Here is a 288,358-nt window from a genome sequence, read left to right on the forward strand (position 1 = left end):
GGAGACGCCGTTGCTCAGACTCTGTGGTGCGACAAATCAGCTCTTTCCGTAGAGTCTCGTAGGGCTGATCTGCGGGTGGAGAACGCAGAATGTCGCGAAACACGGATGCGGTTGACTGCGGGAGGGCCGGGACGACGTAGTCAAATTTGGTCAAAGATGAGGTTATCCTGCTCTTCCGGAGAATTGACTCCGCGGTCAGGAACCACAGCTCGGAATCGGACGACCAGAACTCTGGAAACTTGATGTTGAGAGTCGTCGCTGTGACGACTAAGGTGTGGTACAAATAAGTTTAATTAAGTAAAGGAACGGTTACATGGTTAAACAGGTTGAACGTGAAGCCTCCCGAACATCGGGCTGGCGCGTGAATCTTTGATGATGCATCTCGCGATGCGGATGCTCTCCTCACATCCCCCTTTTTCGTTACAAGTTCATTCGTACAACTGGCTTGACTGTACGACCTGATCTTGTGGTGGTATGCGCCGGTTGGTTCTGCTCTGGTAGAGTTGTTCCACTTGAGACCTTTGGGTATTGTGTTGGGCTCGAAACCCATGTTCGCGGAGTTGCCCATCTTGCTTGTGTTGGACGAATAAATGAAGTGTTGCGTCGGTATTGACCACTTCTCTTTCGAACCCAGTATGACCTAGGCGTGGATGCACTCTTTACGATAATTCCGGGAGTCCAGTGGCGATTGTCTTCCCACATCCGAACTTTGTCACCGGCTCTCATCCCAGGTGATCTTTTCGAATGCTGGTCAGCGTAATGCTTTTGTTTTTGGGCGGTCATTTTCTGTCGTACGTTCTCCACAATGTTGGTGAATAATAACGTCTCACCGAGTGGAATGGTAATTCTTGTACGCCGACTGAACAGTCGCTGTGTTGGCGATCCCAATTCTCCATCGCGTGGAACATTCCGTCAGTTTAGGAGAGCTAGTTGTACATCACTTCCGTCTTCTGTACACTTCTTCAGTATGTTCTTGACAACTTGCACGGCACGTTCAACCAAGCCGTTGGATTTGGGATACCTCGGGCTGGAGGTAACTTGGTCAAATCCCCACTTGCTCTTGAAATCTTGGAATTCGCGTGCAGCGAAGCATGCTCCGTTGTCAGATTCCAAAATTCTTGGGATGCCGTGAGTTGAAAACCATCGCTTGAGGGCTGTGATGACTTCACTTGATGAGGCATTTCGTAACTCACTGTAGTCAAGGAAGCCAGAGTAGCTGTCCACGATGGCTATGTTTGTCTTCCCATTGAAGTCAAGCAGGTCAATAGCAACCCTTTCCCATGGGAGCTTGGGCACTTCTTTCATCATCAGAGGTTCGCTTGGTGGTTTCTTCTGTTCAGACTCGCAGATGGGGCAGGAAAGCGCTAGGTGTTTGATGTCTTCCGACATGCCCGGCCAGTAGATGGATTCTCGTGCTCGTTTCAGACAGCTAGAAATTCCCAGGTGTCCGTCATGAACCCGTTCCAGGACTCTCTTGCGCCATGTCTTTGGAATGACGATTCTGTCACTTCGAAAGAGTAGTCCTTCGTACACAACGAGCTCATCCCGAATTGGCGAGAACAGCTTCATGGTCTCTGTCATCTCGCTGTCGATTGGCCATCCATTTATGGTAGCTTGCAGTACGTCTTGCAATGAGTCATCATCTTGTAGGGATTCTTTGAACTCTTCTAGTGTACTTTGCGACATCGGGACGATTGCTAAGACTTCCAATCTTGTGTGTAATCTTCGGCTGTCTCGGTTAGGCGACAATCTCGGCTAAGTAAATCTGCGATGACGAGGCCTTTGCCCTTCTTATAGCGGATTGACGGAGCGTAAGGTTGAATGTCGAAAAGTAGTCGCTGAAGTCGTGGAGGTGCCTGTCCTAGCAGCTTCTTGCTAATGGTTTCCAGGGGTCGATGATCTGTTTCAATCTCCAGTTGTCTTCCGTAGATATACTGGTGGAACTTCTTACATCTATATCTAATGACCAGTGCCTCTTTTTCGATTTGTGGATAGTTTTGCTGGGCGTTTGTTAGAGTGGAGGATGCGTAAGCCACTGGTTTTCCATTCTGCAGTAGAACTGCTCCTAGTGCCTTTGAACTGGCGTCGACAGAGAGCGTCATCTTGCCGTTTGTGTCGTAGTAGTCTAGTGTTGGCGCTTGCTTAAGGGCTTGCTTGATCTTTTCTAGAGCGATGCTCCACAACAAGGAACGGTTACATGGTTGAACAGGTTGAACGTGAAGCCTCCCGAACATCGGGCTGGCGCGTGAATCTTCAATGATGCATCTCGCGATGCGGATGCTCTCATCACAGTCGCCCCCAGTGTCGTCGGGGCTCCGGGAGAGGCGCCATCGTCTCCGAGGCTCATGACGGGGGCACAAAGCTGGACTCACCCAAAGAACCAGGGCTCAGGGCAGCGTAGCTGGACGTGGTCGGGGGTGGCTCGTTCCGAGGTCACCAGTATGTAGGAGTGGAGGCTCGGTAAAGCACACTCTACATATTTATTTGCAGTATTTTACACTGTCCTTTTCGACTAGCTCATCGAGGGGCCCTTCGCCGAATTCCAGATTCCGTGCAGCTCGTGGTTCAGGCACCTCGTGTCCTTAGCTCGTGCCTGTCCCGTGAGCTTGGAGCCGTTCAAGCGCTGGATCGCTGCCGGTAGCTGCCGGTACAGGTGTATTTTGGTTTAAGTCCGCTATCTGCACTGTGATGGCTGCTCTTCGTGAGCATCAAAATTAAAAACTATTCTTGTAATGTAGCGTTTTACACGGAAGTTGTTTGGTTGTTCATTCTAAAGCCGCCATGTACAGCTGAAATATTTTTGGTGTGTTTTCGCTGAACTGTTTCATTTCTTCTTTTCCTTTCCCCTTTCTTAAAAAAATACTAAAATGCTTCAGCGACTTTTTCGGCTAAGGTTTTTCACTGAAAAAAATCTGTGTCAATATGTGCTGGACTGCTTAATGCCATACATAGTCCTTGAACATGCACTAGCGCACCATGTCATGTCTCTAATTCACAGAAAAAGATAAATCCAATTTCGGTATCTACTGCTCACTAGTTTCTCTATTAACAATGATGTCATTGAGGTAGCGTTTCAGGATTCCCAGACGTGGTGTTGACTTCCCATGGTTCCTTAGAAAATAAAAAAACTCTGATGATATGCTCAGAGACCCAAACTAAATTAAAACGATTATTTGTGGGTATTCATAATTCAGGCACTTCTTTGTATCTTCTTTCAACTTCAACTCAAGAAATCATCGACAGAGTCACATTTTTTTTTTCGTTGTGGACCCAAAAACGTTTCTCGGTTCGTGGGCGTGAGTAGGATGCATCGTCTGACTGAGAAATGATAGTCACGCTGAAACCTCCGCGTACTCCCACGAATCTGCTGATCTTAAGACAACGACGATCGAAATGGTCCACTGCGCTCTTTCCACTTGAGTTTATACCCCTCTCGGAACTTGAACTTCAAGTCATATACCACAACGTTCGTTATAATGATATCAGTGATCATGGCTGCATGAAATTCAGAATAACGTTCTATCTGAATTTAACCTCAACCTTCGTCTATTTTGTCTGACCAAGGTGGTTAATAAAAAATACTGCGTACTCAATCAATCTCGTCTCGAGGCTTTCTTTTGTGTTCACGAGACGAATAAACATGTATTATATATAATAAAGTTTGTAGCTCTTATCAACATTCTCCCCAATGATTTTGCAAAGCTTGCACTAGTAAAATAGTTTATAAAATAATGTTTTCCTTGAAATTGACACCGAATTTGATCAACTTTATGGAGGCTTGGGAGAAGAGCGTGTTGGTTTAATCCATGGATAAAGTTTAAGTCATGGATGGACGCTTCGCTGAAACTTTCCAGCTTCTGGTTAGTTTTGTCCTGTTCTGTTTCCCTGACGTGATACCAAACATGAATGTCGATTACGGTAACTTGCGAGCCCGCGTTCATCTGGAGTTACACTTATGCATCTTGAGTTTAACACTCCAGAAACCTGTCATCTCGGTCGAAAGTGAACGGGGCCCTCGATATTACTTTAATGTTTCTTTCAATCTTGATTGGAAATTTGGAAGACTCGTTTATTTCCGCACATCTCGGCGATGACACATTTTGTTTCCCGGAATTATTCGTTCTTAAACTTAAAACATTATTTTAATTGGCGTGACTGGAAAAAATCGTCGCTTGCGGCAACGACTCAAATATGCCCCAGAGGAACCAACCAACACCAACGCTGTCCACTTTATGACGCCACCGCGTCTGCGTCTCTTGGTACGACAACGATTCGATGAAGAGGGACATCACTTAGTTTGATGGAGCGGAGATTAACCCCCGTCATCTTTGGAGAACAACATGACGGACTAGTACCCTGGTTGTCATTAAGAGCTATGCGAGACTGCTCCGAATTTTCTTACTTTCTTACATATTTACCTTGTGCCCGTTTTCGATCTTTGGGTAGTAAAGCGGGTTATAATTCGGATTACGCGCGTTATTCCCGTACTCAAATGGTTGGCCGGAACCCTGACTTTGGGCAAGCCTGCAAACATGCAGCGACCAAAAAGTTGCATGATTGAAAATAAATTATCAAACAAAATCTATAAACGTGAAGGGATAAAAAAAAAACAATTAACCGATCTCAACAATTTTTGGGGAAGCAAATTTTGGAAACGTAATTATGATATTTGTGTGCAATTGTCAAATTAACAATGGCAGGCATGCTAAATTTCAAAATGAAGAATCTATGAAGGCTTATATCGCTAAAGATATCCTGCAGTTCGAACAAAGAAATAACGTAGAGTCGAAGGAATTAAGAAACGTTTTATTAAACAAACATCCCCAGCATTCCGGGACGTGCTTCCCTTGCACCCTTTCTTGACTGTTCTCACCAAAACGCAATAAGATGTTCATTTCAACCAAACTACTGCAGAAATCCTTAAGTTTTATACACTCTTACGCTTGTACACTCTAATCTAGTTCCTATTTTAACTTCAGGATTGTATACTTTTTATTTCTGGGCTTGACATAAAATTTCTTTGCATATGGTCCTTGGGCCACTCTGACGCATTCTGGATTTCTTCCCACTGCTATAAAGAATCGTGATGTTCCCGAGGAATATAATAGCTGCCGACGCATCGCACATGCCGCAGTTAAAATGTCGGTATTTCAATTAATAATTGTTATTCCTCGAAACTTACCGTATTCGGCCTGCATTTTGCCCTGTAAAGTTAGCATTCCGGCGATCCCCAAAAAGCTTGCGGCTCAGCTAACTTTACATAGGCTAATCGGCAAAAACATTTTGTACGATGCATTTATGGCTGCATATAGACCTATTGCTAAATTACCCAAGCATCAAGGAGACTGCAGGGGATGGTGTTCCACGCGCCGCACGCGCACGCCTTCCCCGTATGAAAGATTCGAAGTAAATAACGAAAAAAAGCGTTGATGAACCAAAAAGCCATTTGTTTTATGCTTTCGTTTTAAAACAGTTACTACTGCAGACGCGAACACGTGCGGCTCGTGGCTCAAATCCCTACTTTTGGTGAAAATGCGGGCGATTGTCTCACAGGCGCCAGTTTGTCCGGCTCAATTTACTGCCTGCCGCTCAGTTCATGCCAAGCTATGTAGAGCGTGCTTCTCGGAATATTGGGCAAAGGTTCGGTAAAAACTAGGTTCCTCTGAGAATTACGATTACTACCGAATCAATCACTGCTACAGACCCCATTGATTAAGCTTCATCGCTTTTTTAATTAATTAGGTCCAAAAGTAGTTTCCCTGATTCACATTTTAACTAATAAATAGTAACGTGTCATTCTAACTAGACGCTTGCTGGATATTGCCGCGCGCGCAGCTGGCCAAGCAGGCAGCGCACGCGTGGCCTAACGGTTATCGCGCTTGCTTCCCACGATGAAAGCCAGGGTTCGATTCCTGGCCGCGGAGGCGCATTTTTGTTGACACTGTAATGTAAGGTTCTGGTGAATTCGAGAACCGTCTTGCTGATTCGAGGTTAGAATGTTCCACGCGCCGAACCTTCTACGCCGAACGATACAGAAACCCACGAGGGTACATAAGGGATTCCGCAAGGCGAGCAGAGTCAGTCTCGCCCCAGCGTTCGACTCTGCTGCCCCGCCGACTTTGACGCCCGCGACGCTCTATTATTATCTTTTCTACTCTTTTATTTTTGGCACAAGTTCGCCATATTAAACGTTTATTTATTCCTGTTTATTTCCTGTTTATTGGTCACCACCCGTGACACTTTGGTGGAGGTGCGGGGTACCCGCATGCCCGTGCAGCGCTCCCCTCCGAGTTCCCGCAGTGCAAGTCCGGACCCAGCCTCCCGAGGACCGAGTGAAGACCAGATCGAGACCCGATCCAGTCGCCGCACCCAAGGTCTACCCCCGGAACACGAACTTCTGCCACCTCGGACCAGGCAGCCAACGAGGCCGATGATGGACAACCACCCGTCGCAGAACCCGTCCGCCGCCGCCGTCGTATACCTTCCCGTCGCACCCCGGACTCCGACGCCATTCCACGGGGAGGTCCACGAGGACGTTGAAGATTGGCTGCAACATTAAGAACGAGTGGCCCGCCAAAACCAGTGGACACCAGAGCAGTGCCTTCAGAACGTCTACTTTGCTCTGGAAGGCACGGCGCGCACCTGGTTCGAGAACCACGAAGCGCCGATCTCGACGTGGGAAGAGTTCCAGGCCGAGCTGCGACGCACCTTTGCCAACCAGCAGCGACGACAGCGTGCCGAAGAACTCCTCCAAGCAAGACACCAAGGGGCAAACGAGGGCGTCACAAGCTTTGTCGAAGATGTTCTCCGCCTTATGAACCGCGCCGACCCAAACGAGCCCGAAGAGAAAACGTTGCGGGTCCTAATGCGCGGCGTCAAAGAAAACATCTTCGGGGGCCTCGTGCGGAGCCCGCCTACGACTGTCCAGGGTTTCAATACTGAGGCCACCAACATCGAACGTGCCCTTCACGCACGGGCCTCACACTACCAGAGACTTCCCGGCTTCGCTGCCCTCTCGCCGTCCAGCTGCAGCATCCCGGACATCCGCGACATCATCCGGGACGTCGTCCGGGAAGAACTCAGGAAGTTGCTGCCTGCTGCCAACCAGCCGGCTTCGCTGTCGATAGCCGAAGTGGTGCGCGAAGAAGTTCAGCGCGCAATTCAACCGGAGACTCCTGCCAGCGTGGCCCCAGCCGATGAGCCGATGCTGACCTACGCCGCAGTGGCCCGAGGACCGTCGCCAACTGCTCAACACTACCCGGTGGCGCCACGACGAGACCCATCAACGCAGGCGTACCCCCGACGCAACGACGAAGTACGTCAATACGACCGCCGAGAACAGCAGGCGCCAAGGAAAACCGACCTGTGGAGGACAGCGGATCGACGACCCATCTGCTATCACTGCGGGGAGGCCGACCATATCTACCGTCGTTGTCCCTACCGGCAAATGGGCCTGCGTGGGTTCAACCCGAACGACCCACGCCCGAGGTACGGCGAACGCCCTCGCTACATCGAGGAGTACCTCCGACGTTCGCCCTCCCCAGTGTCGTCTCTCCGCCGTGAAGCCCGCTCCCCATCGCCACGACGTTCAGCCTCCCCAGCGCCACGATCCCGCCGAGAGAGCCTGTCTCCCCTGCGTCGTCGGGAAAACTGAGTGCGGCAACGCCTGGAGGTGACGTTGCCGAAAACGACGGAAGCAAACAGCCTCCAAAAACGCCGGAGCGCTCCCACTCTCTCGACGCCCCGCATTGCATCGACGCGCCTGCAACGGTGTCCAACAACCTAAACGTTGTTATCGATGGCCAAAACGCATCGGCACTCGTTGACACCGGGGCAGACTACTCAGTATTGAGTGGGAGGCTCTCTCGCCACCTTCGAAAAGTCACGACGCCGTGGGATGGACCGCAGATACGAACCGCCGGAGGACACCTCATCACGCCTGTCGGAAGGTGCACCGCTCGCGTCGAAATTCACGGCGAGACGTGTCCTGTGAAATTCGTCATTCTACAAGACTGTTCCAGAGACGTCATTCTCGGCATGGACTTTTTTTGTGAATACGGCGCCGTCATCGACCTTGGAGAAAACAGATTGACGCTGCGAACAACTGTTCCGCCTTCAGAGAAACTCCAAACTGCGTCAGCCGCCGTCCGAGTCGCTGCCGACCACGTGAATCTGCCGCCGCGATCAAGTGTTGTCGTACCCGTCGTGACCGATGCAGCTACCCGTAGCGAAGTTCTTCTGTAAGGTAACCTCCAGTTGCTCCTGGGAAGAGGAATAGGCGTCGCACGAGGAGTAGCTGAACTTCAGGATGGCCGCACTGTGGTCCTCGTGACGAACTTCCGGAATGAAACGCAACACCTCACAAAAGGTGCAGCCGTTGGCCACGTCGAGGATCTCCGAAACTCCGCCGAAATCACCGCCATTACTGATGAATCCTCGCCACCTCAGCAAGACGGTACGTCGCCAGCGCAACTCGACATCGACCCTAAGCTTCCGGACCCGAAACGACGGCAGCTGATTAACCTCCTCGCCGAATACCGTGACTGCTTGGCGACGTCGTCGAAGGTACGCCAAACAGCCGTTGCGAAGCACCGCATCATTACCGAGGACGACGGGCGCCCTGTGCATCGATCACAGTGCAGAGTCTCCGTTAAAGAAAGGGAGGTGATCCAGGAGCAAGTTCAAGAGATGCTGAACGACGACATAATCCAGCCATCAAGCAGTCCGTGGGCCTCTCTAGTCGTACTGGTTAAGAAGAAGGACAGAACGCTTCGGTTCTGCGTGGACTACCGGCAGCTGAACGCGGTGACGAAGAAAGACGTCTACCCACTCCCCCGAGTCAACGACACGTTAGACCGGCTGCGCCACTCTCGATACTTCTCATCGATGGACCTGAAGAGCGGCTATTGGCAGATCGAAGTCGACGAACGGGACCGAGAGAAGACAGCTTTTGTCACGCCGGATGGGCTGTACGAGTTCAAGGTAATGCCCTTCGGACTACGTTCGGCGCCAGCAACTTTCCAGCGTGTTATGGACACCGTACTGGCAGGACTGAAGTGGCAGAGCTGTCTGGTCTACCTCGATGACGTCGTGGTGTTTTCCAGCGACTTCGACGAGCACTTGCGACGACTCCGAGCTGTTCTTCAAGCCATACGGACCGCTGGACTCACCCTCAAGCCGTCAAAGTTTCGGTTCGCCTATGACGAACTGAAGTTTCTAGGTCACGTGGTTAGCAACGAAGGCGTGCGCCCAGACCCTGAGAAGACTCGCGCCGTTGCGTCATTTCCAGTGCCGACAGACAAAAAGGCCGTGCGAAGATTCCTTGGACTTTGCGCCTACTATCGTCGCTTCGTTCGGGATTTCGCACGGATTTCCGCACCGCTCACAAACCTCACGAAGGACGCCGAGAGGTTCGAATGGGCCGAGGAATAGCAGCAGGCATTCGACGAGCTGAAGCGACGACTCCAGACGCCTCCGGTTCTTGGACATTTCGATCAGGATGCGGACACCAAGATTCACACTGACGCAATTAACGCAGGACTTGGCGCGGTACTAGTTCAAGTACAAGAAGGCACCGAACGAGTCATCGCCTACGCAAGTCGGACACTGTCCAAGGCAGAGAGAAATCACTCCACGACTGAGAAAGAATTAATGCCTTGCGGTCGTCTGGGCAATCACGAAGTTTCGTCCGTACTTGTACGGAAGCCCGTTCCGCGAAGTCACGGACCACCACTCGCTCTGCTGGCTTGCGAACCTCAAGGACCCGTCAGGACGCCTCGCTCGATGGAGCCTCCGGCTACAAGAGTTCAACATGACTGGTTTACAAGCCAGGACACAAGCACAGCGACGCTGACTGTCTGTCCAGGGCCCCTGTCGAAACACCTTCCGGCAGCAGCGACGACGATGATGACGAGTGGTTTCTAGGGTCAGTGAACACCGATGACATGGCACGACGTCAACGAGACGATCCGGAGCTGCGAGCCTTAATCGAGCACCTGGAAGGGCGCGGCGGTACCGTACCCCGTGTTTTCTCACGAGCCGTGCCGACCTTCGCCATTCGACATGGTGTACTCTACAAAGAGAACTTCGGGGACAACAACTCGCCGTGGCTGCTGGTAATCCCGACCGACCTTCGAGGGGAGATCTTTCAAGCATGTCACGACGACCCGACGTCCGGACACCTTGGATACAGCCGGACACTGGCCCGTATTCGTGAAAAGTATTACTGGCCCAAGCTCCCCAAGACCGTCCACCTGTACACACGATCATGCCACGAGTGCCAGCGACGCAAGAAACCTCCGACGAGGCCGGCCGGACTCCTGCAGCCTATTTCTCCTCCAACTGCACCCTTCCAGCAGATTGGAATGGATCTACTTGGTCCTTTTCCGCCTTCGACGTCGGGGAACCGCTGGATCATCGTCGCCACAGATTATCTCACGCGGTACGCCGAAACGAAAGCTCTTCCTTCGGGGACTGCTGTGGAAGTTGCCAAGTTTTTCATTGAGTCCATCGTCCTCCGGCACGGCGCTCCAGAAGTTCTGATTACGGATCGCGGATCATCGTTCATGGCACAACTGACCCAAAAAATCTTCCGACTCAGTCACACCAGCCATCGTCGTACAACTGCGTACCACCCGCAGACCAACGGGCTGACGGAGCGACTCAACAAGACAATCGCCGATATGATCTCTATGTACGTCGACGTAGAGCACAAGACGTGATACGAGGTGCTGCCCTACGTCACGTTCGCCTACAATACGGCCGTTCAAGAGACCACTGGATTCACCCCTTTCCAGCTGGTACATGGTCGGTAGGTAACGACCATGCTGGACGCCATGCTGCCCCATGAGCCATCTGACAACGAGAGCGACGACGCCCAGGCGGTTGCTCAACGCGCCGAAGAAGTTCGCCAGCTCGCCCGACTCCTGATTCAAGACCAGCAACGCGTCGACGCCGGCCGCTACAACCTTCGTCGCAGGGACGTCCACTTCCAGCCCGGAGATAGGGTGTGGGTATGGACGCCCATCCGTCGCCGCGGCCTCAGTGAGAAATTGCTGAAACGATACTTTGGACCCTACAAAGTGCTTCGTCGACTCGGGGATCTGAACTACGAAGTGATGCCCGACGGAACACGGACTTCGTCACGCCGCCCTCCACGTCTGGAAGTCGTCCACGTTGTGCGCCTGAAGCCGTACTACGCTCGATAGGACTGTGGACCTTATGTGTTCCAAATGACTCTTTAGTTTTCCGTTATTTTTATTTGTTTTGTTTTCGGATTGCATCGGGACGATGCACTTTTTAAAGGGGAGAGTAATGCCGCGCGCGCAGCTGGCCAAGCAGGCAGCGCGCGCGTGGCCTAACGGTTATCGCGCTTGCTTCCCACGATGAAAGCCAGGGTTCGATTCCTGGCCGCGGAGGCGCATTTTTGTTGACACTGTAATGTAAGGTTCTGGTGAATTCGAGAACCGTCTTGCTGATTCGAGGTTAGAATATTCCACGCGCCGAACCTTCTACGCCGAACGATCCAGAAACCCACGAGGGTACATAAGGGTTTCCGCAAGGCGTGCAGAGTCAGTCTCGCCCCAGCGTTCGACTCTGCTGCCACGCCGACTTCGACGCCCGCGACGCCCTATTATTATCTTTTGTACTCTTTTATTTTTGGCACAAGTTCGCCACATTAAACGTTTATTTATTCCTGTTTATTTCTTGTTTATTGGTCACCACCCGTGACAATATAATCGAACATTACTGAATAATTCGACGTAAGAGATATTTGAAGCAAGCGATTAATTTTACTCTGCCCCAAAAATGCATCTAGCTAGCTCCTCCGCTTTCGCGTTTCTTAGCATCCGCATTGTCTCCCCTCCAGCCTTCTGAATATTTCAGAAGCAGCCAATTTAGCGCATCATTACGCTACCCACGTGTCCCAAGGCTAAGTAAAATTTATCCATTTCGCTATTTCCAACCATGATCTTAAAATTCCTCAAAAAACCATATGCTTACCTTCATTATTCCAGAACTTTATTATTCAAGTCTAATTATTAACCAATTTGTTTTAGACATTGCATACCTCAATCAATATACCATTTGACAGCGATTGATGACGTAGCAATATTATTTACTTGCGATGACTCGTTTTTGCACGAAACCTTCGCCGGTGTTCGGCGAAACACTCTACATCGACCTTTCCGGCACATATCTCCCAGGCGGAAAATGTCGAGACACCGAGCTGGGAACGCAAGCACTGTTGGGCGATATCTCGCGCGTGTGTGTGTGTGGGGGGGGGGGGGGAGCTATTGCGCATGTTCAGATGTCTTACCGCAGCGCGGTAAGGAAAGATGGCATAGTATGTACAGACAGCTTTTATTGTCATTGCGAATATACCCCGTTCCGCGAAGGCAACAGACACCAGACAGGCTTTGAAATAGACCCCCTCAAGCCTAAAAGTCACGTTTCAAAAATAAGAGCGCAACATCGGGTCACGATACCTCGCTATCTCAAAGCTAAGTTATGATTAGAAATATACGCTCGGTATATATCGCCGGCTATTTCATTTTTGCCGCCACTTCCCTCTTCAACGGCTAACGATTGCTTAATGAACGCTGATATCGGTGGTGAGATTAAAGCACCCATGCGGTGTTCCACAAAAAAAAGTGATGAAGGATAGCGGCTATTACAATAGGGTGTACTACAGAATTTTAAACATTTGGGCATTCGGCGATAAGGTCGCGGCAAAAATTAAACAGGATCGGGCATTTGGGTCCGTTCTTAAGATACACGATTTTCGACATGGCATGCCCCCAAGAGTCAATTAGAAACAGATTCGATTCGCGGCCACAGAACGAAGAGCTCCACTGCTTGTATTGGTGTTTATGCCGACCATTAAGTTTTTTGCCCAACTAAAAGCAGGGACTCAAACCGAAAAAATATAACGTTTCGGCTACGGTTATGGTTACCGCTTCCTGTTGATATCGGTTTTGTTTCGCTTTTTTACGGTTTCAATTTTTACTGTTTCGGTTACCAGTTACACGTTCATAAAAAACTTTTTTTTTTCTGTTTCTCCAGTAATGTTTTATAAAAAAATGCTATATAGCCGTTTTATATTAAACGGTTAAGAGTAGTCCCAGATATCCAACAATTGGGGATGTACAATAAAAAGAACTAAAAAAATAGTCTTAGTAGCGTATTATCCGGGCTATAGTCCGCAGGGGTCACTTTAGGCCAAAAACAAACGTTTTTGCTTAGATAATCTGCACCTGGTGCATATTCCGCATGCTGTGCATAGTTCGCGCCTGGTGCTTAGTCGGCAGGAAAATATTCTCATACACGGCACACCTTGACAGATATCTACTTTATTAACTCACAAAGAAGCTTTTATTATACACAAATAATCATTAACATACTCTTTCATTCACAAATTCCGGCACGTCTTGTCACAATAAACGATCTTGAAAAACGAAATTTCTGTATAGTCCGCATGCGTTTAAACGTGCTTAGTCCGCGAACTATAGCCCGGAAAATACAGTACTTCTAATTGATCAAAAGTTGCACACGTTTCTAGCTCCAAAACGACTTGACTACATATATTTGCATTATATAGTTTGATACCCAAGCACACATGTTACCCCCCGCTTCCCGGGGATCTCTCCCCCCCCCCCCCCCCCCCCCCCCCATCTCGTTCTACATAGTAAAAATAAAAAAAAATAAACATTGCTACTTTGTACTTCTGCAGCGTTTGTAAACAACCCTAAGAAACATCCGCTGGGTGCTGGAAGAACCATTCACACCTTCACGTTGCTATAGTTTGTTGCAACCTAAGACATGCAGAAGAGGCTTAGCCCTTGCTGAAAGAAGGATCAGATATATGGCCCCCCTAGAAAAATTTTACTAAGCGGAACAAAGTAATAAAATTGTGAGCTGGGCTAGTTTGTGAAAGTCAGACATCATGCAAATGCAATAGCGGTAAACGAGGGAAGCTGAGGAGAGGAACGGACAACAGAGAAAGCTGTAAAAATATGTGCCGTGTTGTTCCTTCCTTTCCCTTGTTTCCGTTGTTGTGTGCTGTTACACCTACGTCATGTTTGCTATTTCCAAGCAAATGCACGTGGTTATAGAAGCGCACTTTCCTCACTTTGGTATTCTGTGACGCTAGAAAAAATGTGCATTTTTATAGTAGTGCCATTTGTGTTCGAGGTTCTTGAGGCGGAGCTTCTCCTACAGAAATGTTACAACATGGGATGTTCCGAACTTTCGATGAACCGGATGTTTTCGTCGAACATTAAAGGTTGACTGGTTCGATGAACCTTCGTCCTTCAAAACAAGTTCTACAAGGTTCAACTTTGTGGGCAGTGTACTTTGACTTTGATACAAGCATGAATAGGTTTAGAAAAAAATGTTTTTACGGAATTTGTTGTCTTATTTTATAAATAATTACAATCAACAAAACATATTTCTGATAACCGGGAAGTTAATAGAATAATTTAATGTTTTTATATTACCAAAACAATCAAACTCTTATGCCCTTTGACTTGACATTTGGTCATCACCATCCAATACAAAGTCAACTCAGCCGGCCCTGCGCGCATGCGAATAACAGTCGAACCCTAGTCGAACTTTCTCGAAATTTATAATAAAATTTCGATAAAGTGGAATCTGGTCGAACTCGAACTTCAACGGGTTCGTGACATCCCTAGATGCCCCGCCATATGGCATGAAATTGGAACTCTGCCAATTTTCTTTATAGTCATCGATTTAGCTGGAAATTGGCAGACCGCATCAGCCGGCCTCGAGGTTTACAGAAGGCGACTCTCTACTGGTAACAAGGAAAAATTGCTACTCTTCCCTACCCGCGTACGTCACCGGCGGGCAGGTGGACGAGCGACCAGCGCGGGCAGTCGCGGAGTACGTTCCCGGGCGCTAGCGATCGTCATTATTATTTCACAGCTTCAAGGGTGAAAGAATCTTTGAAATGGGTAGCAATCTGTTGCTTCGCGGTAAATTGTAGAAACAATGCCGGGAAATTTTTTTTACCCATGTTTTCGTGGGAGGAAAAGAAAGCTCATCCCTGTAGCAATGAAGGCAAGCCACGTCAAGGTGCTTTTGCGCCAGCTGTGTGCCGAGAGAAGTAGTGTCAAGCGAAACATTCTTAGTTGAGCTCGGAATACTTCCTAGCCACGTGCTGCGAGTTGAGTATCCTCCTGGAGCTGCAACCGCTTCAAGAGCGGCAAGCGCTGACTCAAACCGTCTGTGACCGCTACAAAATTCGCCCAAAAAGGAGCGCTAGTAACATCGAGAAAAATGGTGCACATTCTAGCAGTAAAATCGACAATTGGCGAAGTCACATTTGTCGGTCACGATTGCTTTAGTGTTCTTTTTTTTTTTATAATCATCACATCCGTTTTCGGCATCGAATCTAGCTCGGGCTACTCTCGGAGTTCCACTCACACGGCCGATCTATTGAAGACGAGAAGGGATATATCTAAACAAAGTTCTAGTATGAGTTTAGACATGACTTTCGACACATTGCTATTCATATCTGGTATTACAGGGATTAATAAAGCAGGTGTTGAGCTCCATTAATACTGGATAGTGTCGTTGCCTTGTTTCTCAAATCATTGGCGTGCAATATTCTCTCGGAGAAGAGGAGATGAAAAAGTCTTTATATTATTCTATTACAGAGAAATGTTATATGTGGATGTAAATATTTAGAACCATTAAAATATAAATGTCGTTTACGAGAGGCATGTAAATTAACAGCTGATAGAAACTGCGGAAAACCAAAACTTAATTAAAAAAGAGTCGCATATAGAATTAACTCCTTATGCGAACTCATGAATGAGTGCTTGAACTCGTTGCATTTTTTTCCCGACAGTAAAAAAAAGAAAAAAAGAGAAATATGGGTACACTTGTTTATAACGCAATTCAGTGCAAATATGTTTTTTTGTTCTTTTTTGAGCCTATTTTTTAACCTATTTTGAATTAAAATTTTTATGATCCATTTTTATACTTTCGCACTATTGTATCTTAAAGGAAATATTATTTATTTGAAGATAAATAGTGTATTTGTGTATTTTTACGCGATTCATTACAGCTTGAAGTTTTGCCTTGTGGTTTCGGAGTTTCCTTAGTTGTCATTTTAGCACAATCTTAATGAACAGTAACATGATGAACTGAAGGCCAGACGACAGTAACCTGTCATATGGCCCACACGAGTGCGGTTCATTTCATTGTATAGATTTAAACGTTTACGAGAATCACATTTCACATGTGCCAGGCCATAGCTCAGCACGCGCATATTCGCCGCTTCGGAAGACGAGCAAAGTACGCGCGACACTCGCGAACGCTGAAAATGGCACTGACCAGAAAAGCTTTTATTTGACCTATAAACCCTTTGCAGGAGCTGTGCATGGGCACCACCGTAACCGACCTTCAATTTTTTTTTATATCGTTCACTTACTTACTCAGAGGTCAAACTCTTACTGTAAAGTCTTTTTCTAAGGTCAAAAGTTGCGAAGTTGAGCGCACGCAGAGAGGTGGAGACTTTGAGGCGTTCTTTCGGTCACTCCCCCCGCTACGTCAGAAAGCAAACAATCTTCTGTTCCACAGGTTAAGCGACCTTGACCTCGTCCATTAGGACGGACTGAAAGTCGAACGGCAGTGGCTGCTAGCATCCGAGGGAAAGCGCCGAAAGTTGCAGTATACGAAAATGCTGAACAAAGTCGTCAGACAAACTCGCGTTGTAGAGCAGGGCGGGGCAGAGACTTTGCTCTTGCAAGACTACCTCGAAGTACTCTGCGCCAGTTACAGCGTTTGCTCCGGCTGAACTTGAGAACGTCCAATACACCGGTTTTGTGGAGTAAGCTTTTTTTGGACCACCCGGTGGTGAGGTCCCTCCACGGATCTGGAGTGAGAGGCAAAGTATCGACGGCGGATACCGGGCGTAACTTTACGGGACGGCCGGGAATCCTCTTGGGAAGAGGACATCGCGGCCATCTTCGAGGGGTACTTTTCTCGTATTTTTGAACTAGGTAGGGACGCGAGTGACCATTTCGCTGCCGTTCAGATGTTTTAAGGAAAACTTCCAAGCGCCCCTTATGAAACCTCAAACAATTCCTCCCATGACGAGATCTCCAGTGACCTGCTTGAAGGTCTCGGATGTGTTGAAGGCCATGAAGACCCACGGAAGTTACTAGGACTTTCTGTAACACACTCAAAGACGCCTTAGTAGATGTCAAATATATGTTTTCGAGTACTGGGCACGTTGCTGTAATATTTAAACTAGGAAAAACAATCTTGGTTCCCAAACATAAGAGTAATTTGCCAGAACCGCAAGTGTGGCGGCACATCAGATTGCTAAACGCGGATTTATAAAATATTTGCTTCGCTTTTAACCAAGCGGCTTCGAAATGTCTACACTCTGGATGTAAGTCCCTTGAGACATGCAGTGTTCCTGCACGCAGCATTTTTAGAGCCCAGCTCTGAGGCGCCCGTTCCCGGCTTGAGCGGCGTGGCCGTTGGCGTGGGCATCAGCTTTCCGCGTCGGCGTCGCCGCCGCCGCCACCGTCGCCGTCGCCTTCGGCGTAACCGCGCCGACGGCGACGCTAGATTTACCGGAGGAATTTTTCCGCTAGATTTAGCGGGGAAAATTTTCCACTCAATTTAGCGGGGAAAATTTTCTGCTAAATTTAGCGGGGAAATTTTCCCGCTAGTTCTAGCGGGAACATTTTTCCGCTATATTTAGCGGGAAAATTATTCCGCTCAATTTAGCAGGAAAATTTCCCCCTAAATCTAGGGGAAATATTTCCCCGCTAAATCTAGCGGAATTTTTTTTCTTGGGGGGTCACGTGACCAGGGGGGTCACGTAAACCCCCCAAGGACACGTGACCCTCAGTACCCTTCCCTCCTCCTCCTCAAGAGCAGCGCTCTAATTCGGTTTTACAGCGAGTTGTAAACGTCTTTCATTTTTTATTCTTTGTAGTTCACGCGCGATTTCCTCGCATACGCAGAATTCCGTGAGCCTAAAAGGAGCCTTTGTTTCCCTCAAAAAAGCGAAAACGTTTGATCAGGTTGAACACAAACATCTATATGGTGTTTTGACAGCTTTCGGTCTTTCTCAATTATTTATTCGACTTAAAAAAAAAAAAAAAAAACTTTTACAAAGAAATCTTCAGCGAGTTCATTGTTAATGTGCATCTGACGGCATGTCTTCAGTTACTAGAGGGGTATGACAGGGCTGCCCGCTGTCTCCCCTGCTTTGTCTTAACTGCCTGGATCCACTGTTACGAAGGATCCACAAAAAGCAGAATTGTTCGCGATTTCCGGCATCCTGGTCTGGGCACGATACCCGTATCCGCTTATGCAGAAGTCGTGTCCTTGTTTTTACGTCACCTTGACATTTTTTATTGGTTAAACGCATCTTTGCTGGCTCCGCAGCGCTTTCCGGAGTCCAACTAAACCAAGAGAAATTCCAGGTGCTTCAATTTGACAAATTCCCTGATACTTCTCTTGGCGTTATTCCCATTGTGCGAGTGTTGAGATTACTGCGTGTTCTCTTCCAAATATGGTGTAGCGCCTCGTACATGGGAGGAAGTGTATTAGCACGCAAAGAAACAAGTGTATCTAGCCCAAGAGTGTGATATTTGGTTTGGAGAAAGAGCGTTCTTAATCAAATTTATCATTAGTGCAAAACTGGTACGGGGCTAAAATGTCCCTTCCACAACAGGCAATGACACGTAGAATTACGTCCCTCATGTTATCGTTTCTTTGGGACCAGAAATCCGAACTTGTCACTAAGCGTGCTCTGCGCCTGCCCCGTGATAGTGGATGGCTTGAGTTTCCCAAGTTTTTTTTCTCGAAATGTGTGCTAAACCTCTTGGATGATGGTGGGTGTCCAGGTAACGCCCTAGCTTTGTACAGGTTGGGGCATTCACCCCGGGCCCTGGTTCCTCAGGGACTAGAAAATTTCGGTCCTGCGTCAGAGACGCACTTACCGTACTACGCCATGGTTGTCGTAATGCAACACCGGGAAGCGGAAGCGCTGACCGACATCAGTTCCCAAGAGGCCACAGCATCGCGTACGGGTTTCGCCCTTCGCGCGGCTGATCTGCCTCCCTGACACCAGGCTCAGAGTTCCCGGGTGTCCTGGGAGATTATGCTAACATGGAACGCACCATTGCAAGCGGCCGACATCGGCTGGAATAATGGGTGGAATGTTCTACCCATCAGAGACAAGTAATCAAGTTGGGAGTCACCGCGACTGACGGCAGACCTCAGTGTGCTTTCCCAGGGACAAATCAACATGTATTGTATACATGCGTAGTCGCGCGAACTTTTTGTGCACTGGTGTCACGGATGTTTGGCACACGCTTCAGCTCCCAAACGTGTGTGCGCAGTCGTTTCGCCAAGCTCGTAATAATACTAGCGCAGCACGTTCTGGACGGGAAAGTGGGGGGGGGGGGGGGGGGGGGGGGGGGGGGGAGGGGGGGGGAAGGGTGTATAGAACTAAAGCTGCTGCTCAACGCCAGAGTTTTGGGGCGATGTTTCCAATGTTGCGAACGTTTCAAGAAGAGATGGCCCTCCATCTGGAAAATCAAAGGTGGACCCTAGGAGAACCTTCAGGTTTTGGTAGCAATTAGGTCTGCATGCGCCACATAACTGTCTTTCGGTAAGTAAAATGTAAACTTAGTAAGTGCACTCTAGCACCACTGAACGTGTAAATATGTACATAAAATGTTCTTTATGAACCGGAAGTCTGCTTGGACGTCAAAGACTGAAACACTGCCTAGTGGTGTTGGCAAATAGAAGGGCCCACAGCACTCGTATGTGTGGATCTAAGAACAGTAGTGCCATAACCCCAATGCTAATCACGGGAGCCTTCCGTGAATTCGCCCTATATTGAGCTGAATTTTACTTTTCCTCCATCTGTTGCCCGAAATGTGGTCTACGCTGTTTTTTTACCTTATTTAAAAATCTGCTATTCTATTCAGAAACCGTACGTCTTGGTGCGGTCAATTGTAAAGGAAAAGTTGAGACTTCCTCGTGTCATTCACGACAGAATGGGCCCGGCGAGCCCGACAAAAGCATCTTTGCTACATTTTCGTTCTTTTACGCACAGGCCCTCCTGTTTCCATTTCTCGAACTGCCTGTCTGTTACGGCACGTGTGCTGCAAACAAGCAGATCGCCACGTACCTGCTTATCGACTAAGACGATCATGCACCCCACCGATCTCAACCGCGGAGGCGAAACTCCTTTCAATATACACCAACTCATGTTTACAAACAAACCAGAGCGCCCCTAGCGGACGCCACCGGCGCCGCGCATGCGCGGTGGACGGTGGGCAAGAACCTCGCCGTCGCCCATAAACAAACCATTGAATTGCGTTGTTGTCGGCGTCGGTGTGAGTCCCCGTGCACTTTTTCGCGTTGGAATTCTTGATTCTACATCCTCTTAACAATGTTTAACTACTTGAGCGGCTTCAGCGAAATTAACGAGGCTCGTTACACCGCGAAACTTTGCGTGAATAATGTGACGTGCGGCGATTCATTTCACGTGGACGCCGCAGAATGGGCGCTAAAGCCTGACTCCCACGATGAGATTTATCTCGCTTTTTTCAGTCGCGAAGTCGCTCGGGCTGCAAAAGCGTGGACCGTAGCTGAGATGGTGGACGTCGATACTGAAAACCGCAAGTAGAATCGGGTATTACAAGTCGGTGACGGCCACTGCCACTGGTAACAATGATCAACATCTTGTATGTACTGCTTACACTTAGCCTACTTACCCCAACCAACCTTCAAAAGTGTTTTGAGGCCTACACTAACTTCTTATCGCAATTACCGGGTCAACGTTTGGTTTAAAGGCCGCTGTTGTTTGAACGAGCTGACGACAAAAAGCAGACAAGTTTGAAAGAGCAGACGACAGTTCGAACAGATGCGCAATGGAGTGCGGGCAAGAAGCACCGCGTCCCGCGTCAACAAACCATTGGAATGTCACGCTGTCGGTGTCTGTGTGAGTCTGCATACTCTTTTTCGCGTTGGAATTGTCGATTTTGCGTCCTCATAGCAATGTCTTACCTCTTCAATCGCCTGAGCGAAATTATCAAGGTTCGTTACGCTGCTAAACATTGCGTAAATAATTTGACGTGCGGCGATTCATTCGCATGAACGTCGCAGAATGGACGCCAAAGCCACGATGAGATTCTTCTAGCTATTTTCGGTCACAACGTCGCTCGTGTTACAAAAGTGTTGTCGATTTTGCGTCCTCACAGCAATGTCTTACCTCTTCAATCGGCGATGATCGACGTCGGCGATGATCGACGTCGATAATGAAAATCGGAAACGGGAACAGAACAAGCCTAAGAAGTCGGTGATGGCCATTGGTACCTATGACCAATATCTTGTATCTACTGTTTACACCGAGCCAACTTAAGTCTTTTGAGGCCTGCGATTACAGCTTATTGCAATCACCGGGTCAAAGTTTGGTCTACGGGCCACTTTTGTTTGAACGAGCAGACGACAAAAAGCAGACAAGTTCGAAAGAGCAGACGATCAGGCGGCCGTGTGAATTTGAAGACGCACTGAACACAAGGGTGGTCCGGACAACTTGGCGGTTTTGTCTCGTTCATGTTGGAACAAAAAAAAAATAAATACATCTGGCGACCAGAAAGTGTTGCCCTCACAAGCAATCGTAGTTCGACAGCGTCTGGTTTGCCCTTGTCACGGCTACTATCCACGTTCTCGGACAAACGAAGGGGGCAGAAACACATGAAAACTGATCTTCTAATGATTTCTGAAGGTTTCCAGCTGAACGTAGAAGTAAAAAAATGAAAGCCGTTTACAAATCCCTGTAACGCCGAATTGGAGCGTAGCTCTTGAGGAGGAGTAGGGAAGGGTACTGAAGGGGGTCACGCCACCTGCGGGTAGTCACGTGACCTCGGGGGTCACGTGATCTCGGGGGAGGGGGGGTCACGTGACCTCGGGGGTCACGTGACCCCCCCCCCCCCCCGGTTACGCCGACGCCGACGGCGACGCCGCTCAGGCTGGAAACGGGCCCCTAAGAGCTGCGCTCTAAAACCAAGGAGTGGAGAAAAAGAGACACACACTGCTGGTGTATGTCTCTTTTTTGTGGTTGGTTGTTGAGGTGGAGTTTAGCTCTACAGCAATACAACTTTACAGTTGAATACAAAAAAGGTCGGGATAATACAAACGCGGATGCGTTGAGTCGTATGTAGACTAAAACGCTACCGCTTTCTATTTGCTAAATGCAAGTAACGACGTAAACTAATACGGAGCACCGACTACAAGGGAATTGTATAGGGATCAAACAAAATTTGTTTTATTTGGATCTGAACGCATACATCACAGCGACTGATTCCTCCCTGGGCTATGCAGATGACTAGAAAGAACAGAGCGCTACCCCAATACACTCTATTTTTGCTTTGTTTACATGAACGCCTTAGCATAGTCCCCATGCAATTTTGCGAAACAGAATAGAGAGACACACAAGGTGACCTTGAGCGTGCGGGGGTCTGTCTTCGCTCGCTCCGCTGTCTCTGTCTGTCTGTTGCGGCCTGCTGCGTCTCGGCGGCGTTCTGGAGGTCTCTCGACCGGCCAGTTGCAAGCTGGCACCGTCCGACAGACCACTTTGCCGGCGCGGAAGTTGTTAAGTAGTGGAACCACTGACCTGCACTGCAGACCACAGGACCCGGGCACTTACCATCCGCAAGCATGCCACGGCGCGAGACTACTTCTTCATCAACTACCATCAAAAGACTCGCGCCATCCTGAACAACTGGCTGCAGCCAAATTGCTGTCGCTACCACCTCCCGCTCTACCAATCAACCGGAGCGAAGGCGGCGCAAGCCGTGACGTACATCAACGGACCGCACATAAAAAGGGGAGCGCGGGACCAGGCGCGGCGCGCGACCAGAGGAACACTCGGTCTGGTTCAGCCGAGAGCTACCATTCATCTTCTCATCTTTTTAATTATATCATCTAAAACCCTACCCTGGCTTGATGTTACTGCGTTCTCGTAGCTCCCTCCAGAACAAGAGAGTCTGGTACAGCGATGGGGGCTGTACCAGACTCTCTTGGTACAGCCCCCATCGCAGCATTTCGACAAGAAGGCAGGTTTTTTGTCTGGTTTCTCCCTAAAGAACGCGGGAATGCATGCCTCGCACCGCGACTCCTGCCCACCACTCCAGACCGGAAGTGCGACCGACGCGCCACCACCGCGGCGCCACGTAGGAGAGTTGAGTTCGTGTATATAGCAGTGTTGCGGAATGGGCACCCCCATTCCATTCCCATTCCGGGGAATTAGAGTTTTCGATAATTCAATTTCTTTCAACTCCGAGGGATGGGGACACTGGGCCCATTACCCACTCCTGGAATGGGTGAATAGTTCGATTCCATTCCTCTAATTCCTAAACGTAAATATTGGCACTTGACAGCTGCATTGCGTTGCAGGGATGGGCCGAAATAGTCAAAAATGTATTTGAAAATAAAAGTACTGGGATAGATGAAAATAGTAGCTAAAATACTGATACACAAATATTTCTGTAAAAATGTATCGCGATACGTATCGGAACTAGACATTAAAAATAGTCAAAAAGCCTCTGAGGAATACGTTTTTGGGAGGGCAGAAATATAAATACTGATAATGCAATACATTTTTCAAATTTCTTATAGACGCCAACTGAGATGAGGCTTTAAGTTTGAAGTGAAAGTTTTTTGTTTTTTTTATCGCGAAATAACTTTCCCGCAGGCTTGGCGCTTTGCCTTAAAGGTAGTGGTTCCGGACGAATAGGAGTTTTCAATGGCTTCAAAAAACGTTCCACCAAGGATTGACCGCGGACCCTTCCCTGGCATCCTGTCTGTCTGACCAGTGGAGCAAAAAGACTTCAACCTCTAAATAAACATCATCAGAACATCATCCGTTCCCTGTCCAATAAGGGCGCCCCTGTCAACACTGATCACATGAGGTCACGACGGAATGAACTAGTATTCTTGTATCTGTAGGTGTTGCCTTGAATATGAAACTTTACCCACGCTGCGGTGTGAAAGGACAATACGTACCTTCGTTGTAGGTGACGTCATTGAAGACCATGCAGGCAGTTGCATTAGGAATTTTCGAGAATAGGGTGGACTACCTTAAGCATCCTGGAGCACATGTCTTATCTTCTATTACGGTTGAAAAATCGATACGCTGGCATCCCTGTTGTGACGGTCCTACCTGCCGACCTTCCGCCTCCAACGCATGAATGGCAGTCCTCAAGTTTCGGCTAGCATCATCCAAACAGAGACCTGTGCATTGCGACCTGAGCTGGCCGGCACAGGTGTGAGCTCTCCGAGAAACAGCGCGCTCGAGACGAGTCACAGGAGTACGAAGTCTGGGTCGGCACAGCGAGGCCACGTCTAGCCTTCTTCCTGGGTATCGGGTCATCAGAGCAGCGGGTCAGGCTCACGTCAACTGATGACGTACCCTTGAGCCGTGCAGCAGGCGCAGACGCATTCGGATTTGTGTTGAACTTCACTGGTGAAAGGCACCACCGCCGCTCCCCTTCCCTCCCCCCTTTGTTCTTTGCTTTTGACGCTTGTTTTTGTATTGCATTTTTTTTTGGATATAAGTCTGTTGGAGCTCCACGCAAGTTTGCAGTTTCCCGCTCATTTTATTTCTGAACAACTGACTCGCTGACTAACTCGGTATAGCCAAACGTAAAAAAGAAAAAGAAATGAATAAGAAAAAATATAAAGAACGGGGCCCATTTCATTCCCATTCCATTGCGGGCAAATGCATTTGATTCCGTTCCCAATCGATTCCCCTGAACGTGGCCGCCGTTGCATTCCCATTCCCGAAAATGTGGAATGATTCCGGATTTTTGAAAATGTGGAATGATTACGGATTCGCCAAAATGTGGAATGATTCCGGATTTATTTCAACTCCGGAGTGGCAACTCCGCAACACTGGTTCAAGTTTCCAGACAGCTATAAAGGCGGCACTTCACCAATTTGTCTTCAATGGCACGGCGAGACCGACAACGTTTGACAAATCTTCGTTCTTTTTCGTACAGGACGTCCCCATATAAATCAGCGCTCGTTCCCTAGGCGTACAAACATCTGTGCGGGGTCTAGTCGGTAGCGTCACGTGTCGTGCGACGTCACACGTGAACGTTATGTGTTGTTTGAAATACCCGCGCGAGGTTATGTAGCGTGACGTCACAAGAGTGACGTCAGGACCCTATCGACTTCCTTAACTTAACGGAAAATGTTCCCGCAAAGCTTAGCGGAAGATTTTCACGCCAAATTTAGCGAAAAATTTTCCCAGAAAATTAAGCGGGAAACTAAACTTTTGTGACGACACAAGTGCCGTTACGCGTAACGTCAGTAGGTGCATGCCGAAATTTTGTGATCGCACCAACTCCGACGACGGATTAAATTAGAGACGAGATTCTAAATTTCATCGCATTAACGAAAAAAAAAAAAAAACACGTGTCACAAATAAGTTTTAAAAAAGGCGACTGTTTTCACCGCAATTCACCTCTAAGTCACGTCGCGGGGGTGGCATTTTGTGCGCGCACTTTTGATCGGGAGAGTGGTAGTCAAATGCCTGGCGGATCAGGGATTCCTATGCGGTTCTGGAAGAAGCATGCAGAAGAGTGCTTTCTCGTCAAAATGCTGCTGAATTGTCATTGGCATCCCACAGCGCCAATATTGACGTCCCTGCAAGACAATAACGCCCATATAAATTGTCCGGTCAGTCAAAGGTTTCAGTGAACTTTGCACTGCTGATTGCGGGTTGGTACGTGCTTATTCAAGCTTCATGATTACGGTACGAGCTCCAGTTAGCAAAGCTATGTTCTAGGGTATGATCTACAAAACGTTTGCGATATCTAATGTTGCTGACGATGCTCTTATCATATGTTTTTTTTCTGTTCGTATGGTAATATTGCTGAAAAAACAGCACGAATTAACGAGTGAGTGTGTTTAGTAGATTTATTAATGGCAAAGGTCTATACTTGGAAAGAGTCTACGCCGTGACGAGTGCAACGGCAGTGCTGCGTGGCTTTCGATTGTAGTCGTAGTGCGTAAGGGACTGGTGGAACCAGTCCAAATCACTCGGGAGGTGATACCGCATCGTCGTGGTGATGAGCATCACCGGCCGAGCCCGCTCCAGTGGATTACCCTGCGTTAAAGCAGCACATCAGGCACCCTGCTTGAGTGGCGTATACAGGAACTCAGGTTTCGTCAAAGACAGCCATTTTGAGTGTTCACGTTGAGTGTTTATTCGCCGAACCTCGCTCTAGCATGCGATGAGACAACAATTAACAGAGCTGTTGAGGACATGAATAATTACTTATGAAAACTGGTTTGGGTAAATTCGTTTAACACACCTAAGATAAATTAAAATACTTTCTATAAAACACAGCAAAAATTGTTGATATTTAATTTTTTTTTAATTATTTTCATACAGTTGAGGTTTATCAAGAATACTATAACGGTTATAGCCGCTGTAAATATATATTTTTGCTTTTAAGATTCAGACACGTTTTAAAGTTGCACCGAGGTAGTTATATGTAGTAAGAAGCACGTTGCGACTATAACGCTTTCCTTAAATTTTGCTCCCAAAATACCATTTTAAAACCTCTGTTTATAGAAGACGTTTCTCAATCTTGAGATGGGTGAACACAGTCTTACGCTTCTACACAGATAGCAAATTGTAAAATGTTCACTGGCAAAAGGAAATCTCTATAAGTTTGGCGCGCTTTAACCCTAGCAGTTATTTGTAAGAAACACCGGGTTTTTTACGTCAGTCTATGGAACATAAAATATCAAAAGGCTTCGCCCTTAGATACAGAAAAAAAATGCATGCACTTGCGCTGGGCTTAAAAGTTTTGTTTCACATTCAGCTCGTATATAAAAATGATATGGTCAAGCGTTGCTAAACTTATATTCAAGGACAATTTTACGGGACAATTTCGCCGAACTATGCCACGCTCCACACACAATGTTAGTGCCGGTTTAACTCATTCCCGCGAACTCTCCACTTTTTAATTGCCAGAGCAAGTTTGTCGCGAGTGCGGCCTAACATAAGCACCCTAAATTAATCGTAGTATTTTGATGCACTGAGATCCTATACCCGCATATCAATTGAACATGTTTTGATATACACTCAAAAAAAAGCCTGTGCGTCTGCTTTCCCGCACAACACTAGGAGAGCCAATCACCGCAACGTATGGAAGCAGATCAGCGTATGACGATGCCGGAACTTATGTTTAGACCAAAAAACGCTGTCTGAGTTGTGACATTAAGCAATGCTAGCGGGACGTTTTGCATTGCTTAATGTCACAACTCAGATCGCGTTTTTTGGTCTAAACATATCTTTCGGCATTGTCATTCGCTGAGCTGCCTCCGCAAGTTGAAGTGCTTGACTCTCCGAGTGCTGTGCGGGAAAGCAGACGCACGGGTATTTTTTTAGAGTGTAGCCTCCTTTCTAACGGAAAATCCTGAACTTTCCGTCAACCCATCCTAGGCAACAAAGTACAAAGTCGTAGTGCTGAATTTTCGCCATCACCCGAAAAAGGCAAACCCATTGGACACGTTTGCCGTGTCAGTGGTCGTCTATCTCGTGTTCAATCTGTGAGAAGGCGAGTTCCAGATCAACGCCAAAGCAGCACCCGTACCAAAGCAGTGTCCCGCGTTGGCCTTTTCTATGTGACGTCGAAGTTCACCACTATATGGCTAGGGATGTTACGAACCGCCGAGGTTAGAAAATCTTTTGAGTATCGAATTCCAGGAGTTCGCAAATTGCGATTCTCGCTGTGGTATGATATCGAAAAGTTCATGGATGTCTAGGTTTCTGAAAGATCGTATTTGAGAATTTTGATTTTGATTCATTACATATCAAGTTTGAAAATGTGTCTCAGAATGTCTTCGAAAATCAAGTTTGAAAAATTTGAAGTTTTAATTTTGTTTAGACTAAAAACGTCAACAAATTTGAAGGTTACTAATTTAAGTGAGAAGTCTTCGCATCTCATCGATGGAGATCGAATTCGGCCATATGGAATACATTTTAAGCGATTAAATACAAAATATTACATCTGCGAAAAAGTTCTCTGGAAACGTGGCACATTTTGTATGTCGTCAAGGCTCTTCAATCTTGTGTTTTTCGTACCTAAAGTACGACAAATGCTACTCTTTATTTTTTTGTAACTAAGAAAATCAACATTGAACTGGGAAACGAGTTCATCAAAATGTTTTGAAGAGGCCCGCTGAACGTCTTTCCCACCTCTGTTAACTGACAGCAATCTAATCGAACACCACATAAGCGCGACGTTGGCCAAGAAGCGGCAAAATATTCAGAAACCAAGGCATCCGGCATGCTTTATTTGCTCTGGGTATTTATTTTCAGTCAAATATACCACTGGTTGAAGAAACACTATGGAATACGTAGGCATAACAACCTAGACAGTTAAACATTAACGGGCCTGCAACCAGTTTGGACTGTGGGGGACCCCCAGTTATTAGAAAATGCAGCTAATCAGACTAACTACGAAAGAACGTGCATCAGGCGTTTCACATTGACTGTTTCTCGGATTTCTATGAATGCATGATGTTAGCCAATCTTGATCAGAGCTTACCACTCAATGAATGCTTAAGAAATCAAACTGAAAAAAGAAAGCGCTGAAGCAATTTTTTCCGTCGTGCGTCGGCTTCGCTCTCTGTGCGCGCCATTTCCTCGTCGTTTGCATGAGCCAGCCTCTTAGACAAGCGAATTGGGGTCGTTACGTTCAGATACAACTAAGGCTATGCATGAGCGCCGCCCGAGAGAAACGCCGCGTTTAGGTTTAAAACCTACAGACTAGGGATCGTTGGCAAGTATGTTATCCCGAAGCAAACTATGGAATTTTAAACAAAGGAACCCCGGCGAGAGAAGCCGGAGATAAATATCCCAGGTATGGTACACGAGTCCGAGGCGCCGAGGCCATTCCAAAGAGGAGTCGTTCGTGGCACCGGCTAATATCGTCTAGTGAAGCTTTCAGTGAAATTTTCACACCTTTCCACAGTGTAAACCTTTCAGTGTAAAGTTAGTTCTATCTTTCAGGAACTTTTATTGTAAGTTAGAAGTAGTTCCAACTATAGAACATCGCATATTCGAAAGTGGTATAATATTCAAATTTCTTAGCGTGATAGGTTTGGAGGTTGGAAAAAATGCCGACTTCCGAATTGCGGCAAATTAAAAACGTTCGGGTGTAGTATAATGTTTCAGCTTGAAATAATAGAAAATTCAAATATTAAGATTTTTTTTTTGTAACAGGCTGAAAAGCTACAAACGCTTCCAACCTTTTGAACCAGTCGGTTTGAGCATCGAATTTGATGATCGCAAAAACGTTTCCCTGCATCTTTAACTACGGCTTTGTTATCTTGGAGGCATTGCTCCCGCGCCGCAGCTGACTTTCAAAACTGGGAGGGTAAGAAGGAGCGTGGATCGATTGGATAGGTGGCACTGGTAACGCCCACAACGTCTATAAGAAAGGTAGCGCCAACTTCTTCCTTCTCCACTGGTACGCGTATTTTAGAGCGCAGCTCTTAGGCGCCCGTTTCCGGGTTGAGCGGCGTCGCCGTAACCGCGTGACGTTGCACGTGGCGTCACGAGGGGGACGAGTGACGTCCCGAAGGTCACCAGTGACATCACACGTGAGGTCGCGAGTGACATCATGAGGACCACGAATGAAGTCACGAGGGCCACGAATGACGTGACAACGGTAACCAGTGACGTCACGAGTGTCACGAATAACGTCAAAAAGGTCGCCAGTGACGTCACGAGTCACGTCATGAGGGTCACGAAGGTCACCAGTGGTGTCACGAGTAACGTTAGGAGGGTCACGAGTGACGTTAGGAGGGTCACGAGTGACGTCACGAGAGTCAAGTGTGACGTCACGAGAATCACGAATGGAGTCACTCTTGTGAAATCCCACGGGCATACCCTCCCCTCCCCTCCTCCTCCTCAAGAGCTGCGCTGTAATTTGGCATTACAGAAAATTGTAAACGTCTTTCATTTTTGTTTACTGCGAAAGCGTTACCAGTCCTATAGAGCGAACCGATTTCATCAGCTTTGAAGCCCCGCCAAACGTTGGGCAAACGGCACCTAAAACCCCTTTTCCCAGGTGAGACCGATTTCTGATGGATTACGCTGCAACTGGCTGGCAGGCCTCATCAGAGAACGAGGCTCCCATTGGATCTCGTACGGCGCAATTAAAAAAAAAAAAAAGCCATCAGAGAAGCCTTTTCTATGGCGGGGCAGCGGACTCAGCGGCCCCGCCGCCGGTAAAAGGAGGGAGTGGTGGCGGGGCAGCCAGAGCCCGCCCGGGGCAGGCTCCAGAGAGGCCGCGAGTCCGTGCTCAGCTGCCGAAAGCGCGCGCTCGGCCGTCCGCCGGCGACACGTGGCCTACCACGCTACTACGCTGCATACGAACTAAGGGAGCTGAAGAACGACATTCGTGCTTTCGCATTCACAACTTATAAGAAGTGCTTAGGTGCATTTTATCTTTATACTTATTCGTTCAAACTCGCGCGTCAATCCAGGCCCGTCTGCTCCGAAAAACAGCAGGTGGCCCTCCCATGCGCCTTTCAAGTGCGCTCCTTTCGGTTCTCTGCGCAGGCACGTGGGCAAAAGCAAGGCCCCTCACCCCCCCCCCCCCTCCCCCGATATTTTTCATTTTGCTGGGGCCTCCTTTGCCCCCTCCCCCTCATACAGCATTTTGTCATGGGCAGGCAGCCCCCCCCCCCCCCCCTCCCCCGAATCAAAATCCTGGCTACGTACCTGCCTCTGCGCACGGGGAATTCAGATGGGAAGGTAGAAGGGGAGGTTATGACTAAGCTCCCCCTCTCGACAGATGTGTTGTAAAGGGGGCGGGGTCGCAAATGTAGCAAGATATTGTAGCAACAATGTAGCTAGAATACGACACGTCCAACCGCAGTGCTGAAGATGCCTTCAGCACTGTGATCGGGCGTGTCGTATGCGAGCAATCCTAATTTCTGCAAGCGTTCTAAATGTGTTTTTTTTTTTTTTAAACTCAATAGCTTGCCCACTATGGGCTCCGTACCATCGGACCGATGGCATACACTCTTACGCTGGCTTGTACTCGCAACGTTTTCATCATTGACCTCCATCACGTCGATCCACTGACTCTTTGTCCTCAACTTTTACAGCACGGAAACTAACCAATGGTGCAGGGATAAAAAGCTAGTGGAACTGAAACTTTGTTTTCTACTATCGCTCGTAAAAACAACCAGAATAACAAAAAGCATTTCTTAGGCACGGTTGTGGAGAGCACGAGGAGTGAAACACACGTGACTTCCGGCAAACCCACTTTTAGTGACGTAGGTCGATGCCTCCCTTCTGACCGCCCCGACAACTTGCGGTACATTGTTACGTCACAGGGCAATGGCGGCCACTTTGAATTTTTTCGGCGTGTCAGAGGCTATTTAAGGATCTGTGCTGAGCCTACCACCCGCACGCGCCTGTGGGAGTAGCCTGAACAGATTCGTAGTTCACGGCTCAAGTAATGTGCAGAATGCCAAACTGAAACTATTCACTTTTTCTATCTGTCTGCCATCAACCTTTACATAGGTGCACCAGTGGTTCACGAATGTGAGTTCCGCCACGCACAGGCTACGGCATGTGTAAGTTACACCGCTGCCGCCCTTGCTAGGTACTTAGGGCACTTCAGGTGGCAGCCATCAGCTATGCACCTTTATAATACATCCGTCGATGACCCCTGTTCCTATCCGGCGTTATCGAGTGGACCCTTTGGCCCAGGAGTCTGTGGTATGCAAACCACCCACACTTGCGAGTGGGAGTTGACTCTACTGTTTTGTTGTGGAGAGCACCGGTCATGTGCGGAATGCCAAGCTTCAGCTATTCACTTTTCTGATCAATTTGCCATGAAATTTTATCTAGGTGCACCAGCGACCCACAAATGTAAGATCGGTCACGCACAGGCAACCGCAAGTGGTCGTGACACCGCTACGGCCGTTGCTTTTTCGGGTATTTTAAGGCACGTAATGTTGCAGCCAACGACTATGCACCTTTATAACCTTTCCGTTGATGACGCACGTTATTTTTATTCACCTTTATCTAGACGAGCCTATGGTCCTAGTGTCCGTGTTGAGCTTACCACCCGTACTTGCCTTTGGGAGTAGCCTGTGCAGTTCTATAGTTAACAGCTCAGGTAATGTGCGGAATGTCATGCTGCAACTATACGATTTTCTTATCTGTTCGCCATCAACCTTTACCTAAGTGCACCGGTGGCACACGAATGTGAGCTCGATAATGCACAGGCAATGGCAAGTGGCAGTGCCAACGCTACGGCCGTTGCTTCTTGGGGTACCTTAGGGATCGTTAAGTTGTAGCCAAAGGCTGTGTACCTTCATAATTTATCCGTTGATGACCCTTGTTCTTCACATCCGCCTTTATTTAGACGGGCCAATGGCACTGGGGTACGTATTGAGCCTACCACCCGCACTTGCCAGGGTGTGTAGACTGTACAGTTTCGTAGTGCACAGCTAAGGTTATATGCGAAATGCCAAGCTGCAACTGTTCAGTTCATCTGTCTGCCATCAATCTTTACGTATGTTCACCAGTGGGCTCCGAATGTGAGCTCGTCCTCGCACCGGCTACTGGAAGTGGCAGCGATACCGCTAGAAATGTTGCTTCTTCGGTTACCGTAGGGCACGTCAAGTAGTAGCCAATGGCTATGCACCGTTATAATGTATTCGTTGAGGACCCTTGTTCTCATCCGCTTTTCTCTAGAGAAGCCTGTGGCCCAGGAGTCCGTTTTGAGCCCACCACACCCATGGGCCAGTGGGAGTAGCCTGTACGGTTTCGTAGTGGACAGCTCAAGCAATGTGTGGAATGACAAGCTGCACAACTAACGTTTCTTATCTGTGCTTCATCAAACGTTACCTAGGTACGACGGTCGCGCGCGGATGTGAGTCAACATGGCATACCATACTTGCTGACTATGAAGCACCGTATATCGCATTCTCTTGAGAGTTCAGATCAAACATGGTAGTAAAATACGTCTACACAGGACATAACCAAGGACCAAAGGGAGCATTCCTTCCTAGAAAAGACTCCAAGGACGCCATAAAGTGTGCAATGACCTAAGCTGACTTACTTCACAGTTTTCACATAATGGTCTGTTAGCCATGTTCGGGTCTGTTAGATGCCTCTGTATCGTCCTTGTGTATCTTCCGTCAAGTGCATCATGTTTAATGGTACTCTTGGTCGATTACTCCCACACTCGATCTGAGAATCATGTTCCAAGAAAATACTTGCCCGTCGTCTACCGAGTAAGCATCCGCCATAAGTCGAAAATTGCTGTTAAATAATATTTTCTTTCTACGTTCCACAGCGGAAAATCAGGAAGGGTGCATGGAAGAATGATATAGGGCGCCAGCGAAAGCCCAAATTTTTAAAAAAGCCGTTCTTGCGTCGAGCAACGGGTCTTCCATCAGGCTTAATCACTTTTAACCGACATACTTAGGGAAGCAATTGAGACGAGTGAGCACCTCGGTTAAATCGCTCGGCTTAGAGGTTTAGACACGGATGCTTAATATGCCCTTGTTATTTTTCAAGCATTTCATGTAGGGGGTAGGCACTTACTGCGACATGAGTGAATGGTCAGTATTTTACGTAAAGGGCATCCCAGGAAGCGAGAAAAATTAGTGCACATTGGAAACTAACTTTTCTGTTTACTTATTTTTTTTTATCAGGTATGTGTGCCATGCGGCATTGGTAGACAAATATTGAATTATTTTCCTACGCTGAGCATAGGGTTTCGTGCTTTCTTTTTTTGTTACTGTCAAGTTTCACTCATGGCGTCGGCCGCGTCTAGGCTTATAGGCTTAAAAAGGAAGGGGGGGGGCTGAATAGTTTCTTGAAATAAACGAGTTAGAGGAGAATTCTAGAGTATTTTTTATTCCGTGAATCTGAATACCACGTTCGTTTTCTGAGGAGATGTAATTAAACGCAAAAGATAACAAAATCCCTCTGAACAGTCGTTATGCTAAGCGTGTTTTACGTGCAGCGATTTTGGCCCTCGAGCGGCGCGATTTCTGCCGTCGCGGCGCTCGTGCCGCTCAACCGCTGGTGCTGGCCAGAGAGCCGCGACGGCAGAAATCGCGCCGCTCTAGGGCCAAAATCGCTGCATGTGAACCAGGCTTTAGACTCAGATCTCTCGGCCGCCAAGATCGTGTTGCTCGTGTGGGCAACAAGTGTAATCACAAGCGTGCATTGTCACAAGTTGCGACGTCTTTATTTGACCTTTTTTTTAATCGCAAGAGTGTGCGTGCATAGGTTTGATAGGTATCGAAGGTGCGTGAGAGCGGAAATTTCGATAGGTCTGGATACGACGCCACGCTCCGGGAAGGAGGGGCTCCAGCGGTAGTTTGAAAATTATTTCGCGCAGCTTCCGTGGACCAAATTAAAAAAAAATATATATATATATATATAATCTCGATATTCGTGGTCCAGGAGTCTAATTCAAGACTACTCTAGTGTCTTTTTTGCCCTAAAACCCAGAACCGTCTTAGTTTCCTTTTAGGAATAAACGAAGTTTACCACGTGGAAGTTCGTCTGCTTTTTGCGCACCTCGCGCGTTTGTTTACCCGCAGAATGCACCCACGTGCGCTCATTTCCCGCCGACCTCAACCGAAGATAGCGCGAGCTTCGCTGCATCATCAAGCGTTATCTAAACGTTCACTGTGCTGCCCTTTAATTGGCGTGCCCCTCTTCGCGTTTCTATGTGCCAAAGACGCATTTTAGTACTCTTGCTTGGCGTATAGATCGCTCCATATATCGCCTTCTGCGAGCTGCCATCTTTGGCTTCTGGGCTCAGGAACGATCTCTCAGCATGCGCGGTAGCCTTGTTGTGTGGTATATCAGACGCTGGGAATGAGTCCACAGCTCAGTGATTCAGCATATTTCGCCAGAGTGAAAAGCGCTGCAAGGTCTACGCGGAGTTCAAGTGCGCCTCCTTCTTGAACAGGGCTGCTGTAACGTCAAAACACCGAGATCTGATTGGCTCCGATTAAAAAGATAGTGGGTAGACCTCGAGGCATCCTGTGCAAATAGCAGACGACTTGCTCTTCTCATAGCTTATATTCGATCTGACAGCGCAGTCATTCCTCCTCCTTCCTCCTTCCCCGTGTCCACTCTTTCATCTTGGCTCTTTGGCACTCCCGCGACGATGGTAGCACCACATAAATCGTTTCAAAATAGCACTCTTCAACAGATGTCGTTACTTTCACGTAAAAAATACCTGCATCATAACGGCCTATTTTGAAACACTCCTTTCTTTTCTGTACCATCGCGAAAAATTGTTTCAGCCACAATACGCAAAATGAATAGAAGAGGTTGTTCAGCGAAGGGCCACCGGGCTATGTGATTGGTGGTGGCTTCAGAACTTGTTCGCCTGTACCTGCCGCTCCTCCATTATTTTTAACCGCAACTTGGCGGTGTTTTGTACTCTCGCAGAAACCGCAGGCGTACGCGACGTTCACCACCAAGGTCGTCACTGCGGTAGTCCTTCCACGATTGACCAATTACTCACAATGATAAATAGTTTCTTTATAAGTGTAAATTGAAGGAATTTGAGACTACAAACCAATACTTCGTTTCACTTTAGGTCTAGACGTAGCCGACGCTACGAGTTGATGGGACCAATCGGACGGCGTCAAACGCGAACCATCATGGTGTTCTTTATATTCCTGTGCGTGTTCTATCGTTGCTGAAACAATCGTAAATAAACAATAGGCCTAGTTACTTGCGCTTTCGACGCTGCTTGATTGACTCTGGCTGTGTTCCAAAATTTACTCGATCCGACTCCGGAGTAAAGGTTTCGTACCGTGGCGTTCCAAAACTTACTCGAGCTTACTCGATGACGTCAGGACTCGCGTTCCAGAAGCGGGTTGTTTACTCCGGAGTAATTACTCGCGGTACCCTCCTCGATCGGGGGGTAAAGTCGGATCAAAGCGAGTAAATACGTCACGTGATCTGTTCGTCGTCTGCTTTCTGCGCCGACAGCCGTCAAAGCTCGCTTGCTTCGTTGGTTTTGGTGGCGGACGTTCGAAATGACAAAGAATTAGGTGCAGCTTGTGTGGTTATTGCGATTTGCTGCTGTCAACGCAGGAATCGACTGCATTACATCCAGACCGTCCACCTTCCCCGGGAACGTGTACTTGTTATTATCTGAGTGCGAGCGTAAACAGGAGCTTCTCCGCATCCTCGTCCTCGGCGTTGGGGGATGCCGTAATCTCACGTTCAAGGCCGAAAATGTTTGAACTCGTTATATGATAATGTAATATTTTTGTTTCCTCCAGAGTGTGAGTAATGAGAGGATAACGTTTGTAAAGCAGTGAAGGCTTCGAAAATTTCACTGTAATCACATTCGCGTCAAAGCGAACGTGAGTTTCATATTCTGGAGAAAGCACCCTCGCGCTGGACCGCTACACCGTGTGGAATATATTTCTGCAAAACATAATCGGTGCAAATTACAATGCGTGGAATATATGCGTTTAGGGCACCGTGACTAGAATTGCAGCGATCGCGTTGATTAATAAAAATACATTTTTTTATGTCTAGCTGTAAGGAGTAAGTAATTTTGATTTCAATATACAGCTGAAGGTGAGTAAAAGGAGCTGGTAGATCCACCTCAAAAAACACCGCGTCGTCATTAATATTACCGTTCTTCGGGTGCTTTCTCCATGTTCAAAAGGATCGTCTGCTATTTTCTGCCATCGCTGCTGTGTTTTTGCCGTCGCCCAAGACGAAGCCATTCCGCGTAGTATCCAGGTGATTATCCTGGCCGTTCCAAACTCGAGTCGCGGATCGTTTACTCGCGATGTCACGTGGTATTACCCGCTGACGTAGGAGGCAGGTTACTCGGGTAAGATTTGGAACATAGCCTCTATCACCTCGTAGCTTTGGCTGCGCCTTGACACAAAACTGAAACCAAGTATAGGCGATGTTGTTTTAAGAATGCGATAACTTTAAGGTTAAACCGTGCCTTTCACGCACACAATAAAAATATTCCTGGCAATCGATAGAACTGCTCGTGACGTCGCAAAAAAGAGTCATAAAAGGGAGACCCCGAAACACCACGTCGCCAATAGAGGAGGCTATTGCACATGTCGGATGTACAGCACCAGTCATTCTATGAGTGAGGCTGCTCTCGCCAGCACCACTGACCGCACGTGCTAGCCGCATGCACTCACGGGCAGGAACATGTCCCGCACGGTGCTCGGGATGTAGGCGGGCCCGGTGAAAATCTCCTGAGTCTTCGCGCATTGCACGATGCCCTGGATGAGGATTACGTCGCGCACAGCGTCGTCCAGTGCAAAGTCGATGGCGTAGTACAGGTTGGGCATGATGCCGTTCTCCAGGAATCGCTTCAGCTTGTCATGTGTCCACTCCTGCAATGTCGAGCGCCGTTTGAAAATGCAAGTCAAATGCACCAAAGAAAGCTGCCTTTCTCTTTAGCACATACCAGGGGAGCTCTACATGCGTAGCATAGAGGGTTCATCTGTGATGTCATTGCGTCTCCTCACACAAGGCAGGGCAATATTGAGATTCGAATGTATCGCGATTGTATGCTAGAGATTCCTTTGGATATATTGGCGTCTATCAAGATACATCTAAAAATGCATTTAGATGGAATTTAGGATGTATCGCTCGTATCCCGATACTCTCCCAGGCTTAGGTATTTCCTTACATTTGTTACGGAATACTAACTGTCCTTTTTTTACGATAAATTTATAATCACGTTTTCGGTGGCAGACTTCTACAACTTTAAAGGTAGCAATTCGTAACCATGTCTTTCTTGGGAGAAAGGAGGTTGAAATTCTTGTTGCAGCTGGTATAGCGTAAAGAGTAGCCCAAAGCTGAGAAAAATTAAAAGCAAAGCACAAGACAACAAGTGACCGTGGTTAGGAGAGAGGTCTCTTGACAACCTTCTACCTCAAGGTCTTTTACTGTTTTTCCTTTGGCGGAGTGGACGTTGGAAAAGACGGGAGTATAGAGGATTTCATCAGTTTCGGATATTAACAACTTTGGGGAGGGTTTTTTTACTCCTATGTTGCAAAGGGTTCCATTCATGCTGACTAATGTGAGCGCAGATAGACCCGAGCCCGTTGTCAAATCTCGCCGCCCTGCACTCTAAGAAAAAAAAGAGGAGAAAGGTAGCGACAGCGACTGTTCCTCCTTGAAAAAACTGTGAGTGCGCAGGCGAGCTGGTGGATGTTGATCATAATGTAGAAAACCCGAGACTGCGGTAAAAACAAGAAAACGGAGTCGAAGGAGAAAGACAGGGGAAAAGACGTTCTTTTCCCCTGTCTTTCTCCTTCGACTCCGTTTCCTTGCTTTTACCACAGTATCGGGTTTTCTACATTACGTTCCTCCTTGTTGCGGACAAGTTGCCCAGAGAAGGGAGGAAAGGAAGTTCAGATGAAAGGTGAAGGTCGAGGTGCTCCTTGTTCAGTTGGCGCAGGGGTAAAACGTCGCGCTACTGACCAAGTGGTCAAAGGTTCAATCCCCAGAGGAGCGTTTTTTTTTTGTTTCTTTTTTCGTAATTTTTTCTTTTTTATTTACCAAAACACACGTAAACAAACCCAGACCGATGAAAGGAAAATTAAAATCCTTATTATTCACCGAGACGTTTTCCTCCTTCTCCAGGCAGACCGGAAAAAGCTTTCGCCCTCGCGACTCATCTTCTTTCGGTTTCGTTTTTTCGAGCACATCGCGCACGTTGTTTCATAAATTAATGTTGAGTTGATTGAGCTTCAGCGGCGGCAAAGGCCGCCTGCAATTTCGTCTTCTAGTCCAAACGTGCAGAACATTTCGGTTGCATTGACGTTTTTACCACTAATTTTATCAAACGAGTTAACGAAGCCGCTAGAAACAGCGAAGTTCCGGAGCAGTGCCAGCAGCGCTACATACACTGGGTAAGACGGCCGTCTCCGATTTGCGGGACACACGCGGAACTACAGCAGCGAAACCACGAGGAAGTGCGTCTTCGTTTTCGACGTTATGTAAATTGCGGGAACTGCGTCCAAGGTAGGCAGGTTTTCCTGCCGGCTGCCTGGGTGCCTTCCGTGCTGAGTTCGGTTCTGTTGTCCCGTGCCGAGTGCCAACCGGCGTTCAACGTGATTCTGTATTTCTGCGCGTCAGCAACATCGTCAACGTGGTTCAGTATTTCTGCGTGTTAGCGACATAATGATGGCAGTGTTGTGGGTTGTGAACAGAAGACTGGAATTATCGCCGATGTGACCGTGTGTTAGCGTATCAGTGGTGTAACAACAAGATGAGATGACGTAAACTGTCGGGCATTGATGCCGCTGATCGGGCCGTGATCGGAGGGGGCGGGGTGTCGCAGGATGACATTCCGCTTTACATTAAAGAGTTTAAAACCACTTGAGGGATTAGGTGCAGTCGATCGACGTGTGGATAGTCATGTTGGAACGCTGGTCTGAACAGCAAGCTCCTGTCGTACAGTGGCCAATGTGACTGTCGGTCCCCGAGAGCGATTGCGCTCTGGGGAAAAGACTGAACAGTACAAAATTATGACGGAGAGTACGTATATTTACAATGGAATTTTCGCATAAAAAAAAACAGGTAAAATCGAAAAAAACGCTATCCTTTATTTTTGCTGTTTAAATATATTACGGTTCCTGTAGAAACTGCCCTCCAAGTGGGCCGCTGGGATGAGCGCTAGAAATTTTCAAGGTCGCAACGGTGTAGCTCCGTACACTTAACATTTGCCACAAGTCGCGGCTTTGACTGCATTCAAGCTGATCGAAAAGCGATTTATCGGCCCATGAAGCATCACTTCCAGCTGAGTGAATATCCGCTCTACAAAGATTAATTCAAGACGGCAATTGCAGCCGTGCACGAACAGCACAAATAGAAAAACAAACACTACAATATAAGTACTGGCTACGAAGGGCCGTGCGGGAAAACAAACTCATGGCTTGGAACCACATTGGAGCGGCTCGATTTATTGGCTATCAAATAATTACGGCATGATGGAGCGTTTTCTTTTTAATAAGAGATTCATCCCTTGAGCCATTAAAAGTAGTCTCAGATGTATGAGATTGCTGGAAAAAAATGAACATGTTCGAAATACTTTTGATTGCTTAGGGAGTCACCGAAAAATTCCGTACGTTCAAAACGACCAGTATAAAAGACGGAAACGCAGGGCTCGGGAGTAGTGGTCGGGATAGTGTGCTGTTGTATTGACATTCCTGTTTCCGGCACTCGTCGAGTACGGACGCACGGATGGCTGGCTCCGCGGGAGCTGAGATAACGGCCTTATCGGGCCGCGGTTTCGAGACATCTGCTGTTCCTCAGGATTATCGGATTGTACTGCCGCCCCTGCCAACAGGTATCATCATGCACAACAGCATTTTTCTGCACTGCGATGTCTCGGGAAGGCCGTACAAGATTGGCGACTTCAAACCAGGGCTTCAGAGCGTCAGCGTCTTGCAAGACCTCAAGGCATTTGGTTCCTACCAGATGAACCATGTTTGGATTGCTACCTTCCGCTCACTGGCATGAAAGCAGAAGATCCAGGACGCAAAAAACCTGCTCGTCAAGGGAAAAAGGTGCCTCGTGCTGGACCCCAACAAGGCTGAGGTACGCTTAAAACTGCACTGGGTGCCGTGTGACGTCCCTGATGACGGAATCCGGAGGGCTCTTGAGCCTTACGGAACCGTTCAAGGTGTTGTTCGTGAAAGCTGGCATGAAGACGGCTTCCAAGGCGTGGAATCTACTACTAGAGTGGTGCGTCTGAAGCTCAAGGACAGCGTGACCTTAGAAAGGCTGCCGCACCAACTGCGCATGCCGCACGGCTCAGTTCTAGTCATCGCCCCGGGGCGCGCACCAATGTGCTTGCGTTGCCGAAGGACAGGACACGTTCGACGTGAGTGCAGAGTGCCCCGCTGCGAACTGTGTCGGCGCTTCGGGCACGAAAAGGACGACTGCGTCACGAGCTACGCTACAGTCACAGAAGGTGCGACCGGAAAGGATGAATTCGAAGACATTATGGATGAGGAAGAAGCTGAAGTCGCGGCAGGTGGCAGCTTGCCGGCCAGTAGCAACATGGACGTGCTGTGCTCCTTGGAAGCGGAAGCTGCAAAGGACAACACCCCCTCTCCGCCTGCCACTCCCTCGGCCTCTCCGGTGTCTACCGCTCCTGCGAAGGAAAACACCACGAACAGCAGTGCAGAAGTCAACGCATCTTCGAAGACTGCTTCAAACCGCCAGGAGGACCGCCCCACCGGCCAGGACCAGAGCACAGACGTCAAGCCGATGCAAGCTGCACCGACAGACACTGGCACGGCTGTTCCGAAGTTCAGGAGCTGTGAAGACTGGGCCAGCACGGATGAAGACGGACAAGCGCTACCGGACCAGCGCCTTAAATGGAAACCAGTCAGCCAGCGGAATTTTCGATACGACCCAATGACCCGGATCCCGACTGAAGCTCGTCGGCAAAAGGACTCTCAGTAGGTTCTTGCATGCACTGTGATGCTTTCTGGCGCATTTCTTCTTGTTTGATGCATAACCCCCTTGATATGAGTGTGGTGAGGAAAGTACTTGCATTAACTCGCAGTGTTCTATTTAAAAATAGTTACTTTCAATTGCGTTAGCTTAATTGCACGAAAGAGACAACAGTGGTTACTGAACACCCTCTTAGCAGAAAGAGTTCACGTCGCACTACTGCAAGAAACTAAATTAACCGCTCAGCATGCTAATCAGGCCGTCCAATTTTTCGAAAACCACTTTGAACTCCGGTATGTCAACGCCATTTCACATAGTGCGGGGACAGCCGTACTAATTAAAAAGAAAAGCGGCATTACAGTATTCCCTGAATGGGAGACGGACCGGAGTGGAAGAATTTGCGCTGTAGACGTGCTATACAATAATGAAGCTATTCGGATAGTCGCAGCGCATGCGCCAAACCAACCGACAGAAAGAAAAGGTTTTTTTAATCAGCTCCGACAGTATATCAGCACTCCGGCACACACACTACTGGGGGGTGATTTCAACTGCGTGACTCGGGCCAAAGATTCGTCGAAGGGACTTCGACAGGACTCCAGCATAGCAGAACTTAAGAAGCTACTTAGAGATTTTGATTTGCAAGACGTAACTGAATTTGTACAAGCACCATCTCCCGGATACACTCATTGGCAAGGGGAATGTCACTCGCGACTAGATCGCATATATGCTTCGAGTGGCTTGGCGGCCACCATACGATAGCCTATAACGTTATACCAGTAGCTTTTTCAGATCACGCTCTTGTTACGGCGCAGATAGGGAAGGAAAAGGAAAAGCAAAACTGCGATTCATCCTGGAAAACGTGGAAACTAAACGAAAGCGCGCTTGAGGAGGAGGAGCTTCAACAAGAGCTAAAAAGGCTTATCACAGAGAAAGCGAAAAGTCATGTAGTGAACGCTGAGCACTGGGAGCTGCTGAAAGAAGAAATAAAGATGAGCGCAACCGCCTTCTGCCAGAAAAAATCTATGGAAAGGAAATTCGCTAAAAGAAACCTGATGAAGACATTGCAAACTTTAACAAGAGAAGAGAATTTAACACCTGGCTTGTTTACGGCTGACATTCAAGAATGCAAGGCCCAACTGCTGGAACAACTAGAGGAAGAATATCGAGGGGCTATGGTGAGGTCAAGGTTACGCACGCTCGAACGGTCAGAAGACCCCACAAAGATATTTAAAACGCGCGAACGTGAGCGCGCGTGCCGCAACAACATCCATGAACCTCAGAGCGGAGAAAACATACTCTCGAAACCCGAAGAAATAGAATTAGAGTTAGTCGCCTTTTTTAGTAAAATGTTAGGTGAACAAAAATCTCCGAACAGACAAGCAATGAAGGAAGTGCTAGCAGTTATGCCCAAGGTACCGGAGAAACCGGCGGAGTGCCTTAACGGGCCCATCAGCGAGGCGGAGGTACAATGTGCAATTAAGGATCTGGCACCAAGGAAGTCACCCGGGGTTGATGGGCTCGGCGCAGCTTTCTACAAAATGTTTTCATCGGAACTAGTGCCAGTTTTGACGAAAGTGTATGCGGATATATATAATCGAAACCTCCTTCCAACTTCAATGCGACAGGCAACAACGGTACTAATTCCAAAGCGGAAAAGCGATGGGTCAATCAGAAGTAGCGAAGACTTTCGACCAATAAGCCTTCTGACAACGGATTATAAGATCCTAGCAAAAATCATATCAAAACGCCTCGAAGTTGCATTCCATACCATTGTTGGAAATCATCAAACGTATGGTTTCAAAAATAGATCGATATTTACTAATCTGCATACAATGAGGATTATAGCAGAAACGGCAGAAGCGATGGGACGTCCTACGGCTGTCCTACAAATAGATTTAAAAAAAGCGTTTGACAAAGTGTGTCACTCCTTCTTATTTTCATTATTAGATCACTGTGGAACCGGACAATTTCTGGTCAATTTCATCAAAATATGTTACAGGGACATAAGCACACGGATCCTTATCAATGGACGCAAGTCACGGTCCATTCCAGTGAAGTCGTCGGTACGCCAAGGATGCCCAATGTCGCCCATACTTTTTGCTATCTATCTAGAACCGATGTGTAAAGCAATCTTGAATGACCTCATCATAGAAGGCGCAAGCCTGGGTGCAACGTCAGCACGGTTGCTGGCTTACGCGGATGACGTCACCCTAATTGGTCAAAATCAGAAAGATATAGTGCGGGCCGTAGAACTTGTAAGGCAGTTTAGCGACGTTTCTGGAGCTGAAATTAACCCCCAAAAGTCTGTTGGAGCCTGGCTGGGGCCGTGGGCATCCAAGCCGAAACAATTCTTGGGCATCATGTGGTCCACATCCATTTCCAACTATCTTGGGGTTGGGCTGGGCACAGAGCAGCTAAGGACCGGACTGGATGGCATTCACCTGAGCACACTGAGGGCCAAACTTCCAGAATGGCAGGGCAGATACGTGCCGCTACTGAACAAAGCGGTTACTAGTAATACAGTATTTTTTTCCACTGTCTGGTATTCGGCGCAAGCTGTTCCATATAGGCAACTCGACGTGCAAAAAGTGCATCGGTTTTGTGCAACGTTTGTGTGGGGCTCTGGGTTTGAAAGAATGCACAGAAACAATCTCTTTATCAGCAAGCAGAAGGGAGGGCTGGGACTTGCAAACCTAGACATAAAATTGAAAGTGCAACGTTTCCTTGTCTTCCGAAACCGAGCAACCAGCCCGGTGTTGATGGCGGCGTTAAAGGAGCTCGGTGGACCATATCTGGCTCCATGGACTAAAGAGACCATTGGCACTCCAGAAAGGACCTCGATCCCACGATACTATAGAGAAATTAGAGATGCGATTCGTTTTTTTGAAGAACGTTTTTCGTGGGAATACCTAAACAGCGTCAAACGCAGACGTCTTTATTGGGACACTCAAGACCTGGTAATGCCGCCTCCAATGTATCGCCAAATGTTTCCTGGTTGCGAAAAGTCGGACGTGTTCAAGCGTCTGAGTCTATACCCAGTTCGGCCAGGGATAAAGGATTTGTTTGTGCGCTTTCATACCGAAGTTTTAGCGGTCAAGACCTGGGAGGAACAAAAAGGTTTTTTTCTGCCCTGGGGAGTCAATTGTGTCATTTGCCCTGTTCCCGAAACACTGCAACATACATTCATGTATTGTACTAATGCAGAACTATTTTGGGCTCAGCTCCGCGCGGAGCTTCGGATCGATCTATACCCAACCTGGTACAGCATGAAGTTTCTAGACACACCGGAAAAGCAACAAAGCAGATGTTACGAGCTCCTGACCCTGATCGGTTTGCATGCGATATGGAACTAGCGTACTGATCACACCTTGGTACGAGAACGAGGGAAGTGTGCGTGGCGCCACTTCTTAGAGGGATTTCACTACACGTCATCCATCATAAAAGAAACTTCGTTCAAGGAGACGGAACACTGGGAGAGGTTCAGGACCCTTTTAAAGCTATAAGGTCCCGAACGTATTGCACTCTTTGGAAAGGTGTGGCTACGCAGACCAACGCAACAAACAGCGTCACGCTGAAAATGTGCGCACAATTGTGAGAGGTGTGTCAGAAGTGCTGACCTTTTAGGTTGTGAATAGCAAAATGTTTTTAAACAAATAAAAGCCAAGCTGGCAAAAAAAGTGTGCTGTTGTATTGATGTTTGTATGTGCGATGCCTGTGTATGCGTTCAATATGTGTTGACCTGATGCTTGTAGTGTGCGCAACGTGTCTACATGTGTTAGAGATTCCCGAAAAAATGGAAACGCAATTGTGACGTAAGGAAATAAAAATATTTTTTTTGTAAAACATGAATTGGGCGGTACCTAGCGCCACCTAGCCTAGCTACTTGCGATTACTCTGCTTGACCCTGCCATCTGGTGGCAAACAATTTAACATCCTTTGTCGCTACGCGGCTACGCCATTATTTCGTGTTACCGTGCTGAGGTAAGCCAAAAGGTTGCTTCGGATTTGCTTTTTTCTTTTTTTTTTTTTGAGAGCGGCTTTTGGTTTTGCGGGCGAATGATTTTTACTCCTCCGTGATGTGCGGTTGACGCAACGGTTGACGAAGGAATTGTGGCTCGAGGAATAGCAGAGGTAAGACATAAAGTGCGCGAACTGGGTGCCGGTTGTCTCCGTTGAACGTCGCAGTGCTGACGATGAGAAGACTGAGTGACTGCATGCTTTCGAAACGTAAGTTTCCTGCAGGGGTAAAGAAACTTCGGAAATAAATACAGTTCGTGGAAAGCTCGTGTTACGTTTTTATTTGCTACTCCTCTCGCTTCGTACAATAGATTTAGTGTTCTCGTTAAGCCTTATCGAGCTCGATTTGCTCGATTCGTGGCCGCCGTAATGAGATGCAGTCGACGGAGGAACTTTTGCTTCCCTGCTTAAGGGACGAAAGTTTCTCCCTTTCTGAAGAAACATATGTGTCAAGAGCGTTCCTCCCTTTAGGGAGGACTATACTGACCCTTTTTTCTAAGAGTGTGGGCGACTCGGAGGCACTTCAGACGACAGTAAGAGATACAGCCTGCCGGCAAAACGCGGTTCATTTCCGTCACACTCATTCTGTCAAGCATGGCAAGCAGTCGTCTGCCTTCAGTACCTAGTATCTGGTTCACTGGCGGGGACAATGCTTTTTTCGACGTTTGGATGGTATGCGGATATATATACAAAGTAAGAGAGAGGCATGAATTGAGAAAAAAAGCACACACGCACTATCCATAGAAATAACGAAGGTGCAGGCTACTTGAACTACTTTCAACGTTTTGAACAGCCGAAACTGGGAACGAAAAGTGAAGAACGCACACATAGGTCTCACGGCCGCATTCTTCAACGCTACTTGAATTCGATATCACCTTCACTCAGTCGAGTGGGAAAGAAAAACACCCTCGGTCAACAGAAATATTGGTTCACGTACGCCCTTCAGTGATTCCTCCAATGAGCAATGAACCTTGCAAATCCGAAGCGATCTTAACTGCGTAGTGCCGTGCAAAGCATCTTGGGTACCCCTTGGCCAGAGTTTCGGTTTCAATTTTCTAAAATCAGTTGACCACATCACGTCACTACCAAATACAGTAAATTTATTTTAAAATATGTTATTTTAATTAGATATAAAATACTGGAAGTGTTGCCTACCAATTCAATTAAAATTCTGGGGCACGAGTTTTTGCTTTCTTGGGCTCCCGATGTGCCATAGTTCGTGCGCATGTAATGAAGATTACGATAGCATATGGAAGAGGAGGTATACTGGACTGGTCATCCTGTTCCATTGGTTCCTCAATTTTCTAGGGTCCTTAAATTTTCATGGGGCCAACAGGGTCATGCTGCGATTTGGAGTGGTTGCCAGGCCACCAGAATTGTATGTGACGCTGTCAGCCGTAGGGCTACTCCTTGTTAATCCTAGTCACGTCATTACGGCCTGCTGGAGATCCGTGTTTCAACAAAAACTCTGCATGGAAGCCATGCAAAAAACAATCATAGAAAGTGTTTTTTTTATGTGGCTAATGTCAGAATTTAGAGCGTCTGCATTCTATAACCACCGGTACTGCCACATTCACACAGAGTTTGCGCTTTCAAAGACGCGTAATTTTTATAGAGATTGAAGAACAAGGTTTCATTTGACTGATCAAACTCTGTAAAAAAGCAAGGTCTCACAATACGCACAAAACGAAGTACCCTGGCCCCGTCCTACCTCTAAGTTTCGGTGTCTATCTGCATCAATAATGATGTCACTATTCACCAAAAGCGAGAACACACACGAAAAAAACACACACAAAAAACAGGCGTGCTCTGAAACACAATATCGGAATAGAAGCATAATGGACCTTTTCCGAGAAGCGTTCTACGCATGCGCGAGCGCCCGATACCAAGCGGTGGAAGTAGGCACGAAAAATCGAGGAAATTCGTAATGAGGCTGTAGATCGACGAGTAGAGCACGCAATTGCAGCATAGATATAATTGTGTTACACAAAAAAAAAGAAAGTGGACGGAAAGAAAATCACGACGTTTGGGTGGACGCCACGGATTCCCCTCTTTAAAGTCGCGTTGGGCACGCGACGCAGCTCAGAGAGCGAAGAAACTGATAGCGTAGCTCCCACTATCGATTGGTAGTGCAGGTAGGTCACTTCCTCGATTTTTAGTTCGTGCAGTCACCGCCTGGTGCCGTCGATATTTGGAAAAGGTCCATTGGGCAAATTGGTTTGGATCGTCAATTATCTGTTAGTCAGATGCATCCTAGCTCGCCGCTTGCTTGCCTGGTATCGCTTCTGGTTGACGAGTACGGCGAGCCCGATGCGGATGGCCACGCTGAACCACATTCGGTACACAAGATTTGGGGGCTCCGGGTGCCGCTCCACCAGAGACGTCAGCTCGTCCATCGGGATGCTGCACATCTAGAGCAGGTTGTTGGCGCTTAGAAGAAGATTTAATAAGCGAAAACATTTTAAAATGCTTTAGATAGCCCGTGTGTGTCACCAGAAACAAAGTCCCCGATAATACAAAAAAAAATAGCGATATTTTTTTTTTTTTTAATTCGCGTGATTCATTTTGATTTAGCGTCCATTCCGAAACAGGCTTTTTTTTTTTTTAGAGGTCATGTTCGAACTACAAACATTTTCTGGAATTGTCCCTGAAGGGGTCGTAGAACAATATTAGATACTGTAAAACCCTTTATTTTCGCGGCCCCCATTTTTCGCGAATCGGTCACAGATGACATAATCGCGACCACTAAATTTCGCGAATTCCAGACGCCTGCTTTGAAAATCTTAAGGACCGAAATTTTCGCGCGCCCTTAAATTTCGCGAATTCTTCAATTCGTGAAATTTGCTTAAATTGAGGGCTCGCGAATATTAAGGGTTTTACAGTAATTACTTTTCACGCGTTGAACAAGCCTAGTGGCTCTGATACACTCACAGGCAACGTCACTGACCAAAAAACGCACTTATCACCGTGCAATCTCAAGGATAAAAGTGGTTCTTCGTTAGTCTTTCCATCGCAAAAGTTGATGACAACATTGTGGCGATCGCATTGTTGGCATAGTCAAAGTGCAATTCTCAGTGTTTCGATATCAAGCAATGTTATCTCTGCGGTGATAATATTTTAATGCGGCCCATACAGTAGGCACGAGTACAGCATGAACATTTGATTTGGGCTCGTGAGAATTGAAGTCACTATATCCTGGGAAAGTAGCGTCAAGCTCCCCGATTGGTTACCATCTTGGTTCATGGAATTAGCAGTTTCTCCTTGACCGAATAATACTTGGTCAGCCTATCCAAATTTCCAGGATAGGTTACTTTATGAAGACCTTTCTTGATTACCAGATTTCGTGATTCACACATCGGCAGAGAAAATTTACATCTTAGTACTTTCACCACATGTGGCGTCGGCGCTTGGTGCATTGAAAAGCAGTTTTTCTGTCCTGAAATATGCGAGAACAACACTAGCATTCTAAGGGATCTCTGTGGATAAGCATGGTTAATCAGTTTATTGCATGCGGAGTGCTGGAGAAGGTATTCATTGGATGCCATATTTGAAGGCGATGTTAAGAAGGCATGCTCAGAATAAGCTCATATTAATATACTGCAAAGACCTGCAATGTTGATGGTGAAAGTGCAAGTTGCAAAGGAAACGTCAAAGCCTGCCGTCAGAAAGCGCTCAGCAGTAGCGCACACAGCAGTAATCTCCAGCCAATACTGCCTACGCTGGAGAGGTATGCGTTTTAGTACAAACATCACGGTCGTTCCGATCGACCTAGCCCGTACGCCAAGCGCCGAGGGCCGGGAATCTTCCGTTCGAGCGGTCACACTCTGTACGAGAAAAACAGTTCGGGAAGAACATTCGTTTCTTGCATCACTTTGCATGATAATATTCGCAACATCACGCGTACCCTATTTTCAACCATGAACAGCTACTACAATTAACCCTTACGCTCTTACTAGAATTGTTTCTCGCTAGCACCGCTAGGGGACAGTTTTCGGCTGCTGGTTGGCCAAGAGATTATGCCAAGCCCTCTATCTGCATCTGGTGCACTGCCTGGCTCTGCCCCCGCTTTATATTGACCAACCTCTTTCTATAGACAACTCTGATCGGATCCTGGGAGAGTAGCGCCAAGCTCCCTGTATTGTCGCTAATTTGGTTCATGAAATTATCACTTTCTCCTTGACATCTCCACTCTTGGTGAGCCAATATATTCTTGAATATTGCGATTTTATTCTTCCACCGGCTAAACAAGACCGCGTCTGCGCACCGCCACAACATGCGGCGCAGTTGCTCGGTCGCATTCAAAAACAATTGTTCGTTCTTTAAACGACGCAGGAACAACAATCCCATTGTAAAACATCTGTGGATATCGGCAGGATTTACAAGTGCATTGCATGCACAGCGCCAAAGACGCTTTTATTGGCTGGGAGCTCTCAGTACGACGATTCTTCATAGTGACCTTGGTGTGACTGATTCAGGAAAAAACCCTCCCGTAGCTTTGAAGATTTGTATGCAGCGAAATGGCGATTGCCATGGCAAGTGATACCGATGAGCCAATCGCCATATGAGGTTTGGTCGTCTGTGTGTGAGTATTTGTCTGTGTCGGGAAAGCAGGCAGGGAAGACAATGGCGCTATTTTCCGAGGATCCAGTGTCTTTAGGCGCGACTGGTTCAGAACGAACCTTTTGAAGCTTCTTGAAGTTTAATGGACCTAAATGGCGATTACCATAGCAGCTAAAACCGATCAGCCAATAACCCTGCTTTGTTTGGTCGTCTGTAGGTTAGTATCGGCTTTTGTCTGGCTTGCAAAATTTCGCATTTTTTTTCTGGTTTCTTTTTCGACAATCAATGCCTGGACATGCTCGGATAGGGGCTCCTGTCCAATCGCTGCAGTGATAGGGATATCCAAAACTTAAAGTGGCGATAAACAGCTTTCGCCCTTTCAGTAAATATCGCTAACAATTAACTCTTGGCATTGACGACCAGTAAGCTACGCTTTTTTGTTTTTCATTTTTGCGCGCATTGGTGTTCACAGACAAAAATATCGAGAAAAACGAGCAGTGTTTACCATCTCGACTCGCAGCCAGACCACGTGATTCGGCAACAATTAAATGCCGCCGTAATTTAACGCAGCGAGGCGCTGTGGTTGGCAAAGGACAGGGCACACGCTGAGTTCCACGTATTGTTAGAAGGTTCGGCTATTCCCGACGTTGCAGCGATTTGGCACAAGCCTTTGCCCGAATGCTTTTCCAGGCGTTGTCACCGGTTTAAATCGAATCCAGCTCCACGCATCGTCTATTGCATCAGCCGCTTTGAAATACTTTTATAGCTTTGATCGCAAAGATTGATGGTGAAATCCCGGGGCTCGCATTATTGACGTTGTGCCCAAATTGGCAATCAAGCCTCTTTGAAGGAGAGACTGAAGAAAACGCACGTTTTTATCCATCGAATGCTACCGCGACAAAGGTGATTTTCGGTCAGTGGCCTTGTGTTCAGTATTCTTGGGTCTCACTAATGCCATTATGCTTGTGTAAAGTGAAAAAAAAAAAACTTTCCTAGCCAATGTCATTGCTCGGTCTCTTTAGCAATATGTGGAACGCAGCGTGTGCCTTTTTTTTTTTTGCCAACCCCGGCACGTGATTATAATAAAAAAAAGACGCGGCATATGATCGGCGTCAGATAATGTGGCATGTTGTTTTGGTTGAGATTTGAGCGAGTGAACCTGCTTGGTTGACTCGATTTGTTTCTATGTCTGCGATGCGGAGAGAAAAAAATAAATAAAACCAACGTATATTTTATAAGGGATGAATATCAACGGATTATTATAGGCAGTATTCACTCAAAGAACCCAATTGTTGCTCCGCCCTTTAAACTCAAAATAGGCCTTGTAACGTAATAGTGCGCAAAGCAAAACCATTTATTTTAGCAAGGCGCTCAAAAATATTTTATATTTCTGGTCAGTATTTTTTCAGGTTTTTATTATCTGCAGTTGGAAACTGAGCATTTTCCCATCCCATTCACCCTGAGATAATACATGTGCATTCTGAAACTGCCTGAGTATATTCTCTGTTTCACCGTTATAGTCTGACCGAGGCAAACAGCTAGTACAGATAGAAACACCGACGCAGACAGAAAGCGCAAGGTGGTGGCGCATGCGCTGTGCTTGGTTGGACTAGTCGATGATAGCACAAGTACAGAAATACAACCCTGTTTAATTCGCCACGTTGGCCTGTTGTATAGGCTGCGATAAGGTTTATATTAAACGAGGTGTGCACAGCGAGCAAGTGTTCTAGAATACATCTCTGGCGTATCGGAACTTTATCAGGGAAATTTCGACCAAAGGGCAACATGGAGAACGCGCTATCAGGTGGACACACCACGTGCACACAATTCTGCGAGTAAACAAATGCACGAGGTGCGCGAGGAGCGGACGAACCTGACGTCGCATAGAGTCGACGAGGCACTTCCACTATTAAACGTGAGTTTCGTTTTAATTCGCACAGGCAGTCAGAAGCAAGAAGAAAATAGCGTGTCCCATGATCGTGGAACCTCAGTGGCAAAATATGGCACCTTCGCTTTAACATTTCGGTGTTTACTATTAGACATCTTGGCAAAATACTATTCCTTCGTTTTAGCATTTAGGCAATCAATTCAGCGAACGACGACTGAACAACACATCGTTTTGTCAATGCTGTACTGTTTTATATACAAATCGGTTTATCAAAATGAGTTCACGTTTATTCCATTTACTTATCTTGCAATACTACGTCGAAAGCTGCGATTTTGCGACGTGTAAGCGGAAATGCAAGTCCGCTTTTTCCTTTTTGGTTACTTCCGATAACGATACGTAAATTAGGTTAGGTGCATAGGCAGCAAGGCTGAGGTAAGCCAAACTTTGCCGAAGCTTGGAAACTGAAGGGGCCGAACCTGGGACTAATAGGGTTTTTCTCCAACGCGCTGGTTAGGGCCGAGGTACCTTATTTTTAACCAACTATCCAAAGAAATGCAGAATTGTTTTTCTGCTTAAACGTACGAGTGTTAAAATGTTATACTTTAGTTAAAGGTGTCAGGTGCACCCAACAGTAAAACATACTTGTAGCGTTTGCTTGAGAATGAATGCCCGAACGGGTTAGGTAACAAATCAACCGGTCACTGGAGCCTACTATGCCACTTTTTTGGTTATTGAAAACCAATATATCCAGATTCCGGAAAATAATAGCACGTTGGGTTATGGGGAGTTTGCGACATATAAGGGGGTCGTACCGATACGCATTGGCAGCTTCCAGCATTGCCCTGTTTGTTTTCTCACGTGGCTTGCCACGCAGGACCGGGTCGATGCTCGAATTCAATCGTCTCCACTCAGTGAAAGCGGAAGCGACGTTAACGTTATATTTTTTTTTGTGTATCTGTGACTAGGCGAAGTGGTTCTCTGTTCAACAATGTTCCAGTAACGACCAGAAGAGGACATTCATTGTTGTAAATATTAAATTATATCTGAACATGGTCTTTTTTTGCTCGCGAAGTATTTTTCGATCTTCATTTTGTCAAATTACTCTTCTACCGCTAACGAATTGAGCAGGCCTAGTGAGAAGCATATAATCGAGGCTGCTTTTGCCAGCGCATGGAGGGGCTAGGTATTTCCAATTCCGGTTCCTGGTGTAAAATACGTTATCCCCTTTTGTGGGCCCCAATGTTTTGCTGAGCACGATACTCACGGAAGCTAGCATTATTTAGGAAATAATTACTGGCTCTATTTCTGCTCTCGTCGGCTTCTACACACGATGTGGACGCAAAAGGGTTCATCTAAAAGTCGCACCGCGGCGTGACAACTTGGTCGCAGGCTTTCCTTACCGTTCCTAGGGTCTTTCATAACTCCAACTTCCAAGCAAAGGATAAAGTGGCCCAAGAAGCTGTGCTACATGAGTTAGGTAGATCAAATAAACCTGAAGTTTTTTCAGGATATTCTGGCTCGTGCTCAACACAAAGAATCTCATAATGATTCGAAGAATTATTAAATGTTTTAAACACTTTAAACTTATGGGAGGGATAACTACCTAGCTACAATCATGAGGGCGAAGTATGATTGTAGACCAAAGAAGGCGGTGCTTTAAACACCCCTCTATATCCGTACGGCCCATATTGTCAATATCGCTCCAGTGTGAAGCAGAGCCATTGAAGCATCACCTGTGTTTCGTTTTCCGCTTACCTCGACGTCTGTTTCGCAGACACACTCGCACACTGACGGCTTGCCCGTAAGAAAACACAGAAGCCCGAGCGCCTCGGGAGCGACCAGAAAGTCCTGAAACGCCCCTTCCGTAAAGAAGTAATGCGTCGAGTCCGAATTGGCCAGGTGTCCCGTGTTGGTCCAGGGCTCATCGTTCACTCCGCTCACCTACAAGCGAGGCCAATTTGAGTCTTTGATGCTCTCGAGAGTCACACTTCATTTCGCTTTCCACATTTAACTTTCATTTCTTTCCAATTTGTTCAGCACACCGCCATTGTTTACGAGGAAAGTACTGTCATGGTCAAAGTAAATATTAATTATCCAATGCCGGTCCTCCTGCACTTCAATTACATTCAGTTGACACAGAAAAATTCTCATGAGTGCAAAACTTCATGACACACGTAAGTCCCCTTGAGCGCATAAATAAATGTGGCTATTTCCCCGTGGAAGCACCAGTGAAAAATGAATAAACGTTTCAAATTGCTTTTCCTATTTATATCACCTGACTGTGCTCTCCACGTATATGTTAAGCAAGGAACGCGGTACGTGAGTGGAGACACCTGATTTACTTATTCATTCATCCTAAAATTTCCGCCGCACTCTAGGGTTCGGTGGAAATAAAATATGCATTCACCGAGTCTGTAAAATGAAGATAGGCCATTATGTTGTCCATGAATCAAAGAAAAGCAGTAAATAAATTAAACAGATTTAAAGTAAACAAGTTATATCAACATAGTGCATATTCAATGCGAATTTATGAGGTTATTGCGTAACCAGTTATCTATTTTCTCAGTAATGCACATCGAAGTCTAGTCTTGCGGACCGATCCATTCATCAAGACCAGTTCTCAATAGACATATACTTTTCGACACACTTAAGCTAGAAGCAGATAACACAAAAAAAGTCGGGTGGTTTGTAACTGGTAGGAACAAAGCTAGGTAACCAATAAAATGAGCTGGTGAAAAAGAAAAAAAACACTTGAATATAATGATTTCTTCTTTTTTTTTTTTATGAAGACGCAACGCCAAAGGAAGACGTGTTAGTAGAGTCTAGGCGTATAACTCGAACTTTAGAAGGGTACAAAGACGAAAATTGAAATACAAAAAAATTTCGTTCTGAAATGAGTCAAGCATGACGGGTAATAACCGTAAATGATAATCGCACGTTTGTATTTTGAACGACTGGCTATATTTTGCGTTCCGAACGGTGCACTCGAGCAAGCGCTCGAAGAGAAGCGAACAGAGAGCGCGATATATCATAAAATACCCGACGCAAAAAAAAAAAAGAAAAATCGTTGAATTTGTGAGGTAGCAAGGCTGGCGTGGTTAAGAGTTTAGCCGTTGGTGGTGTTGTCAACGTTGTGATAGTGTCAACAGCGTCAACGCGTTACAACTGAGCCGTTCGAAGTACCCACGGGGTGACGAACGTTTCACATGTGAGATCACTGGTGTGCGTCGTGTTCGTGTGGCCCACTGCAATGGCGCTTAAGTACGATTTACTCGGGAACATAAACTTAAACGAGACAGGTGAGGATGAGGACTCCGACACCGCCCTCTCTGCATTTATTGCGGAAAGCGAGCAGCAGGCGTCGGAGCCCACGTCGGAAACGACGGACGTGCGAGCCGGTTCTACACGGCACGAAGTTTTTAGTTTTTTGGAAACTTGTTGATCGGGATATCGCTGTTCACCAAGTCTTTACCACAGTTCTCAGCAACTCAAAAGCGCGGCGGTATCTCGACGTTAAAAAGCGCAGAACGGCTTCAAACTGTACAGGAAAGTCACTGGAGTAACTCCGCGACATTCCATTACGAGTCCATCATGGCATCTCGTTGACTTCTGTTGCAAAGGAGCGAAGCGCACCGTCACCGTTTGCAAGGGCAAAGGCTTCGCGATCGCGTTCAGGCCGAGGTAACCTAAAACAGTTGAACGTACTTCCAAAGAGCGGCGCTGCTGAGATATTTAGTGCGGCAACGTATCGATTCCTGCTACGTCGTGAGTACGAAGCAAGATTCTTAACGTTGCTTGATTACCTTCTAACTAAGGTTCACAGGCATGCACAAGGTGCACATTGAAATATCTTTTAATTAGCTTTAAGTTTAGTTTTATAGCACCTTACAAACGAAAGACTGGTGTTTTTGAAGTTAGGGTGCAACATGCAACACATTTAAGCTAGAGAATGAGCGCTGGAGTTTCGTTTCCGTACCCTTTCAAGAAGAAAAGCGCATTTGAAAAAAACAAAAGTAAAAAAATAGCGGGTAACAATGCACCGCCGCACAACCAAAACGGTAAACGTTACGCACTGTTTTACCCAACATATTGATATTACTCTGCATTAAAAGTGCCACAAAAGCTCTTACCTTCACAATTCCAGAGCAGATGATGAACACGCAGTCGTGCATTCGATTTTCTTGGACAAGGCGCTCTTTCTCTTTAAGGTACTGGTAGAAGCACTGAAAAAAAATGTATATTAGAAAGTTTTTGCGAAGAATTTAGGTATCAAATATATTTTATGTCACTTTTAATTAAAGAGAATCTCGTTTTCCCGACGCACCTGATTTTTTTCATATGCTAAGGACAAGGTAGAAGCGTGGTGAGCTGGGCTAGTTGGTAAGCATTAAACAGTGATGTCTGGTTAATATGGACACCTCCGTTCCCATAAAAAAATCGTCCATAATGTGAGTTGTCCATAATAACGCTGTCGATGTAGCGGGGTATCAATATTGACGGGACATGAGTGTACATGGTTGAAGTCAGAGAGCAACGTAAGGAAAGAGTAGAAGAACACATAAGATAGAATAAACGCAGCGTCTATCCAGTTTCCTGTATTCTTCAAGTTTCCTCACTTGGCTCTCTTACTTTAACCATGTATAATACAAGGTAGATTTACATTGACGATTAAAAACAAAAATATATGATCAGGGATTGTGTTGGTACATATGAAAAATCGTCCGTCATTCAATGCCCACATGTATGTAGTCCCTTACTGTAACTAAATTCTTTGTAATAGGCTAATTTTGTCATTAATTTTGCAAGGGATTATTAAACAATAGAAAGTATTTTTAAAGTAATATGCTTTATTACTTAGGTGAGGTAATGATTGTAATCAGTTACGTTTTCGTTTTTATTTATGGACGAAAAAAGCGGGACTTCCGACAACAGACAAAAAAAAATTGTTTCAAGTTTTTTTTTTCTTTTTAACGTGAGTTTTATTGGTATTAGAATGGAAAGCTGGGCTAGTTGATATGAATTCATATTGAAAAACATCGCGAATAACACACGGACAAGGAGGAGAGAACACACAGTACGAGGGGCTGAAGAAAGAAGGTGAGGAGAACGTAGAATAGAGCCCTTTGTTGTAGAAATGAAGCTTACTAGAATGGAAAGTTGGGCTAGTTGGTATGAATCCATATTGAAAAACAAGCTGTTAGCTGCACTTAGAAAACCCAGGGCCTTCTAGTCTTCAGATGTTCAAAGCCTTTCTTTACGTCATCTCAGACCTCAATTATTATCTTTCTTTGTGGCTTCGTTGTTTGCAAACTGCAGCTCGCTCGCCCACAACAAAGTGGCAATAATACTGATATAAATAACTGAACTTTCCGTGCAAACATTATTGGGCAAACTCCCAAAATCGCAATGTTCACATGAACAAAAAAGAACTTCGTTGTGCACTCGAATTGTTAAGGGGACCCTGCCCGCCTGTTCTTTTTGTCTCTTCACTCTTTCTTTGCTTTCAAATACGCGGAGAGGAGGACGCCAAATAATTGCACGCCTTCCAGAAGCTATAGACAATTAACAATTTTCTCTTCGGTTCTAGTGACTACGACAGTTACGGTAAGATCACAATATGACCGGACGTCTTTTGCTGGAATAACGTTCAGCACGAAAATTAATTGTAAACAACGTGACATTAAATAGAACACTGCTAAAAAAATATCAACACTTTTTAGCATTTGGAAATACAAATTCTTACTGAATTTGATTGTGTGCTGATTTTTCCATATTCTACAAAAATATCCAGGTTTCCCATATCCTTGTAACCCTTTTCGTGTATCATCTTTTGTGACAAAGATAAAAATCGTATTTTTGTTGCGGTTTTTATAGAATAACATTACACGCCTTCGTTAGAATGCTTGTTTTGACGAGTAACGCAATACGTGGTTTTTTAGTCTTCTTAGAAAAAATAAAAGAAAACAAATGACGTAATCTTCTTTTTTTAGTTTTAATGTTAAACAGTAGATTCCCCGGCTTGACTGTCATTGCCTGCCGCAGTGGAGAGATACTGCACTGCCGCTGCCTCACCTGACATGAGCCGAAACAACAATGAGCTGCTACATGGCCCACCCGCGCTACATAAGTTTGGATTGTGTATAGACATTCTATTTCTTGTTTGCCTCAGGACGTAAAGAAACGTCGCGAAAGTAAGGTTATTTCTGGAATTAACCAAGAGTAATTATAACAGTAGCTAGTTACAGTTAAGCTTGTTTATTTCAAATGTAATTCCTCAAATTTTTAGTAACGTTTAAAAGTTTGTGTTAATGATGAGTAGGGTTTGATTCGCCTTTTATGTGGAATGTGTTTTTACGAATATGCTTAACACCTGTCGGGCTGGCAGGTTACAATCTTTGGAAACGAACTCTTTTAAAGAATCGGCAAATTAGTTCATGAGCTGCCGCCGGCGTACGCTGGTTCGCCATTCCTTTGCGTGAGTTTGTTCTTATGGCCTTTAACATGCCAGTCGACAGACCTATAAGTGACACTTCAACGTATATTTATTTTTGATATTGTGTACAAGTAATGATTATGTGCCTATGCAGTGTCGCCCGCGTGTGTCTCGTAAAAAAAGATCCTGCATGAAGCGAAGCGTTCTTCGAATCCCTCTTTCACATGGCGAAATCTTTCCTCGAAAGTAGGAGTCAAATCACCGAGAAACCTCGCTTTTATGAATCGCCTTGCAAAACGCTAATTTTGCCGATAACGCCTTGGAGGCATCACAAGTCTACTTGTCATATAAAATTACAGCACGCAAAGCTGCATTTTGTGAAAATAATTCACTCGGTCACAATAAGTGTTTAGACCAAAACGCTTTGCGTTGTTGCACGACAGTTGGTCTGCAAATCGACCTCCGAACTTTTCCATCTGCAGCACCTTCATCCTCATGTCGTAAGGTCACCCTGGATACCGGACATCGAACTATAAAGAGATTTGTCCAAATATTATGTTTTCGCAACAACCTCGGCGGTTTCAACGGAAAATGCCTTCCTATTTCGTCCCGTTTGAGATATCGTGATTCAGTGCTGCCTTTCAGGTGTGAGTCTGAGTTAAACATCTCTCACGTATGTCAGGTGCGTTTTACTTTGTAGAATTACAAAATAAAAACTCAAGTTTGAATCAATTTTAATTTAATAAGATTCACACGTCCTGCCTCGACTCACCCGAAGGAGTTTGGAGACGTCCTCGGAGGGTAGCCAGGGGACGCTGAGCATTGTGTAGAACGGGGCATTACCGACCACTATGTTGGTCGGCATACCGTCTGCCTTCTGAATCATCCAGGACAGGTTCTACAGAGAAAACTTATGATCGAAAACCTCTTTCGGCTGGTAGTAGCTACAGCCAACCCCGTATAGATGCAGGCAACCTTACCTCAAACAAAATGCCGTACTGCGTGTCATCGATGAGACCACCTTCGTGTAGCTCTCGTAAACCGTCCACTGCTTTGTTTAGTATCCTCCGTGCTGCCTGTCTTGTCTTCGTGGCGACCTCTATGTTCGGGTATCGCTGCTGTATGTCCACAACGTTTCTCAACGTCTATAGATTAATCGAAAGAATAAGACGTAAGCTTGGGGTATAAGACGTCAGCGGAACAAGTGGAATTCGCACGTTTTCATAAACATTAAAAATTGCATGCGCACTTTATCCACCGAATCCTTAGAGGCTCGGAATGTTAAATTTAGGGAGTGATTGCTTCAACTTGCTTACATGACTAACACGTAATAGAACAGTGCTTATTACTTTCCTTACTAAATTTAATGGAGAAATTGACATCACGTATAAAATAATAAGCGTGAGTCGAATCAAGAGAGGGAAAATAGTATATATATACGATATTTTCATTAGTTGGCATTCACTGTGGCAGGAGCCGCCATTCCTTCTCTCTCGTTCTCCTTTTTTCTCGACATCAGGAGACCTCACATGACGCAAGATTTCGCCACGAGGTTTAGTGAGAAAATGTGCACAAGACCTCACGTGAGGTGACATCATGCCACGTTATCTTAATTTTCCCTAAAAACGTAGCGTAAAAGAATGTTTAATGCCATCATGTAATGTAAATTTCCACGCTATATTTAGCGGGGAAATTTTGCTTCATGTCAGGTCCCACGGGCTGACATTATGGTGTCAAGTCGTAGTGTTCCGCGATTCCATGATGTCGCGTCATCTCACGTGACATAAATTTTTCCGCTACGTTTAGCGAGCAGATGCACAGGCGGACGGACAAATAAAATGCTGGGATGATTGAGTTTCATTATAAACGCATTCCACGCTTTAAAAAGGAGTGGTGAAACCCGCCATTTTGGAAATAACTCGCACCGCCTGATGGAAATCGGTTTTGAGAGTTCTAAGGATGAAGCCATGCGCGATTAGAAAGGAAAGGAAAGAAACGTCATGCAACTAACATGGTGACGAAAAAAATAGCCACAACAAGCAAAAAGAGGAGGGGGGAACCCAGTCTAAGTAAGCGCAGCTAAGTGCAGCGAAATACAGCCAGCAGGATCTAGCTGCATTGGTCGACGGAGGTGCCGGCGGTCCCTTCAGCACGTGCTGAGTGCTGACGTATATTCATACCAGAACCTCTTGCACATGCGACTTTCTAATATAGAACATAGAACCTAGAAGATTGCTTTATTGATAGAACAATCATTTTTCAAAACACAATAGCGAGCCAGAATAAGCCTCAAGGGCTTGTGTACCTGGCTCGGCAGGTGACGAAAACATATAGATTAGATAAAGAAGAATATTAATTGAAAAGCAATTTACAATCTATAGCACACTCGTTCTCTGAAACCTCAGTGCGCCTTAACACAAACCAAAAAAATACTCACACCAAACAAAAACCTTGGACACACTGCAACCGCAATGTTAAAAGAAAAAAAAAAGAACGACACCTAAAAACAATATAGTTCACTGATTAAAAGTGCCGAGATTTAGACTCGACTTGATCCTTACTTGTGTTTTTATCGCTTTTTGACTACGATGCTATACAGTTTCAAATAATGTCCGCCAAAAAAAGTGCTAATATTAGGTCAATTCACCTGGCCCGAACTAAATATTGTCACGAATGACAATTGATTGGGCAACAAATGACTGACGAAAGCGAAACGGTTGATGGGGCGAACTTGTGCACAAAATAAACTGGAAAAAAAAGGCTACCGTCGCAGGCATCGATTCTGGCTTAACAGCTGCCATCGCGCCACGCGTAGCAGCTGACTCTTGCTCGTCACGCTGAGCCCCTTATGTACAGGCGTGGGCCTCTGGAATAATCGGCGTAGAAGGATCGGTGCGTAGAAAAAGTTTCACCTCGAAAAGGCCAAATGCGTTCTAGAATTTACCAGAATGTGACATTTACAGAAATAAAAAAAAATTTGAGAAGACACTTAAGACTGCTTGCGTGTAAGAATGCAAAAGCAATCGTCACACACAGCGCATTCCTGCAAGCAGCGTCACGTCTTCCTTTGTCACACTGCACTCCGGCGGTGACATCACGGTCCCCACTGCGCAGGTGGAGCGCCCCCCTCTGCTTCACGGCTTTTGTGACAGTGCATCTGCATTGCTATGCTCTTCTTTGTTTTTGTATTCTTTCGAGTGGCGCGTCAGCATTGACCTTGAGGGGCCCCGGAGGCTTCAGTGACGAAGCATCGGATAGGACGCGTCGTAGCCAAGGGAAACGTATTCTTTGTTCTGCTGCTACAGGCTGCAGGCTACGCTCCACGGGACAGGGAAATTTAGGTGCCGTTTTCCGCGGCTTTAAAAGCTAATAACGCCGGTTTTCTCCATGGGACAGTTAATGCTGTCGCATTAAAAGGGGCGTTCGCTCACAGGAATTGAACCGCGGCCCTTTGCGTGAGAGCCAAGCACGATAACCATTCGGCCACGGACGCACTTGTTCGGAGACGCGCCGGGCATTACCTTCCACTTTCAAAAGAGCATAGTCCGGATGCAACGTGAAAGGAAACAAAACAGAGTAAAAGAAACTCAATATTTGGAGACTACAGAGCCTGGTAAAACACACTCCTACTAAGCGTCGTCCGAGATCACAGTTCACAGTCTTATCGCGCGCGATACGGCTTGAGGTGCACTTCTGGGGCGAATTGAGGTTTCGATGGACGGCATGGTGAGGTTATTGTTCTGTGGTGTACCACCTCGTACTTCAGATCTCCGAGTCGACGAAGTACTTTGTGAGGTACGAAATACCGGTTCAGGAGTTTCTCGCCGAGACCGTGACAGCGAGTCGCTATCCACACCCATATCCTGTCTCCGGGCTGGAAGTGTACGGCGCTGTGACGAAGGTTGTACCGGCGAGCGTAAACACGTTACTGGTCCTGAAGTCTAGGTCTGGCAAGCTGCCGAGCTTCCTCTGCTCGTTGGGTTATTAACTTGGCGTCGTCGGTTCAGTCGTGTGCTGGGTCGTGGGTAGCATTGCGTCGAGCATCAGTGTCTCCTTTCTGCTATGAACTAGCTGAAATAGTGGCATTCCGGAGGTCTCTTGAACTGCACTGTTGTAGTCAAATGCGACATACGGAAAAACTTCACTTTCCCTACTAAATTGAGCCTGTGTGCAACGATACATTCTACCGGATTCATAGACAATCACCACTGCGGTTTCTACATTTAAATTATGGTTATTATGGGCCATGTATTAATCGCATGTTAGATGGCAGTCGCACTGGAAGTCTACATTTTAATTATGGTTATTATAGGCCATGTTTTAATCTATGTTTGATGGCAGCCGCACTCGAAGGTTAGACCAACTTATTCAATTAAAAAAAAAATGCGACTGTTTCAGAAACATTCGTCAACAATTTCTACCCTTTCTATCTTCAAATTCCGAAACTAAGAGCTCAAATTTTGCCGGAAGCGGAGACCACGTGAGACCTTTAAAAGTGACGGTTTTGTGTCGTACAAATCGTCATGATCTCGTATCTGCACTCCGGCTGTCAGGGTGCGGCTCGCGGAATGTAAACTCGCTGCGACACTCTTCAGCGCCTACGCTAGCTGGCGAAGCGCTTGCCCAGCCGACAAGCAATAGCGAGTGAGGCTACGAGGGCAAAGACAAATAAAAAGCGAGTGTTAGGGACTGTCCCAGCGAGCTTATAAATAATTTTCACTCGATAATCCCGAGCTTCTCACCGCTCACCTGCAGTTTATTGTTCCCGCTGTTTGCCCGTATCATCAAGGCGAGGTGCGGCGTCTGCACGAAGCGGGACACCTTGACCATGGCTTCGTCCTCGGCGGTGATATACGCCCAGCTGAGGTCGTAGGCGTAGAATAGCTTGCGGTTGAGGATGCCATCCAGTAAATCCCAAATCCACACAAAGAGAACCTAAAGAAAAGAACATTAACATATCACACCATTATATAGGGTGACCCAAGTCACCGGGCTCGATCTAAAATGGACCGTAAAAATCGACGCCTGCACGTAGCGATCTAACATTTTTGTCAAAGGTGTATTTCGCAGGTCGGTTTTTTCTTGTAAAATTACAAAGCGTAGCTCTCTTTCTGATAGACGGACGAAAATAGACGGTAAGCTGGCTTCCTTTAATGGAGTATTCTTAGAAAGGCTAGGTGACTCAAGCTACATGTTCCTTTATGTCGAAGAATACGAATATCGAAGAAGAACATGTTTTTTTACAACAGCACATACCGATCTTTTTTGAAGCGTCTTGATGATCCTGCACGAAATGAGGGTTATGAAGCTAAACTGTAGGAACATGACGTAGAGTCGATTGGCGTTTGCCGACTGCACTGAAACCAGGCTTGTGAGTACAAACTCAGTGACGACCAGGAAATACATAATGATGTCCAGTTGCCGCCACACGTCGCGACTCATTTGGAACATGCCGACCGTGTAGACCTGTAAAGGGAAACAAGTGACCAATCATGTTGACTGACAATCAACCATTTTTCTTAATTGTCTATCCCCTTGTTCACATCCCATAAGGGACATTTTGTGTCATCGCACTGTGTAATACGTTCGTTGTGGGAAATGCCGTTCTAAACCAATTCACAGCTTTGAATTCCACCAGAACCTTCTGTTCACTGCGTCAATCAATCAAGCAATCAAGTAATTAATTACTCAGTCAATTTATTTTCGTCTGGGGGAAGGCATGAAAAATGCAGAATTTACCGGCTTGGCGATCGTCTGGCGTCTCCTTCACATTCGGAGAAGGGTACAACTTTGTTGCACATTTACGATGATATGCATACAGCAATACCGATGCCATTTAAACTAGAGGCGAAGTACAATGACTGTGCAAGAAGTTTTAACCCGAAAGAACGGGCATATTTACCTAAACTGTACTTAAACGGTTGACTAGTTAGCACGTAGGAAGACGAGGTACAATAAATTTGTAGCTCCATCATAACCCATGAGAAAAATACGAGCCAAGAGCAATCAAAGTATTACTCAAAAAAGTTACCAATGTCTTCTTTACTTGAATTTTGTACAGTAAGACCATTTGCCTCATTATCATTTAAAACTTGGAGCGAGCGTAAATGCCAGCTTCTGGTCACTGTAATAGACCGATCTCATTATCCAGTTTGACTACGCCACCGCTGCCGCAATGCATCGAGGGAGCTTTAGTCTTTCTGCGACAACCTCGCTGGAGCTCTACGCGTGTGGAGCATGATGCGGCACGAGCCGTCTCGTGCACTGCTGCCTGCCTCCTGCGAACTAACGTTATGGCGGCGTCACGCATGCGCCGAACCCTTACAAAAATGTGTGTTGACGTCCTATGTCCATTGTTTTGCCGTTCTATTTCCCCTTTGTACATCCTATGGATTCCTGTAGACAGTTCTTGGACTCTGTATGGATCGCTGGTTTGCCATAGAACGGCCTCAAAAACGCTACAGGGATCTCCGCGAAACAAAAAGTTTTCTTTTTCCTTTCTATTTCCATGCTATGGTCCTTGTGTGTCTGTGGACATCCTATTGCCTCTCTGTGGTGTGAGCTATAGATCGGTAGATTAATAGAGTGATGCCGGGTATTTTTGTTAGGCGTAGTGAGGTGCCTGAGTTAAAGAGTTGTTAATTAAGCGCACCGCATCAATATGTTACATTGATATCTAGAGACATGTCCAACTTCAGGGCTTAATCGAAGTACAGGTGAAAGCGTAAAATATGTACCGAAACAATTCTTACCATTTCTAGAATGTTGCCTTGGATAGTAAACAAAATTATTAATCGATGCAGAAGGCTTGTAATTTAAAACGAAATTATTCTCAGAGGAGCAGAACTTAATGAAAACAGTAGATAGAAGATATGAGTTACAACGAAAATTGGCATCACCAAGCAATTAAACAAAAAGAATCGGCGCAAACAATGATTCAGTATAGAAAATAGGAAAGAAAAAACGTAAAGCGAATAATATCCAGTTTAGAAAAAAAAGAAAGACATTTACAATCCTTTGTAACACCGAATTAGAGCACAGCTTTTGAGGAGGAGGAGGGAAAAGGACGGAGAGGAGGCTATGCCCCTCCTCCTCTCCTCTCATTTAGGGGAACTTTTTTTCCGCTAAATTTATCGGGGACTTTTCCCGTTAAATTTGGTGAGGAAATTTTTCCAAAACTTTAGCAGGGAAATTTCTCCCTTTAACGGGGAACTTTTTTTTCCACTAAATTAGGTGGGGAAGATGTTCTCGCCAAATTTAGCGGAAAAGTTTCCCCGCCAAATTTAGCAGGAAAATTTCTCCCATAAAATTTAGCGGGGAACTTTTTTCCGCTAAATTTTGCGGGAAAAATTTCCCCGCCAAATTTAGCGGAAAATTTTCCCTGCCATGTTTAGCGGGAAAGTTTTCCACTAAATTTGGGGGAAGTTATTCCGCTAAATTTAGCGGGGAAATATTTCCGCTAAATTTAGCAGGGAAATTTTTTCGCTGAATTTAACGGGGAAATTTTTCCGCTAAATTTAGCAGGGAAATTTTTCCCGCTAAATTACCAGGGAAATTACTCCCGCCAAACTTAGCAGGGAACTTTTTCCGCCTAAATTTGGTGGGAAAAGTTTCCCTGCCAAATTTAGTGGAAAAATTTTCTCCGACAAATTTAGCAGGGAAATTTTTCTGCCATATTTAGTAGGGAGATTTCTCCCACTAAAGTTACTGGGGAACTTTTTTTCACTAAAAATGGCGGGGAAAAGTTCCCTGCCAAATTCAGCGGAAAATTTTCCTTGCTAAATTTAGCGGGAAATTTTTCCACTAAATTTGGTGGGGAAAGTTTTTCCACTAAATTTAACGGGCAAATATTTCTGCTAAATATAGGAGGAAAATTTTTCTGCTGAATTGTGGGGGGAAATTTCTCCCGCTAAATTTAGCGGGGAACTTTTTTCCACTGAATTCGGCATAAAAAGTTTCGCTGCCAAATTTAGTGGAAAATTTTCTTCGCCAAATTTAGAGGGTACTTTTTTTTCGCTAAAAAAGGCAGGGAAAAGTTCCCCACCAAATTTAGCGGGGAACCTTTTCCGGTAAATTTAGCAGGGAATATTACCCGCTAAATTCGCTCATAATGCCCTGCGCGGTTACGCCACGCCACTCAAGCCAGAAACAAGCGCCTGAAAGCTGCGCTCCAAAAAAAAAAAGAATTGTAAGTTGGACTGTTTCTTGTCTTTCTTCCTTGTCCCTATCTTGTTGCACTTTTTAAATACTAAGAATCATATGTTCACCACACTCAAACATTGCTGGGTTATCATGACAAAATAAATTCCACCAAAACTCGTACCATTAAACTCATGCTCATACATTGACCACGACACCACTCATTTTGGGTAACAAAAGGTGTCTAATTCTGACAATTTTGAATCCTTATAGTCAATGCGGACGACAAGAGAATGTGTAAAAATGTTTATTTTTCAAAAAAGAATGCTGGAGAAAGAACGTCTAGGAAAGTGATGTGTGTGGAGAGAAGGTCCCGAGCAGAGCTGCAGGGCCTTCCCGCTCAGGTAGGCTATCTTATTTTACTGACAAGGGGACAAAACACTTTATTTTACAAGGCTATGAACAAGTGTGAGAATAAAGACATGTGCATTGCCAAACACTCTCCGAAAATAATGAAAACCGGTCGGGCTTTTACAACTGGGAGTACCCAAATTTTAAGTTTTTTTCAAATATCCCTGAATCAGGATTATTTTTACAGGTTCATATTCATCAAATTTTTGCGACATACATTTAAGAACACTAAACCATGTGAATAACTGATCTTAAATGCACAAGCCAGCATCTTGGTTCACCACTTGAAAGGGAACTTTGTAACACTCTTAAAGGGATGCTGAACCAAAATCCCGATTCCACAAAACAAGCGGCAAAAGCGTGCAGCGGGATGCTACTAGCATCAGAACATCACTCATACAGTGATATCTCGAACGGATGACCGTATATTTAAAAAAAAAATGATTCACATTTGACAGAAATATTTACGTCATGTTTCTCCAAAAAGGAGAGAGAACAGCCTTGCGTCTTTTCCGCGTCGCCGCCTTGAGGGAGCGAAGCGAAGAGAGGAGGAAACTAGGTATCTTCACATCACACGCCTCATCGACCTGGTTCAATCTCGACCTCTTTTTCCAAAAATACAGCCGTCCATTTGAGATATCGCCTTACGAGTAGTGTTGTAGGGATGTAGCGTCCCGCCTACATTTCCTGCATTAGAGGTGAAAATGGGTAGTACGGGGGGCAGGAGCCCAGTCATGCAGCTTTACACAGCTCTCTGTCTTGTCCCCCTAAAAATCATTACTATTATGATTTAAACAGCCTCAAACATGTATGTCTGATCAACACAACATAAAAACAGACTTCCTTCGACTTTAAGGGCAACTCACTTCTTGGCTGAGAATGCATTTACCTTCACAACACGATTGGTCAATTGCACGCAAGAAAAGTTTCTGGTCATCATAGGGAGATTCATAAGCACCGATTGACATCTCAGCTCCTGAACATAAAATAATACAGAGCTTTCAGATTGATCAGGCATGTGACAGCCCTGCGTTCTAAAAAAAATAGACACAATTCTTCCCAAAACATGGCTTTCATCATTACACACTGCCTCTACGTAAGAGTTCAGCCGACGAGACTTGTCCAGCCGCTCAACACAAAACAGGACTCCGTTCATTCTAACCTTACTGAAGGAGATGCCTTCAGGAGATACCTCAGATTTGCCATAAAAGACACAGCCAGACAGGCATGTAGAGAATTTCTTCAACTTATAGTGTTTGATCAATGTTGTCATTAAATGACCAGCAGACGATTGAGAAAAAAAAGTGCTACGGCTACATAGCTTTGGCAGAGCTGACATGATAAGGTACTTCTCCACAATCTGCCAGTGTGCATACCGAGTACCGTTGACAAGCTTGACAATGGAACCGTTCATGTTTTCAAATGAATAGGCTGAATAGTTCCACAACGGACCCCATTCTTTTACAGAGTCAACAAGATGCAGAAGAAGGTGTGCATTGTATGTGATGTGTTCTTTGCCATACAGTTTTTCATATTCTTTTAGAAAAAGTTTCATTTGTTTCGCAACTCTTCGAAGCTCATCTAAAGGTATGGATTCCTTCAAAAGAAAATGCATTAAATAAACAAACTGTACCCAGTTCTTGTAGTACACAGGTAGAAGAAGTCCCCTAAGAACAACTGGAGAAAAATACAGCAACCAATCGCGCCATTCCGAGGACTTCCAGTACCGCCTGTGCACCAAAGAACGAGGGAGCCTTGACATCTCATGAATTGGTTGGAGGCTCAGCAATCTACTGTCAACGACAGAGATCTTACCTCCCATGCTAAATGGGAACGCTAACTTGCAGTCGAACCGCATGCATGTCGTGTACTTCACAAACCCTGAACACACAGCATGCATGTAGTCGACTACGAAGCCTGTAGGAAACTTAAAAAAAGCTGGGAGCAGGAGAACAGACACGCCTTTAATGCCACGGCATGGTGTGGCATTGCGCTCTGCTTTCTCGGCATTCATCTGAAAAGATGCATGCGTTCTCATAGTCTCATTACTTGAGACTAGGTACACGCGGCATTGGCCTTTTCCTTTCACAACAACTTCCCCTTTGTGTTCGCACCATGCACACCCATATGCTCCATTAAACTGAGTCATGTTCATAACCATGGATCTGGCTACAGTATCCACTGAACATGGCCGAGGAAACACATGGGTGTGCATGGTGTCGCCACTTGGAGGAGTCCATGTGAACCCATCTGAGGTAAGGCGGTTGATCTCCTCAACAAAGGGCTTCAAAAAACAATTCATGTCGGGCTTTCGGAATCCAAACCATAACCCAGCTAACATAACAGAGTTGGTTCGTTCCTTCTGTGGTAGCTCGTGCAGCTGCAGGGGCCAGACACTGAACTTCGATGATTCATACAGAGGTACACCATCAGTGTTCCATGTGAAACTGATGTCGCTTGGTGTCAGGGGCAACTCATTGTAGGCCTTGCTAAATGGAATGTCCCCAACATCAAGCGACACCTTCTTCGGTTTTAGCAACACTGAGCTTTTTGGATCCTCTAGGCTGTCACGGCACTGACTTTCAATGTCAAGTGTAATAAAAAAAGTGCCATTTTTTGTCATGTTCGAAATTGTGTGCCTGCTTTCACAATCAGAACAGAGGATGTCAGTGTCCTCATCATTAGGAGCTCCAAGATACAGCATAGTGTCTGGGCAGTAGAAATGAAGCTTAGCTAGCTTTTTACACCCTGAAAACTGCTTATAAAAAAGGTACTTTGACATTGGAAACGACGTTCCTTCCGGCAGGTGTGCTTCAATCACCTGAAGCAGGCTTTCAGTCGCTTCTTTTGTACCATGGTGGCGCAGGCTATGGCCCATTACCAGCAGGAGGCTTTCACCTTGGCTGATTCGGCAGCCAGGATAGAGCTTGTCATCCTGGAAAAGGAAAAAAAAGCATAACTACATATTACAGCATTTCTACAATTACTGCTGAGCTCCTTGCACTCCATCGCGATATCCTTCCTCTTTTGAGCATTACGATTTATGACATACGTTTCAGCTTTCTTGGTTACTTCCCAGAAATGTGTAGAGCTTTCCTATATATATTCACAATATCTTTGCATGTAAATGCTTTTAAAAAAAAACTTGTCGGTTTTATTTGAAAAGGAAGAACCATAGTCATATGGCAGTTCCTTAATCTCCCCTGATGAAAATTAATGGGTTCTAATTGAAAACCCATCAGAAGTCCAAGAACCTAACTGGTTCAAATTGGTTCCTAATGGGTTTTTGTCCAAAACTTAGCTGGTACCAATGGGATTTTTCAGCTGGGATCTGCTAAAGGTCAATGGGTTCTAATAGACGATTTGCAATTTTCCCAAGCGCCCCGGCCCATGCATGAGGAAGTGTGGGAGAGATAGTTCCTCGTCTGACTGCTCTGCCTTGAGATCGCATTGCCTTGTCTCCCCTTAATCCTCTGTTTTTCAATTTCATTATCTATTATATCTATTCCAGTGTATTTTTATTGCTTCTAAGTGTTTCTATTCCCTTCTGCGCACAATATTTCTTGCATACATACAGTATTTGTGTCCTTATTTTGCCTTCTTCAACGGGAGTGCCGACGGACAACACACCGCTTCGCACGTCGTTCCCTGGGTGAGTACTACCGTTGCTACCGGTTCCTGTCGCGCTGTTAGCTGTTCATTTTGGTTCATCTGACGCGCGTGCAGTCGAGAGGAGCCATTTATGAACACCCTCGCACATGTTATTGGGGTAGGCAGAGCTCTGAATCGACAATTGCGACGCGAGAGGTGAGTGGTTGAGTGCGGTGCGATTTAGCCGCCCGCGCTTACTTTGATGACTTGCAATGTAGCGTGTGCCTTCCAGTGCCGACTAAGATACAGCACATCGCTTTGCCGTCGCGAATCATTTGTCCGAATGCCTGCGAAACCGTAACACCGTTCGGCTTATCCAACGCTGCGGCGCCTGACAATTGCACGCAGCGGCGCAAGCCCTTAGCAAGCGCCAGCGGTTCAACGTCGCAGCTTGTATGCGCCTTTGGCATGGACTTATAATCAGTGCGCTCAGCATTGTCAGTTCCCAACGCCCTTTTTTAAGTGCAGAGATGTGTTGTTACCCAGGCAGACACCTTGAAACTAGTAGTTTCTTCGACAATTTTATTACGCTAGTCAAAATGTCAGCTCAAGGTGTACCTTTTAGGTTATTTTGGGTTGAAACTATGAGTTTCAAGATGGCTGCCTGGGTGAGAGTACATCTCTGCACTTGAAAAAGGGTGTTTGACAACTGACAACCGCTTAGCAGACAGATTAAGAAGGGATACCATAAGCGCATACAAGCCGCGACGTTGGGCCACCGGCGCTTGCGAAGGGCTCACGCTGCTGCGCGTAGTTTGTCAGGCACAGCAGCGTTGGATAGGACAAACGGTGTTACAGCTTCAAGCATTCGGACAAATGATTCGCGGCAACACATCTCTGCACTTAAAAAAGGGCGTTGGCAACTGACAACCGTTTAGCAGATAGATTATGAAGACATGCCATGGCCGCATTCAAGCCGCGATATTGAGCCGTCGGTGTTTGCGAAGGGATTGCGCCGCAGCGCGCAGTTGTCAGGAGCCGCAGAGTTGCATATGCCTCAGCTTCGCAAACATTAGGACAAATGGTTTGCGGCTACAAAGCGGCGTGCTGTATCTTGTTCAAGTAAGTGGCACTCGAAGGCATACGCTACAGTGCGAGTCAACAGAGCGAGCGCCGGCAGCCAGGTCACAGCACACTCGGCTCCCGCGTCGTGATTTTTGATTCAGAGCTCTGTCTACCCTATGACATGTGCGCGGGCGTTTATAAACGACTCCTCTCTACTGCACGCGAGTCAAATGAACCAAAATGAACAGCTAACAGCACGATAGGAATTGGTAGCAACGGTAGTACTCACCCCTGGAACGACGCGCAAAGCGGCGTGTTGTCCGTCGGCACTCCCGACGAAAAAGGCAAAATAAAGACGCAAATACTATATATATACAAGAAATATTACGTGCAGAAGAAAATAGAAACACTTAGAAGCAATAAAAAATACATTGGAATAGATAAGAATAGGTAATGAAACCGAAAAACAGAGTATTAAGAGGAGGCATGCGACAAGGCAATGCGATCTCAAGGCAGAGCGGCCAGGTGAGGGCCAGACTCTCCAACAATTCTTCGCGCGCGGGCCGGGGCGCTTGGATTCCACAAAAGACCCATTGGAAACGCATCAGGTTCCAATTAGAAATCAAAGACCTAAATGGCTCAATTGGCCCCTAGCGAGGTTTTTTGTCCAAACACCTAAGACTAAGGCTATATGCCAGACGTCGTGCACCTTGACCGGAAGTGGCTATACGCACGATGTGGAGAGCCCATTCCGGACAGTGCGTGTATCACTGGGAGCTCGTTAACCTCCCGGGAGCTCGTTAACCTCCCTCCCCCCTACTGTGTTCACGCCGCTTTGTGGCAACAGTATGCGGCTCATAATTGCAAAACTATAAACCCACTTAGGCCCCCCCCCCCCCCCCCCCGATCACGCTGCTTTGCGGCGTCCAGCCGGCGACCCAAGCCATGCACCTCCAAAAAGGAAGCCCCACGCCATTTTGTTAAGCAAAGTTTCGTCAAAAACATTAGCTTTTTTCGGTGTTAATCGTAAGAAAGAAATGTGAATATCGCCAAATGCCTCAACAAATCAAAACGTTGGAGAGAAAAAAAAAAAAACCGGGTCCGCTGCGAATGAGGCACATGCATTACCGCTATGCTACACTACAGCTTTGAAAATCTTGTTTTGACAGTCGGTTTCATATGAGAACCAAAACGTTTTGCGTATAGCAACTTGCGGTCAAGGTGCACGACGTCGTGCGTACAGCTTTAGTGAACACCTAATTGGTACCAATGTAATTGTTCAGCTGGGTTGCATAGACTGGGGGTGGAAATATGTGTGGACCAAGTCCTGCTCTCCTCAATTGCAGCCCCCAAAACTTTTTTTTTGGTGATAATTGTAAAAAAGAAATGTCGTAAATATTGGAAAATGCTGTTCTTAAAAAAAGAGTTGACTTGTGCTATGGTTCGAACCCGTGACTTGCAGCGCATGCAGTAGACAGCTTTCCACTACGCCACACTAGTTTCAATAGATACGATTTGACAATTTGTTTTATACTGGACCGAACGAGTTTCGCGTAGTCCATATAGACCAATCCATTTAGTGCTCTCTGGGCAGCACCATTTTGTTCGACAGCAGCGCCCTCTCCATACTTCAGGGAAATTCAGCGGGTTCGGCGGGGTAAAACGAGAAAGAGAGCACGCGCCCAACTCCGCTAGCAGGCGACAAAACAGGAGGTTGCCATTTTCCATCTTTGGGCTGTATCGGCGGGCTGTACGGAACATCAAACTCTCACTCGTGGCTGCCGTTGTGAAGTGGTTCGCGTTCTTAGAATAGTTATGGCTACTCCAAAATCAGCCTAGAGCTCTCTGTTGTTCTACTTCGGTAAACGATCAACTGATATATCTTTTTTCTGTTACTTAAACAGCAGTTGAGTCAGCCGGCAGTACTACCCTCAACTACTGCGTGTATTGTGGCAGGAGAGCACGTTTGTATTTATTATTTCAGACATCCACTCATGTGCGCTAAAGGCCTACACCAGTACGAACTTTGTATGGTAAAAAAGGTACAGCCACTGGATTCACTTTCCACTTGAGAGACCGGCCAGTCTGACACAGTTTTCCCTATTTTCTTTTTTCTTTATTTGCACGCAGATAACAGAGCAATTGGACTCTGTTAGTCTTTTTTTACCTAGCATAGTAATACACGATATCTGGCATACCAAAATCTGCGCATATGCGCTTGAAATTCCCAAAATTACGCGATTTTAAACAGAGGTTGTACGCCAGCCGGATGCTAGGTACTGCCCACTCGGCGGAGCAGACGACAGCCGGGCGAGAGCATTTTTTTCTCTTTTACCCTCTCTGCTATGACCCTCATAGAACGGTCTATAGCAACTTCTAGTGAAGCTGCACTACGTAGTGCATATAGCATTACTCTTATGCAAGATTGAGCCATTATTACCAGTTCGCCGATTTCTGACGGTACTGAGCCAGTCTCACTAGCTGCAGGAAGGACACTTTCGTCGCTGCTCGATGAGTCTGCACCGTCCTCGCTGCTCGATGAGTCTACACCGTCGTCCCTGTTCGGTGGTGTGCTCGGCACCGCGTTAGTAGCGGTGGGAGGGATGTTCTCGTCACCACTCGAGGATTCTGTAGTAGTGGCGTCGCATGAAGGGGTCGTCTGCATCGCGTCATTTGCACCGTGCATGTCGTTTGACGCCGCTGAGTTCTCTCCGGTTGCGGGAGGGGACGAGCGTCACTGGCGCCAGCGACGCTTCCAACTGCATTTCCCTTGTCTAATCTGCGCTTCGCGCGCCCCGGCATTTCATTTCATAACTTCGATCCCACAAGTACTCCTTGTAGCGCTTCCTTCGCTTTCTTTGCTTCCTCTGAGGCTCCGCATCACCCGGCACCGCACTACCCGGCACCGCATCGCCCGGCACCGCTTCACCCGGCATTTCTGTATTCCTAGTCAAGCTACAGAACTACACACAATCGATTCACCGGAATGGCAGCAAAGCGGGGACAAAGCACGCATCAGTGAAACCTGCATTTGTGGCTTTGATATTGGATTAAGCTTGGCTTCTCTGAAATAAGCTGTTGCCAGACGCGCAGCCTGAAAGTGCCCAGATCGACCGAAGTCGCCGAAAGTGTCCGACTGAACTTGGTCTGTTACACTTTTTAAGCGTTCAAATGCTCTGAAATTAAAAACAAAAAGTTATATTTGCGAAATTCAGGGACTTGGGAAACTCAACAAGTTTTCCCACGTTTTAGAAATGTAATAATACTGCAACATAAATCTGTTACAAAACCCTTCTTGCATCAGGGCGGTCGCTTCCAAGGAAACGTCGATAGGTGGCGCAGGCTACCGCCCAATATAGTTGCACATGCCAAGGTGGGTACTATCCGTTCTGCAATTCTGTTTATTTGGTTGCACCGTTGCACCACGTTTCTTCGCCGTTCACCCATTTCGCCTCGGATTTTTGTTCTCGGTCTCTGTATACCATGACGCATATCTTAATCAAGTGGAAAAGCGCCAACAAATGGGACGTTTATTCTGTGAGAACGCTAGTGGGCGAGGAATTGTCGTGCCGGCTCTGCAGTGACCCAACATACATCGATCTTGTCCGTGACAAGGACCACCTCGTCAAATGGGACAAGAACAAGGCAGCAGCACCAGCGTACTTGTTGGCAATAGGTGAGCTTCTTAAGTTGTCTTTGCCTTGTAATACCGCGTTTCACATTTCGGCGTCACCTGTGAAGAGGTAGGGCCAGTTATTTCGAAAAAAAAAGTGTAAAACGTGTCCGCTCCCAGCTCTATGATCTTGTCGCGCCGTTTTGTTGCAGGACCAGTTTGCTAGAAACTGCGTCTTAGCTAAGATTTCGTGGGAGACAGCATTGCCAAAACTAGCGCACGAATGCAGTGGCTCGGGATGTTTCAAGCGCTCGAGCGGCCCATGCTTCGCAGGGGCACGTTTTGTGCCACCAACCTAGGCGGTAAAAGTTAGACTTCTCGCCTTGTGTAAATAAAACGCAATTAAGTGTCGATGTCCTTTTTGTGACGTCACGCTATGTATATTTAAAATTTGTACAAACGTAGGCAGTGCCGTAGCTAGGATATATATTCAAGAAGCGGAAGGGGGGCGGGGGGGAGGGGGGGGGGACGGAGGAAGGGAGGGAGGGAGGGATTGGAGGGGAGTGGAGGAGAAGAGAGAGAGAGACAGACAGGGCTGGGCCAGCTGGGCCCTACGGCCCTGAACGTAAACGCAAAAAAAAAAAACCTGTGTTGCAAGTATTGCAACGTCGAGGTGTTGGGAGATGTTGCTCTGTTTAACGTCAGTGTTATGATGTTGCTTGGTATATTTGTTTCTTAATTTAGGAGGAGAGATGGCAATGGAGAAAAAGAGGAACAGGCTGGCTGCCACATATAAAGAGCTGCATCCACAAAAGGTACCACAGAACTAGGAATGAGAGAGAAGTAACAAATTATTATGTATTGACTTGCCCTTTTCTAATGTTGACTTGTTTTCATGGGGCTCTACTATGCTTGTGTGGTTGTTGAAGCTGTAAAGAAACAAATTATTTACGCGATAACAGAATACCAAAATTTATTCCAGGTTCTGAGAGGCACGTTGCCGCAGAAAGTCTTGTGTCCCATGCCTTAAAGGGGCCCTGCAATCATATTTAAGCATCTACCTTCTTTTGCGGTTTCCACGTCCTTCAGGGTTCGGGCAAGCCAGCGGGAACGGAGAGAGTAACTAAATATCAGTGCGTCATATTTTAACTGGACGACACGGAAACCTCCACCTGCGGAGGCGACCCGCGGTGCCGAAAGCGTGCGATATGTGACGTTTTTGGCCCTGTGCTTACTACTGGTCAGAGCCACTATCAGCTTCTTTTTAGTCGAAATACAAAATACAAGTGGTGCGAACCGTTTCAGTTGCTTTGTTCACTATTTTAGGTCAGAAAAGAAACAAATGCAGTTTAGAGAGTACAGAAACAAGAAATGACCTGTCGACATACCTGCCACCAAGCAGTGGGAAAGGCGGCGCACACTAGAAAGGTGTTGTGGGATCAGGCACCCACAAGCGGCGAGCGTAGAAAGGTCCCGGATGTATGTGGCGGCGCTGCAGTCTTATGGACTAGAGGATTCGACCGGTTCCGAGCGTTCCCAAGGCCTTTGGCGAGCAACTTTGGCTTGCGGTTTGTCCTTTTGGTGGTATGGCAGCGCGAAGTGGCTCGCGTTCTGAACTGATCTTTACCCTGCATTTGTCGTCGTTTATGGCCAATTAAGTGTCATGCCGAAGTAGTGTTTAATCGCGCAGCGAATGCAATGCGAGCTGCTCTGGCTGCCTGCTTCATACAGCCTATCCAAAACATGCTTTAGTGGGGCCCTCTCGAGCCGTCGACACGGAATGCGGCAGCCGTGACCGCTCGCTGAGCTCACTACCCCTCCTCTAGTTCACTGCCACTCAAGCAACCAAGGACGTAATGAAAGGTTATTTTCTGCTTGTTTTTGTAATTTTAATTCGCCTATAACTTTTAAAATAAAGCAAAACTTAAGAAAAGTTTTATTAAGTTACTACGTTCAGTGCAAATTAAAAACCAGTAAAAAAGTTCTTGCAGGGCCCCTTTGAAGAAGTCCTGCGAGGGCTTTTTTTTGTGGTTTTTAATTTCCACCGCACCTGAGCGCACTGAACGTAGTAGCTTAATAAGACTTTTCTTGAATTTTGGTTTATTTTAAAAGTTATGGGCAAATTAAAATTACAAAAACAGGCAAAAAATAACCTCCTTCATGACATCCTTGGTCGCTTGAGTGGCCGTGACCTTAAGGTCAGCGAGCGCTCACAGCTGCCCCACTCCCTGTCGACGGCTCGAGAGGGCCCCTCTAAAGCATGTTCTGGATAGGCTGTATGAAGTGGGCAGCCAGGGCGGCTCGCATTGCATTTGCTGCGCGATTACACACTAATTTGGCATGACACTTCATTGGTCAGAAATGACAGCAAACACGGGATAGAGATCAGTTCAGAACGGGAGCCACTTCGCGCTGCTGTACGGCCATACCGCAAGCCGAACCTTCTCGCCGAAGGCCTTCGGAACGCTCGGAACCGGTTGGACCCTCGAGCCTGTATACGAGCACAGCGCTGCCGCGTACATCCGTGACCTTTCTACGCTTGCCGCTCATTGCTGCCTGATCCCACTATCCTTTTCTAGTATTTCCCACCGCTTGGTGGCGGGTATATCGACGGATCATTTCTTGCTACCGTACTTTATGAACTGCATTTGTTTCTTTTCTGATCTAAAATAGTGAACAACTACTTTTCTAAATAAGTGAAATGGTTCGCACCAGTTAAATTTTGTGTTTCGACTAAAGAGGAGCTTTTAGCGGCTCTGACCAGTTGTAAGCCCAGGACCAAAGACGTCGTATATCGCGCAGTTTCTGCACTGCAGGTCACCCCCATAGGTGGAGAAGGTTTCTGCGTCGTCCAGTTAAAATAAGTCACACTGATATTTAGTTACTGTGGCTTGCTTGTTGTGGAAACCGCGAAAATGTTAGACTCGTACATATGATTCCAGGGCCCCTTTAAGCCATTATATACATACTTCATTCTCCCTTAAAGGGATGGTGAACTGAAATTTGGATTACAAGAAAACAATGCAGGAAATGTAGGCGGGACGCTACAATCTCTACAACACTACTCATAAGGTGATATCTCAAATGGACGGCCGTATGTTTGGAAAAAGAGGTCGAGATTGAACCAGGCCGACGAGGCGATCTCATTTTCTTCTCTCTTCGCTTTTCCCCTTCAAGGCCACGAGGCGGGGAAGGCGTGAGGAAGTTCCCTCTACTTCGGAGAAACAAGATGTAAAGAAATCTGTCAAATGCGCTTTCTTTTTAGAAACATACGGTCATCTGTTCGAGATGTTGTTGTATGAGTGATGTTTTGGTGTTTGTAGCATCCAGTTGCACACTTTTGCCGCTGTGTTTTGTGGAATCCAGATTTCGGTTCCGCATCACTTTAAGTGAACTGTGGAGCATAAGCTATAGGGATTATTTACGCACGCCTTGCGAGCGGTACATTCTGAGAACAGCGCCATCCTTGCTTCCCTGTTAGCAGATAGCGGCAGCTGCCATGCCGGCTGGGTGTTCCTGGCCGCACCCGTGCAGTTGTACTGCTCTGACCGAGCTGCCTCCAACAATTCGTCTTTGCGTCCGGCTAAGTTACAGTGTCATCTTTGTCAAGTTGTTCTCCATCGGCTCTTTTGGCCTAAGTTTAAGTGGACGGGGGGCATACGCTATACTCCGTATCACCTTATGTTGTACTGCAGCGAAGCCTAGATGCGGGAGCTCGTAGCGTTGGCAGCTGTCCTCGGTGCACGAGAGCTTGTGCCGCCGAGGTGTGCCCTAGAGCAAGGAGCTCGCGCTTGTAGCCTTTCCTTCGGTACAACACAAGGTGAAACAGAGTATAGGAGGAGAATGTAGAAATTTACAGCATGGATTTGTTTGCTCGACAGCCGAAGGATCTCATCTGAGACGGCTAGCTTTGACTGCAAGTGGAAACCACCTGATGCTAAAGGCCAGTGTTCTTCTCGGGCACGAGCAAGTAAAGGCTTACAAAAAACATTTACGGAAAACCTGTATTGGCGATTTTACAAGTGATTTGACCCCTATCGTCGCTCGGCTGCAGGATCTAAGTGCCGTGAGCATACTGTACATGCTTCTAGAGATTAACGGTCACATCTTTCATGCCGATTCCTGGGCACCATTCACATTGTCTCGTCGCAGAAAGCGACCTCGTATTTTCGCACGTATGCGTTCGTTCCAGGCGATGAGCGAAGTTTTTGACAAATCTAGAACCGAGCATGAGACGGGTGACAGTAATCGATTGCAGTTACTCAGTCTTTCCTTCGTTAAGTGGCCTACATGCAATACAGGCTTTACGCAAATATCATTTGTAAGCCTTCACTTGCTTGCATGTGAAAAAAGCACTTGCCTTTAGTATCAGGTAATCCTGAATATCGGTCATTTTAACTCGGTTGTCGAGCAAACGAAAACAAATTTAGACTTCCTCCTCTTAGTGTATGTTCCCGTCCTCTTTAATTTGGGCCAAAAGAGCCAATGAAGAACTGCTTGACGACGACATTGTAACTGTGCTAGACATGGGGAAGAATTGACGAATTGAATCGGCCTGCAATTCCTAGCCGATGCAGCTGTCTGCTAACATGACGCAAAGATGGCGCTTTTTCCAGGATGCACTGCTCGCAAGCCGTGCGTAAATACATCCTATACACCATTTTGTATTACGAGTCTCTCTTCTTTGCTCTGGAGCATGTGAAAGGGCACCCTGAAGCAGTCCGAGAGCTCAAGCTCTTGTTTTACCTTTGCTATCTCGTTATTTCTTCTTTTTTTTCTGCAATTTTGTGCTGTCAGCATTGGGTACACTGATTTCTATGATGAGGATTTTATGCAGAATGCTCCATTGCCTCGTCCCAGTTATCCGAATCAGAGAACTCAAATTTCTGAATTACCCGCCGAACCTTGACCTATTTTCTAGTGGGCGAAGCATTTCAATGCTGGCAGACTTATCCGTAATAGGGTGGATTTCAAGCTCAATTGCTGTTTAAAATAGAAGTTTCTTGAAAATTCCGGAAATGATAGTTGCTGCCATTGGGAAGCTGGAGAAAATATGCCGAACCACAGCACTGTGGTTGTGACTTTAGCATAGCTGCAAAGGAACACACTGCATGAACCATCACCATCATCATTTATAGCCCTATTCAGCTTTCAGTTATTTTAAGTTCTGGTGACATATTAAATCAAACCTTAAAGTGTTGTTGTCTTGTAATTAAGCTTGACTTGCTATTTCAGTTCAGTTCATATGTCCTTATTTGAATTTGTAAGGCCTACGCTTTAGAACAAACAGCTACCGTAAAATACCGGGCAAGCGCCCACTCAAAATTTAGAGATAATCGCGAAAAAAGGGGGAATGGGCGCTTGTCCGGTCATAAATTTTACATATAAATGTACTGTGCATATTTTCTCAGCTTTTAAAAATTTGGATATCGGCGCTTAATGTGGAATGGGCAGGGTGCATGGTAGTCTACGGTATACTCGGTGACAACTTTTCTTGCCAATGCCGTGGAAGGCACAGGCACGCATTCCAACTCCCATTTTGAACGCTGAATAAAGCTGTGCGCAAGCCCTCCTCCTCTCCCCGGAAATGCCAAGAAAAGCTGTCGCCGAATGTAGGTGATCAGGTTTTAAAATAAAAGCATAATTTTTTTTTTCAAAAATGCTGCTGCAACTAGGCCGAGAGGATTGAGGAGTTAGAGAAACGGGTCGCTGACCTAGAAAGGGAAAATGCAAACCTTCGGGACCAGCGGATCCTAGCCGAGGAAAGGCTGACTCGGGCGGAAGCTGGACTTGGTATGGCCTTAGTAATTTTGAATCATAACCTACAGGCTGTTGCAAAATAAAGTTTCAACTTGATGCGTCGAGTTTCGACGCATCAAGTAGAAGCTTGCGTCGAATACGTCGTGCTGGTCAGATTTACATATTAAAAATGTAAATCTCAATACAAGTGCAAAAAAAAATAATTTGAATGCCCAGATTCTCAAATTAACCAGTTCTTAATTTTTTTTTATCATCAGGTAGAGATTTGAATTTTTAATGAATAAATGAAACTAGTACAATATATGTTCGAGGCAAGTTTAAACTCCATATGTTGAGCCGCTTATTTTTGAGTGTCTCAAAATAAAGTTCAAACTAATATGAATGGTCCGTCAACAATCAGCGACTGAACGCACCTAGTTCAAACTTACCTCAAATATGTATTTGACTAGTTTCATTTGCACATTAAGATTATAAATCTACTCCAAGTACGAGAAAAAAAAAAAACCTGACTCATTTGGGCATTTTGTTTTGCCTTAAACTTGATATTTATTTTTGTTTAAGTTGTTTGAGGTATCACATTTGAATTAACACCACAGACAGTACATATCATTGCCATCTGCAGAATACAAAATAATGTATTTATTGTTTTTTCACATTAAGGAATAAATTAACTGATGGGAGAAGATTCCTAATAGTGTTCAAGTTCAGCACGTCATTAAAAGAAAAAAATGTTTTTTCGCTTCACGTTCCTGGGACGTGTTTCTTTTAGCCTGTACACATTTTGGTAAAAGAAGATTGTTCCGATGTTCTGAACCTCTGAATATGCAAGAATACAACACCTCCGGCGAATTCTTGATAGTTTTTTTTTTTTCACCAGCTTTTTATCCCCGCATTTATTCTTTTTTTTTTTACTATTGGCACAGGTATTTAGGACGAAAAGACATAGCTTTGAACTTCCGAGCCACTGAGCATGTGACGAGTAGTGCCTTCTAACAACGAGTCTCTAACAATGACCATCTACACAATCTTTAATTCAGTGAAGAGCGACAGTCGCTCTACATATGCATAAATAATTTCAGATTAAAATAAGCTCGACCACGCCCTATTTCCCCGTATTGCTTTCTTTAACAGTCCGAAATATCTGGGAGGAGGGGACAGCGACTGTCTCTCTTCGTTAGTCTCTAATCAAATAATTGATGGTTACTCTACTGCTTTCCAGACCTCCCAAAAATGGCGAGGCGTATGAAGAAATCTCTGCAGGTGCTTGTTGAGCAGCTTCCGGCGCACCCAGCATTTGCTGTAGCGAACGTCATTCCCGCAGTACTGGTATGTTCAACTTAATTTATTTGGATCGAGCAGTTTTACTGGAAACACTGTTTGAGAACTTCATGAGTCTAATATGGGGCTCAGGGCCAAGTGTCTTAAATGGACATTGAACATAAATTGAATGTTTCTTTATTCTATATTTTTTTTGCCTCGTAAGAAATAAATTGCCCAGTTTCCTTTTTAATATTTTAAAAACACTAATTCCTATTCACACGGTAGCATTAGACTGATTTGCATCGAGAAATGAACATGCTTACTGACCGGCATATCAGTATGTCCAATGAAACATGGCAACCAATTCAAGGTCTAGCTCGGCATGTGGCATACAGTGCATGGACATCACAGTAATGTTTCGATACAGTCAGTCATGGCCATGTGCTACCTTGTATGCATGCAAAATACCAGTGTCATTGCAATTTAATCGTCAGCTGAGAGTTTGAAATGAGGGAGCTTATGTGAAGTTCCAGTTGTTTGCATGGGCACGACCTGTGGGAGACAAACCTACTAAATTTTTTTTTCTTTCAATACATGCTCGTGGTGCACCAACTTTTTCATTTTTGTTTACCGAAGACATATGCCTTGTTTAAAACGATAAATATATGGGCTGAAAATCATTTTTGAGTAGGCCAACCACCATAAAATCTACAACCTTGAATCCTGGAAGGTTTATCACACTTGACTGCCCATTCTTTTTGTAAGGAATTATCGACCGTTGCTTTTAATATCTGAAGCTTTGAATAGTTGTAAATAAGCTGTAAGGAGCACCTGGTGGGAACCACCTTGGTTAGTCATCTGTTGGGCGCGACATTGATTTGATAATTGTTGCCAGCACCATTGGCCTGCCTTGTTTTATTTAATAGCTTTACTGTTGTCACCGTTAGCAGCATATGCATAGAGGCAAGAAAGGCTATTGAAACGCATCTACCAATATGGGATGTACACTTTGCAGTACTGTTATGTGAACACATCTGTGGTTTTTGCATTTTACTTGGGCTGGATATAGACATTATATCTTACTATCCAAGTTGGTGCCCCAAATGAGCATGGTCTAAACACTATACTTCGTCTCATCCTACGATGGTCTAAAGCCCAATGCTACAGGCCGCCGGGTCCAACCACGAGCCTTTTAGAAACCACGTGGTATATTTGCTTTGTCATACGTATCGGTGCGCCAAGACGCGTCATGCGGAGGCAAGTTTTTTGTCTGCTTATCGAGCCCCCGCGGCGGCTCCGTCTGCTTGCCACTACCAAAGACTACTGAAGGGATTAAATACCGTGTGGAAGCAATTTGGCAGAGGGAACCTGGGATCAGAACCAGTGGCCATTAAAAAATGAATATGAGTCAGATAGAGTGTTTGACACGATAGCGTATGTACGGACCATGTGCGCACATACACACATGGTCCGTACCAATCTTTGTGTATGTACAGCTGCAACGGAAAAAGAGTGGCACAAGTGATCGATAACCGGAGCAGACAAATGGCGAAACGCGGCGCTATTGTTTCGGAGCCCTCCTATATTAACGAGAGTACCAGGCGCGTTCAATATCTCAATGTGGGGGTGGCCAGCAGAAAATTAAGGGATAAGATAGCTTTCGAGATACGGGCTTTAGGATAGGCTGCTTCCTGTCGGCCACCCCCGCGTTGGCCGACATGGAACGTGACTGGCAATCTCGCTATCGGCAAGCTTGGGAACAATAGCGCCTTGCGTCGTGATTTTGCCGATCCGGGCGTCAGCCACTTGTGCTACTCTTTTTCCGTTGCAGCTGTACGTACACTAAGATTGGGTTGGATTGTTATGGCTAAGGCTAAACGACTTTATGTCAGCGTTGCCTGCGCGCCGTTCAACTTTTCGAAATGGTTGACATGTTTACAAAATATGGCAATAATGTTTATGGAACTAAATACCATATACCCTTACTTCACCAATGTAAAATAGCACGCTATCATAACAGAGAACCATATCCGTAAGATTAGTGCACTTCGTGTTCTGCGTGTCGGAATTTCTCTCGCGCACTCTTTCGCAATGTGGATGCAAGCTTTTCTGAGGTAGTGCCCGGCCCGCCAGCCTTCGGGCCCTAGACCATCGCAGGGTGAGACGGAGTATAGTACAATCCATGGCAACATTTCACTTAAGATAAATAGAAGAACAGCAAAAACAAACAATCTTTTGTTTGGGCTGCTTGACCACCAGTTTATTTTCTTTTTAAATTGAAAACCTCCCAAGAATGCAAATAGTGTGGCGGAAAGCACTCGTTAAAGGGAAGCTGAGGTGGTTTTGTATCTGAGGAAACACACTTAAATCATTTTCCGTTGACCTCCAAGATCTCGAATATCGAGGTTATTTTTTTTTAAGTTTGTGTATGAAGGCTGCAGAAAATTATCTTCAAAATACCGCTGAAGGCCCTCCTTCCTGGAGCGTGACGTCGCAAAAGGAGTTTTCAGAATCTCCGCTCGCGCGCATCTTCAGCGTATATCGAAGCTATGTATGGGCACTCTTGCTATTTTTAAGAAGGGCAGAGATGTCACGACTGATGCGTGTACGGGGGAATATACCTGGCCAGCTTGCGATTACACGTGCGGCCCTCGAGCGACGAGCGCTTGGCAACCAAATGGTCCTCTTACGACGTCACGACTGGTCAGAGGTTTTTCGTGTTCTCTCGCGTTTAGTAACATCTTCGGGAAAAACAAACGTGATATTCAGATTCACAGGATAAAACTATGCTATAATGAATCTCTATCTAATTTTTTTTTAAAACTGTTTCAGCTTCCCTTTAAAGCCACCAATATACGAAGGGACCATTTATAATTGTAAATGACTGGTGTGACAAAAGTGCAAAGAAACATGGATGTCACACTCATTCTAACTTTCGCTCAGTGCACATACATTGTAAAAAAACTAACGAGCTTTTCTAAAGTGTGCAAGCGTTTTAGTTCCATCGAAGTTGCCCTCTTGGAAATTAGCTACAGCAAAAGGTGTAACAGTCGCAACGTGAAGTTTCTGTATCTAATTAAAATAAAAGTCTCCTTGTCGTCTAATGCCTACTTACTTGCATTAACTTATACTCTGTTTTACCTTACAGTATACCACAGTAGAAATTACAAGCCATTGGAGCCAATACACCGCTTAGAAGGTGCCACATGACTTCCACGTTGGAAGCAGGTGGGCATGGAACACAGTCATGTGGCACGCTAAAAGTGTTGGGTTGGCTCCGTGGTGGCTGGCAGCATTTTCTGCAAAATATTGTAAGATGAGGCGGAGCCTCGGAACTACTATAGTTGACCAACTGGATCCCTCAAATGCTAGAAAGATCTAACGATCAATTGCATGGTATTAAAATTTTCTTATCATGAAATAGCAGTTTTATGTGGTTGTTGCAGATGCCTTGCTTATGTGCATTCTTATACACTGGTTGCATGTGACGTCATGTCCTTCGTCCTTGCTGTTGGCAGAAGCCTGCTTACTCATTTCTGGTCGCTCGCAATGTTTGTAGACTAGGTACACTAAAGGCTATGCTTGAGGAAGCTTGTCCACCCGAAAGGAGGACCAAATGGCGTCAGGTGCAACCTATGTATACAACTTCTAAAATCGAGGAAGCTTGCATATCAACTTTAGGTATTTAAGTGAAATGTGCCAAGCTGTTGACGCCTCTTTTTCTTTTTCCTTCAAGGTGGACATTGGAAGCAACGTTCATGTGGATGAAAATTTGTTAGAGCAGCTAAAAAGAAAGGAGACAAGTCCTGGGCCTTTCGCAAGGGGCCTCCTAACCATTGTGTTTTCAGATGAGGAGCTCAATGGCCACTCGCTCTTTGGCAAAAAGTGCAATGCACAAAAGGAGGATACAGTAAAACCAGGGCTGGACCCCGTACGAGTTAATGCAGTGATTGGTATGTTCGGAACTGTTGCAATTAGTATTTTTCTTCAGCTCATCCGTTTAGACCAGGGGTGGCCAGGCTGACCCGGCCTAAGAGCCGCAAAAAAAATCACAAACATTTCAAGAGCCGCGGGGAGGGGGGAGGCCGATTTTTGTTTAGAGCAATAAACGAAACTCGAACTAATTTCGGTCTAACTGAGTAAAAAGCCGTCCAATTGTGCGTAAGGCAGCAGTAGCACAACATTACCAAACCGCAACCTGTCTTTCGATTTAAAACGCGTTTCATTTCTCTTTTAGGGGAAGTGCTCCGGAGGGGGGGAGAGGAAAGATAAGGGAGGGGGCGGCGAGCCGCACTTTAACACGGGGAAAGCCGCAGCTTGGCCACCCCTGGTTTAGACAATACACTATGCCTAATAATTGACTTGGGGCCTTTTACCCCTGTACTTTATTTTACAAGTTGTCTACGGCGCTAGCAAAGACATGGGCTTGAGAGTGTGACTCAGCAGAATGCAATGTAGCAAATGGTGAGCTGTGTGAGTTGGTATACAATAAACATGGTTGAAACAGTGCACAAATGACACAAAAGGAAGAGACAAATCTGACAGGACAAAGTTCTGAGGAGCTCCAGCGCTCTGGTTTGTCCATTCCTTCTGTGTATTTTATGTCATATATGCTCTTTTAACCATGTTTAGCAGAATACAATGTTTGCACAAGCATATGCACAGAGAAGACCTTTCTGAAAGCCATATGCTTGCAAACATAACTTCGCTAGCACTCAAGACAACTAGTAAGATAGACAATGGTGCTGTGTTTTAGCCTGCTACGGAAATCTTTGTGCTAAATACCTACACCTGTCTCTAATTTTATTAATGCTAACTGTACCTTATGTTTTAAAGAGCTTTGCTTTATTAAAAGAATTTCTAACCTACACATGTTTCCTTTCAGAAAATCTACGTGCTCAAAAAAAAGCTTGGAAACAAATCTGGCGGTTTAGAAGTGTATGGCAGTTGTGTAACTTAATTGACATTGGTGATCATGTTTGAGCTTTTACCTCCTGGTGACTTTGTAATCCAGTTTTACTTGACTTTAAAAGCCGGTAAGTATGCTAGCAACATCATGACAGTTTTAATGCATCATGATTCCGGACATACTTTCATTAAATTTTGGCACATGTGGCTGTTTGCTTCCATCATGCATCAATGATGACTGCGTGGTATACATTGCAAACCTTTGCTACTTTCTTTGGCTGGCACTACTTTATTTCACTTGAAATTTTATTTTGACCAGTGATACGTCCCAAATTACTAAAATAAACAAAATCTTGGCAGTTAAAAAAATATCTATATCTTTCAGGACATTCCACTAATGATTAGTAACTTATGTATTGGTATAATTATGCTTTTGAACATTTCATGGTGTGTTAAACTGTTGTGGAGCTTTTGGTTTTTTTGCGTGTGTTCTGGAGAGAAGTATTCAACTAAGTAAACGAATCCATGCATAATGCTCATTCTTTGCATTTTCGACGTGCAACATGATGCTGGTAATTATTATTATTGCAGCAGGACTACATTATAGGAATTAGTCTATGCCCAAAAAAATTTCACAGCAATAATTTCTCTAATATATTTTGGTCACTTGATCAACAGCACAAGGTGGCATTCCAACTTCTAACACCAACCTTTTGTTTATTCCCTGTAGATCCCAGGACTATACTCTGTCTCGCCAAAAACCGTGCAGTGCAGCCAAAGCTACAACCCTCGTAAGCCAGTGGGAAGAGCGAAAGTCAGTCTTCTGGTTGGCCTAAAGCCAACCAGAAGACTGACAGCCCTCATAAGCCAGTGCGAAGAGTGAACAGCTTTCTTTAATTGTCTCACGAGGGCTGTGGCTTTGGCTGTACTGCACGGTTTTAGTGAGACAGTATAGAACCACCTTTTTGTGTTAGTTAAAATCATTGCAGACGTTGCACCTTTTTAAATGGTCCAGTATAGTTACCTCTTCGAGAAGTCTGCTTAACGTAGTATTTCAGTGAATTTAACCTTGTTCTCCCCTTGTGTCATACGTTTGCATCTTTAGGGAACAATAACTAAATAACAAACTAATATTTATTTTATTTTTTAGCGTACACATGCAAGATCTTTGGGGACAAAGAAGAGGCAGTGAAGGCCAGCGTGGCCTCGTACCTTGCAAAGAAACACAATTTTTCCCAGTGAGGTGAGTGGAAGTGCTGAATGAATTTATCCTTGATGTTTTTTTTATATATGTAAGAGCCTTAAAATGTTTGACACCCCAAAGGTCGTTTCTTTTTGTCTAACTGATGCAAGTTATAGTCATGGACACGCAAAAAACACCACAACGCAGTCTTGTGGGGACACGCGTGTCAAAAAATAACCTCTACGCGCAAAAAAAAAAAAAGATTGTAGAGCTATATTGATGGCGCAAGACGCGATTTAGTCAGTAGTCACCTCCTTTACACTTGTCTTCTCTCGGCATTTTGGATGGGTGGAGGAGAAATGGATCACCTTGGGCCATCATGTTGAGGTGGATAGAATCTCTGACCATCTCATTGAGGTGGAAAGAGTGTATCATCATTCGCTGACGTCACAGACTTTGCTCACAAAATTTAACATAAATCTCGCGCCATTAATATTGCTCTAAAAAACTTTTTTTTCACGTAAATTTCTTTTTTTACATACGTTTCAACCGGATTGACTAAAAAAAGCATTATTTTTCCTTTTCAGTAGACCGTTAAAGAAACACTAAATTAAAAAAAAAATTTTTTTAATAGGCCTAGAAAAAGCAAGCATAATTCAAAATATATCTTGCACGCGAAAACTAATATTTTGTTGCATATTTATGCCGCAAGATTCAATTTTGGTGGGGCAGGATGGAGGTAGCCGCACTCTAAGCTCTGCCCTTCAGAAATGTGCTTAGTTGACCTAAGCACCAATTCTCTCATCTCATTCGTCGGAGGGGAGATTGACGTATCAAATTTTAACTGTAAAATTGTTTTTCCGTGCCGTGCACGTTTGGTAGCCGCAGGCTGGTGAAGACATTAGCAGACGATGTAGAACTTGCAGCCCGAAGCCTTGAAAGAGAGCCTTTTGGCTTCCGTGCTTGTTCGGCCGCTTAGCCAATGGTAATGGGCGGGGTCGCTGATTTGTGGGCGGACTCACAGCGGCCCGTGACCTCTACCAAAATTATGTTTCAAGACATAAATAATGCGATGGAAAATTTTTCCCTGTGTAGGATTTATTTTTAATTATACTTGTTTGTTCTAAGCCATAAAAAAGTTTTTTTTTTACATTTCAGTGTTCCTTTAAAGTTTGCAAGCATTTTATAAAACTGAAAAAACACACCAAATTAGGTGTCCAGAATTAGCAAAAAATATGGGTTTTGCAGTATCATATATGAAGGAATCATAAATACTGAATTGTTGATGAGATGATTCGTATAAGTAGCAAGTTGACAAATTATTGGCTCTATTAATTTCTGCTTTTTTTTCAAACAAGTTGCTAGCATCACTGTCACTGTAGTAACCGCATTACATCCATTCCATGCTTTCTGAGATGTTGTCTTCATGGTATTACCTGGTATACCAAAATGTTCTTTTTCTCTTTTCAGGTGACAGATGCCCGGTGCAAGACATGTAAAATAAATAGTTCACAACTGATCCTCCTTTTTGTTGTATATATACATTAGCATTTCCCTTAGATGTATGTGGGTCTGCAGACCCCATAGGTACTCCTTGTAGACTTTGTATGGCTTCTCTGCAGACCCCATAAGGACCCTGTGTAGACCCTGTAGGTACTCCCTGTAGACATTCTATGGCTTCTGTGTAGACCCTGTATGGCTTCCCTGCGGACCCTGTAGGTACTCCCTGTAGACCTTCTATGGCTTCTCTGCAGACCCTATTAGGACCCTGTATAGACCCTGTATGGCTTCCCTGCGGACCACGTTTGGACTCCCTGTAGACCTTGTATGGCTTCCCTGCAGACCTCATAAGGACCCTATGTAGACCCTGTATGGCTTCCCTGTGGACCCCATAGGTACTCCTTGTAGACCCTGTTTAGATTCTTTGTAGACCCTATGTGGCTTTTCGGCAGACTTCATGTAGACCTCGTATAGGTTTTCTGCGGGCACCCTATAGACTCCGTATAGTTCCTGTGTAGACACCTTATAGAGTCGGTGTGGACTCTATGTGGTGTCTTACCACAGAGAGGGTATAGGATGACCTCACATGGTCAATAGAATAGGACGTCCATAGAACGTCCGTTGGCCAATATTCTATGTAGACCCTATGTGGCTTTTCGGCAGACTTCATGTAGACCTCGTATAGGTTTTCTGCGGGCACCCTATAGACTCCGTATAGTTCCTGTGTAGACACCTTATAGAGTCTGTGTGGACTCTATGTGGTGTCTTACCCCAGAGAGGGTATAGGATGACCTCACATGGTCAATAGAATAGGACGTCCATAGAACGTCCGTTGGCCAATATTCTATACGGCAGCCATAGGACGACTACATAGAGGCAAAAGCATGTGTGGTCTCCCTATAGATGCCTTGTGTCCTGCCTATGGACGCTGCTCTATAGAACGTCCTAGGAGTGTCCATACAGATTTTTGTAAGGGAACGCTTGGTGAGATCGGTCTATTGGTCCTTGAGCGGGGTACATACCAAGTCCAGGACTTACAGGCGCCATATGCTGAGACATGGGACTCCAAGCAGGATATCAAATAATATAAGCTCTTGGAACTTTGTAAGAACCTCATAATATAAGGAGCTTATAGTTGCAATACTTTTTTCTCGATATAGCAAGGTGTTTGAACAGCAATTTCTTTGGATGATTACACGCCAGATTACGCATGATTCGAAGTGCCTATTTCACAGTACAAAAAGCCCGTCACAATGAATTTTCGTAGTGGTCACCCACAACAAGAAACAATTATAAGTAACAAAGTAAAACGGAGTACTGCATATAAGTAAATTTACAGAGGTTGGAATTATGTGACGGTTTTTATAGAAAAGCCCAGAACTTTTGACAGCCTCATCGTCATAGCTACATGTCGTAACCATATTAAAGGTTACGACATGAACCTCATTTTTCACGATTTCAACATTGCGCGAACCAAAAGAGGCTGGCCACTGTAGGCGCAAGCGCGTATTTATTGGTCGGAAAATACGACCTCGGTTTTTGCGACATTTCTTGCTAATGAGTTTGAGATTGTCCAAGTATATAAGCTGTCTAAAAATTGGTTTCCCTTTCTGTATGAGCTGAGTGTCCCATCGTAAAAAATTGTGCTATTTTCATCTCCATATAATACGCAGTTGACGTTAATATCCAAACTATATCATTCATTAAAAAATGGAAAGAAGGCACAAGAATACTCCTTTGCAGAAAATCTGCCTTAAGTTAGGCGCCTGTTTGAGGGTTCGCTTTCATTCTCAACATATTAATGAATGAATAAACAACGCGGTTAAAAAGTCATGTTGGCACTATTATGAAGTCTATTCACGTTGTGTTTTCCCGGCTTATTGATGGAAAATATCCTCTAGAATTTATTTCTAACCAGCTTTCGTACCCTGTCGCAAAGCATAAAAAATTCGGAAAATGCCAGAGCACAAACCAGTTTGTAGTCACACCGTTCCTCCATGAGGTTTCAAACAACCTAAAATCAGTCGCTGATAAGTTTGGTTTACGCATGACGTCTAGCACAGAGATTAGTTTGAAACGGTTGACTCCTTTCGCTTCTGCCCAGAAAGGTTGATTAAAAAATCAGAGGAAAAAGTGTGGTGCCTGTGTTTCAGGTGTAGTATAAAAGGTCCCCTTTGATAGTGGTTTGTGCTATGTAGGTGAAACGAAGCGTTGTCTTAATAATAGACGAGGCGAACATAAACAATGTGTCGAAAACAAGGATACATATTCCGAGGTATTCAAGCATATTCAGGAATGGAAGAATTGCGTGCCATTATGGAACTCGACAATCGCAATTGTAACAGAAAGAAACGACCACAAGCGCCTGCTGAAGGAGTCAATCGCAATAACGAAGCATGGGAATGCAGTGAACAAGCCATCTTTGGATTTAGATGCGGAATGGAAGCGATTTCTAAATCTTTAATGGTATTGTTAACATTATTTTTTTTGTGTAGTCTCAGTGAAAGGTCCAGTGCAATCTGCAGTTTTCCCAGCGTGTTGCTTTTTAATGATGAGTCATCTTCGGTGCTGTCAGTTCTTTTGTTGGTTTGACCCCATTGTTAGAGGTCCGGTGTCGTGTCTTTTGTGGAGAGAGAAGGTGTCTTGTCTTTTGTGGAGAGAGGTTATGTGAGGAAGGGTTCCCTTTTCTTCCTTCTTTTTTCAAGCCTATATAAAGTGTTCTTTTCTCAATAAAGGTTTAGCTGGTGTTTGAGACGTTCTCCTTCTCTTTTTTGTGGTCGTCTGTCAATACCTCAGTCTCAGGTTTTTCCCTAAAATATGCGATATTAATGAAGATATAGTAGATAGCTTTCGATTAGCTTCAAAACTACACCCGGACGGCACAGAGTCTTAGTTTTTATAATAAGGTTTAATGGCGAAGGAGATTGAACGCTGACGTAAAATAAATAAAGATTCATAATGTTATCAGTTTGTTTTTGATGCTGCTGAATATAGCTTTTGTTTTCTTTTAGCAGCGCGAACTTTTCGAGTACCACTTCAGAAAACCAAATTGATAAAAGGTAATATCGGAGCTTCTTTTTTAAATGAGCACAATCGTATATATATATATATATATATATATATATATATATATATATATATATATATATATATATACAACACGGGCACTTCACGTCATCGTACGTGGTCTCCGAGGGGGATATAAACGAATATGTGCAGATGAATGAACCGTACTTAATCCAATGAATTAAAGAATCCAAGTTTTCAGGAACCCGCCGAAAGCCAAAAATTGGCGGAGCCAGGATTTGAACTCTGGGCCTCCCAATGTCCGGTCGGGTGTGCAAACCACCACACCCGACCGGACATTGGGAGGCCCAGAGTTCAAATCCTGGCTCCGCCAATTTTTGGCTTTCGGCGGGTTCCTGAAAACTTGGATTCTTTAATTCATTGGATTAAGTACGGTTCATTCATCTGCACATATTCGTTTATATATATATATATATATATATATATATATATATATATATATATATATACACGTTGCTATGCACACGTTGCTTACGCTAGTTCTGCACTTTACCGCAACAATATGCCCTCACTCGTAAGTTACCTCCTGACAAAGCCGAGTCTCTCGGCGAAACTGTTTATTAAACTTCTGCTCTCTGTTGCTTGTCACCGTAACTTTTACTTCGATATATATATATATATATATATATATATATATATATATATATATATATATATATATATATGTGTGTGTGTGTGTGTTTTAAACTTTTTATATTACAGTTGTAACACATGCACAGTACTGGAGTTTGCTATGTAAATATATACCTTGTCTTGAAAAGGACGTACACCTTAGACAGTTGCATTATATTAGGAAACACCCTATTCGAAAAGGCCGTTCTAAATGTATGGGAAAATAGCAACATTCGAACTAATGGCGTGATTTGCTGGCTTAATATAAATGCCGTGCACGTCGTTACTTTTACTATTTCTAAAATGTTCCGAGGCAGATATTACTTCCAAGTCGTTTGAAGACAGCAGGAAAGCACTGTCTAAAATTATATTCACTAGGTCCCACAGATTGGCAGAGTGAGCGCTATCAACTAAGTACAGTGGTTATCACCCGTGTTATCTAACCCCTGCTACTTGTCTACCCCGAGGAGAACGTGCCCGAATCCCGGCGCTTACAGGGACGTTCTCCAACAGTTGGACCTCATCTTCATGGAAACCAACAGCCACCGCCAATTACGCCAGGACACCGCCGGTGACGCAACGTCGTCACGTCACCGTGACTATATAAGGGGAACCCGCGAACTCGCTCGGTGGAGACAGGATGGGACTTACCATCCGACGCTACCATGAAAACATGTCTCATCAAACATCGTCATCCATACAACCAAAACCCGGTCTCTAGCCTGTACGTGCTTTAGCTCGTAACACACCGTGTAAGTTTTGCTCTCATCATGTATCATGAGCGCGTTAAGCTTGTGATATTGGGACCGAGGCTTAATCAACCTGTATAGCTTCTGCACATAGCTTATGCTCTATCATCCGTTTGAAGCATGTGTTCTAGGCGCTCTTTACTTGGTTTTTTTATTTTTATATTCGCAGAGAACGTTCAAGTCTCTAAACTCATTTTCACATGAAGAAACAAATTATGGTTTGCGCATTGTTCATACGCCGCCCGAAGAAGTTCTTAAAATATTTCGTTCTCGGACGAATAAGCTAAGCTTTCGGCGTTTGAAAATGTACGTCTTGATCAGACAACAGCATATATCTATTCGAAAATGCACCTCTGTATACCTTAATTATGTACATAAACGGGAAGATTTGGGGAGCTCGGGAAGGAAACGGAATTTCCTTAAAGTAGTTACCGAGCTGAAAACACGAATAGCTTGGGGAAATGTGTTATAGAGCACATCCCTACGATTCAACATTTTCATTATTTCGGGTGTAACCTACGGTTTTCGTCACTTCCTATCCGCTACACGCATTTTACACGGAAAACAGTGATTACACACTTCAGAAAAGGTCTGAATAAGCATATACGCCTTGTCTGCCGAGTCGCAACAAAGAAGCGCTCTCCAGTCTAAGTTGCACTTGTTCTTCCTGACAGAGGAGGCGTGCAGAGCAAAGTGTTAGCAGGGATAAAGCTAAGCCGTTTTCCTTGCCATGTCTTTGAAATTAGGAAACAAATAAAAGAAAAGGTGTTCACTGATTTTTGCCCCAATCCCATACGCGTTCACAAATGACTCGCCAATATTTGCTATAGACAGGTCCGGCTACGTTGCATCGACATCGTTTGTCCGAGTTAGCTCACATATCTAATTTTATAAAAAAAAAGTGGGACTGACACAGTAGGGAAAACACACACTCTCAGGGTGACGATGTCTTTATGTCTCTAATGAAGTCACTACCCAATCAAAATTAAAAGAAAAACATAAAACATTACTCGCACCAATAAAAAAAATGTCAAGAAATTCGAAAAATCGGTCAATATATCCGTTTGTGTCGCGACAGATCAAAGCGATTGCAGACTTCACACTCAAAATAGTCAATCTTTCAAAATCATTCGTAAGCGTTCTAAACTTAGTAATGCCGGTACATCAAAGGTCAAGGTTAGGAAAAATGCTTACTGATCGGCTCTTCGTCGAGTCATGGCACATCCAAACCACACCGCAAAACATGAATCTTTGTCTTGGCGCTTTACCATCCGCTTACGACAGCGGGCTCAGCCATATTACGATCGCGAAATCATCACGTCCACCGCCGTAAAAGAAAGCCACTTGCTCCTCGCGCACATACTCGCCCCTGAAGAAGAAACCAAGAAGGTTTCGAAACGTTGGGCTCCTTTTTATTTTTGGTTGGCGTTCCTACCCCCTCTTCTAAGACTTTTACCTGTTTGGTCCCTTGAAAGCGTTCACGAGAGGCACGAAGTTTGAAAGTGACGATGAAGCCAAAAGTGGTGTGAGCGACTGGCTGAGAAATCAATCTAAAGATTTTTAGGCTGAGGGAATACGGAAGCTTGTGCACAGATGGGAAAAGTGTGTGACAGTGCTAGGAGACTACATAGCAAAAAAGAGTAAGCTTCTATCTGTATTTAAAGTCATTATACAAAAAATTCACCTTATTTATTGAATCGCCCTCGTATAAATCCTGAAGTCAACCAAGCTATCAATGTCCTCATCAGAACGGCGCCATGTCTCAGTGAACATCAGCAGACCAAAAGAAAAAAACAAAATCTTATAGAAAAATACCGAACGCATCAAACTTGTTTCGTGTGTATTGAATATTCGGATGAAGCAGAGAAAAGGGAATCGCTGAGTCAGCGGTAAGCTCTTGTTCGACTTAGTTTGGCAGTAAATACTTGCTGTGGTTCATGACATGATAAAGGCATACTCCTGTCATTCGGGAAATAAAAAATTAGGCGCGTGAAAAACCAAGCACTGGACGATAAAAAGTAAGCAAGTGAAAATTGAATTCGAAGACGGCAATAAAAAAATGCGAGTGAACACTGAACGCGTTCGTCAGCTGAGAAGCATGGCGAAGGGGGGACGCGAAAAAGGACCTCACCCAAAAACACCTAGAACACAAGGCCGTAGTTGCGACGTTTTTTTGTGTCACCAGTGAAGGTCGCAACTAGACACAGATTGGAAACGAATGTTTCGTCAGCAGTCGGCTTCGAGTCACGTCTGAGCCGAACGTTGACGTAAACGTCGTGCCCAATCTGTGGCCAGCGTTGCCCTTCACTTATGACGACATCGGCATCAGCACTACGACTTCTTTATGTAGTAGGTGTTGGTTCACTGCGTAAACCAGTTGAAAAGGGGAAATAAGGACGCTTGCTAATCTTCGGGGGCCCCTGCGAAACTCGGGTTTTGTCTGAGGGCTCCCTCTTCTTTCCTGGGGCCCCCCGGAAAGGCCGTCATCGCGGCCAGGCTGCGAAGTCGTGCACTGGCCTGGCTGCCCCCGCTGGAGACGTGGCCGTGCTAACCTCCCACCGGGCGAGGAAGGCCCCGTTTGTTGGCGTGCCCACCGTAGCCTTGTCAGTTATCACGGGTTCAGCTGTCATCGGTTGTTTTCCTCGGTGGGGCTCAAACGTTTCAGCAGCAGATGCGACGCTGGCCGTCGTCTCTCCCGCTGTAGCCTCCTCCGCTGTCGCGTGGTCGGTTACCAGATCGTTTTCAAGAGCGCTCGGCTTGTTTTTAACTTGAAACGTTTATAGACTAGGTTTTCAGCTGAAGTGAAACCTCTAAAGCGCAAGCGCAAACTTTATCGCTAAATTTAGTGCGAACAATTACGTCACATGGCTTCACGTCACATCACTACAGAAATTCAGTTTCCCCACTAAATGTAGTGGATAAATTGACGTCACGTGACATGATCACGTGAGCTTTGCGATAGCTCGGTCTTCCCGCAAGATTTAGCAAAAAGAATTGACGTCACGCGTCCTCAAGACCGACTCGGTTTCCTCGCTAAATTTAGCGGGAAAACTACCGTCACATAATTTTATGTCGTGTGACCTATACACAAATGCACTTCCACCGCAAAAATTAGCCGAAACATTGACGTCACTTGACATGGGGTCACGTGACCTATAGGCAAATTCAGTTTCACCCACTAGATTGAGCGGGAAAATTTACTTCGCGTGACCTACACATACATTCGGTCAGAGTCTAGATGACTGGGTGGAAATGACAGGGTCGAGAGGAATGGAGAGTTTGTGAAGAAATTCCTAAAGGTTTCTAGCGCTAGACAAAGGACGTTTCAGGTAGCAACACGATAGTAACTTTTTGAAAGCCCATCGAGCAACATTGGCAGTCGCCATTGCTCGGACGCGCAGTTTCTGATTAGATCCGAGTTCACGCCGAGCGCCGATGCAGGCCTTGTGTCTAATGAATTTCGTTTCATTTATTTATCCCTTAAATGCCCACATGGGGCTTTACATAAGGAGGCGGGCAGTATTTACAAGATTTAGTACACGGTACAAACAAGAAAAACAAACAAAACATAGCAAAAACGTCAGTTACGCGCCGTAAAAGGTGGCAAGTGCTTCTCTAAATTTTAAAGTGTCCGGTATGGTTACTATTGGATCTGGCAGTTTATTCCAATTGGTAACGGAAAGCTGCAAGGGAGAAAATTTAAAGGTATTGGTCCTGGGAGTGGATAAAAATAGTTTGCAGGAATTATCTAAGCGACGGGAGATATGAGGAGCGGGTATACAGTACAAAGTTTTCTGGAAAGGAAGATGGTAATAAAATTTATGAAGAATAGTTAAGGCAGATACCGTCCTACGCGTTTTGCGAGAGGGTAGACCAAGTTGAGCTTTAAGAGTGGTGATACTAGTAGGGAAGGTATAATTTCGATGAATAAATTGTGCTGCGCGGTTTTGGACTGCTTCTAACATATCTTCTAAAAATAACTGATGGGGATTCCAGACAGATGAGGTGTACTCTAACTGGGGACGGACAAGTGAGGTGTATGCTAATAATTTAGTTTCCTTGGAGGCAAGGGTGAGATTGCGTCACAGAAAGCCGAGAGTCTGGTTAGCTTTGTTAATAATATGGGTTATATGATTTTCCCATGAAAGGTTGCTTGTTAAGTTAACACCGAGATACTTGTAAGTTGGTACATTTTTTATCGTATTACCGGAAAGGGAGTATTGAAAGTTTATTGTGTTATGTTTCGTAGTAAAGGTCATTTGTTTGGTTTCATTTACATTGATTTGCATCTGCCACCTTTCACACCAAGATTCAATAGCACATAGATCAGCTTGAAGCTGCGCACAGTCAGAGCGATTGGTTACTTTAGAATACACAACACAGTCGTCAGCATACAACCTAATTGAAGACTTAATTAGCGAAGGTAAATCATTCACATAAATGAGAAATAACAAAGGACCCAGCACGGTTCCCTGAGGTACTCCAGATGTGACCACTATAGATGACGAGCAACTATTGTTAAGGGTGACATATTGTGTTCGGTTTGAGAGGAAGTTAGCTGTCCAATTAATCAGAGTTTCATCAATTTGAAGCGATCGTAGTTTTAATAATAAACGTTGGTGAGGAACCTTGTCGAACGCTTTGGAGAAATCTATAAAAATAGCATGCGTTTCTGCACGAAGATGTAGGTTTTAATGAATGTCTGTTACGAATTCGAAAAGTTTCGTGTCACAGGACAGAGACCGCCGGAAACCATGCTGGTTTACAAAGAGTAGACCATTATCAGCCATGTAGTTAATAATATTTGAGTAAATGATATGCTCCATCAACTTACTTGCAACACAAGTGAGAGAAAAAGGCCTATAATTGTTGGGGCAGTCTTTGTCACCGCTTTTATATATTGGGCAAACCCTAGCACGCTTGCAGTCAAGGGGTATGTCACCGGAGTCCATAGACTGGTGGAATATTCTACATAAAAGAATACTAGAAACTGATTTGGTTAATTTGAGCAGTTTAGTTGATATATCGTTTAGGCCTGGGGCAGAATTATTGGGAAGGTTCTCGATCAGTTTCTCGATGCCAGGCGGGGTAATAGAAATAGAGTCCCTACTGGCTATGGTTGTATATTGAGGGATGTGGTCGGGTAATGGAAAAGACTTTTCAGTGAAGACGTCGCCAAAATAAGAGTTGAGGCTCTCGCAGCTTTCTCTTTCGGAGAGTTCATTTCCGTCTGAGTCAACAATGCGGGGAGATGGTCTAATTTGCTTAGGTTTTATAGTTGACCAGAATTTTTTGGGGTTTGTTTTCAGTAAATTAAAGAAGTCGATATTAAAGAACTTATGCTTAGCCTTCTTAATTTCGTACTTACATCTCGAAGCGCATTCTCGGTATTCAGACCACGCTGATGGGGTTTTAATTTGTTTTGCGCGGCTGTAGAGCCTTTGCTTTTCGCTCAGGAGCCGTTTGAGACTGACGGAGAACCAAGGACGTTCAGTACATGACCTGATATGAACTCTCGGAACAAATGTATGCAAATCTCAGAGTATGATCAAGCTAGTGTTGTGCGAAATACTCGAGAAAAGTAGTTAAGGTAACATGCTAAATACCCAATTGAAAATGTATTTAAAGCAGAGTGTCGTACCAAAATTTTTATCGGTTCGCGTTCACGGCTTTCGGTTGAGCTCCAGTTCAGTTCCGGGTAGCAAAAAATAACAGTTAGAACCGGTGCGAACCGGTTTGAACCGCTAAACTGAGAACATAATTTCCGCGTTCCTTGGCCAACAATGCCTATTCGAAAAGTGAAACGAGTAACTATATAGCTTTTTACCATTCATAGAATCCACATTTGTTTTGAGGTACCAAAAATAAATTGAGTTATTTAATTTCTATGAAACAGGAAATAAAAAGCTAGATTAACATATATGACTTAACGTGTTTTTTCCCCCTCCGTTCGGCCTAAATACGCGTGATTGGTACAACTTTGCGTCGTAACATTAAAGGTCGAATCCTGCTGTGCTCTTCTACTTAGAAATTAATTACAGTACATACAATCATAAAATGGGCACGTCCTTGCCACATATATCCTGAAATCTAGTTTACAAAATACATTTCACAATATATATGATGGCGATGCAACTGAGCCAAAAGCAATAATATTTTCAAGATGTCAGAAAATTTTAGGAAAAACCCTTTCGTTTACCTTTTATAGAAACTGAGCAAAGCACAACGCTTGCTTTCCTGACCAATATTGTTTCACTGAGCACCATGATGCAGGCGAATAATCAAGCACAAAAAGAGTAACCTCCGTACTCAGATCGGATCTGGCCTAAAATAGCGCGTACCGAAGTGAACATTTTCGACGTAGTTTGGCATTTCAGGTTTGTTCTTGAGAAGATGTCGGTCAATTCAATTCGCAAATAAGCATCACCCCTCTTAATTTTTGTTCTTGTTAAGTAGAACAAAGTAGTATTTTATAGTCTACTCGACATTACAGCCAATTAATTGGTCGCTTTCTGACAGTCTGCGGGCGCAATCGTCATAGCTCCGCCACGCGGCACTGGGTACTTTGTTTTCATCCAGCCCACAGAAACTTAAAATTGTTTTTTATCGATTAAAAGATGCAACAGACTTCTATATGTTTGAGAAGTTCAATATGCGTCTGGAACGCATGTTATTTAAATCAGCTTCAAAATAAAAAGAATAATTCATATAATTTGGGGGTGCATTTACTTACGATATGTATATCCTTAGGGTGATCAGTCCTTTATTTATATTATTTCTTCAAGCAGTAATAAAATATTTGTTATTGTAATCAATAAATTTGAGTTCATGAAGCTCACATAACCGCTTGAGACCGTCACCGGAGGACAATACTCGAAAAAACGCTCTCTGTTGAGTCTGAGAACGTGCTTCTTTGTTCGCTGTTCGGTAGTGTGAAACACCGGGTTGCGGGCTACGCCAAAAGAACTGTGTGCTCACGTTATACATCTGAAGGCAAATGCACGAAATGTGCAGAAAGAGCGATAATAAATGATATTCTTCTAAATAATTCCATACCCGTCGCTATACTGCGAAAAAGAATATATAGAGATGCATGTTTTAAACGTAAACAAGTTTGGCGGATCTCTGTCTGGTTGGGTGAAAAATTTGAGGAATACAGACCTTCACATACAAAGCCCTAAACATTTAGCGGCCCGACGTTTCAATAAGTCGGGCTGAGTGGGTCGACAGCCACTTAACCATCGGCGTGTTGCAGCGGGCTAGGGCACTTGATGAAGAAAAAGTGAATGAACCAAACGACACACCGTAGATAGAAAAAAAGCTGCTGCTCTCCACGTGCTAGTAGTCGTTCCTGATGGGAGATCGGCGGCCGAGTGGGCTAGCCCACACCAGCTCGGAGCACGTGGAGCGAAAGCTCGCGCTGCAGAACCCAGGTATCCTGGGTTCAATCCCCACCCCGGCCCCTTTCAATCTGGATGAGTATCGTACCGGCGTGGGGTCGTGTATCACTACAGTGTGGTGCACGTTAAAGACCCCAGGCTAGCAGTCGTACTGCACTGGCTAAATTACTTATCTACAGTGGGTAACGATGTCACAATGTTATGGCAGACTAACCTCCTGCTGTATAAACAACTACGAATTGGACTTTGTTTTTTTCGCCCCTTATGAAAAACAAAAAAACAAATCGGGTTTGAAACGTCGGATTCCTTAGTGTTCAGGCCTTGGTTGGTTATGGTCCGTATTTCTCTAGTAGAAATGCGAACAACGATGTTCCTAATTACACATAAATGTCGACAAGAACAGACAATACATTTCTAATTTAAGTCACATTTTGACATCGGATTGTACGAGCTCGAAATTTCGTAGAATACTGTCTCGGGAGGCCGAAGTTATATCTGGTTTTACGTGCACTTGCTTTGGGGCCTAATTTTACGACTCTGTGCTTTATTAGTCGTGCGTGCCCTAACATTTTATTAGGCTGCCGCATACCATCGCAAGACTGCTGTATATACTGCAGAACTTTATAATTTGAACTTCCCGTTTTGCTATACTTCGTTTCAGCTGAAAAGGGCCTTGCAAAGGGACGAACAAAACCGAATGCTGCTTCGAACGGCGTGCCTATCAGTGTCAAACACGAACGTTCAGTGCCGACATTGGTTTAGAACGTCGGATAATGACGACATAGAATTCTAGAGCGAGGACTGGCTGAAAAGGCGCAAGGAATCCCTTCTGATCCTTTCGAACACGTGACTCTCACTCAAATATTTGCTTGGAACACCAGTAAATCGGTGGGGCGTTCACATCTTCATAATTGAATGTTAATTTTCAACCTTCAACGGTTAGAAAGATCGCGCATGGTTGTTGCACGCTCTTGTCTTTACGGTTCTCTTCTGGTTGCTCAGACTAAGGACGTCATCAAGAAAGGAAAATGTGCTCAAAATCCTGAACCTCTTTCGCTTGTTATGTTCAAAATACACCAGATTTCTTGTTTAAAAAAAAAAATTGGGTTGAGTGTATGTTTATACAACCTAGAACTTGTTCTGCCTCAACGGGCGACGAGTCTCCCAGATGCTCATCCAGATCTAAACGGGCAGGGGTGAGGATTGAACCCAGGATTCTGGGTTCTGCAGCGCGAGCTTTCGCTCCACGTGCTCTGAGCTGGTGTGCGCTAGCTCACTCGGCCACCGATTCCCCAGCTTTCTTGTTTATTTTATGTTTAACATGCTGCTAGAGTCACAGTCACTAATTCGAGCGAAAGCCATGCAAATTAAAAAAAAAAATGTTCAGAAACGTTTTGCATGGCCACTTTAAATCCAGATGCAGCCGATGCCACAAGCGCGAGCATGTCGTCCTGACCATTTGCACAGCAGTAGCGCGCATGCCTGGACACTGAAAGCCCGGAGCTCACTCGTTTAGCTTCTGCTACGCTCAAACTTAAAGTGAAACGGAGTATAGTTTGGAGAACATCACATTAAAAAAAAAAAAAAGACTTTTTAATTTGGTTTGCACGTGACATTATCGCAATATATGCTAGTGGTCAGAGATTTCGCTTGGCTCGGAAAATCAAATCCGGTGGTGCAAAATGCACGCTGCAAAAGGTTTGCCCTCAGTGCAACCCATGTATCCAGAAACAAAAATTATTGTTTGATGCAGCGTCGTGAAGAATCGCGCGAGCGTCTAGAGCCCCGAAAATGCGTTTTTAGAGCGCAACTCTTAGGCGCCTATTTCCGGCTTGAGCGGCGTCGCCGTCGTCGTCGGCGTAACCGCGCGGTGCATTATGGGTAAATTTCCCCGCTAAATCTAGCGGAAAAAGTTCCCCGCTAAATCTAGCAGAAAACTTTTCCCACTAAATCTAGCGGAAAAATTTCCCCGCTAAATCTAGCTGAAACAATTTCCCCGCTAAATCTAGCGGAAAAATGTCCCCACTAAATCTGGCGGAAAAATTTCCCCGCTAAATCTAGCGGAAATATTTTCCCGCTAAATCTAGTGGAAACATTTCCCCGCTAAATCTAGCGGAAAAATTTCCCCACTAAATCTAGCGAAAAAATTTCCCCGCCAAATCTAGCGGAAAAATTTCCCCGCTGAATTTAGCGGAAAAATTTCCCCGCTAAATCTATCGGAAAAATTTCCCTTGGCGGTCACGTGACCCCCGAGATCACGTGACACCCCCAGGTCACGTGACCCCCCCCCCCCCCCCGAGGTCACGTGACCGCCACGTGATTTCGGGGAGGGGGTAACGTGACCCCACCAAGGTCACGTAAAATCAGGGGGGGGGGGGTCACGGGACCCCCAGTACCCTTCCCTCCTCCTCCTCAAGAGCTGCGCTCTAATTCGGCGTTACAGTGAGTTGTAAACGGCTTTTATTGTTGGCAGGAGTGATTTTGCGAACAAAATAGTTTTGGCGGATCACGCTGTCTGCTTTGTGTCGAAGATACGGAGCTGAGGAACCTTTACAACACTATGTGTTTAAAATCGCCCCTCCCCTCTTTTTCATTTAAAGATGCTCCTCCAGAAATTTTTTTTTTTCAGGGGGTCTCCCGCCCTTCGTTGGGGGTGCCAATTCGACAATAATGTTTGTGTCATTTGTTAGCAGTAATCTTCTCTCTTATTTTGCACCCCAAGACTGTGAAGTTTAAACAAAACTGCGAGAATGTGAGCGGCTACCGACGTTGGGCTGTCCCTCAAAGGACACTAGAATTTTTCTTTTAAGGTACCCTTGTCATACACACTTGCAGTTCTATTTATCATCAGATTAATAAGCCATATTTAGTCCATTTAATGCAGCTATTCTCAGGGACTACTTTTTTAAACAGTTAGGAACAACGAAAACATGTTTGGGTGCCTCAATGATGTGTACTTGTAAAATGGTTTATGCAACAATTTTTGTACTTTCGGTATATACCGCAAAGATTTAAATCCCTTACGTTGATAACCTACAAAAACAACCACTAGTTTTCCTCTCCGCTCAATGGAAGACAGAGAAAAAATAAAGAAAACAAACAGCTTTCCCCTCCTTAACTCGCTATTAGAACAAGCGGCGATGTCATCTGACGCTAATTGTATACCGCCAGCGTTCATCATAGTCATGCGCTGGGGTTGGCAAAGCTAAAGCATGGGTTGAGCTTTAGACGTTGTTTGAGTTCGGCTTTTCTCACCTTTGATTGAACACGAACCATTACCGGAATGTTTACAGAGGTCGATTGTCATGAACCCGAGCACTCGACTTGGGCTAATGACAGTCGAGTACGTCACGGTGTCCCATGAGTCGCGGTGAGATGTCATGATGGCATGTGACGTCATGGTGTCAACAACGTTAATGCATCTATTGTCTGTTGCAACTCAAGAAGGTAGGGCGAGGGAAAGGAAGGCCGGGGAGGAAGAAGCAGACGCAGTACTGGGTCGCTAAACTCGTCAAGCACAACGTTGTGCCCGAAGTTTGCGGAACGCGCTAATTGGACTCTCGGGACGCTGACGTCCCGCCGAGCGAGGTGTCAATCATCCGAATGCTCATTTCTTTGAGAGAGGCAGAATGTAGCAAAGTTCATCGAGGCGCGCGTGCGGCGCGTGAGGGGCGCGAGGTATATACCGCAAAGAGTTAAATCCCTTACGTTGATAACCTACAAAAACAACAACTAGTTTTCCTCTCCGCTCAATGGAAGACAGAGAAAAAATAAAGAAAACAAACACCTTTCCCCTCCTTAACTCGCTATCAGAACAAGCGGCGATGTCATCTGACGCTAATTGTATACCGCCAGCGTTCATCATAGTCATGCGCTGGGGTTGATTGAACGGCTTCGCCGATGACGTAGCGCTTATTTGTCCCTACATTCCTACGCCAAGCTAAAATTAATGCTTTGCAGATTGCCCCCCAGGCGACCTGCTGACGCTCAGAATCCCTCCGAAGTTTGTGTAAAAAAGGAACCTCGTTTGCCGAAGTTGTCGCTGACGTCAAAGTGACGTTTCCGAACTTTGCGAGAGCCGTGGTTTGAGCTCGAGATCTTCGCTTCGGATCGAGGCGAAGTTAAACTTTGTCAACATGGCGGTGCCGTACGCTACGGCCGAGCTTATCTTCCGCCACCGTCGGCGTCGCTACTGAGACCACCGGGGACGCCTTTCAACTCCCCGACGACTTTAGGCGATAGTACCGGCTATCGGAAGCCGTTGTGCGTTGACTCTGCGACAAGCTTCGTTCGGCGCCCGGACTTCGAGGCGTCGGACAATAGCGTCTACCACGACCGTGGAAGAACAAGTTCTCTGCGCGCTCCGGTTTTTTGGAACCGGTAGCTTTCAAGGCATGGTGGCGACTGACGAGCACCTGTCAGTCTCCCACATGACTGTCAGCCGGGCTGTCAGAGTTTTTGCGGCTGCCATCGCTTTTTTTTTTTCTGTAATATCCGAAGAGGTACTAATAAGCTGGTTTACAATTCAGAATGATGGGAAACCAAAAAGAACCGGGATAATTCTTGGGTAGGGTCGTGTCTCCCGGCAGCCGGCAAAATTATTTCCCCGAAATTCCACTGGCAGTCGTCACTCATTGGCGGTCAAATAGTTCATCGAACGACGTGTCATCGACAGATCGTTTCATCGACACGCGATGCAATCACACGAAAAAGATTTTCTTCCGTTGGAGGTATATACACTTCGGAATTAAAAACAGAGCGGAAAGACGAGGACCAAACAAAGAAGTGACACGGACGTAGTACGTCCGTGTCACTTCTTTGTCTGGTCTTCGTCTTTCCGCGCTGTTTTTAATTCCGAAGTATGTACCAACTCGCCCAAGCCTTAACTTTAGGTATATACACATTAAACATTTTCACACCTTTATACATGTAAGTGGGTTGTCCCATAACTAACACCCTAATAAATGTAGCGATGGACCTTATAAAAGAAATGTAAAGCTCACACCTTTAAAAATGTGTGATATTTTAAATTTTTTAAAACGTGTGATAATGCATTACACCTTTTTATAAAGATGTAAAACTACAATACCCCTTCTCGCCAGGCACGTAGCCAGAGGGGGGGGGGCATAAGGCCCCCCTCCCAAATCTTTCATTTTGCTCGGGCCTCCTCTCCCCCATCCCCCTCACAGAGCACTTTGTCATGGGCGACCTCCCCTTCCCTCCCCCGTGGACAAAATTCTGGCTACCTGCCTGCTTCTCGTCAAGGTGTAATTACCTCAGTAAATTTCTTTTTTGGGGTGAACACAGTGGCCCGGGACCCAATAATATGACTGAACAAATAAATTACACAAACGAGTCGCCGAAACAGAACGTTGCTTCTTGGCGAGTGTCGAGGCAATTTGGGCCGAAAACCGGCTTCAATATTGGCCGGATGTACGGTTTTGCGCCTCGTCCCGACATCCGGCAGGTATGGGTGTACAGATGCAAATAAACGATTTATGTATAATAGCACTGGCACCACTGATTTCTTAGGAGCCTAGATCGCAGATAGAGGCCTGTATTGCTGGGGTCGAGCGGCACCACCGGCACTCATCGCTTGACACGATCTCATGCATGCTATAGGAGAAACGGGAAAACTCAATTTTATTACGTTAGTAGGTTGTTCTCTACATTGAAACATCTATTGTGTTTCCGCAAAAAACAGTTAATATTGTGGGCAAGAATATTAAACGCGTTAGAACACCAATCTTGTTTAACTGAATGTTGTGTGGTTGAGGGTCGAGGGCGACTTTGTTGGGCGTTAACTGTGATGTGTTTAATGAGACAAGGGCTACCGATAGTTATTGTGGAGTCATCCGTGATTTCGGAGTCATCAAAGTTCAGCGAACGATAAGTTAGAAGGCCTTTACTGGGGACATTCGCATCGTTTTAACCGCTTCAACATAGTACTTCATGGAGAAAGCTTTTTCTTTAAACTGCTGTGAGGGCTTCCGTGACAAACTGAAACTCGGAGCGTGCCGTTCAGTCGCTGCATTTATTTAGCAACCGAAGCAAGCGACGTCGGTACAGTCAATGGTGCTCCGGCCGATTTTTTTTTTAAATTGATGTTCAAACGCTTGACGAATGTCTATTTGATCTCCAAGAACCCGACATCAAATACTTTACTAGGGGGAATACATTCCACTCTGCTCATTTGCATTAGACAGAACGCCTACAGCGCCGCTGACGGTGTGGAGGTCCGCGTCAGTCCACGCGCATGTGCACGTGGATGTTCGCGGCGGCCGCGGCGGTGTCGTCTCCGCGAGGTGCGTCGATGCACGAGGCACGTGCAACGCGCAACCCTTGGGAAGATTACGGCGGCACAGCGCAGCAAAGTATTTGGCGCAGCACTGAGCTATACTTCGGTTCACCTTATCTGCGAGCGAAGGCAAAGCTAAAAGCGCGAGAGCAGCGCTTTTTGCGTTTCTTCCCAGCTCGCGCGCTCGAGCTTTCGTGCTCGCGCTTCCAGCTTTGCCTTCGCTCGCACATAAGGTGAAACGAAGTATATTTACCGCCCGGTAGCCGAGACCTCCACGACGATAGATGCCTCTCGCCAAGCCTAGAAACGTTGTCCGCGCTGTAGCTATTGTATTTGAGAGGAGTGGAATGTATTCCCCCTAGTAAAGTATTTGCCGACATAATCATCGCACACGTCATAAAATGCTAGCCCTAGAGCACCGCGTAGAAGCTTCCAATTTGTGCGTGTTTCTCCCTTAGACTTGCGTGTATTGTCTCATGGTGTAATACGCCAAAACAAAAAGGACGGAAACGAAGGGAGAACTAGACAGGGCGCAGCGTATTGCCTGTCGTCAAGCAATGGCCGCCGGTGAGGCGCGTGACGAACTCCCGATTCGCGATCTAGACTTGCACTGTGAGAGTTCTAATGTATTACACCCGCGGAGCGCTGCACGGAGAACAGGCCCCAAACGAAATTGCCGGATGCACCGAGCGCAGACTGATGCTGTCGCCATAGATGTTGTAGAGAAGTACCGACCTCAAACCGAAACTAGCGCCTTTTTGTTCGACGTGATGGGTGGGAAAGTGAGAGTGCAGTCGCTGCCATTGTTTATCTATAAACGTTGGTTGCTGCAACGTGGAACTTACATTTGCAATAACTTCCAATTAAGCAACTCGGCTGTCGGAGATATCTACAGACGGCGTAAGTTTCCGAAACCAGCTGACTACAAAACAGCATACACCTGAGAAAAGTGATGGCACTGTACGCGCAAGAGCTCCCACTGAAAGGATACGGCTTAAATCTAGTTCTTTGGAAGATCTAGCAATAGTAAGACTTTTTATTTCCCTGGTGAGGGCATTGAGAACGAGAGCTTTCTCAAAACAAAGTATGACGGGGCAAGATAGCTGCCGTTCAAATATGACTTTGCTTGAGTCTCGGGCAACGTCTCCATGTTTAGCCTTCCTGGACGCTGAGTGAATGCGTCACAGGTTTCTGCTGTGGGAGCTTTGTCGAAAAATGTTCCACCTTTCACCCATACATAAATGATGCTAGATCTCGCGGCCACTGTGGTTGTCCTGGGCTTTTCGTTACACACTGCTAGGTTAAAGCGTATGTACGGCTACAAAACGACTCAAATTTTGAAAATAAAACACGGGCCGTCGATTCCTCCCTCCGTGAAATATCAGAAGCTTAAAATTCAAGCTCGCGTTTGTGTTTGTGGCCCGCGGGACTTGATTTCGAGCAGAAAACCAACTTTTTCTTTCAGTTCCACCGTGCGAATGCCGCATCGTGGCAGACGAACTCTCGTCGTCTGCTCTCGCTCCTTGCCTGGGCGAGGCATGACGGGATTGTCGTCGCTAGAGGGCTCAAAGACAACGTCCAGCGAACGGCGTGAACGCTCGCCTCCCCGCGCTGCCTCGTGCTCTCGTGCACCGCCTAGGGATCGCAGGGGATTTTTCGTCAAAAGTTGCGAGGTTGAGCGTGCGCAGGGAGGAGGAAACTTTGCGGCGTTCTTTTGTTCACTCCCCCCGCTACGTCAAAAAGCGAAGAATGTTTTGCTCCACGAGTTTAGCTACCCTGGAGTGGAGAAGGTGAAACCTCCTCCTCCGTCCAGCGCTCCGCCTTCTTCCTCCTCCCGGGCCTTCTTTTCCCTCGCCCTACCTTCTTGAGTTGCAACGGACTATATTGACGTTCTGAACTTAAGTCGACTTGATGCCGTCAGTCACGCGACTACGCCACGGGACCACGTGGCGTGACATTATTGTCACGCCACGTGGACAGTTGCGAGCCTATATTGTGGATGTTTACACGAACACATTCATCTGCTCACGTTCTTCGTTCGGTCAGGTTCAGCGGCGAAACGACTGAAATGATGCCGGGGGATGATTACGGATGTCTTCGGCCGTACTGGACGTACCCGCTGATACTAGATTGCATAAAAATAAAGCAATGCAGAGAGCAATGCGTGAAGGCACAGTGAAGAAGCAGGTCGACGACCTGACTAACAATGTGCTGAACCACGGAGAGCGGATGAACTCGCATGTTTAGTGCTCACTGTGAGGTTTACTAGTACACCGACGTTTTGTGAAAATTGCCCACCGGGAAAACCCCTGTAAGGACGAATGGAATGCAACAAAGAAGCGATTTTGTCTCCATCGGGTTTCTGAAAGAAATTAAGTACTCGAGAGATGTTTTGATGGTTCATCCTATAGGCCGAGTAAAACATTTTTTTTCAACTATACGCCCTGCAAAAATATTCATTAGCAGCATTTCACAATGTTGATCTTAAGAAACTATTTGTTATACGGGCATTTGTTTACAACGTATTGAGAACATAAAAAAAGAAACAAGCCCGTCATAAAAAAAAAAAAAAAAAAAAAAATCTGACGCTTGTTTTTTTGTATACATGACTTCCACATGCCGTCATCTAGAGGACGTGAAGAAGGACCTCCCTTCTTACCAGTACCCTCTTTTGTGTCTCCCAGATTTTCCTAGACGGCTCTACTCTTCTTCCGGAAAGTTTGGAGAAGATGCTCCCGTCATTCAAAAGGTTTACAAAATCAGCTAGCCTCTCTCTTTCTTTCGTGCTGGCCAAAAGAAAGCGATGTGATATTAGTACAAGCAAATAAAATTAAACGGCGCAAGAGAGATTACCTCCTCCAGCAAGCTTGGTTCGTGTCAAATGCCACGCACCACTTCATGAAATTGGGTAGAAATAAACATTTTTTTTAAAGAGACTATCCTTTTACTTTCAGCGGCATTGAGAGTAAATCCAGTATCGACAAGGCTGCACTCTAATGATTTTCATGCAGACGGCTTCCTTTCGGCGTCGCAGCTTGTGTGCCTCTGGCGCTTTTGTCAGGCACTCACAAGCTACTTTTGACAAGTTTTTCCCCCGGGGAGCCCAGCCCTTCGTGTCTAAATAAGTAATTGTATTGAGAAGATGAAACGACTGCAGGCATGAGACCGAGCACAATGGATAGTTTTTTTGAAGACATAAATAAACAGAACAACAGAGTGTTTATATCGCAAAAATGATTCCCCCATATAATCAAAAAAATATTTGAATTTGTCATGAAGGAAAATAATGATGCTTTCGAGAAACACACATAGTGACTCCTTGCGTTTATATCATAAATGCCTGATCTTAAATAATCCTTGCTCTTATTATTGTGCCACTATCACTTAAGCAATACTGCGGTTTCATAAATAATTGACCTTTCAACCCTAGTGTGTCTTAAAGTCATCTACATACACAAATGGGCGAAGTGCTGACGCTGATATATTTCCTTAGACGTATCCGGTACGTCGACGGTGAAAATAGTGGAAACGTGATACAAAATCGAGTGCAGAAGTTCTGCACTAAATTATAGCATGCCGTTAGGTATAAAATTAGGTATCAGACAACAATTCAAAAACCGAGGAAAAATATCGATGTAAAACACGAAGAAATACACGGAGAAAACGTCTTCGCGAAGGCGCGGAGGGGAGGGAGGATCGAAGATTTGAAGCAACCTTGTGGCTTCCGGTTCACGCGAATTCAAGATGGCAGCGCCGAAAAGACGAAAAGTAAAAACGTTCTATAGATACCGCGGTAAATTCTTCTGCTGTTGTGTAAAGAGTGTAAACCGCTAAATTGCACCGCAAATGCTGACATTCTTTGCCCTGGCACTTTGTGAATGTGAACGAAGAGGTGCCAGGGGGGGGGGGGGGAGATTGGCTTTTACAGCCTCTGTTGTAAAAAAAAAGAACATTGTAAAACGAAAACATTAAATTATGCGATTTTAGCTCATGTAAATGTAACTTTTTCATATACACTCAGGTTAAAGAGACCTATCAACCAGATTCAAATTACGAAATTTAACAACATGCTGTTAGAAAGAAAGAGGTTGCAGCATTGTATTCTTGTTCTAGTGGTTGATGATAGCCCGGGTAGCACGAAGGAGAGCCCGTGTTCTTGCTTTGTTTTCGAAGTACCGTCTTTGAAAGACACCGTTGTCCACAGATAAAATATACGCGCAGTGACTTTAAACAACCTTACCTAGTTTCCAACCCATAAAATTTTCAATAACCTTACAACATTTTGAAAGACTACATTCAGTACTATTGGAATATTCTAACCTTGGCCAAGCTTCAAATCAATTTTTAGCATGCCAAACGGGCACTAACACTATACACAACCGCAAGCTATTTTTTGGATTTACAACAAGTCGGGGAGGTATGGCCGTCATAATGATGCAAATGAGTAGGTCGCAGGTCCTTACCACCATGATCATCTCCAGGGAGTAGAACAGAACGTAGAGTCCTTGCACTGCGGTGATGGCGGACATGAGGTAGTCCCGCTTCCAAGGAGCGTCGCTGCTGCTCAAGAAGTTGGCAAGACCGCTGAGCAGCAGGACGAAACCCGTGGCGACGAAACCCACCAGAACGTGGAACCATCCCTCGGTGAGCATGGTAGCCAGTAGGCTCGCCTGGACACCATTCACACGGTAATAAATCCGGTACTTTATGTAACTTCGGCACTTTTCCCTTAATATTAAGGTTATGACTCTTTACATTGGAGGAAGTGTTCCTGAATTTCGAGGTGTCATTTATTATTGATGCCTCGTGTAGTTTTGTAGATACCTTATCCCAAAGTTTGTTTTGGTGGTCCACAGCAAAACCGAAACTACCGGCTCAAAAAGATGGCGACGCTGCTGATCAGCTGCATAGTGATCGTGTTGCGCAAACTTCCTAACGCGGTACAGCAAAACGTACGACTGGCCTAATCAGAAAAACAGTTCCGATCAGTCAGGTAAGATGCTATGGCAGTGTTACTGCCTTGCTTCGTAGATATCGAACATAAGCAGGAAAAAGAGATTTTGCCGCGATAAATAGGTTTCTTTTTACTGGATGCAAAAATTGACCGCGGTGTTTACAGCGCAGGCTCAGATCAAGCCCCCACTTATCTTCTGAGAAGAACTGCAATATTCTGGTGACGTGCGACATACGGTGCAGAAGCTTTGTGGAAGCTTATTTTCAACTCACACCGACGAGAAGCAAGCTCAAATGTGTCCCCCAGTGAAGGTTTAGGAACCTAGGGCCTTCCGAAAACTCTTCGACGAACGGCGCCGACCCAAGACAAGCTTGAGCGAGCAGGGAGTCAAGAATCTTCGTGCGCTGTCGGTGAGAAGCGTTCACAAACGACGGCCGCTAATGCATAACCTAAGCAGAGATCTACCGCTGGGACGGCTCAAAATGAAGCAGATCAGGGCGAAAGAAGTTTTAGTAAACTCAATTGTAACCTACTTGAGCACGAACATGACGTCGTGCCATAATTTTTTTGTGGTAAACAGTAAACCGGTGAATGCCCGCTGATAATGTGGAGGTAGCATTTTTAATATCGGTTTTAGAGTGGACAGCGGTTTCCCATTAGTGTAATAATTTGGCATAGCTGGCATTTAGTCTCCGCGAATCGATATGAGTCATATATTTTGGTTTTGATTTTGACCAAAGTTACTCTTTAAAGGGGTACTCCGGCGATTTTTTGAGCTACCCCAACTAACTATATTTTCTGACCCCCCGGCCTTTACCCTTTCCGGTATGCTATTTAATATAGCAAAATTCATAATACGTATTGCGATATCAGCAAATGAAAATGAGGCAAAAACCAACATTGAAATATAGACGCTTTCAGCGAGTCAGTTACTCGAGCTGCCACCAGTCGGCGCGCCCTTCGCGCGCTCTCGGGGCCGCCATAGCCGACCTTCAGTTTCTCGCCGTTGCTCCGCGTTGTGTGCTGCGCAGGCCACTACCGGAGCTTCTTTTTCGTGTTCATTTACGTTCCGCGTTGAAATCTTGCACTTTCTTTGGGTCTTTCCGCTATTTAGAACTTTCATTTAATCATTTGATATTTATATTTTGATATAGCTCTTGTATTTTCTTATTTATGGAATGGAATCGGACAGCGAATGGGTCGACGATACTTATGAGGCTTCAATGACCATGTAAGTTCATCCCATTCTTACGTTTTTTGTCGCTAATAAAGAGAAGCCAACACTATTGCGACATATGTGAATTGCAACTGACGCAGTAAGGCTATCGCAGTCGTGCTTCTCGCTGCATGTGCGCGCTCGTTTCCGTAAAGCCGACCCGCATGTCAGCGATTTAGCGTGCGACAAAACGAGCGACGGAGATTTTTTTTTTTTTTACTTACAAATACGAATTTAACAATCATTTTTCCATGTAAGTTTAAAAAAATAATCTACGGTCACGCGTATTAAGCGTTGAAGGGGAAACGCCCGGAACATCACTGCGATTCCTTCGGAGACGAAGACAAGTTTGTTTTTCGGGGTAGGGAGGAACCATAAAGGCGATAATTGCAATGCGTGTGGCAGCTAGCTGAAAATGGCACCACCAGAGGAAGAGAAAGACACACCGGGGGCATGCGCAAATAAAAAGCTTCCATTCCGAATTGCCATGCCTGTTGCATCGCTCGTTTTTTTGGGGCTTTTAGAAAACGTCGCTCACCGTCTTGGTCGCTTGCTCCGTCACTTCCATGCGGTTTTCCTCGTCGCGCGACTGACTGAGCGACAGCAAAGCGGGTCGCCGTCGCTTATCTGGTCGCTCGCCAAATCGCTTACATGCGGTTTATACTCAATTAATTTCCATGCACACAGCAGTGAACCATTGGCGCCTCGATATTAAGTATAAACCGCGTGGGAGCGATTCGGCGAGCAACGAGACAAGCGACGGTGACCCCCTTCGCTGTCGCTCGGGCAGTCGCGCGCCGAAGCAAACCGCATGGAAGCGACGGGAGCAAGCGACCAAGACGGTGAGCGACGTTTTCTAAAAACCGAAAAAACCGAGCGATGCAACAGGCGACAGTGAGAAATCTTCGTCGCTGACTCTCGTCGTTGTTGCCGTCGCTCGTCTCGTCGCACGCTAAATCGCTTACATGCGGGTCGGCTTTACGGAAACAAGCGCGCACATGCAGCGAGAAGCACGACTCGATAGCCTTACTGCGTCAGTTGAAATTTGCATATGTCGCAATGGTGTTGACTGCCCTTTATTAGCGAGAAAAACGTTAGAATGGGATGAACTTACATGGTCTCTGAAGCCATAATCGTGTATCGTCGATCCGTTCGCTGTCCGATTCCATTTCATAAATAAGAAAATACAAGAGATATGTTGAAATATAGATATCAAATGATTAAATGAAAGCCCGAAATATTGAAAAGACCTAAAGAAAACACACGATTTCAACGCGGAACGTAAAAGAACGCGAAAACAAAGCTCCGGTAGGGGCCGGTGCAGCACACAACGCGGAGGAACGGCGAGAAACTGAAGGGCGGCTATGGCGGCAGGGTCACGTGACGCCAAGATGGCGGCGCCCATGAAATGTTGCCTGAAAGGGTCTATACCCGCACTTTTCAGTGCCGTGACGTCAGTGGCGGGCAGGTTTGCCAGTCGAGCGAGTAGTCGAAAATATAGAATATGCCAATCATTTGTTCCGTGCTGAAGCGCGGGTCCTGGAGCGAGCTTCAAAAGCATTCATTTGACACCATGAAACTGCGTCGAATCAGTTGGGAACAAATTCTACAGTCGAAAGAGTGAACTCCAGCACTTCCACTGACGTCACTTTTTTGTTTTTGCCAGTGGAGACTTTCAGTTTGAAAAACACGGTGAGGATCGAAATTGTAAATTCAATAACTTCGTTGAAAAAATTATTTTAACCTAATGTTTGGGATACTATTTTAGCGATGTTGTTTGGCGAGTTTAGCAAAATTACAAGCAAATCGGGGACCATGAAGAAATCGCCGGAGTACCCCTTTAAGGGTAATGAATTCAGGGCAGATGTCGTGGCTTTATAAATAATAAATAAACATTTCCTTTTTTTATTACAAAGCAAAATCATATTGAACGATACGAGCCCTATCCCAAATTGCAATGCAAAGCAAGCTAACAAGAAAGAGAAAAATTAAATTGCTTAATTAGCGGACTTAACAAACTTTAAGTGCTTAAAGACCGACGACCAGGCTCGAGATATTGCAAGGCAAAAGATCCTTCTCACCATAGGTGAGGAGGAAACAGGCAACAATGGACAGGGTAGAAAGGGGAGAGGAGGAAGCGAGGGAAATTGGAAACACAAACAAGGGGTCGGCCTTCAACATTTCGCTATCTTATATTCGTAATATACACATTAAACTCACACAATAATGCAGGGTGCGCCATAGCTACTGAAAAGGAAGCTGAATACGTCCTTGAATTCGAAGAAACAGTAAAAGTTGTAATGTGAACACTTTAAAATTAAGTGTCTTAAGTTTCATTTCTATCCTATTTGTAGGAGCAACATAATAGCCAAAACAATTTCAACGTAGACCCGCACGTTGCGGCGCGCCGACGGCAGGAGAGCGCGAGAGCAGACAGAAAAACTAGCAAAAGGAAACGAAAATACAGTGAGGGCGCAGGCCATCTGGTGCAAGTTTGACATTTTGTTAAAACACCTGACTTGGTTAGAAAATTTCGAAAGAACCAACAGTAGGAGGGACAGAAGAAAGAAGTCTGACTGCCTTCTTTTCCTCTCTTTCGTCGGCTTTTGGTTTATTTGATATTTTCCCACCCAGTCTCAGCTGTTTTGACACAATGGTAGCAAAAGTGACGTCATCAGCGTGGTCAGACGGTCCTTGCTCGCCTCTGAGCTGGATCGGGGACGCCGTCATTAACGTCACGACTCTCTGGACTGATAATAGGCGGTAGAGAGGATCGTCGCATGCCCGGCGAAAATCGCTGCACACATTTTTAAGCTAAATGCGGTTCACGTTTACTTCCACCCAAGATAAGTGCGATGTCTGAATTCACGGGACAAAGAAGCTATAGAAGCCCGCTCATAACTCATACTTGTTGATAAATGCTTCAGTCTCACTTTATTGAAAACATCGCGAGCTGAAATTTATCCAAGCGGACTGAAGCCAACACTGCATTTTATATCCTTTCTGACCAAAAAAAAAAAGTAGAGTATTCTGTTTACACTTCAAACTGACCAGTCTATTCTCCTATGGAAAAAGTGCATATAGTATGGTATGGTTCATTTCTATAGTATTAATAAATATCAGATGCATAGAGGCGTATATTGTTTATTTATTTAGCAGTGCACTGCAGGTGTTTTCCACAAGTGCCGAGTCAATATAGTTCATTTAGCTCGACACAAAAGAAGGCAACTTTGTATCCAGGAAGCCAAGCAGAGACTCCAAAAGAGACAAGTGCTTCTGTGGAACACCGCTACGTACTTCGGTTGGTCATTCTTATTTGCTCATTTTCGGTATTGTGCATCCCTTTCGAATGTAAGCTTACAAGGAACCAATATAAAATATACGTTAATTAGGAACAATGGGCGACATCCGACACTACATTAAGGTAGCTGCTTTTTCGGATTGTGCGATTGATCGCGCGGAGAAGGTTGTGCGTTCAGGTTCTTGATGTCAGTCTCATGAAATGGGAGCCAGTTCCTGGACCCCCGCTTCATGTCCTCCCTGTGTTATGCACCACTAGTGTAGACGCTTGGTCTCGAGGTGTTGAGCGACCAAGAGAGTGTCGTCGCGTGACTGCTAGGAACTAATGAATTTACGAACCCGGCTGTAGAAATGATCTTTGTCGTATTCACCGGAAGACATAATCTAGTGTGCTGGTTACAAGCACCTTCAAATTTGGAGGCGCCATGTATAAGCTTATTTAAAAATGTCAAGTTTTATTTCGATCGATCGATCAAACCGTCGGATGCAGAAGTGTGTTGTATCAGGAACGCAGCGAATGCGAACTTTAATCTCGACCTTCGAAACGCACGACACCGTGCAAGCGCCACCACGTCCTGCTATTGTGCAGTTTTGACGTGAAACTACTTACTTCTCCCCACTTGGAAAGGGGTGCAAAGTTGGGCGGTCGATGTCACGAAAATTAGTCACCAATTGTCACAAACCTTGGTTACGGAAGTGACGTCATGCACGTAAAAATAAATTTGGTAGAGGATGCAAAGTTGGGAAGTTGATGTCACGAAAACATGATCAACGGAAGTGACGTAACGTACGTCAAAATAAATTTGGAAGGGGCTGCAAAGTTGTGAAGTCCATGTCGCGAATACCTGGTCACGGGAGTGACGTCTCGCACGTCAAAAACAAAAAACAAACTCTGAAGTGATTTTGAACGCCGAAATAAGAAAACATGAGAACCTGCGAGCTCTCATGCCTGACGACTCACATCTCGCACCGCGGCATGCGAATGACGCGACGAAAAGGCCAGCAGCCCCAAACAACAGATATGAAGAAGTGGACAAGGCACGGCCTCTCTTATATCACCCCCATCTCATTTCTTGTGCTACGCACACCTTGTTCTACGGAAATTTATGCAGCATAGTACATGCATAGTTATTATAATGTACGCTAGAGGCTATACCGGCGCTAGTGTCTATGCGACTTCCGTGATGCAAATTGAAACAGACAGCAACCAGTCTACTTTTGCGGTGCTCCTGTGCATTCCTAGGGGAAAGCGCGAATTGCATTTTGTCACTTCGCAGTAAAATAACACGGAACACTTTGTTTATTTGGGTTGTACCGAATAGTATGTACATTGATTAACATTGTAAAAGTGTAATTGGTTTAGTTAGCGCATTTTGTTTTATCAGTGAACGATGTTTAACTTCACTACATTTCAGTCCCAAACATGTGTTCGGCAGCAGGTGTGTAAAAGCAAGCGAAAATTCAAAGCAAGGTTACAATCGAAAGGAATATAGAGTGTGCTCAAGGTTCTCCAGCATTCTCTGACGCTTGTCTATCGCTAATATGCCAGTCCTCTCACTATATGAAAATGACCCCGTCGTGCATGAGAGGATAAAAACATTAAAACATAAACAATAAAGTACGTGGGCTGTGAACGGTGTCTCTTCGTATCGTTTCCTCTGCCGGGCACCTTTATGCATGCATGCAAACACTTGTTCTCAAAGGTTTCGAGCGTGCGGGTGATATTTTGAACGTCGCGCAGAGCAGAAAGAATAAAGCGGTACTTACTTATTTAAAACCGGAATGTATTACGAGGCCTTCAATTTATTTTTCATCTTTCATGCACTGGTAGTTACTGATCTAGTGTTATTGCATGGTCCTTGCCATCTTTCTTGGCTTTCCAGATGTCCTTCGTTCGTTTGGCACGCGTATATCCCTCATGCTGAAAAGCGCCGACGTCGTGTTCGCGCTGACAGTGTCCGACTGTGCACATAAATACACGTATGAAACCGTCTTAGCACCGTTTTTAATGCAACAAATTTGAGCGATAAACGCCGTAACTGACCAATTATTTGTCGGCCTGACTAAGAAATGTTGCAAGCTACCTAGTTCGTACGAATTATTCGGGATATTTGCTTTTATGATTGAGCGTAGGGTGAAAATGCACTCACTTTTTCCCATAAAAATGCAGTAACAAAAGTCAATCTTGTCTGGTTGCTGTCTGCGTCAATTTGCGTTAGCACACTAGCGCCACTTAAATCCCTAGCGTACATTATAACAACCCTGTGTACACCCATGCACAGACATATGTTTTCTTTATGTTTTCTTTCGAAGTTGTTCGCAGCTGGGGGATTGTTTTAGAAGGGTTGCGGAACCACGGCTTGGGGTTCTTTTGTTTTCTTTGTTAGCCTTCTTTTGTTTTTGTTTCTGAGAGTTGTGCTTTGTGGCCGGCGGAGCTTGCAGCGCTGTTGTTTAGCAGCTGGACAACTTGGCTAACTCTCTTTCACCTCGGCATGCTTCACTAGTTTTTTTTCATGGCTATAAGTCTGTCGGCTCTAGTAATAATGCAATTCAGCATTAAAAAAAAAATAGTTGACGGTTCCATGTGTACGTTGATGGAGCATTACTACGCTGATGGTCGCAGTCAGTCGAAGTCAGAAAGTGTTCAGCTCTAACTAACTCAGCTCTGCAAGCAGGAAAGTCACCCATTGGGTGTAAAATTTGTAGTGAATCATTTTTTTTTTATAACTTAAATTTTTAGCCTGGCAGTAACCGATATATGTTTTCCTTCTGTTACCTAGAAAACTTGTGAGCAGCAAAAAATGATATGAATAATGTATTCACGCTGTTGATGTATTCACGCTTGCATGTTTTGAATAAACCAAAAAATGCAAGAGTTAAAAAATAGTTCAACATTAAATGATTCAGAATTAGATTAACGTATCCGGTCCCCTTAGGAGCGAACAACGAATCACTTGAGTTTCAATAGCGTCTTCTCAAAAACTAATCTATCTATTACATAATTTCCTCGTTTTATATTGCCTTTTTTACCCCAAGGTATATTCAGAGACGTCGAGAATGTCCGTGTTTATACAATCGTATAAAGCATTCCATCTTGAAAAAAGGGTATATTGAAATAAAGAAAAAACTATAACGTTTTATTGCTCGACATACATGCTACGAATAACGATAGAGAATAAACACTTTCATAAAGTTTGACTACGCTTATATTCTATGGTTTCTCGAACATTTACGACGTAAAAAAGAGAACTTCAGCACTAAACTTATCGTCAGCGGCTCACCTGTTCAACGGATTCGTCCTCATCTTCAGTTTTAGATGTTCTTGAATGCCTCTTCTCAATGGCTTCATTTCCGGCAAACTTCTGCACCAGGTCTTTCTGGGTGTTTCGAGTCCCCAAGAACAAGAGTTGGCGAGTACATGAGTACCACGTTTTAATAGGACACAAGAGAACGTTTGCTCCTTGCAACATAAATCTTGACCGTGCAATTCTAATAAACGCAATTGGTTAAGCCGACGCTTTTTCTTTATTTTTTTTACAAAAATATTGTTGTTTGTTTAAACCAAATTAAATGAAAGACGTGATTCTCCGTAATGCGAATTAGAACTAGGGCAGCTCTTGGGGAGGAGAAGGGGAGGGTATGCCCCTGCTCCCCCTCCGTATCCTCCCCTCTTCCTGTCCTGCTCCCCTCACATTTAGCGGGAACGTTTCTCTAAACTTCACGCTAAATAAAGCGAATATTTTGCGGCTAAAATTATTAGATAAATATTCCCGCTAAGTTTAGCGGAGAAACTGAATAGGCGTCGTCGTAACCGCGCTTTGCATTATGGAACATTTCCCATATTGACGTCCCACGTAATGCCCTCCCCCATGACGTTACCCTCGTGACGTCACACGTGATGTGACGTGTGACGTCATTATGGGAAACATCCCAAAGTGCAACGCGCAATTATACCGAGTGCGACGCCGACGTCAACGTTGACGCCAACGCGGACGCCGGTCAACCCAGAAACGGGCGCCTAAGTGCTGCGTTCTAAAACTAACACCTGCCATGTATGACCAGAAGTGTTTCGGAATGAGTCCTTGTCGTACCGGAACGCAAGAATGGGCACCACGGCATTATCAAACAGCTTAGGAAATGCACAGGTTACGCTCGATAACGAGGCAGCCGGGCACGCGCCGCCATAGAGGAAGTCGTGGAAAATCACAAGCACGTGGAAGCATTAGGGGAGTGAACAAACTGAAGAGGTGTGTATGTACCCAACAAACTTGCACGCTATATTGGTGCAGGTGTGTTATGCCTGAAAGAAACCCGGTGCATAAATTCTATTCTCACCATGCTGACGTGCTACCATAAAAAAAGAACAAGAAAAACACGTTTACTTGTGCTTTAGTTGTTTGCATCTTCCGACGAAAATAAAACAATTTAAGCTTGGTATTTATTGGAGGCAATGTAAGTCAAAATATTTACACTAGCCAAACCGACAATATTGAGTAAAAGACGGAAGTACTTCATTTTGGGCGCCATGTCATTTTATCGCAGCGTGCCGCCAGCGCATCTGACTTGGCACGCTATTTAGGTTATAGCGAAGAAGATGTACATGTACAGGGTACGTCAAAGTTATATCGAATAAAATTAAAAAAATGTCCATGGCATGCCAAAAGTTTAGAACCCATCACGCGCGTGGCCGGAGCGGGCTACTTTCCATACTGTGGCGCTGCTATTGTCGGCTCTGGCAGGCAGCGAGGGTCTTCAGAGTGAAGGGGAACTTAGCTCTGGAATAGAAATGACTTTGGCTCAAATCCTTTACAAACAATTTTGTTATTAAGCCGAGGTACGACACAAGAGTGAAGTTCCCTCTCACTCCCAAAACTCTCCCAACCAGCTGGCGCCGACTGTAGGAGCGTCGCCGCACGAAAGCGAGCCCGTTGCGGCCACTCGCCGGGACACCGGCTCTTAAACTTTCGTTAAAGACTGTGCCACACTACTCAATGCCTTGCAGGAGGCAGGACATTCTAGAATGTTTTCTTCATCAACTTTGGGTATTAGACGACAGAGGTACGACAAATCACCTATGAGTAGCTCAAACCTGCCCGCAAAAGTTATAATTACGTCACCTCTAACGGTGCCGTCCATCATAAAGTCGCAACGTGACCCCACATACTCAGACATAAAAATGTTCCTTAACATATTTTATTTACTTATATACATATTTCCGAAGAAGCACTTGAAGTTCAGTGATTTGCTTTTGGTTTCATTCGACCTATAAGAAAAATCGGGTTTCTCTTCAACCTCGAGTGCATCTATACTTCGTCTCACCCTGCGATGGACTAAAGGCAAAAGCTACGGACCACCAGATCCAATCACGAGCAACTTAGAAATTGTACGATATTTCGCTTCGATGCACGTATCGGTGCTCGAGTCTCAGATCACTGATGAGGGGACGGGTGGACAGTGGTTCGAACCGAAAAACACTGAGTGACTCAACAATTTTACATCTCAAAGAAGCGATGACATATAGGCTCTGTGCAGCGTCGAAGCTATAGAAACGATGCGGCGCTTTTGGATTTGAGCATTATTTGTCCGCCTTAATCAATGTTAGGCGTGTCATAGTATAGCGTGGAATGTGATTGGACCTGGCGGCCCGTGGCTTTGGCCTTTAGTCCATCGTAGGATGAGACAAAGTATAGCGCCTCGAATTCGGACACATTTAATTAGCTTCGTCGGATTGCGGGGGATAGCACTTTCGTTAATGAATAGTTGTTTCAATTCTTAGCGTGTTACAAGGGAGGAACTCGTTGTGGCACTTCGTGGTTTTACTTTGCTCCGTTCCACATTATGTTCAACTACGTCCTTCACCTACGCTACAACCCAGTTGCACATAACGTCCCCTAGTACTTCTTATTACATGTAACGACAACCAATATAAATGACGAATCCCATTGCGTTGGAACAAAATGGCGTCATTTAGTACTGTCTTCTGCTGTGCGCCGCCATTCGGTTCCTAAAACCTTCACCGTCACGCAGTCGGCGCTTAAAAAAATGTCGCTACTTGTAGGAAACCCTTATCCAGGATCTTCAGTCGCGCCGATCAAGCCGCGTCAAAATTAAGTGCGCCGTCACGACGCAGGTTGTCTTCGAACACAGTTCGAAGGACCGCAGGATCTCGGCGATTTCACTCTGCGTGATTGATCTAGTCGGTCATAGCAAACGCTCAAAGACGATGAGCGCCGTGTGCACCTTTTGCGCTGCGTGATTGACTGCATCGTTGGATGGACGGATGGATGGATGGCAGAGCCGTATATGTAGAGAGTTTGGCCATTCGTTGTGAAGTATAGGAGACAAATGAGGAGGTGCCATTGGCCGAAAGCGGGCTGGGCGTGTTCCAGGGCGTCTTCACAAATTCGAATGTGGCCAACCAGAAGCCGGAAATAATACCCTGGCGGTGGTCGCGGGAAACAAACCTGATAAGTGCATTGGAGTAACTCTCTGTGGCTGAAAATATGGTACACGTGATGTTTCAATCACGCTCATCTAAAATGATGGTGGAAGAGTGCGACTAGCGGAACGGTCGACATAATCCTTACGCCAAGCGCCGAGGGCCTGGAATCTGCCATCCGAGCGGTCACACTCTGTCCGAACAAAACAGAGTTGAGCGGCGCATTCGTTTCTTACATGTTTCCGCACGATCATGATCGAAACATCACGTGCGCGCTATTTTCAACCGCAAAGAGTTACTACACTTCACTCTTATGCGCTTATTAAAACCATATACGAACATATACCTTTGATCAGAACTGCTTCTCGCTACTACCGCTAGGGGATTGTTTTCGGCTCCTGGTTGGTCAAGAAAGCATGCCGAGCCCTTTTTCCGAGTGTGGTGCACGCCCTGGCTCTGTCCACGCCTCCCTTTGCCCACACTCTCTCTATACACGGCTCTGGTGGATCAGTGTTACTGGCCTTTGCAGCCGCGGTAGGTTGCGCCACCTAGCCTAAGTCTAAAAAGGCATACATAGGATTCCTTCCGCCCTTCTAAGCCAATTTTCTCCCCCAAACTGTCACCAGCGTCGATTGCGGGCAGACGCAAAGGGAAATGAGGTGTAAAATACTATCCGAAGGTGGGAACGCCATAAGAAAGCAACCGTGACACCGTTTCAAAAAGTGCTCTCTTTGAGACGGTTTTGCAATTGATCCTACTTTTATTACTTCGTGTCTCGTTTTTCTCCAGTGCTCACTAACGACTATCTTATTAGTTTCTTAGTGCATACCTATGAGTTAAGTTATACAAAGCAAAACTACCTTTTTCCAAGGACTTGAAATTGGGAAGACACCCGGAGTTTGCCAACCAATCTAATCATGATTGGATACTCGAGAGATGTACCTGTTAATTTGAACTAATTTTGTTCGGATGATACTGACTGCCCTAGTGATACAAATTGTACGAATGTGTTCAATAACCGCCCAATAACACGTATGGTTGTAGATGAAGTGTCATGCACAAATTACAATTATTAAGTGGAACTTCTCGTCTACCTATGAACTACCAGATAAAGTCTTATTCTTGCCGATTTCAAGCTAAATGTGTATATGGTTTCATGCAACGCCTTTTATGAGCACGTTGTTTGCAACGTATGATCCTAATGAGTTACCCGTTATTATCTTCCAGGAAAATGCACGTGATTGTGTGAAATCTACAGTCTCCACGAATAAAAAAAAACTGAAAAGTGAAATGAAAAAAACGGGGGGGGGGGGGGGGGGGCTGCTAGCGCTTTGGGCAGTCGACCCTTTCAGACATTTGGAGCCATTTAGTTGTAGAAATATCAGTCATAAAGACCGACCTCAGCAGCCAGTTTGGCTACGCCACTGGTGCCGTGATGCATCTAGGGAAGTTTAGTCTTTCTGCACGTGCCCCAAACTCGCTGGAGCTCAGCGCGTGCAGAACGCGAGACGGCACGAGGCGTCTCGAGCGCTGCCGCTTGCCTCTTGTGTGCTAAAGTTATGGTGGCCTCACGCATGCGCCGAACGCTTGGTGGTCTCGGTATATTGTTGTATGCTCATGGAAGATACATTCTGGTACCTATTTATTAACGATAGACGTGCGAAAGTTACGGTGTTTTTCGAGGAACTGTTATTTCTCTCTCTGCTTCAGTTTCGATGATGTAAAAAAACTGCGGCTCTGCACAAGGCGCTTATAGTTGAGCAAACGTCTTGATAAAATTAACATTTTATTGTCATGGCCTGTCTCGGGCGTGCTGAAGCCGAGTATTCCAAGGACATATGTGAGAGCCTCAAGTGCGTAGAACACAGAAGGTTGTAAGTCTCTTCAGAGTGACATCGTGCAACAATACCGCGAACTTCTGGATACCCATCACTCTACTCAGGCTCCGCATTGGTCTCTGTCTTCAAATTCTTCCTTTACCAGCCATCAAAAGGCCATCATTAGCCTGTACAGATATTACACACTTAGAGTATAATAGAAGTCGAAGTGGCCAGACTGAATTTTTGGAAAGAGTCTATTCCGCGTCGCTCCAAGGAAATGGATGAGGCCTCACTAATGCGCGCCATTACAGCCTTTCTAAGTTTTAGGGTCGATAGGTAATTGCCCGCAACGTGCGCCTCGCCCCCGTATGTCACCATCTCGACCCTGTTCTGAGAGCGTGTCTGGTATATTTATGGCAACTGCATTTACAGATGTATACAAGCTACCATAGCGCATCGAATCGAGATATGACGATTGTGACTGGGTAGAAAAAGAAGCCGAGGGAAGTGGTCTGGAGTAATTGGTTCCCTCTCAATTCGGTTCACTTTCGAAGCATTCATGTAAACGCAGCCTGTACATTGAATGTGCATAAACGAACATTCCACACAATCAATATCGCCAGCTCTGGCAGTATGAAACAAGAAGAACATTTTTAACATTTACTACAAACAACACTCTAAGGATTCCAATTCTGACACCGGAGAAACGCCTATCTTTGCACAAGTTTGGCAATCCTAGGGGTCGCCTAACTTCTACCTAATACGGTATTGTTAAGGAATGTAACTTAGTGGCTGAGTAGATTCCTTTGGCGTTTCTACTGCGTTTTTTTTTGTATCTCCATCATTTGACGAAGCCCCGGTCTTAACCAAAAGGAGCCAAAACCAGCAGTGAAGCCGAATGTCGCACAAGTTTGGTTATTTCTTCACAAAGGTGCTAGCTGACAGCCAAACTGCTTGCAGTGAAGCGTTGCTTTCGCGCCTGTTTGATAAATTAGCGGCAAGATTCCCAAAGTATGATCAAAGAAGGTGAAGTCTGTAGAGCCCTGAATTTCTAGAAAAAATACGTTTTAAAAGAATCACTGTGTTACATAGATTATAGCGTCTAGTAAATAAAGACCCATATATTAAAAACAAAATTTGATGGTTCATTGTTTCCACTTAAAGGCGTGCACTACACCCGAGTCGGTAAGCTGCATGCTCTGCACATGTTTACTTCCTACGAACGCGTTCAAGCTTCTCGTTACTGCGTAAAGCTCTAAACGCGTGCTTGATCAATTATAGTATCACTCCAGTATGACACAGTTTGCCCGAAACTTCACCCACGTACTCATTACCGCAAGCCACCCCCCGTCTGTGCTGAGCGAATTTTCCGCTAGCCAGACGCACATCATGTTGACGTAAGTTGAGATTGGCGTATACTGCTCATCGGAAAGGACAAGAGAGACTGGACTCAGAGAAACACAACTTTATCCTATCAGACCAGGAATAAACTGCTTGGCTAAGACCTTGCACTCCCCTCATACGTCCTAGGCCGCTTCCACATTTGTCTCTTCCACAAGCCTGCGCACCACGCAACTCGTCAGGGCTACTGCCTGAGCAATTTGATGCCATGGATGATCCGTGAGAGTGGTTATTTGGCGTTTTCTTTGCATGTCTCTCTCTATGACATGTACATGAATATTTCTTAACACAATGCTGTCAACAAGAATGTAACCACAGCCAGTGATGTAAAAATACGCGATATTCGGTGACGTCTTACCAGTCTGTATATCCATTGTGGTACTGTGATGTAAGCCATCATCTTCTTGTAGTCGAGGTAGCTGCAACACCGCACGAACTTGGTTAGAAAAATATAGTGAAGGTGCAACCAATTATCAAATATCTGGAATAGTAAGTCCTAGTTATTAAAAGTTTAGGGCCCCATATTTATTGTTCGAGTCGAATGGTGCAATATATGAAACACAATTTGACAAATAGACATATTAAACTTGTTCATTTCAGTGTAGGGATGATATATTCTCTTTTAAAAACGTATTACACGCATGCCACTCACGTTTCCTTCTCCAAGGGGTATTGCAAAGCCGCTAAGATAGTAGTTTTAGTCTTCTTATGTATCATGCCTTCTTCGAACTGTTTATTGTAGCACACCTGTTAACAAAATGATAGAGAGAAAAAAAATGAAAGCCTTTACAACTCCCTGTAACGCCGAACTAAAGCGCCGTTCTTGAGGAGGAGAAGGGAAGGGTACTGAGGGGAGGGTATACCCCCTCCCTCCTCCTCACCTCCTCATCCTGTCTGCTATTCCACCCTCCGAGCGGTGTCGCCGTCATCTCACAAGGGTCAGGTGACCTAGGAGGGTCTAGTGACGTCACCTGGGTCACGTGACCTCACGGGTCACGTGATCCTCCTGGAGCCACGTGACCCCTGTGAGGTCACGTGGCGGTAACACTAACGTCACCAGTGACGTTACGTGTGACGTCATCGTGGTGACGTCATCGACATCGTCACTGCTGACGTAACCAGTGACGTCACGCGTCCCATAATGCACCGCGTGGTTACGTCCACGGCGACGCCGACGCCGCTGAAGCCGGGAATGGGCGCCTAAAAGCCGCGCTGTAAAAGGAAGCTATTTTGAAATGAGTTTTGACTAAGTAGTTCGTGCTCAGGTTTTAATGTTACCCTCGTTGTGAATACACTGCAGAGTGTCCCAGGATGCACACTCATGTTGGATCAATGGTGCGCAACACATGGGTTAGATTGGATTGCAAGATTACACCCAATATTTGAGTGCAACCCACTACAACGACGAGTTCATGAGACTTCTGAGATGAGGCCTCTGACAATCCGGGATATCTTCCTTTATGATGTCAATATCGGTATTACAATTTACTCAATTAAATACCAATATCTCTACCCAATATTACACCATGCAATATGGGATTCAAATAATACTTCATGATTTTCAATATTTCTGTCCTGTGATAGGCTACTATTACCAATGTTGTTGTTGAATAATACGCTAGGATTACCGATATTCACATCTAGTATTATTCCACGATCTTTGTTACTGATATCCAATATTGCATTGTTTCATAACATTTTTATCAATTATCTTAAGATTTTATAAATATTTCAATTACACGGAGATTATTTAGGAACGAAAACGACGCGAATTATTTTAATTTTTACCTCTCCAAAGATTTGCACTGAAGCACGCTCAACTACGTTGCTCGGACTTGAAGACTACATTTATCACGTGCTTCACCCTTTTAAATGGTGTTAAGCCACCAGACCGATCTCACTAAGCGTTCGGCGCATGCGTGACGCCGCCGTAACTTTAGTTATCAGGAGGCATACGGCCGTACACGCGTACGCTCGTGCCTCTCGTGCTTTACACGCGCAGTGGTCCAGCGAGGTTGTCGGACGTGCAAAAAGACTAAAGTTCCCTGGATGCATTGCAGCAACGGTGGCTTAGTCAAACTGGCTGGTGAGATCGGTCTATTCTCGAATGCGCTTGCGAAGTTTAGGACTCGTGTAGGCAGTATGTCGTAAATTAACCTCATTCAAAAGACTTAGACCCGGGCGACAATATTTGCACGACTAATCAAACGTTATGAGTAGTCCGCGAACATCAACGAAATGGAGGAATGAAAATTAGCAGATTGACCTAAAACGCGTCTTTGAAAACGTTTTACAGACTGTTTGCGACGGGAGTTGAGCAAAAAGGTATTACTCGACGCCAGCACTCTTGAAGCGAAATCTCCTCAGGGTTGAGCGACTGAATCACCTCAGGGGTGAGCGTTGAGCTAAATGATCTCCTTTATATATCTGCATAGATCGCAAGTCCATCATGTGAGTTCGGATTAAGACCTTTATCAGCTGGCGGTATCCGTTTGGTTTACCGACACCTAACGAGTGCTTAGCCAACGCCACCTATATAAAAAGTAGTGCTACCTTTGCCACGTCACCTACCGAAGGGCAGTGCCAGTGCCCAATGAAACACAAATGCCGCATCGGTGTTCCGTTGGGACTAGTGTTATCACTGATTGAGTGCGAGTTTCAGCCGAGCGGTTGCGTAGCACTCGCGCCCAATAAGTGTCCTGCGATGGACCTCAGTATGTGATGCATCTAGCATATTTTCCTGATTCTAGTCAGCGGACTGTTTAAACGTTAAAATTAGGATACGCCAACTATTGCGGGCACATAGTTAATATAATAATCTAGAAGGAAAGTTCCCATGCGTTGGGGCCGTGGGGAACGGCGGTGCATAGACGAGAACATCGTCGGTCACAGTTGGTGGTACGGATTGGCCCATATCGCTGGCGACGCCTTAGCATGTACAAAGAAGCAGCAACATATAGCCTGTAAGGTCTGCACCCTTGTTCTCTACATTGCAGGAAAACACGGGAATCGCGGGTGGTATGAAATTAAATAAAGTTCACCAGCGCTCGAGCAACTTTGGCGATGGTCTCGGCAAAACGGACACGCATATTGTTTCAACTGCGTTCTTTCTTTGCTCCTTTGTTGCTCTCTTTCTCGTTCTTTCTCCTGGGACCGCAGATGTAAGCGCCCAGGATCTGCCGCGTTCTGCTCCCGTCTTTAACCATCTAACTACAGGTGCAAATAATACATGCATCTTTTTTTTTTTGGAAACGTTATTTCTGACCAGTCGTAACGAATTGTGCGGAAGACAGAGTACGTTAGTCATGATTTGTGTATAATCAAAGCTCTTTTTTTTTTGCCTAATACAGCACGCATTTTTTAAAGTCTGCTGCGTATGAGAAGATTTTTACGTTACAATTAAAAACCAGGTGCAGACAATGCACCAGGTGCGTACTATGGCCCAGAAAGGTGGTGGGTGGCGCTGGCACCTTTAAGAGCTGAAAATTGATCAAGCAACTTTGGAAAATAACATTTTTCCGCCACTTGGGTGTTGCCTGGAGGGGGAATCTTCCAATTTTGTTCTAAGTTAAACTAAAACAAATATCTTGTTTTGTTCAGTTTTCCACAAATCTGTGCTTTTGTGAACAACCTTTTGCAGCCTGAGGATGGAGCAGCTGGCCTTCCGGGCAGCCGCGTTTCGGTAGACACGGTCAGGGACGTAGACGTTGGTCTGCTCCACCTGCGGGGTTCAGGGTTTAGGGCGTCTGCTTTGATGCCAGTAGAGCCACGAACTGAGCCACGCTTAGATTATCAAGACAAAATTCCCCGATCTTGTTCTGGGCCCCGCCATCTTGCTTTGTTAGTGAAGAGGAAATGAAATTGGCGATTGCTACGATTTTATAATGCCACTTAATGAGACTCCGATACGGCATCAGGAACTGAGGAAGCTCTTGCGATATACTTTTGCTCTGTCGCAAGCCTTTTTTAACATTTATGTTGGACAAGAATTCGTCGAATAAAAGGTTAAAGAAGCGCGAACAAACAGTGACAATAAAGTTTGTTTCGCGTTTTTTTTAATTTTTCTTCAGTAATAGACAACTAGCCCGAACCCAAGTTTTATGGAATTTGGTTTCTTTGATTTCAAATAAATTTTGAGATATCTGGCGGCGATGATTTTATGTACCAAGATGGCTGAGGTGTTACTCTAAAGGATGACTTATTTAGCGGCTGTGGATGCCTCTTACGAGCAGAATCTAATCACGTTTGTAGCACCCGCTAGGTTGTTGTCCTAGGCTTGTTTTTAACGAGGCTGGCAATTTTCGGTTGTTTCCTCCGTTAGTGGTTTTCTCAACACACCAAAAGTGATAGCTAAAAAAGCTCTCCTGCAAGATACCGGTTAACCTCACGTAAATACTCCCAAAAACAATCCTACGGCTTACAAAAAAACAAAAAAAAAATCATGTGTGTGATTAGGTCACCTCGTTGTATCAAACTCGACCTCTCGTACAGCAGAGTGCAGCAATGTCCAAGCGAAGCAATATAAACGACCTGGCTGCTACCAAACGCATATTTATTAAATGGTGTATAGGACGGACTGACAGAGTAATAACCCGCCGTATTCTTTAAGGGAGTGCTTCGCGCTATGCGACCAAAAACATATCAATGCAAACAAGATGTTACTAAGCGAAAAGTTAGTTTTTTTTATTTTTATTTTGACAAAACTGAAGGAAGCAATTAATTTAAGGTTAGCAGGATAGTATCTAAAATGAAGATATTACGGTCACGACATACTGTATATAGAGATATTTGAGCTGATTTTTTCTGTCTTTTCAAACGAACAGTTTTATATTTCAGCAGTATGAAGCTGTCAAGGTTTGAATTCGTTCGTTGCCATGCAGTGGAGACATCAAATAGCGTCTTCGCGTTCATTACAATTTAAAAGTAAAAAAAAAAAAAATGGGCTGAATACAAACTAGGCAGGAGGTTGGACAGTAACGCCCCTAGCGGCGCACTTCAATTATGATGAAATTAAACTTAAATAGCTTGAATGTTTCTGATTCAGCTTTCTCCCGGCGTAACCCACAATGTTCGGCGAAGAGAGGTGATCAAATGAAACACCGTTTACCTAGGATGCGAAAGCTACTGCCATTTGCCATTTTTGTTTAATTTATGTCTCGCGTTTGTTCAGAATAGATGTCCTATTATTAAGACGGAAATATGTTCTGGGTAAACGTCGAGCTGAGTTGCGAGCAAGCTGTACAAAACGGGAATTATAGTTTGATATTATCGATTCAAAGTGTGCTACCCAATATTCAGCTTCGAACATGAATTCGGGATAATATATTTGCAAGGGGCAGAAATAACCCCAAAAATGCACAATTAACACTTAGTGTTTTGGAAACTGGTTAAATGCATGCCCAAGATCTCTAAAGCTGTAGCAAGTATATGGTATTATTGAAACGTAGAAGTCGTAGTTTCGTAACTGCCCTTGACACAAAGGCAGGATCAAATCAGGAATTTATAGGGTATATAGATTTTGTTCATGATCCAGAATATCTCGAACCTCGTTTTACAGTATTGCTTACTGTTGTGTGTTTATGGGAAAGAGAAGTCTTGGCTCTTAGAAAAAATCTTAGTTGGAAGTAAAGAAATGACACTTCTTGCTTTACAGAAAACGCTTCTGGCCAATAAGATACAACTTCCTCCTACAAATACAAAAATGTTGAGTTAAAAAAAAACGGAAATCAAATTTACGTCAATACACTTGAAATACGAACTATTAATGTAGTAGCGTAGAAGACGACAAAGACTCGAGACATAGGACCGTGCTGGGGCTCACGTGAATCGAGAAATTCGGATCCTGGCGCGTATGAAGAATGGTCTTCGCAGTGCAGTTCTCGGGCCCAAAGTAAAGTGCATTTAGCCTGTCTTACGGGTCCGTGTCCACTTTGCTACAAATTGGCGACGACGATTCCTGGAGAATTCCTGGAGAACGGCTGAAAATGATGAATGCATCGGGCGAGACATCGCAGCGAGCAACATCGAACGTCTTCCGGTTCATGGAACCAGGACCATTCGACCCGGAAAAAGAGGACTGGAACTTATACCAAATAAGGTTCCAAGCATCTCTGGACATTGCCGGAACAACAGATGATGCCACAAAAAGGAACTTTCTGATTGCATCTCTGGGGTCCGAGACGTTCAAGCTGCTGCACTCTCTGGTTCAGTCGAGGCAGGTCAGTGAAGTTCCGTATGCGGAATTGATAAAAACACTGGACACTCATTTTTTGCCGAAGCGTTTCAAGGAGTTTGAACGAGCGAAGTTGTTTTCAACACGCCAGGAGGAACGTGAGATACCAACCGAATTCCTACACGACTACGATCAGTCATTTACTACTGCGAGTACGAGAACGAAGTCGATGCTTGGGCATGTTCGTTGCTCACTGCTTCCATAATTGGACTTCGAGATCAACGCTTGAGGGCACGTCTCGTCTAAGAGAAAGAGTTGTCGATCGACATTGCACTCAGATTGTCGGAAAGCTTTCTTCGAGCGGAAGAAGAGTCCCGTCAATTGGGAAGTGTCGCAGAATCACCCATCGCAGTCAGCCAGGTGAGAGATCTACACAGGTCTACTAGACAATGTTTCCGTTGCGGGAATACAAACCATGTCGAAGACAAGTGCCGGTTCAAGTCTGAAGATTGCAGAGCTTGTGGAACCAAAGGGCACATTGCCAAGATGTGCAGAAAAGGACAGTTTGGCAAATCCCGATCAACCAGGTAAGGGACGGTACAAGTAATCATCAGGGTTCAGTCCGTTTTCGATCGAGATGGCATGTTTCTGGAATGTCAGATTGAAGGCAAGCGCGTGGAACTCCAAATGGACACGGGTTCACAAGTCACCTTAGTGGACATTCAGACATGGCATCGCCTCGGAAAACCAAAGCTGAACGAAACTCCGTACAAACTGCAAAGTTTCAGTAAAGAGGTCATCAAGGTCAAAGGCCAATGTGAGCTTCAGGTTGAATTTGAAGGCAAGAAGTACAGTCTAGAGGCTATTTTTACTAACACAAGCCAAGTTAACTTGTTGGGGAGGATTTGGGTGAGAGCTCTGAAATTGAATCTCAACAACTTGTTCGTCGCTCTTGTGAAAATAGAAGAGAACCTCAAGACGCTGCTGACTAGGTACGCAGTACTATTCAGAAACGAACTTGGTCGGTGCACGAAGATCAAGGCTCAACTTCACTTCAAAGAGAATGTCATCCCGAAGTTAATGTGGCCAAGACCACTACCGTTTGCATTGCGCGAAGCGGCAGAGTCAGACTTGACGAGACAAGTAGCCAACGGCGTATTGACTCCAGTGGAAACAGCGCAGTGGGCCACTCCGATCATCGTTGTCCCGAAGACCAGTGGATCCGTGAGGGTATGCAGAGATTTCAGCGTGACCGTCAATCCTCAGTTGAACGTCGCGCAGTAACCGCTCCCACGACCCGAGGAACTTTTCTCGAAAATCAACGGAGGGCGGAAGTTCTGGAAACTGGATCTGTCGGAGGCATATCTTCAGATGGAGCTGGAGGAGGATAGAAAAAAGTATCTCGTCATAAACGCTCACCAGGGATTGTTGCAGTTTAACCGGATGCCATTTGACATATCATCAGCGCCTGCCATCTTCCAGCGAACGATGGAACAAGTAACCGCTGGCCTGGGAAGCGTGGCATGCTAGCTGGATGATATAATCGTCACCGGAGAAACTGATCCGCTGCACACCAAGAACTTGGAGCTCGTGTTCCTACCACTCAAAGACTATAAGTTCACGCTAAAAAAAGAGAAATGTGCGTTTATGTATCCTGAAGTGGAATATTTGGGTCAGATATTATCAGCGAAAGGAATACGTTCCTCTCAAGGAAAAGTTGGAGCCATACTGAACATGCCGGCGCCGTCTAACCTACATGACCTACGGGCATTTTTGGTCATGGTTCAGTACTACGCAAAGTGTTTGCCAGGGTTAGCCGACGCGTGCGCACCGCTGAGTAATCTACTCAAGAAGAATGTCCCTTGGCAATGGAGTTTGCGTTGCGTAGAAGCCTTCGAAGACATCAAGACGCGTCTAACGTCCATGGAGACTCTTGTTCACTTTGATCCAAGCGAGACAGTCTATTTGGCGACTGATGCTTCATCAGTTGGCGTCAGAGCGGTCATCTTCCACAAGATAAAAGGAAAGGAACGCCCGATTGCGCATGCATCAAAAACGCTAACTTCCGCGGAGAAACGGTATGCCCAGATTGAGCGAGAAGCTCTAGCCACAATTTTTGGCGTAAAGAAGTTTCATCCGTATCTGTGGGGAAGAAGATTGTCTTGTATACAGATCACAAACCATTGACAGTGATTTTTGGTCCAGAAAAAGGAATCCCTGTGACGGCTGCCAACAGACTTCAACGGTTGGCCTTGATCTTACAAGGGTACTCGTACGACATTAAGTATACTCCAACAACTCAGTTTGGAAACGCTGATGGCTTGTCACGACTACCTCAAGGACCTGATGCGGAGTTTGACGCGGAAGTTCAACATGGAGTCGCCGATGTTGTGAGCTTCATTTCTTCGGACGTCATGGCAATTGTTGACGAAAATATGACCAAACTTCCAGTCAGGGCATCCGGCATCGCGGCGGAGACTGCTAAAGACAAGACACTGTCGAAGGTCTACCGGTACGTCATGGAAGGATGGCCATCGGTTGAACGCGACGCAGAAATGCAACCGTACGCATCGAGACAGTCAGAACTCACTGTGGAAAATGCCTGCCTAGTTTGGGGCATGCGCACAGTGATCCCTCTTAGGTTTCGACGTAGTCTTCTGGATTTTATATACGAAGGACACCTTGGACAATAAAAAATGAAGATGTTTGCCCGTTCCTACGTGTGGTGGCCAAACATGGACAAAGACATTGAAGCGAAAAGTCGGGCCAGCGAAGCATGTGCTTCAGTCTCTGACAGGAAAGAAAATGTTCCCCTACACCAATGGGAAGTGCCAAAACGACCCTGGTACCGAATCCATACAAATTTCGCAGAATACCAGAACAACATGTACGTGGTGGTGATCGACGCCTACAGCAAGTCGCCTGAAGTCACTTTGATGCCGTCGACCAGAGCTGAGCGGACGGTGGAGACATTCAAGGAAATCTTCCTTGTTCACAGACTGCCGGAGCAGGTAGTCAGCGATAATGGACCACAGTATACTAGTGCCATTTTTAAGAATTTTCTAGAGGAACAAGGAATTCGGCACACCTTAACACCACCGTACCACCCTCAGTCAAACGGCTTAGCCGAAAACTTTGTGAGGACACTTAAGTCTGCCTTGCGAAAATTCAAGAAGGGAGAGGAAAAGGAAGGACTGAGACAGTTCCTCCTCAAGTATAGGGTGACACCACACTCTACGACGGGACAACCCCCATGCGAGATGCTAAACAAGCGACACTATAGAACGACGATGGATTTGATTAAGTCAGGCCAGTCGTCGGAAGGTTCTCGTAAGCGGGTTCGCCAAAAGAGCAACTACGACAAGAGAAGTCGCGACCGGACGTTTCATATAAATCAGAAAGTCTGGATGCAAGATAGGTTGAAGAAAAACCACTGGATCAAAGGTGTGATCATCAGCCAGGAAGGACGACTTATGTTTGAAGTACTGACGGAAGATCACAAGCGACACCGGGTGCACGCAGATCAGATAAAGAAACGAATCTACGAAGAAGACTGGACCGCATTGTACGCCCCAACGCCGGTGGACAACGCTTGCGCACTTGAACCACCGCGAGCAGAAGCAGATGCATCGGACACAACTCTGCAACAATCAGTTGATGTGTCCGAGTCCACTGCGGTTCGTCGGTATCCGACCAGACTACGCAAAGCACCTGATGTCTTCACATTCGCCTGAGGAGGGAGGAATGTAGTAGTATAGAAGACGAGAAAGACTCGAGACATAGGACCGTGCTGCGCACACGTGAATCGAGGGATTCGGATCCTGGCGCGTAAGAAGAACGGTCTTCGCAGTGCGGTTCTCGGGCCCAAAGTAAAGTGCATTTAGCCTGTCATACGTGTCCGTGTCCACTCCGCTACAATTAATATGGCATAGCTCTTTCAAAGCATAAGTACGATTTAATTTTATTTAAATCGAAATTAAAATAGTTCAATACTTCACAAAAAAAAAATATCGCATAAGTCGTTTTTTTTTTTTAAGCTTGAGGGTCGCGAATATTAAAACTATATTTCATGTTGATGCGCGAAGTATTCAAAGAACCAATTCCGAAAATTGCGCTAAAGCGTCTCTTTCTCGGTGCATACGGAGGTAGGAGAGAATGGTGCCGTGTCATATAAAGATATCAACATATACGCACCTTCCACCTGCCTTACCCGAGCGATAAATATCGCTGCACCCATCTCTCACAAGCAGCAATCTCATGGCAGTTGAAATCTCTCAGTATGACGTCAAACCCAGCGATTGTTTTTTTTTTTTTTTTGTTGCTTTGTTTGCGTATTGATACGATAGCATCAAAAGTTTGCGGTATTCAAGTTAACGGGAAAAGATACGCAAGAAATATTTCTAAGTCGTTTTTTTAAGAAGCTCTTTCAGCTTCTCGTTAAACAACTTCCCTTTTGACTCGATCGAAAAGACACCTGTAATCGATCTGTCAAGTAGCGTCAAATATTAAGATATAAATGCGGCTAAAGCGAATGGAAGTGAATTTTGCAGGCTCCTCATCAGCAAACAGAGACGGCATAGTAATAAATGCGTAAAAAGTAACAGAATCTACAGCAAGTATGGACAAAGCGTTGTAACGGAATCATGCGTTGTTTATTTTGGAATTTGAAACTCACGTGCTCCTCTTCCTCGACGCCGACGTGGGGGTTGTCTATGTACGTGTGCATCTGCACCCACTTCCAGTCGGCGCCCGAGAACTTCTTGTCTCTGCGCTGGTAGTCGGTAGAGAGGCGAGCCGTCTCGCGCAGCGCCTGGATCACCATGCTCATGTTGGCCCTCTCCACGTCCGATACTCTCATCAGACCTGGGGGCAGGACGCGTGCGCGCGACGTCGAGCAGCTAGGGGCAGCAAGCGCGCACCATGGTCGCCAGAAGTGTAGGAAACACCGGGCATGGCGAGTGTCTGGCACCTCATTATCCCTCCACAGCCAATGAGAATTCGGCATTTTCCGATAATAATACCGAAGAACCAGTCATGAAGCAAGGAGCTTAATCATATGAAACCACGCGCTGAGTTTCTTCGCTTCTCAGCGGCTATCAAGTCCGTAGCAGGAAGTCTCAGAGCTCCAGCCTGTTGATATGATCGGTAATTCGCCGTCGTTTCGAACTGCGTTCAAGACGCTTCAAGTCACGTGTTCATGGGCGCCGCCATTGCCGACATTCAGTTTCTGTGGCTTTTTATTCCGTTTACTGCACTTTATCATTATCGTAACACCCCAGGGTATCGCAATTTTATATTCTACTCTGTCCTTCTCCCCAGCCTTGGCTTTTGTGGAGGCTCGTCAACTCCCGTTTCAGTGGCTTGGCATTTCGGTAAGGCAAGAGAAGGTCAGCAATGGCGGCTGTAATTGGGCGCTTTTGTAAAGCGTCTATGGGCTCGCACCTTTCGTTTTGTGACCAGAAGCAGTTTGCTGGTGAATGCGGCTCTCTTCCGATGGGTAAAATAGCAACAAGAAGGATTATCTGGTCAGATGACCGGCTTTAGGGCAACAAAATACCTAAAAATCAAAAACTCCGCAAGGACAGAACGAGCGGGTTTGTATGGATAATTAAACGTGGGGAAGAAAACGTCCGTCCTTTCTCGTTTTCTTCCTCAAGTTTAAAAACTCCGCGTTGACTAATTTCTGCTCCGTTGTCTAAGGCAGCATAGCTCCCACAGTGCTGCAACTCTGCACTGATGCTAGGCACGTGGCTTTTTGTGGCGCTTTATTATCACACGCGCTTTGCACGAAAGAGACAGAAAACGAAGCGACGCGCTCGCGCAAGTAGTTTTGACAAGATTTGGAACACCCGAGAAGCGGTGCCAGCCTTAACTATTGGCGACGTGCGCGATCAAAAGCGTCGCTGTTCTCGGCCTTATACGATTGGCCAAATGCCAACTATGACGTCGGCAAAAGATTTTTCATCGACGAGAATAAGATTAATGTAGGAACTTCAATTTTGATGGTGTTGGCAGTGTTGGTTCCAGAGCGCTATGATTTCGAGCTTCCACCATGCTCATTAGAAACATCATCAAACTTCTGGTCGCAAGGTAATGACGTCACGATAGGTAACCATATGGGGGCGGTACAAACAATACATCTCGCCGCTAATACTCCGATCACCCTTAAAGTCCCTGCGCACAGTTGCGTTCGAAGTGAGTGCGTTCGACTGCGTTGTGTCAAAGGACGAAAGCGAGTCACCCTGGGACAGATCTGTGCTTCGAATGAAGCGGGGAATCTAATTCAAGGAATAGCTTGGCACGCCATATAAGTTGGAGGGGTGTCCAGGGTTCTCGCTGCTGCAACGCATTTAAACGCACTCATGGACCCCCACGCACGAGTTTGACAGCGTTCCAGAGTGCCTAATTGCGTTGCTGCTACCAGAAACCGGGACATCCTTGCTTCTTATGTTGCGTGCTAAGCTACTCCCTGAATTGGATTCCACGGTTCACACGAAGCACAGATGTGCCGGTGACTCTCTTTCATCTCTCGGCGCAGCGCAATAAAACGCTCTCACACGCTCTCAAACGCAAATGTGCTTAGGGGCCTTCAGACGCTCTAAGAAACGCAACTGTGCGTCAATGCAGCTAAGTTGAGACTGCAGCCAATGCAACAAGCACGAGAGCACGATGTCACTGTTTCGAACCATCCTTCCGGAGAACGACCGTACGCGCTAGGAAAGCTCGTTTAAAAGCCAGGAGTAAGGCCTAGACCGCGCTTGTAGCTTTGGCTGTTGTCTCAGCTTAAAGGGGTAGATAGGTGCCGATAGGTGTCGACCCTGGCGCATTGGCCGTAGGATGTGCATGGTGGTGGATGTGCGCGTGCACCGCGTGCACGCGCACGTTCGGCGGCACGTGCGGACTGCAGCGACTTTGTGCTGCCCTGTGGACTGCAGCGGCGCGATTGTTTTCTGCACGCGCAGCCTCACAAGTGCCCATTGTCGAGTCGCGCCAGTCATAAACACCATACCCGAATCCTAGTACAATGTAACGTGACCGGTAGCTCTCTAACCCTTGTTTCAAAGCCGGTCAGCAAGAAGCGCAATGCGTATCGAGCTCTTGAAGTCAATAGTTACTGCACGTCCAAAGGGGCTGTAGTTGCGAGCGTTTGCGTTTGGTGGCGTCAACGCGTGACAATCTCACCGAGTTGTAATATCCGAGGACTGTTCGCCTTGTGGCCTATTGACCCGTTGCTCTCGGGCAGAGGGCGCGAGCGCGTCCTCAAGACCTGACTATGTTATGCATATACTAACCATATATATATGCACATATCAGCATCCGCAAAAACGCAACAACAAAACTTTTTTTTTTAATTATGCAGCTTGCAGTTTTTACGTTCCATTAAGGATTTGTTCAGCTTTATAATTTGTATTGCTTTCTGTCATAGCTTCCGCGGGCATGAATGTTTCACTTTAGCTGCTAGCAAAGCCAAAGCTACTCGCAAAAGTATGTTCGCCGGAGCGGTGCCCGCACTGCACGAGCGTGGGTGCTTGGCAGGAAAACTGAAAAGCTCGGAGCTCGCTCTTGTGGCCTCTGCTACGTTGACACTTAGAATGGAACAAAGTATAAACACTCTAGTGGGGAAAGCGTAATGACGCATGTCCGAAACACGGGCCACAGATATTCTATTTTGCTCGCCTGGAGCGCTGCTCATAACTTGAGTGCTACGGGCCAATAGATAGCTTGCGCGTAACGACATTTGCGGCCAAGCCGGTATTTTATGTGGCACCAGCGTTCGGCTCACCGTGTTCGTCTCACACCGAAGATGTAGTAGCGCGAGGGAACGAGTAAGTAGAAATAATCGTCAGTACTCAGCAATGGAGACACCTGCAAGTTGTGTATAAAACGTTTTCACTGGGTGCCAGATTTGAGCCCATCCTATAAATATTCACGGGGCATACGGGGGAGTAAACGGTTGTGGGGGTGTGGCAGAGGTTCCCGCATCCTCAGATCAAGCCCTTATCTAACGTCTGCAATTAAAGGGCGATTTTGATGGTGTGGAATGCACGTTGCTGAAACACCATGGAAGCTTTAATGTGTACAGCGTAGTAAACGCGTTAGCATTCGCCGCTGAATCACTCTCAAGACTAAGTATCTCCACGAGGAAGCCATACTGCCGCGAACTGGCCCTGCTTCTAAGGGACTCATAACCTGGTGGCATTCAAACGGAGCTTCCCAGACCGCCATCAGACGCTATTTAGGACCATTCTGATGTTAGCCTGAGACTGAGGCAGGAAAAGAGGAAGTTTCAAAGTAGAAGAAAAAGGAACAGTCGAGGATACGTCTCTAACACAGCTAAAGACAAGTTTATTCGGTCACCCTCTTATATACACTCCACAATCTTCACCACAGAACCTTCGCGACCTCCAAAGCCAAAAGATAACAAAGAACTCATCTCTTTCCACCACAATAATCAAACGTCCTTGACAATCCTACAAAGCCCCCTCACCAACACAACCTAGCTCCTCTCTCCCGGAAGACGATCGACCTTCGCGTACATAGCACACCCTCCTCCTCTCCTCCCCGGCCCACAAACCCGAAACAACCCGGCAACAAAAGATACCAAACCACCTGATCCAAACCGAAGACACAAAGGAGGAAACCACTTACACCCTTTCACAAACAACAACCACTTAACAAAACTCTCAAATCCGCAAGAAGGTTTTTGCACTGCTGCTAAGCTGTAACGACACTTGACTAATGCAGTTGCCCATTGATTCCATTCTTATTGTTTCCTTTACAACCCTTTTGATGTCGTTTAGTTCCCTGTGTATTATTTCTGTTTCGGACCAGCGTGGTATACAATTATTACATTCTTGAACATGTTTCGCTATTTCCGAATCAGTCGCGTTGTTTTTGACATTTCTTTTGTGTTCAGTCAATCTATCATTTATACACCTCGACGTTTGACCCACATACTTAAAACCACATTCCAGGGGAATTTCGTATACCACTCCATTATCACACGGAATAGACTTTTCTCGATGCATTTTTGTGCATTCCCTTACACTCTTGTGGAAGGGCGTGAGCTTACTCAACTTATAGTCGGAACTAAAAACCAGATCAACATCGAACTTTTTTGCACAAGCCTTCAAGTTGTGAGAAATTTTGTGATAGTACGGAATTACAGTAGTTCTATGTTTTGGCTTTTGCTTTGGTTCTCCTCTACATTTGTCTGCGAATCTTACGGATAACTGCTTCCCTACGAATTCATCCTGATAACCAGCACTGTTTAGCCTTCTCCACTGCCTTTTCACTGATTCAGCCAAGAAATGAGTACATGATCTGTCCATTACATTTGTGATTAAAGACTTGACAATACCTGCTTTGACTGTTTTTGAATGGCAACTGTTTTTTGATAGCAGCGGTTTTGCGTTTTCTTTTCCATATTCCCAACATAGCCCTTTTTCATTGTGAATCATAAGCTCTAAAAACTGCAGTTTACCATTCATGGGTCGTTCGACTGTAAACCTCAGTTCCGGGGCAGCCGATCTGATCAATGCTTCCAGAGTGTCGGATAATCCCTCCCGAAAAGAACAGATCAAAATGTCATCGACATATCTTTTCACAAAACAGGATTCCGACGTCAGTTCTTGCAACTTATCAGATACAATGCAATCCAAAGAATTTAGGTAAATTTCCGCTAACGCCGGTGCTACACTCGACCCAATGCATACTCCCTCTTTCTGTAAATACTTTTTTCCTTGATACTCTACTATTGTTGACTGCAAGTAATAATCAAGAACGGCATACGGTTGAAAACTGTCCTCCTGATGCTGTTCCAAATGATGTAGTCCCTGTGCCGCTTGAAATCACCTCCCACCAGGAGCTCCCAAAGTCTTTCGGAAGCGCTGCGTATTTCTTTGATCCGGTGACTTGAGGCTTCTCTGTACGCCTTGTACAGGCGTACAGAGACATAGAACTACTGTAATTCCGTACTATCACAAAATTTCTGTACGCCTTGTACAGGCGTACAGAAACATAGAACTACTGTAATTCCGTACTATCACAAAATTTCTCACAACTTGAAGGCTTGTGCAAAAAAGTTCGATGTTGATCTGGTTTTTAGTTCCGACTATAAGTTGAGTAAGCTCACGCCCTTCCACAAGGGTGTAAGGGAATGCACAAAAATGCATCGAGAAAAGTCTATTCCGTGTGATAATGGAGTGGTATACGAAATTCCCCTGGAATGTGGTTTTAAGTATGTGGGTCAAACGTCGAGGTGTATAAATGATAGATTGACTGAACACAAAAGAAATGTCAAAAACAACGCGACTGATTCGGAAATAGCGAAACATGTTCAAGAATGTAATAATTGTATACCACGCTGGTCCGAAACAGAAATAATACACAGGGAACTAAACGACATCAAAAGGGTTGTAAAGGAAACAATAAGAATGAAATCAATGGGCAACTGCATTAGTCAAGTGTCGTTACAGCTTAGCAGCAGTGCAAAAACCTTCTTGCGGATTTGAGAGTTTTGTTAAGTGGTTGTTGTTTGTGAAAGGGTGTAAGTGGTTTCCTCCTTTGTGTCTTCGGTTTGGATCAGGTGGTTTGGTATCTTTTGTTGCCGGGTTGTTTCGGGTTTGTGGGCCGGGGAGGAGAGGAGGAGGGTGTGCTATGTACGCGAAGGTCGATCGTCTTCCGGGAGAGAGGAGCTAGGTTGTGTTGGTGAGGGGGCTTTGTAGGATTGTCAAGATTGTAGGATTGACAAAATATATGGTAAGTTACAAGTAATGAAAATAGATGAAGAAGGTTCCAAAAGTCTTGGTAGTGATCACAAACGTATTAAGCTGAATTTTGCCAGAGAAGTAAATCCTGAAACTAGACAACATAATTCAAAGCAAACTTTCTGCAGCGACAAAGAGTTGGAAATAGTTGTTGAAAGAATAGAGGCAGCAGTTTCAGGGCACCGGCATACAGATTGGACCTATGAGAGCCTAACTAGGCTTTTTGCTCTAGAACTAGACAAAGTTAAGAGTAAACGAAAGGGGAAGCAAGGACATAGACCAAAAAGCTGGTGGGACAAAGAAGTGAAGCAAGCGATACAAAAACGTCAGGAAGCCTCTAGAGAACACAGGTATTCCAAGCGTAGTGGGGAGTCCGAAACGGAAGTAAAAAGAAAATGGGACAATTTTATAACATGTCGCCGAGAGGCATCCAGTTTGATCAATGCGAAAATTCAGAGAAAGGGTGAGGAATGGATGAGTAATGTAAGTAAGAAAGATAGAAACACTGCCAAGAAGTTTTGGGAGCACTTGAACTCGCTCGGTGAAACAACGCAAGCTAGACAGAGGTTCATACTCTCGCATCAGGGAGATCAATTAGAGGGAGATGATGCGATACAATATATAGGAGCAGTGATGGAGGAGAAATTTCGGGAACGGGTACATGTGGAAGATAGGAGAACCGAAGGAAGTAGCAGTCCAGTTTGTGACATCGCGGATTTTGGAAAAAGAGAATGGGAAAAGGCGGAACGAAGAGTCCCTAGTGGCACGTTGACAGGCACAGATGGTATCCCTATCAAGCTGGTGAAGAATTTGGGTCCTAAATCTAAGGCAAAACTAAGGGAGGTAGTGAGTACCATGATAACAAAAGGAAATATTCCAGATGAATGGAGGCTTAGTAGGATGAGTATGATATATAAGGGAAAGGGAGATAAGTCTGATATTAGGAATTATCGTCCTATAACCGTGACACCGGTTATTTACAGGTTGGTAATGCAGATTATAAAGAACAGACTGGAGGAATGGGTAGATTGCGAGGGCATACTGGGCGAATTACAGAACGGGTTTCGAAAACAAAGAAGGTTGGAGGATAATTTATTTTCTCTAACACAGTGTATAGAAATAGCGCAAAAAGAAAACAGACAGCTCTGGCTGGCATTTCTGGATATCAAGGGTGCCTATGACAATGTGAACCAAAGAAACCTGTGGGACATAATGGAGAACTTAAACCTAGATGAAGGACTAACAACACTATTAAGGAACATTTACAAAGATAACAAGGTGATTATAACATGGGAAGGAAAGGCGACAGGGAAAATAGAGATAAGACGAGGCCTTAGGCAGGGGTGCCCGTTATCGCCTTTGCTGTTTATGTTGTATCTGAGAGGATTGGAGGATAGACTAGAGAAGAGTGGGCTTGGGTTCAACCTTTCTTACAGTAAGCTAGGCCAAAAAATTCAGCAATCCTTACCGGGATTGATGTATGCGGATGATATTGTACTAATGGCTAACAACAGGACAGAGTTGCAGGAATTAATGAGCATTTGTGGTAGGGAAGGAGAGGAATTAGGTTTAGAATTCAGTAGCGAAAAATCGGCAGTCATGATTTTTAACGAAGATGAAGTTGAGAGGCTGAAGATACAGAATATTACAGTTGAGAGAGCTAGTAAATACAAGTATCTAGGAGTATGGATATGTGATGGTGCAGAATATCTCAGAGACCATGAAAAGTATATAATAGGTAAGGGCAACAGAAATGCAGCTGTAATGAAAAATAGAGCACTTTGGAATTACAACAGGTATGAGGTGGTGAGAGAGATTTGGAAAGGGGTCATGGTGCCTGGCTTGACTTTTGGAAACGCAGTGCTATGCATGAAATCCGAAGTGCATGCGAGACTAGAAATAAAACAGCGCGGAGTAGGTAGACTGGCTTTGGGGGCACATTGCAAAACGCCAAACCAGGGAGTACAAGGAGACATGGGATGGGCATCATTTGAGAGCAGGGAAGCGGTGAGCAAGGTAGAATTTGAGGATAGGTTGAGGCAAATGGACGGGGAGCAATGGGCACGAAAGGTTTTCAGCTATTTATACATGAGGAGTGTAGACACAAAGTGGAGACAGCGCACTAGGAAATTAAGAGGAAAGTTTTTGGGCTATAGCGAAGATACGGAAGAGCAAGTCTCAGTTAAGAAGAAAGTTAAGGCCACAGAAAGAGATTGGTGGCTAGAGGGAATGCAGACAAAGACGGCTCTGGAAAGCTATAGATTAAACAAAAGAGTTATTGCCAAAGAAAGCATTTATGACAATTCTAGGGGAAGCTCATTGCTGTTTGAGGCAAGAACGGGTGTTCTGCGAACCAGAACATACAGAGTGAAGTACCAGGAAATTGATACAGTGTGCACTGCTTGTGGAGAGGAGGACGAGACGGCTGAGCACTTGATACTCTACTGTAAAGGGCTCCACCCTATGCCTACCGAAGACAACATAGATTTAATAAAGTCATTGGGTTTTAGAGGCAGCGAAGGGAGAGTGGATTTCAAGACTGTAGAGATTACCAAGCAAAGATTAAGTGAATGGTGGCAGAAATCGAGAGAAAACTAGGTATTTTCTTATCCACTGATAGCAAGGGGGTTTCATAGCCTCACTTTCTTTGCACTGCGGAGTGAATATAGATTTCACATTTAAATATTCTAAGCTTAAATGGTAAAACAAAATGGCTAGGTGGCGTAAGCTACCGCCCGATCCAAAGGGCTCAGCCGTATTCATCCATCCATCCATCCAAGGACGTTTGATTATTGTGGTGGAAAGAGATGAGTTCTTTGTTATATTTTGGCTTTGGAGGTCGCGAAGGTTCTGTGGTGAAGATTGTGGAGTGTATATAAGAGGGTGACCGAATAAACTTGTCTTTAGCTGTGTTAGAGACGTATCCTCGACTGTTCCTGTTTCTTCTACTTTGAAACTTCCTCTTTTCCTGCCTCAGTCTCAGGCTAACATCAGAATGGTTAATTTCCACCAGCTCGCCTGCGCACTCACTACAATATCATTGCTATTTAGGAATCTGTTAATACGTCTCAAAATTAGTTTTCTTACTTTTTCTGCCGGTGGACCAGAAACACTACTCTAGGTTTGTGTTTCTATTCTGACGGCATGTCATAGATCGCATTTAAACAAAAATATATGGGCAAGCATTTCGTTTCTGTACCTTTTTAAGAGTGAACGAAGTATGGAACCTTCCCAAAAACGGGCTCCTGGCCGGTCCATTTTCAGTGTTCGTGCGCATGGCGCGCGATTTTCTTGCTTTGGGAAGCGACGAACTTGCCCGTGTTGGGCTGAGAAGATAGCAAGCTGGTCTGAGGACTTGTAAATATTTGAATGAGGTATAGGCAGCACGAAATAGTTATAGCCGACACAGGCAAATGCCTGCCTCAAGGCAGTCCTTGCTTCAATTACTGAAATCCGCCTTTGCCCGCAGGAAGAGGGTGACACGCTTGAAATGTAAATGAAATGAATCACATACGCGTACTTTAGAAACGACGTATAAGTATTAGTGAAAAGACTAAGTGCGCAGGAATGCGCCCTGGTGGCAGGTAATCATGTCGTTTAACATCTGAGACTGGTACATAAAAAGAAGAAAACAAAACTTTAGTCGATAAAAGAGACACAGGAGGAAGCGTCTCAAGGCGTTCCCTTCTCTGTCTGTTCCATCGTCTAGAATTTTTTTCCCTCCCCTGCATCACTGCCTCAGGTGTTAAACGAGATGATTTAAAAATGTTAATGGCAAAAATCTAGTCAAGAAAGAAATAACGCTAACAACAGGCAAGGCTTGCGTCTGCTGAGCGGGATCGCCTGAAACGTTGGTAGTTTCCGCCCTCTGACCCAGTCACATTAAAATAAAATCGCTCGTGTGGCTATTTCAGTCGCCGGGAAAAATAGCCGCAACCTCCAGCAAACCGCCCCAGGCGTTTATGCCAGGAGTTTGAATAATACACGAACGCAGAGAGCTTGTATTTATGAACGTAGTTTTGTTATTTTATTGAATTACGAATCACGTGTGTGAAACGAGAATTGGCTTTGTTATTGAGCAATACTATTTCGGTCACTGAACAATCAATGTTGCATTGCAGGTGTTGGCGCAGCGCGCGCGATTCGCGCGATTTGCTCGATCGCCCATCGTTCTCCTGACATCTGATATTAGGTCTTCCCATCTCTACCATACAAGTCTCAAGCCTTGTTCTCATGGTGGGATTTCTCTTACTATTTCGCAGTTGCGACGTCACTCGCGTGGCGAAATGAGCGCAGTGAAGGGTGCGGTGCACAACGCAGCATTTGCGAAGTCCCTAGAATATTCGCGTCATGTAAATCAGGGTTTAGATTTACATTGGTGAAATAGTTCGCTTACCAAGCATAGACATGAGCTTGGGAAGTGTCGTGGTGTTCAGCAGTTGAACGAGAAACAGCGTCCCAAGCCGCACAAACCGCTCCTGCAAGTAGATGGACTACGTAAGCAAACCAAAAAAGAAAATTCTGACATTTTGTTTACGGACAGTAACTGAGAAAGAAGAGAAGTTATAAGCTCATAAGAGGGGCGAGACTGACTGCGGCTTGCCACGGGGAGCACCTTTTGTAGCCGCGTGGGTCTCTGGAACATTCGGCCTAGAACTTTCGGCGCTTAAGAACATTCGTTACTCTATCAGACAAGAAATTTCTCGAATTTGCGAGAACGCCAAGTAAAAAGAATAAATAAAAGAACATTCCGCTGCCTGGTATCGAACCCACATCTTCCGCACGAGAGTCAAGCGCGGTAACCACTCGGCCACTTAGGTGCTCACTTGCCGACGTGTGTGGCAATATAACCAAAATCGCCTTTTTTTATGTGCTTCTTATCGGGTATGCTCAGCCGCTATTAGTAAGCAAACATGATTTGTCAGAAGTAATTGGCCTTTGAAACCTCGTGCTGTCTTAGTCATCTCTATACTTAATCCGCCTCAGTGGTAAAGCAGATTCTGGTGCCTCATGTTCACCCGTATTCGGTACGCCGACGCTGAAAATAACAAAGATCTACTATAAAATTAACTGCAGAAGTTCTTGACATAAGGATGTAATGGAATTAGGTATTAAATATGAGTATCAAACTATAATTTACGCAGTAAGGCAAGGAAGCAATGTGAAGCACGACGAAAACATGAATACAATGCATCCGCCAAGTCGCGGAGGAGTGCAGATCTGTAGGTTGAAGTAACCTAATGGCGGCCGCGTCTTTAAGGTGGCAGAGCCCATTCAACGTAGGCCGCGAGCTATTCCAGAGTCACCATCTCAGCCAATCCAGCACCACTTGATCAAGAGGTTTTGGAATCCCAAGACAAACCGGGACAGTTGCAAACGCTCAGTGCTGGATTGAGTCTAATGGCTTGTGGCGTCCGTATGATACATATCGGCTATTCAGTGGGCCATTTATTATGTGTTTTATCAAGACATGGAGTTCTGCACCTCTTGGCAACTGTGCATGCCCTTGCCATGACATATACCTTCCGTTTTAGAGCGCAGCTATTAGGCGGCCTTTTCCGGCTTGAACGGCGTCGCCGTCGCCGTCGGCGTAACCGCACGTTACATTATGGGACATTTCTCATAATGACGTCACACGTGATATAACGCGTGACGTCACGACAGTCACTAAGGTCACAAGTGACGTCACGACGGTCACTAGGGTCACAAGTGACGTCCCAAAGGTCACGATGAAGGTCACGACCTTCACATTGAAGGTCACGACCCTAACGCGACCTTCACGAGACCTTCACGAGTGACGTTACGAGGGTCACTAGGGTCACGAGTAACTTTACGAGGGTTACGAGTCACGTCACGATGGAGGAGGGAGAGAGGGGGAGGTTGAGGGGAGGAGGAAGGATGGAAAAGGGGAGGAGAATAAGAAGAGGAGGAGGGAGCACGAAGATGAAGGGGAAAGGGGAGAGGAGGAACGAGAGGAGGGGAGGAGGAGGAGGAAGGAGGGGAGAGGGAGGAGGAGAAAGAGACGAGAAGGGAGGAGGAGGAGGAAAAAGGGAGGGAAAGAGGGTACGGAGGAGGAGGAGGGGCATACCTTCATCTTCGTACCCTCTCTTTCTCCTCCTCGAGTGCTGTGCTCTAATTCGGTATTACAGCGAATTGTAAACGTCTTTCATTTTTTTTGTTTCCTCTTATTCTTATTATTTCAATTGTACATTACTGTAGCAGGTAAAGTTATTGCCATTTTAGAATATACTCGTTACTTCTTCCCAGCATTGGGAAGAAGTAACAGTGACTCGGTATCTCGGTAAGACAAGAGAAAGTCAGCAATGGCGGCTGTAATCTGGCACGTGTCTGAAGCGACACTGGACGCCCTATTTGAGGCCGATGTTTATACACCATTCACCTTTAGGCTGATACAAGATGCTCTGCCTTTAGCGCGTGCTCGATGATTCCGCAGTGCTTTGGCTGCGCGTGTCTGTGCGTGCATACATTTGTTAGCAAGGAAAGAAAGCTGGCGGTGAAGGCGGAGCTTCTAGTTTCAGTTTAATGGTGAAAGGAGTATAGACGCTTTCGGGCAGCTGTGCATGGTCGCCGCCATAAATGGCCTTCAGTTTTTGTTCCCTCTTATTCCGTTCGCTTCACGTCATCATTACCACAGCAGGACAGGTAACTGCCATCTTAGTTGTTACAGTGTCCTTCTCCCCAGCATAGGCCCTTGCGGAGACTCGTCAACGCCAGCTTCAGTGGCTGGACATCTCAGTAAGACAAAAGAAGGTCGGCAATGACGACTTAATCTGGCGCGCGCCGAAAGCGCCTATAATGAGTATGCGGAGAATGAGTCCACATTGATAGCACATTATACTTCGTCTTCCTTAGGATGTACTATTCATATCGGCGCATGCTAAAAGCGCGAGATGTTGCTTTTGATGACGCTTCGGCGGCTGCATTTGCTTGAGTGGAGTGAGCGTTCAAGTTCAGGCAATCAAGGCAGGGTTTCCTGCCGGCTGCCTGTGTGCCTTCCGTGATGAGTTCGGTTCTGTTGTCCCGTGCCGAGTGCCAACCGGCGTTCAACGTGATTCTGTATTTCTGCGTGTCAGCAACATCGTCAACGTGGTTCTGTATTTCTGCGTGTCAGCAACATCGTGATGGCAGTGTTATGGGTTGTGAACAGAAGACTGGAATTATCGCCGATGTGACCGTGTGTTCGCGTATCAGTGGTGTAACAACAAGATGAGATGACGTAAACTGTCGGGCATTGATGCCGCTGGTCGGGCCGTGATCGGAGGGGGCGCGGTGTCGCAGGATGACATTCCGCTTTACATTAAAGAGTTTAAGAACACTTGACGGATTAGGTGCAGTCGATCGGCGCGTGGATAGTCATGTTGGAACGCTGGTCTGAACGGTAAGCTCCTATCGTGCCGTGGCCGATGTGACTGTCGGTCCCCGAGAGCGATCGCGCTCTGGAAAAAAGACTGAATAGTACGAAATTATGACGGAAAGTGCGTATATTTACAGTGGAAGTTTAGCATAAAAAAAAAGAAACAGGTAAAATCGAAAAAAAACGCTATCCTTTATTTTACTGTTTAAATATACTACGGTTTCTGTAGAAACTACCCTCCAAGTGGCGCGATGGGATGTACGCTAGAAGTTTTCGAGCTCGCAACGGCGTAGCTCCGTACACTTAACATTTGCCACAAGTCGCGGCTTTGACTGCATTCAAGTTGATCGAAAAGCGATTTCTCTGCCCGTGAAGCATCACTTCCAGCTGAGTGAATATTCGCTCTACAAAGATTAATTCAAGACGGCAATTGCAGCCGCGCGCGAACAGCACAAATAGAAAAACAAACACTACAATAGAAATACTGGCTACAAAGGGCCGTGCGGGAAACGAAACTCATGGCTTGGAACCACATTGGAGCGGCTCGATTTATTGGCTTTCAAATAATTACGGCATGATCGAGCGTTTTCTTTTTAATAAAAGGTTCATCCCTTGAGCCATTAAAAATAGTCTTAGATGTACGACATTGCTGGAAAAAAGTGAACGTGCTCGGAATATTTGTTATTGCTTAGGAAGTCACCGAAAAATTCCGTACGTTGAAAACGACCAGTATAAATGACGGAAACGCAAAGCTCCGGAGTAGTGATCGGTATAATGTGTTGGAGGTTTCCGAAGAAAAGGAAACGCAATTGTGGCGTAAGAAAACAGAAATATTTTTTGTAAAACATGAATTGGGCGGTACCTAGCGCCACCTAGCCTAGCTACTTGCGATTACTCCGCTTGACCCTGCCATCTGGTGGCAAGCGATTTAACATCCTTTTATGCTACGCGGCTACGCCATAATTTCGTGTTACCGTGCTGAGATAAGCGAAGAGGTTGCTTCGGATTTGCTTTTTTTTTTTTAGAGCGGCTTTTGGTTTTGCGGGCGAATGGTTTTCACTCCTCCGTGATGTGCCGTTGACGCAACGGTTGACGAAGGAATTGTGGCTCGAGGAATAACAAAGGTAAGACATAAAGTGCGCGAACTGGGTGCCGGTTGTCTCCGTTGAACATCGCAGTGCTGACGATGAGAAGACTGAGTGACTGCATGCTTTCGAAACGTAAGTTTCTTTACCTGCAGGGGAACGCCGGCTTCGGAAATAAATACAATTCGCGAAAAGCTCGTGTTACGTTTTTATTTGCTGCTCCTCTCTCTCCGTGCAATAGACTTAGCGTTTTCGTTAAGCCTTATCGAGCTCGATTTGCTCGATTGATTTCCCCCATAATGAGATGCAGTCGACGGAGGAACTTTTGCTCCTCTGCTTAAGGGACGAAAGTTTCTTCCTTTCTGAAGGAACATATCTATCAAGAGCGTTCCTCCCTTTAGGGAGGACTATACTGTTCCTTTTTTCTAAGAGTGCACTATTTCACCATAGGTGCAAGCGAAGCCTAATGCACGAGCGCAGTGGTTCAATGGCCTCCACCGACGTCACATCAGATGCCATTCTGGTGGCCTTGCTGCTGAATATGGATCTCTTTCAGCGTAAACTGTGCACTCTGGGTATTTCTTTTTTTGTGCAGGTAGTAGAATGCACACAGGCATGGGGTACAAGGACGTTTAGGCAAGCAATATATAGCGTCAACTCTGCCGAACTTGCGTCTTTTTTACTTTTGAGCTTCGCAACGCCGTAGAATCAAGGAGCTGAGTTGGGTGACCACATTCACGCTTGTCACGAGATCATCATCAACGCCAGCCTTCGTTGAGGGGCGTACCGAATATATATATATATATATATAAAAAACATGACATGTTTTCCCAGATAACTGATTAAATATAATGTGGCCTGAGCACTCACGTTGAGATATGCCACAGCGCATCTTTTTTGCGCAGACATAAGACGGGCAAAAACATGAACGATATGCGAAGCGGTCGAAAGTAGCTAGGGAAGCCAAATCAGCGCTGTCAGCTAGCCGCTCAATAAAATTTACGCTTGGCGTTTCTTAGAAGCACCGACAACTATTTTGTGCGAACGCGAGAGACACCACGAGACCACGGCCGAGAGCCGCACTGCAGATTCCTTTCAGGTCCAATCCATAGTCGCTCATTTTAGTGTTGCACTGCCATTTGTTTCCAGTTGCCGCACGACGCACGGGCTCGTGGACTGGCATATTGGATGTTTTGGCGGCGCTTCGAAGACGAGGAAACATATCAAGGGGCTTTATTGAGGGCGTGTGACTCTTCGGTGTAGTCAAGGGACTCGTGAAGCGTGAGGTTACGTGGTACGTGTTTACCGCCAGATTGACTGCATAGGTCGTGCATCGGCCGCGGTTACTGTGAAATTGAGAGTAAAAGCTCGTCGCGCGGCAGCGAGACACAGCCCGTTGTCATGGCATGACTACGCCTTACATGCGTCGCCTCTCATTGGTCCTAGTTTTCGTGCGCTGCAGCAGACAAAAATATCACAGACCATCCCCTTCAAAACGGCAAAACCAATTCCGGCGATATAAAACAAAGGACTTCTGCCGCGAGTCGCCGTCCGTGAAAGCTTGTGAAAACAGTAACAACCAGAAATACTCCGGCTTGGGGCATTTGGTGCTGGCGTCGCCATCTCGTGGAACCGATTGGGAACAAATCTAGCGAAAACTATCCTGTCAAGTTTATTCGCTCAAATACGAATATACCAAGACTTTTAGACTTCTCTGAAGGATATTAAAAGTAAGATATGAGACATCTGTAGTACGTACTACCAATTGTTTTGACACGTTCATAATTTAAGTACTTTTAGTTTTAAAATTGCCTCAAATGAACTTAAAACAGTGAAAATGGTCATAATTCTGGATTTTAATCAAAATCTCCAGAACTATCAGGGGACAATCCTAGGGTGAAACGACCTTAATTACATATTCATAATAAACCCCAAATATTTTCAATACTCTGGTGCATTGTAACAGGCTGGAGCTGAGCTAGCTGGCTCATACTTCAGGTAACGCTAGCTGTACTAGAAAAGAGCCCACACATAAAGAGAAAACGTTACTGAAGCAAGAACCAACTAGCTCAGCTCAAGCCTTTCACAGAGTAACTTTCTAGTTCTCTGAGAACTTCTTACCAGCGGTGTGTATGGTGCTTTCTTTATGCGTATGCTTTTTTTTTTTTCTGGTGAATTCCTAAAACTCAGGATTGTGTAGCGAAATTTTCTTATTGAATGACGAGCGGGCGAATCCCCTTAAGGCGTGGATGGCAAACAATTAAAATTTGAGGCATGTTTACAGGCGCCGCACTATGTTGAATCTTTTCAGCCAAAACACGGCGCCGCTGTATTCTGGTTCTCGGTCCGCCGGAAACAGCCTGCGGTGTGTTTTTTTTTTTTTTTTTTTCGAAGAAACAAATGTGCTTTGAGCGGCCACAATGACATGGATGTCTGGTGGTGATGATAACAAGCCACTGTCGCTGACAGCGATATACGGCCAGGGGGACATCATGTGGGTGGACATCATGCGCGAGGCCCGATGAACGGGAATCGCGGCTTGTGTCAGCTGGGCCTCGCTTACACCCTCCACGCGGCACTATGTCATCGGTCGCGTGCGCTGTGAGGTCAAACAGCTGCGTTTTTTTGCTCACGCTCTCCTATGGGCTTGTTACGGTGCGAACCACAACCGGTGCGAAACACGGTCTAAGATATACTGGGTTTCGTTGTTCATGACCTCGAAAGAGCACATACATGTCTCCAGCTTTCTTTACCAACTTCCGCCACGCCTCCTGCATCTGCCGTGCACTCCACGGAAAGTTGACGATATCTTCCCATGCCCGTCTCTTCGTTCGGCAGGTAACTGTGCTGTGCAAATTTCTCTAGAATTTGTTGTTTCCGTTTTCCAACTGCTCGAATTAATTCTATTTGTTGATCCGATGTCATTTGAGGTGTTTGCGTTAGAGAGATGGTTTGCGATGGTTTGCGCCTGTTTCATTATTGCATTCGTATGTGAACGTCTGCTATTCTAACTAAAATTCAGCATGTAATAGTTAATATTACACAACAATTGCCACAGCAAAACGTAAAGAGTAAAGAAATCCATTTCATCATATTCCATGCAAGTAAAAGTATGATCTATCATCCCGAAAAATAAGCCAGTTCCAGTGCACAGAGATATTTTCCTGAATTCCCGTCCAATCGAAATTGTGGAGCACTTTAAGTGTCTCGGCGTCCTGTTTTCCGCAAATATGTCGTGGGATGATCATATAAACTATTTAGTAGGCCAAATAGCTCAGATAACTGGAATAATAGGTCATGTTAGATATCTTCTTCCCACTAGAATCAAGTTACTTCTGTATAGTTCACTCTTTTATTCCCATATCAATTACTGTCAACTAGTGTGGGGGACAACCACACTTTCAAACTTACAACTTGTTTATTTGGCACAAAACAAAAAATGTCTTCGACATATTTACAGCGCGCCCTACAGAGCTTCATGTGCAAACTTTTTTACAGTTCCCACGTGATCCCATCATACAACCCAAATAAATATCGATTGAGTGTGCGGTATAAGTTGGGAACACAGAGGAATATAAATAATATACGTAATGTGGCACTACTACAAATAAGAAAATTGAACTATACTACAAGACATGGGGAGGATTGGGTAGTAGCTACACCTTGTTTAAACTACAGAAAAGAATGCCTGTGCTACACACTTCCGTCATTATTAAACGCCTATCAGCTTGTGCATTTTGATTTGTTTGCCTGAAAGTACAGTGAACTCCGTGCCATGTCTGTAACCATGAAAGTATAATTTTTGTTTTTTATGCCGATATACCTTTGCGTTTTCGTGGCCATTATCATTCTTATGTTCATTCTTCCCGCCGTTGTGCTGCTTAGTTGCCATTAATACAGGGACTGTAGGCTCGTCAAACTGCGAAGCGCAGTTTTCTTTTCTGCGGCCCCTCCTCTGTATTTTTTACAAGGAGGAAAATAAACACATTTGATTTGATTTGATTTGATTTCGGTTTGCCGACTTTCACAGACGTTTGAATTGCCACCTTGCGTGTAGGATTTCGCTCAATCAATGCATTCACAGCTGCTAGTCTTTTTTTTGTTCTTAGATATTTTGTTGACGTTTTTGTTTTTTTTTAATTGTGACAACTGCAGTTTTTATTATTACTAAATGGGTTCCTCCTGTTATTGAAAAGAGTCGTAGCAAGAGCGTTGTATGTTTGAAAGCGCATAACATTGTAGTCGCTGGGGAAAGGATGCTTGTTTCGGTTCCGTTTGTGTGAAAGTCATACCGGTTCTGTTATCTTGGTTTTCTTTTAATGAAAATTGTGAAACGATTGTATTAGCGCGTTAACTTGCCTTAATTTTTCTTTTCTTCCCGGTTTTTCGATTGAACAGGTGGGACTAACAGTCAAAACCGTGTAAGGCGCAGAGGTGCACGTGGATGATTCGTAAAAGGGATCACAGTTAAAAAATGAGACACGCGCAAAATATAAAAAAATAAGACGTTCCTAGCGCGATTTGAACCCGGAACTTTCCCGCGCGACGACAAGTACTGGCGTTCTAACCTTCTCGACTACACTAGGGGGCGCGAGCCGCCGGTGCTGGCGGAGATATATACATATACTGCCACCGCATTTATCTCGCGTGGTTTTTGCTTTATTTTGGCTCATATTCACCCATCCTGGCCGCAACTTTACCTGCCGCTCTTACAGTATAAAGGGGCGGTCAATTGGACTCCAGTTGAAAGTCCCTGCAGTCAGTTTCAGCGAGCGAAATTAGGCTTTTCTGCTTGAAGCGATGCAGATTTCTCCACCATTCGGCAGGGACGCTAGGTACTTCCTTGTCCCCATGGAGCTGGTCACGTGACAAAAAAAATCCCTCTTGGCCACAGCCGCGGCCGCGGCCGCAAGATGAGCAAACCACCCCTAGTGTCACCGCTTGCCAGCAAGCCGAGCGGGAGACTATCTGCAGCTGCAACGCGCGCGCCGTTGCCACCTATATATATCTTACACCGTGGGTGCGTCAAACACGAGCAATCAAGATTTGTGCAGGATTACACTTTAAAGCTGCTGCTTTCAAAGAATGTTCAAAGGCAGCACCAAGACGCCTAAAAAGACAACTTCCGGTAGAAACGCTAACTTTAGCTAGCTTCAACATGATCACGCGTGCGTGGAACTGGGCTTTTATAGTAGGGATAAGTGGTTCAGGCTCCTATTGTACAATCAGAAAGTGTCCACACCTTGAGCGCGAACTCGAGGTTCACTCCAGAGAAGGCCCGAGCCAGGCTCAAAGAAATCATGAGGACTCCCTTGAAGTTCGACCAGGCGATGATGAGACACTGCTTCCAGCTCAATTCGTAGCCGACGGACGCAAGGATCGGGTACACGACGACGGTCGTGATAAACCTGCAATTATAGTGAATATCTCGAAATTTGACAAAGTTGGCCTGGCATGTATTGCCTCGAGGGGTCTCTGAAACAAAAGCGGGAAGCATGCACTTTTCAAAAGAAGCGGGAACGCGTTGTTCCATCATTTTGGTTTAGACATCCTTGTTGTCAAAAAGAAAGACGGAGAAAATTAGGAGGGAGTGTGCGGGTGACGTCGACTTAGTCGTTAGAAAGATGTAACTCATGAAAGACCATTGAGAATGCCACTCTCCACCTGCTTCTTGGCCTTTACCTCCTCTACACTACTATCTTGCCTGTGATTGGTTGCGCCCAGTGGTTTTGTCATGCACACATTCCAAAACCACACCCAAACACCCACAAAAAAATGAAAGCCGTTTACAACACTTTGTAACGCCGAAGTAGAGTGCAGCACTTGAGAAGGAGGAGGGAAGGGTAGTGAGAGGAGGGTATACCCCTCCCCCTCCTCCTCACCTCCTCATCCTACCCGCTACTACTCCCCCCTCTTCCTCCTCCTCCTCTTCTTGAAGCTCTTCATCTCCTCTCCTTCTCCCCTCCCTATTCCCCTCTCCCTCTCTACATTTCCCTCCTCTCCCTCACCCTTCCCTCCCTTCCCCCTCCTCCCCTCTCTCCTCCTTCCCTCCCCTCGTCCTCTTCCCCCTCCTTCCCGCGCGGTGCATTATGGGCAAATATCCAATAAAGCACCGCGCGGTTACGCCGACGGCGACGGCGACGCCGCTCAAGCCGGAAACGGGCGCCTAAGAGCTGCGCTCTAAAAAAAAAAACGTGACGGAGCAGAACGCGTCGGGAAATATCCCAGCTAAAAATGCACTCTTCCTGCTTCCCGCTTTTGGAATGAAGATCCCTTAAAGGGCACCTGAAACGAAAATCAGTTTTTTTAGGCAGGCTGGGTGGGACACGCATGTCAAAAACAGGAGTTTTACGGGAATTTTTATTTCAGAGGAGTATTGATAGTGCGAGATTTATTTTAAATTATGCGCGCAAAGTCCATGTTGTCACGGAATGGTCCTACACTCTTTCCACCTCAACGAGATAGTCATACTCCCTCTCCCCCTCAACATGATGGCCAAGACGATCCATCTCTCTTCCACGCGCCCGAAAAGCCGACAGTGAAAACAACAGGAATGGAGGTATCTTCCGACTTAATCGCATCTCGCGCCGTTAATATTGCTCTAAAAAAGGTTTTTCGCTGAAAACTTGTCTCTTTTGTGTGACGTTATGGGTGACCTAAAAAGAAGACATGTGACGTCAGTATCCTATTAAATTTAGGGGGGCAGCTGAATTCATCTTGGAGGTAACGTGCCGTCAAGTTTCTAGCTAAATTTAGCGGGGAAACTGGGGGAGGAGGAAAGTTTATGGAGGAGGAGGAGAAGAGGAGAGGAGGGGGAAGGGAGGAGAGAGGAAAGGAGGAGGAGGCGAGGAGCAGGAAATGAGGAGAAAAGAAGGAATAGGAGGAGAGAAGGAAAGGATGGGAAGAGGAGGGAAGGAGGGAGGAAGGAATAAGGAGGAGGAGGAAAAGCATACCCTCCCCTCCTCCTCCACAAGCGCTGCGCCTAGTTTCGCATTACAGAGATCCGGGAACGTCCTTTATTTTAGAACACAGCTCTCAGGTGGCCGTTTCCGGCTTGAGTGGCGTCGCCGCCGCCGTCACCGTAACCGCGCCTTGCATTATATGAGGTTCCCATATTGACGTCACACGTGACGTCACATAAGACGTCCTGAGTGCAAATTTTCCCCGCTTAATTTGGTGGGAAATTTTCCCGTTACATTAAGCGCCAAGCTTAGCGGGGCAATTTTATCCTCGTGACGTTACACGTGACGTCACGTGTGACATGATGTGTGACGGGACGAGGGCAAAATTTCCCCCTCTAAGTTTTGCGGGAAATGTTTCCACTAAATTTTGCGGGAAATTTTTACGCTAAGTTTAGCGGAAAAATTTCCCGCCAAATTTAGGGTAAAAGTTTTACCCTCATAACTTCACACGTGACGTAACTTCTGACGTAACACGTAACCTCCCCCTTTGTATCCACCCCTTCTCTTCCTAAAGAGCTGCCCTCTAATTCGGCATTACAGAGAATTGTAAACGTTTTCAATATTTTAGCCAGTTTTATTCCGCGATTTAACTCACGTTTTACGTCCGCGTTGTGGGTCGTTTGAAATTCCCGCGCGATGTCACTTGGCTTTGACGTCATAATCCAATAAACCAATCCTGGATTTTCGCGTCACACCACCGACATAAGCTTTTCTGTGACGCAAGTTCCTTAGGGCTATCACGTTAGAACCTTCGTTTCCATTGACAGGTATTTAACCACCTAGCCCCGACAAAGTAGCCCCACCCTTTTTCATCATTCAATGGGTCGCCGAGAACGCTAAGGGCCTTGGAAGCCAATCCAATGCTGTACTCGTAGCCTCCGCTGTGGTCCATCTCAAGGTGAAACGGCGTATGGGCAGCTGTATTACGGACGAGTAGCAGTCCTTTCTTTCGCACTTACAGGTTTTCATACGACCCCATTCTTCATTCAGAGTGAATTCCAGAAATCGCAATTGTTCTGTGTTTATCACTGTCACCCTATTGAGGAAGAAACAATATAAAAAATACGACCCATATCGACCCATACCCAAGAAAAACCGAGAAATCTATAAAAACCCTGGAAATTATGCAGCTCTACCCGCAGACATCACAATTTCAAATGGTCGAAGATAAACCCTCTTCGCTCATGCACGTATTAAACGCACAAACACGGAAACTAATTGCGAGTGATCTGTGCCCCATCTATTAAAATAAAATGTCACTAATTAAAAAAAAATTATTAAACATAAGAAGAAAACGATAGCATTTATGTGCCATAACACGGGGAAAGTGTGGTAAGCGACCATGGACAAGCATGAAATTGACCTGGGCGTTCTTCATTGGGAAAAAAGCATAAAACATTAGATATGGTTCTTTAAAGGGATGCTGAACCGAAATCTGGATTCCACAAAACACGCGGCAAAAGCGTGCAGCGGGATGCTACAAACATCAAAACGTCACGCATACAGCGATATCTCGAACGGATGACCGTATTTTTCATAAAAAGGAGCCGCATTTGGCACAAATGTTGACGTCATGTTTCTCCAAGAAGGAGAGGGAACGGCCTCGCGTCTTCTCCGCCTCGCCGCCTTGAGGGAGCGAAGCGAAGAGAGGAGGAAACTAGGTACCTTCACGGTCACGCGCCTCGTCAGCCTGGTTCAATCTCGACCGCTTTTTCCAAAAATACGGCCGTCCATTCGAGATATCGCCTTACGGGTAGTGTTGTAGGAATTGTAGCGTCCCACCTACATCTTCTGTATTGTTTTTTCTGAAATTCAAATTTAGGTTCTCCATCCGTTTAATACGGTTTTATGAAATACTAGTCGTATACCGCTGCATATTTTTTTTATTGTTTCTCAATAGGGCAGTTTCAGTGCATCAAAACCGCTTACCATCAAGACCAAGTTCACAAATTAGCAATTCCAACGTTTTGCTCTCTTTGCAATCTCTACTCTGCCATCCTCTAGCTTCCATCTAGCCATAAACTGCATGCAAGTTTTCGAACAAGATATAACACAAATGACGAACAGTATAACATTCAAATCACCAAACCTTTGTTATATTCGCACTGACTGATCTTTTGTTCAAGTGAAAGTTAAACATCTGCTCGAGGTCATGTTTTCATGCGATATACACTGTTAAAATACGTAACTAAAGTTGTTAAATTGAGGCTTTCTGAAATGATGAGACCCGAGGAAGGTACATACCAGCGACTTAACTGTTTAAATGAATGAAAAACGCGAATATTTTGTCATGTTTTGTTTACCCAAGTCTTCCCGAAATAAAATCTGAATCATCTTTAGCAGTAATGTGTGACACGAAACATAAATCCACAAACGCGGGATTCGCTTCTTCCCCAAAAGCTGCTGCGTTAAAAAACGACGTTTCAATGCCACACCACGTACATATGCGTTGTTATGTAGCGTTATTTGTCGGATACGGTTAAAAGCATATACTGCCGACTTGCATAACAATACCAACAATTTATAAAACGTTTCGTCTCCTATGCGGAAGACATCAGTGCAGCCTAGGAACACCCGACCAGCTACCAGCGGTCCAACGCTTGCTTCTTCCTTATCTTCATCCGTAGCGCTGTTTCTGCTGACGTCTTCCTCCATGACATACGGGAGACATCGTATGGATTGATCATCATTGCTGGTAGCTAGTAGGGCGTTCCCAGGCTGCACTGATGATGTCTCCCGCATAGGAGACAAAACGTCTTATAAATTGTTGATATTGTTATGCAAGTCGGAGGTACTTGTTTTTAATCATGAATCCAGGCTTTTGGAACATTTTTGCGTCGAATACGGTTATGTCAAGGCGCCGCTTTGGCAGTTGTGCGGTTAAAGCCGTAGTACTTTGACGTGAGCTCTCATGACCCGTTCTGTTCTGACGCGTCTCTCAAATAAGCACGTTTGCGGAGTTTTAACATTTATATTTTTATACCGCGATGTTTAAGCGTTATTTAATTAGTAAACAAGTAACGCTATCCTCATGATCATGAATCCGTAACCGGGTGAATGAAAAAAAAAAAAAAAGACAAGCGCACACAAAATTCGAAAACAGCTTCTAATTTTAATTCACAAAGTCGCATTGATATATTTTCCCACTTTGGGGTTTATAATTACGGAATTAGTTAACCGAATTAATTCACTATTTTTGGCAATTGGTTATTTAAGAGCGCCACATATTTTCTTTTTTTTTTAATCTCGACTGCTTTCTGAAGACAGTTTAAGTATTTGCTCTGTTAGACAATTACACAATGCCGAACAATCCAGCGGAGCATACGTGGTAAACCTGTTTTTATACAAGAGAAAGTCCGCTTATATACATGAACATTTAATGTACAGAAAATGTTTATTATATAATGGAGCCTTCATACCACACCTGTAGTAAAACCCTCTTTTCATAGGTTCGGAAAAAGTGGAGTTGATTTTTAAATACTGCCATGTTTTCTCGGAGCACCCGCAATCTACTTTGTTGACCAGATGCGCTTTCTTGGGACAATTTATCTACTTGAAATCCTTTTGATCGTATTGTTCTCTCATTATACAAGTCTTTATCAGTATTTTCCCTTGCTTTAGTTGAAAGTATTTTGAACATTTATGTATATAGTTTTAGATACCTAGGGCAATCCGAGCTTTTACAATACGGAGATAGCCAAAGGGCTAGTCTGAAATTCCTACGTGCTACCTAATATGACCAAAAACGCTTAGCTTGGCTGTCTACTTACTTTTGCAATCGAAGAGAGTTTTAACACGTGATTCTGTACTTTTCAATTGTCAACAAAGCTCTAAGAGGCCTAAAACTGTTACGAAAGCTCCCACGACGTACCTGACTCCTATCTTGGCAACGTAGAAATTGATGGGGTACAACACGTCGCTCCAGTTCAGGTACTGGAGAGTGTCTCGACCAATCATGTATGAAGCCAGGAACACGAGTACCGTGTTGTACACGAACCTCACTAAAACCCAGAACCTGAAGAAGAGGGAGGGAAAGCTCATGTGGGGTGATCTGTGGTTTTTAGACACTGGTGATCATGCGCGTCATGTTTGAGCCACGACCACAGCCAGCGCTGAGATTCGAGCAATACAACCGAGGAGCTCCAAAACTGCACCGTCACGGTACTTTTCGTCTCTTGTGCGTTTGCCGTCACCGGTTAAACCAATCCCGTGCAGGAAGAAGCGGAGGGTCATTGCAACTTCACTGCTCGAGATTGGTTTAGCCAGAGTTGGGAAACGCACAATGACGGGCGCCATGAGATTGCACTTCTGACGCTGCATCATTAGGTCCATCGGAGCGTAGCCTTGGCTGCGGAGAACTCAATGCAAAAAAAAAAAAGAAAATTTTAGCGCGCGCAGGGCCAAGCAAACAGCGCCCAGTCACGGCATTCAAGAAGATTCGCGTTTATTCTTACTCGGGGTGTAACTTTGATCATTTCACCCTAGTTTCTTGATGTCGAAAGTTCGCGTGCATTCTCACTCTGAACGCTCGATGCTCGAACTTTCTCGGTCGAATTTTCGCGATGCCAACGCACGCCAGTCTCGCTTTCGCTCGCTGTTAGCCCGCCAAATCGCCGCACGCTTTTCTGCTGCCTCGACGCTCGTCTTTTATTTAGTTTGGCAGAAGTTCGCCGATTACACCTGTATATTTAGTTCACGGTTAATCCTCTCGTTGGAGTCCTTCGTGACATTTCTGCTGAAGGTGCAGGGTAACCGAGCCTACGAAGGGTACCCCACCGAGGTATCGCAGCGCAAGCTCACTAGCCGGTTCGTGAAGACCGTCCATGGAAATGACCTAGGCCCGAGAAAGCCGCCGTGTTCAGGGTGTGCCCCGGCATTTAGTCTACTGCCGGAAAAGGCACACCGCCAGTCGAAGAAGCCGGCGATGAGCAACCAATCGTTGCAGACTCCCGCCGCTGCCTCCCCCGTCTTTTACCTGCCCAGTGCCCCTCGAACTCCGAAGACCTTCCAGGGCGAGATCTACGTAATTGCGAACATCTGTGCGAGTGCAGGTTTTCCTGCTCTCTCCAAGTTACAAATAGTTTTGTCACATTCGGGACATCTTAAATACGTTTAAGAAATCTAACCTTCCAGGCGGTATCTATTTAGGGCTAGCGAATAATTTGCCTGAATATCCGAGGGAGCGTTCAAATCTGTGGGCACATGCCACATCGAACAGGCGCCCGTATCAAACGGATACCGTATCAAACGGGTACCGCATCAAACGGGTACCAGATCAAACGAGTTACATTTTAAACGGGTAGCCAATCCTATATTAAAGTTTAATCCGAGCGGGTCGACAGCTTTGCCACCTGTTTGATTCAAACGGGTCAACTAATTTGCCACAGGTTTAACATCAAATTATTTTTTTTCAGTAAACTACGCTCAGTTTCGAATATCACTGGTAAAATGTTTCACGCGACATCATTCTATTGTGATAATGCAATTAATGCAAAGGCGCAAGCCAGCTGGACAAAAAAAAAAGATAATGACCCTTAGAGAAGAGAAGAAGGGAGACAAAAGGCAAACAAAAATCTTTAATCACAATTAGGTGACTGGTGCTCGAGCGAAATCGTCGAGCTTCGCTGCGAAAGGAAAGGTCCCTGGTTCGATACCAGGACCAGGCGGATATTTTTGTCAGGCACCAGGCACCTAACTGTGTTTGGGGATTTGTGTTTGTCCTTTGTCCCCCTTTCCCACTTTTCAAAAGAATATTATCATTGTCATTCCATCGCATTGTTTATTCCTCTTCGTAGTTATATCTTCATTTAATCAACGTAAAACTTATAAAAAAGATATGCTCACTGTTAGGAAGAGAACGTCATTGGTGGCCCTTCGGTTTTCCCACGTTTAGAGTGAGCTTGACAAATTTGATAACACTCATGTGACTCCTGAGCTTTGAGCGGGCGCGCAGTGAAAGCACGACGGAAGCCAACAAGCACACGATGGAGACAGAGCACCCGAATAAAAACGCGCTGCCATTTGTATTGTCCCAGTGACTATACACCGTTTTTGGGTGACGGCCGCCATTGTTGAATTCTGACAGCTGAGTTGGGAAAATAGCAAATCCCTTCATTTGTCGTGGTTCGTGCCAATAGTTGAACTTTGTCCACGGCTATACATGTTTGCAGGTATGCTTAAATTACTTTTTTTATATTTGTGGCTCAGCCAAACCACGTCATATTTGAAAGGTTGTTAGCTTTTATTTAGTTACTCATTTTCCGTTGACCAGTAGGTTGTGGAGTCAGTGATGTTTGACGAGGTCTCTGCCACTTTACTTTTTTTTGCAAGCGAGACATTGCATCTAGAAAAAATGAATCTGGCACGCCAGAAAAAAATACACAGGGATGTACATCAGCTACTCAATAACAAATGAGAAAATAAGTTTTAAACAATAAATTGATACAGTCAAACTAGGAAGGCACATACATAGAAAAGCTTTACAAAACACGTGGAACCAAAAGTATGAAGTATAACCATAACTCATGCCAAACGGAAGATCAGACAGCGATGTCACTACTCAAAAAAAGAGCCCTTATTTCACCTTTAAATTTAAATAATCGATCTGACCGCCAAAAGTGTAAAGGATTTTCGCCACTTGAAATTGTTTTTCTGCTTATCATTATTTGTGGATATTTTGGGATGTCTTTTGATATTTTGTGTAGAAGGATACCTATTTATACTATTTGAAGCAATTTTTGAGAGCTTTTTGTCATGTATTATTTGCAACAACTTAAAATAATAAGCTTCTTAGACTTTACTATGTCATATATGCTTGAAAGTTGGTATGTTGGAAAATCTTCCGCCCTGCACTTGTAGTTTTCACAATTCCATAGTATTGTTTTTTGTAGATTGAGCAGCCGACTTTAAATTACTGACGTCGTTGCGTCATTACTAAGATACAGTGGCATAGCCTGGAATAAAGAAATAATTATATGTATTAATCTTTATCCACATGGGCATATGCTTCTGTACTTTATTTATGCATACAACTACCTCTGATAGCTTAGTGCTTAGCTTGTTTATATTTGTATTCCAATTAAACTCCGAACTGAACCACACGTCAAGGAATTCTTGCCATTTAACTTACTCTATGAGAGCATGACGACAGTAAGAGGAAACTTTTCTATAGGAAACAGAAGAGGATTTTACTTCATGAATTTTGTTCACAATTTTTTTGTTAGAAGCAGCCTGGCGAGTACCGAAGGTGAACATTTCTAGGATTCTTATTTTACTCTGAAATGCGTAATGCACAGCAGCGTTTAAGTGTTATCACGTTTATATTCAAGAAGAAACTGGTGCGTTACAGTTATCTGCATGGCCGCTAAAAAGGGGCGGACATCTTTGATGTGTGTTCACGCGCATGCTGGCTGCGAGCGTAAATCAGATTGCTTTCTCACTCACAAAGCAGTTGTTCATAGCAGACGATAAGTTACTTTACCTGGAGCTCGAGCTGATGACAACATATACACGGCTGCAAAAGAGGCTCCTCTGCGCTGTCCTTTGGAGCGGTGATAGCGCCGCGCAACAATTCCGCCATGTTTGGGTGTGCTCGAGGCCTGCCACTGGAGTGCGCGAATGTGGGTCAACCAGGAATTGTTGTAGCCATAAGGAGTTTCGTGACGAGTGGGCATGTGTATGAGATGGACGGCGTCGGCGGCCAATGGCACACCATGGCTGGGCCCGGTAGTGGCTTGCTGGGCTTGCTCGGGTAATGGTGTGTTATTTCAGTGTGCAGCCTGATTTCTACTTACGAGTAAGCAGTATGCAGTGATTTCCAAAGACGTCAGCGCGACACGCACGTTGGTAGCGGACTTTTTGTCCTTTCGGAAATACACTGGATAGCCGCAGTTGTGGCATAAAAGAGCTCCTGGAGCAATTTGATACGCTTTGAGATTTTAGAAAGGTCTTATAGTTTTTCAGTTAGGTACTGGTTCCGGCATTTTTGTGTACAATTATTCGTGCTCTTTCTCACCCGAAGAAAACACCTGTGTGTTCATGAATATCTTTTAAGAATCTCTAGACGCTCAGTTGTGCTTGCTCCAGCAAATAGTCACCCGGCAAAATTGTTCCAGAAGTAGCGCACGTCCTGGTTGAAGAGTAAGTCCCCTCACCTCGGCACGCGGTTCGAGGTTAAGCCGTGATGCCCTTTTGAACAGGTTTATTCATCAGTAGGCGGCCCAGACGTCACGCCGCTGTCTTGGCGCTGCTATGCGGAGCGCAAGGTCGTCTGCTTCCTTTGCAGGGGTTTTAGTGAAGTCAGAACGCCGAGCTCTGATTGGAAGGATAGTGGGTAAACCTCGAGGTTGCTCGATTTGAGGTCTACCAACCATCCATTATTCAGAGCCAATCAGAGTGTAGCAAGGAAGTTATTCTCATTTGCTAACAAATCGTATATTTACATTATTTACAAAAGAGTCAAAATCTGAAGATCGTGGAACGTGGACTGCGTAGCCCTTCGCCTTGTCATCTCGAGCCCCCGCGTGCAAGTGCTGGTGTTTTTCTCGAGCTGGTGATCTTCGTCTTCTTTACTCGCTGTAGCGTGCCGCTACAGGTACTCCCCCCCTAGCGAGGAGGTGGAGGAGACGAGCGATCAGGTGCTCCTTTGAAGTGTACACGTCGTACTAGGGTTGGAGTTGTGTGTGCTTGGGGTTGCTCGAGATGAGCTGGTTTTATCCTGTCGAGTGAAATTGTATCTTCACGTCCTTTCACGAGCACGGTGAAGTACTTGTCGCCACGTTTTAGAACTTTAAATGGTCCTTCATATGGGTTCTGCAGCGGTCGCTTCACGGCGTCTGTGCGTATGAACACGTGGGTGGAGCGTGACAGTTCCGGGCTGAGGAACCCCTTGCGAGAGTTCCGCTGTCGTGTGGGCACAGGTCGTAGTTTCTCGAATGAGGAACGTAGACGGCTTGCGTAGTCCTCTGCTGTGGTGGTTTCGGTGTTGGTGGTAGGTGTTAGAAACTCACCAGGGATGCGTAGAGGCGTGCCGTACACCATTTCTGCTGTACTGCATCCCAGGTCACTTTTTAGGGACGTGCGTATTCCAAGCACGACGAGTGGTAGAGTTTCCGTCCAAGGCGCGGCTGTCCTTTCGTCTTCAAACTGGCCTTTAGCTCTCTGTGAAACCGTTCCACCATTCCGTTGGAGATGGGGTGATAGGATGTAGTGTGAATATGCTTTGTACCTAGGATCCGCGAGAGGTTCTGGAACAGTCTAGACTCGAATTGTCTCCCTCGGTCTGTTGTGATGGTGTTTGGTGTTCCAAAACGGCTGACCCACATGCTGACGAAGGCCCGTGCTACGGCTTCTGCTGCTATCGATTTGATCGGTGTTGCTTCAGGCCACCTCGTGAAGCGGTCGATGCAGGTCAAAATGTGCCGGCAATCGTCGGCTGGCGGGAGTGGTCCCATTATGTCGAGGTGGATGTTGCTGAAACGACCATCAGGAGGTGAAAACTTGCCGAGCGGTGTAGTCGTGTGCCGACCCACTTTCGCGTGCTGGCATTGCACGCATGTGCGTGTCCAATTGCGGATGTCGGCGTTGATCTTAGGCCAGATGAATCGAGCAGTTATGAGATGTTGTGTGGCTCGAATTCCTGGGTGTGAAAGTGAGTCGATTGCTTCAAAAATAGGCTTCCGGAACTTCTCGGGGACATATGGTCTTGGTTGTCCTGTTGACACATCGCAGACCAATGTTGCTTTGCATTCCGGAATCTTTATGTCTTGTAGGTTCAGTGACGTTGTTTCCCGCAAATGTGGTAGTGTTGTATCCGTGCTCTGCGCTGCTGCTAGTTCTTCGTAGTCGACAGCGTTCCGTTCGGTAGAGCAGGTGTTCACACCAATTCGAGAGAGCGCGTCTGCTACGGAGTTGTCTTTGCCTGGTACAAAGCGGATGTCCGTCGTGAACTCCATGACGTAAGCCATTTGCCGTATCTCTCTTGGCGTGTGCGTTTCACTGCTAGATGTTAAAGCATACGTCAGCGGCTTGTGATCAGTCATCACAAAAAATGTTCGTCCCTCGAGGTAGTAGCGGAAGTGTCTGATGGCAAGGTAGACTCCGAGTAGTTCCCTTCTGAAAGTGCTGTAGCGGCACTCAGTGTTTGACAGCTTCTTCGAGAAGAATGCCAATGGCTTCCATGTTCCGTTGATGTTCTGCTGGAGGACAGCTCCGACGGCGGAGTTTGAGGCGTCTACCATGACTGATGTTGGCGCTCCAGCTTTTGGATGGGTCAGCAGTGTAGCTTTTGCAAGTTCCTACTTGATGGCGGAAAACGCTACGTCAGCAGTTGGTGTCCAAGTCAGAACGGCGTTCTTGCTTGGTTTTCCTTGCAAAAGGTCATGCAGGGGCTGGAGGATCGTAGCACACTGAGGAACAAAGCGCCTGTATAAGTTCACGAGCCCGAGAAACTCGCGGAGTTTCTTTGTTGTAGGAGGTTGCGGGAACTCGCGGATGGCTTCTACTCGCTGCGGCAGCGGCCGTATGCCGTGACTGTCGACGCGATGGCCCAGGAAATCCAGGCATACGACGCCGAATGTGCACTTTGCAAGGTTGTAGATCAATCCATAGTTTTCAAGGCGAGAGAGGAGCTGACGTAGGTGGTCTACGTGGTCTTTCGGGTTGTCGCTGAAAATGAGGACGTCGTCCATGTATGCGAAAGTAAAGGTCAGGCCGCGTAGGACTTGGTCGATGAACCTTTGGAAGGTCTGGGCCGCATTGCGGAGACCAAACGGCATCCGCAAGTATTCGAACATGCCGAATGGGGTTATTATGGCGGTCTTCGGAACGTCGGCCGGTTCCACAGGAATTTGGTGGTACGCTTTCACGAGGTCCACCTTACTGAAGATGGTTGCTCCATGCAAGGCGCCGGTGAAATCCTGTATGTGTGGAATTGGATAGCGATCGGGGACCGTGCTCTGGTTGAGGGCTCTGTAATCTCCGCATGGACGCCAGTCGCCGCTCTTCTTTGGGGCCATGTGGAGGGCCGATGACCAGGAGCTGGAAGGAAGCCGGACGTAGCCAAGCTCGAGCATGTGCTCAAACTCTTGCTTCGCAAGCCGCAGGCGATCTGGAGCTAGGCGTCTAGGTCGAGCAAACACCGGAGGTCCCTTCGTCTCAATATGGTGGGTCACGGTGTGTTTCACCGGTACGTCCCTTGAAGTTGGACGAAACACGTCGGGGAATTCGTCGAAGATATCCGTCCATTTGGAGGTGGTCTCCACTTGGGGGAGGCTGGGCGCCTCTTGGACTCCCTTCGCGGATATTCCCTGCACGGTGAGGCGAGTCTCAATGTCGTGAAGCAGTCTTCGCTTTACATCCACCATGAGCGCAAAATGCCGGAGAAAGTCGGCTCCTATGATGGGTTGAAGAACGTCGGCGATTAAGAAAACCCACCGAAACGTCCGTCTGAGGCCGATGTCGAGAGTGATTGACATTTGTCCGTACGTCTTAATTGGTGAAACATTCACTGCATGTAGTGGCGGGGTGTCTTGTCGATGCCGTCGATCTTCCAGCGTAGGCGGAACGACGCAAATCTCGGCTCCCGTGTCTACTAGGTACCGGACCTTGGTGGTTCGGTCGGTTACATAGAAAAGACGGTTGGACTCCAGGCCGGCTACACCATCCGCCTCTAGTGTGCGGCCTTGCCGTTTCCCGTGAAAGTACACGGAGGTTGGCACTTCTTGGCATCATTTCCGTGACGGTAGTGGTACCAGCAGACCTGGTGTTTTGCAGGAGACTTGCTTCGGCGGCGTTCTTCGTTGGTTCGTCGACTCGCGCTCGAGGATCGGGAGTGACGCATGCGGAGGTCCTTGAGCTCTCGCGTGAGTTGATCCATCCTGGCTTCCATCCGAGAGTTGGAAGCCAGCAGCTGGGCAATCTTGTCCTCCACGGCCGGCGATGGTCGCGCGGCATGGAGTGTAGTGTCATGTGTTTGCACAGCGGAGATGGATGGAAAGCCCACGTCCATGATTTGGTTGGGCATCCGAGCCAACGTGGCGGTGGAGTCGGTGGTCGATGTACTTAGTATCATGCGGACTGGTTGTGGTAGCCTCTGGAGAAAAAGTTCTCGGAAAATCGTTGTCTCCATGTTCGGTGCTTTATCTCCTAGAAGCTGTTCCATGCGTCGTAGCAGTTCTGTCGGCTTCCTGTCACCTAGTTCTTTTGCCGTCAGGAGTTGCTGCAGCCTGCGGTGTTCCGACTCTGTTGTTCGTCGGATGAGTTCACTCTTCAAGTATTCATAGGGCTGGTCTTCTGGTGGAGCGCGAAGGATGTCCCGAACGACTGCTGCCGATGACTGCGGCAGGGCGGAAATGACGTGGTCGAACTTCGTCAAGGACGATGCTATCTTGTTCTTTCGGAACTTCGATTCAATCGTGAGGAACCAGAGTTCCGAATCGGCAGCCCAGAATTCCGGTAACTTGAAGTTGACCGCAGCGATCGCAGGCGTTGTTAGGTCGCCCAACGACGCGGAAGCTTGAGTGACGCTCATCATTCCAAATGAGCGCAGATGTTCCAAGACAAACTCACTGGTTGATAGAAGCCACATGTCGGGTAGGAGGGCTTGTTCCGAGTCCGGGTCACCAGTTTGTAGCAAGGAAGATATTCTCATTTGCTAACAGATCGTATATTTACATTATTTACAAAAGAGTCAAAATCTGAAGATCGTGGAACGTGGACTGCGTAGCCCTTCGCCTTGTCATCTCGAGCCCCCGCGTGCAAGTGCTGGTGTTTTTCTCGAGCTGGTGATCTTCGTCTTCTTTACTCGCTGTAGCGTGCCGCTACAAGAGCTTGGCGTCCTGACGTCACCATAACCCCTTCGAAAGCAGCAGACGAACTTGCACTCCGCATTGACAGGGCGCATAAGCAGTCGCTCCACTTCACGCCAATATGGTTTATGCGCAGGAGTAGTGACGACACCTGGTGCGGGGTAAGCGCATTTGTCCACACCTCGTGTGCGCTTGTTTGTAAAAACGCGTTCACCTATAGTCCAACTTAAGATTAACTTTTAAATGAAATATCTCCCAGTTGCTCGCTGGCTGCCCCTTTGTAGAAGGACGACTAATTTTGGAAGAACAAGTTGCCCCCTTTTTATTTGCGGTCACCAGTTTTCCTGTCACGGTTTGTTGACTTTGTACAGTTGAGACGGGTAGACTAGCTCATGACCGTGAACAATGCCAAATTACAAGGTACACTACAACTTTGTGATAAATTATTAATGCCGAGACTTCCTGGTGTCGGTGATGCAGTGAAGACTCGTAAATAAAAGCATCTGTAAAATGTTACCGCAATATGATTTGACGAGGCGCCGAAAGCAAACACATACCTTACGAAGCCCGCGACGTTCCGTGTTTTAAATTTGATATTGAGCCATATCTTGTGTGTTAGTGCTTAATAACTGCGTAATAAAACTCGTAAAAGGAATTATATTAGTGGGAGGGATTGTGGAGGCTCTGCTAGCAGACTACAGAGATGGCCCCCGTCTGAAGGGGTTGCCAGCCCTGCAACGTTGAGGCACTATTGTTTCACCTATCATAAAACATTTTACACCAGGCAATTTGGCGGATAAAAAAAAAAAAGATTGAGAGTGGTAACTGTTGGCTAACTGATTTAAAATATTCTTTTTTTAACAAAATATTCATCTGTGTTGCGTGAATAAATCACCCACTTTTTCATAATGATCGGGTTGTGAATCGTGGACGTGGAGTGGGCGTTGGTGGTCAGCGCAACCGAGATGATGGTGGTCACACCGCAGCCGTAGAGAAACTTTTCGGCGAAGGTCCAGGTGGCCATGATGGCGGTGATGCTCACGACGAAAGCCACAGGGATATCCTGAGACAGTTTGATCAGGAGGTACGCCAGGAGGTGTCCCACCAGTTTTCCCAGCAGGGGCCCCACCGCCAGCGTGCAGGCCAGGGTGTAGGCGATGCCTGAGGTAGGACGCTTAGAATGAGATGGCGGCTTGCGTCATCTTGAACGTCTGTATGGAAGTTATACCTAACAAATGGTTTGAAGATAACCGGTGCTCCTTGTAGCCACAAGTACACATCGTTCTCCAAATGGCAAGTGAATACGTAATAGCCTGATAACTTTTTACTGGTGGTAGTTGGCACCAATATAAGTTGTCCACTTAATTAGCGGCTAAGTATTATGGTCTTATGCAATCTGAATTTCGAATTCTAATATTGTTCACGAAAAACGCCAGTTTGTAAATAATTTTACTAATTAAAATAGTCAATACCTATGAAATAAATATTGTTACACATAAGGAATAAAAAGTAAATAAATTGGGTTTAATATTTTAATTTGAGCAAAATCTGTTTCATGAAACCTGTTGTGCAGGTTTGACAAGTTCACACTTCGACTGTTGGATCAACCCACTTCGACTGCTGGATATCTGAAGCGATCCTTCCAGCTCACCGGTCGACCAGTCAGCTATAGCTGATCACTACTAGGGCTACATGTTCAGGCGTAAGCACACGAATCTCAAATGGGATAAACCGCTTATTTCGGCAAAATCAGCGATGCGTGTAAGCAGCAGTATTTTTGATGCAACGTGAGTTTTCCTTTCGAGACTGCATTAACCGATAGGCCAGTTCGACGGGTATAAAGCAAGTCAACATTTCTGGTGTGGTGAGCATGTTAGACATCGGGTTTCTCTTGAATGTGACTTCGGTCAGAAATAAGAATGTCACCGCGTCGCGAAAGCTGAAAGAGTGTGAGAGGCTTGGGGGACTGCCATTTTCAGTAAAATAAGCCCTCCATTCTTGAAGCCATCTGTACGGTATTTCCTAACCTTGTTTTTAGCCATTGAAGCGTAGAAATGGTAATTGCCCCTATAATGAAGCCAAACCAGCTGAGCAATCAGCGGTCGCGCAGCCATTATCATGAACAATAGTTTTTTTTTTTTTTTTTTTTTTTTTTGCGACGGCAGGTTGTTTTTAGTTTTAAAAGCGGTTTTTCTGAAAATACAATTCGAATACAGGCAAGCTGTTCAACTATTGGCCCGATTATAGTATTCTGAGCCTGCGGTTTGCCAGACAGCCTACAGAGCATAATACTCTTCGAGTGCTTACAAACGATTGTAAGCAAAGTTTAAAAAGAAAAAAAATCAATGTTGTTGAAAGTATGCTAGAATGTGTTTGAAGGACTTAAGAAACTTGCAAGTAATAAGAAAAGCTGAGCGCTCTGCGGTGTGGAGCATTATGCTTGTGGGTATACGTGGAGTGTAATATCATTTATCTGATTCAGTATAAAGGAGTGAATACGAGACTGCACTGAAACAACGTTAGATTAGTAGAACAATTAGAAAACCGAAGGTTTCACCGCTGGTGTCAAAGGGATGCAACGCACTTTTTATTCAACCTTTCTTAAAAGGTATAAAAAAGGCACACAAAAATCAATATGTTTGATCAAGAAGTACATTTTCTGGAACACGTGCTTTACTAATCTTGGATCTTGAATGGCGGAGCGGCAGCTCCAGGAAAGAATTCGAACGAGGGGGTTGTTTCTGTGCCGTATACAGGAATTGCGCCGCCAATGCCGCATTTTTCTGAGGGTGAAAAATCGTTCAGGATTAAATACTCAGTTTGATTTTTCAATACAGCTTAAAATAAAAAGCACCAACGACCTATTCCGAAGGCAGTTCAGGAGCGTTGTATGTGTTGGAGAGGTGGGGTGGGGACTGTCGATCTCTATTGCCTGCCTCAACTCTTTGTTGAAAATCTCCTAAATGTGCGGGGAGTGGGGAAGATGACCCCCTGTTCCGGACGCACTGACGCAGACCATGCACAAAGCAAAAGCCGTCTTAACATGTACATTTGATTTCTAATAGAACACTCGGCGAATTTACTGATGCCTATCTATATTGCGGCGCTTGATATTCTATCAGATTGCCGCTTGCGTAGCTCGTCACGTCGGCAGCACGCTTGGCTCCTCGCAAACGGGCCGAGGTTCGATCCCTTGTAGCAAATATACCTTTTTGTTATTTGTGTAAATGTCACGTACTAGTATATTCGAGGACTATGTTGCTGGTTCGAGGTCCGAATGTTATACGCGCCGAACCTTCTACGCTTAGTGTTCAGGAAGACAACTCTTGGGGGGGGGGGGGGGGGGGGGGGGAGCTACAAAAGGGGTTCCGCGTGTTGAGCCGGAGTCAATCTTTCGCCAGCGCTCGAGCCAGCATCCTCGCCGACGCCGACGTCCGCTTAGTGCTGTCATTCTTTTCAGTAATTACTATCTTGTTTGTAGTGGCACAAGTTCAGCATTAAACTTCAGCTGCTTTAGCTATTCGCCCCCCTCCCCCTTCCGTTTGTCGCTCATGACTATTTGGTCGAGGTACGGGGTAGCGTATTCTATGCCCGTGAAGCGTACCTCCCCAAGCCACGCCGGCCAAGCAAGATACTCAACCCAAGGCGACTGCCTTTCGTGGAAGACGCTGCAATCTTAGAAAAAAGGGTATGGATAGTCCTCCGTTAGGGGAGGAGCGGTCTTGTAGCCTATGTTCCTTTAGAAAGGGAGAAACTTTCGTCCCTGAAGCAGGGGAGCAAAGTTCCTCCGTCGCTTCCATCTCAATATGGCGGCCCCGAATCGAGCAAATCGAGCCCAATAAGGCTTGACGAGGACGCTACATTTCTTGTAAGGGACGAGAGCAGAAGCAAATGAAAGCGTAACACGAGCTTTCCGCAAACTGTGTTTATTTCCGAAGCCAGATTCCCCCCACAGGTACAGAAACTTGCGTTTCGAAACCAGTTACTCAGTCTTCTCGTCGACAGCACTGCGATGTTAAACGGAGACAACCGATACCCAGTTACTTCGCGCACTTTGCGTCTTACCTTTGGTGTTCCTCGAGTCACAATTCCTTTGTCAACCACACATCACGGAGAAGGGCAAACTCAATCCGCGAAATTAAAAGCCGCTCTCGAAAGAACAAACTCGAAGCCGCTGTTTATCGCGTAGCGTGAAAGAAGGTTAAATCGCTAGCCACCAGATGGCGGGGTCAAGCAGAGTAATTGCAAGTAGCTAGGCTAGGTGGCCCTAGGTACCGCCCAATTCATGTTCTACAAAAAATAATTTGCTTTCCTCAGGCCATTACTGCGCCCGGGGCCCCCACTGAACACACATTACGCTTATTACAAGCATCAGGTGAACATACATTGAGCACGTACAAGGCACACACAAATATCAATACGACGGAACACCACAATAACCCGAACACTATACCCGTGGGCTGCGTTTCCGTCTTTTATACTGGTCGTTTTGAACGTACGTAACTTTTCAATGACTCCCTAAGCAATAAAAAATATTCTCAGCATGATGATTTTTTCTCAGCAATGTCATACCTCTGAGAGTATTTCGAATGGCTCAGGGGATGAATCTCTTATTGAAAAGTAAACGCTGGATCATGCCGTAATTATTTGAAAGCCAATAAATCAAGCCGCTCCAATGCGGTTCGAAGCCATGAGTTTGTTTCCCCACACGGCACGTCGTAGCCTGTATTTCTATTGGTTTTTCTATTTGTGCTGTTCGCGCAAAGCTGCAATTGCCGTCTTGAATTAATCTCTGTAGAGCGGATATTCACTCAGCTGGAAGTGATGCTCCACGGGCTGAGAAATCGCTTTTCGATCAAATTGAATGCAGTCAAAGCCGCGACTTGCGGCAGGTGTTAAGAGTACGGAGCTACGCCGTGGCGAGCCCGAAAACTTGTAGCGCTCATCCCAGCGCGCCACGGAGGGCAGTTTCTCCAGGAACCGTCGTATATTGAAACAGCCAAATAAAGGGTAGCTTTTTTTTTTATTCTCGATTTTACCTACTATTGTTTTTTTAATGCCGAAATTCCATACTGTAAATATACGTACTTTCCGTCACGATTTCGTACTGTTCAGTCCTTGCCCCAGAGCGCAATCGCTCTCGGGGACGAGACAATTCCGACAGACACATTGGCCACTGTACGATAGGAGCTTCTACTATTCAGACCAGCGTTCCAACATGACTATCCGCACGTTGATCGATTTCACGTAATCCCTCAAGTGGTATTAAACTTTTTAATGTAAAGCGAAATGTCAACCTGCGACACCCCGCCCCCTCCGATCACGGCCCGACCAGCGGCATCAATGCCAACAGTTTACGATTTTATCTTCTTGTTACACCACTGATACGCGAACACACGGTCACATCGGCGATAATTCCAGTCTTCTGTTCACAACCCACAACACTACCATCACGATGTTGCAGCTATGTTGCTGACACGCACAAACACAGAACCACGTTGAACGCCGGTTGCACTCGGCATCGGAAAACAGAACCGAACTCCGGGGGGAAGGCACCCAGGCAGCCGGCAGCAAAACCTGCCGGTCTTGGACGCAGTTCCTGCGGTTTTCATAACGTCGAAAACGTCGACACAATTCCGCGTGGTTTCGCTACTGTAGTTCCGTGCCGCGTGAATCCTGCAATCCGGAGACGGCCATCCCCCAGTGTACGTGGCGCTACTGGCACTGCTCCGGAACTTAGCTGTTTCTAGCGGCTTCGTTTGCTCGTTTGATAAAATTAGTGATAAAAACGTCAATGCAAGCGAAATGTTCTGCACGTTTAGACTAGAAGACGGAATTACAGGCGGCCTTCGCTGCCGCTGAAGCTCAATCAACTCAACAGCTATTTATTAAACAACGTGCGCGACCTGCTAGAAAAACGAAACCGAAAGAAGATGAGTCGGGAGGGCGAAAGCTTTCTCCCGTCTGCCTGGAGAAGGAGAAAAACGTTTTGTTCCTCCGCTTTTCTCGTGTCCGCTTGGGGGCGCGTCGGTAGAAGGGAGGAAGACGCGCTGTTGCTACTTTTTTCCTCCTTTTTTTCTTAGAGTGTGGAGCCCTATCAAACAGTCGTGCCAGAGGTCAGCCCCCCGAACTTTATCTCTTGACCGAGAACCGAAAGAAGACCCGGACGATGACCGCCCCTTGTTGCCCTGCCCGTCCCTTCGCAGACATCTGCTACCGTTTTCGGTGATATTTACAAGAACGTCAAAGACTGGATCAACCAGTATGATCGCGTGGCCCGCCACTACGGGTAGAGTAACGAGCAGCACCTGCTGAACCTTTTATACTTTTAGAAGGAACTGGGAGCCGGTGGTTTGAAAAACCACGAATCTTCCTTGACTATGTGAGACCTTTGCAGGAGCGAGCTGGCGTGTACATTCACCAGACAACACCGGAGAGAGAGTGCCGAAGAGTTTATACAATCGAGGCCTCAGGGTATGAATGAGACCGTCAAGAGTTTTGTATAAGACATCCTGCGCCTGGGCTCCCACACCGACCGTCAGGCCACCGAGAAAAAGAAGCTGCCTCTTCTGATCCCTGACATGAATGTATACATCTTCGGAGGACCTGTACGCAACCCACCGACGATCGTTGAGGGATTCTTTACCAAGGAAACCAACATCGAACATGCCCTTCATGCACGGGCCTACCCCTACCAGAGACTTTCGGGAATGGCGGCCTTCTCGACGTCCAAGTGCAACATCCTAGACAACCGCGAAATCATCCAGGACGTCAACAGGAGGGAAATAAAAAAAACTCTTACCTGGTGCCGCAAGCCCAGCTTTGCCCTCAATTGTCGAGGTTGTAAGGAAAGAAGTTCAGCAAGCGCTCCAGCCGGAGGTTCACCTCAACGCCGCTTCGGAACCACAGGCCCTGAGCTACGCCGCCGTAGCTCGTCACCCGCCGCTCCCGTCTTCCCGGCAGTACTGGGTGGCACCACGACAAGAGGCTCCTTCGCCCGAAATCATTCCACACCAGGAGCAGGAAACCGGTGCCCTATGTGCTTCCAGTTTGGGAAGACTGGGCCTGTCTATCGCTGCTGCTACTACCGCCAGCTGGGGCTTTGAAGTTTTGAGCCGAGAGACCAACACCCAAGGTACTGTGAGCGACCTCGGAACATCAATGGATATTTCCGCCGGTCGCCATTTTGGGGACCGTTTCCCCCCGCGGTTTTTGTTCGCCGTCACCACACCGCCGAGCATCCTCTCTATGAAAATCCCGCCGTGAGAGCCTGTCTCTCCACCCCTCCCGGCGGGAAAAAAGTAAGAGCAGCAACCCCTGGGGGCGGAGTGGCGGTGGGCCGACGACATAAAAAGCCTTCATGAACGCCGGGTAACACTCACTCTTACGATTCCAGTCACCGAAACGACGCTTTCGAAAAGTGCACAATATAATCAATGTTGTCATCAATCACCACAACGCGTCGGCACTCGGGGACGCCAAGCGGACTACTCCCTTTTGAGTGGTAGTCTCTCTGGAGGCCTCCGGAAAGTCACTACACCATGGGATGGCCCGCGGATACAAGCTGCCGGAGTGCACCTTATTACACCCGTTGGAAGGTGCATCTGCCGCGTCACACTTCATGCGAAACCTGTCCGGTAACGTTCTTAGTTCTTCAGAACTGCGCGACGGATGCTGTCTTCGGAATAGACTCCTTGTGCGTGTACAGTGCGGTCATAAACCTAGGCGAGAACAAGTTGACACTCCGACAAACTCTCCCGACGCCGGAAGGATTTACGCTAAAGGCAGCCGCTCCTGCAATACTCGGATCGCCGACCTTGTGAACCTGCCGTCACGGTCGTGTATTTTGATACCCCTCGAGTCCCATGAAGCTTCCCGCGCCGAAGTTTTTTCTGCATCAGAGTAGCGTCCAATTGCTCATTAAAAGGGCAATTGGAGTCTCCATAGGTGTAAAAACGCTTCAACATGAACGTGCCAAAGTCCTCGTTACAAACTTCTGACAAGAACCGCGACACCTTATTAAAGGTACCATTGTGGGCCACACCGAGGAACTCTGGAATTCGGCCATGATCACTACACTGTCCGAAGACCCGTCATCATCGCAGGCCCAGAGAGTGCCACCCACGGAACTTGACATGGATCCGAAGTTCCCTGCTTCAGCGCAAGGACAACTGCTTGAACTTCCTGGCGAGTTCACTGAGTCCTTTGCGACCTCTTCAAGGGTCAGACAAACGACAGTAGGGAAGCACCGCACTGTTACCGACGACACCGCGCTCTCGGTCCACCACTCAGCATACCGAGTATTCGTAAATGAGAGGGAGGTTATCCTCGACCAAATATAACACATGCTCGACGGCGGTCATCATCCAGCCGTCAAGCAGTCCATGGGCCTTACCAGTCCTTTGACAAGAAGAAGGGCGGAACTCGCAGACTGCGTTGACTATCGTCGACTGAACGCCATGACCAGGGAGGATGTTTATCCGCTTCCTCGGATCGATGACACAATGAAGCGAATTCGCAACTCTCGATATTTTTTATCGATGAATCTAACAAGTGGATACTGGCAGATTGAGGTCGACGCAAAAGATCACAAGATGCCGGCCCTCGTCACGCCGGATGTGCTGTACGAATTTAAATCGATGCCCTTGGGGCTGTGCACGGCTCCAGTGATCTTTCAGAGTGTACTGGACACCGTGCTCGCCGGTCTAAAATGGCAGAGCTGCCCGGTCTACCTAAACGACGTTGTGGTTTTCGCCAGCAACTTCGATGAACACTTGAGACCACTTCAAGCCACGCTTCAAGCCATCCAGAACGCAGGAGTCATCCTCAAACCGACAAAATATCGATTTTCTTACGAGGAACTAAATTTTTTGGCCCACATCATGAGCGGCGAAGGTGTTCGTCCTTAAACTAAGAAGACCCGTGCCGTAGCCGCATTTTCACCGCCGTCGGGCAAGAAGGCTCCAAGAATATTGCTGGGTCTTTGTGCCTACTGAGGCGCTTTGTCCGAGATTTTACCAAGCTCTCTGCACCACTGACGCACCTCGCGAAAGACACCGTAATATTTGAGTGGAGAGAAAAGCAACGGCGGCGTTCGAGAAATTGAAGTGACGCCTTCAAACCTCTCATACCTTTGGCCATTAATGGCCAAAGGTATGAGAGAAAACTGATCGAAATTTCGATCAGTTTTCAGGAAGAGAAACCACGCCAACGCCAGTGATACTAGACTTGGCGCCGTACTGGCCCAAAGGCAGGAAGGCACAGAGAGGGTTATCGCATACGGAAGTCGGACGCTGGCTAAGGTGGAGAGCAACTACCTAACGACAGAGAAAGTGTACGTTGCTGTCATCTGGGCGATAAAAAAGTTCAAATACTATCTGTATGGAAGTCCTTTCCGCGCGGTAAGAGACCACCCCTCGCCCGGCTGGTTTGAAAACTTACCCTCAGGACGCGTAGCTCGCTTGAGTCTTGGACTGCAGGAGTTCGACATTACTGTGGTCTACAAGTCTGGCCGCAAGCACAGTGACGCCGATTGTCTTCCGGAGGCTCCTATCGAGCTGACGTCTGTACTCTCTAACGCCGACGACGAGGACCATGTTCTTATCGGCGCAGTGCACGCCGACAAGATGGAAGAACTTCCACGGGATAATTTGGAGCTGCGCGAACTCATCGATCATCCGGAAGGCCGGCATACTGCGGTGCGTCGAGTCTTTTTGCGAGCTCTGCTTCCCTTCGCCATCTGACGGGGTGTGCTTTACAAAGAGGATTTCAACACGGCACGGCTGTTGATTGTTCACAGCGGCCTTCGCGACGAGATCTTCGAAGCCTGCGCCAACGAATCGAAGGCGGGATACCTTGGCTACACCCGGACACTCAGCAGGATCCGCAAGAGGTACTACTGGCAAAAGCTTCCGAAGACCGTTCACCTCTACACCCGATCATGCCATGATTGCCAATGACGAAAGAAACCACCGACAAAACCAGCAGGACTTCTGCAGCCAATCGCTTCCTCGTCCTGCGGACGACCTGCGGAGTGAGAAACCGTGGAATAACGAGTCGTTCCCCAAGCAGAAGCGAAGTACCAACAACAGAGAGTTCTTCGCGAACGGTGAATGACGGCTGGAGTTCACCCGAGAGAAGCTTCTTGGGAGGCCAGGATGCCGTAACCTAAACCTTGACTTGCACCAAGGTAACATTTTCGCACAGCGACTGCTCAAACTGCTGCTTGGTAAAGCAGAGCGGTGCAACGAGGGCCACGACTTCTTCGTCGCACGAGACGTCTTCCCGTAGAGCGGAGACAGGAAGGCTTGAAATGGCGTTCGCCACTTGATTTTCCGAGCCTTTGCGACACTTTAAAATGTGGTTGTAGCGAAGAAGTTGCTCAGACCACCTTGCAATGTAAAGGGGGCGTCTTCGAGAGCCTTGGGACGACAGAAAGGAAACCAGTGTTTGGTTCTCCGTACGCAACGTAAAAGGACCACCCCAGAGGTAAATGTGCCAATGCTTGCAATCCCAGACGCATTTGAGTGCTTCACGTTCCCCGACTGCGTACTTATTTTCCGCTGGAGAAAGCGTGCAGGACACAAAAAGTGATTGTGCGCAGCCTGTGACCATCGAGCTGCTGAAGAATGCGCCAAGTCCGATGTCGGAAGCATCAGTGGAGACGATCACGAAAAGACTGACGTCAAACAGATGACGCACCATGCTGGAGGACAGCACAAATTTGATCTTACAAAAACTGGTGCCGACAGTATCGCTCCAGATGAAGGACTGGTTCTTGCGAAGCAGGAATCTGCATTGGCTCTAACACGTCAGCAAGGCAGTGGACGAACTTGGCATAGTACTTGACCAGAACGAGAAACGAGCGTAACCCAGCCGTGTCGGTTGGGCCAGGAGTCCTCAGAATGGAATCCACCTTGTCTGGCAATTCCTAGATGCCTTTTGCAGTCAGCTTATATAACAAAAAGGAGAGTCCTTTGACGCAAAACACACACTTGTCGTTCAGCTTGAGAGCCCCGTTCTTAATGTGCCGAAGAACAGTGGCCAGGTTGGCCAGATACTCTTGCTAACTTTTACCGAACACGATGATGTCTTTGATGTAGAAAGGAACGACGGGTATCCCCGAGAGTCCGTGACATCATATATTGGAAAGCGGTTGGATCCGATGCCAGGCCAATGCATATAGGCTTGAAACAAAAAAGTCCACCCTGCGTGATGAAATCAGTGAGGTCACGGCTGTCTAGATGGCACCTGGTGGTAGGGCGACTCAAGATCCAGTCTTGAAAAGTGGGTGGCGCCGGCTAAACTGTTTAGCAACTCTTCTGCATGCAAAAGAGGGAAATTATCAGTGACGACGGCTTTGTTGGGCTTACGAGGGTCAACACAGACCCGAATAGCGCCGTCCTTCTTTTTCCCTATAACAGTGGCGGACACCCACTCGGAGTCACTGACGCACTCTATCACAAACAAGCTTTCCAGGCGACGAAGCACTGCAGACACCTGGGCCGGTTTGCTCATCTTGCGGACGCGGCCGCGGCTGCGGCCAAGAGAGATTTTGTCTGTCACGTGACCAGCTCCATGGGGACAAGGAAGTACCTAGCGTCCCTGCCCTAATGGTGGAGAAATCCGTATCGCTTCAAGCACAGAAGATTAACTTCACTCGCAGAAACTGACTGCAGGGACTTTCAACTGGAGTCCAATTGGCCGCCCCTTTATACTGTAGGAGCGGCATGTAAAGTTACGGCCAGGGAGGGTAAATATGAGCCAGAATAAAGAAAGAACCATGCGAAATGAAAGCGGCGGCAGTAAATTTATTTTCTTCCGCCAACGCCGGTGCCTCACGCCTTCTGCTGTGGTCAAGAGGTTAGAGCGCCGGCACTTGACGTCGCGGCGTGAAAGCCCCGGGTTCAAATCGCGCCAGAAACTCTTTTTTTTTTTCTTGTATTTGACTGCACTCCCACTGAGAATGTAGAAAATGCCCTATGAGCTCTATAAAATCATTGGGTGGGTAGTTCTGACTCACCAGTTCGTTGTTTATGACCTCGAAAGAGCACACACATGCCTCTGGCTTTCTTTACCAACTTCCCCCACGCCTCCTGCATCTGCGGTACACTCCGCGGAAAGTTGACAATACCTTCCCATGCCCGTCTTTTCGTTCGCCAGGTAACTGTGCTGCTGAATTTCTCTAGAATTCGTTGTTTCCGTTTTCCAACTGCTCATTTGAATTCCATTTGTTGATCCAAAGTCATTTTAGGTGTTTCGGTTAGAGATATGGTTGGCTATGTCGACGCCTGATTCATTTTTGCATTCGGTTGTGATCGTCCGCTATTCTAACTAAAATTCAACAAGTAATGTGTTCATATTACAAATCGATTGCCACAGCAAAATGTAAAGAGTAAAAGTATACCTTTTACCACATTCCATGCAAGTAAAAGTATGATCTCTTTTATTTCACTTTTACTACTTTCTCAGACGTTTGACTTGCGGCCTTGCCTGTAGATTTTCGCTCAATCAATGCATCCACAGCTGCTAGTCTTTATTACTTTTTGCTTATTTTGTGGAAATTTTTTTTAAATTGTCACATCTGCAGTTTTTATTAGAACTAAAAGGGCGTCTCCTGTTATTGAAAGGAGTCGTAGCAAGAGTGTTGAATATTTAAAAGCACATAAAATTGTAGTTGCTGCGGAAAGGATGCTTGTTTTGGCTCCTGTGAAAGCCATACCGATAATGATCATTATAAAACGATTTTATTAGCGCGTTAACTTGCCTTTATTTTTTTTTTTCTTCCCGGTGTTTCGATTGAACAGGTGGGACTAACAGGAAAAACAATGTAAGGCGCAGTAGTGAAAGTGGATGGTTCGTAAGAAGGATCACAGTTAAAAAATGAGGCACGCGCAAAATAGAAAAAAAAAAAACGTTTATAGCGCGATTTGAACCCGGAACGCCCACGCCGCGTCGACAAGTACCGGCGCTTTAACCTCTTGACTACAGCATTAGGCGCGAGCCGCTTGCGCTGGCGGAGGTATATAAATATACTCCCACCTCTTTTTTCTCGCGTGTTTTTTGTTCTTTATTTTTGCTAATATTTACCCTCCCTGGCCGTAACTTTACCTGCCGCTCCTACAGTATAAAGGGGCGGTCAAAGGGACTCCAGTTGAAAGTCCCTGCAGTTAGTTTCTGCGAGCGAAATTAGGTTTTTATGCTAGAAGCAATACGGATTTCTCCGCCATTAGGCAGGGACGCTAGGTACTTCCTTGTCCCCGTGGAGCTGGTCACGTGAGAGAAAAATCCCTCTTGGCCGCAGCCGCGACCGCGGCCGCAAGATGAGCAGACCGGCCCTGAGTGCGGAAGTACAGCGGAAGATGCCAAGGCTGCGATGCGACAGGTGTTGCGTTGCTCGGACTTTGACCTGATGAATATAGCCCTTGGCAAGTCGAATACCTGGAGCAGAGAGAGATCCAAACTCGCTGGAAACCGTCTTCGGAAGCCGAGGTGGTGCAGAATAATTTGCGTTGCCAAGGGCTGGTCGGTTTCGCCTGCAGCTGACACTGGCGGTGTCACGAAGCAACGAAGAGTAGGGCCTTCGACGTGAAGGTCTAAAGCCTTGATAGCGTCGATACGAAGCAGAGATGTGCCTTGCAAAACAACATAGGAAAGGAGGCGCGCCGTACGTCCCTTAAACTTGACTTGGACCGGAAAAACAGCCGCGTGTTGGGATAGGCTGTTTAGAGTAGTCAAACAATTTCACTCGTGGATTAGGAAGCAGCGATTCCGCAGCAAAGTGCTTTTTGAAACGGCTGTCCGCCAAGATCGAGGCAGATGAACCAGAATCGATAAGAAACGTCGATGCCTTGTCATCATCAGCAGAAATGTCGAGAAAAATGTCGTTGCGAGGACGGCTTGTGAATGAAAGGACGCTCAAAACTTCGTCATCGTCGGATGAGTGGTGGCAGTCGACTTCAGTCACAGCGAACGCGGACGAGTGTTGCGGCTTGTTGCAGACGGAGCGAAAATGGCCACGCCAGCCGCTTAGAAAGCAGCACCGATCTTGCGCATCGCAGCGCGATAACGAAGCACGATTTTTTGGGGAACCGCAGCGGGAGCAGAATTACCAAGAACTGGGTGATGCGCGGGAGCCCTTAGTGCTGACAGAGCGACGGTGGTCATGAATTTGGTGACCTTAGCCGGCGGTTGGGGATGTGCATGAAACAGCTTAGTCACGGTGCGACGGTTGGCGGTGGCTCGCTGGCGGCGATTGCTGCCGACGGGAAGACGAGCGAGGCCGCGTTGGCATTGCCCGATGCTGATTGTCGTCTAAATTTACTCACTGAACCTGGCTAGCTGTGAACTCTCGGGCTTCCTTAGCTGCTTGTTAGAGCTCTTGTGCTAGGAGCACGGCACACGAAGAAGACTGCCGAACCTTCGAGAAGAAGGCGCTCTCGAAGTTGCTCGGAAACGATGACTTCTAGAAACTAGTCGTGGAGGGAGTCCTCGAGGACGGCGAATGAGCAACGCGTCACGAGTTCTCGCGCAGTGCGGCAGCGTACTCCAGGACAGACTCGCCTGGTTGCTGGACGCGACGACAGAACCTGTGGCGTTGGACGTCGACATTGCTCGTAGAGGCGAAGTGCTGAGTTAAAAAAGCGACGGCTTGGTCGTACGAAGCCAGTGCCGGAGAAGTCAGTTGCCGCTGTCATCGGTAGTTTTCGCGACGGTAGCGGGCGGAACGGTTACGGAGGCGTCCGAAGAAGGTGGCGACGAAAAGAATGTCCGCTGACCTTTAAGCCCGAGGTTATGCAGCAGCATTAGGGCCTTGCGACGCTCGGTCGTGAAGTGGGACTCTCTAGAAGCTATAAGAAAGGTCTCGAACATCCGCAACCATTGCGGCGACGCAACGGCTGAACGGCCCGGCGCCTCGTGGAAAAGGTGGCGGCGGAGCGAGCCCCGAAATGCTCATGCCACGAAGATACCGGCGAAGTAACGCAACATGGGAAATCTACGAATCTCGTCATCGGTGTGGTGTAGCGACCAAGGAAGAAGTGACGAGCAAGCGGCTGGAGTTGAATAATGATTTTTTAATATATCAGCACATGACTATATAAACAGTAGCTGCATTCAATTCACTTACACGTCCTGCACCAGTGCAGCAAAGTGTAAGGGAGTCTACCTCCGGTGTGTGTATTTCGATACGACAGGAAGTACACCGCCCTACACTTTTCTGCACCGGTGCAGAAGGTGCAAGTAAATCTAACGCAGCTAACAATGTTACAAGAACACTCAGTGGAGAATCTCGCCGTTAAAACCTGTGTCTCTGGCGTGCTCCGAGACCCTTTAGCGACGAGTTGAGACATGAAAGTTGCCTCATATAACTATTGTAAGAGTCACTGAATGTTCTCAGAGTGCCGAAACTCCCAAGTTCGAGGTTCCAAGGTTGCGGGTCAATATTATTTATTTTGCAGTGGTTACCTTGAGCTTTTCGAAGCAGGTTTTTGGGTAAAAAGAAATGGAAAAAAACTCTTTTTGGATTAAATGTTTTGGAGTTTAGCACAAAATGACAGGCGCGTGATGTTTTCTAAAATCGTTAATTTACAAGGATTGGCGGCGCAATTAATATTTATTTTATACAACCATGTACCACCCGTGACTTCAGGTATCGCGTACCGGCCTGGGTGCGTCCTAACTTCGGAAGTAATTCGCGGCGCGTCCGCTTGAAAGACAAGGGTTGGCATCCCTGTAACCCCTCCCACTGTATATGTTTCGGCGCCAAAATGGCCGATTAAAGCCAAAATAGAAGTCACAGCGGACGCTGTCGAATGCGGTGCTCCGTGCAGTTCCCCGAGTGGCCACTGCGCAAAAAATGGCGCCGTTGCGATCGCCATTAGCTCGGCCCTTGAGCACGGATCGGTGCCACATGCTTAGGGCAGGCTCTATGACAGTTTCCGAACTGAGGGGTTCTAGTAACGTTGGCAGCTAATAGCACTAGCGTCACACACAGTACAAGTTTGAAAGATTTAATCCAGTAACCGCAACTACGACACAACGCTCCCCCGTTCAGTTTCGATTTTTGTTTCGAGTAGTAGCGCTTTTTTTAGCTTATAAAATATGCACGTGACGCTCTAACCAAGCATTCATTTGCTAGTCTTCTGACATCATAATAAATCGCCTGGTAAAAAATAAATAATACACTAAGAAACACGTGACAAAACAAATAAATAGTATGGAATAAAATATATAAAACTACTAAAAGTAGTGTTCATTTTGCATTCTCGTTTCAAGCATTCTAAAACAAATTGCTTTTTTTTTTTTGCAGTTTTAAGCAGAATTCGAAAGGTCGTAAAAAATAAGATATTGGCAAATATATTGCAAAGGTACGTTTACATCACGAGTAACACATAGAGTTTCTTTAAACCAAATTCGTGCGAATAAATTTAAAGCCTGGATCGTTTAGCGTTTAAATACCCTTTGCTAAACAAATAAAATAGCGCAAAAAACAGGGACAAAAAGTGTACAGGACAAGCGCTAACTTTAAACTAGTTTTACTCAGGAAAACCAAGCATATATATACACACGACAGGAATAGCAGCACCACATAAAAGCTGACTATTGTGGTGCTGCTTTTCCTGTCGTGTGTATATATATGCTTGTTTTTCCTGAGTAAAACTAGTTGAAAGTTTGCGCTTGTCCTGTATACTTCTTGTCCTTGTCTTTTTTTCGCGCTATTTTATATGTTTAGCTAAGATGAACCAACTGGCCCAACAACGTACCCTACTAAATACCATTTGTGTTTTCATGGGCTGGACTGGATAAAGAGTGGCAGAAATGGCGTTTTCCCGACGTCCAAGGTCGCACAGTTCTTGCTCACGAGGGAGAGATAGTGCATTGAGAAAATGGAAGGGGGCCTTTTTGCTGCTGTTTGCTTGAAGATAACTTGTTTGTTGTCAGTCGAAATACAGCCCCCATCAGAAGCTGGTCGCGCTGTTTCTTTTCTTTTTCTTTTCGTAGACGAGCGCAAGGAAAATGAGGAAAAACAAGAGGACGCTAAGTGTCGGCTTCCCGTCCCCTGCGTACGACATATCTTTTAAAGCCGCTGTGTGTGCGGACAAAGACGGTCATTCAGTGTCTTGTTTATGGCGCCTCTTCGTCCGTTCAGCTTCAGAAGCATCCAGTTTCCGAAAAAGACTCCGGAGACGCAACCGCGACGCAAACATAAGACCAGACCGTGACTGGACTCAAGATTTCTCAATGGCGGTGGATGTTGGTGGCGCGTTCGTCGTCTTCGCTAAACGTGCTACAGACAGTGATTTTGTGTGCGTGTGGTGCACCTGCCTGGTTTTATTCGTTGAACTACCGTACATTTCATGTATTTACCCAGCGGCATAATAAGTACTTCGAAAGATGTTATTTTGTTTTGCAACTGAGAACTTTGGTGGCCTATTTTGTCCGATCGCTTCTTTCTAGACCTGCTTGCGCCCGTGTTTGAGTAAGCGTTGATTATTTATGCCTTTTTGATTTGCAACATGAATGTAGAACTTGATGCTTGAAATAAATTTTCGATACCGTTTTAAATTGCATTTTTGTCTTTGATTCAGTCAATCTGACATTTAACGGGTTAAAGGGCTGAGGGTGTCTGAAAGTCTGAAGCGTCTGAAGGGATCTTAACAGGTGAAGGGATTTGAACGTCTGATGTTTTTGTTGGGCTGAATGGTTTGAAGCGGTGAGAGGGTCCCTTAACATATTAGGGCTGAAGTGTCGTTTTCAATACGGCACTTTGAATACATGGGTGGAATAGGACTCCAAAAAGAACATTGGGAGACGAGTTTCTAGCGCCGTAGTTTATACGTTTACCTGAAGATTCGATTCTGCCTTAAAATAAAGTATATAAAACAATTGTCGTCTTTGCCTTTGAATATGTGAAGGATACTCACATTGAGAAATGTGCAACCGAGTAGAAGTATGCCCGACGCCTCACCTGGGAGGCGCAAGTTGTTTCCAAGAACCATGAAGCGGTAGACCATCCAGAGCACGCTCACACCGACCAAAGGTTCGCCCATGATGATCGTCTCCAGAATGTGGGACTTGGCTGGTAAAAAAGAGGAGTTCGCATGAAATAACAAAAGTCAAGCGTAAGTCACTCTTCGAATTGAAAAATTGCACTATCCAAAAGGAAGTTGTCGAAAAGGTGCACACGCAACAAGACCCTCTGCAAACTAGTTTTATGCTACACTGACAGGATATTGGCAGCAGTACATCCTTTTTAAATTGCGCGTACTTGCTGACACTCGCTGTGCTTCGGGGGAGCGTGCTTGCTCAGGCTTACGACAGACCGAAGGGTTATTGAAGGTGGACAGCAGGCACTAGAGGAGGGCCAACTAAATCCCCACTCCTGTCGATCTCATTCTGACTAAATATAACACAAACTTCTTGCTGCGAGTGTAGTCACAAGCGCTCCAAGTGCTATACTCCGTTCACCCTTAAGCTGAGACTAAAAGCTCCGGCTTCAGAACGAGCATTCTGCCCTTGCTAGCACAAATGTGAAGGAGCAGGCACGCGCCACCAAAGCACTGCGGAAGCCATCATGTTCTTTCTGCCGCAGTGTCTAGTTTCAGCTAAAGTGTGAACGGAGTGTAGACCCTGCAGGCAGTAACTACTCTAAAGATCGGAAACAAGTTCCACCTTGCAGGTAAAGACGAGAACAATAGAAAGTGCAGAAAGAAGAGAATTGTTCTGCTAGAAAATCAAGAAACCTAAGCGGGTGAAAACTGACAGAAAAGTTGACGAGAGAGCGCGGGGACGCCCGAACTCCGATTTATATGAAAGAAATTGTGTGTAGGTAGACGCAAATCTAGATGCCTTCGTCTTGACCGGTGTCCGAACACGTCTGAAAGCCAACTCCAAACGCTAGACGCTGGCGTTCGGCGTCCAAGTGCGTTGGATGAGCAAGTAGAGACAGAGGCAGCGAGCTTTCCGTCTACCCACTCATCATTTCAAGCAGAGCTCGGTTTTAAGACTTCCCAGCACCATCTCGTCTCCTCCTGTTACCAGAGCCGTGTATAAAGAGAGTTTGGTCAATGGAAGGCGTGGGAAGAGCCAGGACGTGCACCAGACGCAGCAAGAGGTCTTGTCATGCTCTTTTGGCCAACCAGAAGCCGAAAAGAATCCCCTAGGGCTGGTAGCGGGAAACAGTTTTAAGCATAGGTACTTGGTTTTAATAAGCGCGTTAGACTTAAATGTAGTAACCTTTACGGTTGGAAATAAGGTGCACGTGATGTTTCGATTATGATCATGCAGAAAGATATAAGAAACGAATGTGCCGCTCAACTCTGTTTTCCTCGAACAGCGTTTGACCGCTCGGACGGTAGATTGCCTGCCCTCGGCGCCTGGCGTACGTATTATGTTTATCGTGACGCAAGTGGCGCACTTCCACCGTGATTTTGGATGACCATGATTGAAACATCGCGTCCACCCTATTTTCAATCTTTGAGAGTTAGTCCGACACAGTTATTAAGTTTGTTTATCGAGACCACTGCCAGGGTATTATTTCCGGCTTCTGCTTGGCCACATTCGAATTTGTGAAAACGCCCTGGAACACGATCAGCCGCATTCGGCCAATGGCGCCTCCTCATTTGCGTCGTATACTTCCCAATGAATGGTTAAACTCTCCGTATATACGGCTCTGCCACTGCCGTAATTTTTATCCGTATAGATCCTTCTGTTTACAAACGGGAAACGAAGGTTTTACACACTTTTCTTTTAATCTTTTGTGCTTGTATGTATATGCCATTTATTGTCTATTTTCGTACCATGTTGACGCAAGTTTTGTAATATTGCTTACTTGTTTTTCATATCTTCGGCAAAAATGCTAAATTTGCGTTGTTTTCTAGTTTTACTCTTTTTTTTTTTTTGCGATGTAACGTTCCTACTGCTTGTATGGTTCCTCAGACACCCTCAAGCTGTCTTCGAGAACCTTTTTTTTTTTTCTGGGCAGCCGCAAGAGCACTTTGGAAAAATAAATAAATTACATTGAAATTAACTGTCGCTTGCGTCCCCAGCGACTTGCGACTGCTCCCTCTTTCCAAGCCTTTCAAGCTTGTTTATGTCAGACGCGCTAGAATGCAGAAATGATTCACGCACAACAAGGTTGGAAATTCAACGAGGGTCATCGGCTGTATAATTTTACGTCTTGGAGGAGGCAATTTGGTTCGCAACAATATTCGAAAAATGTGAACCTGTTGAACCCTAGGTCCCCGAGACAAGCATACCCATGCTTTTGTGGGCCTATATATGTACTTTGTTCGAAAGAGATACAATAAAATATTTTTTATTTATTATTTACAATCTCGCGCTTCTTCTTTATTTTTTGGCGTTCACCTGGAGAATTGGTGGTTAAATGTTTTATTAACATTTCAAGCGGCGATGTTTAAGTGGCTTTTGTTCCTTTTTTTGTGAACCGGATGTTCTCTGGGGCGTCAAAGACTGGGGCGCGGCCTGGTGGCATTTGCCATGAAAGGGTCTATGCATCAACGCGTGGCTCTGACATAATGCCGCTGCGGTGGTGTAGCAATGGGTAGTGAACTTGCGCAAACGCTCCATTTCAGGAAAATCTTGTTTCTGCGCACGCACAGTGCACATACATCGTGCGGGGAACTGAGCGTTGGACCACACCTTGTGTGGGCTTGTTAGTGAATAGGGCGTTGGTCTATCTTTGGAGAAACGAAAGCCTCTTGGCAGGTTCAATTTTATGTGTTCGCGCCTATGGCCTGTGGTTTGCTCGCTTTTCGGATCCATGAACACTCGAATGCTGGACTGAGCAGACCGCAAGCAGGGCTGAGGATTTGTAATCACTGGAATGATGTATAGCTACACGCGCTGTGAGTACGGCAGGAAGGAGCATGACTTGTCCCGCTTACACTGCCATACTGCCTACTCTCTACAACGCTTCTGTGTCTCGTGCACCTCCAGCTCGCACACGCCAGCAAATCATGGCGGAGGACATGGAACTCGGGCTGGAGTCTACAGTATCGTCTTCATTTGAAAATGCCCTACTCTAAACTTCTCAGAACTCCAATTAGCTGACGCGTCCTTGTTCAGTTTTGCAGTGAAGACTTCTTTAGAGCAGTAACGTAACCAGGACGGAGACTTCTAGGGTTTCAGCTCCTTCAAAATTCAACCCACTCTATAACATACACATGCATTTTGACCCTCCTTTCCCCCCCCCCCCCTCTCCACACGCAAAGTCATGGACGTCCAAGCCACCTCAACCCCCTCCTCCTCCCCTAAACAAAATTACTGGATACACCACTGCAGCAAAGTAGAGTAAGAAAATAGGTACCTGTAGAGAGGACCTTCAAGTCGGACACAAACATGGGTTCAGGACAGCAGGTCAGAAGGCTGACAAGGACCGTTTCCTTCAAAGTTCTGTGCTCCGCGTCGGATGTTCCAGATATGTAGAGCACAAACAGCATCGTGCTGAATGCTGAAAACGAAATCAAGACAACGAGAACAACTGTTTTGCTACATTACAAACGTGTACAATTTGTTTCTGAATGGACGGCCCTCACAAGCCAGTTTGGCAACGCCAGCGCTGCCGGAGTGCATCGAAGGAACTGTAGCATTTCTGTAGATACAGCAACCGAAATGCAGCTGTACGCATGCAGAGCACAAGTCGGCACAAGCCGACTTGTGGACCGCAGCTTTCATGCTGTGGACTAAAGTTATGACAGCGTCATCATGCGCCGAACGCTTCGTGAGATTGGTCTTTTGTTATGACTTAAAGGGGCTATGCAAGGGTATTGAGTTAGAATATTTCTCAATTTACACTAGCTAGCTGGCATTACCGTGCTTCATATGCACTCGCACTCAACGCCACTGACGCGTTGTAGCTTGAATAATAAAAGCTGACTTATTTGCGTATCTCCTTCCCACTTCCTGATAATACAGTCATGAAAATCGCAGCATTGACATATGCGTACGAATTACAGAATCGTGACGATATCCAAATAAGGCTAAAAGACTGGGCATGAACCATGCGTGAATACTGGATTTGGGAGCGTGAAAAACGAACTACGGCTGGTTTACAATCCTGGCACATGAATTATGGCTCATGCACAATCAGCGTTCGGGTATTGGCCAAAGCGTCGAAAGATGTTCAGTATCGGGCGTGGGTCCAATTGCTGATTTGAAGCCATCCAACCGCGATGAAGGCTTCAAGGAGGAAGAAAATGATGTTGGCAGGCATCAATTATATTAAGTAGTGTTGGCTGGACTTGTGCCGAGAAATGCAACACCAAGATCGTGGGTTTTATCCCAGGGGACCGAGCTCTGGTTTAGAACGCCAAATCATACCATAAGTAAGCGCAGAAATAATAGTGCAACCGACCGAATTATTGCGAGCCCATAATGTTCTCGAAGTACGTAATTTTTTATAATATCGAGGAAACAAATCCCACACTAATGTTATGCTATGGCAACAAGGTTGTAGCACACCGCCCTCTCGCTAAATCTAAAGTCCGCGTAACAATCCCGAAGCCACACTTCGGCGAATTCGGATGGATATTCAGGCCGCGAAAATAAAGTCGCAGAGCCGTCGGCGATGTTTGGGGCCGAAAGTGCAGCTGTTGTCGTGTCGGCCTTCTATTATTGTGTAAAAGCTCACTATGATGTCTACTGCAGGTTTGATTCTACCTTCCTCCACGAGAAGAAAGGTAGCATCTGGCCATTGTTTTAGCCAGTGCTAGTTTAAGGACGCTATGATTTTAAGCTATCACCGTGATTTTTTTTGATACGCCATCAAAGTTGTCTTAGCGTCAAGTCCAATTGGTTACATGTTTTGCATTAGGTCCGGTTGCAGCCAACGCTACGATTAAATCGAGCCAATCAAAGCGGCGCCATCAGTGCACCGTCAATTCGGTCGTTGTCTTTCGTTTGGTGTTTTGCCCTTTATAGCGTTTGACTATAAAGGGCCAAGCCAATCATGCCCAACAAAAAAGCGCGTGGTCACGCCACGTTCCCTGCGCGTAATTGCTTTAGCCGGGGATAGCAGGCGCACAAGTGCGATGACCGCCGTAACGACGCACATTTGGCTATGCTTTATTCACTCTACCCAATCGTAGAATAAGCTGTGTTAACATTTAATGCGAAGTGGAGTCCTGACTTTACGAGTAGCAACTATGAGCGGGTGCTATTCAAAATCTGCCTGCCCATTAACAAGAAGATTAAAAATAAGGGAAGACCTTGTACAGCTTTCTTTTTCCTCAGAACACAGTGATTACACAGGATCAGTAGACTGGGTGTTTTACATCTCCCTCAATCGAGCGCGGGGCCAAGATGTGCGCGACTGCATTTTCAGCCGTCAGAGAGTTTTCGTGTTTAGGAGTAATATCTTTGTCATAAACGCGAACGTTCCACTTCCGGTACCACTACCTCCCCGCCCCACCCCTCCCCCGGAAACCGCGCTATCCCATTGGCCAAAGCTGTTGATGGTGGGAACGTTCGCGAAAGATGAAAATCGCCCGTTTGACGTTACAGTCGCTTTTTCGAGTTCGGATGGGTACCACAAAGTAACGGATGACCAGGTATGAGTTGCCCGGCGCAAAGTGGAAGTCGCGTCACTAGATTAACTGTGGCATTACTCGGCACATCCTATACTCAGTTTCACCGCTAGTGCGAGCTAGTGCGAGTGTAGGAGCCGCGACCTTCACTATACTTACGACCACGTCAACTGGAGCGCGACTACTGGGGACTCTAGCCCCAGATGCGGCCGATATAGTTTCGCGCCATCCACTAGATGGCGCCATTACTCAGCATTTCAAGGCATCCCAGAAACGCTTGGGCCAATGGGCATGTGCGTGGCCGGCGCGCTTAGTTCCTTAAAGCAACCACTTTGAAAAGGAAGACAGAAAAGACGTCAATGTCGAGGTAAGGCAATGCGAAGCGAGAGCAGCCAGGATACAGAACGTCGTACCCAAAATTCATCGGGCGCGCGCTAGGTCACAGGGGTAGAACTGCAATAGGCCAATTGATATGAGGGTAGGCAATGGATAAAAACAACGAGCTTGAGTCTTCCCTCAGAGTGGTAAACCGGAACCCACTGCCTGCAGCGGAAATGGCACCCCCCTGGTTGCCGCCATCTTGCCTGTTTGCCACATTAGTGATCACGTGACGTTACGATGGCTGCGCCCAAAGGTGGGCCAGATCAGATTGGCCAGATCGCGGTCAGCAGATGGGCACTCTGGGGCTGCGTTCCAATCTTAGTCGAATGAAGCCGAGTTCGTCCGGCGGATCACGTCACGTGACAAGACAGATACAGCAATTGTGGACGCGGGTGAGTTTTTGAACTCAACGGGTACGAGAACTTCACCCAGGAGTGAGATAGAAGGAGCGTTCGATTTACTTCCACCTCCTGCTGCCTGCACAGGTGCAGAAAAGTGTGGGGCGGTGTACTTCTGGTCATATCTCAATACATATACCGGAAGTAGACTGCCCTACACTTTTCTGCACCGGCGCAGGTTGTCTGCGCCGGTGCAACGCCTCCTCTATTTTAGATGCCTGTCAGACGAGCGCTTTCCGCCCGATCGGACCCTTTCCCTTTACCCTTTCCACTTCGCTAGAGATTGCCGCTCGCGGCGCTGGCAGCTGACCACACAACTACGCACGCGGTGCGCTTAGTTTGGGTACGCGTGATCGTGGCTGGCAGCATCGCGACGAGTTACGTCAACGGTGCAGATCCTTTCTAGTGTCGACCTCACTACCACCGTCGCGTGATCTATTTCTGTTTCCCTCCGTGTTTGCAGTGAATCGCGTTCATCATGCGGTACTGTTGTGTGCCGCTGTGCACGTCAAGTGCAAGAAAGAAAGAACCCATTGTTTCGTTTCACGAGGTTCCGGCTGACGTCGTGTTGCGACAAAAGTGGATCAAGATGATATCACGGAAGGACTGGGAGCCGAACACCACGTCGAACTACTCCGTCGTCTGCAGCAAGCATTTTGTGTCTTCGGACTTCAAGGAGAACACTAAAATTCGCCAGCTGAAGAAAGGAGCGGTGCCCAGCGTGTTTGCGGGCTATCCATCCTACATGTGTTCTGCGCCTCCAAGACAACGTCGAGATGAACGTAGTCGCAAGCGCGCACTGCAGCCCGGTGATGGCAAGAACAGGACTGTGAAGAGAATGTGAAAAACAACTGCAGACACAGGTGACGTGCACCTCGTCAACTGCACTGTGGACTCTGTCAGAGCTTCTGTTTGCGACGAACATGTGCAACTAACCGTCACATCGGCCTGCGTTAGTCCAGCCCCCACCAGCAGCAAAGCAAGCATGAGTCCAACACCTGTAAGTCACATCGCTGGCGGAGACGAATCGATGCCGAAGCGTACTGCAGCACCTAGTAGCAACAGCAGTGCAATGGTTGGCGCGCGATCATTTGCGAAACGAGCGTTTGCAACACAGACAGAGAAGACCAGGACCAGTGCAAGCGGTTTCGTGGAACGTAGGAAAGGGAGAGCTAAGGAGCAAGCGCTTCGTATACAGATCTCAAGACTGAAGGAAACAGTGGACAAATATAAGGAGGAGCTGCGAAAGCTGAAAGAAGACTGCAATGTCAGTACTTTCCTGGACGTTGTTGCCGGTGCCGAACAAAAGAATGTCTGGGCTGTGTTCCTTCTTGACCAGATAACCAACTACGACAGCAAACGACCGACATGGTCTGAGACAACTGTGCGATATCGCATTATTTTCAGGAGCATGTCAACAAAGACATCCGAGTACATCCGGTGTGAACAGCTGCTGCATCTACCGTGCCGGAACACCTTGCAGAAATACATTGGGATCGCATCTGGCGAAGTCGGTTTCAGCTCTTTGGTTCGATGTAGACTGGAGACGGAGCTTCAAAGCCTAGTCGCACCTCAGTCAAGAGTGTGCAGCTTGGTGGTTGACGAGAAGCACATCAAGCAAGAACTGGAGTACAACAAACAGCGAGACGCCTTTGTTGGTGACGTCAACATGAGCCTAGATTTGGACCACCTAACGCAAGCTGAGAACAACAGCATACTAGCAAACTCATTGCTTTGCTTTCTGCTCTGTGGTTTGGCAGCACGCTTCAAGATACCCGTCGGGTATTTTTTTACGAAGGCCTGCACGGGAGCAGAACTTGCGGAGACCATTGTTCACGTCATCAAAAAGGCCGAAGAACTTGGTTTTGAGATAGTTCGACTGGTAACGGACAATCACAAAATAAATGTTGGTGCCATGGACATTCTTTGAAAAGGGCAGGCGGCAACATCGGCTCCGCATCCAGCTGATTCTTCAAGGATCATTTTCCTTGCTTTCGACCAGTGTCATATTATAAAAAATGTGAGGTCGTAGTTTCTTGCGAAGAGCATGGGCGGGCAAAAGGAGATATCAGCCGCACCTTTGAAAGAACTGTGAAAGATGCAGCAAGGATCCATGGTAAAGCCGATCAGGTTTCTCACACGAAAGCACTTATATCCTTCAAACATAGAAAAAATGAGCGTGAGGCCTGCTGTGCAGATCTTCTCCCCGCCTGTGACAGCTGCCTTGCAATACATGAAGGACCAAGCTGGTCACACGTGTGATCTGCTCTTCGCATCGGTTGGTCCAACTGTGGATTTCGTGCTGATGATGCACAAGTGGTTTGCAGTCATGGACGTGAGCAACAGCCAACAACACATCCAGAAGAATGACCCGGACACTCGATCGCCATTTCAGTGACATCGATGACGCGAGGTTGATCTGGCTTGAAACCACGTTTCTCGACTACCTCACTAATGGCGAATTCGCGTGTTTCTTTCTGCGCGCTCTGGAGCGCTCTTTCCAGAGTGCGCGAAATCGGGTGGTTGAAAGAGAGTGCTGTGGCCTGATCGGGTGGTTCATTCCGAGGGCGCCTCTCCCTCTCAGAGCGCTCTCTGGCACTCCGTCTGTAGCCGTCGGAGTGCGGAGCGGCGCAGGCGTCACGTGGTAGCTGGACGGTGATCACGTGGTTGTGTTGACGATGGCGGGCAGTGGTCTGTTTTTGGTATGCGGGGTCCGGCATGACGGTGATTGATGTGTGGTTCTACAAAGTGCTTGTGCGTTCGACGGTGCGAGGATTACAACGCACGGGACGACATTCGTTTGCGACCGTAACAAGAAAAGCCGACGTGTGAAGTGTTCCCAGTGCTTTCACAATATCGTTCGTCTCACAGCGGTGAATCCGCTAAGCCTAACCGACGACAAAACAGCTCGGAGAGCTCGCCGTTGTTTTACCGGAGTTTGTAGTCGCTTCAAGAAATTTTTGAGGTTTGGTAAAAGTGCGTTCAAAGGTTTGTGGTGTAAAATAAAGGGAGAGCCGAATATAATGCATTGTGATTTGTGTCACATTTCGATGTTTGCACGACATTTCGCCGTGAGAAAAATGCGGTTTATTAACCATTTTATATTCGCCCGCTCAGTCGTACGAATGACCGCTATCACAGCGCGTTCACTGTCGAAAACGCGATGAGTTGACCACTGTTTCCAAGCGTTGGCTTTCGTTCCGTTCTGCAAAAATCAATTCACATACTGTTGTTTTCTTTTTTTTTACATGCCGATGAGTAAAACAATTTACGTCACAAAACCGTTATTTCATCACGTTGCGAGCGTAAAGTTTGCACAATCATCCACCGTACGCTCTAAAATCTATTTTTTTTATTTTTTTGTAACGCATTATTAAAATTAAGAAGTTTTACTTCCATGACTGGTCTGAGAATCTGGGAGCGCTCTGAAGCCAGCAGTTGTGATCGACTGAAAAGGATCCCGAGTAGCTCTGGCGGCGAGAAGGGGGCGCTCTGCTGAATCGAAAGCAGAGGAGAGAGCGGACCACCCGAATTCACCATAAGTTGAAGAGTAACAGTCATCCTGACAACTTCTTGAGCAAACAGACCGATCGTGCACTGATCCTGACAACACGCTTCTATGTCGAGTGCATTCGTTTTCTTAACAAAATGAAGTTTAACTTCGTGCTGACTAGCAAATTTTCGAGTGACCCCATCGAGGCTCTGTTTGGTTTCCTTCGAAGGACGCCAGGCTGCAACGATGCAATGGACATGAAGAGTGTGCTCTGTGGACTAGAAAAGATGTTGAAGACGGACATTGTTTCCTCATCCGCGCAAAGCAACGTTAACTGCTCAGCATCATTCTGCAGCATCTCAGGAGTCTCCAGCGACAAGACCGTATATGACAGCCATCCGAGCAAGGGATTTTTCCCACCGGCAGCAGAGCAAAGGCTGCGAGAAATGTGCTGGACGCCAGGTCAGTCGCTGCCCAACCCCGAGGTTGCAGCCATTGCCCTTATTGGAGGCTACCTAGCTCGCGTGATGACAGAAAAGTTGGACTGCCAGGACTGTGTCGAACTTGTGGAGAGGGCGAAGGGGAACGCGCCTGTGGACGGACTTATCGCGTATCAGGACAGGGGGGACTGAAATACCCCACGAAAGAGCTGGTTTCTCTACTGAGGGGCCTCAAGAGGTTTCATGCTATTTCACAGGAAGGCCATTGAAAAGCCACTGGAAACCAGCGTGGAACATGCTGTTAGTGGTCTCATGGACATCCCCATATTAGTGTGTAGAAGCCGAGACGCAGGCCACAGGAAGGTGTTCCTGGAGCTCTTGTGCCGAAGGTTCATTACACCACTGCTAAGCAATCATGCGCTGAATGTCACGGACAAGAACTCCATCGTGAAGCTGTACGGGAAGAACCCACTGTCGCGTAAATTGCAGAAATTGTAGGTGCATGTAAATATTGTGCAGAAGATATAACTAGTTCCTTGTGTATGTTGTAAATAAACATTTCCATTCAAGAATACTATATTTCAGTGGTGATAACAATTTCAGTCCCTTGCATTATCATGCTTTGTACAAAAGAAATATTTAAGCTTGAAGCAACATCTTTGACCCTGTGTAAAAGTTTGTTCCTAGTAATTTAGTGCTGTGTTAAAATGTTTACTTTCCTTCTCGGCAGCTACGGCTGCCGCTCTACGGCGGCTTACAGCTTACACTTGTATCTGCAACGGGGGGTTGCAGATACATTTTGGGGGGGGGGGGGGGGGGGGTGGCCCCCAAAAATGAAATTTATTAAGGGGAGTCTATCTCTCACTATAATGAATGGGGAGTCAAGGTAAGTTTACTACAGATCATCGTATATTAAAGAAGTTCCACTCGGCCAATTAGCGAGATAGACATCCCTCCTAAATTGTGAGAACGCACGTCGACATGAGCAATGAAAGCGGGCGAGCGCGCGGCCGGCCCGGCCGTCGCGCACATTTTCGGAGTGGCGGGAGGGAGCACCACGTAGCGGTAAACGCGAGAACCAAGGCGTCCGGGGCTCCTATTGTTAAGCGAGCGACCTGCCAGGCATCTAAAAATAGAGAAGGCGTTGGCCGGTGCAAGTAAATCGAACGCAGCTTCTATCTCACTCCTGGGTAAAGTTGTCGTACCCGTTGCGTTCGAAAACCTACCCGCGTCCAACGTTGCTGCATCTGTCTTGTGACGTGACTTGGTCCGCCGGAATAACTCGGGGCCATTCGAGTAAGATTCGAACGCAGCCCCAGAGTGGCCCATCTACTGACCGCAATCTGGCCAATCTGATCTGGCCCACCTCTGGGCGTAACCATCTTAACGGCACGCGATCACTAATGTGGCAAACAGGCAAGATGGCGGCAACCGGGGGGGGGGGGGGGTGACATTTTTGGCCGCTGGTTTACCGCTCTAAGTTTACTCAAGCTCGTTGCATCAAAAGGACCTTTACAGAGCGCCGCGCAGTCGAGTAACGAAACGCTGCTGCCGCGTGTTGTAATACAAGGAGCGCGCTGACACACCCTTCTGTGGGCAGGTCAGGATTACGTCACCCAGTGGGCACCGCTTCTAGAACGCGTGCCTTGCCTTTCGCCAGGCTCTGGCTGCGCGTGAGATGAGGTGCTATAGGAGACAAAAATGACTCGATTAAGATGATGAGCCTTAAATGGGCGATGTAACAATTTCAAAGCGCAGCTATGAAGCGCCCGTTTCCGCGTTTCGCGGCGACGCCGTCGCCGTAGGCGTCGGCGTTACCGCGATAAATTTAGAGGGAAAATTGACGTCACGCGACCTCAACACGAGTTTAATACCCCGCTAAATTTAGTGGGGAACTGTATTGCTGTTGAGGTCACGTGACGTCAGTTTCCCGCTAAATCCACAGAGAAACTTCATTTGTACATAGGTGACGTGACACCAAGTCATGTGGTGTCATTTTCCCCGCTTAATATAGCGGGGAACTCAATTGGTGTTGAGGTAACGTGGCATCAATTTTCAGCTAAATTTTGTGGCGAAAGTGTGGGAGCAGAGGAGGAGGAAGAGGAAGGTATTAGGAGAGGAGGAGGAGAGGAAATGGGGGATGAAAGGAGGACGAGGATGGGAGGTGGAGAAGGAGGGGAGGAGGGGAGGAGGAGGAGAAAAGAAGGAGATGAGGAGGGGAGGAGCTGAAGGAAAGGAGCGGAGGAGGAGGGGCATACCCTCCCCTCCCTACACTCCCGTCCTCCTCCTCAAGAGCTGCGCTCTATTTTTGCATTTTAGAGATTTGTAAATGTCTCATTTTTTGACAGCGCAGCTCTTACGCGCCCGTTTCTGAGTTTTGCGGCGTCAGTGTCGCCGTCGGCGTCTGTGTAACCGCACCGCTAAATTTAGCGGGAGTTTGAATTGGTGTTGAGATCACGTGACTGATGTCACACAATTTTTCGTCACGTCAACCATGAAAAAATTCAGTTTCTCCGCTAGATTTAGCGGGAAAATTGAGGTCACGTGATTTCAACACCAATCTGAATTGTTTGGAGGAGGAGGAGGGGCATACCCTCTCCTCGTCCTCCTCAAGAGTTGCACTCTAATTTCAAAATACAGAGATTTATGAACGTTTTCATTTTTGCATTATCAGTTAATACCTCTTAGAATTATTCGAGGGACGACGAACCGCTTGTCCTAACGGAGGTGTTTTTCCTAGGTCCGCTGACATATATTTATAACACCGAGTTAAAAAAAAAATCACGTCCCGGTAAAGTGCCCCATGGATGAAGGGGGACCATCCGTCACACTCCCACCGTCAATTTTGAATCCATGAGAGTTCAGTTTGGTGAATCTGGAATCCGAGAATATGCATACCTTGCTAAGCCTAGCGTCTGGAGTACGAAGCACGAAAGCTGAGGCAGCCGCTACAGGGAGAACCGCGACCACGGAGGGCCCATCGACGGCAGCCATTCAAATTTTATTGGACCACAAAACCCTCGGCAAATTGGACGAAATTGGAGTTGCGAGGGACGATTTCCGAAGGGTCATATTAAGCTTCCTCACCTGCCTCGCTACCGCACAGCAAGCACAAGGCGCGCAACAAGCCGCAGCGGAAAAGGTGAGCTCAAGCCTTGGACAAGAATATTCCACGCTAGCTCAAGCAGCACAATTGCCAAAGATCCCGCTAAAGAGCCGGAATGCTAAACCTAACGGGACTGAAGCCGCTTCCTTGGCGAACAATATGGAGGAAAACTCGAGGACAAAGGTCCAGAACAGGCGTCGCCGTAAACGCTCGCAGACGTGAATCGAAGAACAAGAGAAGAAAGCCGCTGCGATGTCCATGAGCGAGAGGCCAGAGAGTAAAACTACCAAGGCCATGGCCGTTCAGCCTGTGTGTGAGGAAGCAGTAAATGGCCCCTAAACCAGGGACATCAGGCAAGCCGTGGAAACAGCAGGAATTGAAAGCCAAGATGATTTCCAAATGCAGTGTCAGACAAAAACCAACATTATTACGCTCACTGCGAACGAAGAAGTTACGGCAGAAAAGCTGCTACTGCTTAAGGCAATAGAGAAGCACGGCAAGCATTATACAGTTGGCCCCTACAAAACATGGAAATGAACCAGGTCCGCGGTGTTATATACTTCCCGGGGGACGACAGTGAAGAGGCACCATAGATGCTGCTCAGAGACTTGAAAACTGACAAAACAAGGATTATTGCCGCCCGACTTAAGGGTAAAGGCACAAGTGCGATGTTAGTTTCTTTCGAAGGTAAGAAACTGCCCAAGAAGGTCATCGTCTGCCAAGCAATCTTGAGCGTGAAAGAATACCGCCCACGCCCGATCGTGTACTTTAGCTGCCACGAGCTCGGAAAGGCGGATTTCTGCCCTCGCAAGGAACAAATGTGCAGTTAGTGCGGGAACGTACACAACGAAGGAATGGGCGGGTGCGACCGGGAACCCAAATGTCGTAACTGCGACCGCCTAAATCTGGCCACTAGTAACGACTATCTAAAAAGAATTCCAGACAAAAAGAAGACGACACCCAAACCTCCGGCGCAGCGCAAACAAAGCTGCGCTGCAGCAGCCAAGAGCATCACGGAAGCGACGCAAGGCATCGGGGAAAAACGATCAAGATGAGCTTCTCACATGGATACCGGAGTGGGCAAAAACTTCCCAACGACAACAATCAAGCCAGCAGGCATCATACTTTAACACCGAAAAGAGATGAATAAGCTCATAATGGACGTACACATCGGCTTCTAGATGATCCTTGAAGCCATCGGAGAGATCAAGAAGGAGCTGGCATTGCTGCGACATGAGAAGTAACCCTCATAGCAGTACAAGACAAGCCAACACGGAACAGATCCGCATTTTCCAATAGAATAGCTTATCAAGAAGGAGGTGGCATTGCTGCAACATTGGAAGTAATCCCCATAGTAGTGCAAGACAGCCCAACACGGAACAGATCCGCATTGATTCATAGAATTGGTGCACGTTTTGAACCAAAAGTACAGAGCTGCGGTTAAGATTCGAAAGACAGCCCCCTCCAGATGTATACATTCTTCAAGAAACACGAACCCCCAACCTAACGTTCCCCTGCTATAGCTTCTATATGAACCCGACCACAGTAACAACCCCAAGACCGAGCGAGAGGAACCCAGAGACGAAGAAAGGCTGGGCAACAGTACCAGTCCTGCGGCACATACAAACAGGCCCAGTTCAACACGGCGTCACTTTGCACTGGCAACCAAGACGTGGTAGCCGTAAAGCCGAGTCACATACGGAAGAGGATGACTTTAGTCTCCGTCTATATAAGACCAGAAACGTCAACGAAAGATGAAAAGGAAGCAACACCGTGAATAGGCGAACTTGTCAATTTAGTCGAAGGGGACCCGGTTGTCATAACCGGGGACTTCAACGCTCGACACAAAGATTGGGGTAAGAGCACGAAAAAAGGCCGTCAAATTAAACACGCAATGCAAACTGCGGGTTTTACTTTTCTTATCAAGCCGGGAGCCAAGACAAGGATTAGAATGCACAGAAGGTGAAAGGTGGGATCTGGTGGAACAGGAGAGCACGATGAAGCGGGGTAAGGATGAAGTAGCCTTCTACCTGGCAAGGGTGGGGACGAAAGCGTCATCAGAGAAAACGCAATATATGATGGTCGCTCGCCCTAGGAACCACAGTTAAGGTATATCAAGCTCAGTACGGCTAGAAGTGAATCGAGAAGAAATCGGCGGCAAACAGCTACGTATCAGAATCCTTGGAGTCACCTTCGAGCAGACGGCAAGGACTAGATGAATCTCGGAGATGAAAAAAGCGTGGGCTCAGGGTCTCAAGCTCACGAAGAAAACAACAGGTCAGTCCTGAGGAGATGATGAGAAGGCTCTGCGTATCTTCACGGTGGCCCTTATCTCGTAGCGAGTACTGTACAGATGCAACTGGCTGAAACTCAACCAGAGGAAGTTGAAGACACTCGAGAGACTTAACAACCGATCCAGGCGAGTAGTCATGGTCCTTCCCACGTACACACCGCTCGCAATGCTAGAAAAGGAAGCACAAATGAATTACAAAAAAGACCGGGCCGAATCCCAAGCGATCGCCCAGTTTCATAGGCTAGAGAGCACTAAACATGGGCGTACATTCCTGCAAGACCTGGGATAAGAGACAAGGAACAAGCCGCCATTGGGAGAGATGCTACCTCCGTGGCGGGACGAGATAATAACGGATCATCGGCCTCTACCTCAAGTTCACAGCTGAGGGGCGAGGGCTAGATCCGCGGAGATGCAGGCGGCACGGTGCGAAGCACATGCTCCAAACGAAGAAATACGGTACACGGACGCCGCAAAAAACGGTGATAAAGCGACATCAGCCTTGCATGACGCAAGGAGAGGGAGGTCAGAAACCCAATCACTACCGTCGGGCACGACGGTGAGGGAGGCCGAATCGAGAGCAACAGAGCACGGCGGTTGCGCCCGCCAGAAGTTTTAGAGACTCGCAAGCTGCGATTAACGCAATACGCGGTAGCAGACCAAGGGGCCGGACAAGAAAAAAGATCAAGAAAGTGGTGACGAAGCTTCGCATAGGGGGAACTGATCTGTGCATCACATGGCTTCCCGAACACAGCAAAATCCCAGGAGATGAAGGATACACAGAACAACAGGGGGAGAAATATTTCACTGCTCGGCGACTGGTCCGACCTCCTATTCTGAAACGAACAACACGGTAGAAATCGAGGAACAGACTGGAACTTGCCCGGAAGGTGAGGAAGGCCTACCTCCAAAGGTTTTTACCGTCACAAGACGACAACATACTAACGACCTAAATCAGATGGGAAGCTGTCCGAGTCTGACGGATCAGGACCGGAAGATCATTCACACAGGCCAAACAAGCGAGCTTCGGGCTTGCCGACCCCGAGGTCTCTAGATGCAAGGCCTGTGCCGGCAACAACAGGGCCACATTACGCCCCTTTTTCTGTAACTGTGCTAGCCTGGAACGGCTAAAGAAAAAGGCGATCCAGTCTTTTCGGGAAGAAAAAAACCCGGCGACGCTGAGGGAGTGGTGCCGACCCCAGGGAACACTTCAGAACAGGAAAGCGGCCCTCGATTTTTTGATAAGCTCCATCAGGGAGACAGGGAGCCATCATTGCATTTAACTCTTTCACATCATGCCCCCTCCACCTCTAAAGCTATCTCAGGTTACCCCACCAAGAACGGCGAACCACTAATCTCGCAACTGAACATAATTCAGCAAAAGCAACTTAGAATTATTCCTTGATATTCATGACCTACGAAGAAAACTTTATTTTAGAGCGCAGCGCTTGGGCGCCCGTTTTCGTGTTTCGTGGTGTCACCGTGGGCTTAACCGCGCTAAATTTAGCGGGAAAAATGACATCACGTGACTTCAACACCAATTCAATTCCCTGCTAAATGTAGCGGTAGAATTGATGTCATGTAACCTTAACACCAATTCAACTCCCAGCTAAATATAGCGGGGAATTGACGTCACGTTACCTCAACCGCAATTCAATTCCCGCAAATCTAGTGGAGAAACTGAATTTGTTCATAGGTGAGGTGACACGAAGTCATGTGACGGCCTTTTCCCCACTAGCTTTAGCGGGAATTTGAAACGGTGTTTGAGGTCTCGTGGCGTCAATTTTCCAGCTAAATTTAGCTGGAGGAGTAGGAGGAGGGGTGGAGTGGAGGAGGAGTAAAGGAGGAGGAGAGGGAGAAAGGGGAGGAGTAGGGGCATACCCTCCCCTCCTAGTCCTCAAGAGCTGCGCTCCAACTTCGCATTATAAAGATTTTTAAACGTCCTTAATTTTGTTTTCTCTCGCAATGGTAGTCGCAGAAACAACATTGGGAAAAACCAACCGTTAATCCCTCAACTCAGCGACAAAATAAGCGGCGACGTTATCTGGAGCCCATTAAAGGACGGCAATGATTAACATATTCACGCTCTGGGGTTGGCGAAGTTCCGGACGGGCCCAGTTCTAAGAATTGTAAGCTTCGGCAGTTCCCGTTGTCACAGTCACTAGGCACGAACCGCTACCCGAAGATGACCTTGTGACGTCGGTGGTCGATGGTTAGATTGTGGGTATATAAGGCTTTGAGGAAATAAACGCAGTAGCTGAGTTTGAGACGTTCTTTTCCCCTGTCTTTCTTCTTCGACTCCGTTTCCTTGCTTTTACCAAAGTCTCGGGTTTTCTACATCATGATCAACATCCACCAGCTCGCCTGCGCACTCACAGTTTTTTCATTGCTCCTTTGCAACGTCGTCTGCTCGCAACGTCGCCTGCGTCTTTCTTACCTTTCCTGCGACTTTCGGAGGTCGAGCGAGCTCGACTCCGCCTTCCAGCGAGGGCAGACGAAATAACTCGAGCGTTACGTTGCTTTTGTCTAACAACTAGCAGACGCGCATCAAGGAGAGAAGTCATAGGACTCACTGGCAAGGTGTACCGAGGCACCGAGGTTTGTTTGCTAAGAACCGAGAGCGAGGGTGGTTAGTGTCCGCAAGTTCCGTCCCAAATTACTTTTCCCCTCCTTTTGTGTGCGGTGAGACTCCTCACTCTTTAACGGCGTCGGCAGGTCGGCGCAGTTAACGTCGTCTGCTTTACGTCTGCTAGTCAAAGCGATGGCTGCTTTACCCTTCCTGCGCCTGTCGGAGGTTCACCCCTTTTTTTACCTGCGAGAGTCACCGTTGCCTCGGAAAACATGGAGATGAAAAGAGAAAGAGATTGACCTCTTAATCTAAAATTGAGGTCAGCGATCAAAGTATAAGACGGGAAGGGTTCACAAGGGTCGCGCAGGCATATTCCATTCAGCACGCCAGCCGATCGTGGGCAGACGGTCGCCGAGTCGGAGTGCCTGCTAGGCCTATCTGCCGTGCTCGCTTGGTCGTTGTCGGTGGAATCGTGGCCGTTGGAGCTTTTCCCGGGTGTTCGTGTATCCAGCGTTCTTGTTCGTCGTGGTCTGTTTCAAGTAGTTTTACTTTTTTCTTGCTACTTGAAGTCGGGACGCGTGAGAAGCGCACTTAGAAAAATAAACGCCCGTTGGTCGTCGGGACCGCGACGTTGTCGACCATGCTGATTTGATCGTAAGAAGTGCGTAAGACAGCTTCGGAGTTGTTGTAGGATTTCGTCGTAACCTGCGCAAAACTTACGAAAATTTCGTTTCGTGGATACGAATTTGTTCTCCAGTTTTGTCTTACGCATATTTTTGTCATAAGATCGTTTTGTGAACCTGGCCTCTGCACTTTCGAAAGCCTCAGGAAAGGTAAGACAGACGCAGACGACGTTGCGAGCAGACGGCGTTGCAAAGGAGCAGACGACGCTCAGACAGGGGGTCGCGATCTGCCAATCAGGGCTCAGGGTTCTGACGTCACCGCTACCCCCTGCGCAAGGAGCAGGCGAACTTGCCCTCCGCATATCGATGCATTGTTTGTCACGAGCCCAAATCGAATGTCCACACAAAGCTCCGGTCCACTGTACGATCCGCATTTAGATATTGTCACAGAAGGGATCGCAAAGCTTGATGACGCAATTTCTGGGATTGCATTGCTTGTGTTTCCCCCTCAACTACGTCATCAGGTTTTTCGAGACAGAGGCTGAAAGAAAACATCCGATATTATCCTTCAAATTTCAAGGCGACATAGACGCCTCCTGGTCAGAGGCGTTACATTCGGGAATTCTTGAGTTTCACCGCTGTCAGTAAGGTTGTGCAAAGCGAGGAACACTCCTACCAAATATCGTTGCACGGCCCCTTTACTCTGTCACCAATTATAAGAAAAGAATTGGTTCTAATCAGTGCTCGGTCTAGGAGAAGTAACGCATGCGCGTACCTTTGAGTGCATTGTCAAGGAAGTTGCCCCGGAGATTAGCCAAACGTCGCTCCTTCTCCTTCTGCGTCCCCTGGCTGATCGAGTACGGTCATAATCAGCCATTTGGCGCTTTGGTTCAATATTTTCAGTGCCCTCCTTACGCTTTCAAAATATGGCGATGTCTTTGACACATCTGGCGATGCTTTTGATTTGAGGACCAGAATTTTGAAGGGGAATGATTTCAAGACATCTCACTGACACGGATAGCGAGCTTTATAACAGCATATGAAAAAGCTTCTCGTAGAGGAAGAGCTAGCGCCGATATCAAACTACGTTGTAAATTCGCCCCTGACAAAACGCCTTTCGTTGCGTACGCTAAGCATTGCGTACGATATTTTAAAACACGAAAATATTTTATAATGTTGTTGTCCCCGCGTGATTTGTTCTCGACGTAGCCACTAATGGCTCGAAGGTTATATTGCCTCGTAGCTATTCGACAGAATCACCGGCGCTCTCACCAAGGCCTCCAACGCCGAGCAGCAAGCACTGCCTGAAGCACTGCCAGAAGAGCTGGTAGCGGAGGTTGAAGGCGGCGGTGAACATGACGACCGGCATGTACAGGAAGAGCAGCTCGCTGACGTGGGCGTCGGTCACCGGCAGCAGCTTCTCCTTGAGGTCGTATTTTGCCGCCAAGCGTCCGACCATGTACCCGATCAGCGCCACGACGGCCACGATAGGCACGTTCACCAGGCGCTTCGCGGCGCGGCACAGGCCTGACGGAATCGTCGTCAACGTTAACCAGGACCACGGGAAAGGAGGGACAGAAGCAAAATTGAGTGCCATGACTAAAGTTGTGCGCAGAGTAGATTTGATCAAATCGAAGCCACAAATATGGTGACGGTATCGGGGTGAGGCACAGGACGTTGTGGGGGCTTTTATTGTTATGCGTTCAAAGAATGACTACGAGAATTTCTTACAAAAAGATCAATCACTTTTATAGTTATTATATAGAAAGTGATAAATTAAACCGAAGTGAGGTAAAAAAGGTAGCGACGCAATTGAGGTGAGTCTCAGGACGTTCTCGGACCGTTTGTGAAAGACGTCCAAATCATGTCTTCGAGCAAACGTTTTGCAAATGTAAAACAAAACAAAAAAAAAGTTATGCGATTTTTTGCACTTGCGGGCATTAATAGCGAAATATAGGTCCATGTAGTCAATGTTTAGAGATTTATGGTGACACTGAGAGCAAGTCTGTGACGTTCTTATGTCTGTTTTAACTGTCTTCGAAAGAACGCCTCCAAACAGACGTAAAGCTAAATCTAAAAAGAAAAGAAGTTTGAGATCAAGGTGCAGCGGAGGACGCTGTTATCCTGCCCTGCATTCGACGTTTCGCAAGGACGTTGCACAGATGTTGATGAAACCTCTACCAAAGACATCATCGACGTCGACGCAGACATTATTTTGATGTCCTGGCGGCGTCCTGTGCTACCTGGGATAGTGCTGCGTCCTTTGCATCCTCAACACCTTGCCATATCGACTCTGCTTGCGTAGTGAAAAGCTGCAGCTCAATTAGCACAAAGTTGCCCCTGAAACTCGCAACCAACGTGGGTCCTACGTCGGTTGTGCAAATCATACCCCAGTGGGTCTACTGGGGCAGCTATCTGGGCTGCCCTCGTGAGGCCCACAGGTAGCCTAGGTGGACAGCCAACAAGTGCGTCCTTCATGAGATTCAAAGTGTTCCTACGTGGGTAGCCCATATGAGCAGCTCCGTGGACCTTATTGCGTTCGGGTTCATTTCATAATTCCCCTACGAGTTTGGCTATAGCAGTGCATCCAATATTTGGCAAGATTCATAGCTAGCTTGCGCCGGCTACAGACATCATAATCAAATTCCAATAGCCATGTATCAAATTGAGCCTTAGATACAGTATTTTGAGTAAACAATTCATGACCATCAAAAAAATGTTTTTTTATACATGTATATACAGTAGTGACTTAGTAATATTGTTTTCCGAACCCAAAAGCTTTCTCTACAGCTCGATAATTCGGTATCACCTTACACCACTTTCCTGTGTTACAATTGTGAACGTGCACAAAATATTTTTAATGTCAAAGGAAAGCGTAATTTTGGAAATCGCACGGGCAGCCTCAGTTGGACATGCCCAAGCTGTGCCACAGTGTGATACATCTCTATTCGAACTCCGCCTATATAGCCGAGGTGTACCTACAGGGGCATTGCGTGGATAGCCCAAGTTGGGCATGCCCACGCGTAGCAGAAATGATACCCACGGGGTATTACATGGGCAAACCGAATAAGGTATGACTTCGTCGTACCGACGTGGGACCCAAGGGAGAATTGCAGGGGCTGCCCCAACGCACCTTGCCAATCTGAGGCCCACTTCATATTTTACCGCATATTGATAGGGTACCACTAATTGTGATACCCTCTGAAGAACGCTCAAGATTATATTTATCTCTTTTTTAATAGTTGAGGTTTGCATTATGCTTCCGTGTAGATTAGGAAGCTCTGTTTTAATCTTTGGAAGAGTGGACATTTTTTAAAGGGTGTGTTGGAGTAGATAGAAAAGTACTTTTAGAGCGCAGCTCTTAGGGGCCCGTTTCCGGCTTGAGCGGCGTCGCCGTCGGCGTCGGCGTCGGCGTCGGCGTAACCGCGCGGTGCATCATGGGAAATGTCCCATAATGCACCGCGCGAGCCCCCTACCGGGGTCACGTGACCTCGTGGGGGGCACGTGACCCCCCCGAAGTCACGTGACCCCGGTGCATCATGGGAAATGTCCCATAATGCACCGCGCGAGCCCCCCACCGGGGTCACGTGACCTCGTGGGGGGCACGTGACCCCCCCCCCGAGGTCACGTGACCCCCCGAAGTCACGTGACTCCCCTGAGGTCACGTGACCCCCGCCGATGTCGCGACCCCCAATGACGTCATCGTCACTGATGACGTCACCGGCATCCACATCGTCATCGTCATCATCACTGATGACGTCACCGGCATCCACATCGTCATCGTCATCATCACTGATGACGTCACCGGCATCCACATCGTCATCGTCATCATCACTGATGACGTCACCGGCATCCGCATCGTCATCGTCATAATCACTGATGACGTTACCGACATCCGCATCGTCATCGTCATCATCACTGATGACGTCATCAGTGCCGTCACTGATGTCGTCACCGGCATCCACATCGTCATCGTCATCGTCACTGATGACGTCACCGGCATCCGCATCGTCATCGTCATCATCACTGATGACGTCACCGGCATCCGCATCGTCATCGTCATCATCACTGATGGCGTTACCGACATCCGCATCGTCATCGTCATCATCAGTGATGACGTCATCAGCGACGTCACTGATGACGTCACCGACATTCGCATCGTCATTATCACTGGTGAAGTCATCAGTGACGTCACTAATGACGTCATCGGTACCCGCATCGTCATCGTCAATGATGACGTCATCAGTGACCTCAGTGATGACATCATCGGCATTGGGGGTCACGTGACCCCCAAGGTCACGTGACCCCCCCCCCCTGGTTAGTTTAACCTCCCCCCAGTGCCCTTCCCTCCTCCTCCTCAAGAGCTGCGCTCTAATTCGGCGTTACAGGGAGTTGTAAGCAGCTTTCACTTTTTTATGGTTTCCTTTTCTTGGCCATTAGTAAACCTGTAAAATGATTTTAGTGAAATGTTCGGTAGCGAAGAAAAGAAGTGGACAAATGATTTTACCGCACCCGTAATATTTGGAGAAGGCATTTTATATTGTTGGAAGCTCGTTCGTCCAAATCGGTGTGGTCTTCGTAATGTTCAGCTTAAATTGGTTTCTACGTGTCTAGTTTCAGGTTATTTTAACATTGCTACTTTTTTGCCACATTCCGTGGTTAGCGTGGATGGCCTTAAATAAATTCTGCTCTTGTACGATTTGACTTATTGTTTATTTCACGGCAAACTAGCGTTTCGACTCGCCTCAATACAATTTCTCAATATAGTGTAAAACCCTTTATTTTCGCGGCCCCTATTTTTCGCGAATTGGTCACAGACTTGTAAATATATCAGCTTGAACTTTAGAAATAACTAGGACACAAAGACAGAAAGCACAACATATGACACACAGCTGACTACCAACGATATTTTAGTGTAAACTTCTTTCTTGCGCTTTTGCTCCCTCCTTTTGAGTCCCAAGTGGAGCGCGATAAACCTAATATATATATTACCCTATTCCACTATTAAAGATCACTTCCAATATTTACACTTATACAAAAATATAAATCATTTGCACAGTATTCCTAACAAATTATTGTTTTTGAACTAACCCGCCACATTCTCGTGCTGTTGTTGTTTGGGGCGTAATATTCCGTAGGTATTGTCTTTCTTTTTTGTGTATGGTGACTGATGGCGTGCTGACACAATCCTTGGCGTGCTCCTCGATGGCGAGTGCCTCGAGCATTTCGCGTGCATGTTGATTGCTGTTTCTTGCAAGAAGGGTGGTACTGTTCAAAGCTACACTGCACTGGCATGTCCTCCAATGAACTGCCAGATGTCCTGCCGCTGTTCCCTTTAGAGACGCTGCATGCTCACGGGCTTTGTCGTTGATACATCGGCCTGTTTGGCCGATGTAGCATTTCCCGCAAGACAAGGGAATGTGGTACACCACTCTTGTTGTGCATGGGAGGTACTGCGTTCTGTGGGCTGTGTTGCAGGGTGTTTTCTTTCTTTTTTCGGTTCACTTCACGGCACATACAGTATGCTTTGTTGGGCGCGGTGCGTACTACTTCTACGTCATTTCTTGCTGCAATCTTTTTCAATTTGTGGGTAATTCCATGAATGTACGGTAGCACCATGATCTTCCGTCGAGATTTGTCTGCGTCTCCGTTCTCCTGCCTTGTATGCTTCAATTTTTTGCAGATGTTCTCACAGACTGGCACCATAAGACTAGTTGGATATCCCGAATCTCGTAGGCGGCACATCTGTTTTTCAAAACTTTGCCCTATTTGATACTCACACGATTTGTGTAGGGCAGACATTAGAGCCATGCTAGCGACACTCCTCTTGATGGTTCTTGAGTGTCCAGATGCGAACGGCAGAAATCCTTTCGCTGACCGGGGTTCGTACCTCCAGCACACGTGTCCTTGATTGAAAGTCAGATTGAGATCTAGAAATTTTATATTTTTGTCGACAGATGCTTCATAGGTGAAAACCAAGCCGGGCAACTTTCTTTGAAGCATCTAAGAACTGTGTCTCTGGATCCGTTTACGTGGTGGTCGAACTCCATGGCACTTAGTATTAAGAAGTCGTCCACTTAACGGAAAATCGCCTGGACGCTTGTATGTTTCAGGTTGTTTTCGGTGATCTTGCCGCATGCCGCCAGGTAAATATCACAAAGCTGCGGCGCCACTCGAGATCCAATGCATACTCCGCTTTTTTGCACCATTGGTTGGTCTTTATATACCACCACAGTCGAGTTTAGATATACACCTAACAGTTCTAAAAAGGTGTCTACATTTATTTCTGCGGCGTTCTGAAAAGCTGTGGTGCCTTGCTTCTCAATGTTAGAGCGGAGATTTGCCATAATGTTTGTGTGCGAATCGAATAGTACATGCCTTGAATATCTATTGAAAATCCAGATGTGACACCGGTTCCATTTTCTTGAAGATATGCAATTAATTGCTCCGAATTCTTGATTTTGTATGATCATCCGATTGTTTCAAGGATAGGCGATGGGATAGGAACGTCGACAGATGGATTTGCCAGGTTTCTTTTTCCGACACACTTGGTTGTGTCGGTTGGTTTTCACCTATGAAGCATCTGTCGACAAAAATATAAAATTTCTAGATCTCAATCTGACTTTCAATCAACGACACGTGTGCTGGAGGTACGAACCCCGGTCAGCGAAAGGATTTCTGCAGTTCACATCTGGACACTTAAGAATCATCAAAAGGAGTGTCGCTAGCACGGCTCTAATCTCTGGCCTACACAAATCGTGTGAGCATCAAATAGGGCAAAGTTTTGAGAAACAGATGTGCCGCCTACGAGATTAGGGATATCCAACTAATCTTATGGTGCCAGTCTGTGAGAACATCTGCAAAAAATTGAAGCATACGAGGCAGGAGCACGGAGACGCAGGCGAAACTCGAGGGAAGATCGTGGTGCTACCGTACATTCATGAAATTACCCACAAATTGAAATGATTTCAGCAAGAAATGACGTACAAGTAGTATGCTCCGCGCCCAACAAAGCATACTATATGTGCAGTGAAGTGAACCGAAAAAAGAAAGAAAACACCCTGCAACACGGCCCACAGAACGCAGTACCTCCCATGCACAACAGTAGTGGTGTGCCACATTGCCCTATCTTGCGGGAAATGCTATATCGGCGAAACAGGCCGATGTATCAACGACAGAGCCCGTGAGCATGCAGCGTCTCTAAAGGGAACAGCGGCAGGACATCTGGCAGCTCATTGGAGGACATGCCAGTGCAGTGTAGCTTTGAACAGTACCACCATTCTTGAAAAAACAAAAATCCTCATGCACGCGAAATGCTCGAGGCGCTCGCCATCGAGGAGCACGCCAAGGATTGTGTCAGCACGCCATCAATCACCATACACAGAAAAGAAAGACAATACCTACGGAATGTCACGCCCCAAACAACAACAGCACGAGCATGTGGCGGGTTAGTTCAAAAACAATAATTTGCTAGGAATACTGTGCAAATGATTTATATTTTTTTGTATAAGTGTAAATGTCGGAAGTGATCTTTAATAGCGGAATAGGGCAATTTATATAATAGGTTTATTGAGCTCCACTTGGGACTCAAAAGGAGGGAGAAAAAGCGCAAGAAGTTTACACTAAAATATCGTTGGTAGTCAGCTGTGTGTCATATCCTGCCCTTTCTGTCTTTCTGTTCTAGTTATTTCTAAAGTTCAAGCTGATATATTTACAAGTATGTATCAACAAGCACAACTCTTAACCCTTATTTGGTCACAGAGTGAATAATCGCTGCCACCAAATTTCGCGAATTCCATTTGCCTGCATTGAGACTTTTAATGATCGAAATTTTCGCGCGCCCTTAAATGCCGCGAATTTTTCAATTCGCCAAATTCACGAAACTTAAGGGCGTGCGAACATTAAGGGTTTTACAATAAAGTACATATCCAAGGCATCAAGGTTCTATGAGTACAAATAGGGTTTTTCTGAAACTTTCGGGCCTTCAAAAACCTGAAGAAGCAGAGGTACATCAAAACTTGGCATTCTTCGGCCAGAGTATGGGCGCCTTGCTCCTAATTCGCCAAATAAGTGATGAAGCTAAGATTCAGTGCTGGTAACAAGGCTCTCCTATAGCCCTCTATGCCAAAATCACAAAACAAGTGTTATGGCTAGGCTGCAATTTCTTTGTTAGGGATTGTTTTTGTTTACGAAAGTGCTTCGGCACTTACCCAAAGAGGGGGTTGGACAAGGATCTGAACAATTCCATCTTGTCATAATGTTTGTTTTTCTGAATATCCAAGCTGAAGTTAATCCGTGAGTTTAAAAAGCCTTAAAAGTAATTGTCTAGATCCGGTAATACATTTATGCTCTGAGTTACAAATCCTACTCTGGGTATAGCTTAAGGTAGTAGCCCCAAGGGGAAGAAGATCGGTAGCGACAAGAAAAACGGCGATCCTCGAGATGGGCCGCTCCAGTAAGTGCTGGCGTAGTTCCGTATACACTTGACAAGATAGAAAGAGATGGCCTATAGATTTAATTTTTGCACACTGGGCGCCTAAGGAAGACCTATTTTGTTAGCAAATAGGTTCAAGCAGGTAATCGGCGTCGCAGTCGTGTCCTTGCCAGCTCGTACTGCCGAGATTCACAACGTTTCGTGCGCCAAGAAAATTTAAACATTAGAAAATCAGGATTAATATGGTAAGCTTTGCTGAGTTTAGTTGTTACTCTAGCAGTTAAGTTCGGCAAGACTAACCTTCAACTGCATGACATAGATCAAAAAATTACCTCCGAAACCTTGCATTTTCTACAAGATGTAGTAAAGGGAATATTGCGACGACAGGACTAATAAAAGAAGCTCGTACCAAATGAGCCCCGGCACCGTTTTCAGGCATACATGTCTGTCCAGGCCTCCTGGTCACTCGTACGTTTTGAATGTGCGCTGGTACAACAGCATAAAAATAACTTAGGTAGGGGGTTTTGGCGACTACCCTTAAGCATTTGCACACCGACTGGGATTCTGAGAGGGTCATAACTTAAGCAGCCTATAGTTTGACTTTCTGCAGTGCGAGCACAACTGCTAGAAATTCACCTTCGAAAACTTGCGTGTAGTATGGCAGACGAGGTGAGAAGGTAAAATTTAAAGCTGGGCGCAAAAATGACGACTTTGGATTCTTTGTATATGACAGATCCATCAACATCATTTATCAAGCGCGTTCCAAAATTTTGGAGATGGTTCATTCACGTACCTTTTGCTAGGAACCGAGATAAATGTATTGATATTTTACTAAGCATTGTCCGCAGATATTCGAGTAGTCAGGACAGTAGGAAGTCCCACAGTGCTGCTATTTTCAGTGGTAACATCTAAAAGCAACAGCAGGGATTGCACACAGCTAAGTTGTAGAACGGGTTGTCCCCGCCACTGCGACATACAGTTCGAGTTTGTGATAAGGGATCGTGCGCCTGTTTTTGTTAACATATATGATTTGAGAAGATATTTACGTATACCTCTACTGTGAGCAGTTAAAAGGGAGAAGAGAGGGGGGAAGACCAGCCTCTAAGGAGATAACGTCACTCGCAAAATATTGAGGGAGTCCCAGGCACAATCTCAAGGCACGCTTTTCAAGCAGAACTAAAGATTCCCATCAGTATTCCGCTGGTCAGCATGACGCACCCAAATCCTGGAATTGATCTAACACAAGTTTCACACACAAAAAAAAAAACGAAAAAATAGAGGCCGATCTCTTCGGTCCGGCACGTCTGTCACAGGATTTCAACAGTCGATCAACGGCTTTTGTTCCTTTAGTTGCAATGCATTCAATATGACGGGTCCAGTTAATTCTGTGATCATACATCGCTCCCTAACGTGTGATACGTGTTCTACATATGAGATCAACTGCTCTAATTAATAAAGTTTTATCGCTACATCAAACGTATTGTGAACATCAAAATTGCACATTTTGTAGCATTGATCGTGAGGTGTATTTTAATAACCAGTCAACAATCCTATTGCGTGCAATTTTGAATCTAGAGCCGGCATATTATCCTCAGCCTCAAAAAAGTAATGTCATTCAAATATACAAACGCTGTAGTATCGGGTGACACTGCCCAAACATCATACAAAAGAATCCGCCAGCAAGAGTCACTGCGATATTCGTGGTTCATTTGGCCGCATGCAAAGTTGTCTCATTGAACTGATTGCCATGCGGCATTCGAAGCACGGATCTAGCGGTGACTGGCGTTCGAATCTGTGTGCAAACTCTCTTTTGCGTGATATATAAGCAGTGTGACCATCTGCATAAGAGAATATCAAACAGCTGTCGAGGTAATACTCATCCTTGGGGAAAGACCCCATTTTGTGTTAGGTTGTGGGATCTTACCTTACCATTAGCGGAAAAAAATATATATTAGAGAAACAAATCCTAGGTCTATGCGTAATTATAACATGGTCGGATCGGATATTCTACGCCATCCTAAGGTTTAGCGACATCGAGAAATTTTAAAGTTGACAGATTTTCTGATCTCTGAGCGTGTCGAATATGGCTCTCAAGCTGCAGACCATACCAGATTGAATAACCTGGAAGAAAACCAAGTTGACATTGACTTAGCGTTTTTGTAGTCTTCTAAACACTTTGACATGCGAATGTTCAATATACTTTTAATACAATTTACTAGAAACGAGGTAAGTGCAATTTGTCTTATAGCGGAAACAGAGACTTTGAAATTCTTATCGCTTTCCAGTAATATGAGCTTGTAGCATTTCCACGTTGAACAAATTCATGCATTTTGGAGAGATAGGTTTGCATATCTAGTAGCTCGTTTCTGTGTAATTTCCACGGTGATTTGATCAATCTTGCAGTTATCCCGCCTGGTCCAGGAGCTGTATTCTAGAAGACGCTGAACACTCTCCTCAGTTGCTCAGCTGTCACGATGTCATAAGGATCTTGCTGTTCGTACAGGAATCTTGCGCCGGTCAGATAATATTGAAATAACCCATTCAACGATACATGTTTCAAGATATTCCTTGTCGATTTTTTGTGTCAGACATAAGGCTATTTTTCCTCTAATTGTGTAGCTTGTTTTCTCAGTTGCGGCAGTTCGTTTAAACATAGCTGGCTTAAAATAAAAACAACAACAACAACAACAACAAGCTTTGTTTTAATTTAAGGAGCAAGGTTTGTAGGCGAGTGTTTTTACTCGTGGCGTGTCGATTTTCTTAGTCAGATAAACAAGCAGGCTCCAAAAAGAAACACGAGGGCGCATCTTTTAAAGCACGAATTTCGGAAGCCGCTTTGCGTGCCGATTTTGTTAGAGCAGACACTAACTCATATGCAAATAATAATGGTGCATCACCACTGAAGTGCTTGAATTCCGAAGTTAATTGTTGATTATATATTTGGAGGTCAAGATAATAAGATGAGACATACGATAGGTTCCTGGCGGCTACTGGCAGTTCGTAAGTAATAGGCCAATCATCACTATTTGATACACTGTCCACTGTTTTAAATAGCAGTATATTGATATGGCGCATGATAGAGTTATGGCAATGGCCGATTTTGACGTTCCACACATGGAAGTTATGGTTCCTTTATTTGCTATTAATAGTTTAGTATTGAAAAGCCATTTTCATAGTCTGTTTTCTTCAGTATCCCTTCTAAATCTATAGGATGTGTAATGAGAATCGAAATCCCCGCAAATATGAAATCTGAGTTGCAACTTCTCAGAAGTGCATCCAAGCAATTAGAGGTATGAGAGCCCCTCAGAACATATGCGTTTGCTATTAAAAGTGTAAATTGTTCGTGTAATTAATTAAATAATCACTATTAGGTGCCATGAGCTAAAACTCGAATGAAAAGCTCTGGGGTAGCCCCCCAAAGGTCAATGAATGTAAACCACCCATTCGAAGCAATTACTATCGAATCGGAAAGCTTTGTAACCGGGGAAATAAACATATTAAGACGAACTTAGCAACATTTCACGAAGGAGAATTATCATTGCCGTGCTCAGGGATACCTACGCTTCACTGTTCCTCCTTCGGTTTAGGAGTGGTATCTTTGGCTCAAGTATGGCACTTTGGCAATTACGTGGTGAGCCAGACAGAATCCATAGAAGTACCAAAAAACTGGCACTAGCTAACTCCTTGAAGCGAAACTGTATTAGGCAAAAGCTATGCCCCTAGTATTGCCTAGCTTTTACTATAGTTACCCGTTAGTTGCTCTAGCGCTCTATCTTGGATTCCTCTAAACAGTTCATGCGGCGATGCTAAGTACATTTTTGAAGAGAGAATGTTTTCTTCGTTATTAATAAAACAATTGCATCTTCTTTGGTCTTATAACTGTTCTTGTCAGAAATGATTCAAGAATCGGTAGACGTGGCCTATTACGTTCACGCGCATCGCTTTATTTTGTTAGGTCCTTACAATCGATATCTGAGACCTGTGGGGATTCCTCTGGTCTCCCTTCTCCGATGGCTGTGATAACGGCCGCGGGTCGGAACGCTCGGCCTTTTTCGCCGTGAGCTCCGACCTGTTCGTGAGGCGGAGGGCCGCCTGGCTTGGGGGGCCCTCCTCTCACTCTCTCCCGGGGGACCTCTTTCCGTCCCCCCGCTTGGATGCAAATCACTGCCGACAGGCGAGGAGGTTTCGCCTCCTGTTTTCCCGCTTTCGGGAAAGGGACTCGTCCGGGTGACCGCGAAAGAGATAGGACGTGCGTCGGCGACTTCTCCGATGCTTCCCCGGTCTTGGCTCTCCGGAACCCCGCGTCTGGCAGGTAAGGACCTTTTCTTACCTTGCCGGCGCGGGGGCATTTTGGATGGGGACATAGCAGTTCATTTAAAGAGTGTTCTAATAAATGCTCTTGGACTCTGTCCTTACTCTGGTACGTGTGTCTTCTCTTCCGCTATATTCGAGAGAGTGAGACAAGGTGGACGATCATTGGCACCGACGGAGGTAATTAATCGAACCCACCCGCGGTATTGTAGCCCTAAACGTCGTCTACATTGCCGCGGAGATGTGGGAACCGTGGGCTACTAGGTTTGACGTCTCCTTTGAGATATCGCCGCTGTTGAGACAACCCTTTGGTTACTCTATCGGTACCTGTGTTGGTAGCAAAATCCCACATAAACAGGCGCCCAACGTGGGGCCACGGCTTCCTTTATCGTGGTCGTGGCTCCTGGCCTCCGTGGCGCCCAACGTGGGGCCACGACTTCCTTTATCGTGGTCGTGGCTCCTGGCCTCCGTCCCTTTTGTCCGGCCTTTGCCAGCAATTCCTTGCCTTTGATCGCCCCGTACCACGAGCGTCCTGATCTCGCCACTTATGGTTGAGCGATTAATGCCGAGTCGGCAACCCGCAGTGCCACTCCTTTGAGCGAGCGCAGTGTGATTCGTACGCGCGTTCCTGTTTTGAATTAGCGTGCGTCAAGCAACATTCGTTGTTGCGGGAGACCCTTTGTTCTCCATGCTAGAGGCGAACCCTTCACCTGTGTGTATTTGGGTTCCTTGCGCACCACCAACTACTTGTCCTGAAGGGAAAATGTAAATAGAAGTTTTGATGACGTTTTTGAGTACCGGGTGGACTTTTATGTCCGGCGGGGAGCGAGGCTTGGCAGAAAAGAGTAGCGAAGGATCAGCAGTGCAACCTGGGAATGTAAATATTCGCGTTTTCTTTGACTCGGAGTAGTCGCGGACACTCATTTAGAGTCGGACGGTGCGCCTGCCAATAACGTCGATAAGTAGCTGGTACTGCTACTGACGGGCTCCGGGAGCCGGGCCGCGTAACCGTCAGCGTCGAGAAGCAGTTCGCATACTGTTAACGCGCGCGCTGGATTCACTGCTGGTATTGCAGTGGGCGCGAAGGGTTTTCTTCGGGAAAGATTCGTTTCTGCTTGATGCCAACGTACTTCTGCAGCCTGTTGTTGTTTTCCAAGAACGACACAAGTTTTGCGTTCATGGTGGTGGCGCTACGCGGTCTGATGCGCACTGTGACAGTATCTGGGTGGACGAGTGACTCTAAGACTTTCGGAGGTTATGTTGCTCTGAAACCCAGGCGCCGTGTGGCCAGAGCGCCCTTTGGCGATATCTGTCAGACTCGCGTGATCCAGGTGGAAGAGCGGCTCTAAGACTCTTAGCAGTTACGTTGCTCTGAAACCTAGCCTTGCCTCAAAAGAAGGGTCCACACCGTTGTGAGCCCTTGATCAAGCCGTATCGAGTGCAAGACATGTTTTTCTAGCCTCGGTAAGCTAGCTAGCTCAAATAGTTGGCGAAACTAGCAGGTTTGAGCGTGTGAGCTGCGGCCCCTTTTGTCTTCCTCCATGGGGAGCAAGATGGCGGCTATTTTGCGCGGGAAATTGCATCTTCCCCGCTCGCAGACGCGCATGCATGGCGGTTTCTTTCTATCCGCCCCTTCGAAGTCCCCATCTGCAGACTGTTTTCTGTTTTTGGCCACTTATAGTCAACGGACTCTTCCGGTAACTATAAAACCGGGTAGTGTGGGCAGCCTCTGTGTTAGCTGCCTGCGCAAAGGATTGAGAACTCGGCGTTTTTCCTAGAAGCTCTCTCCCCGAGGCCCACATTAAGCGAACTCAATTAGTTTGCTTGGTATGTGGACGCGTTTCGAACGGAGGGGCCCTCTTTTTATGGCTTCTTCTTCCGGTGTCGAATTGGGTCACTCTAGCATGTTCCTGTCACCGTTGACAAACTGGCCACCTTTTCTGTGGTTTTTGTTTGTCGTTTGCCCGTGCCCGTTTTGCCGCCTTTGCGGCCGGAGGCAGGCGAGCGTCGGTTGCGCGTCCCCTCGTTTGGAGGCGGCGGCGCCCTTTCTTCCCTTTCGGGAGGTCTATGGCCGGCTCTGGGCGTGTTGGCTGCTGGCGCAAAACGACTTCGCAGGTCTGCTCCGAGGTCGTCCACCCCCCTTCACCAGCCCACTGCGGCCGAGATGGCGCCGAACCCCCCGGGCAGCGTGTCTGGGACTTCCCCAGCTGGTCTCCGCTGGTGGGCGGCGGTCGTCGGTCTTTTTTGGTGCTGCCGCCTTCACGACGGCCTGGCTGCCCCCCACTGCAGGCCAGCTCGTACCGCGACACCTGGGTCCAGCGGCGTCAGCGCGGTGCCTGTGATGCTCTGCCGTGCTGTGGCGGCGGCTGTCAAGTGCTTGGAACTCGAACTTTCCTTTTCTTCGGCCTGGTGCGTGAGCTGTTGACGACGGACACTGTGAAGACGCGCGCTGGGTGTCGCGTGCATTTGTTGGGGGTGCGCAGAGAGATATATTATTTTATGAGAGCAGGTGGGCCTCCTTTATTCTTTCTTGAGACCCACCTACCGTTTTAAGGAGGGGGGGATGTGGGGATTCCTCTGGTCTCCCTTCCCCGATGGCTGTGATAACGGCCGCGGGTCGGAACGCTCGGCCTTTTTCGCCGTGAGCTCCGACCTGTTCGTGAGGCGGAGGGCCGCCTGGCTTGGGGGGCCCTCCTCTCACTCTCTCCCGGGGGACCTCTTTCCGTCCCCCCGCTTGGATGCAAATCACTGCCGACAGGCGAGGAGGTTTCGCCTCCTGTTTTCCCGCTTTCGGGAAAGGGACTCGTCCGGGTGACCGCGAAAGAGATAGGACGTGCGTCGGCGACTTCTCCGATGCTTCCCCGGTCTTGGCTCTCCGGAACCCCGCGTCTGGCAGGTAAGGACCTTTTCTTACCTTGCCGGCGCGGGGGGCATTTTGGATGGGGACATAGCAGTTCATTTAAAGAGTGTTCTAATAAATGCTCTTGGACTCTGTCCTTACTCTGGTACGTGTGTCTTCTCTTCCGCTATATTCGAGAGAGTGAGACAAGGTGGACGATCATTGGCACCGACGGAGGTAATTAATCGAACCGACCCGCGGTAATGTAGCCCTAAACGTCGTCTACATTCCCGCGGAGATGTGGGAACCGTGGGCTACTAGGTTTGACGTCTCCTTTGAGATATCGCCGCTGTTGAGACAACCCTTTGGTTACTCTATCGGTACCTGTGTTGGTAGCAAAATCCCACATAAAATGGCGCCCAACGTGGGGCCACGGCTTCCTTTATCGTGGTCGTGGCTCCTGGCCTCCGTGGCGCCCAACGTGGGGCCACGACTTCCTTTATCGTGGTCGTGGCTCCTGGCCTCCGTCCCTTTTGTCCGGCCTTTGCCAGCAATTCCTTGCCTTTGATCGCCCCGTACCACGAGCGTCCTGATCTCGCCACTTATGGTTGAGCGATTAATGCCGAGTCGGCAACCCGCAGTGCCACTCCTTTGAGCGAGCGCAGTGTGATTCGTACGCGCGTTCCTGTTTTGAATTAGCGTGCGTCAAGCAACATTCGTTGTTGCGGGAGACCCTTTGTTCTCCATGCTTGAGGCGAACCCTTCACCTGTGTGTATTTGGGTTCCTTGCGCGCCACCAACTACTTGTCCTGAAGGGAAAATGTAAATAGAAGTTTTGATGACGTTTTTGAGTACCGGGTGGACTTTTATGTCCGGCGGGGAGCGAGGCTTGGCAGAAAAGAGTAGCGAAGGATCAGCAGTGCAACCTGGGAATGTAAATATTCGCGTTTACTTTGACTCGGAGTAGTCGCGGACACTCATTTAGAGTCGGACGGTGCGCCTGCCAATAACGTCGATAAGTAGCTGGTACTGCTACTGACGGGCTCCGGGAGCCGGGCCGCGTAACCGTCGGCGTCGAGCAGCAGTTCGCATACTGTTGACGCGCGCGCTGGATTCACTGCTGGTATTGCAGTGGGCGCGAAGGGTTTTCTTCGGGAAAGATTCGTTTCTGCTTGATGCCAACGTACTTCTGCAGCCGGTTGTTGTTTTCCAAGAACGACACTAGTTTTGCGTTCATGGTGGTGGCGCTACGCGGTCTGATGCGCACTGTGACAGTATCTGGGTGGACGAGTGACTCTAAGACTTTCGGAGGTTATGTTGCTCTGAAACCCAGGCGCCGTGTGGCCAGAGCGCCCTTTGGCGATATCTGTCAGACTCGCGTGATCCAGGTGGAAGAGCGGCTCTAAGACTCTTAGCAGTTACGTTGCTCTGAAACCTGGCCTTGCCTCAAAAGAAGGGTCCACACCGTTGTGAGCCCTTGATCAAGCCGTATCGAGTGCAAGACATGTTTTTCTAGCCTCGGTAAGCTAGCTAGCTCAAATAGTTGGCGAAACTAGCAGGTTTGAGCGTGTGAGCTGCGGCCCCTTTTGTCTTCCTCCATGGGGAGCAAGATGGCGGCTATTTTGCGCGGGAACTTGCATCTTCCCCGCTCGCAGACGCGCATGCATGGCGGTTTCTTTCTATCCGCCCCTTCGAAGTCCCCATCTGCAGACTGTTTTCTGTTTTTGGCCACTTATAGTCAACGGACTCTTCCGGTAACTATAAAACCGGGTAGTGTGGGCAGCCTCTGTGTTAGCTGCCTGCGCAAAGGATTGAGAACTCGGCGTTTTTCCTAGAAGCTCTCTCCCCGAGGCCCACATTAAGCGAACTCAATTAGTTTGCTTGGTATGTGGACGCGTTTCGAACGGAGGGGCCCTCTTTTTATGGCTTCTTCTTCCGGTGTCGAATTGGGTCACTCCAGCATGTTCCTGTCACCGTTGACAAACTGGCCACCTTTTCTGTGGTTTTTGTTTGTCGTTTGCCCGTGCCCGTTTTGCCGCCTTTGCGGCCGGAGGCAGGCGAGCGTCGGTTGCGCGTCCCCTCGTTTGGAGGCGGCGGCGCCCTTTCTTCCCTTTCGGGAGGTCTACGGCCGGCTCTGGGCGTGTTGGCTGCTGGCGCAAAACGACCTCGCAGGTCTGCTCCGAGGTCGTCCAGCCCCCTTCACCAGCCCACTGCGGCCGAGATGGCGCCGAACCCCCCGGGCAGCGTGTCTGGGACTTCCCCAGCTGGTCTCCTCTGGTGGGCGGCGGTCGTCGGTCTTTTTTGGTGCTGCCGCCTTCACGACGGCCTGGCTGCCCCCCACTGCAGGCCAGCTCGTACCGCGACACCTGGGTCCAGCGGCGTCAGCGCGGTGCCTGTGATGCTCTGCCGTGCTGTGGCGGCGGCTGTCAAGTGCTTGGAACTGGAACTTTCCTTTTCTTCGGCCTGGTGCGTGAGCTGTTGACGACGGACACTGTGAAGACGCGCGCTGGGTGTCGCGTGCATTTGTTGGGGGTGCGGAGAGAGATATATTATTTTATGAGAGCAGGTGGGCCTCCTTTATTCTTTCTTGAGACCCACCTACCGTTTTAAGGAGGGGGGGATGTGGGGATTCCTCTGGTCTCCCTTCCCCGATGGCTGTGATAACGGCCGCGGGTCGGAACGCTCGGCCTTTTTCGCCGTGAGCTCCGACCTGTTCGTGAGGCGGAGGGCCGCCTGGCTTGGGGGGCCCTCCTCTCACTCTCTCCCGGGGGACCTCTTTCCGTCCCCCCGCTTGGATGCAAATCACTGCCGACAGGCGAGGAGGTTTCGCCTCCTGTTTTCCCGCTTTCGGGAAAGGGACTCGTCCGGGTGACCGCGAAAGAGATAGGACGTGCGTCGGCGACTTCTCCGATGCTTCCCCGGTCTTGGCTCTCCGGAACCCCGCGTCTGGCAGGTAAGGACCTTTTCTTACCTTGCCGGCGCGGGGGGCATTTTGGATGGGGACATAGCAGTTCATTTAAATAGTGTTCTAATAAATGCTCTTGGACTCTGTCCTTACTCTGGTACGTGTGTCTTCTCTTCCGCTATATTCGAGAGAGTGAGACAAGGTGGACGATCATTGGCACCGACGGAGGTAATTAATCGAACCGACCCGCGGTAATGTAGCCCTAAACGTCGTCTACATTGCCGCGGAGATGTGGGAACCGTGGGCTACTAGGTTTGACGTCTCCTTTGAGATATCGCCGCTGTTGAGACAACCCTTTGGTTACTCTATCGGTACCTGTGTTAGTTGGTAGCTAGCAACATCCCACAGACCTCATTAGCTGAGGAGCGATGGTGAGTCTCTCAAGGGCGAGCATGCCCAGTGTTTCTTAACCTGTTGGAGACTATCGATACGAACAGCGACTTGAGCTTCCAGACTGCGACGGTAGATGACGCGGGCTTCGTCTCCGGACGATGCTCGCGTGTTGTACTAAGCAGTTGAACACCCTGTACGCTAACATGCGTGTTTCAAGTTGGACATTTGCGTGACGAGCTGAAATGCAGCACCGCCGAGTCGGTGTATGGCGGCACTACTCTTCGATTACCCAGCGAAGTGTTTCACAGTGCCGATTACGCGAGCTACAAAGACTGCTAGAGCTACACAAACCAATTAATGTCACTTCCACAACAAATCTGAAACTAACCGCGCCCAGAATACAATCACGCACGGTCTTCGTGAGCCGTGACCTCGAACATTGCAGTCATGTGTTCGCGCGAGACAACACTGCCACACGTCCACTACAGTGACCTTACGATGGACTTTATGCGGTACTTGAGCTTCATGAAAAGACATTCACCCTGGCCATCGAAGCTCGCGAAGAAGTCGTATCGGTAGACCGTATTCAGCCAGCACATCAACCTAACACCATCTGAGAAGAAATTAAAAAAAACTGCCCTTGCTACAATACCGTCAACACGGCGCTCCGAGCTAAGGGGGGGGGGGGGGGGGGGGATCTTGTAACGACTGGCAACAAGGCACCGAGAAAAATGACAAGCTGGCCCGTGACATTCGGCTCGCGGATTCAGCTACACGTTGACTAACTCCGGCACCCGCTGGCGCAGCTACAAGCGCTTAAGACATATGTAAATATCGTAAATAAAATGGTTGAAGACTTCTAACTCCTTCAAAGTCTTCTCAAGATCATAGGTAATTGATGAATTAGAGCTGGAAATGCTGAACACTTATTGCTCTGAGAGAATTCTTTATCTTAGAAGTCGTGTTAGTAGAATCGTGTGCCCCTACATACCAGCAATGACAAGGACGAGAAGCACCACCAGGGCGCTGAGCTGTTTGTTCCGCAGCCTGTAACAAATAAATAGCAGTCACAATTTATTCAGCTCAAATATTTTCACTTCAAGTTCTAGAAACAATACATTACCCCCCCCCCCCCAAAAAAAAAAAAAAATGTATTTTGTTTTATATTCTAGTATATTTCAGTGTTTATTTTCAAAAGACTATGTGTAGAATAACTTTAAAAAGTCATAGTGTACTAAAAGAGCATTTACACTGCGCGACACTGTTAGCGCTCAAGCGACTTCGGCGATTTGGTTTCTCCATTTAGGTTCAAAAGGGTAGTGGCGGGCACCAAATTTACCTCTTCGGTCCAAACCTAACTTAGCACTTTCCACCGCTTTAGTAATTTTCAGGACAGTCTTTACACACCGAGAGCAATACAGAAGAAAACGGCGATGGCTCGTTTGCGTTATGAGTCGCACAATGTGCACAATGCGCGAAACTGTTACCAAATGCGATATACACTCTAAGAAAAAAGTTGGCCTCAAGGGACTAACGGCAGCATTTGGTCCTCTGAACTCCCAGTTGCTCCCCGAAAGGACCATCTGGCTGAAGCTAGGTACCGTGCGCAAAAGCTGGGGACTAACTGCGCTTGACTGGGACCAACCGATAGGCGTGCGCGAGCGAAAGCATCCATTAGTCCCCCTCAGACAGGGTGCATCTGCATGATTTAGTCCCCGAAGGCAAACGGAATGTTTGCCAGGAGTGCGGATGCTATTTCGCTTGTCTTGGGGATCGGCGAGACTCAGCCCAGCACGGCTGGAAGTGTTGACAAAACTCGGACGAAACTGGCGAATTTTTTTAATGTGCCACGAACGTTAAGACATTACATGGTAGAGCTTCACGCGTTGTGTGAATGCGAGTGAACGAATGTGTTGACTCGACTTCACCCAACTATCTCGTCAAAAAGGATCTGTTGACATTCCACAAGTCCCATTTACGTAATTTGCCTTCGCGCAAAAAATGAGCATTTATCCAAACGCAACACCTCCAAATACTAACACTTTTTTTTCTTTTTAAAATTAAACTTAACAGTTTGTAGAAGCCACGCTTTTAACACCGGAGTCTCGCAGTCAGAATAAATGGTCACTTCAATCGCTAAAACGGAGCATTCCCACCGGCGATATAAGCAGTCGCGCGATGCGACTAGATCGCATCCCCCCCAAAAAATTAGATGGTCACACCGGCGTGTGCGATAAGCGAGTCCAACGCCTTCGTTGCCGAGTGGTTTCTCGAAAACTCTCGCTCCGAACGCCGTTGGTTGGCTCAGCCGGTCCGCGACTAGATCGCATCGCAAAAAAGTCGGGTCGAGAAGCGACTGCTCCAATCGCGTCGCTTTTTGCCCGCTATGGTCGCTTTTGCGATGAAAGTTTTCGCGCAACTAAATCGCATCGCCGGTGGGAACGCGCCTCCGTCTCTGCGTGACAAACCTTTCTGGGTAGTCCAATGTCGAACTCAAAATCCGCAACGACACACTTGATGCACGGCACGTTCCACTTAAAGAGCACATTCAGGGGCAGTATCCAGACGCCCTCATGCCACCGTCGTCGCTGTTTTCAAAACAATCCAGATCAACAACGAAGAACGAACCACGCCCGGAACGTCACACTTGGCAGCACCCTACTAATACAAAACAAATGCAAACTAAAAAAAAGCCACTCGAGAAAGCTGAAAATGCTTAAGAGAGACAGAGAGAGAGAAAAGAAAGAGAAAAAAAAGTGTTTGCTTGTACGTCACTCGACCGGCGTGTTGAAAGTGGCGACCTTCTCCCGTCCTTGGAGCTCTTCGGTGTCCTTGTGCCGTGTGTAGTGGGAGCGGGAAAAGAGATTATCTTCTGCGCGCACTGCCCCCTCCCCCCAATCCCTACCCCGCATTCTTTGCTCCTTCACGCGGGGGGTTGGGCGTTGGTTGTGCAGATGGGGTCCGTCGGGAAAATGGGAAGTGTCTTTGTTTGAAAAGAACCTGTTTTTAGTAAGTTGAAAGTCGAAATACAGCCTTCGTCGGAGGCTGGTCGCCTTGTGTCGTCTCCGATCATGGCGGGATCCGGTTTGGATTCGCGGTACTGAAGCACTGCACGTGATCTGTTCTGAAGTCGCAAGTCAAGGGAACTCGATTAAGGTATGTCGAAGTGCTTCTGTTTATGATGTATTTATTAACTGCGGCTTCAGAAAGTGTTTTATTTTGAGCGCGTTCTCTAGCTTGCAAAGCGCGCGCCATGCTCTATTCTTTTTGGCACCATGGTGGCTGATTTTGTTATGCAGCACAGAGACCTCATATTCAATCGTATCGAGCGAAACGTCAGTTCGACCTATGGCTTATTTTGTGTGTGTGTGTGTGTTTCGCAGACCCTGGCAGGATCGCTTGACCATAAACGCCTGTCTACACATGCAGCGGAGCGCTACAGGCATAGCGCTGACCTTGCGCTAAGCGCGTGCTTACGGGATCGGTCACCAGCTTTGTATCGCACCGACAAACTCTTGCTTATGGCAGACGAAAAGTAGCTCATGACACGTGAGCAGCGCTACATCAGCGCTTCGCTGCGTGTGAGAACCGGCATTAATGAAGATATTTATTCGATTGTACACTAGACTTTCGCGTTGATGGCGGGAGATCGTGCCGTCACTTTGAAGCATAGTTTGAGCACGCACGCGCTGGGTCTGTAATTCGCAGCGAACGGTCTTCTAAAATCTAATATTGCGCTGGTCTGCTGTCAACAGATCGCATGTTGGATGTGAACCATTGTATCACTTATGCAGCCTATTTGTTAATTTATTATGCATGTGTTATAACTTATATCTCATATATTTGTTAAGCGATTGGCTATTTACGCTGCCCTGTTACTAATAATCCAAATTCCTCCCAAACAGGCAAGAAGCTGCCGGTGCCCCAATAAACGGTGCTGGAACCACGACCGGCTTGGACAGACGTCCCAGTGTCCAAGCCATCGTCGACGCAAGTGCACTCTTCGGAATTTGGCCTTATCGTGGATTCTACCGCCCAGGAACTTCGACTTCAGTCATCCTTGAATGCGATGTGTATCTACGAGGCAATAAATCTACGTTTAACCTGAACTCCACAATTTCGTTTCGGCGATTTGTGGCTCGGGAGCAAATGTAAAGGATAAACCTTTAGTCCCAGAAGCCTAAATCCAAGGGCGCAACGTTTAGACCCAGGGGTCCAAGTAAAAGGGCCTAACAGTTAGTCCTCTGGGTTCATTTGAAACGGTGTAACAGTTAGTCCCAGGGGTCCAAGCGCAAGGGTCTAACAGTTCGTCTTCGAAGTTCAATTGAAACGGTGTAACAGTTGGTCCCAAAGGACCAAGTGTAAGGGCCTAACAGCTAGTCCTCGAGGTGTAACTGAAAGGGTGTAACAGTTAGTCCCAACGGTGCTAGTGCGAGGGACTATCTGACGGGGCGCAACAGTTGCTCGCGTTACAGTTGCTCCCCTAGGGGACTAATGGTTGTGGCAGCGCATTTGGTCCCCCGAGGGACGAAGTCGCGCTCCCTTTTTGCTTAGAGTGTAGCTTCGCTAATTTTGGAAACTGCGCCGAAACCCCATGGGATAGCACGGCAAACGCGACAGTGGCGCCTCTAGCGGACTCGGAGTCCACGGAAGCAGACGACGAAATGGAAACGTATAGGGTCCGCGACGTCCTCGGGCTTAGCGAGTCCAGTTTCGTTACCCCAGGAGCTGAAACAATGCATTACGGTCAGTCCGCTTGCAAAGCGGAATCCACTGATCACCACTGCGGCGACAAGGAAAGAACAACGCGCGCATAAAAATGCTAAAACAGTTTATTTAGCGGTCTCAAATGCCAATCAGGGGACAACACGCGTTTGAAGGGCGCTTGATAGCGGAAGAAATGTGTTTTGCTACTCGAACTACGTCGTAGGAGGTTACTGTTGACCCGTTACAAGCTGAGTTTTTGCAATTTATTACCTGAATAGATGATCATTAAAACTTGTGCAAACCACATGTTAATATCACAAGAGCAAGCGCACCAGCCACTGTAGCACCAAAACAAAAGAAGAAGTAACGATAAAAATTATTGTGCAAACACTTCCGAACTTTGCAAAAAAAGATGGGTTCGCCATCCCAGACAAAAAACAAACAAACAAACAAACAAACAAATGGGGCACACTCGCGAACAGCGGCGAATAAAACAAAGGAGTTAGCAGACGATACAAAGATAGAAATCACCCAGCAAGACTCTTTTTCAACGACAACGATCGTTGCGCAGGTGGTGGTCGCCATCGGTGTTGAGCCCACAAAAAACAGAGGAAGTGACACGACGAAACAGATCGAAAAGAAAAATGGTTTCCTTTTTTTTCCAGCCGCTCGTTACACGTTTTTTTTATTTACTTTCGCGGCGTTGGTAGGAACTAAAATAATAAAAAAAAGAAAGAAATAGCGTAGTCCAGCTCACACTGCCCGTAAAATAAGAGTCGCACGCTGCAATCTGGTACGTGCAAGAAATGTGTGACCTTTTCTGCTTTCGCATTTTTTTCCCAGTGACCTTGGCAGGTTTTTCGTCTGCTCGCTTGACGACGCAGTTAAGGCTGCGGTCCCACGGCAGCCCTCTTGAACAAGGCGTTAGTTCAACCAATAGATGACGACACGCACCCGTGGGGTGGCCGAAACATTGGTTCACAGCATAGAGTTATTATAATGTACGCTAGAGGTTCAACTGGCGCTAGTGTCTATGCGACGTCCGTGACGCAAATTGAAGCAGACAGCAACCAGTCTACTTTTCCAGTCTTCCTGTGTATTCCTATGGGAAAGCGCGCGTGCATTTTGTCTCTTCGCCGGAAAATAACACGGAACACTTTGGTTATTTGGGTCGTACCGAATAGTATGTACCTTGATTAACACTGTAAAAGTGTAATTGCTTTAGTTAGCGCATTTTTCTTCATCAGTGACCGATGTTCAACTTCGCTACATTTCAGTCCCAAACGTGTGTTCCGCAGCAGTGTGTAAAAGCAAGCGACGATTCGAAGCAAAATTACAATCGAAAGGAATGTAGAGTGTGTTCAAGGCTCGCCAGCAATCCGGTGACGCTTATATATTGCTAATATGCCAGTCCTGTCACTATATAAAAATGACCCCGTCGTGCATGAGCGGATAAAAACATTCAAAACGTAGAGAATAAAGTCCGTGGGCTATAAAAGTTGTCTCTTCGTATTGTTTTCTCTGCCGGGCAGCTTTTATCGGGCACTTGTTCTCAAAGATTTCGAGCGTGCGAGTGATATTTTGAACGTAGAACAAGCAGCTTCGCTCAGAGCAGAAAGAATAAAACGGTACTTACTTATTTAAAATAGGAATAGATTACGTGGCCTTCAATTAATTTTGATCGTATATGCACGTGTAGTTACTGATCCGGTGTTACCGCGCAGTTCTTGCCGTCTTTCTTAATTTCCAGATGTTCTTCGTTCGTTTGGCAGGTATATCCCCCACGCTGAAAAGCGCCAACGTCGTGTTCGCGCTAACAGTGTCCGACAGTGCACATAAATACACGTACGAAGCTGTTTTAGCACCATTTTTAATGCGATGAATTTGAAAGAAAAACACCGTAACTGACCAATTATTTCGTCGGCCTGACTGAGAAATGTTCCAAGCTACATAGTACGTATGAATTATTCGGGATATTTGCTCTTATGATCGAGCGCAGAGAGAAAATGCACTCACTTTTTCCCATAGAAATGCATTACCGGAAGTCAATTTTCGACTGGTTGCTGTCTGCTTCAATTTGCGTCAGCACACTAGCGCCACTTGAACCTCTAGCGTACATTATAATAACTCTATGGTTCACAGTGGGATAGCTCGAGCACCATCACGTTCCCCTCGTGGCCTTGCTCGCGCCGCTGCCAGCTGTCCTCAGCTAGCTCAAGTAGCATGGCCCAGCAAACGGATGTATGCGAGAATGTCAGGCTGGGTATAAATTGTTCTCTGATATAAGGAGATGCGGTTCGGCGGTTGTAACGTGCTTTCGCAATAAATCTTAGCAAGAAGGAATCAAATGTTGATTGACGTGTCAATATTCTATCAATGAAAATTTCCTCTGCAGGAACGCACGCTCAGTAGACTCTATCTTTCAAGACATCAGTGGAAACGGACGTCAAGTAAACTGCTTCGTGATTTACGGCACTTGCCTCACGAAATATTATGTTTCACGGGGTCCGGAAGATGTTGTAAAGGTTGTTACATTATAGGGGGGGGGGGGGGGGTTCCCAGAAAATAAACGCCGTTGCAATATTTTCGGAAGTACCGACACACATAATGTTGTAAGTACAGCTTAGGAGGAATATGATGAAAACCATCAGAAGAACTAGGAAGACGTTTATTTGCAATGAAGACGCTATGAATAAACGGCGTTTAGCGACGGCAAGTTATGAGCGTTCGGGAATTTATAAGTTGACGTGATTGCTAACTATGGACATGCGTTTTTCTCGGGAGATGGTGTTGCGGTGATGACCTGATATCGGACGACTCGTGGCAGACGAACAAGCAAGTTTCTTCTCAGCGAATGGTAAGTATCCAGTGTCAAGCACAACACGTGGCTACCGATGTTGTTGACGTTTCGAACACCTACCGCTTTCGACAAAAGTCCTGGCACCTGGGCTAACTTTGTGGAAAGACTCGAAGTCTTCCTTGAGCCTAACGCCATCATGAACAGTAAATGAAAACGATCCACTATTCAGTCGGTGGGTGGCGAAACGTATCCACATCTGCGGAGTCATGGGCGATGCGTAGTCTAAGTGGCTGGAAGTTTACACGATGCCTGCCACGACGTCCAAACACGTCATTGACGTTCTACAGTCTCTTTTACCTACTTTTGCCCTACCGAAAATACTTGTCTCTGATAACACGCCAAATCTTGCTTCAAATAAAATAAACAAGTTTTTGAAGAAAAAAAACCGGTATCATGCATCACATTAGTGCACCATACCATCCTGAAACTAACGGGCAAGCAGAACAGATGGTGTGCGAATCGAAAAAAAACCCTTTTGAAGCTTACGGAAGAAGCAGTTCAGTGAAGAATCGCCAGGTTCTTGGTCCGGCAGCACGCGACGGTCTCATCTTACACGGAAAAAACCCGCCGAAGCAATATTCGGCAGACGAAGAGCCACACCCCTCGATCTCATGATACTATGGCCTACGAACAAAGATTGAGAGATTCCCAGATCGGGAGTAATGGTAGTTTATTCGGTCGGACAACTCGTCTACGTGAGGAATTTCAGCGGGAGTCGGGCCTTCCGTGTAAAACTTGAGCAGAAAAGGCTCTATGTTGGTTGACCAGGAGGTGTCATCTCTCTGAATACGTTGGATATCAATGCCCTTAAGTGTAAATATAACTAAATCACAAAACTCTCTTTGTGTATTGTGTAACTGCCCTTGTTTTTGATAGTAGAAGCTATGGTGGTGTTTTGGACCTTTCACACCAGGCTCCATTTTCTTATTTTTCGCCTCATACTCCTTTGCGGTTTAAGTATGCTTCAAGAATCTTTTGGAACGGGGACACTTTACGTCAACGAGGCCATTTGTTCCAAGTAGTCAATCAGGGAATGCTACTAGAAATCTGTCCCTCATATTAACAAATAAGCCGCACTTCTGCACAGTGCAGTTTTCCTGTTCCACGTACAGTTGTAAAGCAGCATCCTCATTGATTCTACCATATTCTGTTGCGGGTAAAGAAAGTCTTTGGGTACACGATACTTGAAACAAGTTTGGCACTGTACGTTGTGGTTCGACACCCACTAATGTCATCGTCCTTATAGAGCCTCATCATTTAATCATTACCTCGTCACCTCATATTGCTCTTCATCAACAGTAAGTACAATAGGCTACCACCATGCATATTACAATCCAAGAATTAAAAAATTAAGTCGTTCAGTCTTTCAACAAGTTTATTATTTATATAATGTGATTACGTTACATTATCCCGAGACGGTCGACGTCCATCGTCGATCTTCAAATACTTATACATGTATATAAATTAGACGCACAAAGGGGCGGTCTGTGGCCGAGTGCATGGTCTAGCGCACACTAGCTCGGAGCACTTGGAGCGAAAGTTCGCGCTGCAGAACCCACCCCGCCCCTGCCCGTTTCGATCTGGAAGAGCATCGTACCGGCGTGCGGTCGTGTATCACTACTGCGTGGTGCACGTTAAAGACCCCAGGTTTGCGTTTGTACCGCACTGGCTAAATCGCTCATCTACAGCTGAGACGCCCAGTAAGGCAGACTAACTTCCGGCTGAATAAACATACACATAACAATTTGCAATTAGACGCATAATAAAAAAGAACACAGCGTGCCGCCTCTTTTCTTTGGAAGCCTTTTTTTTTTAAACCAGCGCAAGCTCGTGCGTTATCTTTTTTGAGACGGTTAGAACGGTCGCACATAAAACCCGCGTTTCTCCTACCCGCCCGCTTTCTCCTCTCATTATGGGTATTTGGTTATAACTAAATAAGCCATAATAATGGTGTATTATTCATATTTACTTTCAGTTTCAGTCAGAGAAAAGGAGTTTCGCGGTAACTAGAGCCAATAAATGAGCTGCGTTTAGAGTATCGGCACTCTCTTCCCCGACAGTGTTGTGAACGCGGCCATTTTGGTGCTTATGCAGAGCAGGCGCAACTGCCGATCCTCATGATTCAAAAGTGCGACATCCTCAGCATTAGATTCGGTGTTAGGAAGCTCATGTAATGTTGCTTTGCTTTGTCGCAAACTGTTTAAAGTGGAGGACGGAAAAGCGTTTCTTGTGATTTCAGATAAAGCTTCAAATAACTGGCAATCATGATTTTAAGCCACAATAAGGCCAAGTGTCGCTACTCTGAATATTCATGCTCTTGTTCAAGACGCTTGTAATACCTGGAGGGGCCATGACGTAAGCCCCGTGGATTCCACAATCCACTACCTTTTGACACTTGCCTCTTCTTCATTGTTCCCGCTTGTGCCAGTAAATTAGCTGCGGTTCAGAGTAACGACACTTGGCCATATTGTGGCTTAAAATCATTGTTGCCAGTTATATGAAGCTTTATCTAAAATCACAGGAAACGCTTTTCCGTCCCTCACAAATGTTTAAACAACCCGCGACAGAGCATTGCGATATTGCATCAGCTTCCTAGCACCGCATCTAATGCTGAGGAAGTCGTACTTTTGGATCATCAGATCGGCATTTGCGTTTGCTCTGAGCAAGACCCAAAATGGCGCGCCCAAAACAATTTTGAGGAACGGAGTGCCGATTCTTTAAAGCTCATTTAGTGACTCTAGGCATAAAGTGAACTCGGGTGTATTCTTTTCCTCTTCGTCTTTATTGTTTATTGATTTCAATCATATCGAATAATGAACACATTATGTCACGCTACGCTTGTGTAATTATTTGTCTTGGATTTATTAGCCTGGCCCAGTACTTAAACTATTCAGTTATCGATAATAAAACTTCCGATATATTTTTTAAATGTGGGGGTAAAAAGACACGGAGATTAATGATGATACAGACGCCAACGCCGCGTTCGGAAATTTTTTGAACATTAGAAATCAGCAGTTTGTCTGCCATCCGCCAGGTAGCGCAACAAAACAGCCAAACACTTTTTAATTGTTTTTAAAATTAGCTAAGCTCTACACCTATTAAGAAACCAAAGCAAGATCATTGTGAAAGGTTAATACATCGCAAAGTATATCTATTCCAAACAATAAATAATATTATATGCCAATAAATCTGTTTGATGTCCAAAAAAGATATGCGTCAAAACAGGAAAGTTTGAAACGCTCCTGGAGCGTTATGACTTTGAAAATGAGAAAAACCCATCGTCCACCTCTTGGGCAACCATTGTAGCTCTAAATGTTATAAAAGATTTTGTCATAGTTTAAATATTTCCTCAGCGGCATTTGAAGTACCATGACTTGAAGCACAAAAAAGTGCTACGTTTGATATAAAATACCTAAACAAAAAAATTTTACACAACATTAAATTTTTTCTGCACATTACAAATTATAAGCACTACATCTGTAGCTAATTTCATTGCCCTAGCGCGTGTCATTAAAAACATATTTGTGCTGAAAAATGTCAATTTTAGGGCAATATTTGGAGGGATTAAAAAAACAAAGTAGCACAAATACCAAAAAAGTGTATCGTTACATTCTGCTCCGACATCATCTTAACAAAACTGCTATATTGGAACCGTGCTATTTTTAATGGATCGTTCATAAAACATGAACTAGCGGAGCAAGTAAGGGTCCGCGCCATCATATTCGCAACGCTACAAATGCGCATGAACAGTATAAACCAACACATACATAATATCAAATGAAAGAGGATTGCATTGCTTTTCGAATGACATCAATTCCACAAAAAAGTATTTAAAAGGAGATGAGTAATGACCTGCCAAAACGTACCTAAACTGCCGCATTCAGTGGGACTGTGGCCTTAAGAAGTACATTCAAGTGTACCTTGTTGACGTGTGTGTCCCGGCAAGCTTTGCACACGGCGCGTTTGTTTTGTCAATCAGCTGCCTCAAGTCCGCCTTCAGCTGGTGTGTCGAAGGCATGGCTGACGTAACCGGCTAGGTGACGAGCTAAGCCGAACGATGGTTTCATTTTCGCACGCGAATATTTCTTCTTCTTCAACAGAATGTGTTTTGAGCTGTTCCATGTTTTTTACTGCAGTTGGACTTGGCAAGCATGATGAAAGATCTGACTGGCTGCCCACCCGGCTGCATAGGACTGGGTGCTCAGTTGTGCGTCTGATCTGTCGTCCGTGAAGTTCTCCGCGATCTCGGTGGAGTCGTCATACCCGTCTGTTGAGGTCAGTGGCGATTTGGAGGCGAGACTTGGACAGCTCTTCTAGTTTAATTTGAATGCTGCCGTAACTTATAATTGCTCACATTTGTTTGATCTTCGGAAAACGGAAGAAGAATTTTCCACCACATCGCAGAATCTTGTTTTTGCACTGGAAGACAGCCCATGGCATGCCTGCCATCTCCAAATATGCGCTGGTGTACGCCGTGAGGCGGCCGAATGATCAAGAAACGGTGACCCATAGCAGGTAGGCCCGCTTACAAAAATAGAATCCGAATAGAAATGTATACCAATCTTGCACTTTTTTAATATAAAAGGTGACTCAAGCCACCGGGCTCGATCTAAAATGGCCCGTGGAAATCGACGCCTGCAGGTAGCAATCTAAATTTTTCGTCAAAAGTGTATTCCAGAGGTCGTTTTTTTTTTTTTTTTTTTTTTTGTAAAATTACAAAGCGTAGTTCTCTTTCTGTAAAAGATATGTCCAAGAAACTTGTCAGGGTCTATGGCGGGCTGCGACGCAGATGACCAAGTCCAGTAGTGGGGTGTGTTCGGCGTTCGTATTGATAGATGGCGTCGGGAGCAGTGTCCGAAGGTGTAGCCACACAAAAGCGCCGTTGTTAAGCAGACGCGTTTTTTTTTACTTTAAGTTTCGATTTTATTGTCAGCATTATTTTTAACCAAGGGTACATTACCAAAAGATGATGTTAATTTTAATAAACCTCGATGGTCGCGAGCCGTCGCGATAAGGACGTAGCGCCATCTATCAATACGTACGCCAAACACACCCCGCTACTGGACTTGGTCGTCTGCTTCGCCGCCCGCCGTTGACCCTGGCAAGTTTCTTGGCCCTATTTTTTACAGAAACAGCGCTACGCTTTGTAACTTTACAAGACAAATACCAACCTGTGAAGTACACCTTTGACGAAAAGTTTAGATTGCTACGTGCAGGCATCGATTTTTACGGTCCATTTTAGATCGAGCCTGGTGACTTGGGTAAGCTTATATTAAATAAAATCAGATAATATATACAAACATTTCGCAATAGAAACTCAATGGAAGTTGAAAATAGAAGGTTATCTCAGATGACAATAAAAGAAAAAAACAACAACAACAAAGTGTCAGACGGCCCTCAGTCCCAGCATAGCGTAGGAGACGAGCAGACGAACTGGTGGTAGTAAGCGCCCAAGCGAAGGGAAGAGAGTAAAAACTAGCCAAACATGGCAAAAAAAAAAAAAAGAATACGCGATGGTTCTAACGTCAATTAAACAAAAAGGAGAGAAAAAATTCACAGAAGAAACACAAGTTAAAAGCAGGAGGAGGAGAGACCGCGCGGGCGTAACGTCGCCTCAAACATAAAAAGAAAGTGGAATTTGAAAAATGAAAGGAGTTGCAGACGGTCCAACGGGTGCTGGCTTTTATCGTAAAAGAGGCAGACGACGTTAGTCGTCCTGGCGCTAACAATCGAAATAAGTGCACCGTATATAACGTGAGCGAAATCACCTTTATTTGCACTACGACGCTCTCTTTTTTTTACGTTTGCACGCGCGAGGATTCTATTTTTATGTAATTCCGCTTTTAATAATTTCAGCGATAGCGTCAAATTTTGCATCTCCACAGTCGACCGCTTCCAGAGCGACATCGCACTAAAGTACCTGGCTCAAATTGAATTTTGCTCCTTCATCTGGAGACGATCTTAACGGGATTAGCCAGGTCGCCTATTCGACAAAACGGTTATGAGCAAGACGTTAACGAGAAATGGAAATTGCAACAACAAAACTAATTGATTGATAAGAACAGTAATGCTGAACAGTAAATCGCGCGAAGCTACATTCGGGTTTTGTCTGGCTTGGATAAGTTGCGACGGAGTATTTTCTCCAGGAGCGTCCCGGAATTGACACCTCAAAGCTCCAACATCTTTCCCACGCGAAGAAAATATCCTTCACTCATGGGGTGGTACCTGTCATTTAACATTTAAAGGAGCGAATACCCGTGACAATATTTGTTTATTGGTCACCTCGCACGGAGATAGGGAAAAACGAATTCGTCTGCTAGCAGAAACTCCGTGCTCGCCAGGGGTGCTGCGATCATTTTTCACCATCTCTCCGTGGGAGTTGCCAGTGTTGGTTTAGATGAAATTTGCTGTTACTCAATAAACAAGCAATCGTCGGTATTTCCTGCTTGCTCCTTAACAGTTGAATGCTTGAAATGAAACTGTTATAGACTCTGAAAGCCTCAGAAATACGAAGAGTGGAATATCCTCACAATGTCATTGTTAATTGGCGGCCAATGAGGATGAGTGTGTAACAAATGAGAACAGGAAAAACAAAAAGAATTCCGAAGGACGAACGAAGAACATAGTTAGCCACGCTCCTATTTTTTAAAGGGGCCGTGCAGCGATGTCGGGGTAAATATGTTTCTCACTTCACATAAGCTAACTGGCAATAGTGAAACCCAATTATACTAGCAGGCTACGCCACTGATCTAGAAGCTTCTTTGTAGTCACGCAGTTTCAAGAACAATAGCGGTCTTTTTCCTTCATTCTATCCCTCCTGAAAGTTAATAACGTGGTCGTGAGTTCTATTGTCCACGGGGACCCACTCGTGGTGACAATAATGATATGCAGCTTGTACAGCGGGAAGGAGCACTGCGCGAGCATCTTATTCGCGTGCGAGACAATCAATGCCTCAGCATGCAGTCGACTAGCGACTAGCGCTGAATAGCCGAGTCCTAACCAAGTGTGGAACTCAACGAACGCCTTGTGTGTTGCTAACCCTAGCGCGTGGCTACGAAGAACATTGGGGTCGTATAATCGGTCTCAGGCCACCTGGCCGCTTGTTTTGGTTGCGCGTTCTGGGAAGTGAACGCTGCCCGTTTTTCTCGAATATTTCCTGCTTCCGCCATCGCGTGGGAACAGAACGCATAGGTGTTTGAAAGGCAGTAAATGTTACAAAACAATCACATGGGGTATACAATGAAAAAACAAAAGGTTGTAACTCTTCAAGGTAGCAGCGACTATAGCGCGCTTCAAAGAGTTCACTGGGTGAACAAACCTAACTGGTGCGGTTGGAAGTACTGATCGGCAGTACCTTGTTATAGGCGCATACAGAAATATCACATTTGTTTTTGTTTCCATATTCTGCACAGCCTACTAAAACGTAACTTGTATTTTGTCACTCGTTTCTCGCGCAAGTAGTAACTAAATATTAAATTATTTTGTCTTTTTTTAAGCTTAGATTGCTGATAGTAAGACACCTGTAATTGTTATGGGATTCGACAAGCAAAACTAACATGGGTAACCGTGAAAACTGAAAGGCCGAGGAGGTGATAAAGTCCGGTTAGTTTAGCTTATTCGTCTCTTCGAGGTATAAAGAAGCGTATTCTTTTTCGTCAAAATAATAAGTTTTTCACGTTTACTAGAGTGAGGACATTTGGCGGTATGAATTAAAAAAACTATTGTCCAAAGAAACTGAAATAAAACAATATTTTCCACAAAAAGAGAAGACCCTAGCGCGCTGCGTAAAGAACTGCGCAACTGTTTTGAAAGCACACAATCTGGAATCCAGGAGTGCCTAAATTTGCGCAAATTCGCACTACGCATTTCTGAAAAAACCTGATTAAGGTCACTTACTAGATCCTCTAACACCAATCGGTTACAATGAAACGTCAAGCTGTTCAACACTCAAAAGTTGAAGTGTACCACCTCAATCCTTTGTAAAGTTCGAATGTTCCATGGTGCCCAAGTCAGGCCTCGTGATATGGTAACACGCTGTACGAACAAAATGCCGCCGCTGGGGATTAAACCCAAGAAAATAGGTTTCGACCGAGAGGAGCCAGTAAGTGTATCATACGGTAATTCTCCAGAAGTCTCGGTCTCGCCAGGTTCTTCTCCGATGAGGGCGTCCATCTTGCTGGAACACAGCTGAAGCTCGAACTGACGGAACGTCGTTCTTGTCGCTGCTGCTTCTTGCTCTCTTGCCTTCTTTGTCTTTTGCAGTGGCGAACGTGCGCTCGTAAAGTTCGACCAATATGTACAGCAATGTACAGTCCCTGCGGGATCAATGGCCGTGTGGGCTAGCGCATACCAGCTTGGAGCGCGTGGAACGAATGCTCGGTCTGCTGATTAAAGGGATCCTGGGCTCAATCCCCACCCCTGCCAGTATTGATCTGGATCAGCATTGACCCGGACTGCGGTCGTGTATCAGTACTGTGTGGTGCACGTTAAAGACCGCAGGCTAGCAGTTGCACTGCACTGGCCAAATTTCTCATCCACAGCTGGGAGACAATTCGCCCGTTGAGGCAAACTAAGTTCTAGGATGCATAAATATACACACACCCAGATTTATCTCAGTCTTCTGCATCGTATGAGAGATAGCCCGCTCCTATTACGCGCGCCATGGGCTCAGCTTCCCAGCCAAGACAGAGTGAAAGAAAGCAATGCCAAAGCTAGCGCACGAGCGAAGTGGCGTCTCAAGTCGATCGAGGCTCAAGCGCTCGCGCGCCCCAGGCTTGGCAGTCGTTCTTTCAACCAGTAACAGCTGAGATGCCATTTGTCGCAAGTAGTGCCACTCAATAAGCTACGCTTCAGAGAAACGACACTTGGCCATAGTCTGTGTTAAAGTCATGGTTGCCAGTTTACTGAAACTTTATTTGAAATCGCAGGACACGCTTTTCTGCCGCCAACAAATGTTTAAACAGTTCGCGATAGAACAAAGCGATATTACATGACCTTCCTAACACCGAGGATATCGCACTTTTGAATCATGACGATCGGTAGTTGCGTCTGCTGTGCATTCGAGCCGAAATGGCGGCGCTCACAACCATGTCGATGAACGGAGTGCCAATACTGTAGGCGCAGCTCATTTAGGGGCTCTAATCGTAAGCATAGAGGTAATATAATGATCTCTAGAGGTTCAATTGATGCCACTGTCTGCTCTATTCTGCGAGTCGCAGAGTAAAGACGTCATGACCGGCAAATGGGCAATAGAAAGTAGAACATTTATACCATCGAAAGAACACCATCATCGAGCATCGAGGAGCCAGCCAGGCCAGCGGAGCATCCACCTCGTGAGCCCAGCGTCAGTGCTCGTGACCACCGATATGACACGCGCCAACACAGCCGTGCTACGTCACACATCTCCCCTCTCCTTTTTTTTTTTCAAAAAATAAAAATAAAATAATGCAGGACTGTATGCAGTTCTACAGTCCTGTAAACGTTCGCTCTTGTCAGCCAGCACCAAGGTACAGACCAAAAGTTCCCTCCCGCGCTTTGCCTACGATGTCCGAAAGCGTTCAGGAGGTACAACGCATCTTCTACTACTTGTGTGTGTATGAGTTGGGCCTTGGCACGATGCGTTCACTTCTGTACTTACGGCCAAGTCTTCGGTAATGTCGACACCACGAGAAGTCTGCTTTGGAAGCGGGACTAGGTGTGTGCGGTTTCGCCGAACTTTCTATCAGCTTCCACACAGTAGGACCTAGGCTCCTCTGCTGGGCCGCTGACGACACCTTGGCGTTGTAGATAAATCAGCCAGACGTCCATATCCTCCTCCAAAAAGGGCAGATCCCGGACGCCGTGACGTCTGTCGTAGTCTTGCTTTTGCTTACGGCGATGCTCAACCTCAAAGGATCTTAACTGCTTGTCGTCAGGCGTAAAGGAAAGAAGACTCTCTGCGGCCACTAGAAAGTCGTTCGAAGCCTTCTTCCCATCAGCAGCTCAGAAGGGCTCTAGCCACTCTTGAGAGGGCTGGTCCGGTACGGAAGGAGCGCCTCGTAGGGATCCATTGATTTATCTAGAGATCCTTTAATTATTTTTACCGCTGCTTCGGCAAGCCCGTTACTTTGAGGGTAATGGGGACTCGAGGTTATGTGGCAGAACGTGTACTGCTGCTCCACACTTTGCAAACTCAGAATGGCACGTCTTGTAAAACTGGGGCCCGTTATCTGAAACTACCACTTCTGGAATCCCATGTCTCGCGAAAAGAGACTCGCAGTGGTTGCCAACTGCTGCTCCGGTAAGGCTGTTAAGGCTGACTAATTCGGAATACCGTGAATAATAGTCAGTGACTATCAACCACCAATGACCATTTAGGAAGAACAGGTTCATACCAACTCGTTGCCAGGGCCTTTCTGGGAACTCCGTTGGTTTCATCCGCAGTTTACTGTTTCGACTGTGCTTCAAAGAGACGTGACACTTCTTTTGCCATAACATTTCTTTAGGCTGCCGTATATCACCGCGAGACTGCTATAAATACATCATAACTTTACAATTAGGGCATCAAAAGCTAGTGGCGAACATCGCATTTCACCAGAAAGCTTAACTGTTTGACATGGTATGCACATGACGTCATCACACTACATGCCGGTGGTCATTGTGATTTCTTCTCGCTGAGAAAATCAAATTTAGAGGTGCAAAATGCTCGCTGCAGGAGGTTCAAGCTGAGTAAAAGCCAAGTATTTTAAAAGTACGTATTACTCTTCTTAGTGCATCGTATTGAGAAACAACGCGAGCGTCTGGCACGACAAAAACGTCCTTTTTGTCAAGAGTGATTTTGCAAACAGTAGTTTCCGGGGCCAGGCATTTTGGTCTGCGCCGAAAATGCGGGGAATAAGAACCTTTACAACACAGTATGTTTTTTTTTTTTTAACTCTTTCTTTTTCCTTTTTTTTTTTTTTTTTCTTTCAGGAGCAACAAAGAAAGTTATTTTTCTTTCTTTGTTGCTCCTTCAAAGAATGTTTTGTATTCCTGAGGAATAGCCTCCTCCGTTTGGGTGTGGTAATTTGACAATTATATTTGTCACCTGTTAGCAGTAACCCTCCATTGTTTTTTTTTTGTATAACGTGGAGTTTAAAGGGGTCATTAAACGATATCAGGTAAATGCTCATAATTTTTCAGAGGCCTTCTGGTTTCATACTGGACCAAGTATACTCGCAAAGACTGCCACTGATACAGAAGCTTCTTTGTCGCGGTGAAATTGCGAGGATAAGATGACACATTTCGTTTATGGCGAATTCCACTGGTCGTTTTGGAGCGCGCCGGGATCGACTTTTCTGGAGCGAGCCTATTTCACAGGGCGATCGGGATCGAGTCCGACATGTTTATCTGGTCGTTTTGGATTAGCTCCCGCTCCAGATCTCGATCTGGATCCGAGAAAAGTCGCTCCCACGATTTCGGCGGATTCAACCGAAAGTCAGCCGGGCCAGCCCTCGGCCCACACATGTGACTTCTTTCATCGCCTCAGAAGAAGAAGAAGCACGTCGCGGGCTGGGCTCCTAGATTGCCTCGACATGAGAATTCCTAATGGTCGCTTGCTTAGCCCTTGGCCCGACAGCCGGTTCGTTTTTCAGGAAGGAGAAGAGAAGGTATTTGCCGCGCTACGGGCATTCCGGCAATCTTTTCTAGAAGCGCCTGAGCCATTCCTGCCGCTCGTGCGTCGAACACGTGTTAGCATCGCGATTGCAAAAACGTCTTCGAAACGTCCGCGGCGGCCGCAGAAAGGGGATTCCGGGGCAGTTGAATGACGGGAACGCATCCGCCGATCCCGGAGAAGTGGTCATGTTCCAGGGGGATCCGTAGGTGGGGCGACGCCGTTCGGATCGTGTGCCCTAGTCCGGATCTGGTCAACTGATCCCGGCGCGCTCCAAAACGCCCAGTGGAATTCGCCATTAGTCTTTCCTCAAAAAGTATTGATGACGTAATTCTGGGACCAAAACCACCCACCTGAGGACAGTCGAGCGCGGCTCATGGATTGGACACGAGAACAGCGTCAGCATTGCATTTATGCTCGTAACAATCAATGCCTCGGGGGACGCTCGGGTAGTGGCTCGTCTCCAATCACTGCGGTGTCGAGAATAGCCGAACTCTAATGGTATATTCGGCTGGTCACTTTCGAGCACTCCAATCATCAGAGTCGTAGCTACCAGAGCCCGGAGCGCCTCCGCATCGAAGCGAGAGAATTGGCGCGCCCAACCGAACGCTCTTCAACTTTTCAGAGCGGCAAGCCGAGCGGATAGAGGGTGGCGTGCGCCACTAGAGGACGGCGCGAGCCGCCCTCTAGCGGAACTTTTGCTCTTTGGATTCAAAGGGCTGAGGAGTATTCAGTGATCCATTCATCCGTAAATCCTTGAAAAATGGCAACAGTCAACGCGGACGCTGATAAGGTCATCGCAAGCCAGCCGTGCCAAGCGGAAGTTCCTGCGAAACTATAAAAAAAGACAACATTACAGCTTGAAAACTCTCGTACTTTTGTACTTACCGCTTTGTTCGAGTAGGTTCGCACTATAAAAACATAGGCCTTGACCTTGGGCACCGTACAAGGCAGCGTTGGTACAAGGCAACGTTAGGTACAAGGTGCGTCAAACAACTCGGCAAACTTTGCTTCACAAACACGGTCCTCGTCGTCGTAGTCCGAGCTGCTGGTGTTGTCGCTGTCTGCTAGCTTCGCCAGGAGCACTGGCGGTGCCACCACTAACATTAAACGTCTTCGTTTCAACGACATTTCACCTCAATTCGGGGAGCACAACACAACGGTGACGGCGTCGAGACTGACGGCTGTTTTTCGCAGCCCTCTTTTTGCGGAGTAGCTGTGTTCTCGCCGGCCGCTTCCTTCATAAAAGCAAAATGGCGGAATGGCTGGAGTCACGTGACCGGTCGGCAGCCAGATCTCTCGCGCGCTCCCACTTCCAAGTCAGAGCGCCTCAAACCACTCCGATTCGGAGGCTGGCGAGAGTCGGAGCTTCGAGAGTGCTCCGAAAGAACCGGTGAATATACTTGGAGCGCCTGGCATCGACCAGCTGAATGCACACCGGCTTTTCAGAGCACTCCAAGAGGCTGAAAAACGACCCGCCGAATATACCATAAAAATGCCTGAAGCTCCAAGCACGCGTTTTCTTCCTTTCCAACCTCAGCGCGGGGGTATGATTAACGTCGGCGGCATAGGATGGGCACCAAACCACGTGGGCGCTTCTGGCTCCGAGATGAGGGGATGAACGATGCTCATATTTCTCTAATTTTTTTGGCGACAACCATTCCCTAGAATGAAGAGCTAAGGCAAGTTTATTCAGTTATTAGCGTTAGGGAGTGATTCTAAGTAGAATCTATTGAATGTTAAGCAGTCTTTTTATGGTTCCTTTAAGCAAAATAAAGAGGTGGTCAAACATGGTCAATAACTTGAGAACGACGCTCGTGTGAGACTTAGAGCGGTTGCCAACGTTCGGCTGTCCGCCCTCTCAGACCAATAGAATATTTTTTTTCAGGTATCTTTTATGTACACACATGTAGTTTTATGAAACGTCCCACTAATAAGTCGCACTTAATAATTCCAATGCTTCTATTCCCGGGAACATCTTTCGTATACAGTTAAGCAACAACTTAAAAATGTTTCGGTGCCTCCATAAGATAAAATTGGTCGCGCTACTTTTTTTTTTGTACTTTCAGTGAATAGTGTTAAGACGTAATCCCTGACGATTGTAGCTACCTGAAACACTCATTAGATTTCCCATCCGCGTTATGGCAGATGAGAAAAAATAAAGAAACGAGACAGCTGTCGATCCCCTCCTCAACCGCCTCAACTCGCAATTTGAACAAGTGGCCACGTGATCTGACGCTAGTTATATACCGCCAGTGTTCATCATAGTGGCGCGCTAGGGATTGGAAACCAAAAGCTCGGGCTGGGAGCTTCAGATATTGTTAGGGTTGGGTTATTATCATATTTAATTGAACGCGAGTAGTTACCCGAATGTCTGATAATGCTGATTGCCATGAACCCGAGCTCTCGACTCGGGGTTATGAAAATCTCGGCACATTGATACTTTAGACCCATGTTGTTGTAAAAAAGACTATCTCCAAACTCCGGTCTAAAAACATGCTAACGGCATTAGCGCACACGTATGAGGAAGAGAGAAGGGACAGAAAAGAGCGCTACTCACAACTGTATTTACAAAGATGAAGAAAAGAAAGAACATCGTCCAGCTCCCCATAAAGATGAAAAAGGAAGAAGAGGAAGCAGAAATATAAAACAGGAATATAAAACACAAAGTCGAGTGTTCCCTCGCGCGCACCGGCTTGATACACTGGTTCTTTGATTAAACCCTAAAACCTTTGTTGGCTGTGCCTTCGTTGTCGTGGTGCAGGGTGTGTTTGCATCAGTCTTCGCTCGCGCCTGGTCACCCGTGTCCGTGATGCAAACACACCCTGCACCACGACAGCGAAGGCACAGCCACCAAAGGTTTAGGGTTTAATCAAAGAACCAGTGTATCAAGCCGGTGCGCGCGAGGGAACACCCGACTTTGTGTTTTATATTCCTGTTCATTCATTTCATTCATTTAATGCTCAGGAAAAAACAGAGAAATTAACCGATGAAGTCTCGGTTTTCTACTCTGCGTGGGGACGGGGAGTGGGATAACAGAGGACAGGGAAGAGGAAAAAATAAAGGTAGCAAAATGTGGAGCGCATACAGTCTGGTGCAAAAAAATCAGTTATCACAGAACAGCGAGAATTTGTAAATTTATACATAATGAATAGAAAAAAAAATCGCTTTTGTAATGCGACAGTGTTAGGTAAAAAGCCCATCTTCATGTATAACAGTCTGTAACATTCAACATTGTGTTCGGTTGAGTTCGACCGTGAGGTCTCCGGACACTTTAAAAGACCGTCACATAAGAGATGTCACAATGGAACGGATATTCAGATATTTATACAGTAAAGAAAGATGGGGGCTCAGTGACTGGCGTTTCCGCCTCAGTAGGTATCTACTGCACACAGCGTCACTTCCCTGCTTTATCAAGAGCTAGAAGTTATTTGGGTAAGGCATTTAAATCAAAGACGGTTAATTAGGTCTGTTTTCTAAGTAAACCACTAAGGCGTCTATAGCGCTCTGTTGGCTTTTTCGATCGTTCCAAGGGCCAAGGATCTTGTTTAGGCTGAATGGATCGCTACTTAATTTCTTAATAGTGTCGTGAAGTGCGCGTCTCTCAGTGTTAAACAACTCGCACTCACAGATGACGTGGTGGAGGTCTTCAGGGACGTTGCATTGTAAACAGTTCGGACTTGAAATAAACCCGAATTTGTGCATCTGAATATTTGTGAAAGCAGAATTCAAGCGACATCTATGCAAACAAGTTTCCACGTTTCGAGGTAATTTTTTAGGAATAGAGTTTTCTAGTCCCGGGTCGATTTGATGGAGGTATGGGTAGCAGTTTTTGGTGGACGACCATTCACCCAGGAAAGTTTTTTTACCGAATGATGCCACATGTCTTGCAGCCTCTTGTCGAGTGAAAGGAATGTTTTCAGATGGAGCAAGGTTATGCGCATCTTCTGCTTCAGCGTCAGCCGACTCGTTCCCAGGAATTCCTGTGTGTCCGGGTACCCATTGAAAGTCAACTGTATGACCCTTGTTTGTTGCTGCGGCATAGTTGTAAAGTGTTTTCATAACCAGCACTGGGTTTGATGATTTTAAAGGTGACCGTTGTAGCATTTGTAATGCCGCTCGTGAGTCGGTGAATATCGTCCACCTCGATCTCCTTGTAGACTTGGTAATGTAGCATAGGGCCATGCTCAGCGCGCAGAGTTCTGCTGCGGTAGAGGAGAAAACTCGACAGTGTTTCAGTGCCTCCACAACACCTAGTCTGGGTATGACGAATGCAGATGATGAACTTTCCGAGCGCGTGGACCCGTCAGAGTAAACATGAGTACTGTTACGGTACTTGTCATGTAAAACGTTTAGTACGTGTTGCAGTACGACTGGTTGAGCTTGAGTAGTCTTCTTTGTAAATCCAGGAATATTAAAATTTACGTGGGGTACGGCTAGAGTCCACGGGGGGCATCTTGGGACTGCATGGAATTTAGCATAGTTTGGAACGTTGCTGTTACATATAAATAATATTCTGCCAAAACTTGACATTGGTCGCAGATTTGTTATGTCTGACAAGTGATGTTGACGGTGTTGTAATTTGTGTCTCAAGTGAATACGTAATGCTTCTTGTTTTGCCATAATCGCTAGAGGCAATGCCCTTGCTTCGGCAATAGTGCCGATACTTGATGTGCCCGGGGGTACACCTAGGCAAGTCCTTAGGGACTTACAAAGCTCTGCCTCAATGATTTTTGTGCCCGATACACATATGTTAGTTAAAACTGGCAAGCTATATCTGAGAAGGCTATTAATTAAAGACGTTTGCAGCATTAGCATAGATTTAGAGGATTTTCCCCACGTGGTGCCAGTCAGGAAGCGTAGCACGTTGCCGGCTGAGGCCAGCTTGGATTTTAAGTCTTTTGTATGGTGATTCCAGGCTAGGTGTTTGTCTATTGTAAAACCGAGAAATTTGTGTTTTAGAACAAATGGAATTACTCGTCCACCAAAGACGATGGGAAATCGCTTCATCGACATTCGAGTAAAGGCGATGGCTACCGTCTTCTCGACCGACAGGCTCATACCACAACGATTAAGAAAATTACTGATTTTTATGAGTGATTTATGGAGTTTCCTTTGAGTGACAAAGCGATTTGCATTGGTGGCCCATAAGCAAATATCGTCAGCATATATTGAAAGGCGGACGTCTTTAGAAACCTGACGGGGTAAGTCGAAGAGCGCGAGATTAAAAAGCAGCGGACTCAGGGCTCCCCCTTGTGGTACTCCTCTTTTTACATTATGTAAGGTTGTTCGGCCCTCAATCGTTTCCATAAAAACCGTACGTTCACTTAAGTAGTTTTGAACCCAGTTGAATATTCTACCTCCAAAACCTTGATTTTTCATGGCGTTTAGGATACAGTGATAGTCAATTGAGTCAAATGCTTTCTCTATGTCTAGAAAAACGGCCGACGTTATCTTGCGTTCATGCAGGCCTTGTTCGATAGAGCTGATAAGTTCAATGACGTTGTCTACAGTTGAGCGTCCTGCTCTGAAGCCAGCCATCTCTTTTGGATATAATGATCTGTTCTCGAGAAACCATGACATTCTTGCGAGTATCATGCGTTCCATGACCTTACATATGCAGCTAGTGAGTGCAATGGGTCTGAATGATCCAAGGTCGAGAGGAGACCGACCGGGTTTAAGGATAGGGACAATTTTTGCCTGCTTACACTCTGCGGGAAGTGTGCCCGTGAGGAATGATGCATTATAATATTCCAGGAGTCTAAGTCTTGCAGATTCGTTTAAACAGGCCAACGCAGAATAAGTGACCCCGTCTGGGCCAGGGGAAGTGTGCTTTTTGATATCTTGTAAAGTGTAGTTTAGTTTATTTAATGTGAGCGGAAGGTCTAAGGAAGCATCACGTGTTAGGGGCGCAGGAGGTTGGAATGGTTGATCTTTAAGTTGTGGGTGATATAATTGTGTAATTTGCTTGCAAAAAGCTTCAGCGTTTTCAATGTCTGAGCATCCGTAGTACAGACTTAATGCTCTGAATGGGTGGCGTTGTTGCGCTCGAGTCTTCAGGCCTCTCACGACCCTCCATGCATGAGATAGACCTTTCGCAGTGTCAAGAGAGTTGCAGAATTCGCGCCATCGACGACGGCTAAGAGCGTCTAAATAGCGGTGAACCTTTTTTTCTGCCTTCCGAGCTGCACGAGAATCCTCTAAATTTTTTGTTCTTCTTGCTTTCCGTTCAGCTCGTCTTCAAATAGCTCGCAATTTTTCATATTCAGCATCAATGTCAGTACAATGGAAAGGTACATGTATCTGTTTTGTCGACAGTTTTAGGCAGTGAGCAATAGACGGTGCAAACTCCTCGTTTGTTGTTGCTGCTGTTATACATTTCCCTGCTAGTTCTGAAAAAAGGTTCCAGTCAGTATATGAAAGGGCGTTGGATGTCTTACAACCCGCAAAATCACGAACTGTGAGAAGAATAGGATAATGATCACTACCTCGAGTTTCGAGATCTGTAGTCCATGAAACGTTTTGAAGAAAGCTTGAAGAGACAAAACTCAGATCGAGAGCACTGCTCACCGTTGTTCCTCTATAGAACGTGGGGCTTCCGTCATTGAGTAGCGCCAGATTCAATTTTGTGGTGAGTTCGCTAATCGTGTTACCCCGTTTATCATTTCAAGTGCCACCCCAAAGCTCGTGATGTGCATTAAAGTCTCCGCAAAGTATATGAGGGGAAGGAGTGTCTTGAATAAGCCTTTCTAGCCGTTGGGTATCGAATGTTGCTCTTGGTGGTATGTACGCCGATATCAACGTAAACTTGCGTGATTTACCTTTAACTGTTATGCAAGCATATTCATTTGTGTCATGAGGTGCCACTTCATGTTCTATGTAACTTAAATCTTTTCTTACGCCTATTAAAACTCTGCTCACCCCATTTGACCTTTGTGAGGTAACGAAGGTATATCCTGAAAGCTTTATGGCATTTTTGTCTGGAATTCCAGACTCTGACATTGTAATTAAAGGAAATTGGTGTTTCCACGTGAACTGTCTTAGATCTCCAAGCCTTGATTTAAGTCCATTAGCATTCCACTGGAAAATAGCCGCTGCATTTAGAATAACTTCAAATGGGTCTACATTACCAAGGTGCAGATGTACGGAAGTGCGAAGTCGACCAGTTTAAGTAAAACTTTCGCCCACTCTGATTGGCTGTCATTAAGTAAGCGGCGAATATAATCAATTACGACATTAATTGCTGTCCTACAAAATGACCCTGTTTCTTGTTTAGCGTTATCAGTAGAGGGCTCATTTGTTGTTCGGTCTTTGTTTACCCTAGTATGTTCTTGTGTATTTGATTGCATTGCTGCAGTTGGGGTGCTACGTGGGGGCGTAGGTGGATGTTTCTTGTCCTGCACATTTTTTATAGCGTCTCTATAGCTACACTGTGGAGGCCCCCTTTCCTTGCGGGGCTCAAGATTGGGTGTCATTGCTTGAGCAGCAGGGTGCTGGATGGAAGTTTCCTTGCTGGCTTGTTTAAGTGGTTGTAGGGGCCTTAAAAGCTCTAGAGGTGGCCCCACTTCAGGGGTGTATTTGTGGCCGCTCTGATCGCTGTTGTGAAGTCTTCTTTTGTTCTTGGCAAGTTCTCTTTGTTCAACTTGTTTGGGACAGGAAGCTACAAGGGCATCATGTTCACTGCCACAGTTAACACACAGGGGAGAAGCGTCGCAGCTCGCTCGACTGTGGCTGCCTCCACATCGGCTCCTCTTCTCCTCGACTCGATCGTGCCTCAGCGTCGTCGTCTTTGCTAGCGGCGCACCGGCGAAGCCGGCCTTTGATCCGAATAAATGCCGCCGTTGCAGTCGTCCCGCGGTGTTGTTGCTTGCTCGATCGCCGTCGTCGTGTCTCAGCTTCGTCGTCTTTGCTAGCGGCGCACCGGCGGAGGCGGTTGATCTGACACACCGCGTTCGGCTTTGGCTAGCAGACGGCGTTCGTAAAATGGCGTCAGCTGTTGCTAGCTTCACGCGGCGGTACCGTGCGTGCTTCTATTCATTCGGCGTTCGTTGCCATGGTGACGGCGAGGAAAGCAGACGAACTTTTTGATGCGGAAGAACGCTGCGGCGCAGCGATACCAGGTGCGTTCTAAGGCCCTTCCCGCATGCTTTTCATTGGGCGGAAGGCGAACAAAAAGAGTTCGAAATAAGGACTTAACGCAGGAGGCTGCATTTCTCCAGCGCCTCATAATTTGACGAGCCTTGCACGAAAAGCATGTTTTTTTGGCCATCCCGCGTCCTGTTTTTTTATCCGGAACATGGGTCTAAAGTATCAAACTGCCAAAATCTCTTACGTCCTGGTGTCACGTGACTCTGGGTGCAAACTCGCGATGTCATGTTACGTCAAGCTGTCAACAAGGTTAATACATCGAGTGACTTCCTTAAATTTAATCGATTTGACGCAGTGAGTAACGTGACGTCACGGGGTCACGCGACATTACTTGACAGCATGTATTGACACCATGACGTCACGTGACAACGTGACACATAGTTATTTATAGTTCTAATACAAAAGCGCAACAAAAACCCACAATTTATTTTACATTTCTATTCTGTATATGACGATTTTATAAATAGATAGACGTAATGCTGCCAATTTTTTGTTCCTATATATTCATTTTGTGATACTAACAAAAAAATTACCTTGAACCGTTTTCAACCGATAACCGGTATATTTCTTTTCGGTTCGGTTTTGGTTCAGTTCCCAAATGGCGGCGAAGATTTCGGTTCGGTTCGGTTCCGGTCCGGCTAAAAATAACGGTTCGGTTCCGGTTCGGCTAAAAATAACGGTTCGGTTCGGTTCCGGTTCGAAACCCTGGTAAGAAGCGTGCTGTTTTCACTGACAGGGATTTGGCAGAATGCTGAGTTGGCGTCTATCTTGGAAAACAGCTTCGCTCCTTAAAGCATGCCCAACGAGTGCTCCACAACAGGGATCGGGTGCCGTTCTCGCAAAATGAACTTGTTCAGTTCCGTGTAGTCGACGCAGGCACAACCACCATTGGCGCGCATCAAAATGTTGGCTCAGCGACCGGTGAGATCACCCCTTCGCTCTGCATTCGAGCGAGTTCCTGCTTTGTTCTCTCATAGAGTGGCAGGGGTACCCTTCGACGAGACGTTAGCGCGAACGGTTTGGAGTCGTGCTTTAGCTTGACGTCGTACTCTTCTTTCAGAGATCCGAGACCATGGAAGAGGTTCGGATAATCGGACTCGACGGTTTCTTTTTCAATGACGCCGACCCGTGCTGCGAGTTCGCTGAGAACGTCTAGGTTTTCAATGGCGGGTTTCCCCAAAAGTGGTGATTTTAGACTTCGGAGTACGTACACATCTTCGAGACTTTCTCGTCCCTTGAGAGTCATCTTCATCCGCACCATGCTCACAACGGTGAGTGGTTTACTGTTGGGGGCGCTGACGGGGCGTCTCGCTGGTTGTAGCTGCATCTTTTTGAACAAGATGTGGAAGAGGTCTTCCGGAGGTACGGTTTCGTCCGCTCCTGTGTCGACCTTGAACAAAACTTTTTTGCTGTTGATGATCACAGCCACGTCCCATTTTGAACAGTTTTCGTTCTCTGCGAGGCCCAAAAAACTTGGTTCTTCTTGAACGCTGCGGACAGTTGGTGTCGAACGGCAAACGGTGGCGAAGTGTCCTTTCTTTCTGCATTTTCTGCAAGTAGCATCCTTTGCTGGACACACACTTTTAGAATGACGTTCGCGGCCACACCATATGCAATATTCTGTCTGCTTCTTGCCGCCTGAGGCTTTTGCAGTCTTTAACGATGAAAGGCTTGATGCGTCCGTGGGACTTTTACCTGGATTCTTTTGCGTGAACAGTTGGCTTTTACCGGCTCGCACGTTGTCTACGTTGACTTTTTGTCCTTGTCCGTTGTGCATTTGTGCCTGTTGCTGACGAACAGTGTCATGTTGGTGTGCAACGGTTAATGCTTTCAGAAGGTTTAGGTCTGCGTCGATTTCCAGCCTTTCAGACACCTTTCCATCTCCAAGGCCAACGACGAGTCTATCTCGGATGAGTTCTTTCCGAAGGACCCCGTAATAGGAGGTGTCTGCCTGTGCATGCAATGCAGTGACGAAGTCTTCAACTGACTCACCATCCTGCTGAATCCGGGTGTTGAAGCGCGCCCTTTCGAAGATAATGTTCCGACGGGGAATAGAGTAGGGGTCGAACTTGCTCAGGACCACTTCGAAGTTCTCCTTTTCAGCGTCGCTGAATGTGAACGTGTTGAACACCTCTTCGGCTTGGGTGCCCATAAGGTAAACCAGTGCGTCGACTTAGTTTGCTTCCGGTCTTTTGTGCAGCGCCGATGCCATGCGGTAGCGAAGGAATCTTTTCTTCCAAGTTGACCAGTCATTTGGAGTTGCAAAAGCAAATGGCTTCGGCGGCGTAATCTGGAAATATGCAATGGTCTCGGGCTTCGTTCTCCTCAGCGGCGTACCTGGAGCTTGGCTATGGTCGAATGTTTCGAGGCTGTCAGCCTTGGGCGAATCAGGAGCTCGAGCCGTTGCCCTGGTTGACCCGGTTGACCACTTACGCTTGCAGCTTGGTGGGAAGTAGCTTCATTCCTGACACCATGTTCTATTCTGCGAGACGCACAGTAAAGACCTCAGGACCGGCAAATGGGCAATAGAAAGTTGAACAATTATACCACCGAAAGAACACCATCATATTTACAGATCGAGCATCGAGCAGCCAGCCAGGCTAGAGCCACTCGATATGGCAGCGTAGCTGCCAGAGTAGCGACACGACGCAAAATTATCTAGATGCACGACGTCAGAAGCGCTGATAGTGATCTCCATTTTAGGCCTGGGAGGTTGCCATGGTAACCGTGCTTCCAGCGACGCCGGGCGGCAACCTTTGTAGTCTAGTTGATATCTCCATTCGTTCATTGAAAAGTGGTATAAGGCGCTTGGCATCGCGGTACGGCAAGAACCTCTGGAGGAACGGTGCCTGTTTTTTCTGAAAAGTGAGACGATTTGCAGCCCGGGGACTGTCGGGCGACGAGAGCTGCTACGGTATCGTACGTGCACGGACAAGGCGAGTGGTTTTCGGCGCGGCCGGGATGGCGTCCGCTTCGTGGGACGAACGCACCGTCCTAGTACTTTCGGAATCCGATTACGCCGGCCACGACAGGACGATTGGCTCGGGATATGACTGCTGCCCGACTGCCCCATAGTAAGCGAGCATATAATAATAATAATCTTTATTTCATCTTTTCCACATACAATTTTACCGAGATTCATACCCCACATAAGCCTAAGCGGCTTGTGCGTAGGGCAGCGACAGAGCTCTAGTCACTTATAACAAACCCTTTTTTTACACTTGTTCAGTTCCTTGCAAACAAAAAAAAAATGAAAACAAGACATATATACACCTTTACTCCATAATTCTCTACAAAATAACACACACAATACTACACAATTTAGATTCCAACCCCTGGTAGACTTCTCTTCTGCTTATTGCAGCTCTTTTCTGTTAATAAACCATTGTTTTAACTCACGTTTTAACTCGCTTATTTTTGTAATTTCTATTATTCTTGGTGGTAGCTTATTGAACACTCTAGGTACATATGATGCTCTGACTGCTTTCCCATATTTCGTCTTAACCTTTGGTTCTTGGAATAAATTTTTAGGCCTTAGGTTTCTTATCGGGATAGAGTTTGTTTTATATTTATCGCTGAACTGATGTTGAATTATAATATTTAATTCCAGTAAGTCACTAAGTTTTTGAATATCCAACTGTTGATACATGTAATGTAAAGGTCTATTTTCATCTACATACAAGTTTTTTACTACTTTATTTAAGATAGAATTTATTTTATCTTGTAAATACTTTGCACAGTGCCCGTATATAGTAATTCCATATACTAAGACTGATTTTCCTAAGCTATGATATATCATCTTTAATATTGGTTGAGGTAAACACGATCTTAGGTGGTATAATTGGGCTGCAACTGATCTAAGTCGTTTACAGATGTGTTCCACATGTTGGTTCCATTTGAGATGCTCGTCAATGTATAGTCCTAGGTATTTCACACTCGTAGTTAGTTTCAGGGGTTCACAATTACAATTTTTACATGAGTCACTATGTATCTTTATATTCCCTTCCATTTGAGTTCGTCTTTGTGGACTTCTAAAACACATCAACTCTGTTTTCTTAGTGTTAATTATAATTTGATTTTCTTTGTACCACTTAACCAATTTGTAAACATCCTCTTGAATTTTATTTTCGGCTGTCGCATAATCTTTATCTGCATACAGAATAACGGTGTCGTCTGCAAACTGAAACAACACGCTATTTAAATGAACATTCACAATATCGTTAATATATATATTCAACAATATAGGTCCCAATACAGTCCCTTGAGGCACTCTCTGTTTTACTAGTCTCTTTTCACTGAAGCTACTTGCTATCTTGACAACCTGAGTCCGACCAGAAAGGTAGTCCTTGAACCAGTCTAATAGTTGGCCTCTGACACCTAAAGAGAATAGTCTGTCTATTAGTGTTTCATGCCTTACTGTTTCAAATGCCCGAGAAAAATCTATAAACAGTGCTAGCACATAATTCCTTTCGTCTAGTTTCTTATTTACGAAATCACTAAAGTCTTCTAATAGAGTAATTGTACTTGAATTTGTCTTGAAACCATATTGCGTTTTTGTTAATAGGTTATATTTATTAATGAAGCCATTTAACGCTTTATGGACATATTTTTCCATTATGTAATTAAGGACTGGAAGAATACAGACAGGCCTATAGTTAAGAAGAGTTTTTTTATCTCCTTTCTTGTAAATCGGTCTTACCACAGCTGTTTTTAAACCACTTGGTACCTTCCCGATGGCCAAGCTCTTATTATACAATGCTGGCAATACTGTCTTAATTATATTTACATTTTCTTTGATGTCGCGCGGTCTGATCGAGTCGATTCCAACTGCTTTGTTTGTTTTCATGTTACTTACTATTTCGACTAGATCTTCCTCGGTCATTTCAGGGAGATACATTGAGTTTCCAATTCTAGCTCTATTTTCCGTTTCCTTTTGGTATCCATGATTGCAAAGTAATTCTATTGATTGTATAAATTCGTTATTAAAATCATTTGCTATTTTCTCATCATTGCAGTATGTCCCAAAGTTCTTTTTGATTGTTTGATCTATTGACAGTCTAGTGTTTCTACCCAGTACTTGATTAATTACAGACCAACATTGAGTTGGATCCTTGGTGTCTTCAAACTTTTTCCAGAAATAATTTCTTTTCTCCTTTTTTATTATTGATGTCACTTTATTTCTTATGGATCTGTACTCTTCCTTGCGTTGGCTGCTTTCTGGACTGCTTTTAAGTAGTCGCCACGCTTTGTTTTTTTTCCTGATTAGTTGATCTATTTCTTTTGTCACCCATTGGTTCCCTGTTTTCCTTTTCTTTACAGTGACCTGTTCATACGACTTTTTATATATCCGTAAACGCATTTTTTATTTTATTGTATATAATTTCGGGGTCTTCTTCATTGGCTATGCTTTCCCAGTTTATCTCTCTCACGTATTTATCTACTTTTGTGTTGTTGATATATGTAGTTACTTGGTCCCTTTCGCTTTCAGGAATACCCAATTCTGGAATTGCTATTCCCACAAAGTAGTGGTCGGCTAATTTTTCAGCAATGACGTGAGCTTTACAGTATTTTTTGCTCCTAATGCAAATATGGTCAATACATGATCTTGTCAATTGCAAACCCAACATTTCTTCTCTCGTAATATCTTTAATCATTGATTGAAGTCCATGTTCAGCCAAGCAATTTAGGTACTTGTCTACTAGATTACTTTGCTTAGTTATATCAATATTTATATCTCCAGTAATTATTAAATTTTTCGAATTCTCTACCTTTATCCAGTTATCGATATCGTCAATGAATTCTGCTATATTTCCTTGAGGTGCCCTATATACTGCCAGAATTTGTATCTGTTCCTTTTCATTCTCAATATCTATTTGTACTGCTTCTGCCCTCGAAAAAGTTATTTTTTTACTATTCTTTATATTCCACTTTTTATTGACCACAACCATGATTCCACCTCCTCGCTTGTTCTTTCTGTTATTTGTAATCGTTTCAAAACTTTTATTTTGGAATAATGCTTCGTCGCAGTCCTTTATGTTCGTTTCAGATATGACTAAGCAATCAATAGAGTTCATGAATGGATCAAGAAGTAGGTTCATTTCACTGTAGTGTTTCTTCAAGCTCCGTATATTTATATGTAACAAAATGAAACTGGTTTCGTTTGCTCCTGGTGAAATCTCTTTCCACCATTCCTTGAGTGATGAAATCGTTTGTTTTCTTTCCATGTCACCCATCGACTGTAGCGGCTGCATTTACATTGCACTTACTTTATTTTTACCTGGTCCCCTTCGTTCTCAATCCGGATAGTTGGTGCGCCTTCTTCTTTTCGCACATACGTACAACCTTCTTTGTGCCAAAGGAACTTGTACCCCATGCTTTTTGCCTTCGCTCTTGCGTCAAAAAACGTCTTTCTGTTTTGTGCAGTCATGTTTTCTTAGATAAAAATAGTGCCGGTATCATCGCCACCCCTCAACTTGCTCTTGTTTCTTAGCCACACGTTCCTATCGTTACGATTGATAAATCGCACTATCACCATGGGCGTTTTGCTGCCTTTGTTTGGAACCCGGTGCACCGCTTCGACGCTATCAACTTTTAATCTAGGCACCTCTATTTTGTCAGCAATTTGATTCAGCTTTTCGAGCAAGTTTTCATCCTGGGTTTGCACTAACCCATGTACTTTGCTTAGATATTACTTATATATTACTTACTTACTTACTTACTTACTTCTAGATTGTTCATTCTTCCGTACTGCTCCAGCCTGTTTAAATCTTTCCTTAGTTGTGACGTTTCGTCAGTTGCCTTCTCCTTTTCGAGCATGGTGATTCTTTTCTTCAGCTCTTTAATTTCGGTGTCTTGTTCCGTCATTTTCTTTAACACCTCGTCGTACTTGTCCGACATAGTCTGCATTGATTTTTCAATGTCTAGCACTGTTTGTTTTACAGTCATCAACTCATCTACTTGTTGTTTCAGCGGCGTGAGTACTGCCAACATCCTTGTCATTTCTGTCAGTTGTTTTTGTATGTTTGTGGTATCATCCGTATTGCTCCTAGTTCTCACTTTCGCTCCCCGACAAGTTTGACATTTCCAGGTTTCTTTGCATCCCGTTTTTTTTCCGCGAAAGGTGCTTTCGCTAGTACCCGAGCAAGCGCCAAGGTGATAACAAAAGTGACACTCGCAACATTTTAAGACACTCTCTTTCTCGTTATCTTCAATACTTTTTTTACAGCTTAAACACCTTTCATCAAGATCGTTTGCTCTAGCCATATTCGTGAACACTCGCAACGGCCAGTCAGTCAGTCAGCGACAGGGATTAGCTCTGAATTTAGTAGGAAATGAAAATCCTCCCACCTGCGGATGCAAGTTCTTTTAGTTTTCGCTCTCGAGCCCTGTCGCTGACTGGCAGCTGTCGTCGGGCGCTCCTCTTTATGATGTCCTGGTGTCGCTCTAGTCGCTGCTCTGGTGGCGGTTGTCCTGGACGGTCCGATGTGGCAGCGTTCCTCCGGTGACTTCGCTGTTGGTGGATCCGCCCCTTCAGCTTCGGCTCTTTCCTTTGTTGTTATCTGCGGATGCAAGTCCTTTTAGTTTTCGCTCTCGAGCCCTGTCGCTGACTGGCAGCTGTCGTCGGGCGCTCCTCTTTATGATGTCCTGGTGTCGCTCTAGTCGCTGCTCTGGTGGCGGTTGTCCTGGACGGTCCGATGTGGCAGCGCTCCTCCGGTGACTTCGCTGTTGGTGGATCCGCCCCTTCAGCTTCGGCTCTTTCCTTTGTTGTTATCTGCGGATGCAAGTTCTTTTAGTTTTCGCTCTCGAGCCCTGTCGCTGACTGGCAGCTGTCGTCGGGCGCTCCTCTTTATGATGTCCTGGTGTCGCTCTAGTCGCTGCTCTGGTGGCGGTTGTCCTGGACGGTCCGATGTGGCAGCGTTCCTCCGGTGACTTCGCTGTTGGTGGATCCGCCCCTTCAGCTTCGGCTTTTTCCTTTGTTGTTATCTGCGGATGCAAGTTCTTTTAGTTTTCGCTCTCGAGCCCTGTCGCTGATGTTTAGCATCATACTTCTTCAAGACCCGATCATCCCTTCAAGATGAGATTTTCTCACCGACTGGTGAGGAGCGACGTCAACGGGGTTCAACCAAGAAGGACGGCACCGTGGTCTCTAGGGAATTGTTGACGCCATCAAAAGAGACGGACGCCGGATATGAGGTGTTCTTGCCGACATCCCAAATGGTCGTTCGGAAGTTTACCGGCATTCAAAAAGTCAATATTTGTATCTGGTGTTTCACACATATCCGTGTTAAAGGGCCACGAAATTATTTTTAAACTTCTTCCTTACCTGTAGTCCTCAACTCAAAAGAGAACTGTGAAATAACTCAGTCGTGACGTGCTAGGTCATTGGTGTGATGACTTCAAGCTTTCACCGTGCTTTTTAAGCACACCGTAGAACTTGGCATTCGCAAGTGATGATAAGTTTTGTCATGGCACTCATTGGCCAGAAACGCGAATTCAAATATCCATGGACGAATTGATTGCTGACGAGTGCATACATCCGAGCGACGCAGTTTTCGTGTTTAATGCGTGAGTTGGGGTTGGCTGACGTCATTTTGGCCTTTGTAGGCATTGTAAAGAGGATATTTAGAACCATACACACGTGATGATAACGTCATAGCACACTGACATTAAGGAGCACAAAACGGGCCCAGCTACAGAAAATAAATATTGCGCTCGTAAGAAATAAATACGTCTGTAACTTGTTAATCACAAAGACGAACACACCTCTGTGTATCTAAGTTTAATAGTATGTGTTGATGCATTGTTATATATCAGGTCATTTCATATACGTCACTTGAGCAAACGCCATTTTTTCACTTGAAAAACAAACCAAAAAACACTGCGATCAAATGCAAGCTATTGCAACGAAAGCAAGTTATATCAAAATCTTCAGAACTGCCAATTCTTAAAATTGGCGATTAGTAAAAAAGATTAAAGATCGCAGGAGCGTCCTCGCTAAATAATGCTGTGATTATTCGGTGATCCAGGGCTGAAACAATTTCCCCAAGGTCTTACATGTGCCGTATATCTTTCGATATGATTTTCAGAAATTCAGACTTTCAAAGGGAGCTAGAAAAAAGCGAAAATTTTATGCTGAAAGCTATGTGGAGCGCAAGTTCGTCTGCTTCTTTTTGCAGGGGTTGTGGTGACGTCAGAACGCCGAGATCTGAGTGGCTGCGATTGAAGCATAGCGGGTAGACCTTGAGGCAGCTTACTTTGAGGCCTACCCACTATTCTTTATTCAGAACCAATCAGAGCTCGGCGTTCTGGCGTCACCACAACCCCTTATTAAAAGAAGCAGACGAACGTGCGCTGCGCATATCGTAAAATCGTTGATTAGTATACTTGGGAGTTGTGTGAATATTTATACAGCGTGTAGTTGATCAGCCATTTCAAAGTTGCGACGAGTCACTCGCTGTAGATGAGCAATTTAGCCAGTGGAGTATAACCGCTAGCCTGTGGTCTATAGGTCTTTAACGTGCACCACGCAGTAGCAATACACAACCGCAGGCCGGTACGGTGCTCATCCAGATCGAAACGGGCAGGGGTGGGGATTGAACCCAGGTTCCCTGGTTGATTAGTACAAAACGTAAACATCGCAGGAGCTTCCTCGCTAAAAGTTTGTGAGCATGCGGTTACCTGGGGTAAAAGCGAATTCCCCAAGGCCCAGCATGCGACGCATAGATTTCGCATCGATTCTCAGACACTCCAACGTTCAAATAAAGTTAAGAGAATGCGAAAATAGCATGCTAAATGTCTTATCGATCCTCAAACACATCCAGAAACCCGAGCACCGCTAAGGCGATATTACTAATGCTGTCGCACAGGTGCTAATATCCAGAGCGATCTTGCACAGAAAGGGTATAAAGTATCATTCTTTCAGATCTTCACGTTATACCTACGTCAGAAAGTACGAAGAAGCCCTAAATCGTCGGCAAGCTGCGGCACATCATGACTCCGCGCACCGAAAAAAAAAACTCTCATCCACCAGCTCTTGGTGCTGCCATCTTACCGATGACATCACGGCTCTTGAGAGGTCACGTGACGAGTCGTCACTCGGTTGCTACGGAAACCGAGGCAGCTCAGCTCGTTGCTATGGTACCGCGTGTGACCAATCCCGGTGAGAGGCGGCACAGGGAAAAGCGTGGCGCTACTCGGAGTAGCGACACGACGCAAAATTATCTAGATGCACGACGTCAGAAGCGCCGATAGTGATCTCCATTTTGGGCCTGGGAGGTTGCCATGGGAACCGTGCTTCTAGCGACGCCGGGCGGCAACCTTTGTAGTCTAGTTGATATCTCCATTCGTTCATTGAAAAGTGGTATAGGACGCTTGGCATCGCGGTAAGGCAAGAACCTCTGGAGGAACGATGCCTGTTTTTTTCTGAAACGTGAGACGATTTGCAGCCCGGGGACTGTCGGGCGACGAGAGCTGCTATGGTATCGTACGTGCACGGACAAGGCGAGGGGTTTTCGGCGCCACCGGGAATGCGACCGCTTCGTGGGACGAACCTACCGTCCTAGTACTTTCGGACTTCGCTCCGATGGAACAAAATCCGATTACGCCGGCCACGACAGGACGATTGGCTCGGGACATGACTGCTGCCCGACTGCCCCATAGTGAGCGAGCATATGTTTAGCATCATACTTCTTCGAGACCCAATCATCCCTTCAAGATGAGATTTTCTCACCAACTGGTGAGGAGCGACGTCGACGGGTTTCAACCAAGAAGGACGGCATCGTGGTCTCTAGGGAATAGTTGACGCCATCAAAAGAGACGGACGCCGGATATGAGGTGTTCTTGCCGACATGCCAAATGGTCGTTCGGAAGTTTACCGGCATTCAAAAAGTCAATATTTTTATCTGGTGTAGCACACATATCCGTGTTAAAGGGGCCACAAAATTATTGTTAAACTTCTTCTTCCTTACCTGTAATCCTCAACTCAAAAGAGAACTGTGAAATCACGCAGTCGTGACATGCTAGGGCACTGGTGCGATGACCCCAAGCTTTCACCGTGCTTTTTAAGCACACCGTAGAACTTGGCATTCGCAAGTGATGATAAGTTTCGTCAGGGCACTCATTGGCCAGGAAAGCGAATTCAAATATCTATGGACGAATTGATTGCTGACGAGCGCATACATCCGAGCCACGCAGTTGTCGTGTTTAATGCGTGAGTTGGGGTCGGCTCACGTCATTTTGGCCTTTGTAGGCATTGTAAAGAGGAGATTTAGAACCATACACATATGATGATAACGTCATAGCACACTGACATTAAGGAGCACAAAGCGGGCCCAGCTACAGAAAATAAATATTACACTCGTGAGAAATAAATACGTCTGTAACTTGTTAATTACAAAGACGAACACACCTCTGAGCATTTAAGTTTAATAGTATGTGTTGATGCATTGTTATAGAGCAGGACATTTCATATACGTCACTTGAGCAAACGCCAGTTTTTCACTTGAAAAACAAACCAAAAAACACTGAGATCAAATGCAAGCTATTGCAGCGACAGCAAGTTATATCAAACTCTTCAGAACTGCCAATTCGTAAAATTGGCGAGTAGTAAAAAAGCTTAAAGATCGCAGGAGTTTCCTCGCTAAAAAATGCTGTGATTATTCGGTGACCCAGGGCTGAAACAATTTCTCTGGGACCCTACATGCGCCGTATACCTTTCCTTATGATTCTCAGAAATTCAGACTTTCAAAGGAAGCTAGAAAAATGCGAAAATTTTATCTTAAAAGCTACGTGGAGCGCAAGTTCGTCTGCTTCTTTTGCAGGGGTTGTGGTCAGAACGCCGAGATCTGAGTGGCACCGATTGAAGGATAGTGGATAGGCCTAAAAGCAAGCTGCTTTAGCTCCTACCCACTATTCTTTATTCAGAACCAATCAGAGCTCGGCGTTCTGACGTCACCACAGCCCCTAATTAAAAGAAGCAGAGGAACCTGCGCTGCGCATATCGTAAAATCGTTGAATAGTATACTTGGGAGTTGTGTGAATATTTATACAGCGTATAGTTGGTCAGCCATTTCAAAGTTGCGACGGGTCACTCGCTGTAGATGAGCAATTTAGCCAAGGCAGTATAACCGCTAGCCTGGGGTCTATAGGTCTTTAACGTGCACCACGCAGTAGTAATACACAACCGCAGGCCGGTACGATGCTCATCCAGATCGAAACGGGCAAGGGTGGGGATTGAACCCAGGTTCCCTGGTTGATTAGTACAAAACGTGAACATTACAGGAGCTTCCTCGCTAAAAGTTTGTGATCATGCGGTTACCTGGGGCAAAAAAAAAATTCCCCAAGGCCCACGATACGACGCATAGATTTCGCATCGATTCTCAGACACTCCAACGTTCAAATAAAGCAAAGAGAATGCGAAAATACCATGCTAAATGTCTTATCGATCCTCAAACACATCCGGAAACCCGAGCACCGCTAAGGCGATATTACTGATGCTGTCGCACAGGTGCTAATATCCACAGCGATCTTACACAGAAAGGGAAAGTATCATTCTTTCAGATCTTCACGTTATACCTACGTCAGAAAGCACGAAGAAGCCCTAAATCGTCGGCGAGCTGCGGCACATCACGACTCCGCGCACCGAACAAACTCGCATCCACCAGCTCTGGGCGCTGCCATCTTACCGATGACATCACGGCTCTCGAGAGGTCACGTGACGAGTCGTCACTCGGTTGCTACGGAAACCGAGGCAGCTCAGCTCGTTGCTATGGTACCGCGTGTGACCAATCGCGGCGAGAGGCGGCACAGGGAAAAGCGTGGCGCTACTCTGGCAGCTACGCTGCCATATCGAGTGGCTCTAGTCATGACCAGTGAGGCTGGGCTCACGAGGTGGATGCTCCGCGGGCCTGGCTTAGAGCCACTCGATATGGCAGCGTAGCTGCCAGAGTAGCGCCACGCTTTTCCCTGTGCCGCCTCTGACCGCGATTGGTCACACGCGGTACCATAGCAACGAGCTGAGCTGGCTCGGCCTCCGTAGCAACCCAGTGACGACTCGTCACGTGACCTCTCAAGATCCGTGATGTCCTCGGTAAGATGGCGGCGCCCAGAGCTGGTGGATGCGAGTTTGTTCGGTGCGCGGAGTCGTGATGTGCCGCAGCTTCCCGACGATTTAGGGCTTCTTCGTGCTTTCTGACGCAGCTATAACGGGAAGATCTGAAAGAATGATACTTTATACCCTTTCTGTGCAAGATCGCTCTGGATATTAGCACCTGTGCGACAGCATCATTAATATCGCCTTAGCGGTGCTCGGGTTTCCGGATGTGTTTGAGGGGTGAAGACATTTAGCATGCATTCTTCGCATTCTCTTAGCTTTATTTGAACGTTGGAGTGTCTGAGAATCGATGCGAAATCTATGCGTCGCATGTTGGGCCCTGGGGAATTTGTTTCAGCCCCAGGTAACCGCATGATCACAAACTTTTAGCGAGGAAGCTCCTGCAATGTTTACGTTTTGTACTAATCAACCAGGGAACCTGGGTTCAATCCTCACCCCTTCCCGTCTCAATCTGGATGAGCATCGTACCGACCTGCGGTTGTGTATCACTACTGGGTGGTGCACGTTAAAGATCTATAGAGCTAGAGCTTATACTGCATTGGCTAAATTGCCTATCTACATCGAGTGACTCGTCGCAACTTTGAAATGGCTGACCAACTACACGCCGTATAAATATTCACACAACTCCCAAGTATACTAATAAACAATTTTATGATATGCGCAGCGCAAGTTCGTCTGCTTCTTTTAGTAGGGGTTGTGGTGACGTCAGAATGCCGAGCTCTGATTGATTCTGAATAAAGAATAGTGGGTAGCCCTCAAGGCAGCTTGCTTTTAGGTCTACGCACTCTCCTTCAATCACAGCCACTCAGATCTCGGCGTTCTGACGTCACCACAACCCCTGCAAAAAGAAGCAGACGAACTTGCGCTCCACATAGCTTTTAGAATAAAATTTTCGCATTTTTCTAGCTTCCTTTGAAAGTCTGAATTTCTGAGAATCATAACGAAAGGTATACGGCGCGTGTAGGGCCTAAAGGAAATTTTTTCAGCCCTGGGTCACCGAATAATCACAGCATTTTTTAGCGAGGAAGCTCTTGCGATCTTTAACCTTTTTTACTAATCGCCAATTTTAAGAATTGGCAGTTCTGAAGATTTCGATATAACTTGCTTTCGTTGCAATAGCTTGCATTTGATAGCAGTGTTTTTTGTTTGTTTTTCAAGTGCAAAGCTGGCGTTTGCTCAAGTGACGTATATGAAATGTCCTGCTATATGACAATGCATCAACACATACTATTAAACTTAGATGCTCAGAGGTGTGTTCGTCTTTGTAATTAACAAGTTACATACGTATTTATTTCTTACGAGTGTAATATTTATTTTCTGGAGCTGGGCCTGTTTTGTGGTCCTTAATGTCAGTGTGCTATGACGTTATCATCATGTGTGTATGGTTCTAAATATCCTCTTTACAATGCCTACAAAGGCCAAAATGGCGTAAGCCGACACCAACTGACGCATTGGACACGAAAACTGCGTCGCTCGGATGTATGCGCTCGTCAGCAATCAATTCGTCCATGGATATTGAAATTCGCGTTTCTGGCGAATGAGGGCCCTGACGGAACTTATCTTTACTTGCGAATGCCATGTTCTACACTGTGCTTAAAAAGCACGGTCAAAGCTTGAGATCATCGCACGGTGCCCTAGCATGTCACGACTGCGTTATTTCACAGTTCTCTTATGAGTTGAGGATTACAAGTAAGGAAGAAGAAGTTTAAAAATAATTTCGTGGCCCCTTTAACACGGATATGTGTGCTACACCAGATAGAAATATAAATTTTTTGAATGCCGGTAAACTTCCGAACGACCATTCGGCCTGTCGGCAAGAACACCTCATATCCGGCGTCCGTCTCTTTTGATGGCGTCAAAAACTCTCTAGAGACCACCATGCCGTCCTTTTTGGTTGAACCCCGTCGACGTCGCTCCTCACCAGTCGCTGAGAAAATCTAATCTTGAAGGGATGATCGGGTCTTGAAGAAGTATGATGCTAAACATATATACTCGTTCACTATAGGGCAGTCGAGCAGCAGTCATGTTCCGAGCCAATCGTCCGGTCGCGGCCTGCGCAATCGGATTTTGCTCTATCGGAGCGAAGTCCGAAAGTACTTGGACGGTACGTTCGTCCCACGAAGCGGCCGCCATCCCGGCGGCGCCAAAAACCACTCGCCTTGTCCGTGCAGGTACGATACCATAGCAGCTCTCGTCGCCCGACAGTCCCTGGGCTGCAAATCGTCTCACTTTTCAGAAAAAGCAGGCACCGTTCCTCCAGAGGTTCTTGCCGTACTACGATGCCAAGCGTCTTATACCACTTTTCAATGAACGAATGGAAATATCAACTAGACTACAAAGGTTGCCGCCCGGCGTCGCTAGAAGCGCGGTTACCATGGCAACCTCCCAGGCCCAAAATGAAGATCACTATCAGCGCTTCTGACGTCGTGCATCTAGATAATTTTGCGTCGTGTCGCTACTCTGGCAGCTACGCTGCCATATAGAGTGGCTCTAGTCATGACTAGAGCCACTTCTAGTCATGACCACCGATGTGACACGCGCCAACGCAACCGTGCTGTGTCACACACATTTTATGCAACTTCCTGGGTACAGATTAAAGCACACACCAACCTGGCTACTTTTGCGGTTCTCTTTTTCACTTTTTTAAGGAAACTCGCGTACATTTTCTCCTCTCCAGAAAAAACCACAGATAACTTTTGTTCTTTCAATAGATGTATGTATGTATGTATGTATGTATGTATGTATGTATGCATGAATGTGTGATGATCGCTAGTACCGCTACGGCGAAGGAGAAGAAGCGCAATCTGGGAGCGCACGCCAGGGGAACGCGAACAGATATAAAAATGGTAGTCTAAGACCGAACGCTGTCGCTTCTTGGCCATCACGTTACAATTGGTGGCAGCGGTGGGATGGCCACCGAACCTGTACACGCCGTTCTCCCGGACGTCTGCACCGGTGAGGGAAGCTTTGAGTCATGGGCAAAGCTCTTCTCCAGTTGCGCGGCAGCCAACGGTTGGGACGACGCCAAAAAGTTGGTGTAGCTCCCGACACGCCTCCGAGGATGGGCCTTCCGCGTCTTCGAGCATCTTCCCGACCAAGACAAGGCCACTTTTTTTGCACTAGTGAGGGCGTTGACACTTCGTTTGGCGTCAGCAGGCCAGCGTGCTGTGACTGCGGCACAGTTTCGGTCCCGCGGCCATCAACCCACGGAAGCCCTAGACGTCTATTCCTACGACCTCGTGGACCTCTTTGGACAGGCTTATCCAGTTGTGTCACTACAGGTGGGTGACCCGATGATACGGGACCAGTTCATTGGGGGTCTCCAATCCATGCTGCGTGACAAAGTCCTCGCCGCTGACCCTGCAACATTTGAGAAAGCTCTTGAGATAGCCTCAAGACTAACATCCATTCCCTGTTGGGAAATTTCGACGATGGAAAGATGACGGAAAAGGCTCATACAAGCGTAACCGTAATATGGGACATCCTATACAAGCGAAAAGTCGGCTCCAGTATAGTGGATTAAGGCGGAACGATACAGGTAGGCGGAACTATACAAGCGTGTCGTATTATGGGACATCCTATACCAGCGTAGTGGATTGTGACGGAACCATGTAGGCGGACGGAACCATACATGCATAACGTAATATGGGACAACCTATACCAGCGAAAAAGGCGATATTTGCATGGTGGAGCCATATGGCTCCAACATGCTGGTTTCGCCTTTTCACTGTTGTACAGGGCGATTTAGTTTTAAGCTTTACATATATGTTTAGAAAGGTCGTGAAAGCTAAATTAATGCGGTTTGTGCAGGCGAGTTATACGGCCAGGCGTACGTAGTATAGGGACCTAGTCGTAACGATCGGTCAGATAATTAAATACAATTTGTTAATTAACATTTAATTAGTAAAAATGAAAATATGGTTTCAATTAGAAACTTGCCGAGTCATTGAAAACCACAAAATCAATTCTCTTTACGATAAAATGCAGGGGTAGCATTTTACGCGTTCTGTAAAAACGCTTTATTTGGACGAGTTTCTAGGTTTCAGTACCGTGGGCGCAGAGCTCATCTCTGCGGCCACGGTACTGTTCCCCAGGGGCTTAGACGCGCGACACACGTGCGCCTTGCTTCCCTCCATCCTACGAGGGAGGCGAGGGGGCGGCTTCGCACTGCGGCCCCCGGGCAGCAGAACCGCAGGTGAAAAGCTGCGCTTGGTAAGAAACTGAAGACTGGAAACACGTCCAAATTTACCATTTTTGAGAACTCCATAAAATGCTGCTCTTGTCTTATATCTTCACAAAGAAAGTTGATTTAGAGTGTTTTTATGATGCTTAGCAAGTTTCTAATTGGAACCATGGGTCTATTTTCACTGATTAAAAATTTCAAGAACATACTATACTTAGAAAGAGGCTGAAGTGGTTTTGTATTTGAGAAAACACTTTTAAATCTTCTTCATTTGACCTCCAGAATCTCAAATTTCAAAATTATTTGGTAATTTGATGAATAGAGGCTGCATAGCCATTTTTAAAGCGCTGTGAAAGCACTTTCCTGGAGAGCGACGTCACAAAAGCAGCTTTCGAAATCTTTGCTCACGCATCCTCAGCGCCTATCAAAGCTATGCACGCACATGCTATTTTTTAAAAGGGCTGAAAAATGTGTGACGACTGGTGCCAATGCGGGAGAATATACCTAGAAAACTTGCGATTGGATGCGCGGCCCTTAAGCGAAACACGCTTGGCGGCCGAAAGGTCTTCTTACGATGTCACTATTGGTAAGATGTTTTTTTGTGTTTTCTCACGTTTAGTTATATCTTTGAGGAAACCGAACGGGATATTCAGATTCGCGGGATAAAACTACGCTAGAATGAACCTCCATCTAGTTTTCTGAGAGAAGTCTCGCACATCTCTGTAATAAGCCGACTGATCATTACAAATTAGCCTTTTATACTATGCCGCCCTGGCCACATAACTCACGTGCACAGACCGCGTAAATGTAGCTTTTACGGCTTTTTAAAAAAAAATCTGTAAAACATACAAAAAAACACTCTCTAGAATGTCCCCCAATACAATACGATTGTATGGTTCCTTTCCCGCTTGCATTGTTCAAGAAAGACTTGTGGACATCCAGCGTTTCATTGGAATGCTGGATGTCAGCGAGTCTCTACATCAGTGAGTGGTTTCAAACAAACATGATGTTTGCACACCAGTAAGCTCTTATCCGACGCTCACCAGGAGCACTAAGAGCAGAGGCAAAATGTCGTGACCTGGTAAATTTGGTTTCAGGTATTTATTTTTAGAAGAACTGCATGCAGCAAAGCTTAACTTTGCTCAAAAGAATATAATTAAAAATTCAATACTGAACAATGGTGTCCCTTGAGCTGTCAGACCAAACTCCCACTCTTGCCACTCAGGAGTTCCTAACTTGTGCGTAGAGGATCAGCACAACCCAGATTTGTGCTGCAAGCGCACCTGCAATACAAAAGTTGAATAAACATGAGATGAAATATGAGACGTTTACAATTCTCTGTAATGTGAAATGAGAGCACAGATCTTGAAGTGGAGGATGGGAGGGTTTGCCCCTCCTCCTCTTCTGCTCTCTCCCATTTAGCGGGAAATTTCCCTGAATTTAGCGGGAAAATTTCCACATTAAATTTAGCGGGTTAAGTTTCCCACTAAATTTAGCGCGGAAATTGATGTCACATGACCTCAACACAAATGCAGTTTTCCCGCTAAAAGTAGCGGGGAAAATGACGTCGCATGACCGTGTCACGTCATCCATAAAAAAATTCAGTTTCTCAGCTAGACTTACCGGAAATATGAACGTCACATGACCGCAACATTAATTCAATTTTCTGCCAAGTTTAGTTGGGCGGTTACGCCGACAGCGACGCCGCGAAACGCGGAAACGGGTGCTAAGAGCTGCGCTAAAAAAGAATAAATGCATCAGGTGAAATAAAGTGAAAATTAGAGATAAGAAAAAGAAAAAAGAATCTAAGATACCGTTCTCAGATCCTTCCCTTTGTCCGTTCTCCAATGTTTTGATTTCAAGAAATGTTTATCTCTTTATTCATACCCAGAGAACCCCTCCCAGTTTCAGCATGAATGCAATAAATCAATGCAGACTAGACCTTGCAAACTATAATGCACATGAAAATGAATGTTTGCCACATAGTCATGTATGAGTCAGTGGCTCAGATCTCCAAATACATTTGTATTGAGGAACATTCTTGAATAAAACTTCTGAGCTTCGAATTTGACAGTTTGTACTTCCATAAGGAACACTGTATGGCACTGATTTTTTTTGTGACACATCAGAAACAGCACAGCACTGTCATCCTTGCATACCTAACAAGAATTTTTTTTTAGCATGGCATGTGCTATTCTAATGCCCATACAGCTTCCTTTAACAAAATGTTCTTTGTACAGCTTTTTATTGGTTCTTGTTTAACTCGCACGAGATATTCGGTACCTTCAATTCTCACTCGGCATCAACAGTTTTATATATTAATGTAATAGCGAAAGACAAGATGTATGGACTTGAGTACGGCTCAACAAGCACAGATGTTGAGAAAAGTACTGAAGAAAACTCAAATGTCAAAATAAAAATAAGCTGGAATGTGGATACAGTTATGGACATGGTCATGAATACAGTTAGCAGATTCAATATGAAAAATATGTGTTAGACGCACACTCAAAGAAACCTGTTGCATCTATATTCATACAAATTACTTCGCAGAGCCCAGCGCTGCAGTCGCGGGTGCGAGTTCGCTGAATGAGTCCACTGAAAATGAGTGTAGACGGAAAAAGCAGTTTGATCTGCAACAATGAGCATTACATAGGCAGGTGACATGTCATTATTACTGTTACAGTGCCGAATGTTTCAAACTGCCAGTCGCATCATTCTGTGTGTTCCATCCGTATATTACAGGGTTTGGCTCTCTCGAATGCTTTGCGAGAAAAATGATGAACTGGAAATGTCTAGCGTAGTTCTAGGAAAACTACCAGAATCCTATCTCAGCATCGTAAAGAATATAAAAAGTTTCTAGAGATAAGGTTAGTGCAGGAGTTGAATAAACTAAATACTTAGTTTTGCGAAACCATCTTGCCGTAGTAAACGTATAAAGTTCCCCTAGGCAGAGCTTGTCATTACGGATGATTGCAGACCATAAAAATTTAATTTGCGACCTACAATATTTACAGACTCAATTAACTCTGAATAAGTGGAACAGTTGGCACTAAAGATTGGTCTCACCATGACTGTCTGCAAACATCCACATAATATTTTCCATAAACCTATGTATTTCAAGAAAATATTTGGAGCGAGCTGTTTAAACTGCCATAACACTTTTTAACACTAATAGAAAGCCTGTAGTGGGCCGCAACTTAAGCAGTTTTTACTTCATTATGAAGGGCAATAACACATATGTGAACTTTAAAACTAGGCCTGCACTGAATTGCTTTCTTAAGTTGAACGTGCTATGCTCGGTGCAATATATTATCTTTGCAGAGCTGACAAGGTGCAAGTTCCCATTTTTTTATATTTCACATCTCCCGACTGCTGGGTGGGGTAGGTACATAAGATTGATGACACCAACGTAACACAATGATTATTTTAAGAATTTGTTCGGGTATAGCACTAGCGAAGCCATTTGCGGGAAGTTATTTCTGTGACTCCGTCGAACCTACATCCGCGGGCTTTAAGTTCACATGTGAATCATGTCTGCAGACTCCTTTTTGTAATTGAAACTCCATCCAACCAGAGATTTGGATATGTTTTTTGCATTTTAGGCTTAGTAGTGCTTTTGCTGTTTCACTTCAAGAATAGGTAAGAATGCTTATTTCGAGTAGCATACCTAACATCTGGTGGCACGAGGACTCCCTTGTCGTGATGCTAATCGAAAGTCACAGGCAGGAGGGAGATACTGAGATGCTCTTGTTGCTGGGGTTACCTCCCCCATGGTCCTGGCCGGACCACAGAAGAAGATTGAGTCCAAGCTTGTGGCCACTAGGATCTCCAGATCTTGAGGCATCCAAGTAGCTGGAAATGAAAACAAATCACAATCAAGTACTTGGCAGAGCTACATTAGAATGGCTAGCATATTCTATCGTGATCAGCACGTAGATCCTTTTGTTTTTATACTTTGTACTTGTACCTATTAAAAAACTGCTCCTTCACAGCCACAGTCATAGACACACCCCAGGACAAGGACACACAGGCCTTGAAATGATGGGTACCGAATTAAGGCGAATGATCAAATGCATTCATTCAACCCTCTTTCACCCCAACCTGAGAGATTTCAGCCAAATATTCACATTTAACTCTAAAGACTATAAAAAAAACTACTACTGCAAGGCAGCCGTATAGTGGGAGAGTTTAGCCAGTGGGTGTGGCGACGAAGGTGCCAGAGAGGAGGAAAGGGAGGAGCGCCGAAGGAGGGAGAGAAGGCAGCAAAGAGGAGACGACCGCCATTTTGACGCAACGCTGTTGGCGCGGAGCACTGTTGAGGCTATGCGTCGTCTGCTACTAACTTATTTCATTTCTGCCTTGATAAAAGTTTGCGTTTAAACATGGAGAAACTTCTTTCTTTAGGTTTTTAAGCCACCGAGGAATAACACTATATTATTTTATTGCCAGAGCCTGTCAAATAAAAGGAAAGGGCAGGTGTCTGGATAGAAAGAGTTTAGTTGGCACACCAAGAGGCTAACCAATAAAAATGGGTACTACTCTGCGCAAAATGCCTAAAATGCGTGGAATTCTAGTTGACACTAATAGCGGCACACAGTATCTATTATACTGGCTAAAGGGTACTAGATCATTATTTTCAGCTAACTAGTCAAACTAGATATTCTTCCCGACTTGCTTTTTAGGAAAATTTTTTAAATTTACAAGAAGTATTAAGACAGCGGGTAAGAAAAAAGCAATGGCAAAACCAACAATCGAATTCGCCTGCTCTCCAGTAGCACGACATCTATATAAGCCGGACCTGCAGAGTGAGCAAGCAGTCTAAAAAAGAGTATGTCCTATGTATAATTTGTTTACATGCTGCAAAGCAAGTGCTGGAAAGAGGTTTCACGACATTAACAAAATTTCTTGCAATCAGTTGAGAACAAGTTAGAGCAGTGAAGTTGTCCTTGCCCCTGGCATAACGTTTTAGTGTTGCCCATGGAAACTCAAATAAATTTGTAAATAAAAACAAAAAAGACTAACCTTCATAAAAAAAATCTAACTTTCGCAAAGAAAAGTTATCTTGAACAAAATATGTTGTATACAGTTGTACAGCGTCCATTTGTGTGCTGAACCAATTTTGAGGCAAATCTGCGACAATGAAAAGAAAGCGCCCGAGTACAATTAAGGGAAAGACAGAAAGGATGCATACCTACAACAAAAAAATTTAGAACGACCACGGGCAGGAACCTCTGGTGAGGCTCTCGGAGTGACTCCCTGCAATGGGCCTGCGCAGACCAGAGAACAAGATCGGTCAGAGCTTGCAGCCATAAGGTGCTTCATACCATTAAGTTTCAGAAGTAGCTGCAATTGAAAGCAAAGTGCATTTCATTTCTCTGCAGAATGGATAGTTCAATAGCTAGTATGCATTCATAAGGTGATACAGTCACAAATGCAGATTTTTTAATGCAGCACTATATCAGCAAATTGTTAACCGTGCCGGGCAACACTCAAAACCGAGAGCATTATTCCAAACTATCTCAGTTTAAAGTTAACCACGGCAGAAGCTGCAAGCCATGGGACCTTCTAGTTGGATGCCATGGTACGTCGAGCTTATAATCATGTGTCACACTGTTTTTGCTGCGATGGCTTGTAGTGTCAAAAGTGGTCCAGCTTAAAGAGATGCAAAGTATAGACGTTTGTGAGTGGGGCCCTGACCTAGTCTTCAGCTACATTGCGAGGTAGGACGTTCCAACCGGGATGTTTGCTGCCTGTATCCACACGACCAGCTTGTGCACAGCAATTGTTCGAGCCGAGTACATGCCCCCGACAGTGCCGTTATTTCACAAGCAGTTTTATGAATGTTAAACATGACTGACTTACGGAGAGACTGCATCTCAACTACTAATGACTTGGGATACCTAACTGAATACTGATATACTAACTAAATGCAAAACAATTACCTGGCAGGCATTAAATTTTTCAACAGGGTGGGTCGACTCCGCATTAAGTTGAAGGAGTCAATGCGTCAGGCACGTAGCCAGGATTTTGTTTCAGGGGGTGCCCACTCATGACAAAATGCTGCATGAAGGGGAGGGGGAGAGGAGGACCCATGCAAAATGGAAGATTTCGGGGGAAGGGGGCGAGGGGGGGGGGGGGGCTCAGGCTCCATGGGCCTCCCCCTGGCTACGTGCCCGCGATGCGTAATAGGACAATACAAACAAAGATATGCCTTACAATTCCTTTTGCACCCCCAAAATGATGTGTTTTTGAAGGTAAGATACACAATGTTCTTAATTCAGAAAGTGCCTCAGCTGTACAAATGCATATGCAGTAAGGGCACTCGCCAAGCCTATTCTACTTAGCTCTGTGCAGATTAAGCTAAGTTAGAGTATAGAAGTACACGCTCACTGACACCATGAGAAAGGCAGGGAGAAGTCTCCGTTGTTCCACCACCAGCCCGTCTGCTACCTTCGATGACTTTTCAGCGCCTCATGAGCCTGGAGCGAGCACATCTGTCCAAAGTGGGGTGAAAAGCACAAGCACGTGCTGGAGGACGTCCAGCCATTCTCTTTTTGTCATCGGCTATACTACATATTTTTAGTATGACATATTTTTAAGTGAGAAAAAGTATTGCAAATATGCTGTCCACCTTTGACCATAATACAGAATTCTGATAAAGATAACAGTTTCCATTCACCATTTTTCAAATAAGTGCTCCCACCTATCGGAACATCTACACATGTGGTGCGTGAGTGGGTTCAGGACTCTGAGGCTAGAAAACGAGGCGCTCACAAGGCTTGTCTGGCCCTTCCAACCACGCAGGTACATTCGTCGCAAATCCTCGATTTCTAGACAAAATGATTTAGAATCAGCAAATCTTGTCTACGCCCGAGGTAGAACATTGAATTGTGATTCCCCCATATTGTGCGAACCATCCTTCAAACTGTGGTACCACCTGCAAATGAACTATGTTGTGCTGCGGCACGCGTCCATACTGCCTGCTTCAGAAGAAAACCAGTTTGTGTTGAAGACGACATCCCACAATCTACAGGCAACAATATTTAACAAACTAAAACAAAATAGATAACATTCAATACACACGGATAGGCTCACAAAGTGTCGACAACATGATTGTTGTTGTTGGTTTTACTTTTGCATACAAACAAAAGTGACTTCGTCTTTCCTCTGATGTACATACAATAAAACTCCTTATCTTCGTGGCCCCTATTTCTTCTGGAATCGGTCACAGAGGACATAATCGCAGCCACTGAATTCCGCAAAATTAAAGGCCGCGAAAATTAAAGGTTCGCCAGCATTAAAAAGTTTACTGCTCTTCCGTGTGTCACATGATGTTAAGATTTCAAGGAGGCTGAAGGTATTGGTTTAAGAAACAATTGACCTATGAAAAAAAATGCCCTTCTCCAGGTTAGGCATGCGAGGTTCTTTTGCACTACCTATAAGGTGGCAAGTTTGTTTCGGCAGAGCTTTTGGTAAAACGGAGTCACAAAAGTAGCTATACATGGTGTCAACTATTTTGTGCTCCATTATAAAGCTAGGGTAGATTCCACAGTGCTTCAGCACAGCACTGTTTGTTGCTATAGCATATGTGGTTTAGTGTTGCATCCCATTTGCATAATCTAGAGAAACTAGCGCTGACAGAGTTGGAGCAACAAATAATAACAGCCGACTGTAGAAGCATTGAGAGATGCACACATGCGAACTGTGCATTTCTTAAAAGTGGATTCGAGGAAAGGTAAAAACAATATGTATACTTACAGCGGCCATACTTGCCTTTCCCAAGCACGACACTTTTCCCTCGGTAGCACCATCCAGTAAGTAGCACCAGCAACACGCCCATGAGACGCCGCCGACTCCTGGATTGAATGACGACCCGCCTGAGGTCTTGGAAGGAGATGCGGAACACTGCTTTAGGCCGGATGTTGTATCTGGTGGGACAGTGACTAAAAGTCAAAATTAACAAATTTATCTGAAGCGCTACATTCCTATAGGATATTAGTATTTTTTTAGGCCAGCGATTCGTTTTAATTAAACACAAATGGTTGGTTTATATGATGAACCAGCAGCCCCTATTTTGCTTAAGTGTAACGCAGTGTCTAACGTTACGTCCGACGGAACCCGAAATAAAAATTAAAGTTACGCCCAACGTAACTGTGAAGCATTCGAGTTACGTCCGACGTAAACCAAAATAAAAATTAAAGTTACAGTATTTACTCGAAAATAGATCGCACACTATTTGTTGGACCCACCGAGAATAAAAAAAATATTTCAAATATAAGTCGACCTTTTTTTATTTTTAAGAACAGGGGAAATTTTGGGCAAAAGAAACAAACCTTTATTTACATCACTCTCAGCTAAATCGCGGGGCGATGCCAAAACCTTAATCACCATCAGAACTTCTGGACATGTCATCGTCGTCCGAAGCTACGTCAGCTTGGTAGACATCCTCGCAAATTCGCAACAATACTTCACTGACACCGTTGTAAGATGACAAGAAGGAACGAAAGAAGGTGCGAAGCGACGAAAGACAAACTACAAAGACGCAAGCAAAGCCGCCGTGTCGCCATGAGCAACACGCGAGCCGAGCCGCCTCAAGCAACTAAGAAAAGTAACATTTTTTTTTCTTTTCTTTTTTTGTGCGCGTTTGCGAGGATGGAGGGCAAAGTGCATGGCGCATCGCGTTCCTCTCCTTTCCCATTGGCCAGCTAGGGGAACGCTAGAGGCGCGATGGCGAAATCCAACGCCTGAGGGGTGCGCGCGATAGTGGCACCGGCCACCGCGCTTGTTTTCGGTTGTTTATTTTACCAAAAGCTTTTTGAAACAAGAAGCGGCGCGGCTCTACGGCAACGCCGCCTCGGTGACTCGATAGCTTCATGCCTCCGGTACGGTCGCAAAATTTGGTCGCGAATGTAGGTCGAAATTCTTTAATCACGATTTCCGAAAAAAAGAAAAAAAAAAAAAGGTCTACTTATATTCGGAGAAACACGGTAGTCAGCCGCGCGACGAGACACTCATTATGAAAGCGATTGGTGCGAGCGACCAAGGCGATGAGCGACGTTTTCTAGAAGCCCAAGAACCGAGCGGCGCAAGCAGCGAGAGTAAGAAATCTTCGTCGCTCGGCGCCGGCACTCGTAGCTTCTCGCCGTCGCTCGTCTCTTTGATCGCTATATTGCTTACATGCCATTCAGAAAGGCGCTCTAAGTGCTTACCATTGCATTGAGACCAGCCTCGCATCCAACCGTAATTAGTCTTGACTTTTTTTTAAGCCGCCCAGGGGTGCTATTCTGGTCGCAAACGGGTACCTTTCGAGTTGTGACGTATCGAGAAAGAAGGGGCGGAGCCTCAAACTAGAATGATTCTTGTTTGAGGCTCCACCCCAACGTTCGGGTTCACGCACGCGGTCAGCTAGAATCTGACGATGCCCTACGTCGCGGTGACGTGTCCGCCCAGTTGGGGCGAAGAAATCCCTGCATTTCCCTCTGTTCTTTTTGTTATCTTCTTCCTTTCCTCCGGGACTTAGAACGAGCGAATAACGGAGAAAAGGCTGCCTTCCGGAAAATGGAAGGAAACAGAGAAAAATAATATTATCCTTTTATAAAATACGGAAGATTATTTCAATAATTATGACGTAAAGTAAATTTAGCTAAGATATCTCGGCTTTTTTTCTCGAAGTCTTTCGCTACGGTCTTTGAAAACAAACATGGCGAAAACCGCGGTAACGACCTTGTGGTGTTTGTGTCTCGCTTGCGTGGTTGCTTTCCCTGTTCCTCCACGATACGGATGGCATTACGAGAAGAAAATATTATGTGAAGGTACGCTGCTACACCGACCATCCTTTGTGAAGCCGCCGTGAAGATAAGTTGCAAATGAAATTTTCTGTTCGCCTCGCCTGTGAAGGAGACTCCAAATGGGTACAGAGCTGACGACGCCTCTGTGATAATATATGAGTAGTCATGAGATCGACGCACAGTGCACCGGTTGTGAACATGCTATGGATGATGCAGGAAAGTTTCTTCGTGCAGTTTTAATAATGCTTTGCTCGCTTTGCTTACCGCAGTGATTACGACGGTAGTCCCCATAAGCCATGCTCTTCCCTTTCGGCGCTGAACAAATGAACGCGACCGCATAATCTCGGGCAGTCTTTTTTACTTATATTTATATTTGCACAAAAGCTCGTGCAAAAAAAAGAAAAAAGAAAAGAAAACGGTTTTTACGTTTTTACACGTCCCTACATAGGCACCTCGCTATCCCATTGGCTTCATTGCGCGTGACGATTCAACGCTCTTTGCCATGGAAACGTTCGTGAAACTAGAAAGCCTCTGTTTGCCGCTAACAGTCATTTTTCGAGTTCGGGTTGTGACGACAAAATGACGTAAGAACAAGAATGCACGGGACTATTTGCATTGTTTTAACTCGACAACCGTACCCTTGGCGAGTTAAACTCGAAAGAACATGGCCGCGATGCTCGTCGGATCGACCGCGGCTGGGGTTTGACATGCGATCGGTCACTTGATCAACGCGCACACGAATACTTTCGTGCTGTTGGATGAGCCCATTCGGCGGCAGGACCGGGTCGAAGAGCACAGTGAGCTGGCGTTTAACGTCTCCGATGTAACGCTTGGCGAGATGCAAGACTTAACTTCTATTTGTGCCGGTGTTTTGAAGCTTGAAAGTGGTGGTGTTGTTGTGGCTCGTACGGTAGCGTTGCTGAGCTTATGAAGACGGTAATAGACCTTTATTCAGCGTTGCCGTGCATCAAGATTGAAAACCTCCCTTTTACACAAAGGAAACCACGTTTCCGCGAGCAGGGAGGAAGCAGCCAACGGTCCGAGAAAGAATTGTGCCGTCGCCACGACCGCCAGCGATCGCCCCAACGGCAAGAAAACAAACCACAAGCTCATTGAGGTTTGTGTAGTGCTGACTGCTGATTCATCGGACGACAAAGGTGAATGATGTAAAACGCAACGTAAGTTTGCCAGCGTTTTGCAAAACTAATGCGTTTCGTTGAAAATTTTAATTTGGGGAATTCGTTAACGCCTTGAACGTTTGACGGGGACTGCATTGTGAACGCAGGCTTCACAAAAGTGTTTTCTACAGTGTGTGCTTTGCCTGCACGCATATAAAGACAGAAACACTGCCTATATGGTGCATAAAATAAAGAAAATTTCGCTTATCTTGATAATGTTGACTATCAATTGAGTGCTGTTGATTGTAGTGGCGTAGACTTTTAAGGGGGTGAGGGTGGAGGGGGTTTGAAGCGGCTGGGATGTTTATGACTTGGGGAGCGGGGGGGTGGTGTCGAAATTTGTGTGTATATTCTAGGGGCCCGCCGGATTTGGGGAGGAGGGGGGCGAAGGTAAGCCCCTCCCCCTGGCTTTGCCACTGGATGATACCATAAGGGGAGCATCCTACATTCACAGGCTGCCATAAGCATGTGCAGAGCCACTGAACTCGTACCACAATGGCAAGATAGTTGCTTACATTTTTCACATTACGTAGCGGTTCTTTCTTCAGTACATATGCTCGTTTTTCCTTCACACATCTACTCTGCTTCAACAGTGCGTATATGCTCTGCATTACATGCAAATTAAAAAAAAACAAATCCAGCTCACACTACTCTATAATTTCAACGAGTTACTGTCACTTTTGAAACGACAATCTTTTTAATTTCTATGATAACCTTTACATTAAACACACGGGTGTTGAATGGAGGACAATTGTATCTTTATTATTTTTCTTGGACATGACGACCATCCGCAAGATTGCACTGGCTAAATTTCTTGCCTACAGTGGGTAACAATGTTACCATGCTCCGTCAGACTAAACTCCTGCTGTCTAAACAATTAACGATTCATTTTAGGACACACTGTTTGTAGTTCATTGCAGGGCATCGAGAAGTGTTTCTTAGGACTGTCCGATGACTGACATGCAATTCCAGAAGCTTGGCGTGAAAAGGTAAAATATCTAGTCGATACAATAAAATGCCATCAGCAACCCATCCAGATTTTATTGCGTGATTGACATTAGCTACAAATTGCAACAAATGGTCAACTGAAGACATAGGTACTAAGGGTGCACTAACTTCGAAGCGGTAGAAACCCTGAAATTTTAACGTAAACTTACCACCAAGTTGTTAATGACAGAGTGGTGTTTGCGGAAAAAGTGTTGGAGTCCTTTAGAACGGTGACGATCTCCTTCAGACCGATGATGATGGTGACGAAGGTTCTGTTAGATTCTAGGTTCCGTCAACGCACCCCACTACGTCGAGTGCTTGTCGTGGTGGTGACAAAAGCCTTCTTTCGCACATGCCTCAGCTGCCTCGGTTCCGGGTTTCGTCGACCCAGCCGTCTCTTCCCAGCCGGTTGACAGCGACGCTCGCGACGGCCGTCACGGCTCTGATCACCATCCACTGGGCATTAGCTATGTGATCATCGGTGGCAACCGCGCTCTTGTAGTTCCCCGCTGCGAAAAATCTCAGTGCGATTCAATTAGTCTGCTGCTGCTCGACGATCATCACCTCTCATCGTCGCCGTCTCTCGTCGCGCAGCTGGTCACACTGCGATCACACGGTGCTTTTTGACAAGCGGTATTGTCGTCAGAAACAGTCGTCGTGCATCGCGAAGGCTACCGGGAGCTCGCGGAAAACCCGTCATTGTACGCGTTAGTCGAGCCATCGTTGCGCATCGCCGCCATTTTCTACGCTCTAGAATCCTGCCCAAAGCTTGTTCCCCTTCGTGCAATAGAAACAGAAGTTAAAAGCACGAGCACATCACCCCAAACGATGCTTGCACGAACGTTGGTTTGCACTGCGCAAGCGCGCCTGCTCGACAGGGACGTTGAAAGCCCGGAGCACGTTCTTGTAGCTCCTACACCCGCACTAGCTCGCACTCATAGTGAAACAGAGAGTACGGTGTGTCGAGTAATACCGCAGTTAATCTAGTTACGCGACTTCCGCTATGTGCTGCGTAGGTCGGACGTGGTCATACGTCACTTTGTCGTCACGGTCCGAGCTCGAAGAGTGACAGTTACGGCAAACAGTTGCTTTCGTGTTTCGCGAACGTTCCCATGGGAACCGCGTGGAATTATCACGCGGGCTGTGGCCAATAGGAGCGCGCGGTTCGTAGGGGGGAGGAGTTTTCGAGAAACACGAACGTGACCGTTTGTGACCAGGGGTGCTATTCTGGTCGCAAACGGGTACCTTTCGAGTTGTGACGTATCGAGAAAGAAGGGGCGGAGCCTCAAACTAGAATGATTCTTGTTTCAGGCTCCGCCCCAACGTTCGGGTTCAGGCACGCGGTCAGCTAGAATCGGACGATCCCCCTACGTCGCGATGACGTGTCCACGCAGTTGGGGCGCAGAAATCCCCGCATTTCCCCCTGTTCTTTTTGTTATCTTCTTTCTTTCCTTCGGGAGTTAAAACGAGCGAATAACGGAGAAAAGGCTACCTTCCGGAAAATAGAAGGAAACAGAGGAAAATAATATCATCCTTTTATAAAATACGAAAGATTATTTCAATAATTATGACGAAAAGTAAATTTAGCTAAGATATCTCAGCTTGTTTTTTTCAAAGTCTTTCGCTACGGTCTTAGAAAACAAACATGGCGAAAACAGCGGTAACAACCTTATGGTGTTTGTGTCTCTTTTGCGTCGTTGCTTTCCCTGCTTCTGCACGATACGAATGGCATTACGAGAAAAAAAATATTACGTGAAGGTGCGCTGCGACACCGATCATCCTTTGTGAAGCCGTCGTGAACATAAGCTGCAAATGAAATTTCCTGTTTGCCTGTGAAGGAGACTTCAAATGGATACAGAGAGTACGACGACTCTGTGGTAGTATATGACAAGTCATGAGATCGACGCAAGAGTGCAAGGGTTGTGAGCATTCTGTGGATGATGCAGGAAAGTTTCTTCAAGCAGTTTTAATAATGCTTTGCTCGTTTGCTCACTGCAGTGATGATGCCGGTATAGTCTCCATAAGCCATGCTCTTCTCTTTCGGCGCTGAAGAAATGCACGCGACGGCATAATCTCGGGCAGTCTTTTTTATTTATTTTTGTTTGCAGAATAGCTCGTGCAAAAAAAAAAAAAAACGGCTTTTACGTTTTTACACGTCCCTACATAGGTACCTCGCTTTCCCATTGGCTTCATTGCGCGTGACGATTCAACGCCATTTGCCATGGAAACGTTCGTGAAACTAGAAAGCCTCTGTTTGCCGCTAACAGTCATTTTTCGAGTTCGGGTTGTGACGACAAAATGACGTAAGAACAAGAATGCACGGGACTATTTGCATTAGGGAGTTTTAGAATAGCGCACGCTAAAGCTTTGCGCACGCAAAGAATAGCGTTGTCAACACTGCGCATGCTCCGAACGCAAACCAGGTTTTGCGCTTTGCGCGCGCAATTTTAGCGTGCGCTATTTCTCGGAAATAGCGTGCGTACGCAAAGAGGCTTTGCGCTTCTCCAAGGAGGATTCGTGATGAGAAGTTGGCTAAAGCCAAGACGAGCAGAGTTGAAAAAAAATGGCGGCTTCCAGGATTATGTCGGCGGCTGCTTTGGCGGCGTCGTGAGTGCGACGTCGGCGGCATCCTCGCGACTGCGATTTTCAATACGGGACGACATTGTACTCGGTTTGACAACGATCACCGACAGCTTGATGCTTGTGACGCGTGAACATTTCTCGGCGAAGGTACGATATGCGAAGGTCAGTACACGAGACCTCTCTTGCCTAGGCGACGCAAGCGGACTCGACCGGTCAACCGCTCGCGTCGCGTTCTCACGTTTAAACAAATCTAAAATAATACTCTGGACCAAAAAACTTGTTTTTTTCTTAAGTTACTACATTTCGTGTGTGAAATAAAATTGTGACTGTATCTTGGTGGTGTCGCAAGCGCGAGATGCTTGGGCTTTTGCGTCGCGACGGAGAAACGCTATTCTAAAACTCTCTCGCGTCGCGTGCGCTAATACAAGCGAAAAATTTAGCGCTAGCGTCCGCTAAAATTGCGTACGTTATTCTAAAACTCCCTAATGTTTTAACTCGACAACCGTACCCTTGGCGAGTTAAACTCGAAAGAACATGGCCGCGATGCTCGTCGGATCGACCGCGGCTGGGGTTTGACATGCGATCGGTCATTTGATCAACGCGCACACGAATACTTTCGTGTTGTTGGATGAGCCCATTCGGCGGCAGGACCGGGTCGAAGAGCACAGTGAGCTGGCGTTTAACGTCTCCGATGTAACGCTTGGCGAGATGCAAGACTTGACTTCTATTTGTGCCGGTGTTTTGAAGCTTGAAAGTGGTGGTGTTGTTGTGGCTCGTACGGTAGCGTTGCTGAGCTTATGAAGACGGTAATAGACCTTTATTCTGCGTTGCCGTGCATTAAGATTCAAAACCTCCCCTTGACACGAAGGGAACCACGTTTCCGCGAGCACGGAGGCAGCAGCCAACGGTCTGAGAATGAATTGTGCCGCCGCCACGACCGCCAGCGATCGCCCCAACGGCAAGAAAACAAACGACAAGCTCATTGAGGTTTGTGTAGTGCTGACTACTGATTCATCGGACGACAAAGGTGAATGATTTAAAACGCAACGTAAGTTTGCCAGCGTTTTGCAAAACGAATTCGTTTCGTTGAAAATTTAATTTGTGGAATTCGTTAAAGCCTTGAAAGTTT

General features: G+C 46.1%; 2 protein-coding genes across 2 annotated transcripts; one reads left to right on the forward strand and one right to left on the reverse strand.

Annotated features, from left to right (window-relative positions):
• Positions 1-26,020: 26,020 nt before the first annotated feature.
• LOC120846205 (sodium/hydrogen exchanger 10-like) lies at positions 26,021-210,767 on the reverse strand. Its single transcript, XM_040217895.2, has 22 exons — positions 210,443-210,767; positions 193,653-193,796; positions 190,293-190,403; positions 173,224-173,485; positions 163,390-163,533; positions 157,799-157,964; positions 148,493-148,574; positions 138,003-138,190; positions 130,787-130,876; positions 127,808-127,902; positions 127,514-127,574; positions 120,777-120,872; positions 112,489-112,695; positions 63,706-63,915; positions 63,199-63,384; positions 59,430-59,594; positions 59,222-59,347; positions 56,147-56,239; positions 53,772-53,957; positions 47,842-47,979; positions 37,273-37,470; positions 26,021-26,176 (listed from the first exon to the last, which is right to left on the reverse strand). The coding sequence occupies exons 1-22, from the start codon at positions 210,765-210,767 to the stop codon at positions 26,021-26,023; spliced, it is 3,429 nt and encodes a 1,142-aa protein (XP_040073829.2).
• On the forward strand, positions 82,259-89,930 carry LOC120846206. The gene is made up of 4 exons (XM_040217897.1): positions 82,259-82,354; positions 86,025-86,241; positions 88,347-88,439; positions 89,850-89,930. Exons 1-3 carry the CDS (start codon positions 82,259-82,261, stop codon positions 88,436-88,438), a joined length of 405 nt encoding a protein of 134 aa, XP_040073831.1. The 3' UTR covers position 88,439; positions 89,850-89,930.
• Positions 210,768-288,358: the final 77,591 nt, after the last annotated feature.

This window comes from Ixodes scapularis, unplaced genomic scaffold (genome assembly GCF_016920785.2).
Source record: "Ixodes scapularis isolate PalLabHiFi unplaced genomic scaffold, ASM1692078v2 PGA_scaffold4__175_contigs__length_147842914, whole genome shotgun sequence".
Taxonomy (NCBI): Eukaryota; Metazoa; Arthropoda; class Arachnida; order Ixodida; family Ixodidae; genus Ixodes; species Ixodes scapularis.

Coding starts and splice junctions, on each gene's coding strand:
- LOC120846206 (XM_040217897.1), top strand. CDS start 82,259: ATGGCGAGGCGTATGAAGAAATCTCTGCAGGTGCTTGTTGAGCAGCTT. Junction 82,355..86,024: donor ACGTCATTCCCGCAGTACTG/GTATGTTCAACT, acceptor TTTTCCTTCAAG/GTGGACATTGGAAGCAACGT. Junction 86,242..88,346: donor ACGAGTTAATGCAGTGATTG/GTATGTTCGGAA, acceptor TTTATTTTTTAG/CGTACACATGCAAGATCTTT.
- LOC120846205 (XM_040217895.2), bottom strand. CDS start 210,767: ATGGCACTCAATTTTGCTTCTGTCCCTCCTTTCCCGTGGTCCTGGTTA. Junction 130,877..138,002: donor GCGTCGAGGAAGAGGAGCAC/GTGAGTTTCAAA, acceptor TGAACCCCGCAG/GTGGAGCAGACCAACGTCTA. Junction 53,958..56,146: donor TCTGCTCTGGAATTGTGAAG/GTAAGAGCTTTT, acceptor CCTCGCTTGTAG/GTGAGCGGAGTGAACGATGA.